The sequence below is a fragment of the Schistocerca serialis genome, chromosome 2 (assembly GCF_023864345.2).
Source record: "Schistocerca serialis cubense isolate TAMUIC-IGC-003099 chromosome 2, iqSchSeri2.2, whole genome shotgun sequence".
Taxonomy (NCBI): domain Eukaryota; kingdom Metazoa; phylum Arthropoda; class Insecta; order Orthoptera; family Acrididae; genus Schistocerca; species Schistocerca serialis.
This window is the reverse complement of record NC_064639.1, coordinates 176,361,861-176,650,218: the sequence shown is the minus strand read 5'-3', so window position 1 is coordinate 176,650,218 and position 288,358 is coordinate 176,361,861. Positions and strand designations below refer to the sequence as shown.

Genomic DNA, 288,358 nt, shown 5'->3' with positions numbered 1-288,358 from the left:
AAAACATAAGATAAAAGTTCGAATAAACATAGGTCCGCAAATGTTTAGTTATGGAGTTATGGCAAATAAAAGATTTTACCTCAAATTTAGCGGCTAACACGAAGCCATTGCACAACTGTACGCGGTACTCAGATCGCCAGATTTAACACTAAAGGATTTTTGTGTATGGGGATGGATGAAAGACACAGTTTATGGGGACAAAGTCGATACACGTGAGGCGTTACTTGATCGCATTATGAATGCAATAGACGAAATTAAGATCAACTGAAACGAGCAACAAAATCTGTTCATACATATGTAGCTAAATTGATGGAACTCGGTGGAGACATTCTGAACATTTGTTGCGATCTATTGTGAAACTGTATGTACACTATACAACTTCCAAAAACTGAGCTACATGTGCTATGGTATTAATAAATGCAGATTATCTGACACATTCATACTGTTTCAGCTAACCCTATTACAATAATTTTTCCATAATTAAATTCTTAACAACTACTCTTGAAAAATTGTGCAATTGTCTGGAATTTAAGAAACAAATCTGGCTAAGTTGTTAATAAATTAAAAATATTACGAAATTACGACTTTGGGTCTCTGGATGTTTTGAAAAACTACTGCATATACGCGTCTGGGACACATTTTATTAGATTCTCCAGACCAATAACAAGAAAATAAATGGAAATCGTACTTTACTTTAATCTCGCACAGTTTTACGATAGCCTCTTACGAGGCGTGTTTTTTTAAGTAAGTACCGTTTTGAAATTAAAAAAAGACGTACTAAGATATCTCAATAATTTTATTTTTACATGAAAGCCTGTCCCTTAATCTACTTTTCTACATAATTTCCGTCCATATTGATGCACTTGTCAAACGTCGTACCAGTTTTTTAATACCCCCCTCATAGAAGTCTGCCGCCTGACTTGTTAACCACTGCATCACCACTGTATTGACTTCGTCATCGTCTTGAAGACGCTGACAGTCCAGGTGTCTCTTCAAGATGAAACATGGGTGGCCTACGTCACACCAGAATCAAAGCAACAGTCCATGGAATCGTGGCATTCAGATTCACCAAGAAAAGTGAAGCAAACAATTTCTGCCCGGAAAATCATGTGCACAGTTCGTTTGGACAGAAAACGAGTATTGCATGTAGAATTTCTGCCTCGTAATGAGACAATCAATGCAGCAGCTTACTGTAATAGATTGCACAATCTGCGCCGTTCAATTCAGAACAAATGACATGGCAAGTTGAGCAAGGGCATCGTTTTGCTGAAAGACAATTCCCGTCCGCATGTGGCGAATCAGGCCAAAGATCTCATCACATCTTTTCGATGGGAAACTCTAGATAATCCGCTGTACAGCCCAGATCTTGAGCCCAGTGTTTACAATCTGTTCCTGCACTTGAAGAACAACCTGGGCGGTCAGCGTCTTCATGACGAAGTCAAAACAGTGATGATGCAGTGGTTAACAAGTCAGGCGGCCGACTTCTATGAGGAGGGTATTCAAAAACTGGAACAACGTTATGACAAGTGCCTCAATATTGACGGAAATTATGTAGAAAAGTGTATTAAGGTACAGGCTTTCATGTAAAAATAAAATTAGTGAGATAGCTTAGAACGTGTTTTGATAATTTCAAAACGGTACTTACTTAAAAAACACGCCTCGTATTAGCGAAGTTGTTAATTTCAGGCAAAATCTTTTATTAGCCGTAACTCCGTAACTGAGCATTTGCGGACCTATATTTATATAAACTTCTTCCTTTAGTTTTACATGTAGAATAACGTATTAAATTATTTGCATATCGTCGTGAATCACCCTGTATATTTGTCGATGGTAATGGCGGTTGGTTCAGTTTCGTGGCGTTAGGTTTCTAACATTCTCCGTGGTGTCTGTTCTCAGTCGTGTCTAACTACCACTTTCGCGCAACGACGCTCTGAGCGTGTTTTTTAGGGAACTGACTAGTTTGAACCTGGGACCTGTAGCTGGTAAGGAGACGATAAACCACACATGACATGTAGAGTTCAGAAGAGTTCAGTGAGACTAGCGATAATACAATCATATTCTTAATGATTTCAGCGTCAGTTCCACTGCACTCCCTGTAAAAGAATCTTAATACTAACTAAATTTAGTGGAAGGGGTTCAAGGCTTTCGTATTTGTAGTTAGCTGGTAAAATAACGTCGAAAACGCAGTTAAGTTTACCATTGGATTTTTTATTCTACTCACAAAACATTGTTTATAAATTGCACTATTGACCAAAGGAAATATTTTAATACAGGATTTTAAAAACCAACTGCGTTCAACAAAAATGTGAACGAATATCTTCTGAAGGGATTTCCAAGTTCTATAATGGATCGAAGGATCACCTATGCCATATCACATCTATAATCTACGTTTAAATTAAGTTTCATAAAAGAGAAAACTATCAAAAATTGTCTACAGTGACACTCAATTATCTTTAATTACTTATTTAACTTGTAGTAAATTACAGTGGCTGATATGGTTTCTCAATAATTATATAACAGAATAATCATCGCATTTCAGATTTTAACTTCTAGCAGCAAATGTGAATACCACGAAGTTTAATTGACGACCGACACTAGTATTACGTAAAAAGGGGGTGTAATAGATGAGGCTTCTGCAGTTCTGAGTGAAGCCTTATGCGCTCTTATGCAGCACCGCGTGCGTTCATTACCTTGTCGGTGGTCAGACAGCGCCATGGGCGGCAGGCGGCGGGCGGCGCAACTCCATACACCTCGCCGTCTCGGTAGCAACTCTCTAACTTCTCTTTACTACAATTTACTAAAGTGAGTTTAAGAAAAAGGTATCTGGCTGTATTTTCAACTGACCAATCAGGGTCTCAATGTTAACCTTAAGCTCCACCTACAATAATTCTGTCTATCCAATGAGAAATGTTATACTTTTCGTGGTTGGGCAATGTTTTTACTGTTTGCAACGTAACACAGACGCGTATAGTCTCACGCTAAAACTTGCAACTGGTGTGGCCCTTTTAGTGTTATCGTAAGATCTATACTGTTCTTCTGGAGGGTTCTGTCTTTTAACATGGGCTGGGGGCTGCTCTTGGCGATCGGCCAGTGATGTGGGTGTCCATCCCTTATCGTAGGTCCTCCTAACCTACACGAATCTGCTCTCGGCTTCTGTTCTCGTTTCTCCCCTCGGAACTGCGTATGTTTCACGGTGGGATGGTATGACATGCATTCAGGCGGTCTTGTGTTAGTCTGTGGTATTCCATTTGCTCACTCATTGACAGTATTACTTTGGTTAATTTAATGTCAGGATTTATTTGGAGCTATGTGACATACTGCCGGATTTGTATCATGTCAGGGTTCTCATGGAAGGTGTTGGATTTGCCTGACACCTTACATATCACCACCCTTCGAACTTAATTTTTGCACTGAAGTTAGGTAATGATTGAATCGTTGTCTAAGTCAGTCAAAAATTATTCCTTTATCTAAATTTTGTTGCCTACTGTTCAGCCATGTTATTCTAGTTCTATGCTAGTTAACATTACTAATTTATATTTTTATATTCTTCCACATTATTCTCAAAAATATGTTTATATTGACAAGAGAAGAATATTTTTATGCTATTATCATCATTAATTTTTGATTATTTTCTTTCTTTATTCAGGTGTGAAGTTTGTTTTTTAAGAAGTTTGTTATCGAAAGTGAGGAGTCTTTCACATAGGTTTTGTTAGAAATATATTTTTTTATAAATGTAGCGATTAAGTAAAACCTATTCCTAACAGATTTTCTAAATATCATGTACAAGAAAATACTGTAAATATTGCTGGTCATTATTCAAAAAAATGTTTTTGTTTCAAGACATTCATTTCAACATTGTTACATTAACAAATAAGAATTATTTCCTGGAATTGGTTTGACAAAGTAATATACATACATAAGTATTGAGATGTTATCCTAACAAATGGTACAAATGTTAAAAAAGAGAAAACATCCAACAAGATAATTTTTTATTCTTTGTTTTTATAAGGAGAAAATAAGTAAAATATAGTTATTCTTTTATTTTTATGTGGAGAAAATAAGTAGCATATAGTTTTAGTGTTTATTATGCCTTACTTTTGTTCTTTATACACTGTCAATTTCAGAACTAATGACTTATTTTTATCGATAGACTATTTTTACTTAAGTCCATGGTCAATGACTGTTATTTTGTAGTTTTTTAGCTGTCTGGTGTGTTTTACTTATTTAGTTTTTTACACATGTCTTTTGCACAATTCCTACATCACATGATTTCACACATTTCCACAATCCTATGAATGTTTATGCATGAGGTTGACAAATGGTTTTGTACGAAGTTGATGGACTTGAGTGAGATGGATGTGGGTAAGTATTTGATGTGCAGCCTTGTTCGTTGTTCCTTGTTATTTTTGCAACTGTGTGTTGCAGTTATGGAGGTCCCATAATGGAATGGAGCTGTGAGTGCAGAATCTTGTGGTTTACTGGCTTTTTATGCTTGAAAGTCATCATTATATGTCGCTGAAAGTGGTTGTTTTTCGTTGTAATACTTCACAGACGACTGGTTTACAATGGGATAGGGATTTAGGAAGGTATGTCGTCTATTCTTCACCCATCTTCTTTCTTGGTCTCAACCTTGCGAATCTTCAGCTTCTGTTCTTCCTGCTCTTTCTCTGCTTCTTACTTGATTCTCGATTCTTCTCTGCGCAGGGTATTGTAATATTTGCTGATAACTAGTCGCTTTGAAGTTCTCCTTTTAGTAACAGTTTGATAAATTATTTGGACATGTCATTTCTGCTTTGTGGAAGTTTTCTTCAGTTGCGTGCTTCAGCATGCTGTTTAATAGTAGTAGTGTGACTTTTACACGTATTTTTTTGTCAGTGTTGGCTTGCCAAAGCCGTCTTCTCGTTGGGTCGTTTTTGGCTCACTCCGCTGCGTTCGACTGACTTTGCATCCAAGTGTTTACAAGCGGCGAAAGTCCGGTGTTTGCTTGTCTGTCCTTGCAGGGTTCGCCCTAGCAGTAGATTTACTGCCGACTTCGGATACAAGTGCCCTTTGTTGGTCTCACTGTCCCTTGACGCTACTGCCTTGCAGGAATTGTGTCTTGCTAATTACGTCCTTTTCTTTCTTGATACTTCTCTCACTGCAACTTAAGGGTCATTGCATCTAGTTCTTGCTGGAGTTTTTTACAGTGGTCCTTACAAAAGTTTTACTTATAATCATCTAACATATGTCTAGTATCTACATTGTTTTACGCCTTTTTAAAAAGGTTTACAAATATTTGTGCCCTTTCCATGTTACAATTCTAAGATATAGTGATTCTTAACTTCTACAAGAGTCCTCAAATTTTTATTTTATTTTTGTATTGTGTCGTGGTGTATAGCATTTTAGTCTTTCATGCTGTTAGACTATCTACACTTTATCCCTTCACCTCAATCTATGCTACTATTGGTGTTATTTTAGTTTTTGTTTTTATTGAAATTACTTTTTCCCCCCCACCTTCCTCTCTCTTCATTCTTCTTTATCCTGACGATCTTATGTGCAACATAAACTTGAAATATTGTGCTAATTATTTACTTGAAATTTTTGTAATTTTTTGTCAATTTCTTTATGGACTTCTAACATGAGTTGAGGCGATTCCCCCTTTTGTGCATACCATTCTAATTCTTCATCCTCTGTATCTCGCATCATTCTTAATTGTTTGTTTATAACTGGTATTTCTTGTAATTTTAGCTTTTGCTGAAAGTGAAGTGTGACATTCCCGAATGTTACGCTACCTTTCCCCATATCTATTATCGCTCATCTCTCATTTAAAAAATCTGCACCTATAATCAAATCTACAGTTACTTTAGGTATAATCACGAAGTTGGCTTCAATCTTCTGACTTTGGCACGAAAGAGTTAACCTTGTTAGTCTCGTTACTTCCGCAGCATTGTTTCTAATAGGACTTCTTGCTTTAATCTTACGTGTTTTCAGAACTGGCAATTCCTCATTGGCATTACACTGCATGAATAAATTTTCTGAGATCGCGATTAGTTCACTTCCGCTATCAATTAGAATATTAAATAGGATACGTTTTACCATGGCCTCCACAATTGGTTTACATTTGAAAGGGTTGGTTCTGTTCTTCTTCTTCTGGCATCAACGAATCCTCCACTGAATCATACATGAGTCTTTTCAGGACTTTCCCCTGTGAATTCGAACTCTCTGTAGGATAAGCTTTGACTGCTACTTCTCTCTCTTTTATTTCCTCTTCTCTATTTCTTCCCTCATTTACACTTTCTACAACATCCTCTACTTTTTCCTCATCTTCGTCTATCTTCTCCTTCTTCGTCGCTACTTCCACATAAACGCATCTAAATGCTCTAATTATCGCTTCATAACTTCCTTCATTATATACGTTGGGTTGTGTGCCCACTAGTAACTTATTTTCAACTTCTGTTGACTGTGCATTATCCTCATCGAATTCGCTTTCCTGGTTTCCATCTCAAATAGCTCTGCAATACTCATTACTTCGTCCTTTCCTCCTATATTCGTTGTGCATGCCTCTGGTGATTCATCTTCCTCGTCAATATTCTCCCAATCAATGTCGTCCCAACACGATATTGTTATTTTCCTGTCTTCTTTTCCATCTGTTCCCTGCGGTTTTGTTTCTTCCTCCTTCTCTTCTCGTGATAAGGTCTTTACTTCTCTGTTCAAGGTGCTGCAAATATCCTGGGTCGGTGCATCATTCTCTTTGGCTTGGGCGCTTAGCTGTCAATTCGAACGGTTTTCGGGGTTTGGTGGTCTTACCTCCACCTCCTCTATCCGCATTCTCTTTTCTTGTCCAGCTTGTTGACATTGGTTTCTTTGTTGATATTTTGTCGGTCTATTGGTTCTCCAGAACCAGTTCCGGTTGTCATTGTTCCCTCTGTAATAGTTGTTGCAGCTCCTGGGTGAATTATAGTTATTGCCGTATCCTCTTCTAAATCAATAACCGTTACTTTGTTGAAATCTGTTGTCGTTTCTTGATGCAAAGTTATCACGTGGTTCCTAATTATTGTTTCTTCGTACTGTGCCTTGTGGGTTCCACTGCTTTTTGCTTTCGCTTTCACGTGCGATTCGTCTTTTTCTTGCGTCATCTTCCCAAAATATAAACTATAGTTCCCTTAGAATTCCTTTAAATGTTTCGACGTAATTGCCTCCGCCAACTACTAATGATTGCTGGTATTTCAATGGTAACTTCATTGGGCATAATTGAATCAACTCTCTGTCACTGTATGGTATACCTAAGCATTGATTTTTCTTTGCCATTAACGTCGAAAAATTTCACGGGACTCTTCTCGACTGAATTTTCAAAATATGGGATCTGTACTAATTCGTACTTCACTCTGTTCTGTGCGTCGCTGGACCAATATCGTGAGAGAAACTTCTCTCTGAAATCGTCGTAGATCGGCATGTCGCTGCAACATTCTGCATGGTTTCTGCGTCTGTTCCTGACATGTGTGCACATATTATGCCTAATTTGTGTGCTAGCGTCCAGTGTTCTGGTAATCCTACTCGGAATTGGTCAAAAAAAGTTCGTGGATGTAAAAAGTTTCCTTCTCGAAAGTGGTGATATTTTCCGACTGTGAGGAAATGATCGTTGTCGTACTTCATCATGATTCCATATGAAATTCGCGATTCTTCGCCACTTTTGTTTCTGATCATTTCTCTCGTCGTTCTTTCCGGTTGTGGTAGATCCATTGGATATTGTCCACTGTAACTTCCGCCTACCCTTGCATGATATCGTTGGAGTGGTACGCAATAATTTTCTTCCATCGTTTGTGAACGTGTAGCTGAATGCATTCCACTGTACTCTTCGCGACCTGGCTTTCTGTTGTCACGTATTGGTTCAGCATCTTGTCTGGCTAACCTTGCCGCTTCATTGCATGATCCACACTGTCTTGAAACATACATTTGTGGTTCCGTATGTGTTTGTGGTACCGTTTGTTCATCAAGAGTTTTGAAACGTGTTTCTTGCTGTTCAGGCTGTCTGATTTCACGTATGTTACTTTCCGCCTGTGATTGGAATCGCAAATGCATAATATCTTCGTTATTTGCTTGTTTTTCCGGTGCTGTTACAGATACGGATGTGGTTGCAGACTCAGTGCTTGTTCGATACTATTCTACATCTACATCTACATTTATACTCCGCAAACCACCCAACGGTGTGTGGCGGAGGGCACCTTACGTGCCACTATCATTACCTCCCTCTTCTGTTCCAGTCGCGTATGGTTCGCGGGAAGAACGACTGTCTGAAAGCCTCCGTGCGCGTTCGAATCTCTCTAATTTTACATTCGTGGTCTCTTCGGGAGGTATAAGTAGGGGGAAGCAATACATTCGATACCTCATCCAGAAACGCACCCTCTCGAAACCTGGCGAACAAGCTACACCGCGATGCAGAGCGCCTCTCTTGCAGACTCTGCCACTTGAGTTTGCTAAATATCTCCGTAACGCTATCACGGTTACCAAATAACCCTGTGACGAAACGCGCCGCTCTTCTTTGGATCTTCTGTATCTCGACCTTCAACCCGATCTGGTATGGATCCCACTCTGATGAGCAGTACTCAAGTATAGGTCGAACGAATGTTTTGTAAGCCACCTCCTTTGTTGATGGACTGCATTTTCTATGGATTCTCCCAATGAATCTCAACCTGGTACCCGCCTTACCAACAATTAACTTTATATGATCATTCCACTTCAAATCGTTCCGTACGCATACTCCCAGATATTTTACAGAAGTAACTGCTACCAGTGTTTGTTCCGCTATCATATAATCACACAATAAAGGATCCTTCTTTCTATGTATTCGCAATACGTTACATTTGTCTATGTTAAGGGTCAGTTGCCACTCCCTGCACCAAGCGCCTATCTGCGGCAGATCTTCCTGCATTTGGCTGCACTTTTCTAATGCTGCAACTTCTCTGTATACTACAGCATCATCCGCGAAAAGCCGCATGGAACTTCCGACACTATCTACTAGGTCATTTATATATATTGTGAAAAGCAATGGTCCCATAACACTCCCCTGTGGCACGCCAGATGTTACTTTAACGTCTGTAGACGTCTCTCCATTGATAACAACATACTGTGCTCTGTTTGCTAAAAACTCTTCAATCCAGCCTCACAGCTGGTCTGATATTCCGTAGGCTCTTACTTTTTTTTATCAGGCGACAGTGCGGAAATGTATCGAACGCCTTCCGGAAGTCAAGGAAAATAGCATCTACCTGGGAGCCTGTATCTAATATTTTCTGGGTCTCATGAACAAATAAAGCGAGTTGGGTCTCACACGATCGCTGTTTCCGGAATCCATGTTGACTCCCACAGAGTAGATTCTGGGTTTCCAAAATCGACGTGATACGCGAGCAAAAAAACATGTTCTAAAATTCTACAACAGATCGACGTCAGAGATATAGGTCTGTAGTTTTGCGCATCTGCTCGACGACCCTTCTTGAAGACTGGGACTACCTGTGCTCTTTTCCAATCATTTGGAACCTTCCGTTCCTCTAGAGACTTGCGGTACGCGGCTGTTAGAAGGGGGGCAAGTTCTTTCCCGTACTCTGTGTAGAATTGAATTAGTATCCCGTCAGGTCCAGTGGACTTTCCTCTGTTGAGTGATTCCCGTTGCTTTTCTATTCCTTGGACACTTATTTCGATGTCAGCCATTTTTTTTCGTTCGTGCGAGGATTTAGGGAAGGAACTGCAGTGCGGTCTTCCTCTGTGAAACAGCTTTGGAAAAAGGTGTTTAGTATTTCAGCTTTACGCGTGTCATCCTGTGTTTCAATGCCTTCATCATCCCGGATTGTCTGGATATGCTGTTTCGAGCCACTTACTGATTTAACGTAAGACCAGAACTTCCTAGGATTTTCTGTCAAGTCGTAAAATAGAATTTTACTTTCGAATTCACTGAACGCTTCACGCATAGCCCTCCTTACGCTAACTTTGACATCGTTTAGCTTCTGTTTGTCTGAGAGAGATTTTGGCGGCGTTTAAACTTGGAGTGAAGCTCTCTTTGCTTTCGCAGTAGTTTCCTAACTTTGTTGTTGAACCACGGTGGGTTTTTCCCGTCCCTCACAGTTTTACTCTGCACGTACCTATCTAAAACGCATTTTACGATTGCCTTGAACCTTTTCCATAAACACTCAATATTGTCAGTGTCTGAAAAGAAATTTTCGTTTTGATCTGTTAGGTTGTCTGAAATCTGCCTTCTATTACTCTTGCGAAACAGGTACACCTTCCTCCCTTTTTTTATATTCCTATTAACTTCCATATTGAGGGATGCTGCAACAGCCTTATGATCACTGATTCCCTGTTCTGCACTTACAGAGTCGGAAAGTCCGGGTCTGTTTGTTATCAGTAGGTCCAAGATGTTATCTCCACGAGTCGGTTCTCTGTTTAATTGCTCGAGATAATTTTCGGATAGTGCACTCAGCATAATGTCAATGGTTTGCAACAACTCTGTTCGCAATTTCTGAAATGGTTGCTTCATTTGCGCTTGTATTTTGACTATGCGATTATCATATCTTTTCAGCGCTGCTTTTGTGATACGTTTGTGTAACACAATGTTTTCAACAATTTCACGCGCTGTACCTGCTGCTTGTCTAGTAATTACGTTTATCTGTTTCTCTAGTTTCTTGACTTTTCCCTGGGTGTTGTTACGTAATGTTTTGATCTCGTCCTGAGTGTCACTACGCAATGTTTGTACTTCAACTTGTACCTTGTCAATGTCTGTTCTCATCTGATTGTGACCTGTTATTAAGTTTCCTATCACTTCTCGAGATTCTTTTGCCTTGTCTTCAATATGGCTTAGGTGTACCTGAATTTTTTTGTTTTTTTTTCCTTTTATCTCACGCATTTGTTTCGTGGTTTCTGCATTCTGAATTTGAATTTGGTTCGCAATTTCTTTATTTTGCGTTGTCATTGTTTCCGTCATTTGTTGTAATAATTCTGCCAGATTGATGGGTCCTATTGCGTTTTCTTCCAACGTCCTACGCTCTGTATTTTCGCCCAAGTGTTGGTTTTGCAGCCGATTGCATTGAACTGTGCGGTGACACGTTTCTGCTCGAATTCCTTGTACTCTGTTTTGAGGGAGCTCTGATTACTTGTACTATGGGTTCTACATATTCAAGACGCAAGTTGGAATCCTCATCGGCTGTCTCTCTACTTTTCTGCTCCTCTGTCGTATGTTGACCTACGTTTTCTGTGCCTTGGCGTACATTATCCTCGTTATGGTGCGTGATCTGTCCTATTTCTCGCGATACTGCATCGTCTGTTGTACTGTCCTCTATTCTCTGTACGTCTTCATGCCGGGTCTCTACCTCAATTCAGTCAAGGTCTCGATCTACCATTGCTAATGTTTCTGATTCCCTTATTTTCTGTTTTAAAGGCAATTCACGGGCCCTACTTCGCGTTAACATGCGCTCATACGATCTCACGCGTTTCATAAACTTTTGGCTCACACGACTTGACACTTATTGTACCCAAGACTGACAATCCATTCACTTACTTATCAACGATGTATCAGCCACCTGTGTGCTTGCATTGGAGAGAAAACTTAATTCTAACAATATTATAATTCATAACTTAATTATGCTATTGTCTCAGCTAGAATGTCTCATTTTCTGTTAAATACTTTCTTGCTATCTATCGCTGCAGCTACGATTTTGACTAGTTATACCTTTCAGAAAAATTACTAGTTACAAAAATTTTTCAACAGGATATCTTTCTGACCTAGTTATGCATGCGGTCGACCTTCAATCATGGTATTTTACCATCCTGGCAGGGTCGCCATTCTCTAACATTCTGTATGGTGGCTGTTTGTTCTGAGTCGTGTCTCCCTACCACTTTCGCGCAATGACGCTCTGAGCATGTTTTTTAAGGAATTTACTAGTTTGAACCTGGGACCTGTTGCTGGTAAGGAGACGATAGACCACACATGACATATAGAGTTCAGAAGAGTTCAGTGAGACTAAAGATGATATAATCAAATTCTTAATGATTTCAGCGTCAGTTCCACTGCACTCCCTGTAAAAGAATCTTAATGCTAACTAAATTTAGTGGAAGGGGTTCAAGGCTTTCGTATTTAAAGTTAGCTGGTAAAATAACGTCGAAAAAGCAGTTAAGTTTACCATTGGAATTTTTTTTCTACTCACAAAACATTGTTCATAAGTTGCACTATTGATAAAAGGAAGTATTTTAATACAGGATGATAAAAACCAACTGCGTTCAACAAAAATGTGAACGAATATCCCCTAAATGGGTTTCCAAGTTCTGTAATGGATCGAAGGATGACCTATGCCATATCACATCTATAATCTAGGTTTAAATTAAGTTTCATGAAAGAGAAAACTGTCAAAAATAGTTTACAGTGACCCTCAATTATTTGTAATTACTTATTTAACTTGTCATAATTTACAGTGGCTGATATGGTTTCTCAATAATTATGTAACAGAAAAAGCATCACGTTTCAGATTTTAACTTCTAGTAGCAAATGTGAGTACCACGAAGTTTAATTGACGATCGACACTAGCATTACGTAAAAAGGGGGAGTAACAGATGAGGCTTCTGCAGTTCTGAGTGAAGCCTTATGCGCTCTTATGCGGCATCGCATGCATTCATCACCTTGGCGGTGGTTAGGCAGCATCATGGGCGGCAGGCAGCGCAGCTCCACGCACCTCGCCGTCTCGGTATCAACTCTCTAACTAGTCTTTACTACAATTTACTAAAGTCGGTATAAGAAAATGGTATCTGGCTGTGTTTTCAACTGACCAATCAGGGTCTCAATGTTAACCTTAAGCTCCGCCTACAAAAATTCTGTCCATCCAATGAGAAACGCTATACTTTTCCTGGTGGGGCAATGTTTTTAATGTTTTCAATGTAACAGAGACGCGTATAGTCTCACGCTAAAACTTGCAGCTGGTGTGGCCCTCGTTGTGTTATCGTAAGATGTATATTGTTCTTCTGGAGGACTCGGTCTTTTAACAGGGGCTGGGGGCTGCTCTTGGCGATCGGCCAGTGATGTGGGTGTCCATCCCTTATCGTAGGGCCTCCTAGCCTACACGACTCTGCTCTCGGCTTCTGTTCTCGTTTCCCCCTCGGAACTACGTCTGTTTCACGGTGGGAAGGTATGACATGCATTTAGGCATTCTTGTGTTAGTCTGTGGTGTTCCATTTGCTCACTCGTTGATCGTATTACTTGGGTTAATTTGATGTCAGGATATATTCAGAGCTATGTGACATATTGCCGGATTTGTTATCATGTCAGGATTTTCATGGAAAGAGTTGGATTTGCCTGACACCTTACAGGTTTATTTACTTCAGGTACAACAACTAGCGACTTTCTTCGCAGGTATAATTATCGTTAAAGTATTTAGAATTTTCACCTGTCTTCATCTGACATAATGCAGATGTATCTTCATGATTTTCGCCATAAAATTTTATACACCGTAGCTGTGCAAAGAAAAGTGAAGCACCTAGGAGATAATGAGAAAATGAAACTAAACTTCTCGTGTTGAGGGCCATGTGATTAATAAAAGTAAAATTAATATGTTAAAAATTATCAAAGAACTTTGCAGTATGCCACCACTTGTCTGTATGACCGTCTGCCGCCTCTGGCCTGGATCCAATCACTGATTCCGTTGGGCAGTGTCATAAAGCCTTTGAAACCTCCCCTAAAGCAAGCTGGCTCATAAGTATGGTGGATGATACTTGATATTAGGGGTACTGGCACTGTTTCAGAGTTGAAGACAGAGCTGCAGCACATGTGTTCAATCGCGAACTGATCTGGGGATCTCGCTGGCATCAGGAGTACCTCAGCAACATGCAGATAGTTCATAAAGAGTCGTGCCATTTGTGGAAGTGCATTGTCCTGTTGAAAAATAGCACCACGCTACCGTCGCATGACGTATCACACATGAAGATGTGGGATGTACATGACGTACCTTTGTATCATCAGTTTTGTCAGTCACTCCCACGTGTGACCTGAGGTCACTCCCGATGGCTTCCCACTACGTGATGCCCAGACAGTGGTACTACAGTACGGTGATTCGTCGTTAAACGCACTGTACTGCAGTTCATCAACAGTCAATGGTCCTGGCCATGACACCATTCCAAACGCAGTCATTTTTGCTGCGTTGTTAACGGCACCTTACGAACTGGACGTTAATTTACTAGACTGGCTCCTGATTGTCTCCGAACAATAGTGTCGGAAGTCACTGAATGTTGCAGAAAGACAATTTCTACTTCTTGTATAGTAGTGCAGATGTAAAGGAGAGACGGTGTGCTCCAAGCACAGTCCAGCGATATTCCTCGGTGAAGGTCAGGCATGGTCGAGCGGAACCTTTATGACGACTATGCCTGCTGTCACGTTCCAATGCGGTCCAACATCAGGCCTCTGCCACATCCGAATGTCCCACAAATCTGGACACTGCACGATTCGACCAGTAAGTCAAACAGAGACCCCCAATGAGTCCCCTTTCAGTGCCTGTCGGTTGCTGACAATATTGTGTCACACAGGTCAGTGTAATTCCATGTCCTAAATAGTGATCACGTAATGTATGACTGGTCCCAGATTTTATATATCCTGCAAGTCATAGTAACAACATTAAACGCAAACAGGACTAATGCTCGCTGATGGCTGCTCTAACAAGGCGACCCTCCATACTGAAATCACGGATTTTGATGTGCTTCAGATATGTTGTAGAGGCACTCACCCTGAGTACCTGTCTATCCGGTTTTTAGCGATGGAACTTGGTTTTTGAGAAAATCGATTTTGAAGTTCATTGCGCACTTTGTATACCCGTAGAATTACATATATTCAGAGCAAGTCAGCGTAGATCAGCGGTAAAGGTTCAGGGCTACCGCGTTGGAGGTACCGTGTTCGAATTCTGCTCCCATATGTTTTTTTATGTATGCAAGAAGGAAAAAGTACATGAGCAAGATTCGAACACGGTACCTCCAGTACCCTAGCGGCTACGCTGACTTGCTTTCGATATACGTAATGTTGCTGGTATACAAAGCAAGCCGCAATGAACTTCAAAATCTATTTCCTCGAAAACCGAGGCCCGTCGCTAAAAAACCGGATAGTCAGGTACTCAGGGTAAGTGCCTCTACAACATATTTGAAGCGCATCAAAATCCGTGATTCACAGTATGTAGGGTCCCCTTGTGTCACAGAGAATTGCTACTTTAATCGGCTACAGACTCGCCAATGGTGTGCACGTGTACAAAGTGACACAGACATCTGACCGTGGCTCTGGGTTCGTCACTTTTTTGTTAAGCACTGTAAAGATTCCTTTTGTAACCGCGCCCCCAATCTGCACTGAAGAGCCAAAGAAACTGGTCCACCTGTTTAATATAGTGTACGGCTCCCGCAAGCACGCAGACGAGCCGCATCACGACGTGGCATGGACTCGACTAATGTCTGATGTAGTGCTGGAGGGAACTGACACCATGAATCCTGCAGGGCTGTCCATATACCTGTAAAGGTAAGAGGGGTTGCAGATCTCTTCTGAACAGCACGTTGCATGGCATACCAGATATCGTCAGTAATGTTCATGTCTGTGGAGTTTGGTGACCAGTGTTCCTGGAGCCTCTCTGTAGCAATTCTGGAAGCGTGGGAGTCGCATTGTCCTGCATTGCAACGAAGCGGAAACCATATTCTATATTTTGCTTAAAGGTTTATTTCACTATCGAAAATTTGCTCAAGCTTTGGAAAAGTTATTTAAATTCAATTTGAAAAGGTGCCTCAGCAAAAATTTTTGATTTGTAGGTGGTTTACAGTAATTAAAATCGAAATTTGGAAAAATGTTTAAACCATCCTGCTCACTTCGAATTGTGCTCTTCTGTATGCATATGCTTAAAAATAACTTCAAAGTTTTCCTTGTGGTAGTGGTAGTGGTAAGGCCAATCATAAGTTTTGATCACCTGCACTAACTGCGTTTTGGAGTTTTTAGGTCACATCAAAATATTTGTGTAACACCGCTTAAGTTATTCCGTGCATAGCCCAGCACCTAGGTCAGCTTGAGGATCAATTCATGGGCACTACGTTATAGTTTGTTCTTACACTGTGGGAAAATTTGCTACTATGTAAATCCTAAGTAAAGCTACGAAATTTGGCTGAACGTTTAGTTTCAGGATTTTCATATATTCTGAAATTTCTCTGTCTTTTGGCATTGCAAAACTTTCAGTATTTTCGTATTTCCAGTCCTATTTTGCTTCACGTAAAATTTCTCTGAACTTTTATTTTGATCCTGCTTTACTAGTCAGATTGCTGAGCATGTTTGTAAAATCGTATTTTCTTCATTGCTCCAAGTTAAATTTTCCTTTAATTAAAGTCTCTGTAAAGGATAGTTATGATTCTTCTCCTTCACTATTTAAATTCCTGAGCCTGCATTTCAAGTCATTTTTTGCTTAATTGTTCCAAGTTAAATTTTGCTTGAATCAGAGTCTCTGTAAAGGTTAGTTCTGATTTTCTCCTTCACTATTTAAATTGCTGAGCCTCCTATAAAGTCATATTTTGCTTAATTGTTTCAAGTTAAATCCTTGCCGTAATTTAAGTCTGTCTAAATATTTGTTCTGAATCTCAGTTGTACTCAGTTTGCTGAGATTGTCTGTGAAGTTGTAAGTTGCTTAATTGTTATATGTATCCAACCAATGAATTGTATATTGGTAAATAAGTAGGTAAATTATGTCTTTCCGGTATCCTTGACTTGGATTTGGTCCTTCCCACTTCAGTAGCCATTTGTGCTATCCTGCCATAACAGCATCCAACTCATTCTGGAAACCTCGTCCCTTTTTGGCACAATCTGAGTGCATGAGGCACCTCACATACATCCTGCACAAAAGTTTCTACTCTCTTCCTTTCCTTTACGCCAATTATCTTATTCACAAGTTGCTGCACTGGCAGCAATGTACGAAAGCACCCTTAAAAGGCCTGATGAGCTCCACATGGACAATGGTGGTTCTTGTTCACGATTGTAATTCTATATTTACAAAGATGTCATCTCTATGACTCAATACAGTCCTTCGGCATGCATAAGAATTTTCTTTATATGTTGCCGAATGGTATAGGATCTTGCAAACCCTCTATTCCTTCACCTGGATAGTATGTCATCCAATTTCCTTTTCTCGTTTGAGTACCTTAGTATGTGCTCTTTCTACTTGCTTATAAATGTCTCTTAATAATTTTGCATAATTTCGTGCCGAATGTCGACTTTTCCGAATATTAATTTTCATAACTTCGAAAGATCATTTCATCTTCTTACTGTACACCACCTTTTATGGCAGGAACCCAATTCTGCCATGCAATTTTAAATTATATTGAGCCATGAATGGGGTACATAAATGTCCCAGTCTTTTCCATAATACCTTAACATTTAGCTGTGACACAGTGCACATGCTCAGTCCTCCCATTTCCCCACAGGTGCAGGAGACTAGTTCTTAGTTTCTGAATTTGAAACTGATGGCCCACCTGATTAATAGATTTAGATTTGAAATAGGTGCTCTGATCCATAATTGTTGTTCTGGGGGTACCAAACTTCAGCAACCATTTATTTACTGTGGTTTGTATTACTATACTCACTTGTTGAATAGGAAGAGCAATTACCACAGTGTAATGTGAGATGGAGTCTATTATAATTAACAAGCAGCAATTACTAAATGCAGTTTGGTTAAGTGGACCCAAGATGTCCAATATCACCATATCAAATGAGTCAGATGCCTCCAGCAATCCTTTAAGTGGCATTTATTGATTGTTCAGAACAGTGTGATGAGCCTATGGCACGTAATTCTACATGTAGTACTCAATTTTCGACCTTCATGCCCTCCACCAGTATCATCCTATTATTCTACAATCCAATTTTTTCCTTTCTCCAAGCCTTACAATGTGAGCCTATTAATTGTTGTTCTGTTTGCATCGCAAGAACCATAATGCCTGGCACACAGATCGTCATCCTACATAGAAGTCCAGCATGCATTGATAACTGTGTTTGCATTTTGAATAGCTGGCAGTCCACGTCAGCAGTCTGCATCTCCTGCCATTCTGCAAGGCTTCAGCCAAATACTTGTGGGACTCTAATCTTTCTGCTTAGCCCATCTGCATTGCCATGCATCTTGCGTTGATTGTGAACTACCTCAAAATTGAATTCAGTCAATTTTCGTGCCTATAAAGTTAACCTGCTGGAGTTATATTTGTGCTTAACAGCCACTTTAATCCAGCATCATCAATTATTACCGAATTTTCTAACGTGAAGGTAAAAGTAAGAGATACAATATGTTAAACTGTACATCTGTTCTTTGTGGCCAAGTGATTCTTCTTGGCTTTATTTGGCTGTATTGATGTGTAGGCTACTGGTAGAACTCTACTGTTTACTTCCTGACTTAAACTGCATGCTACCACCTGATTGCTCATGTCACAGGACAGGACAAATTCTTATTCATAATTTGAAAGCATTAATACAGTGTGTAATTTAATTTTTCAAATCCAGTCATGGGTTCAGCCATCAACTGGAATTTTACACCCTTCCTTAGTAAATGATGGTTCACTAATGTTGGCAAATCCCCTCATCGGTTTCCTGTAGTAATTCAGTCATTCTAGAAATGACTGTAACTGCTTTGTTCTGTGTGGTGTGTAATAGCTGTGGATTGATGGCCACTACGATGGGTGGAGAGACTGAGTTTTTTATGTCAGGAAGACAGTAGTACACCACCTTGAGTGGAGTACCTGCGGAACTGTCAGCTAAAGCATAGCAGTCAGCCATTGAGTATACTCAAAGTCCGGCGGATGTGATGACACTCAGAATACATCCCCAGTGTATAATTTGCACATGGCCTTAGGAGAGGCATGGCTATCAGCAGGTGGGCTGACAGGTTGCTGTGGCATGCTGCCAGTTTGTAGTGATGGTAGCAATTCAGACAGGACGCTGAACCAAGCAGCAGATGACAAGGAGTTTGGCAGCACTGTGGACTAAAGGCTGTCAAGTTCTACAGGACAAAGTTAATTGAGGCACACCAAATCACACCACGGGCCCAGTGTGGAGGAGACAGCTGACAGCATCGACAATATCTGCCTACATAAGCAGAGGCAGAAAGCAAGGAGTTTGCCCATGTGGCCAATAGTGGCTGAAAACTTCCATGGCACCAGACTCAAGCAGTACATCTCTGGGTCATGGGGCTAGCAACTGCTGAAGAAGGCCCCCAATTGCTTTCCAGTTGAAGGTCACTAAGTCCACAATATCAGACATTGTACAAGCAGCAGGATCACAGCTAACTGTGACGCAATCTAGAAATGGAGACTGGTGACCCATTATAGACTCATAGAAGACCCTCATAGGCCTCCTCCCATTGGAGGCAGTGGCTGGCAAACTGTAATATCTTCGATTAAAAATGATGGGTTTTTATAAGGACTTGGCAAATCCTTATTTTGATATGGTATCTGTTTCTTTTGTGTAAGCCACAACAAATCATGGTTGGGATGTGAAGCAGCTAGGTCACTCAGGCCACAGTGGTTCTGCCTTACTGCTGTATGATTGCTGTTACACCTCTGTTGCCTCTTTAGGTTGCAGCATTTACTAATTTACACAGCACCTTGGAGCCAGTACTTGCCATATCAGTAGGAGGTCCAATCTATAACTGTGTCGGGCTGGCTCTGATATAATGTTCATCCACGGCACCTTGCATATGCTGTAGCAAATGAATTTACTCAGCATGCCAAAAAATAGTTGTAACACCACAGGCTCTGACAATTCATGTAATGCTCATACCAGTCTAGGATCTGTCTTTCTGCCATCTTGGCTAATCACATGGCCTAGATAGCTCATTTCCATTAACACTGACAATTTTCATTACTTGACTTTAACCATGCCACACACAACCTTTTAGACACTTCTTCTAACCAATGAATCTTCAGGATTCTTGGTAAAAGTAATGTCATCTACATACATGATACACTGATCAACACTCACTGAGAATAGTTTCCCTGTGCTCATTTTGGCACTTTGTCGTGTGAATTGAGCCTTAAAATTGTGTACATAGTTCACCTAGTTCCGCCGTCATTACAGGAGAAACAGTGTGTCATTTGCAGAGGTCTCACAAGCCAGAACAATGTCCTCCTGCAAAAGATCAATTTTTGCGTAATTTTTATTTAAGAAATCCTATCAACGGATTGTGCAGTAACACTCATGTACCTAGATCAATACTTCTGTATTTTCACGAAAATGTTTTGCTCCATTGTGAGGACTGAGCATGTTACAGTCTCCTATTCCATGTAAGCTACAATGCAAAGAATTCAGTCTCCTCTGATACAAGAGGTATAGACTTGTCACTGCCACATGAGCCCCATGTCCAATACAAACAATAAAACTAGTGTTCTGTTCGAATCATTACGCCAACAAGCAACTCTTCACCACAGTGTATGTCTTTTTAGCAACGAATTTTAATGGCAAAACCATCCAATGGTTTTGGAGTCCTTGTTGGTGGCTACCAAAACTCTGATACATCCTCAACCATTCTATGTTCTGTTCTTATGGTGTCTTACAGCTCTGCACTCGAAGGACTGTGGTTAGGGACACAGCTGCTGAACGTGACCCACACCCCCACATGTATGATATTTTACATCTGTGGTAAAAATGCTTCACTTCTCCTGCATTCACGTTTCATGTATGCTTCTTCTATCTGGGCAACTACCCTGAAAGCAGCAAACAAATTCTTTGGGATCTCTAACCATACTGTCCTCAACATGTTACTTGGTAGCCCCCTCAAACCCATATCCCATCTAGTGCCTGTGTTTCGCCTCCTCTTAGATAATTTTGTTTGCCTCCTGATTTCCTGTTAACTTATAGGATTGCACGTTTATTTTCCTAATCCTATCCAGAAACATCTCCACAGATTTGTTCCATGTTTGGTATACCCCACTGAGCTGTTACCAAAAGACTGTGCTTCTGCTTGAGGCAGAACTTTATTATGTTACTTCTTTGTACATGCCTCAATTAGCTCCTCATGGTTAATATTTGTACAATCTCGCCCCACTCAACCATCATAATTTGGCCATTCGCAACAGTACTCCATCTGTCGAGCCACCCAGACTTCCGAGAGCTCCCACATCATCTATGAACGTTGACACATCTTCTGCTGTCTTGCATAAAAAGGTGTAATAAGACTACCCACAATAGTATCCTGTACTTCCTCTAACTCAAGTCAAATATGCATATTATCAACAGTCAAAATACCCACTTGCTAGCATAAATCCACATTATCCTCATTCAAATGTGCCTCCTCTTTCACCAATGAATCAGTCTCTAACTTTATTCATGATAAAAATAAAAGAAAACAAAGAACACACAGGGGGAAAAAATAGCTACTACTGGCACTTAAACATAACAACATAAAATATTCTATATTATTGTGGTGAATCATTAGCCATGTCAGCTCTGAGCATTGATGTGGCCATGTGACCTACCATTTCAGCATGCACTACATATCACTTGCACTGCTTGAGTACAAGGCAACTTGTGTTCTGTCTAATTATACTGCTTGCTTCTCACTGGCTGTTTATAAACTCCTCTGGTGCATCCATTCAACGAGGACCAATCTGTAGGTCCTTCTGTCTTTGCAAACTGCACTTGTAGATTCTGTAGCAATCAGTTCTTTCTAGTATATTTGTGCACAGAAACAGAAGAGGTTCTAGCTACAAACTGGGGTTGGTGATGATGTGTCCTCTCAACAAATCGTAGCTGTTGAAGTTGAAAAACTGGACACTTTCACTACACTGGTGGGTTACTTGGCTTTCAGCAGATCAGTGTGAATTCTGCAGCTCATGATCTGGTGGCTAGAGTTGCTGTCTCTGGAGCAAGGGCTTCTGGGTTTGATTCTTGGCCAGGTCGGAGATTTTCTCAGCCTGGGGACTGGGTGTTTGTGTCGTTCTCATCATTTCATCATCATTCATGAAAGTGGCGAGATTGCACTGACTAAGGATTGGGAGTTTTTACAGGCACTGAGTGAAGTTGAGTTTCCAGAAACCAAACATCATCAGATCAGGGTAGAACTCCATTTTCCAGCAGGTGTACACAGTGGAAGGAGTGCTGACTACAGTTGCATGGTGAACCATTGGTAAAAGTCCCTGGGTATAGTAGTCCTTTAATTATGTCAATTATCAGGAGGTAGCTACTGCTGGAGGGGAAGTGTCCTTGGGGCTACAGTTGCTAGGCGTGCTCTCTTCTTTGATTTGGCCGCCAGGGTGGCAATGCACTTGAGAAGCCACAGCTGTTGGTCTTACCTTGACACAGAGGCCTGACAAAAACAGCATGCTGTCAGCAATGAATGACAGGAAACGCTACTAGTGGCTCAGCTGCTTCGTGGCATGATCAACAACACAAAAGGACATTGGTGTTTAAGCCATGGTGCCTGGCATGACTGAAGATGACTGTGTGCTCCCTACCTGGCAATGCTCAGCAACAATCGTAGATCCACATAGACTGGACGACAGTTTAACTGGGTGGTAATCCAGCACAGTTTCGAACTTAAAGCCCACCAAGGAAATGACCTATAACAGAAGGTAGTTAGTTAATCTTTCTCCAATTGCAGCACTCCCACCCCAGAAACTGTAACAGACTGGATCGACCAGGTGTTACCACTGGGTGGTGATGACTTCATTTGCCCCAGCTTCCTTGGCTGGTCCACCCCTTCAGAAGCCCCACCAGAGCTGTAAGATATAGTTTCAAATGTGGCTTTCGGGAATGCTGGCTAACGTATTTCGTGATGGTAGTTTATGTACTTTCGTCCTGAATCTGCTTTCTATGTTCATGGCACCTGGACTTCAGGCTGGCGGCCACTTACCTCTCTGTGAGTCATTCTGCTGAGCGTCATGGCAACAGCTCAAAGGACCTGGTGAAGCCGTTGTGCGACAACATTAATACACCGAATGTTAATACAATATAGGAAATAATATTTCGTATTAACAATCAGTACTTTTATGGGTTGATAAGACACTTCCATATGTGTCACTATCGACGTATTTTATGTCACAGTAGAGAATTATAATTTCACAGTAATTATATAAAAACTATTAAATTAACACATTAAATATATACCTATCTAAATAATTGAATGGTGAATGGCTATCTTTAAGAGAATGACAACTAAATTATCAAGAATGTTGCAAAAGTAGTATGGCATACTTTACATTATAAAAAATTATATAGCAAGTTTTACATGCAGTTAACCAACTGATGTATAGGAATAACACTATATGTCGAGTAAAGCAACAAGTAATACACCAACTTCATATACAGTAACGAAATTGTCACAATACAACATGAGATCAGAAAATGATCTTTCAGCTACACACATCAAAAAAAGTTTTGCATCACCTCGCTACCGAGAGCTCCGGAACCTGCACAGAAAATTGGAATAGAGATCAACAGAAACATTATTTCCGCCCTTTTGATTGTTAACGAAAACTACACACTGCATGTTGTACCATCATACAGTGAGACCTTCACAGGTGGTGGTGGCCCACATTCCTGCACACACCGGTACCCCTAATACCCAGTAGTATGTCCTCTTGCATTGATGCAAGCCTGTATTCGTCGTGACATGCTATTCACAAATTCATCAAGACACTGTTGGTCCACATTGTCCCACTCTTTAAAGGCGATTCGGTGTAGATCCCTCAGAGTGGTTCATGTGTCAGTCGTCCATAAACAGCCCTTTTCAATGTATTGCAGACATGTTCGATAGGGTTCATGTCTGGAGAACATGCTGGCCACTCTGGTAGAGTGATGTAGTTATTCTGAAGGAAGTCATTCACAAGATGAGCACGATGGAAGCGCGAATTGTCGTCCATGAAGACGAATACCTTTCCAATATGCTTGCCGATATGGTTGCACTATCGATTGGAGGATGGCATTCACGTATCGTACAGCCGTTAGGGTGCCATTCATGACCACCAGCGGCGTACGACGGCCCCACATAATGCCACCTCAAAACAGCAGGGAACCTAAACCTCGATGCACTCGCTGTACAGTGTGTCTAAGACGTTCAGCCTAACCGGGTTGCCTCCAAACACGTCTCCGGCGATTGTCTGGTTGAAATCATATGCGACACTCATGGGTGAAGAGAACGTCATGCAAATCCTGAGCGGTCCATTCGGCATGTTGTTGGGCCCATCTGTACCGCGCTGCATGGTGTCGTGGTTGCAAAGTGGACCTCGCCATGGACGTCGGGAGTGAAGTTGTACATCACGCAGCCTATTGCGCACAGTTTGACTCGTAACACGACGTTCTGTGGCTACACGAAAAGCATTATCCTACATGACGGATTTGCTGTCAGTGCTCCTCCGAGCCTTTATCGGTAGGTAGCGGTCATCCACTGCAGTAGTAGCCCTTGGGCGGCCTAAGCGAGGCATGTCATCGACAGTTACTGTCTCTCTGTATCTCCTCCACACCCGAACAACAACGCTTTTCTTTCACTCAGACGCCTGGATATTTCCCTTGTTGAGAGCCGTTCCTGGCACAAAGTCAATGCGTACGCGATCGAACCGCGATATTGACCATCTAGGCATGGTTGAACTACAGACAACACGAGCCGTGTACCTCTTTCCTGGTGGAATGACTGGAACTGATCGGCTGTCGGACCGTCTCCGTCTAATAGGCGATGCTCATGCATGGTTGCTTACATCTTTGGGCGTGTTTAATTACATCTCTGAACAATCAAAGGGACTGTGTCTGTGATACAATATCCGCGATACGTCTATCTTCAGGAATTCTGGGACTGAGGTGACGCAATTATTTTTTTTCGTGTGTGTATTATAATTTTGAATTGATGGAGAGACAACGGCTGACAGTGGGCTTTGAAATAAATCATTCGAGAAATGCGAAAATTTTTGCTGGACCAAGACTCGAACCCATATTTACCGCTTCTCATGACTGGTTGCCGTAACCGCTTCAACAATCTAGTCGCAGCTCCACACTAAAGTAAATTTCCAACTTGTCGTCACACTGGTGACGTAGTGGCCCCAACAACGGAGCCTATACACTCGCAGCATCTGCTGACTTCACACATGGGCATTTGCTCAGAAGGTAATATTGGGGAAGCATTATTGGATTCATATGGAAGTCAGTACATGCCTCGTGTGAAGAGGGTGAATTGTTGGGGCAGTACGTCAGTTTCGTAGGTTCCTGGACTTCTGAATTTTACCATTGAAGAATTCATTTGGGAATGAGGGGTAGATAAAATGAAAGTGCAACGATAGATTAAAACAAACAATTTTTTCTGACGGTGTTAGTCACTGTTCCTACAATATATGGTACATGCGCTTGTCGCAGTAAATTTTTGTTTCTTGGAGTTCATTTTTTCTCATTGTTTTGTGGCAGGTGCAGCATTTGTACGTTTTATGTTATGTCACTTGATGTCCGTCAGTCCTAAGTTGTAGGCAAAGACAGATTTGTTTAGGGGTCTTCGAATGAACAACATTTATTTGTTCAGATTATTGTATAATGGAATTTCTTCCTATTGGGACTATGCATATCTTTGGACATGAACTACAGTTGATGGATTGTTTCGTCTGCTGTTGTTTTAATGTTACATCTTTATTTTATTATTTGTATGAAACATGATTCTGATATTTCTTCATCTGAAAATATTTCCTTGATGGTTTCATCAATTAATTTCTTTTGGGTCAGTGCTTGTATTGCTTTGGTATATACTGTAGTTGTGGGATGTTTAGGCGTTCTGGCTGAGTTCAGTACGACTAGCTCCATTCATTGCAGGTCTGATTCAGTATGGATGATGAGATGAATGCACCTTTGGCATATGCAAGTGACACTACAAATCCATTATTACAAAGTTGGTTTCAAGGGCAAATAAATTTCTTTCTGACACAATTATTTCTGCTCAGAGGACTTTCGTTAGGTAGTAGAGCTTTAAATTAGAACCATATTGTTGAGTATGGCTTCTCATACGTTGCATATACAGGGTGTTCAAAAAATGACCGGTATATTTGAAACGGCAATAAAAACTAAACGAGCAGCGATAGAAATACACCGTTTGTTGCAATATGCTTGGGACAACAGTACATTTTCAGGCGGACAAACTTTCGAAATTACAGTAGTTACAATTTTCAACAACAGATGGCGCTGCAAGTTATGTGAAAGATATAGAAGACAACGCAGTCTGTGGGTGCGCCATTCTGTACGTCGTCTTTCTGCTGTAAGCGTGTGCTGTTCACAACGTGCAAGTGTGCTGTAGACAACATGGTTTATTCCTTAGAACAGAGGATTTTTCTGGTGTTGGAATCCACCGCCTAGAACACAGTGTTGTTGCAATAAGACGAAGTTTTCAACGGAGGTTTAATGTAACCAAAGGACCGAAAAGCGATACAATAAAGGATCTGTTTGAAAAATTTCGACGGACTGGGAACGTGACGGATGAACATGCTGGAAAGGTAGGGCGACCGCGTACGGCAACCACAGAGGGCAACGCGCAGCTAGTGCAGCAGGTGATCCAACAGCGGCCTCGGGTTTCCGTTCGCCGTGTTGCAGCTGCGGTCCAAATGACGCCAACGTCCACGTATCGTCTCATGTGCCAGAGTTTACACCTCTATCCATACAAAATTCAAACGTGGCAACCCCTCAGCGCCGCTACCATTGCTGCACGAGAGACATTCGCTAACGATATAGTGCACAGGATTGATGACGGCGATATGCATGAGGGCAGCATTTGGTTTACTGACGAAGCTTATTTTTACCTGGACGACTTCGTCAATAAACAGAACTGGCGCATATGGGGAACCGAAAAGCCCCATGTTGCAGTCCCATCGTTCCTGCATCCTCAAAAAGTACTGGTCTGGGCCGCCATTTCTTCCAAAGCGATCATTGGCCCATTTTTCAGATTCGAAACGATTACTGCATCACGCTATCTGGACATTCTTCGTGAATTTGTGGCGGTACAAACTGCCTTAGACGACACTGCGAACACCTCGTGGATTATGCAAGATGGTGCCCGGCCACATCGCACGGCCGACGTCTTTAATTTCCTGAATGAATATTTCGATGATCGTGTGATTGCTTTGGGCTATCCGAAACATACAGGAGGCGGCGTGTATTGGCCTCCCTATTCGCCAGACATGAACCCCTGTGACTTCTTTCTGTGGGGACACTTGAAAGACCAGGTGTACCGCCAGAATCCAGAAACAATTGAACAGCTGAAGCAGTACATCTCATCTGCATGTGAAGCCATTCCGCCAGACACGTTGTCAAACGTTTCGGGTAATTTCATTCAGAGACTACGCCATATTATTGCTACGCATGGTGGATATGTGGAAAATATCGTACTATAGAGTTTCCCAGACCGCAGCGCCATCTGTTGTTGAACTACTGTTGTAACTACTGTAATTTCGAAAGTTTGTCTGCCTGAAAATGTACTGTTGTCCCAAGCATATTGCAACAAACGGTGTATTTCTATCGCCGCTCGTTTAGTTTTTATTGCCGTTTCAAATATACCGGTCATTTTTGAAACACCCTGTATAATATGCACGACAATTCGTTATGATATTGATCGTGCAGCCGCAGCCACCGAGCCGAGAGGACGCGCAGCAGAGCAGCAGCAGCAGCAGCAGCACTTGTGTGATAAACTGTAAACTAATTTAGTCTTTGTTTTTTGTTCACGTGCTTCTGCGAAGAAGTGAGCTGTACGTGTGTATTTCACTGTGTAGAATAGTGGTTACAAAATTAATAGTAGTTTTTGTTTTTGCATAACTCTTGTCAACACCCTTGCGTAGGGCGGCTTCCTAAAGGAAATTTTCCTAGTAGAGGAATTTATCTCTGCTTAATAGCTTGCGGTCTCAGTAAGAAATCTGCACACCAACTTTTAGTGTTACTTTATTCTCCTTTGGTTTATTTTCAAACTCAGAAACGCCATGTGAGACCTCATATCTATTTTATACACAATACGTTATGGCTAGAGACTGTGCTTGTTGTGAGTGGACACAAGGGGAGCTGGCTGCTGTCCGTAAACTGTTTGAAGCTGCGTTGGCTACCGTCGACAAGCTTCTGGCTAATGCTCGAAGTTGCGGTGACGTCGGCGCGCCAGAGACGCGTCCTGCGACACCTTCGGCGTCATTGGAATCCCCTGGTGGCCCGCACATCACTGCGGCTTCCGATATGCAACATCTGACCGGTCCGTCCTCACTCCAGAGTGAGTGGCAGTCCGTGGTGGGTTTACTGTCACTGGGCGGAAGGTGAAAGAGGGAGCAGGCCGTGCGGCTGGCTTCCTACGTCTAGGCTACAGATACGACGTGCTTCCCAGTGTTGCTGATAACTCGGAGCCAGCACGGGATGCTACTCCTGTAGGGCCAGCGGTATATTTTTCCTGCCCAATACGGACAAGTACAGAGGATGGGTATGCTAGTCATTGGGAGCTCCAATGGGTGACTCAGAGAGATAGCAGACAAGTGGAGAAAGAATTCCAGTGTGCATCCGGTATGTTTTCCGGGAGGTCTCATCCTAAGTTCAGACCGGTTATCATAAGGACAGGTTAATAGCCAATGGTGGCGGCGTGTTTATTGATGCAAAAATATTCGATAAAATCTAGAGAGGTTATCACGGATTCCGAAAGTGAATTAATCTGGGTGAAACTGAGTATCGAAGAACAGTCAAAAATGATGATCGGATGCTTTTATAGACCACCTGGGTATGGATATGTAGTTGTAGAGCACTGCAGACAGAGCTTGTAGAATATCATTAGTAAGTTTCCTGATCTTGCCGCCGTAATAGGGGTGACTTCAACTTGCCAGGTACAGATTGGGAGTGTTGTGCCATCAAAACTGGTGCCAGAGACAGGGAATCGTGTGACATTCTTCAGCAAGTCTTATCCGAAAATTACCTTGAGCAGATAGAGAACCAACTCTTGAGGGCAGCGTCTTAGGCTTCCTGGCAACAAAGAGACCAGAGCTTATCGAATCAGTTAACGTAGAGGTGGGCATCAGTGATCACAAGGCTGTGACACCGTCTGTGACGACGGGTCCTACAAGGAATGTTAAGAAAGATAGGAGGATATATTTGCTCAGCAAGGGTGACAGGATACAAATTTCAGAATTTCTCAGCAGTCAGCATCGAAGAATATTCGCTGATGAGCACCAAGATGTGGAGATCAAATGGAGAAATTCAATTGCATCATTCAATATGCCCTAGACAAGTATGTTCCGAGTAAGGTTTTAAGGGATGGGAAAGATCCAACATGCTTTAATAGCAGTGTCAGGAAAGCGCTATGTAAACCAAGAACACTTCGTCTCAGAATCGAGAGAAGTAAAAACCTAGCTGACAAGCAAAAGCTGAACGAATCGAAAAAAAGCGAAAGGAGAGCAATGAGAGAAGCGTTCTATAATTTTGAAAATAAGACGTTGTCAACCAAACTGACTAAAAACTCTAAGAGATTTTGGTCGTATGTAAAATAAATAGGTGGGTCAAAATCATCTATTCACTCTCTCAGCGACCACATCGGCACCGAAACGGAAGATAACAGAGAGAATGCCGAAATACTGAATTCGGTCTTCCCAAGTTGTTTCAACGCCGAAGATCGTAACGCTGTCCCTCCTTTCAATCGTCGTGCGAACGTCGATATGGCAGATATCGAGATAACCGATCGCGAAATTGAAAAACAGCGACAATGTCTTAGTAGTGAAAAGGCTTGCTATAAAGATTATGCAAAAGAACTTGCTCCTCTTCTAGTAGTAATTTACGTAGATCGCTTGAGCAACGAAAGGTACCTAACGACAGCAAAAACCGCAGGTCATTCGCGTTTTTAAGAAAGGCCGTAAGACACATCCACACAATTATAGACCTATATCGTTGACTTCAATCTGTTACGGAACATGTTTTATGCTCAAGAATTATGACGTTCTTGAAAAATGAACAGTTCTTCTATAAAAATCAACCGCAAACAGATATCCTGCGAAACTCTCTCTGTTCCTCCATGAGATCCACAGCGCAGTGGACAACGGCGCTCAGGCTGGTGCCGTGTTCCTTGATTTCAGTAAGGCATTAGACACCGTCCCGCATTGCCGTTTAATGAAAACAATACGAGCTTACGGAGTATCGAAGCAGACCTGCGATTGGATTCAAGATTTTCTTTCTGACAGAACTCAACACTTCGCTCTTAACGGAACTCAATCGAAGAAGTAAACGTAATATCCGGAACACCACAGGGAAGTGTGATAGGGCCGTTGCTGTTCACAATGTACATAAATGATCTAGTAGAAAGCGTCGGATGCTCCTTAAGGCCATTCGCACATGATGCAGTTGTCTCTGCCAAAGTAGTAACGCCAGTGGATAGTAAGAATTTGCAGAACGACCAGCAGAGAATTGATGCATGCTGCAGACTCTGGCAGTTGACAATGAAAGTAAATAAATGTAACATACTGCGCTTACACACGAAACGAAATACTGTACAGCGGCACTGTTGATGACAAACAGCTGGAGACAGCGTCTGTCGTAAAATATCTAGGCGTAACTACCCAGAGCGACCTTAAGTGGAATTACCGTATAAAACAGATAGTCGGAAAAGCAGAGTCATCGGAAGAATCTTAAGTAAATGTAACTCCTCCACGAATGAAGTGGCTTGTACGGCACTTGTTCGCCCGATTCTTGAGTATTGTTCATCTATCTGGGATCCCTATCAGGTAGGACCGACAGAGGAGATAAAGAAGATCCAATGAAGAGCGGCGGGTTTCGTCACGGGATCGTTTAGGTGGTGAGAGAGCGTAACGGAGATGTTAAACAAACACCCCTGGAGGACGTTAGAAGGGCGACGTTGTGATCACGGAGAGATCTACTACTGACACTTCGGGACAGCACCTTTCAGGAGGAGTCAGACAACATATTACTTCCCACACATACATCTAACGTATAGCCACTGGCATATAATTCGAGAAATTAGAGCGAATACAGAGGCTTAGCGACAATCATTGTTCCCACGAACTATTCGCGAGTGGAACAGGATTGGAGGGATCAGATAGTGGTACCGAAGGTACACTCCGCCACACACCATTAGGTGGCTTGCGGAGTATGATGTAGATGTAGATGAATACATATGTCGCAAGGTTCTATTTCAAACGTAACAGGTTCCATGAACACAAGCTGGTCATTCATACACTGTAGTCGCATTTCGGACTATTCACCTCATGATAATGATGAAATAACTTAATTCTACATTTAACACTGCAAATAAAAAAATATATATACACCAAATAAACCACAGTATTATCTGTCACGATATTCTACTGAAACGTAAAGAGTAGTCATGCTGAGGTGAAAGTAGTTTTGTTATTAGCCTTCAAATTGGTGAATACTTTTATGGCATAAAATTTAAAACAATTTGCGAAGTACTGTTAACACGAAAACTGTTTTACAACAAAGAAAAGAAGAGTTATTAAAACGTTACCAAAAGTGGAATTCACTTCGTAAGCAGTCCGAATTACGTATTAAGATACTTGATTATAATGTAGGTGAGAAACAATATATTTATGACACACACAGTCATATTTCTGTGGCTGAGTTTCGACATAAGAGATGTAAATAATTATCATGTGGTCGATCAAGTTTCTCTGTTGGATACCTGCCTCATTTCAATAATCACCGTGGACTTCAAAGAAAAATAATAAAATTGGACACCCATAACTACACACCTGTCCCAAGCTAAGAAGCATACAAACTTAACTATTGACAAAGGAATAAATCACTGAAAGAAAAGCCTTTCTTTCATTATTTAGATGATAACTTTTGTTTCTATATCAACTTTTCGTTGCTACATCAAAATAATGTAGAACCGGATGAAATAAATCTGAGTAAAAATATCGATACTTAGAAAACTATCCATCGTCAATAGTTACCCTAGACTGGTCATTATTATGATCTTCACTTTCATAAAGTGATTTCGACAGGATTCCTTTTTCTCAAATTACTTTATTAATATCAATTTAAATTAATGGTTACCCTGATCTTAGAATGTCTAAATTAAGTCAGTCAATACTCGACAACGAAAAGCGCAAGGCAAGTTTCGCTTTGAACTGATGACGGTATAAGAAACAGGGTCTTTCTAGTAACGAAACAGAGATTAATGTTTGTGTTTGTCCACACATCATTCACCACAGCTGCGGCAACTTCAGTGGTTCTAATTTGTTGTGTACAGAAAGATAAATGATAAAAGAATTTCTTATTATTTTAATTAAAACCTGCTGTCTGTAAAGCTCTGGTTGACGCAAAAATATATTTACTAACGATCTGTGTCTATGGACGGTATCAACAGAAACGTAAGAGCGGCAACTACTAATGTTTCATCTTTGAATGTGTTCCTCGCAGACAGTTATGAAACGTTAGTGAGTATTTTTAACCACTGACCGCGGCCTCACAGTCCAGAAATGTAAATAGAAATAAACATCAGCCGTGAAACCCTTCATTTTACTAGAATTTTTATGTCTATTAGAAGAATGCTACTGACTCTTTTTACGATACTTTTATATCTGATTGTATCTTTTTTTTCGATTTTCCTACTACATCAGCCCATTTCGGCCGCGGATCTAAAGTTAATATAGCATGCCTCCTCAACACCTCATAAAAGTTACGACTATGTATGTTACTTGGGAAAATGAAATATATTGCCTCATCACCACAACATAAAAGTAAATAAACGCCCACAGAAGGTGCCACATCTCTTGTGAAATATCCTTGGGCAAACCCAAACATGTATCTATGTTTTATAGCAAAATGGATCTTGTTAATCATATTTTATGCGAGCATGAACTCAGACATTAAAAATACAACTTTATGGTGGTACGCTAAGACTATTAGATTCAACCTTAGCTTTGGTTGATTTCTATTCTGTCTCTGTGTCCATGAATAATAGCTCGCCTGCGTAACAACCCTGTCTGTTAAGAGCGTTCGCCACAAATATTTTTTGTGAGGAATCTCCTTACACTTTATGCACATACCATAAATCACGTCACTGCACCCGTAGTATGTAGGAACATAACGACTTATAACACAACTTACTAACAATTTTAGTCTCTAGTGTACCTGAGAAAAAGAGAATTAAATTTGTGGCCAATTTCTATGAAATCACAAAGGAAAATTGGTTTAGTCCACATTCAGGACAAAGCAAATTAAGATTATGAAAGTCATTTTATATTACATTCATACATGTTAAATATATTACGTTACAGAGCAGCCTTGCGGAAGAAAGAGGCTAGTCATAGAAATATTGACTAAAAAATGTGTGTAAAAACTTATGGGACTTAACTGCTAAGGTCATCAGTCCCTAAGCTTACACACTATTTAACCTAAATTATCCTAAGGACAAACACAAACGCCCATGCCCGAGGAAGGACTCGAACCTCCTCCGGGACCAGCCTCACAGTCTATGACTGCTGCACCCTAGACCGCTCGGCTAATACTGCGCAAATATTGCCTATCTTAATATCAATTCACAGGGGGAAAATAATGCAAGGCCAGTCCACACCAGAGGATCTAAAGAAGCTTATTGATAAATGTTGGACTATGTCTGACTAGCAGCGAAAATTATGTGGTAAATAACCTACAAGACGACAGTACAAGAAAGTGCTCTACTTTGTTTTTACTACCGTGTACAGGGATATTTTCATTCAAAACCCGACCAGGGAAAGGGATTAAACTTGACACCAAATCCTGTTCCGATTCACATCGTTGGTCACACAGTATACAGTGGAAAATTACCATAAGGATTCCAAAACAGTGGAGATCTTATGAAGAAAAGTAAGAAGCACTCAGTGAAAGAGTAAATCTGCATACAAAGAACGAAAGAATCACATACACAAAAAATTAACAGCTGCAGTGGTTAAAAGCTGCGACTACAACTTCACTTGGGCTACACTTTGCCTCCAATATATCGACAAACTTTGTAAAATGAAGAACTAACACTTTGTTCCATTTAACAAGGGTTATCACACAACAATTGTATTTTTGTATTATTATATTGTTACATGAGGTTCAGATCTCAAATACTAATCCTCCAAACTAATTTATGCAATTGTCAAAACTCGACAAAATCTACTTTGATGTTTCTGACCGTCTTTAATATGCTAAAGCAAGGTCGATTTATATTGTCACGCCGTGTGGTTTTATGTTAGATTCAAAGCTGATACAATTTTTTAAACACAGGTGTCAGTCCAACTAGCAAGTCCGTGAAGTTTAAGAAATCAGTAGTTCTTGATACTGGTAATCGCAGATTCGATCCTCGATTAGGTCATTACTTTTGTCTATGTGTCTTTTCCATTCAATTCGAATACCTACTTTATTGAAATATTAAATTCATTAAATATATTCTAGGTAACAGATACCTAAAAGCTGTTTTCATGAAAATGCTCCTAATATATCTAGTTACGTACTGCACATAAAAATACGGTTTTCATTGGGAATAAACATTCTTAATAACTGATATTTTATAAAAGATTACTAAATTAAAGAAAATATTAGAAATTAATTTTTTTCCAGCATTATGTACTTTTCGCTTCTTGGAAATGCCCACAGAACTAGCACTTATATTTAAAATCTTGGGGGGTTGGGAATCGCAAGTGTGACACACACGAAATGGGCTAGCATTCTACCACACAGCCTTGCTTTAGACTACGGCGACGGTCAGAAAACTTTGAAGTCAGTTTCCTCGAGAAATTTGAGAGGGATGCCTCGAACTGCTTTTGCGGATTGCTATTTGAGGTCAGAACTTCACGTAGTATAAGAAATTACAAAAACGCGATTGTCTTCAATCGGATGTGTAGTTAATATCGCATGCCACCTTCAACGCCTTGTAAAAGTTACGACACACGTTACTCGTGAAAATAATAAATATTGCCTATTTACAACAATGTGAAAGTAAATAAACGCCCACTGAAGGTTCCACATCTCTTGTGAAAGATCTCATAAATACTACCATCACTAATTAGAAATTAATGTGTGTGTGTGTGTGTGTGTGTGTGTGTGTGTGTGTGTGTGTGTTTATGGTAGGCTAAAAGTGAACAAACAGCGTCATCTCATTAATACATTAGCTGATGTAAGTGCGTGTGTATAACTCAAGTTCAATGTCTTCAAATTTCCAATTAGTGATGACATTATGTATGAGTACTTGCCATGGCAAGTCTTCATGTATACAACCTGTCAATGAAACTGACACACTAAGTGATAAAAAGTTTACTGACACCTAAAAACATGTTTTTTGTATTTGGTGCATTTTGCTGCCACCTACTGCCAGGTACTCCATATCAACGGCCTCAGAAGCCATTAGACATCGTGAGAGAGCAGAATGGGGCGATCTGCAGAACTCAGGTGATTGTCACTTGTGTCATACGTCTGTACGCGAGATTTCCACTCTTAAACATCCCTAGGTCCACTGTTTCCCATGTGACAGTGAAGTGGATACGAGAAGGGGCCGACCTCGTCTGTTGACTGACAAAGACAGCCGACAGTTGAAGAGGATAGTAATGTGTAACAGGCAGCCATCTATCCACACCATCACACACGAATTCCAAACTGCATCAGGATCCACTTCAAGTACTATGACAGTTAGGCAGGAGGTGAGAAAACTTGGATTTCATGGTCGAGCGACTGCTCATAAGCCACACAAAACGCCAGTAAATGGCAAACGACGCCCAGCTTGGTGTAAGTAGCGTAAACATTGGACGATTGAACAGTGTAAAAACGTTGTGTGGAGTGACGAATCACGGTACACAAAGTTACGATCAGATGGCAGGGTGTGGGTATAGCGAATGGCCGATGGAAGTCATCTGCCAGCTTGTGTAGCGTCAACAGTAAGATTTGGAGGCGGTGGTGTTATGGTGTGGTCGTGGTTTTCATGGAAAACCCCTTGTTGCTTTGGGTGGCACTATCACAGCACAGGCCTACATTGATGTTTTAAGCATCTTCTTCCTTCCCACTGTTGAATAGCAGTTCGGGGATGGGGGCTGCATCTTTCAGCACGATGGATCACCGCCTGTGACGGAGTGGTTACACGACAATAACATCCCTGCAATGGACTGGCCGGCACAGAGTCCTGACCTGAATGCTATAGAACACCTCAGGGATGCTTTGGAACGCCGACTTCGTGCCAGGCCCCACTGACCGACGTCGATATCTCTCCTCATAGCAGCACTCCGTGAAGAATTGCCTGCCATTCCCCAAGAAACCTTCCAGCACCTGATTGAACGTATGACTGCGAGAGTGGAAGCTGTCATCAAGGCTAATGGTGGCCCAACGCAATATTAAATTCCAGCATTACCGATAGAGAGAGCCATGAACTTGTTAGTCATTGTCAGCCAGGTATCCGGATACTTTTGATCACATAGTGTACCTCCTTCTTCCTCTGATAGTAGTATATCTATTTCCTCGTTTCTTTAACAGTGTCGATGTGCATTTTGTAATGATTTTCTTTCATACAGTTCTACTCAGTTTAATTGTTTTCATTCTTTAGTTCAATTGAGCATTTTACTTTGTTCTGCAGTTTGGGTAACCGTACCTCTAATGAAATGGAGAAAATACAACCCTAGCCTGCAAACTGAAATATCGGCAGATAAGTCATTAAGACAGAAGTACTTGCATCAATGCACGAGGTTGCTGGTACAGTAAATGGTATAAAGGCATTCTACAACTACAGCCCGATTGGAGGATAAAAAAGATAATTTCATACTATACATAAATTTAATACCTCGTCTAGTAAAGGGAAAGATGAGTGGGTGTCCAAGTCCGTTTCAAGAAAGAATGATGCGGCGCTATTGGCTGGTAGGTTCAGCCGACTTTTGGGACGGCGTTTCCTTCACTTGTTCACAACGGTCGCCACAGACTGATGTATCACCAACAACAGTTTCACATACCCTCACTCCGTGAGACAGCGCAGAGAGGTGTGTGTAATTCAATCCGGAAATATCTCGAATAGCTTTTACGCTACCATTCTGCCTCCTGATACCACGGTGAAAGTCTCTTCCAACGCCAGATTAGGACAGGCTACGTCCGCACAGACGTCTGTTGACAATCTCGCCTACTGTAGTGTGTACTGCAACTCTTTGTAAACTGCTACTTGTTAAATAAAGTATGTTTATCTACCTTGTTTACTGCAATGCGTCATGACCTGTATAGAAGAGAGGCAGAATGCTCTACACCAGCCGGCGTAAAGGGTCAAAGAACTAAATAAATAAAGTTTATCTCAGTGCTATTGTGTGGACTACTGCCTATCAGTATCTCATTTTCTCATCGTGTAATTGTGTACATACAGCCTGATTCATTAATTTATCATTTGTTAAAAGTTCCCTGTTGCTCGCGCAGCTTAAAGCTTCCGACTTCACCACAGACAAAAATAAAGCATGGCTGTTTAGACGGGTTATTCACAGAAGTGTATGTGAGTCGGAAATAGAAAAGCCACAAAGTGTCAGTCAGAGTATTTTCGAATGACAGCGCTTAAATGCGGCACAGGAGCTGTAGCAACATGTGCGCTTCCAGCGCGCTAGGTCAGAATGTTAAATAACACAAATGCGTCTTTGTAGTGGTTGATTCGAAAGCACGGAAGTGCATGCCAAACACATTAATGCATAACTGCAGCTGCACACCCCAATTACGCGGACAAAAAATTTAAAGGCCTTTTTGTTGTGAAAATAAAATTACAACTAACAACATTTCCCCTCATGAACTCCCACAGCCTCGATGCATTTGATCCATCTCCAGAATTCATGCTTATCCACTTTTACTATCACTACGTCTCTGCCATAGAAGATAATTATTTTTTTGGGTTTAATCGTCAATCTTTGCTTTTCAGTTATAGTTTATTATTATTATTATTCAACAGTTCCAGTTATGTAACATATTCAATGTCACTCTTCGTAGAAACTGTGGAAAGAAACGTGAAATTAATTACTGCCGCAGCAACGATCTCGAAGACTCCGTAAAAGTTTGCTTCGGCCGCCTGGAAAAAATAAAATGTTTTTCTACGTTATCTTTAGAGCTCTGGAAGACTGCCAAAGTGCAATCCAGTTCACAATTGAAACGTGCAGTCCTTCTGGTAGCGTAGGAAATTCACTTAAAATTATTGATGAATTAACAAACTTCTCGATGTATTGACGGCGTCTGCAGATTCTCCATGGAGCATCCAAAAATCGTTGTGGAAGAACACTGCAGCAGTAATTGTCGTCCACAGATTTGCGTAATTCACTATGATGAACAGAAAGTTTTATTTACCTCTTTATTTAGACGTGTATTTACGTAATTACTTCGCTAGTTTGCGATGAGAATACTCTGAACCTGACATAATGAACGTCGTAAAACAGTAAATTAAATTGGACACACTCTAACAGCGGGCACAACAATAAGCTTAACTTCTCCTCGAGACGAACTCTGCGAGTGTCCTTTATCCTGCACGTATGACTAGGGATGACTACATACATGGTGTCCCATATGAAACGGGTAAGACTGACGCCCGAGTTACAAGTAACAGTGAACTAACTAAAAAAGAAGAGACAATAGAGAAGTAAAAAAAAAGCAACAAGTAGTTACCCATTTGTAAGAGATGCGGGAAGTGGTGGCTATAGGCAGCCAGGTCTCCTTAGCTTCGTGTGATGGCGTTACCAGTAAGACGTTGAATTCTGCAGGCGCGATGTTGTTAATTTCGCTAGTAATGTTCCGTTTAAGATCGTTTATTGTAAGAGGTTTGTCAGCATACACTTTGCTTTTTAATGTTCCCCGTAAACAAAAATCACACGATGTTCTAGGACCTTTGGGGCCAGAGGTCTTTACTGACAAGTCTATCTTGAGGGAGCACGTTGGTGAAGTGCACAATACTTTGGTGGTATATGTGAGCTGTTGCTCCATCTCGATGGAATACTGCGTTCAGTGTCTCTGCGTCTGTTTTCATAGCGTATAAAAAGAGTTTAGGATCTCTAGATATGTGCCACTGTTTATGGTGTAATGTGTAAGGTGTTTGCACATGCCGGACAACGCACTCCAAACTCCTATCTTCTTGAGTGGAGAGGTTCTTCATGCAGAACATGTGGCTTGTCGTACGATCAGTTCCTGCTATTCTGAGAGTATGGGTAACCTGACTAATGAAACCAGGAGTGATCTGACACGAAGTAAAGCAAGAGAGTCCAAGTAACCATTAGCAATTGATGTTAACAGCCAAATACAATAATGAACTCCTTTTTTTCTGAAGCTCCAATTCCAGTTGCACTACACATCTTTCTGTGCACTATTACATCATGTGCGAAATACCCTACGTGGTGCTAGATCCACCTCACAGACTTGTAGGGACTTCTACGGTGCGAATTCCGTCTATAGGTTTTCACTATCTGGGGCCTGTTTTTCTGCGCATTCTCAACGGATCCTACAGCCCTCCATTTCTTGTACAGGTCTCGAATGGTGCTTTTCGTGAAGAGCTTCCTAGCAGGATACTTCTCTCGAAACATTTCTTTGAATTCCTTGAAGGAGCCTATCCTTATGTAACACTCCACAAAGTTATTTCTCTGCCCTAAGGCAAAGTGTACATTGCTGTACAATTCAACAACACAACGATAGACGCACGAACATACATCTGCTCCCAGCTTTCTGGTAAAATGCAGTATAGCCAAATTTCGAGACAGTGCTGCCACTTCATAAACAATTTGACTAGAGATGATTAACAAGTACGTGAGGCATGCTGGTTTTATGTTGGACACCCTGCGTAATAAAATCATGGCACCTCTCTAATAAAAAGGGATGCTCAGTACAGAGAAGCGTAAATGGGTGTGAAATCTTATGGGACTTAACTGCTAAGGTGATCAGCCCCTAAGCTTACACAATACTTAACCTAAATTATCCTAAGGACAAACACACACACCCATGCCCGAGGGAGGACTCGGACCTCCGCCGGGACCAACCGCACAGTCCATGACTGCAGCGCCCAAGACCGCTCGGCTAATCCCGCGCGGATAGAGAAGCGTATCAGTCAAGGAATGTCCACTGCGCACTCGTAGTCAATTTGCAAGCAATAATATATTAGTCAAGGAGTCCTCCAGAATAATGTATCATCTGGTGCCGGACAAACAAAGTAGCTCTCAATGTCGCCAAAATTACGGCAGTCTGCTTCACCAAACGGCGCCCAGCCCTCCGCCGCAACACTCCGATTGCAGGCGGGCAGGAGCCCTGATCGCCGACAACTACCCATCTCAGGGCCTCCACTGTCATGCGGAGCATATCGCCAACGAGGTTCAAAAGATGACCAGGGCTTTGTATCCACCCCTCTACAGTAGGGAACTTATCCTGCATACCAAGCTCCGCATCTATCGAACAGTTATCCTGCCTGCCCTCACGTATGGCTCTGCTGCATGGGCCACGATTAGTGCCACCAGGATGCGGACGTTGCATCGCCTGCAGAACAAGGTTCTCAGGTGGAGCCTGCACGCCCCGCCACTCACGAGAATCGTCACTCTCCACGAGGAAGCGGGTACCGTTCCCCTCAAGACGACGATACGCAACAACGCGCGGCAGCTCTGTGAGAAAATGGATGTCCTGCGGGACACTGTCCATGGGTTACACCACGTTGGGACCACACTTCCACGTGGCTGGCATCGACATCTGGTTCCACCAACCATCCTATAGGAATCGGATCCGACCATAGCTAACGATACGTCTGGCACGCCCACCACGGATTAATCCTTTGGCGGAACTAGCCCCACATCCTGCGTCAAATTCTTCGTCAGCCTACCTGCCCACGTTGAGCTAAATTTTTCTACCTGGCTGACGCAGTGTCACTGCCCTGTGGGTAAATTTACTGACACACCAACAGTTAGACCGCAAAATACCAGTGACGTTGTATTGTAACATATCACAAAAAAAAAGAATAATGTAAACTGCCACCGTCTTAGAGCCCTCGTCACGCAAGATCGTAATTAATTATCCCTCAGTACCAAATAACCGCAGATATTTGCCAATATCCATTGCACATCCTGCCCCACTCCCACAACCGAAACAAAAATGCATGTAAGGATGCATTACACACTCTGGCACACCTCCACACAGACGTATGCAAAGATAAATTACACACCCTGGCACACCCCCACAACAAAAAATGGCTGGCTCTGAGCACTATCGGACATCTGAGGTCATCAGTCACCTAGAACTTAGAACTACTTAAACCTAACTAACCTAAGGACATCACACACATACATGTCCGAGGCAGCATTCGAACCTGCGACCGTAGCAGTCGCGCGGTTCCGGACTGCAGCGCCTAAAACCGCTTCGCCACCGCGGTCGGCCCCACAACAGCAATACCATATGAAAAGATACAATACACACCCTGGCACACCTCCACAACAGTAATACCAAATAAAAACGAGTTTATGTACTCTGGCACAAATCCACAACCACAACGACCTCATATCGTGCATACAAGCAGGTGCACCCGCATATGCCCAAAATTATGAATGTCATTCGGAACTATATCATGCCTGTACAGAACGTGCTCCATCAGTTCAGCACCAATATTTTAAATGCATCGGACTTTTTCCGAGCTGTATGATAGCGGACCCTATATCGAACGAAAATTACATTTTTTTGAAACTTTTCATCTCTTCTTCGTTTTGATTTTGTGTATCATATCTCTCTTTGGATCGTATCAGTTGGCAGTATTCACTGTTTGGCGTTCAGGAGTATGGTGAATCCACAATGGACCTTCCACATTCCAAAGCACTGTCATTATCAACTTTCCTGCTGAACTTGGCTTTCGAACCTTTTAGTTGTAGGCGCAGATAGATGCACCATGCCACTAACGTTGTAGTTTTCTAGTGATAGACAGTTACTATGTGACGTTGTTTTGTCTCTCAGTTAGCATGGAACCCAACGAGCACAAACTTGGCGACAGTTTAGAGATTCGAAAACGATTGCAAATATTGACCGATGGCTTAGATTCAAATTACGCATAAATTAATCACTGGTGGTGTTACGATCATCAAGAATCACTCTCTCACTGGTGTCTCAGTGATCCTGTCTGTTTTCGAAATAGATGGTCTACCTAAACGCTCTTTGCCACTTTACCACAGACTGGCTCACCTCAACTGGAAAAATTTTTCGTTCAATAAGTCATCTATCATCATATTGCACCTCTATTTTGCCATTAATCTCCACCACTTTACAATATTTTGGACACAGAAAATGAATCATATTTCTCATTTATTCCTTGTTACATGTGGCCGGCAGGATACTCATACAAGAATGCTCTGATATCACAACAGAGTTATTCATGGGAATAACACAGATAATGTTCCACAACAACAGTAACGTTAACAAGTGTCATTGATGAGTCAGTGCTGTCAACTTACAGAGAAGAAAATAAAAAGCCATTATTAAAGGATTAAAGGACATTTATACACAACGAACTGCAGAAGAAACGTTTTATTTGCCAAAACCGGTATTTGGCTTTATTACCCATCTAATACAAAGGAACAAACAACTGTAAGCACATCGATTTCTACCAAATGATAACTATACATCTAGTATCAACAACAAAAGTCAACTCAGTTTTACTACTTTTACAACAATGACATGCATTCCAGTTGATACAACAGGATCTGAAATCCGTCCTATAACATGATACACACTTTGTCATGTGTTTTACTGCTGTCTATCCTTAGGCAGCAATAATTCGTGATAAAGTTTTATATAATTGTCACATGGAGTAAACGTGGAAATGACAGGTCAAGGAGTCTATATTACCTTTTTTTGTTATATGTAACATCATATTTGTAATATATCTATGACATCCATTCATAAATGTAATAATTTTGGGTATGTAAAGGTAGAAGATACAAAAGGTATAAAATTGCAAAAGAATCCAACATATCCTGTCAAATGAGGACAGAGACTCCAAACTGAAATTTTTTGGTTAAAAGGCTGTTGAAATATTGTATATGCTTGTTTTTTGTAAGTCTTTTTGTTTGTTGACTACGTTGTCCGGTCGCTTTCTTATATGGGTTTGTGTTTCAGTTTCTTCTCGAATATTTAAATGTCTTCCTTTTTTGGCTTTATGGAGAAGGGTGATGTTTTTGTTACTGTGATTAGCAGAATGGCTGCATCCTTCGAAACGATCACTGAATGCAATGGGATTGGCTTCTCTAACATTAATATGTTCTCTAAACCTCGTTTTGGATTTTGTTCCTGTTAGCCCAACATAAAATTTACTACATTAACTACATGTTACTCTATAGCCATCCGACAATGTGTATGTCTGCTTCTTATCTATTCCATGTACAGGATCTTACATTGGTCTCTGTCCTGAAGTCAATCTCAAGCCTAGCATATTCGAAACAAATGGCTTATTTTATCGGAAATGTGATTCCAGTATGGTGAGGTTATGATCTTATTATATTTGCTTGCTCTTTTATAATAGGATCGGATTTCTATTCTTATTCTTTCTTTTTTTATGTATAATTTCATAACTAGTTTTAGGCCATAGGCACTGTGACATGCTACCTTTCCCAGTGTATGAAATTGAGAATTAATATTTGCCTCATTTAAAGGGTATCTGATTAACTTGTCAAAGCCTTAGTGGAAATGTGCCTCTGTACAGGGTCATGGATGGCAAGAATTGCTGTTAATTATGCAGTCAGATGTAGTGGGTTCCCAGAATATGTTGAAAAGTTGGGTATTTCCTTTTGTTTTAGTTGTCAGGTCCAAGAGTTAATTCTCCCATTTTCTTCATGTTCTATGGTGAAGTTGATGTTTTTACATAATTTATTAAATCGCTGGTAACATGTATTAGATTCGTCAAAAGTGACTACGAAAAAAGTGAATCTGCATATTGGCATTAATGTATGGTTTTCTGAGTTAGGTAATTGGAATTCTCAAAAAATAGTTTTCAATATAAACTAAATACGTGTTTGCAAGTGTTCCTGACAGGCAGTTCCCCATAGTTAGGCTTTCTTTTTTCATAGATATGGCCAGTGAAGATTAAATTCTTCTCAGATGGAATTAATTCGAACAGGATACCTAATTCATCAGTTTCTATTTGACTCATTTTACTGAATGTGGATAAACCTGTTTCGATAATGGATATAGTTTCAGCTATCAAGATGATCGTGTTCATATTAGTGATGTCTAAGGAACATAATCTGCTTTTACTTGGGATGTAAATGTCTTTAATCTGGCATACCATGTGTCCTGAATTTACGATTGTAAACTTTTTCTGAAACATATAATTTTTCAATGGTAACAAGCTTTTTATTTAATAAAAAATGTTAAACTGTTCATACAATTAACAAATGTTCAGACAGAAATACATTCTTTGTGAATCTTGCGTTGGGATGACAGTTTGTCAAAACGAGGTTTCATCTCTATATATTGGTATTTTTCTTTATAAGGAAACAAATATTTATATTTAGTTAGAGCTTTCTTTACTCGAACCTGCTATTTGTTACTGGTATTCCTATCCTTATGCGTAATGTCATTTGTATCAAAGAAGTTTTTAGACATATCCATCATTTTTCATAATATCAGCTGTATTCCCCTCACCTGCCCTTAACATCAGTGCATTATGAGACATCAATTTTCCATTAATATCACATACACTGCGCTTTTTAAGAAAGTTTCCTTCGTTTTCTATGTTTGTTGTTTTTGCTGTATGTATCAAGAACCGTGGCAGCTTTGCTTGTAATAATATTCTTTCAACTATGGTTTTTGTTGTGGCATTGAATGCCACTTTAATATGTCCAATCAGAGAAAAATATTACTGGGTTTGGTTTCTGAGCTAAATTATTACAAAACTGTTATAACTATTCTTTCCTTCTAAGATGTTACTCTTAGGTAAGATTTCTTTTAGTGTCTCTTTCTTACTTTTTGCCTCTCTTTTTCTATAAAATGTTTGATCTCTTTTAAAGAGATATTGAATACCAATGTGGGTACTATTTTACATTTAAGTGTGAAACATATATGTATTTGAGAAGATGGTCATTACTTCTAAAGTTCTGTCTTCGCACTCCCGCATCTGCTGGTTTCTACATTTAACTAATTGAGGTAAGTAAATGTGTGCATACTTAGGAATAACTTCATATTGTAAACACAGTTTGTTAAATCTAATACTTTATGCATGAGTTGTGTCCTGTAATGACCATGAATAACATCTTCTGCATTCCATATCATTTTAAGAACAGTGCTCATTTATCAGAACATGACTATACTGCTAATGGTAATAACGAAAACATCACCATTCTCCAAAAAAGCAGATAAAGGCTGATTATTCAATATTCTACAAAAAATGGAAATATACATCTATATGACAAAACAACTTGACAAAATACTTAATGAATCAACAGAGTTATGGAAAGAGATATACATACAAAAGTTCAACAGTGTTTTAACCGAATAATTTTGTTTTGCAGCCTACTTCCTGCACGGAAAGATGTCTCATTTGATGCGATTATGTTGGATAATTTTGCAATATTTTATATGTATGGATGCATGTCTTAGAAAGGTATATAAATATGACCTTAGAAATAACAGAAGACAGGCACATGGATTCCTTAATGTGTCTATTTCATAGTTACTCTATATGACATTTATGTCAAATGTTATCAAAAACTGTCACTGTCTAATATTTGACAGCAGTAGCACACATGACAAACTGTGCACTGTGTTGTATGGCAGATTTCAGATCCTGTCGTATTAATTGACATGCATGTCGTTGATGTACACGAACATAATGTAAGTAGGCTTATGTTAATGCTACCTCACGCTGAGTTATCACTTAGTAGAAATCGATGCACGGGGTGATTATAATTGAAGTTAAACCTTCAAACCGCTATAGAAATAACACTACTGGTCAGAGTGATGTCGTATTGCAACAGAATGATACATAAGAAGGGGGAAAACGTATGGCAGAAGAAAAATAAAAAGTTACAAAATGTAGAAATTTGTTGGCGCTGTGAGCATCATAATTCAATAGTGTTAGACGACAAATGACTAATGAATCATACAACAATACCTGAAGCCTACGTTTTACGTTAAACAAACTGTACTACTCAGAGTGCATGGGTGTACAGTTGTGATACCGCTAGTTATGTAATCCCATCCACCACAGCAACGTAATATCACAGCGGATGGGAAAAATCGGTTTTTAATCATTCTGAGGACAAAATCGCATAAAAAGTATCATTCACATCGGTTTTTAATTGTCCTGAGGCCAAAAACCGCATAAAAAGCACCAACCTCATCTGTTATTAACTGTCCTGAGGCCAAACACCGCATAAAAAGCATTAATCGAAATCAAATCGGATTACTAATTTCCGTGTGACGCGCAAAACATGTTCAACATGCTGTCCACCGTTTTCTGCAACAAGTTCAAATCGAGAAACTGCATGTTCCATAGCTGAGCGAAGTGTTTCAAGCGTAACGTTCAGACTGTGTTGCGCAATGCATGCTTCCAATGCAACTAAGTTTACAATCGGAACACTGAACACAACATCTTTCCGATAGCCACGCAGCCAGAAGCCACAAGGATGGAGAACAGGTGATCGGGACAGACAGGCTGTAGCGAAATGGCAGCTGATCGTTCTAAATTTTCCGAAATGGCGCTTCAGCATCTGTCAAAATGTTCAAAAGTGTGTGAGTTCTTAATGGACGAAACCGCAGAGGATATCGGTCCCTAGACTTACACACAACTTTAACTTAGACTAACCTATGCTAAGAATAACACGCACACCCATGCCCGAGAGAAGACTCGAATCCTCGGCGAAGGGGCCGCGCAGTCAGTGACATGGCGCCTCTAACCTCAAGGTCACTTCGCGTGGCTTCCAGCAGCTACTTAACTGGATTTGCAATGAGCAGAGGTGCACCATCGTGCATAAAAACGATCTCAACCACACATCCACCCAGTTGGAGATTTGGAATGCCATGGTTGCGCAAAAGACACTCATAGCGATTATCAGTGACGTTACAGGTAGCAGGACCGAAAGCACCCGTCTCTTCGAAGAAACAAGCCCTATGATAAATGATGCCGTGAACCCGCACCACATAGGCCTTTTCAGGATAAAGTGGTACTGGTTGATTTGCGTGTGGATTTTGCGTTTCCCATATTCGACATTTGTGTATTGACATATCCTGTCAGATGCAAGTTGGCTTCGGCTGTTCACAAAGTCTTCCACGGCCAATGATTGTCCACTTCCATACCAACAAGAAATTCTAAAGCAAAGGTCTCTCTTGCTGGCACGTCAACAGAAAGTAACTCGTGCACATGGATAATTTTAGATGTATAGCAAAGAAGGATGTTTCGCAGGATCTTATGCACTGTGCTCACGGGTATGTCCAATGTTCGGGCAATTATCCATGTCTACAAGTTTGCACACCACCAGTCTTCTCCTGCTTTGCTGTGGCCAATGCTTCCACTTACGTCGTATCAATTCGTTTCCTCCCTGTACCAGGTTGCTCACCAAAAGAATCCTTCCTTTTTGAATCATTTTCTCCAGACGCACGGAAGTCATCGGACCGCGAAAGGAGGAAAAGCCGTGTACCCGGCGTGTTTATACCAACTTCAATGGGTCGTGCACATGAAGGTGTTTTCATTTACTTATTCTTGACACGGACAGCGACATCTACTGATCAATTTTCACACTATTTCCTTTCTTCTGCCATACGTTGCCCCCTTCTCCGATAATATCCCGTTGCAATTTGACGTCATTGTGACCACTGGTGTCATTTATACAGCGTTTTGAACGTTTAAATTTAATTATAATCGCCCTGTAATACAACTGTTTCTTCCTCTGTATCATATGCCACTATTCATGGTTTATAAATCCAAAAACTGGTTTTGGCCAATAAATCATTTCTAGTTCAGCACGTAATGTATAGAAGATGGCATTAGTAAATATCTGAAAGCTGCAGAGCACTAAACATTAATAGAAATGCCTTTTATTCTTGAGTCACCCTCACACATATGGTCTGTAAACATGTGTACAGAGTGACAGATATAGAGTTCTTGAGATTTGTTGGATCCTTGGAGGAACTGCGCTGTATCTTAAAAAAGTGCAGTTGTCATTGCATAATTTCAAAATAAATTGATATTTTTTGAAGTATCTTGATTTTTGCCAACTAAATACCCTATTCGGTTGCGTCGGATATATTTATCCCTACAGCTGGCCACCAGGTATTTTTACAGTATCAGACATGTACTGCCATACATGTGCATACGATCGTTTGTAGTTAGTGTCTTACTGTCCAGGTGACATAACGATACTTACATTGTGGCGCTAAAGGTGCATATGAGGCTATGATAAGGGGCTGGCACAGTAAATTGTGAAAAATATATCCTATGGCCTTGATGTCGACTTTTTGTCGTATGGAGATGATGTTCTTGAGTTTTGTACATGCTACAAAGAACAAACAACTGAAACTACATAAATTTTTTTCTGGTCATGAATTGTTCACGATGTCATACTAGTGATGTCGTGTTTGACACTAGTCCAATGTTATTAATTCGTCGTCAGTAAAGTAACTTTATCACATAGATGAAGTACTTCATTAAACGTTTCCTAGAATAAGCACTGCTTAGGCGTCCTTATTGGTCTTGAATATTTTTTACTGCGATGTACCCATATTCATTTAGTTCATCACTTTGAAGGTGGAATGCAACAAACGTCAAATTAGAACAACGTTTACAGCATATCTTAAGGAATCCGTAATGAAGGGGTTGAGAGGGTATGTAATGTTACATGGAGTGAAATTTATAAATATATTGATGCTATGAGCCCAATTGCCAGTTAGATGGAGTAACACTATGGCCATGAATACACGTGCTGACTCGATTTGTAAGGTTACCAGAAAGCCATTGTACCCTCCCCTTAGGGAAAATGAGCGACAGATGTGTCTGGTCCTTGATATTCTGGATACTGGGCACTGGGACGGAGATTACATCCGACCTGGAAGTCTTGAAGCTCAAAGATCGTTAGACAGATCCGAAATGGCGGCAAGACATAGAGGAGCGCAAAGACAGCTTATAGACGACCTGGATACGATCGAGCTCGTCACTTGGCAACATGATCTGCGTGATCAGGGAATATCTCATAATAAGACGGTCATAATTACACAATAATTGCACCTGATTGCAGATGACGAATACGGGGAAGAAGTTTTCACTGAGGTAGACGTGGATTTAGATGATGTTCAATTAGGGAATGCAGAACTTAACATAATCATACTGAACCAACCTGCACAATACAGAACGGAAAGAACGAGTGTTAGTGTACCAGCATTTTGTTCCGAACTCATTGTATCGACACCGGATAGGCAGAATAGGGAAAGACTGAGTCAAATGGTTACATGGGGAGGAACGAAGGTACCAGACAATAGGTTTGCAATGTTTCATTACTTGACTCAGACCATGCACGCTATGAAACAAGGGCTGCACTAAACCCTGAAAAAGAAAAAAAACGAGTACGCGGATACAGAACCTTGAAAAGGAACAGAAAAAAAGTGTGAGGAAAACGGTGAAGAAATCCAACACGCGTGAACAGATTTAAATGTACAGCTAGATCGAATTCGAATGGGCTCGAAAGAATTACGATACGTGATAGAAAAGCTCATGGCTGGTCACAAAGAAATGCGGGCGGACGTAGACATGATACAAAAGCGCATGAACACGTTGCGTGACGATACTCAACAGAGTATCGTAAAAGTAATCCAATGGTTCCAGGTATTTGCAAAGAGGCACCTCTTAAAGCGCAATATGTAATCGAGGTGACAACAGCACAGAGAAGGGTTGCGAAAGCAGCTTTAAAGCCATTATAGCAGAATGCTAAAAACAGAATTAAAAAACCAGGAACATCGGCTGAGATCGGATTGACAGTGGTAGTGTGTGTTCAGAGTGTATTGTGACGTCAGAATTGGCAGTGGGTCCGGAAAATACCGATTTCAAGAACACAGCAAAATGACCCGCATTTGGTAATGACACGGTAAAAGATCGTAAATCATTTAGGGATAAACGATTCCTCAGATAGGAACGGAACTACGTGGATCGCACCAGAATGCGACAAGTGAGGCGCAAAATGTAGCTTACTCTGATAGGTGTTAAGCAGATCAATACACAGCTCCACGACAGTCGAATCAGGTAGCACCACGTCACTATATAAGACAGTACACACCGTTCAGTAGTCCAGTGCCTCTGTCGAGACAGGACAACCCTGTAATGAACCGCGTGTGCCAAGGTTGCGAAGCACTACCCGCGATAGGCAGTTGAGTACGTACGGCGCAATTTGCGGCACATAACTGACTACAGCTGCGCCGATGGAACACACATCTGGATGACAGTGGAAGTCTGCAGTACCTGATGGCGCTTCAACATACAGACGAGAGTAATGTAAGTACGAAAGAAGGGAGGAGTGGCGTATTAGAAGAAACACCATGAGGTGCCACAACGAAATTTGACAACAACCACTTCCTCACTGTAAGAAAATTTCAACACCGGGAAGAGGACGGAAATACCTTGAATCACAGAACATTTAGAAATCAATTTCAAGGGGTTTACCAGAACACTGGCCTTTTTTCATAAACTAGACTTTGCTTGTGCTCATCTGAAGGATGTAATTACAGGAACAATGCAAGTCATATGAAGAGTTTAGATCTTTGTTTTTCTCGCGTTACTGGTCAACTGAAGCACAGAATAGCATCAAATGTGAGCTATTATACGGAATACCCAGAGAGTAGAGCCCAGAGAAATTCCTTGACAACATGACACAGAAGAATAACTGCCTAGATAATCCGTATATCGATGGAAAATTCATCCGTCTCTATATGATGAAACACCCATTACGGTATCAACGATCAGTCGTAGGAAGAAGAGGAGATAACGTGCCATCCTTCAAAGCAGTCCTCCGTGAATTGGATTTCATATCCGGTGAGCGTGATCTACGTAAACGTAGAAGTCGACCAGAAATTAACAGTGATAGGTCGAGAAATGGAAACGACTACAACAGCATCAATGGTAGTAATGGAAGACAGAATCCAGGGCGGAATTACAGTCGAATTGATGCAAATTGTAACCCACCACGATATGTCAATGTGTACAACAATGGGACTAAGAGGTCAAAAATCAGTGTAGGCTAGATGTTTACTTACAGAGGGAGAAAGGAAGGGAAGGTTAGCTTTAAACCTAAGTGGAACAATATAGCAGCAATATAGTAGTTCTTAGTAGAATAGTACTGGGAGCAGCATAGAAAGAAAACAAGAATATTTTAATTTTCTGAAATGTATCGTTAAAGACGATGGTACTGAACAAGTATTTTATCCTCTGTATATGAGACATAGTAGACGATGTAGGCAATGCAAAGAACGACGAAAAAGGTGGCCACATCCAAGTATGCTTAAGTCAAGTGTTATACTGTCTTGCAGAACTAAGGCGTTGCTATATGACGCCATCGTAAACGTAACGCCAAAAATGTCTGAGGTTGAAAATCCTCTTATCAAAGGACGGGTCGTGTTGTAGTCACGGTTTGAGGACCTAAGATCCACAAAGTTTAAATTGAGGAAGGTGTACGATGAGGTCTAGTTGATAGAATGCAACTGAACCATTAAAGATATTTGAGTTCATACAAAAGAGGTATGAGATATCGAAATTTTCATATGACTCAGCAAAGATATAAGGGCCTTTGATAATGATTAATAGGTTTGAGAGGAAGGGCTGTAAGCAGTATTCTTGGATCGGTTTCTAGAAATGCAAGTCAGACGATTCGAAGGCAGATACCTCGTTAAAAGAGAGAGAAGGATTGAGTAAAGAGGAGTAAATCAGTGACTTTTTAACTTTCATATGGCATAAATAAGCCTTTGTTCTGTAGGTGAAATAAATAATGGTCATTACAGTTGTATACATAATTAAGAAGAGGTGGAGTACATACCTGAACTGTGATACATATATCGTCCAGAAGAAAATGCTGTAGAAAAGAGGCAAGGAAGAGTTAAAAAAGGTACAGTAAATCAGCCATAGGTATTCGAATGATAGTTTGAATAATAATTTTGAGATAGCCGTTGAGTGAAAGAACAAAATCTAGTCAATGGGATGAAACACCTATATTTCAAAGATGTATGTTTTAGGGACGAACAGGAAAGGTCGAGTACTGTTGGGAAACTACAATGCAGTTTTAGAAACAAGGCCTGTCAGGCAAAAAAGTTATATAACTAAGCAATACTAACCATTTCGTAGATATAGATCATAATTAGAAAGAGAAAAGATGGGGGAACTAACCACATGATGTGACTAACCTGCCACATCGTGCTTACCAATATTTCGAACTCACTTCTCTAAGAAGCTGAGGAAACCTACACGATTTCGATAAAGAAAGTTATGTTGCCACTTAGGTGCAACATCCAAAACACGTATTTTATGAGTTAATATTAATTCCTTTTGTTGTAATTCAAATCTATGTTGAGTTTATATGTCTGTTGTAAAGGGCATTGCATGGCGAAATATAAAGACAGGATTAAGTTATTGTAGAGCAGAATTTTGAAAATCAAATATTGTCAGCATGAAAGGTAGACACTCACCAACATACAACGCAACAATTGGATGATGATCCAGGGAAAAAAAGAAGTTTTAACATCCGAACATGTGGCAGTGTAGAGAGGCAGAAGAGAACGGTAAGAGTGAGTGGACATGCGATTGTAATTACCACTAATATTGTTGTAGTAAGAGAAAGTTTCAGGAAAGACAGATGGCAGAGGCATTGGAATGCGAAAGTGGAACCAGGCGTCAGGCATAGGCATGGCCAGCAAGAATTTGGAAGAAAATTAAATAGAATTTTGAAGAGCTATTCGGCAGGCAGCATATACCTAATAGGCGAAGCAGCCTGGGGGCAATAATCTATTAAGAGGGTCGCTCGTGACGACAAGCGGCAAGTTTTACGACGGAAAACCAGCCGAGAGAGAGTTTACTTTAAAAAAACTTCTCAAGAAGGATGAAATTCAACGACTATATCACATATAGGAAGCTTGAATCGGACTGCTCAAACAATATTTTTGGGAAAAAGTGCTATAACAAGTCTTATAATTACATATTACATCTATACATCTACATGACTACTCTGCAATTCACATTTAAGTGCTTGGCAGGGGGTTCATCGAACCACAATCATACTATCTCTCTACCATTCCACTCCCGAAGAGCGCGCGGGAAAAACGAACACCTAAACCTTTCTGTTCGAGCTCTGATTTCTCTTATTTTATTTTGATGATCATTCCTACCTATGTAGGTTGGGCTCAATAAAATATGTTCGCATTCGGAAGAGAAAGTTGGTGACTGAAATTTCGTAAATAGATCTCGCCGCGACCAAAAACGTCTTTGCTTTAATGACTTCCATCCCAACTCGCGTATCGTATCTGCCACACTCTCTCCCCTATTACGTGATAATACAAAACGGGCTGCCCTTTTTTGCACCCTTTCGATGTCCTCTGTCAATCCCACCTGGTAAGGATCGCACACCGCGCAGCAATATTCTAACAGAGGACGAACAAGTGTAGTGTAAGCTGTCTCTTTAGTGCATATTCTAAGTGTCCTGCCAATGAAACGCAACCTTTGGCTCGCGTTCCCCACAATATTATCTATGTGGTCTTTACAACTGAAGTTGTTCGTAATTTTAACGCCCAGGTACTTAGTTGAATTGACAGCATTGAGAATTGTACTATTTATCGAGTAATCGAATTCCAACGGATTTCTTTTGGAACTCATGTGGATCACCTCACACTTTTCGTTATTTAGCGTCAACTGCCACCAGCCACACCATACTAGACGGTAAATTACAGCATCATCTGCGAACAACCTAAGAGAACTACTCAGATTGTCACCCAGGTCATTCATATAGATCAGGAACAGCAGAGGTCCCAGGACGCTTCCCTGGGGAACACCTGATGTCACTTCAGTTTCACTCGTTGATTTGCCGTCTATAACTACTTCCTGACTGGAAATCACGAATCCAGTCGCACAACTTAGACGATACCTCATAGTCCGGCAGCTTGATTAGAAGTCGCTTGTGAGGAACGGTGTCAAAAGCTTTCCGGAAATCTAGAAATACGGAATCAACTTGAGATCCCCTGTCGATAGCGGCCATTACTTCGTGCGAATGAAGAGCTAGCTGCGTTGCACAAGAACGATGTTTTCTGAAACCATGCTGATTACGTAACAATAGATCGTTCCCTTCGAGGTGATTCATAATGGTTGAATACAGTACATGCTCCAAAACACTATTGCAAACCCACGTCAATGATATAGGTCTGTAGTTCGATGGATTACTCCTACTACCCTTCTTAAACACTTTCACAAATATCCCGGAAACCAAACCAGAAATTCTGTGTTTTAACGCATTTCTATATATCCCAACCCAAAGATGAAAAAGATACAAGAGAGAAGAAGGGAAGAGGTGACAAGAGCAGAAGAAAAAACCATCAAGAAAGGGGGGAGAAAGAAGACAGGCTAAAAACATGAAGGTTTTACCTTCCCAAATCCCATCATAGAATTGTAATCATTAGTTTGAAATCAGAATCGCTGAACTATATTGGTACAATTTACTTACATATCAACTCCATATTGAAAGCACATTTTCTGGGAATTCTACACGGCAATGCCTGATGTAATCAACTCCACTACTAAGCTGCTACAACTATGGCTAAGGGGCGACACCAGCTGATATCTATGACCGATATAAGAGGTGAACCACTGCACTGCTGAACCAGTCTGTAATGAAATTCATCTCTCGCAGCATTGTCCATGGAGGCCAAACGTAAAACTCACCTTTATCACATTCCAAGCTGTTACCGTCCCTGAATTCTTCGACCAAATGTCACCATTCACCATGTTCTACAGATTGCGGCGCCAACAATGACAAAGAAATATATCGTTTTTATGTAACTGTAAATAAAATCCGATTAATGAAAAGCAAAAATGTTCAGATGGTTGTGTCATGAACAGTATAATACCATGTGACTGTCACGAAAAACCTAAATTCTTGTGTAGAACATTTACGAAAAGAGTTGTATCTCTGACACGTGTAGAACAAATCTTGTTCTTATGTAACGTTGAATTTGTACTTTTATTTGTCTTTATGTCACTGGAAATATTTCTGAGCTAAGGTGTTCTGAATTCATGTGATTTAATGTTTCGTACATCTGTAGCTCAAGTGTATTTGGTGTAAGCAAAATGAGTCTATATTGTGTAAATTGACATAATTACTTATCTTACATGTCTGACTGGATCTAAATTAATGCATGGTAAGAGAAGGCTTGCTCTTCCTCACTCATTATCATCATCATGCTTAATTTAAATAAGTGGTAAGGATGAGTTATTATGACAATGATTTTGCAATTTAAATTTTGAATTCATTGATGGAGTTAGTCTCCAGTTTTGTAGACGTTTCTATCATTTTTCAAACTTTAAATCTAGTAATGGACATAGACACCAATTTTTCAGAATTGTAAGAGGTAAGGGAAGTTTACGATTTTATAATTTATTGTAGTGAGACACTACATACAAGTATCAACATTGAGATTATTTCAAGGTAATTTGGAAAATATGAGTGATAGTTAAAATTTCATCATGGTATCACTCTAAGTCTAATGTTAAAGTAGCTGGAAAATGCAGGATAGAGCTCAATTACCACACTGGGAATTTGATGTAATTTAGCATTTAGTTACTCAATGGAACAATCATTGATTAAACTGGGCACAAAATTAACTTACATGGGGGAGAATGTGCAAGGAGGCAGGGTATTTTACCACAACACATCGATTCAGCTGATACAGAATATGCGACATTTTTGATATTTTACCACAACACATCGATTCAGCTGATACAGAATATGCGAAATTTTTGATGTAACTAGCTTAACTTACATAATGAGGAGTGCAATGAGCAATGACCACATATGCTTGTATACACAGTATTAATTGACCTTCCTTAATCTGCTAGCAGGTAAATGCTTGGATTCTTACAGAAACGTGGAACTGAATTGAAAGAGGGCAGTAGCTCAGATTAGGACACAAAAGTGCGACACGGAAATTGCCGAGGAAACATTAGCGAGGCACAACAAAGCACGCCTCAGCGCAGGGAACCAATTTAAGACGACAATGGTCTGGGCCGTCGCCACTGTGCATTTCTAAGGCAGCTGCATTGCATTATCAGTAACCTCTCGGATCACGTGATCCTGTCATTAATAGCGCATGGGCTTCGCATGTAAAGACACCCCTGCCAGGAGAAACTTAAACGCAATAACAAAAACTCGGATGCTGACTGAACAAAAGGAAAGCCAGGAGGAAGAAGGCGACGCCATTGCGACGCAGATGTTTACTAGGAAAATTATGATTGGTTCGAACAATCAATTACGGAATATACCGAGCGTTCCCATCGACCGATACCAGAGCTGATGCCAGGGAAGTCCACAGTATTGTGGGGAAAGTTACGACAATATAGTCAATTACGGATGGATAACTGGGGCTCTCTTCTTTAGAGAGGTGTCTAGTGTTGCACGGGGCTCTTAAAACGTTGCAATGACACAGAGAGAGGTTTTTCTTTGAACATTCTTGATTCACTACGCTCAGTTTAAGGAGCATTGGTGCTGTATCCCTTGTACCTCTCTAAAGGGGAGAAAACGAGACAAGTCGTTGTAAATAACATTCTCGTGAGAACTTTGAGGGCAATATCGTGCACGTCGCCCAGCCTTGGCCAGTGTACAGAGCCATTTTGTCTTAGCATAGTAATACATAAAGTCTTCGACTTCATGGAAACTTAGGGAAGCTTTCGACTGCTTACATTCAGTCAGCGGACAGCGTAGTGCTCGTTTTCGCATCCTGGCCCCAAGTGTGAATGGTAATATATGTAATAAAAGATTTCTATGTACTGGAAATAGACTGGTTGTTTGTCCGAAAAAGGGCGTCTCCTTCCTTAGTGACATACTTTAGGTGCACCAACAGCTGTCCTGATGCCTAACAGTGAGCATGTCCGGGATATACCTATCTTGCAGTGCCTGGGTTCACAGGCTCAATATTTTCCTGTTCAGAGAACTCCTTGCACATTAAGTGTGGGCTAGACTACACAAAAATCAGAGCACTCTACATGTTAGAAATTTAATGTTTAACTGTATTTTAGAAATAACTGTAAGGAACTTGAATTTGAAGCTTAAACATTCACAAATTTGAAACAAAAATTTTGGAATGAAAACAGGTGTGATTAAAGTATACTGTCTAGCTATTTAGGCGATTAATACTACTTAAAACCTGGCGTAAGTATGTACCCAAATAATTTTTCTCGAAGAAACAACGATTAGTACTGGTCTCAAAATCACAACTGAAAAAACAAAATTGATGACAATGGTAAGAAATGCGCCAAAATAAATAGATACATAACCAGGTAAAATAGAACATGTTAGTAAATTTAAATCTCTTGGAGAAACCATGCAACGGACTGGACTAGAGCAATTAGCAATAGATGCAAAAATTAATGGAAATAGAAAGAGCATATGTTGTGCCACAAAACATCTACAACAAGACATTCATATCTAAAAAGAAAAATCTAAAACAATCTATCACAGTGACAACACACAATGAGTATATACATGTGAATGCTTAATACATGATGAACTATGAGCTAGATTAATACAGGCACCTGAATTATGGATTATTAGAAAAATTACTGTCTCAATACAAATTACAGTGTTCAGAAAGGTAACAAGAAGATTATCTAAAATATGAAGAAAATATCAGAAGTAATATCAAAGTTAATATTAATCTTGTTTGTACACACATACCAAATGAATAACAACGAGTTAACGAAACAAATATTTCTGAATATCTGGAAAAAGGATCTTACTGTATAATGGATAGTAGCAATAAGAAAAATTTAGAATGAAAGAAATCAAAGAATTGAAAATAACAGACAGGAACCTTTTCAAGAGTATACATTTAGGAGGCTTTCCAGTCAGAAGAAATAAGAAACCGGGAATAACAGGGACAGAAGAAAGGAAAAAACAACATGGAAGGAAAATGAGAGCGTCCTGGACAAATGGGAAAAAACAGTGAGGAAAAGAGAGGTACCGAAGTTGTTCCGTTATCCTAGTTGAGGAAATAATTCCCAAAATTTGGTGTCTGGAGTACATCATTGTATGGGAATGGATCGTGGACTATTAGTAATTAAGAGAAGAAAAAAACCTAGAGGCATCTGGGCTTATGGTAACTATGAAGAAAGTTAAAAACTAATTGGACATGTTAGATAAGGTTTTCAAGAAGTGTAGTGCTGTAAGTAGTCGGTAGAAAAAGGTATCAGTGGAAAACAGATACCTGGATAAGAGAAAGCGTAGTGGGACGTCTGTTACGGTATCCGGGATTGGTTGCTGGAAAGAGCAATGAGCGGAAAATTAGTTGGAGAAGATGAAGGGTAGAATATGGAAAACGGATGGTATTCTTATTCACAAATGAAAATATTTGCATACAACATCGTGAGTTGTAGGACGGCATCAAAGACGTCTAAATACTGGTGGGGACACTGCGAGTAACCTGTCTACCTTTACATCTTTTTATTTTATACTATATTTAGGCATTAAGTCATTGGGTCGAAGTTCATTGGTCTAGGGCCCAGAAATAGTAGATACTCACACTTAACTTTTTCCCAGTTTATTATATCCTCAAATTACAATGGGTTTTCACTGATGTGGGAGCAGTTTGGCAGCATTTGTTGTTAGTTGGCATAAAATACAACTGCTCTTTCAATGTACAAAATCCCTTTTGATAGTTATGGGTACTGACTGTTATCTTATTCGGACGGCAGCCACTGCACGTACGACAATCTGACACTGTGTACAAACGTCAAAGTCACACATCGGCGGTGGGGTTACGAGTCTCGCTTGCAAAAAATATTCACTCAACTTGTAGAGATCTCTTCTTTTGCAGTTCTAGCCAGCCGGAGGGCCGAGCGGTTCTAGGCGCTTCAGTCTGGAACCGCGCGACCGCTACGGTCGCAGGTTCGATGCCGGCCTCGGACATGGATGTGTGTGTCGCCCTTCGGTTAGTTAGGTTTAAGTATTTCTAAGTTCTAGGGGATTGATGACCTCAGATGTTAAGTCCCATAGTGCTCAGAGCCACTTATACCATTTTTATTTTTTTATGTTTTTTTTCAGTTCAGTCCAAGACCAGCATGTTAGGAAATGTGTAGTGTCTTTCGGTTAGAGAAAGCTGTAGCAAAACGTACCCGCCTTAAACCTACCTAAAAGATAAATCAAATGTTTTTCTAGTAGCAGGGTTCGTAATCTGTTAATTGAGAGAAACTCTTTGATTGCAATTTTTCATATTGTCAATTTGGTATTGCATTTTTACCACCAAGTTCGTGCTGGTAAGAAGCTATGTTTCTGATATCCACACACAATCACAGACACTTGTAATGGCAAGTTAAGGGTACGCACCTTAATATGTTAACTGGAAAATTTACCGACTGGTTGTTTACGTAATAGAATGCTCGCCCCACGTAAAATAAATCAGTCACTATGAACTGTTACTTATCGGTCATGACTCGTATAACACGTCACACGAATTTTAATTGTTTATAAAATCGAAGTTCACACAGAATATCCAGATTTTGGAGAAGGTTTTATCGTTTGCCAGATAATACTTTATGCCTCTCCACCATACATTTTAATCTAGCAAAATTACGTCTTTTCGGAGCTCATGTAAACGCTTCCGTTCGTGATGCTGACCTCCTGAATCTCTTCTAGACTTTAGCAAACAATTCTCTAGCTGACATTCTTAATCGTGATGCTGCCCCCAGAATCTCTTCTAGATTCTACCAAGCAATTCTCTAGCTCACACACTTCCACACGGATCTATTCTCTTCTGATTGGCTGAGAAACATCGTACCCGATGATGTATAAGTATCAAACACGCTATGCCGCATCCTCTACTATTAACCGATCACAACACACTATCTTTTAAGAGCAATTTATTTAACGAACAAATTTAGAAAACACTCAAATAGCATATCAGCTCTATCTTTACTTAACCGAATTTCTGTAGTATGTCTCTTACTTCCCAGAAAAATGAAATGGAGCATATATATTCATTTTTTAAATTCTGTTTTAGTATATGGTGTATGAGTCACTCTCTCACTAGTTATACACATTCTTGCGCTACCAGTTTAGACATTATAATATTCATTTTCCATTATCACTTATCATTCACGCTTTCAATCAAAGTAATAATTAAATATTTTCAATCAGCAATAATGCATAGTAGTCAAAAATTTGTAGTGATTATTAGTGATTTGACTTCTTATGCTTTTCATTGTCTGTATGACAGTGGTATGGTTTGGCCACAGCCGTCACTATTTGGAACTCTTCGGTTTGTGATGAGCATACCCGTCGCAGTAGAACCATGACTTATATCAGCATCAAGCTGCTTGCTGTCGTTAAACTGCTAGGCGCTACGCCTCACCACTTATGAATCACCTATGTAACTGGGCACCACAAAAATCATATATATATATATATATTGAGTGATCCGTCTTCTGACTGGTTTGATGCGCCCCCCACGAATTCCTCTCTCATCTCAGAGTAGCACTTGCAAGCAACGTCCTCAGTTGTTCGCTGGATGTATAGCTCTGTCTTCCTCTACTGTTTTTGCCCTCTGCAGCTCCCTCTACTGCCATAGAAGTTATTCCCTGGAGTCTTACGATGTCCTGTCATCCTGTCCCTTCTCCTTGTCAATGTTTTCCACATATTCCTTTCCTTTGTGATTCTGCGCAGAACCTCCCCATTTCTTACCTTACCAGTCCACCTAATTTTCAACATTCGTATGTAGCACCGTATCTCAGATGCTTCGATTCTCTTTTGTTCCGGTTTTACAACAGTCCATGTTTCACTACCATACAATGCTGTGCTCCAAACGTACAGCCTCAGAATTTTCTTCCTCAAATTAAGGCCTATGTTTGATACTAGTAAACTTCTCTTGGCCAGGAATGCCATTTTTGCCAGTGCTAGTCTGCTTTAGATGTCCTCCTTACTCCATCCGTCATTGGTTATTTTACTGCCTAGATAACAGGGTTCCTGTAACTTGATCCACTTCGTGACCATCAATCGTGATGATAAGTTTCTCGCTGTTCTCATTCCTGCTACTTCTCGTTACTTTCGTGTATCTTCGATTTACTATCAATCCATATATTGTACTCATTGGACTGTTCATTCCATTCAGCAGATCCTGCAATTCTTCGGCACATTCACTCAGGATAGAAATGTCATCAGCAAATAGTATCATTGATATCCTGTCGCCTTGAATTTTAATCCCACTCCTGAACCTTTCTTTTATTTCCATCATTGCTCCACTATGTGATCAGAAGTATATGGGCACTGAGTAGTGGACACTATGACTGGGTGTGCCCATCCTTCGCCTGTATGACGGTTTCAATGCTGAGGAGACTTTGAATGAGATGTGTGACTAGCTTCTTGTGGAATGACAGTCCACTGTTCCTGACGAACCGAAAACAGAGAAAGTGGTGAGGTTGGACACTGGGATTCTAACAAATTACATTCCATTAGGTTTCAGTTGGTACTCCGGGCAGGCCAGTTCATTTCAGAAATGTTATTTTCCACAAACCGTTGCCTCACAAATGCTGCTTCATGAAAGGGTGCATTGTCATGCTGATAGGAACAGTTATTGTGTGCACGTCTACTGTACATAGTACACAGTCCCGTAAAATGTGTTTATGTCCACCAGCATTTAGCGTTTTCTTAAGCACAGTAACGTCACCACATCCGGGAAATCCATGCTTCTTGACAGAGCATAGGGGAGCGATGCGGGAGACCCGCACCACCGTAGTACGCAAGGTCCTAATGGAGGTGGTTTGCCGTCGCCTTGCTCCGACCGTAATGCATATGAATGATGACGATGAAGACGACTCAACAACACCAAGTCATCTCGGGGAAAGAGTAAATGCCTGTCCCCGCCGGGAATAGAACTCGGGACCCCGTGATCGGGAAGCAAGAATGCTACCGCGAGACGAAAGCTGCAGACTCACCACATAGTAACCACGGAAAATACCCACATACCCTAACACGATCTTCTCCTTTCTTCACTTCTGGTGCAAGAACTGATAGCTGGTTTATTTATTTATGTAATCGTATGGCTAGGGCCCCCCGTCGGCAGACCTTTCGCCGGGTGCTGGCCTTTCAATTCAACGCCACTTCGGCGACCTGCAGTCGATTGCAGTCGATGAGGATGATAGGATGGTGATGAGAACAGCACAAAACCCAGTCCCTGGGCGGAGAATATTCCCTGACCCAGCCGGGTATCGAAACCGGGCCTATAGGATTGACTATCCGTCACACAGACCATTCAGCTACCGGGGGCGGACGATAGCTGGTAATGTTCGCTAAACGTTATTCATCAGACCAAATCACTCGTCTCCTGTTAGCTACTGTACAGTAGCGTCACACTTTGCACTACCCCAAGCGTCACTTAGCACTGACTAGAGAAAATTTGCGATCTGTAAGGAGCTGCCCGAACATTCTACCCCATTCTTTATAACTTGCATTTTGGAACTCACAATTGTACCATAGGCTGTACTGGAACAAGGTCTAGGTTACTGAAGTGGAGAATGACAAAGCATTTTTTAGTTGAACACGTACGTACAAGTACCTGAGCCTAGCTTGTTACGTCAGCAAAATCCGCTATGTAACCGTAGGTGCCGCCTACAAGCTGATAACAAATTTCTTCATTTCGTCCCAACCACACGAGTTCGGAAAGAAACCCCAAAACAGCCAGTATGAAATCCATAAGGTATACACCTGAACACGTAGTTCTTGGTATGCTATTTATCCATTCACAGAAGAGTTTTCTTATCCTGTAAACTCAGCTGTACACATGTAATATTTCAACGTGAGGTAGAGAGTTACCATTCAGTGCTGGAAAGTAATCGGAATTCCAGAACTAATGCCCCCCCACCCCCCCCCCACCCCCAACAACGAGGTGTGAAAAATATGGCCGAGATTCAAACCTCTACCACGGCATGCTTCCCGTAGCTCCGTCAGCTAACAGCAGTAGGCAGTTTCCGAGTACTAACGGTGTCTCTCAGGTCGTTGGCTCAGAACAGACTGCCTTCCACAGTTACCGCATACAATTAATGCCACCACACTAAGTCAATGATGTTAATAACAACTTGCACTTGTTGCTAAGCGATACACTAGTGATTCATTCCGGTTCTTTACAACCATTCTCCACAATGCTCGACGGCCCTGTCTGTCAGTACGTAGGGCCCGCTTGGCCTTGGTTTAGCTGTGGTTGTTCCTTCATGTTTCCACTTCACAACCACATCGCTAGCTGTGGCAGCTTTAGAAGAGTTGAAACGTATCTTATGAATTTGTTAAATGGTTCAATGGCTCTGAGCATTATGCGACTTAACTTCTGAGATCATCAGTCGCCTAGAACTTAGAACTAATTAAACCTAACTAACCTAAGGACATCACACACATCCATGCCCGAGGCAGGATTCGAACCTGCGACCGTAGCGGTCGCTCGGCTCCAGACTGTAACGCCTAGAACCGCACGGCTACTCCGGCCGGCTATGAATTTGTTATTCAGGTATAATCCAGTGACTAGTTCATGTTCGAAGAAAGTGGTCTCTCCTGGCCGATCCACTCCCTGTATTATTCAATCTACAAACAACCCAACTTTAAAAAAAAAAATCATCCCCACCCCTCAAGAGACTGGGCAGGCCACTGAGAGACTGAGCTCTATTGGGCCACTGCATACATTTTATTTTATTTATTTGATCGTGTTCTCACTGTAATTTGCAACTAACTTACTCCTAAATACAATAATTACAATTTCTCTAGCCTTTTTTCATTTATTTTGTTTACAATATCTCTTACTTTTCTTAACTACATCCAATTACAGTTTGTTGCTTGATACATTTGTTTATACGACTTAATCTAATATTACGTCTGTTTTACAGTTCTCTGATTTTTGATAATTTACTCTTCTTTTTTTTCATTTCATGTTTGGTTTTTGTTTATTCTACCTCAGGCAGATCTACCTTCTTCAGTACTCTACACAAAGTGTCCAGAATCGCTCGTTTGAGCTCTTCACTCCAGTCTCGACTTGACTCCCGTAGTGTTCAACCTCTGTCTACTGTCCCATTGGCTGAAGACTAGATAGATCATCCTTAAGCTTTACACACATTATTTTTACCGAACATAATCGCTTTCCTACACTAAATCAACGTATTAAACAATATTTCAATAAATGAAATCTTATAAACATTCGATTACATTCAGATGATTTACAATAAATATAAGTATAAGCTGGTTCATAAATAAATAAGCCAGTATTCTTGTATAAGAATTACAGATTATTGCTAAATAACTGTTTACAATAATGGTGTGAGCTAACACAAGCAACTGAGATCTTTTAAATTACAAGTGTTTTTAACAGCACTTGCAGACAACATTTACATAAAGCTCCTCGCAAAATATTAATTGGTTCATTAAATAAGTACACACGTGTGACAAACTATGAGGACTGATACTGTGTAAAGGTAGAGAGTACGATGTCCTGATAAACATTTGTATAAAAAATATGGAAGACGTAATAAATCAACAAATAAAACAGATACAATACGTAGCTTTCAGGGGTGGTAGCCATAGCGCAATTCTATCATCTAAGATATCGTTTTTCGAAATCGCATGAGATGATTAAAAATCGTTGATTCAGAGGTTCATTATCCACATGTTTGTTTCTCTGTGAAATATTAGCTTCTGTAGTTTTAAACATTTTGAAATATTATTGCGACACTGGGAGCGCCTCAAAAAATTGTTCAATTGGCTCTGAGCACTATGGGACTTAACATCTGAGGTCATCAGTCCCCTAGAACTTAAAACTACTTAAACGTAACTAACCTAAGGACATTACACACATCCATGCCATAGGCAGGATTCGAACCTGCGACCGTAGCAGTTTCGGACTGAAGAGCTAAGAACCACTCGGCCACCGCTGCCGGCTCAACGAGGAGTCTGCAAATAAATTTCCAAGAAGGGATTGTAATTAAAGCGGAAAGAAGTTCGTATTTCGTTATTTGAAATTGACTTGGAGCAGCCCTCAGCAGCTAATGCAACCGCGCAACGTCTATTTTTATTGCCAGGAAATGAATTTCATCAACAAGCTTTAAAGCTGCCCTTACCTCATCGATAGAGGAAAGTAATCATGTTCTGAGAAGACTGCATTAAAAGGTATTGCACTGTATTTCACCAGCTATCCTCGTCCATATTTGCCCTAGAGATGCGTTCCCCATGGTTTGTTGGCAGACTGTGTGATGAACGAGAACCTTTTATGAATATACACTGTCTTTTTTCCATAGAAACTTTAAAATAATCACGTGATTGCAAAGGCGAGGCGTTTATAACGTGTGCAAGGTCTGGAGTAAATTATCGTTTTTCCTACTTTTACGATGAATATCACCCCAACATATGTAAATCATCGGTTGCAAAATAATACAAGTATCTAGTTTTACATACGAAGTTCTCATGTAAGCCTCAAAAACTCTTCCTGGAAATTTTGTTATGGTCCCACACTTTGCCTTTGATTTTCATTCTTTTTGCACTTAAAGTGACATAAAAATTGAAATTAATAGGAAAAAAATTTCCACTTAAGTTCTCGACCATACGAGCCTCAGGTCACCTTTCTTAAAACGTCTACTGTCTCAGTTTCTGCCTACAAACTACGATAACATAAATAGCTCAAGACACGCCACACCTCGCCAAAAAAGGTGCTTTTCTCTAAAAGCTTGCACATCTGGAATTCCTCTCATTTTGATTTCTGACCAATTCCTGCGTGTACTATAAATCTGATTGAAATCGGTGATGACGAGTAGGCGTGGTCCCCTCGTTAGAGCCCTGGTCTTTGGAGGGTACGGCCTCTCACGGAAGAAGGTCCTCGCTTAGCCCTTGCATGTTCCTCTCTGCAGAAGAGTGTGCGCTTTTCTGGAACTTCCTGGCAGATTAAAACTGTTTGCTTCATCAGAAATCTAACCTAAGCCTCTGCCTTTTGCGGGCAATGTCTTACTGACTCAGTTACCTAGAAACGACTCAAGATTCCCTCTCACAGCTTTACTTGGCAATACCTGTCCCTCCAGGAGTTCCACAAGATCCAATCCAATTATTGTGACCACCACTTATGTTCGACGTCAACAGTCAACCTTCACTTACAGACAACAGGCGGTATCACTAAGGGTAGAGTGTATAGAAGGTGGTCCATTGATAGTGACCGGGCCGAATATGTCACGAATCAAGCGTCAAACGTAAAAACTACAGGAAACGAAACTTGTCTAGCTAGCAGGGGGAAACCAGATGGCGCTATGGCTGGCCCGGTAGATGGCGCTGCCACAGGTCAAACGGATATCAACTGCGTTTCTTAAAATAGGAACCCAATTTTCATTATATATTAGTGCAGTACGTAAAGAAATATGAATGTTTTAGTTGGACCACTTTTTTCGCTTTGTGATAGATGGCGCTGCAATAGTCACAAAAATATGGCTCAAAATTGTAGACGAACAGTTAACAGGTAGGTTTTTTAAATTAAAATACAGAACATAGGTACATTTGAACATTTTGTTTCGGATGTTCCAGTGTGATTCGTGTACCTTTGTGGACGTATCATTTCTGAGAACGCATGCTGTTACAGCGTGATTACCTGTAAATACCACATTAATGCATTAAATGCTCCAAATGATGCCCGTCAACCTCAATGCATTTGGCAATACTTGTAACGACGTTCCTCTCAACAGCGAGTTGTTCGCCTTCCGTAATGTTCGAACATGCACTGACAATGCGCTGACGCATATTGTCAGGCGATGTCGGTGGATCACGATAGCAAATATCCTTCAACTTTCCCCACCGAAAGAAATCCGGGGACGTCAGATCCGGTGAACGTGCGGGCCATGGTATGGTGCTTCGACAACCAATCCACCTGTCATGAAATATACTATTCAATACCGCTTCAACCGCACGCGAGCTATGTGCCGGACATCGATGGTAATCTAATTGGTGCAATATATGCTGATTTCCTAAGTAATGTCCTACCGATGTTACTACAAGATGTTTCAGTGCCTGACAGAATGACGATGTACTTCCAAAATGATGGAAGTACATCGCCATTCTGTCATTAAGTGAAACATCTTGTAGTAACATCGGTAGAACATTACGTAGGAAATCAGCATATATTGCACCATTTTGACTACCATCGATAAAATGGGGGCCAATTATCCTTCCTCCCATAATGCCCCACCATACATTAACCCGCAGAGGTCGCTGATGTTCCACTTGTCGCACGCATTGTGGATTTTCCGTTGCCCAATTGTGCATATAATGCCGGTTTACGTTACCGCTGTTGGTGAATGTCGCTTCGTCGCTAAATAGAACGCGTGCAAAAAATCTGTCATCCTCCCGTAATTTCTCTTGTGCCCAGTGGCAGAACTGTACACGACATTCAAAATAGTCGTCATGCAATTCCTGGTGCATAGAAATATGGTACGGGTGCAATCGATGTTGATGTCGCATTCTCAACACCGACGTTTTAGAGATTCCCGATTCTCGCGCAATTTGTCTGCTACTGATGTGCGGATTAGCCGCAACAGCAGCTAAAACACCTACTTGGGCATCATAATGTGTTGCAGCTCGTGGTTGACGTTTCACATGTGGGTGAACACATCCTGTTCCCTTAAATAACGTAACTATCCGGTGAACGGTCCGGACACATGGATGATGTCGTCCAGGATACCGAGCAGCATACATAGCACACGCCCGTTTTGCATTTTGATCACAATAACTATACATCATCACGATATCGACCTTTTCCGCAATTGGTAAATGGTCCATCTTAACACGGGTAATGTATCACGAAGCAAATACCGTCCGCACTGGCGGAATGTTACGTGATACCACGTACTTATACGTTTGTGACTTTTACAGCGCAATCTATCACAAAGGAAAAAAAGTCATCTAACTATACCATTCATATTTCTTTACGTACTGCACTAATATGTAATAAAAAATCGGGGTTCCTATTTTAAAAAGACGCAGTTGATATCCGTTTGACCTATGACAGCGCCTACCAGTGTGGCCGAGTGGTTCTAGGCGCTACAGTCTGGAATCGCACGACCGCTATGGACGCCGGTTCGAATCCTACCTCGGGCATGGATGTGTGTGATGTCCTTAGGTTAGTTAGGTTTAAGTAGTTCTACGTTGTAGGGGACTGATGACCTCAGAAGTTAAGTCCCATAGTGCTCAGAGCCATTTGAACCATTTGAACCTATGACAGCGCCATCTAACGTACCAACCATAGCGCCATCTGGTTTCCCCCTTCAGTTTTTCCGTTTAATGCTTATTTCGTGAGATATTTGGCCTGGTCACTATCAATGGACCACCCTGTATAATGCGTGTCGAGGAGACGCGGAATGGTACACTGGTTTTTGTAATGCGGAAACTGAACGACTTATCTGATTCGTTCATGAGGGCATGTTCATTGGCTTTCGGGCTAGGGATGGTTGCATTTCACAAACGGCTAAGATTGCAGATGCTGGTGTGCCATCGTCGTTAAAATATATGGCGAAAGGGCGGTATACAAAACAGGCGCCTAGGCAACTGCGGTGTGCCATGGACCACAGATGGCAGGGGTAAACGCAAAGCTGTTGAGCAACCAAGGAGCTACCAACAGCGGCTCTGCAGCAACCGTTCAGCGAATATTGGCGCGTCGAGACCTCCACAGTAGGCGCCTGGTTGGTGCAGCCACACTACCTGCAGTTCATTGGCGACGAAAGCTCCAATTTACACGCCAATACCGGGAATATAGGTCCACTGAGTGGCCAGAGGTGGGCTTTCACGTTTTACGCTCTATCCCGTAGATGGCCGTTGGTGTGTACGGCGTGAAACATATGAAAACAAACTAGGAGGGAGTGTTATGGTGTGGGGAATGTTTTAATGGCATTTCCTGGGTGACCTCGTCATTCTGGAAGGAACAACGGATCAACATAATCGTGCCTCCATCCTTGTGGACCATTTCCACTGCCACATGCAGTTTGTTTATCCTTGTCAGGATGACATCTGGCACAGGACGAGGCAAGGTGTCACACAGCTCGAAGTGTACTTGCATGGTTTGAAGAACACCACGATGAGTTCACCGTACCCCACGAACTCCCCTGTGGAAAATCTATAGGAAGACCTCGATCGGGCTGTTCACGCCATTTAGCTTCAACCGAGATACCTAACGCCGCTGGCCACGTCACTGGAGTCAATCCAGCTAAATATCCCTGTCGGTAACTTCCAGAATCTCAATGACTCTCTAACTGCACGTCTCGCAGCAGTCTACCTGTAAACGATCGTTGTTCAGGCTTTTGAGAGGTACTCATATTAAAGCGACTAGACAGGGTAGTCTCGCATGCTACGCACGAGATTCCGTTGGCTATGCAAATTGAAAGAGTAGTACGGGCAGAAGGATGGCTCTAAAGACAGGTGTCAGTCTGTAACATCATAGCTTAGACACTACATACCTTTTGTTGATCCATTTAGCCTTCTATTTTGTTCAACATCCCATCGTTGAACTTCGGTAATTAGTGTACTGTTAATTCGATACTATAATGAAGTATAATGTCTGAAATTATAAGTTTTGTCTCTCTTACATGATATCTTTGGGTATCTTTAAAGTTAAATAATTTAATTTAAATAATTTTTTGTAGAAATGTCAATATGGGCAAATGTTCTGTTTTAATTAATTTGTTTGGTTACTGTTATGTAAATTGCTGATCCTCACTTAGGGTTCTTAGTTATTTCGTATGTAAAACGTCTTGTGGCTCCCCTCGGGAACGGAACTTTGTAGCGCGCGCAAGTTGTGGTTGGCCTAGGTAGCCTAGGTAGAAAAGGTGGAACAAGAGTCAGTCGGGGAGGAGCTACCAAACTGTGCACTGCCCATGTAAAAGTTGTATATTCTGCTGGTTCCGAGAGAGTCTTTTCCTGCCGCTTTCCAATGCCTCGGGTGGATGGATAAAGAACTGGAACTATTCTGGAATTGATGTCTATCATCGCCACCAAGAAATGGCAGAGTCCGGCAATTCTACCTGCAAATCCACCTACCAACATGCAGTCGCCACCACATAGCGCAATCACTGTAACGGAATACTATGATCATGTACAGTGAAGGATCAGCTTATTGGATGTGTTAGTGTGCTCAAATATAAGGTAACTTATAACTGAATTCATGTACCTACCTTGATTTTTTTTCCTATCACAACACCTCTCAGGTTCCTCTCCATATGAACTATGATTAACGAGTGTCCTAGTTTGTGGAAAAAATGAAAGCCTTAAAGCCAAATAGTTAATTAAATAATATTGTTTGATCTTTGGTAAGAAGGGAGTATTCAGATTTACTGTGGATTTAGTGAAATTGTGAGAGGTAGTAAATGTAGTGTTGTGAAAGCCTCCCAGTCCTTGCCGCTGCTGTCCGTTGAGGCGTGTAGTTTTGAAAGTATCCTTGATTGTAGGTTGGTTGGCAATTCTTCTACTCTGGTGGTAGTGACTCCTCACTCGTTCCAGGTGCTCTAAGCACAGTATTCTGTGGGCAGAGTTCAGACCACCAGTTCCGGCTATGGCGTATTCTTACATATTTGCATTTGTTTTAGTAGACGTCAGGTAGCCTCAGCCAGATAACCATCGGTCATTCGTTAGGCTGGCACTAGTCTGAGTTACCACCTTTTGAATTGAATGTAACACTTAGTTGCCTATCTCATCGCTCGAGAACGTGTTGTCTTCCTGGTGCACCCTCTGTGACTGGCCCTTGTGTTTTATTACTTTATGTGCTGTTTTATTGTATGTTTCTAAACTTTTTTGTATAATTGCAATTATTGGCGTTACAGCAGGTTTAAATGATTGTGCTACCAGGTTTACCATCTTTTTCTCACCCGTTTGGTGATCAGTTGCCTGTCTTTTTAAATTAACCTTGCAATTTAACCTTGCAATTACACTGCTGCTTTACAGTATGTTTGTTAAATTTTTTTTATAATTGCCGTTCTTAGCGTTAAAGGCCTTCAGCCTTGACAGTGGTTACTTGCCTTAAATTTCTAATTGGGATCACATTTGCTTGTTTTTAAAACATTATTTGCAGTGTCTGTATTTTACGCTCATGTGGTAAATTGTAACGCACTGAAAGCACTATTAACTACACAGTGGTTCATTCCCTAACGTGTGATATCTTTATTTATTGCTGAGTCTGGAATTACCGTTTTAAAAGAAATGTGTGTAGTTGCAAAAGGGAAGCAATAGTAACTGACTACGGAACCCGTCCACAATCGTAACCGAATCCTGCCTTCCTTGACTATCAGGTTTCGTTAGTCTTTAACATCCCCTTGAAAATGAGGACACTGCAGCACAAATTAGATTATTAAAGGGCAGGGAAGCAAATAGGCTGTTCCGTTTCGGGCAACCATCCCGCATTTATCTTAAGCTATATAGCCAAATCACGGAATACCTAAATCTGGATATCAGGCAGCTATATGATCCGCCATTCCCCGAATATGAACCTAACTCCACCTCACCTAGCTCGGTAAACTGAAAACAGTCACCTCCTCGTGAAATTTTACAATCTCTGCAATAATCAGCAGATTTCTACAATGACTTAGGTTCCGAGTATTTTCACGCTCTTTATCAAAGATAAAAAGCCTTTAGGTTATTTTATAAAGACGTTCATATATTTCTTCCTGATGATGTCATCTACTGTTCATGGTCAGATCAGTAGCACACTCGAGAAGAACTGTAATAGATATTAGTATCATCATGTCGCAGATAGAGAAAAATTGAATTGTCGCGATGTTTACAGCCCTTAAATGTGATGTTTGATGGCAAACGCAGGTTCGAAGCGTTTGGGACAGCTAAAGTAAAAAGTTTCGAAAGAAGGGTATCAGATATGAAGGCTTCATTGTAGGCAAAAATTATTTTGTTCTGAAGTCTTCTTGTGAAAGCCAATTTATTTACTCAGATTGCTAATTTCGGCAATATTTACTGCCATCTTCAGAACTATGAGACCAGGCACTGGTAGTTACATCCTACAATGCTTAAACTACTCTACATTGTAAGCTGTAATTATCACTGCTCAGTTTTATGGATCTGAAGATGGCAATAAATATTACAGAAATTAGTACTCCAGTAATTGTCGTAACATAGCGATGTTGGCAAATATATTCGTTGTTATAAGAAGACTACAACACAAATTTATAGATGGCCTTCTGTTTATGAATGATCATGTAAGGTAACCAAATAAAACTACTTTACAGTAAAACTTTTTATTAAAATTTCGAAGACGCCGGTGACTATGAAGGAAAGAAACAACTCTTAATTAGAAATTGCTAGCGATGGGAATGAAACACGCCTGGCTGCAGTTCAGAAGGTATATATGTGTAAGATTTTCACCTACAGCACCAGAAGGGTATTGGTCAATCGAGAAGACATGCAGAATCAACTGAATCATTATTACATTATGACACCATGACATAAAGCTTCTAATAAGGAAAATACCCCACTTCTATGTGCTAAAAAACGAAACCAAAACTCTTTTTTTTTAAACGCGGAAATCTGTTTGTTCTTTCACTCACTATGTTCGTTTATCTCTAAAAATCTGGATTTTTGCATGCCGGTGTCTGCTTGCTTTCCAAACTAATATTACGCTAAAGGATACTACCCCCACGAAAGGTAACCAAGGACTACCGACTTCTGGGCGAATATTATTTTCAACAATACTAACTCTATGTTAGAGCTCTTGTTACCTGCGTACACTCGCCAACTGTCAAACCATGGATCATATTATACGATGGATATTTCATAATATACGACTGTATCGTCGACAACAAACACTCTGCACCCCCATAAAGACGTATGTTAACATATTCGTGGCTAATATCTGGTTACGAAGCTCGTGGTCCTGTTGCATCATCTGATAATTTGAGTACCGTAGCTTTTGATATGGGACTACTGAATTCGAGTATGCCGAAAGTGATGAAGCATGAGCACATATGACCTTTGTGAGTCATCTTACACTCCGCTTTTTTAATCACATCAGCGGAACTCCAAATTTGCACTTCCATCATAAATAAGGAAAGGACTCACGACTCAGTAACTTCTATTTCGGAGAGTGTGACGGTGTAAGTACTGCATGTCTCGAGAACTTGCAGACATAACATTCGTTACCCTTCAGACATCGATTAAATATTGTTCTAAGATAAATGATCATGGGAGGGGAGGGGGGGGGGCGTGGAATAAACACATCTTTGTATTTTAAAATCGTTTGTAACGGGCTGTAACTGTTCAGTGTGAAGTAGTTTCGTTATAAGAATATTAAAAGCTACCTTGAATGTATCAAACGCTACAGAGATAAAAGTCACTTCTAAAAACACCTCGTCACACAGAAAAATGAAGTAATAAGGGAAGTTTCATCAGAGGCCTTGCTTGAACCAATAGCGTTTATATGGAGAAAAGAAGGGTTGACTGATACAGTGCTTATTTGAGAGTGGCCGTTGCATTTATTGCCAGAGAGAGATACGAGAGAATTTTTGGTGAATAACATCTATACTGCCAACCAAGCAGGAAGAGAATAGCGCTAGTAAACGTTCCCGACACATCAGAAACAACAAATATTGTTCCACTCTCCTAAACAAGCAGCAAACATGGCTTCCATCCAAGAAACATGTGTTAATTTGCCCAAACGGAATAGACTATGCTCCCTCAGCGACCTATGTTATTTACATTTCGAGATTGGCACCCTCGGCGTCCTAATAAATCCTGACGTTAAACAAACAGCTTCAGCTACCTGTGCTAATGAGAAGGGAAGAGCTATTATGCACAAACAACCGACGTCATTTCCAGCGACACATAATGAGCAGCTGTCGACACATGATGGGCAGCTGTAACTAGAGATGTAAAACTACAGTTGGCTACCATAGACTATCAAAAGAAAATGTGGACTTAAGTACTTTTCCTGGCAGCTTCTGTTAGTTAAGATCATAAGCGAGCAACCTGTATGTTAAGTGCATTGCATACCTACCAGACCTTAACTCATTCGATTGCTTCGTTATCGTGTGCGATCAGTGTCTTAGCAGATTTCCTTAGAAACCAGAAACAGTGAACGGTCTAGAAACTGAGCGAAGATATACAAAGAGCCTCATAACCTACTGAACATTTTTGTTCTACATAGTTGTCATCTCGTCTGTTACTTAGAAATAAACAAAGTTTATAGTGAAATTGAAGTTGTCAATATTTAAATTAAGGCTTCATTCCAAAATAGTTTTTTACAGCGTGAAACGGAAGGATATTGTAGTGTAAATAAGAAATATTACAGAGTTATCATACACCGCTACAAAACGCATTTTCTTCAAAAATAAAAGAAATAAAAAAAAATAAAAAAAAGCCGGCCGCGGTGGTCTCGCGGTTCTAGGCGAGCAGTCCGGAACCGTGCGACTGCTACGGTCGCAGGTTCGAATCCTGCCTCGGGCATGGATGTGTGTGATGTCCTTAGGTTAGTTAGGTTTAAGTAGTTCTACGTTCTAGGGGACTGATGACCACAGCAGTTGAGTCCCACAGTGCTCAGAGCCATTTGAACCATTTTTGAATAAAAAAAACCACGCAATACAAAAACATATCAAGTAGCTCTTCGGTATTTCGACGAGCTTATACAAAACATTCTTTTGTTAATCATAAAAAACTTTCGCACTACCCAGCAATAACAGAAATCTTATACCTTTGTCCACGATAAACAACTGTCCACTGAGTATAAAAAACAACATTAATCATTCAGATTTTGAATGTTAATGCATGCAAACCATATTCCCATCAAATGTAATGGCTTTGGTTACTTGAAATCGCTGAAGTTACACTACCAATTAATTTTTTGTTACTTACAAAATAAAATTTAAGTTCTCTGAGGATATAGAACACACTATGCACTAAAACTGAACGGTTTGTGGCTCTAATTACATGCAAAACGAATGAACAATTAAAAAGTCGTTGGCTGCCAGTTTCTGTATCATCCATTCACTTAAATTTCTTCCTCTATCAGTGCCACCAATGCTACCTGTAATCATACCGTTAACTACTTCACTTACGTATTGCACGAAAACGACCGAACCGTATATCTGGTAGAGTGCAGCTCTAGTTGTAAATGTACACCGTCACTGCTTCCAAGATCACCAAAATTCCTGGGGCTGGATCCTATGAAACCTGAGCAAGTGCGATGAAACGTGGACACATCTAGTAGTTCGGGTGAAGTACAATGTTTCAGGCAAATGGGAGTGCATCAATAAGGCCAGTACTTTGCTGCTTAATACACTTTAATTTATATTAATGTACACAAGGTGTGTTCAGTTTGTTTCTATTTTTGTACGGGATGATGCATCTGTTTTCGAGAGTTTGATAGCTCCTGTGGAGACTATTAAGCAAGCAATTTTCGTTTTAACACTGCATCTCCAGTTATACTCTGACAGTTCTTATGAAATGCGTCACAAAGAGTGTCATTCTTCTTTTGGCTGCACTGAGGTGCGAAGCGCGGGATGAATGATCACTTGGACTCGTCCATAATTCTACATCTACATCTACGTGATTACTCTGCTATTCACAATAAAGTGCCTGGCAGAGGGTTCAATGAACCACCTTCCAGCTGTCTCTCTATCGTTCCACTTTCGAACTGTGCGCGAGAAAAACGAGCACTTAAATTTTTCTGTGCAAGCCCTGATTTCTCTTACTTAATCATGATGATAATTTCTCCCTATGTAGGTGGGTGCCAACAGAATGTTTTTGCAATTGGAGGAGAAAACTGGAGATTGAAGTTTCATGAGAAGATCCCGTCGCAACAAAAACGCCTTTGTTTTAATGATTGCCACTCCAATTCACGTATCATGTCTGTGACACTATCTCCCCTACTTCGCGATAATACAAACCGAACTGCCCTTCTTTGTACTTTTTCGATGTCATCCATCAGCCCCACCTGATGGGGATCCCACACCACAAAGCAATACTCCAGAATAGGGCGGACACGGGTGGTGTAAGCAGTCTCTTTAGTAGACCTGTTGCACTTTCTAAGTGTTCTGCCAATGAATCGCAGTCTTTGGCTGGCTCTGCCCACAACATTATCTATGTGATCGTTTCAATTTAGGGTATTTGTAATTTCAATCCCTAAGCATTTAGTTGAATTTACAGTCTTCAGATTTGTGTGACTTTTCGTGTAATCGACATTTAGCGGATTTCTTTTAGTACTCTGTGGATAACTTCACACTTTTCTTTATTCAGGGTCAATTGCCACTTTTCGCACCATACGTACATCTTATCTAAATCATTTTGCAATTCGTTTTGGTCATATGATGACTTTACAAGACGATAAATGACAGCATCATCTGCAAACAATCTAAGACGGCTACTGAGATTGTCTCTTATGTCTTTAATATAGATCAGGAATAATAGAGGGCCTGTAACACTTCCTTTGGGAACGCCGGATATTATTTCTGTTTTACTCGACAGCTTTCAGTCTATTACAAGGAACTGTGACCTTTCTGACAGGAAATCACGAATTCAGTCGCACAGCTGAGGCGATATTCCATTGGCACACAGTTTGGTTAGAAGTCGCTTGTGAGGAATGGTGTCGAAAGCCTTCTGGAAATCTAAAAGTATGGAATCAATTCGACATCTCCTGTCGATAGCACTCATTACTTAATGAGTATAAAGTGCTAGTTGTAACTCGCAAGAACGATACTTTCTGAATCCGTGCTGCCTACGTGTCAATAAATCGTTTTCTTCGAGGTACTTCATAATGTTACTTTATGTTCCAAAACCCAACTGCAAATCGACGTTAGTGATTTGGGCCTGTAATTCAACGGAGTACTCTTACTTCCCTTTTTGGGTACTAGTGTTACTTGAGCAATTTTCCAGTTTTTAGGTACAGATCTTTCTGTGAGCGAGCGGTTGTCCATAATTGCAAAGTATGCAGCTCTTGTATCGGCATACTCTGAGAGGAACATGACTGGAATACAATCTACACCGAAAGCATTGCTTTTATTGATTTAAGCTGCTTTGTGTCATCGAGGATATCTGTTTCTATGTTTCTCATCTTGGCAGTTGTTCCTGATTGGAATTTAGGAATACTTACTTCGTCTTCTTCGGTGAAGAAGTTTCGGAAAATCTTGTTTGATACATGTAACTCTGCTTAAGTGGCACTGTCATCAGTGAGTTCACCGTTATTATCCCGCAGTGAAGGTACTGATTGCGTCTCCCCACTGGTGTGCTTTATGTACGACAAGAATCTCTTTCGAGACAGAGTTTCGGTGTGGAAATTATTGAAAGCATCTCGCATTGAAGTACGCGCTATATTTCGAACTTCAGCAAAATTTTGCGGTCTTGGGGATTTTGCTTTATTTTAAATTTGGCATGCTATTTTCGCTGCTTAGTCTAATCTTCTGTGTTCGTCAATACTGTTTCTTCAAAGGTTTTCATGGGGTAATAGGCATCTATCTTCGAGCATATTCCCGTTGAGGTTCTTCTGTATCGCAGTTGCGCTCTCCCTTGGATCAAACAGTACGTGCACCCTTTCCCTGTACAAGATCAATATCACTTGGAAGCAAAATTAAAAGAATCAGTGTAACTGATGCATCGTCACGTGGTTTGGAGACAGCAGATATTGCTGGACCCGACAGTGTGGCCAATCTGGCATAGAATGATCAATGGAAGCAGATAAAGTCCAGAAATACTAAACTATGTGTGTTTTTCTCAGACTTCAGGGAAGAGACGTTGAGTGCAGCGGCATCAGCCACTGTAGTACTTAACTGTGCTTTGAGGGTCAGCAACCTGAAGGCCGTCAATAATAACCATTGTAAAGCATAGAGTTAGTAATGCAAGAGTTCCAGAGTAATTCAAGAGGACTCGCTGCCATAGAAAACCATTTTCCGCTTGCCGTTTACCGCTTACCGGTTACCGAACCCGAGGAACAGTTTGGCACTAGGCGTGCAAGACATTTGCAGCCGTAACATCACAATAAGTCTGACTTGGTGCCACAAAAACTTTCTGTCTAGAAAGGCTGGGCTATAGGGTCGAATTAGCGAATCAACAAGTCGGCATTCGCTGTAGCACTGAATGATGTAGTTGACGGATGGGCAGTTGAGAAAGCAGATACGGTCGAAGAGAGGAAATTTCGATCTTTTAACGTGCAAAAAATATATTACAGAGTAGTGTGATACAAGTGACCATAGCTGTCAGCCATTACCAGCGGACTGAATACCTAGGCGCTGATTGCGTATAGCCTATGACCAATCCAGTATGGTACAAATGCCAAAATAAAAATTTACCGACGACCGCCACTCAAAATCATTACGAAAAAAAATGTAGACTGTTACGCCACTACAGCTGGAATGGTCTAACAACAACTAGAGAATTAGCATCTGAAATTTGATTGTGATTCTAAACTTCATAGTTAGTCGTGGGTATGTTGCCACAAACTTGTACTACTTACGAAGAGGTATCTGAGGACTATTCTTTACTCCTGTTGGATGTGATTCAGTAGTTCAGACATTATTGTTTGGAATGATGAGCAGTGTGACGTGTTACGTGAGGATTTGTTAGAGATGGTCTGATGAATTTACTTATGTTTACTGATTTAACGATTAATTCGGGAGTTATATTTGATTTATGACCAACAAGCTGACAAAAAGCTATTTGTGACTCACCCCCATCCATCATTCGCCACCAGGGAACATATGCCACACAGTAACTCGTCCTACGATTATAGTTTCTGTAGAAAAATCAAGATGGCAATAGCTTTAATAGGGCCTTGTGTACTTGTAATAGTTGTATTGTTTATTATTTAATATACTCAAATGTAACAGCACTAACAGCAGTAGATGGTAAAAATAACTGTAAAATTACTCAAAAAATATTGAAATAACAGAGCCGTTGCTCTTTATACGTCACACTATAGGAACATATGTCACTTGATAGTTACGCGTGCCGTAGCATTTAAATGTTAGAGCAATAGTAAAACCAGAGATAATGAAAGGTATTATGATAGAAACGATAAATATGGGTCAGTATTCAGAACAAAGAGAAAAATAATAGATTATTTCGAAATTTAACGTTTTACATGTAATGGTCCATTGATATCACCAAGAAAGTGTATCAGAATAAATAATTAAATAAATAAGTGATATTCCTATATGTTACAGATTCCAAACTCATGGGCAGTATTCTAGAAAGTGTTGCAAGAGTGTTTTGCAAGCAATCTGTTTTGTAGACTCTTTCCATTTTACCAATAACCTGTCGAATAAACGCATTATTCACGATTGATGTTATGTTATCATTTCTTGTCGTATCCCTACATTTTGGTACACAAGTGTGTATGTATATGACTATTATTCGATAGTACATTCGGCGTAAGATTGTCCCTCACAGCTGGGAGCGCTGTTGCCAGCTTCCAACTCAACCTGAAAACACTAAACCAGTAGTCGTCTAAGGAGCTGCAACAACACTGGGGCGTTGCTATAGGGACATAAATAAATCGCGTTTCGTAATTGGTTGAAGCAGACAGGCGAAGCAGCGCCAAGACCACTGCAATTGTTGGGGATCTTCTTTCGCCTTGCGCATGGGTGTCCTTAGCGTAAGTTAGCTTAAGTAGTGTGTAAGCCTAGGGACCGATGACCTCAGCAGTTTGGTCCCATTGAATTTACTTCAAATTTCCAATTTCTTTCACCTACTATAACGGCTCTTTGATAGAGAGTAAAGCTTCTAGCATACATTTATAGCGGTTGGGAAAAAATATGGAAACAATGCAGTGTGGAAACACCGTGAGAAATGCATGCTTGAACAAGGGTGTAGAAAAATTTCCGCTACCAGTCACAATGAAAGATTATTTATTCGTCACACGACCTGTTTCGGGCTTGGTCAATTCTCAGATGTTTATACATTCATGTAAATCTTTATATTGTTGGAGATCACTGTGTAAGTACAGATATATTTCCTCAAATGCTGCCTTGCGACTTTCTATTACTTGTATCTACTAAGTAATCAGCAAATAATTTTTTTTGTACTTCTGCAGTGATCTCAAGCAATATATACGTATACAGCAATGTATAAACACCTGATGATGGGGACAAGCTCGAAACCGGTCGCGTGACGAATAAATAATCTTTAATTGTGATTGGTAGCGGGAATTTTTCTACACCCTATAAAGGAACAGTCATGGAGTTCAACAGCATCCACTACGGATAAAATTCAATTCATGCCGATGATAGCCCAGACTGAGGGTTGCGCTAACGTCTTTGACCATGACCGACATCTGTGCAATGTCGTCAATATGATGCGTGCGGCGGTTGTGGTCTTTTGTGTAACGGTGAGTGCATTATGTTGAGGCTACGTGAAACAGACCGAGGACAAATTATTGGTGCTCGTGACGTGGCTGCTGTAACATCCACGAGATGAATTTTAGCTACAGTACGACGAGAGGAAATTATGCCTCTAACAGTTATAAACATTATCTATCCGACATATAGAAAAACTGTGAAATAAAACAAAACGAGTATAAATATCAATTATTTGTGTAATATTTTATGACGTAATTGGACATATCGATGTGTATCATACAAAGACAATGATAACTGTAAATTCCTTTTATGATCTGCGTTCGTCTTCCTTTGGTTATACCTTTTTTTGGTTGGCTTTTGTAGGTTGCGGACGCAAGACGCATATCAAACTGAGTTCTGTTAAGAAATTGTAATTACTTTTTAATTATTACTTGAGAATAGAGTTCATTATTATTATAAATATGAGTGAATAATTATTTGTAACTTTAATTCATCTCTCAATAAGCATTGTTGTTGTTGTTGTGGTCTTCAGTCCTGAGACTGGTTTGATGCAGCTCTCCATGCTACTCTATCCTGTGCAAGCTTCTTCATCTCCTAATACGTACTGCAGCACACATCCTTCTGAATGTGCTTAGTGTATTCATTTCTTGGTCTCCCTCTACGATTTTTACCCTCCACGCTGCCCTCCTTGATGCCTCAGAATGTGTCCTACCAACCGATCCTTCTTCTAGTCAAGTTGTGCCACAAACTCCTCTTCTCCCAATTCTATTCAATACCTCCTCATTAGTTATATGATCTACCCATCTAATCTTCAGCATTCTTCTGTAGCACCACATTTCGAAAGCTTCTATTCTCTCCGTGTCTAAACTATTTATGGTCCATGTTTCATTTCCATACATGGATATACTCCATATAAATACTTTCAGAAATGACTTCCTGACACTTAAAACCATACTCGATGTTAACAAATTTCTCATCTTCAGAAACGCTTTCCTTGCCATTGCCAGTCTACATATTATATCCTCTCTACTTCGACCATCATTAGTTATTTTGCTCCCCAAATAGCAAAACTCCTTTACTACTTTAAGCGTCTCATTTCCTAATCCAATTCCCTCAGCATCACACGACTTAATTCAACTCTATTCCTTTATCCCCGTTTTGCTTTTGTTGATGTTCATCTTATAACCTCCTTTCAAGACACTGTCTATTCCGTTCAACTACTCTTCCAAGTCCTTTGCTGTCTCTGGATTTTAATACCTACTCCGAACTTTTCTTTTGTTTCCTTTATTGCTTGCTCAATATACAGATGGAATGGCATCGGGAAGAGGCTACAACCCTGTGTCACTTCCTTCCCAACCACTGCTTCCCCTTCATGTCCCTCGACTCTTATAATTGCCATCTGCTTTCTGTACAAATTGCAAATCGCCTTTCGCTCCCTGTATTTTACCCCTGCCACCTTCAGAATTTGAAAGAGAGTGTTCCAGTCAACATTGTCAAAAGCTTTCTCTAAGTCCACAAATGCTACAAACGCAGGTTTGCCTTTCCTTAATCTGTCTTCTAAGATAAGTCGTAGGGTCAGTATTGCCTCACGTGTTCCAAAATTTCTACGGAATCCAGACTGATCTTCCCCGAGGTCGGTTTCGACCAGTTTTTCCATTCGTCTGTAAAGAATTCGCGTAAGTATTTTGCAGCTGTGACGTATTAAACTGATAGTTCGGTAATTCTCATATCTGTCAACACCTGCTTTCTTTGGGATTGGAATTATTATATTCCTCATGAAGTCTGAGGGACTTTCGCCTGTCTCATACATCTTGCTCACCAGATGGTAGAGTTTTGGCATGACTGGCTCTCCCAAGGCCGTCAGCAGTTCTAATGGAATGTTGTCTACCCCGGGGGCCTTGTTTCGACTTAGGTCTTTTAGTGCTCTGTCAAACTCTTCACGCAGCATCATATCTCCCACTTCATCTTCATCTACCTCCTCTTCCATTTCCATAATATTGTCCTCAAGAAAATCGCCTTCCACCTTTCTTCTTTCCCTTCTTTGCTTAGAACTGGTTTTCCATCTGAGCTCTTGATATTCATGGAAGTGGTTCTCTTCTCTCCACAGGTCTCTTTAATTTTCCTGTAGGCAGTATCTATCTTACCCCTCGTGAGATAAGCCTCTACATCTTTACATTTGTCCTCAAGCCATCCCTGCTTAGCCATTCTGCACTTCCTGCCGATCTCTTTTTTGGGACGTTTGTATTCCTTTCTGCCTGCTTCACTTACTGCATTTTTGAATTTTTTCCTTTCATCGATTAAATTCAGTATCTCTTCGGTTACCCAAGGATTTCTACTAGCCCTCGTCTGTTTACCTACTTAATCCCCTGCAGCCTTCACTATTTCATTCCTCAAAGCTACCCAATCTTCTTCTGTTGCATTTGTTTCCCCCATTCCTGTCAATAGTTCCCTTATGCCCTCCCTGAAACTCTGTACAACCTCTGCTTCTTTCAGTTTATCCAGGTCCCATCTCCTCAAATTCCCACCTTTTTGCAGGTTCTTCAGTTTTAATCTACAGTTCATAACCAATAGATTGTGGCCAGAGTCCACATCTGCCCCTGGAAATGTCTTACAATTTAAAAACTGGTTCCTAGATCTCTGTCTTATCATTATATAATCTATCTGAAACCTTCTAGTATGTCCACGGTTATTCCATGCCTACAACCTTTTTTTATGATTCTTGACACAAGTGTTAGCTAAGATTAAGTTATGCTCTGTGCAAAATTCTACCAGTCGGCTTCCTCTATCATTTCTTAGCCCCAATCCATACTCACCTACTATGTTTCCTTCTCTTCCTTTTCCTACTGTCGAATTCCAGTCACCCATGACTATTAAATTTTCGTCCCTCTTCACTACCTGAATAATTTCTTTTATCTCATCATACATTTCATCAATTTCTCCATCGTCTGCAGAGCTAGTTGGCATATAAACTTGTACTACTGTAGTAGGCGTGGGCTTCGTGTCTATCTTGGCCACAATAATGCGTTCACTATGCTGTTTGTAGTAGCTTACCGGCACTCCTATTTTTTTATTCATTATTAAAGCTACTCCTGCATTACCCCTATGTGATTTTGTATTTATAACCGTGTATTCACCTGACCAAAAGTCTTTTTCCTCCTGCCACAGAACTTCACTAATTCCCACTATATCTAACTTTAACCTATCCATTTCCCTTTTTAAATTTTCTAACCTACCTGCCCCATTAAGGGATCTGACATTCCACGCTCCGATCCGTAGAACGCCAGTTTTCTTTCTCCTCATAACGAGGTCCTTTTGAGTAGTCCCCGCCCGGAGATCGGAATTGGCGACTATTTTACCTCCGGAATATTTTACCCAAGAGGACGCCATCATCACTTAACCATACAGTAAAGGTGCACGCCCTCGGGAAAAATTACGGCTGTAGTTTCCCCTTGCTTTCAGCCGTTCGCAGTACCACAACAGCAAGGACGTTTTGGTTAATATTACAGGGCCAGATCAGTCAATCATCCAGACTGTTGCCCCTGCAACTACTGAAAAAGCTGCTGCCCCTCTTCAGGAACCACACGTTTCTCTGGCCTCCCAACAGATACCCCTCCGTTGTGGTTGCACCTACGGTACGGCTATCTGTATCGTTGAGTCACGCAAGCCTCCCCACCAACGGCATTGTCCATGGTTCATAGGAGGGGGGGGGGGTGCAATAAGCATTATCTGAATTAATTATTTCCTCACGAAAGTATCAGTGGTTTGCTTGATGAAAATTAGTCTAAATAGTGCACAATATAAAAGTAAAAATTAATCGGCATTAATTCAAATACTTATCCTGTTAAAAGGAAATTTGCTCTACCACTAGAAAGTTTCTGTCAATTGTCTGCCGCCATCTTAACAATTATCTCAGCGGCAAATTCAAATTGCGCAACTCTGCAGGCATAAATACCGAAGGGAATAAAAATGTGTAAAAAATAAATGTGGACCGGTGGTCCCGAACTCATTTTAATGAAAATAATTCGAATCAGATTGGTTCTCTAAAAACAGTGCTCATAGCACGATCCATATAACAAACTTTTTCTTGCTGATGTATGGATCTGAAGTTAATTACGCACGAGCTGCGAAGAATATGCTTCAGGTAACATACGTCAGTGTTGTGCGCGGCTGATATGCGGTGGTTTTAATGAACATTTTGCTGAAGATAACTGTTTCCATCATAATCAATAGTGATTTAGTGACACTTACAGACAACTTAGTGACATTTACAGACAACACTTTAACACAACGTTAACTTGGATTTCTTTAGCAACTTGACCAAATCTTTAGCTGGAAGAAAAAATTATTTTGTAATTACTACTGTAATGAAATAACATTATAATTTACATTTGCAAATTAGTTAAATAACAAACCACTGAATAACACAGCGAACGTCACACTGCTTCCGTAACGAAGGTACGGAAGTGTTTGGTGTTTCAAAAGGCAGGGCATAGATGATTTATACTTCAAATAGGGAAAGCGGTAAAACAGTATCGTCTGCGTCACAACGAGGGCGAAATTGTGTCTTAAATGATCACTGTCCACCTCCATCATTGTTACCTGAACTTGTGACTATTTTGCAGGAAGATTGGTATAAGGTTTCCTAGGAAACCATGCAGGACCTTTACATTACCTGTAACTATCCATTTAGAGACATCTTGAAGAGGATTGTGACGATAAATGAGAGGACAACGTCCGCAAAACAAACTTCAGAATTGAATGTCGCACCAACGTAACAGAAAGGGAGCTCTATAAGCCACGAACTGCAGGACGAACTGGAATTAAAAAATCACGAACCAGTGATGCAAACGCCTGTAACTGGAAAACGTGGTGCCGGAACTATGAAACGTGGACTGTGGAGCAGTGGAAGAAAGTCATTTGTTTCGTGTGTCTTGATTTCACACTGCCTCCATCTCCGACCTAGTTTATATCTCAAGGGCGAAACATGCGTGGGTCCGGTGCTGATCTGGGCAATCATATCGGGGTATTTCCTGGGCCCCCATGGTTACTCTGCCAGGTCACATTACAGCCGGGGATTAGTACTATGTCCCCAGTTTGACTGAAAAGGTCCATCCCATAGTACAGTGTTCGCTCCCCAATGGTGATACTGTGTTCCAAGCATGGCTCGCATCGTCCAGGAATGGTTTTTTGACCTTGCGGATGAATTGTCGCATCTACCCTGGCCACCAGAGTCACCAGATTTAAATACACATATAAGGGAAAGTTTTGCATCACACCGGTACCCAGAACTCCTGAAGACAGACGTTGACTGTGGATATTATATCACAGACACAGTCCCTTTGGCTGTTCAGAGATGTCACTAAATCCGCCCAAAGATGTAAACATGCATGAGCAGTTCCTATTAGACGGAGGGGGTCCGACAGCCGCCAGTTTCAGTCGTTCCACCAGGAAGGAGGTTCACGGCTCATGTTGTATGTAGTTCAACCATGCCTAGACGGTCAATACCGCGGTTCGATCGCTTCCGCATTGTTGGTTCTTGCCAGGAAGGGCTCTCAAAAAGGGAAGCGTCCAGGCGTCTCGGAGTGAACAAAGCGATGTTGTTCGGACATGGAGGAGGTACAGAGAGACAGGAAACGTCGATGACATGCATCGCTCACGCTGCCCAAGGGCCACTACTGCAGTGAATGACGGCTACCTACGGATTATGGCTCGGAGGGAACCTGACAGCCACCATGTTGAATAATGCTTTTCGTGCAGCCATAAGACGTCGTGTTAAGACTCAAACCGTGCGTAATAGTCTGCATGATGTGTAATTTCACTCCTGACTTCCATCTTTGAAACCACGACACCATGCAGAGCGGTACAGATGGGCCCAACAACATCCCGAATGGATCCCACAGGAACGGTATCATTTTCTCCTCAACGATGAGTGTCACGTATGCCTTCAACCAGACAATCGTCAGAGACGTGTTTGGAGGCAACCCGGTCTGGCTGAACGCCTTAGACAGAGAATGCAGCAAGGTGGAGGATCCATGCTGTTTTGGTGTGTCATTATGTGGCGCCGTCGTACGCCGCTGGTGGTCATGGAAGGCGCCGTAACGGCTGTACGACATGTGAATGCCTTCCTCCAATCGATAATGCAACCATATCGGCAGCGTATTGGTGAGGCATTCGTCTTCATGGACGACAATTCGCGACCCCATCGTTCACATCTTGTGTATGACTTCCTTCAGGATAACGACATCGCTCGCTAGATTGCACAGACTGTTCTCCAGACATGAAACCTACTGCACATGCCTCGGATAGACTGAAAAGGGCTGTTTATGGACGACGTGACCCACCAACCACTCTGAGGGATCTACGCCGAATCGCCGTTGAGGAGTGGGACAATCTGGATCAACAGTGCCTTGATGAATTTTAGGATAGTATGCTACGACGAATACAGGCATGCATCAATGCAAGAGGACGTACTACTGGGTATTAGAGGTACCGGTCTGTACAGAAATATGGACAACCACCTCTTAAGGGCTCGTTGTATGTGTGCAATGTGTGATTTCCATGAGCAATAAAAAGGGCGGAAATTATGTTTGTGTTGATCTCTATTCCATTTTTCTGTACAGGTTCTGGAACTCTCGGAAGCGAGGTGATGCAAAACTCTTTTTGACGTGTATTTATTAATTACTTGTGTTCTACTTTGGACAGTAGGTTGTCTGATCGCAATCCAGCACCATCATTGTTTTTTTCGAGACACGTAATGAGTTATATTTTCGGTGTTTCCACATTATGGTCCACCCCTTGTACATTAATCTGAAATTAATGTTTAAGTGTGAAGCAGGATGTTCGCAGAACTTCTTTCAGAGCATTCTTCCACCGTTACACTCTCCAATATCAAGTGGGAAAAATGACAGCTAAATCGGTTCGCGAAAGCTCAGATTTCTCTTATTTTTTACAATAGTCGTACCTTCCTTTGTAGGTGGACGTAAACAAAATATTTTGGTATTCGAAGAAAACTGTTTGTTATTACAACGTCCTAGAATGATTTCATCGGAATGAAAAACGCCTTTATTTCATGGCTGTCAACGCGACTCGCTCATTACATCCGTTACACTCTCTCCCCTATTTCACGATAATTCAAAACGCGCTGACTTTCTTTGAACTTTTCCGATGTCATCCGTCAAAATATACAGAATACTGAAACAGATAAGACGCGATTGTACTGCAGATTTCCTAACATATTGGAGCTCATTTCGTTATTCTTCATCGCCGAACAACGTCACAAGAAATATAGCAAACGCAATGCCTCAACGAAGTATGCAGTTGTCCTTACCGTTCGCCACGTGTATCATAGGAGCAGTGAAAGTGGCGACTTGGGGTTAAGTGTGGAAGGCATTCCCTCCATCTTTTCTGCGCTCTTCCACCACTTGCGTCGCGCGTGTCGTGAAGGCCGCAGCATAATACGTCATCAGAAAATATTTTCTGAATGCTCAATGCACTACATCCCGCTTACTTGAAAAACGACACGAAACTCCGAATTGGCAAGAAGGGAATAATGAACAATTATGGCTTTGTTGTGCTTCGCCGTATACGTCGTAATTTGGATCCAGACAAATGGCATTGAGGAGGCAGTGTTATAGCCAAATACGTAAACTCTTGCTGCACATAGCTTTTTCTGTGCTTTATGTGTTTCCATTAATTCTTAAAATCGCACAGTTCATATATTAATTCGAAGCAAATACCATTTTTCCACAATCAGACTAAAATTCCACCGTCACGGCAACATAACTCTGGATTGCCGGACGGGACTGAAAGCACCTCGTCCACATTACGAGTGTCTTGCCATTTCGCCACCTCACTCTGTTATTAACTGTGCGGCTGTGTTTACAGTTTTGTGAAATATATTTGTACCATAACTTTACATCTCCCATCTTCGCAATGGTGCGAGATTTAAACTGGTGTAGAAATCTTGGATGATTATTTGTAAAGAAACATTTGTAAACGGACTTCAACATTAATGTTTTTGCTTTGCTAACGCAAAAAAGTCTAACTTTCCGGATTGAAAATGAGGTCGTTAACATGTTAGTGCCGTGGTGCTCGAATCGAAAATGTGCAGTTCGAGTCACGACGGTGGAAGAAATTTTCATCAGCAGTAAATGGTCGGCAAATGAAAGCGTGTTGATGACGTAAAGTTTCTAATGAAGAGACTCTCCGCCGATGCCCTAGATTAAATTCCAAGCCTCTGCAGTGACATAAGTCACTGATGATGGTTATATGTCCGTCGGATGAGTACACTAAATATTAGTCTACCCGTTTTGTTCTCTCTCCCCCCCCCCCCCCCCCCCCGGTCCACCGGTGTGACACATGGCGTAGAAGATATTTTAGTCCGCGTTTCGCAATTGTTTTCATTATCAAAATATTATCAGAATCCACAGTGCCATACAAACATTAAGGCAGGCGGTGAATATAGTGCCAACAAAAGTCACTAGACCGTGGACCGATCAAAAGATCGAACAGAACCCGAGATTTCCCTGTCTGTGACGTAAACTGTCCCGAAAGATCGAGTCGCGCTCAAACACGGCCCTTCCTGAAACAGCGAAAACTGAGCTGAAACTGAAGAAAACGAATTGTCCAAGAACACAATGAGATACTTACGGCAAAATTTAACAACAGATGGCGTAACAAATCTTCTTTTCGTACAGGTGACGACGTATTCGTTCGTCGCATTCCGTTGAAACCCAGTGATTCAAATAGGTCTTTCGATTCAAAGCGACTATAGCTTCTCATGCGGCTTAAGTTCGCTCTGAGTGTCAAGAAGGCACGAGGCCAATCACTTTGTGTGGCAGATATCAAACGTCCTGGGCACGGCCAGGCTCTGCAGCTTGTGCTTCATAAATAAAAGAAGCGAAACACCCATCCTGAAACACAAATTGCCTTTCATTTAGTTCCAAACGCAGAAAATACCTCTAGGAAATTTGAAGTAGGTACGGGATGATGGAAAGCGAAAAAAATGAAGCTATATCTTATGAATTCGATCATTATAATACAATAAATGTCATCTACCCAATACCCTGGTGCAAACCATTCTCACAAATTCACAAATATACATGACCAGAGATGTCTTATTGTGTTGTATTTTTGCAACCGCACCAGTTTTTTGATACAACTCATCATAAAAATATACGTGCAACCAAGACGGTGATATAAAGGACAATTTTTTGTTAAAATCATGTCATTGTTTTTGACACCTGATTCGAAAATCAATTCCGTTATTTAATTATTGGAGAAGCTTCTCATTTGCCTGCTTGAAGCTAAGTGAGTCCCATTCCCAACCTACCAATTACAAAATTAATCCAAGTCTCCAACTAGGATTCAAATCGAACTGTCTACCTTAACAACCAGCAACGAAAACAGTTTAGACCAAGGAGGGATGGAAAATTGCGTACTTATTTGTAACCACACTGTAGAGCACGTGAACTTGCGCAGTATATCGTTTTGAATTGAAACGCTCAAAAGTTAGATAATCACTTCTGAAATTACTTCCGCTTGATTAGACTTTGTACGCCAAACAAGAACTCCATTTTAACAATGCACTGTCTGAATAGAAGCGTTATGGAATGGAGTACAGTGGAGGCAACTGTATCGGAGATTTAACGTGTCGGTAAAGTACTGGTATCTATGTTGCGCTTCCAGCTATTTTCCTAGACGTTGAGAAGTTAGAGGTTGGTGAACAGGGTTCGCTAAGGATTCGTAGAGCTTCGCTCCTTAACACAGTTTAGCAGCCTCTAATTATGGCAACGTTTTTCGCTCGAGATAATGCATTGTTTCTTGTTGAAGCTGTTATTAGGCTGTGCCAGTGTAAACGATATGACGGTTTGTGTTCCTCATAAGTTCGCGAAGACATTGAGCTTTTGCTCAGGTTATGTTACGTTGCCTCAAATTAAGCAGCTCACGTATTCTACTAAATGCAACAAGCTGGAAATACCAGCCCACTTCGTAAGCTGCTTAACTAATGTAAAACGTATTACTGAACCAAATATATTTCAGAATCATTCCTAGCAAACATCTGAATAACTGAGAGCTGTAGTTTTGCAGCTACGACGTGCGTTAACTACGCGGTTTGTAGACTCGAGTGGTTGACATGTAAACCTCTCAAGCCGCTACAATTTGCGTGCCTCTTGTTGTCGGGTTTCTGAAAGGGTAGAAATGTTAAAAATAAGATACAGCTTAATATTATAATCCTGTGTTGAAACAGTCTCGGCCGAGGATGCTAGGAATGAAATGCGGGTTATTGTAGTGCCAGTGAAGATATTTAAAAATGAAAATGCATTTTATTGCGGAGGCATTTTACACTACTGGCCATTACAATTGCTACACCACGAAGACGACATGCTACAGACGCGAAATTTAACCGTCAGGAAGAAGATGCTGTGATATGCAAATGATTAGCTTTTCAGAGCATTCACACAAGGTTGGCGCCGGTAGCGACACCTACATCGTGCTGACATGAGGAAAGTTTCCAATCGATTTCTCATACACAAACAGCATTTGACCGGCGTTTCCTGGTGAAACGTTGATGTGATACCTCGTATGAGGAGGAGAAGTGCGTACCATCACGTTTCCGACTTTCATAAAGGTCGGATTGTAGCCTATAGCGATTGCGGTTTATCGTATCGCGACATTGCTGCTCGCGTTGGTCGAGATCCAATGACTGTTAGGAGAATATCGAATCGGTGGGTTCAGGAGGGTAATACGGGACGCCGTGCCGGATCCCAACGGCCTCGTTTCACTAAGAGTCGAGATGACAGGCAGCTTATCCCCATGGTTGTAACGGATCGTGCAGCCACAACCCGATCCCTGAGTCAACAGATAGGGACGTTTGCAGGACAACAAGCATCTGCACGAAGAGTTCGACGACGTTTGCAGCAGCATGGACTATCAGCTAGGAGACCGTGACTGTGGTAACCCTTGACGCTACATCACAGACAGGAGCGCCTGCGATGGTTTACTCAACAACGAATCTTGGTGCACGAATGGCAAAACTTAGTTTTTTCGGATGAATCTAGGTTCTGTTTACAGCATCATGATGGTCGCATCCGTGTTTGGCGACATCGCTGTGAACGCACATTGGAAGCGTCTATTCGTCATCGCCTTACTGGCGTATCACCCAGCGTGATGGTAAGAGGTGCCACTGGTTACACGTCTCGGTCGCCTCTTGGTCGAATTGATGGCAATTTGAACAGTGGCCGTTACATTTCAGATGTGTTACGACCCGTGGCTCTACCCTTCATTCGATTCCTGCTAATTCATACATTTCAGCAGGATAACACACTACCGCATGTTGCAGGTCCTGTACGGGCCTTTCTGGATACAGAAAATGTGACTGCGGCCCTGGCCAGCACATTCTCCAGATCTCTCACCAATTGAAAACGTCTGGTCAGTGGCGGCCGAGCAACTGGCTCGTTACAATACGCCAGTCACTACCCTTGATGAACTGTGGTATCGTGTTGAAGTTGCATGGGCAGCTGTACCTGTACACGCCAACCAAGCTCTGTTTGACTCAATGGCCAGGCGTATCAGGGCCGTTATTACGGCCAGAGGTGGTAGTTCTAGGTACTGATTTCTCAGGATCGATGCACCCAAACTGCGTGAAAATGTAATGACATGTCAGGTCTAGTATAATATATTTGTCCAATGAATACCCGTTAATCATCTGCATTACTTCTTAATGTAGCAAATTTAATGGCCAGTAGTGTATAATGACAACGCGTCATCTGAAAAGTTGTTCAAGGAACAAAAAAACGAAAAATACAAATGAAACTATATGGTTTCCGAGATCTTTTCAAGTCTCATACACCTATGATGTGTGTTGGCAGATTGATGCAACGAAAATTTGTACTAAGACCGAGATTCGAAACCGGGTCTCCTCCTATCTAGGTAGATGAGCTAAACTCTACGCCACCCTGGCACAATGGCTTTGTATAGACGCCTCCCTCCTCGATCCTAATGCACATTCACACGTCAGCTCACTTTTTATTCCTCAAATGGTTGAAATGGCTCTGAGCACTATGGCACTTAACATCTGAGGTCATCAGTACCCTAGCACGTAGAACTACTTAAACCTAACTAATCTAAGGACATCACACACATCCATGCCCGGGGCAGGATTCGAACCTGCGACCGTAGCGGTCCCGCGGTCCCAGACTGAAGCGCCTAGAACCGCTTGGCCACATTGGCCGGCAGTATTCCTCAAGTGGGATGAGCTGTTAATGGGTCATGGATCGAGGGGGAAGTACGCTAGTATAGTCCGTGGAGTGGTGCAAAGTCACTGTGACAGGATGGCACACAGTTTAGCACATCTACCCAGTTGGCAGGAGACCCGGTTTCGAATCCCGACCTTTGTACAAATTTCCGTTCATCACTTCAGTCTGCATATACACATCAAAGAGAAATACAGTATAATAGAAATCCACAGTCTTGTTACGGTAGGAATATACATTTGAAATAGTAGACTCGGAAACAGTAGGTGGTTAGTGTTTTAACGTCCCGTCGACAACGTGGTCATTAGAGACGGAGCGCAAGCTCGGGTTAGGGATGGATTGGGAAGGAAATCGGCCGTGCCCTTTCAAAGGAACCATCCCGGCATTTTCCTGAAACGATTTAGGGAAATCACGGAAAACCTAAATCAGGATGCCTGGAGACGGGATTGAACCGTCGTCCTCCCGAATGCGAGTCCAGTGTGCTAACCACTGCGCCACCTCGCTCGGTCGGTAACAGTAAATTAGTATTCTGATCAAAAAGTAAATCTCTACCAAAACAGTTAAAAAATAAAAGTACATTTCAGTGTAAACTTGTTCTATGTTGATATTGCACTGCCCGCAAGGTCGGTCATAACAAAAAAAGAATATTAAAATTTAAAGAAGTGCGTATTATGAGCGCACACTCCGAACGGCCAGTCAGTTCGAGGAATTCAGAATTTCAAACACTAATTTGAAGCCATATCGAGAAATTTATAACTGAAAATAAAAATTAATGTGACGACATTTTCTGAAAAGTGCACTGTCTCCTAAATGGTAATTGTGGCCTAAAAATGTAAAAGAAAAGTTTGTTTAATGCGATGAGGTTTTTAGCGAGAATGGATCATCCAAACTTGCAGTCGCTGTCAAAAATATTGACTCAGCTTTCAAAGTATCTTCATTCAGTTCAATTTACAATTGATCTTTTCATAGTCCTGTGAGAAAGATATAAAATTAATATAACTAGAAACTACATCCAGTTACAATATGTTGCTCTAACACCCAACTGATTTTGTTAAAGTTATCACCAATGTTTTCTCTTTTTAAGTAACAGATAAACATGTAAGAGTCGAAAGGTAAATTGGTTTCACTATTCAATTTATAGTCTGGTGTATGCACACCAACTTCTCACCAAGGAGCAATAATGAGTGGCCACCATTTCTAGAATATGTAAAAGTATGAAAATGAACCATAATTCTTGGTTGCTGTGTTTCAAATAATACTCTAAACATTGTTATTCAACATTTGGTTCTCAGGTCGTTATATCATTTTCCCGGTTAATGTAACGTCCATTCTTCACAGTGATTCATCCATGTGCACCTTCTTATAAGTAATGGCCCTTAAATTGGATCGTCTTTTTCACAATTTCTCTCTCTGTGGTTTCACTTAATCGTTGGGACTTTATGCCCATTAGAGTTTCACGAGTCTACCCTTTCTGGACCAATAGACCACAAAGTTTCACTACCTTCTTGTTAAAAGTATAATGGTATGCCTTTTGTAAACTTTCTACTTTAGTGTACATCTTGTAATAATGACTGCATAGTCTGTATCCCGTAGTAGATTTGTAATCTTTAAATTCTATATTTCCCTTTGTGAAATACTTCAGAGTGCTTCCCTAATGTTCCCTAAACGTGTGATAAGCGGCTGCTATGATTAATAATTGAACATGAGAAATAATTAGCTGAGAGACACTCGATGACTCCCACATCAACAGTCAAGATTGGAAATGGTTAACTGTCACGTGTAAAATTTGCATGTGGATATGAATTCAACTTCAGCGTCATAATAAAAAACTACAAATGGTTATAGTCCTCTATTACAACCTAAGGCTGATACTAATGTTGGTCATAAACTACTTGATCCTTACCTGAACAACGGAAACGGTCACGCCCGGGTTCCCGGGTCCGATTCCCGGCGGGGTCAGGGATTTTCTCTGCCTCGTGATGACTGGGTGTTGTGTGCTGTCCTTAGGTTAGTTAGGTTTAAGTAGTTCTAAGTTCTAGGGGACTAATGACCATAGATGTTAAGTCCCATAGTGCTCAGAGCCATTTGAACCATTTGAACGAAACGGTGCTCTCCTATGCTCTGTCTTAATACATGGAATGAATCACTGATCTGCCTGTAGCTGAAAGGAATTACTGCAATACACGTGTGCTTGAAATTACTGTAGCTCCTTGCCAAAACTCAAAACGTTCGTGCAAAATGCTGCTAACTGGCTAAGCTATAGTGCACTGCCTGCCAGCAGTATTATGTTAATGTTCGTCATAAGCATTGAGATAAAACATGACGAGTCGTAATTAAATAATTCAAATGACTTTTTGGAACTGAAGTTGCATTGAAACTCAATCGGTCCTACTGTACGCATTGTCACAAACAGCGAGACAGAAGCAAACTTGAACCGAAGAGAATTCGGTTAACAATTTTCATAAGATTTACTCCTTATATTTTCAAGGTACGTTTAAAAAGAGATGAAGAATAATCTACCAGTTCCCTAAAAATTTGATTGATAGTCATGAAATGTATCCCAATGTACATATTTTTCATCGGAATTTGATCTCTCACGTAAGAATAACAGGAGGAATGAAGAAGGATACCAAAGCGCTTGGAGCGAGTATTACAATTAGAGTTCGCAGCGGACATACAAACTGAGATGCTATTACCACACTCCAAGTGTGCACGGGCACAGGAAAGCAATTCAATTATCTTCTCCCACCGACCATACCCCGCCAACAGTCTAACACACACCACGGTTGCTCGGCAAGACGACGATAACCTCACCTGCCCCAATATAAGCTCCGGTAACCAATGAGACATACAGCCACGAAGGCTATGGAATTTGCCACTATTTCTCCTCATACACCCATCTTTCAACTTTGCCGGCTGTACCTTCGTTAATATTTTCTACACAACCCTTCGACACAGAGCAGAGGTTTGAGCAATGTGATCTGCTTATGGTATTATCTGGACTGTCTTTCAGGTGAATGTAACCACATGCCTTCCGCGCCTTAGGACATGGATGGTACACAAGAGATGTGACTGCCTAACTCATTGCTCAAGGCGCATTGTAGCTAGGTCTGTCTGCTTTTATTGGTTTGCACGAATTTCTCTACAGGTGTTAGTGAACGTCAGCATCACACTGACGGAGCTGTTAAGACTTCAGCACAAAGAACCAATTCGATACCCATCTTGAAATGGAAAGGCAGGGAAGGAGTGGTAAGGTGCTAGCACAAGCAAATAGTTAACGATATAACAGTGAAATTTTTATCCAAACATTTCCAAATTTTCTAAAGTTTTTCTTTTTTGTAATTTTTTCTTTTGTATAGACAATTTTTATAGAACCATTAAAAGAGCTCTTTAAACAAAACATTAATCATGCTGACACAGATCATGGGCCTAAATCCATCAATGATTACTATATACAAATATTCCACAGCTCACACGGATACGTATTTACTGTAACAGGATAAAAGTACAATTTTTCAAAACGTGTCGTTTGTCAGCTTGAATATTTTAATAAAAATTGTTCGAAGATACCTAAGAGCAAAACTTGAGATGTGTCACTCATGAGAAACAGAAATTTCTTAAACAGAATCAAGAGACATAAAGTGGCTAAGCGTGGCGCATGTCACTTTAAAAGAAAAAGCAATCTACTTTAACAGAATTAACTTAGACGAGGCGTACGTCACCCCGGGGTTTAAAGAAACACAGAACCTTTAGTTAAAATATTCTTAAGTTACATATTAATGACACTAACGTGTGGCGTCCTCCTTATTCTTTTTTTATAAATTTATGCTTGGGTCAGGAGTGGAAAATAATACTGACCGCCTGCGCCTCTGAAGGATGGAATGGGAACCTTTTGACACGTAAGGTTATGTGTGAGACACGCGGCACCAAACATCAAATACAGGGGAAACAATAGAGGAATCTGTCAAAATTGTGGAACAGTCACCTTTCCACACGTAAACATTAGAAATAAAGGGTGAACTCCAATTACTTCAGTTGTGTGATCGTATATCTGAACAGATTTTGATTAAGGCTTATGTTGTAACTGAGGTGGTATAACGGCAACTACTGAAATAATATTAGTTAGCCTCAAAATAATATGTTAAAACCTGAAGATAACGCTATTCAAGAAACTAAATTACTCGCTGGTCAACTGGATCCGAGTCTCAGAAGCCCATAGACAACCATGTTAATTACAGTTACCACTACCAGTGACGAGAGGACACTTTGAATTGCAAGGCAGAATGGCGTGGGCAACATACTAATCTGAACTGAGATAACGTCAAACCGTCGTCTGTGCTCAACGGACACTTGTTAACTTGAGACTGAGCTTTCGCCGGTAAGGGGGAGTACACAGCAAATCACAGTAATTAAATAAAATATTAAGAATAGAATACAATCGCCTTGGCAAGAAGTACTGGCCTCAGTTGACACAGACCTTCGCTAATATTCGTACAGTCATTGCAAGAACGTCTGCACATTAACGAAGTTCGTGCGAACAACAGGTCCGTAAATCTAGTACAGATCGGTGACTCGTGCGCTTCAGGACCAAATTAAACAAACGTCACTATAGGCAGTTCTCACTGCTGAGGCATTGCAGTTGGAGTCACGAAAGATAGGGTCGAGACTAGGCTTATTCTGTGTACCTACGTCACGTGTTCTCCGACACCCAATGAGCGTTCAATAGTGTTCTGAGCACTTTGCTGTGAATGCTGTAGCTCATACGAGCGTTAAGCGTAATCGTAGCATGTTGTTTAGTAAAATTCGATTCAAATTTTGCTAGTTGTCATCTCTGGATGTGGCGGTGAGTGATAAATTCTGTATAAGCAGAAAGCACGTACATGCGCCTGCCGCAACTGTCGCTTGGAATCGTCAGTGATGCAGTTCTCGTCCGTGCCTCGACATGCGCAAACCGTAATCGTTAGTAGATCGTATTACAGTACTGAACAGGAAAGCGAGCCAAACCCATGGGCTTCACTTGCATCTCCAAAAGTGAACTTTTCATAAGGCTTGCAATTCCACAACGGCAGTAGTGAGTAGCATGGACTAGTCTTAGGTTCTGTGAGTACTGGCAGAATTACGCGCGCTCCCACTCCGTGCCGTCAAAACATCGGCTACCACCGCCAGCAATCCTTAGCCCAGTTATTCTAACAGCCACAGCGGCACTGTCCTGCACTGCTTGCTCCACGCTTTCGCTCTCCCTATAACCCCTCTTGCCTCAACCCTGGCGCCAAAGACCTTCCTAGCTTGTACCCAAGGGTATATCGACACCCAAGAAACCATCGATACACTCGCTGTCCGGCACTACCTAACGTCATGAATATGACTGTTACTGAACGACTAAACTGTCATTCCATTCGGAACTGTAGCTATCACTGTTGGTTGTGACCTGCAGTACACGGGTACACACTTCCATGGCTGGCAGGGGTGGCCGAGCGGTTCTAGGCGCTACAGTCTGGAACCGTGCGACCACTGCGGTCGCAGGTTCGAATCCTGCATCGGGTATGGATGTGTGTGATGTCCTTAGGTTAGTTAGGTTCAAGTAGTTCTAAGTTCTATGGGACTGATGACCTCAGAAGTTAAGTCCCACAGAGCTCAGAGCCATTTGAACCACCACTTGCATGGAAGCAAGCAGCTTTCGAATATCATCTAGAGGAACTTTTCGCCGTGTATAAACACACTCTAGATCTGTTCATGAAGGTTGCTGGCTGCAGGCTAGTGTGAAAGGGTAAATCTTCTCGTCGCTTCTCAGACATGTTCTACGGGTGACAAATTACGGGGATGGACAGGCCGGCTAGGAATCGGTACATTCTCCAAGGTGCTTGTGGTGTAAGGTACAGCGTGGGATCTTGCATTATCATGCTGGCATAAGCCATTTGGTTTACTTTTGATGTCACTTCCAGGTGAGCATTCAGCCTCCTTTCATCAGTTTGTGCCCTGTTGGATGCAGTGCTTCCCAGGAGATGGCGAGATATGTGGCGTGGGTATGGCTGTTTTTTTTTGTGTCGAGCAGACGACGGCTAACTGAAACGAGACTCATCGCCGAACACCACAGAATGCCACTCAACGTATCATTTGTCTCTTGCTCCACATCGTGCAACTCTTGGTCGCCTGTGCTGTGCTGTTCATGACAAACAACGCACAACAACTCGAGATTTCAAACACGCTTCCAGTAACCGGTTATCAAAAGTTCGTGGTGATACTCTGTCACCTATTACTGGACTCGTCAGTGTCGGTCGAACAATCCTACAATCTCCTCACGGTGAAGCGCTGGAGGGATCCATGCCTAATCTTCTTGCAACATTGTTGTCCGTGTCAGTCTCCACTGCAGACAGTCTGTCGCTATGAATTTACCATTTCCAACACGCCAATGTTTAGACATTTGCCAAGGTTCTAAATATGGTGATAAATTATACGTGCTCCACGCATTTTGTGTTATAATCTCCACCTGGAGAGTTCCAGTAACATTAGGCCATCATGTACACACAATAGTCATCACTGTAGGAACAGCTGTTTTTAAAGGGCGCGACACCTAAATCCGGACAAATTTCAATTTCCCGCCATAACATAGTGCCGCCAGTGGTCGCAATTGGCGTTCTTGAAAGCCATAGGCATTTAGTAAACAGTCAGAATCACAAAATGGCCGAGATGTTACGCACAAGTGAGGAGTACAACCAAAGAACCTCGATTATCGAAGGTCTTCGCGCCGGGTGTTAGCCCACTGAAATAGTTCGATTATTCGGGTACCCGAGGTCAACTGTTGATGAAACTGTGGCCAAGTATAATGCTTCGGAGAAGTCAGGGGAAGATTCCGATAACCCGGCGACGAAACCACATTCGAGGAAACGCATGTCACGAACTGCGGCAGTCATCTAAAAGGCTGAGGCTAGTTTCAGAGGATCCGGGGCAATAGCTCATGAAATTGGCGTCATTATTGAACGTCAGCGAGCGAACAATGCGTCGGACAGCAGAGGAGGACCTCATACAAGTCTTGTAGTACAAAACTGGCTTTCGGATAGCGTTTACATGTTCTGGTGAAAGGAGTTCCAGCCCCCGAATAGCACGGATTTGAACACCATTGACTAGTATGTTTGTAGCGTAGTCGAAAGTGTTACCAGTAAGACGAGGCACGCTACTGTCGCATCTATACGCGCCGCTATCGAAGCAGCATTCGCGAATACGGACAGCACTCTTTCAAAAAGTGCGTGCGATCGCTTCAGGACGAGATTGGAGGCGGTCATTGCGGCTGAAGGGGTCTACATCGAGTAATGTTACTCTTGAAAGATACCACTACTTACAGTCAAAAAGATTTTAATTTTTATTTGTATTTCGTTTTAATAAATTTGCTTTTTAAAAAAGTTTCAATTGCCCTGATTTAAGCGCCGCACCCTGTATGCTAATAATAAGCTCGCATTATAGTGAAATTTTTATCAGCACATCCCACAGGCGTGGATCTAATGGAGTATGAGTTTGGTGACGTTCGGTCAAGGTCCACTATTTCAGTCAAATCATACAAATACACTGCGCAATAAAATTAAAGGTTCGCCTTTTTGAAACCCCTTTCTTGTCTTTCATGGCGATACAAAAGTCGTAAATTTGGATCAAAGATGTCAGAAAACTTCCAGTGTAACTGTGCAGAAGTGAATGCCCCGCAACGCCATCCTTGGGTTCCGTCACGCTTCGAACAACAGCGCATCGACACATGTGAAAGAAAGGCCGGAGCTCAGAAGCATACGTAAAGGGTACGGTGGGTTAATTACGTCGCACAGGCACTAAATTTCACCACAAGCCTGCCATACGCCACCGTAGATGTCTCGCATTGTTGAAACGTCATCACACTCCATTTTACCTCCTCACTATGACGCCTCTGCCATGGAGGTGAGACCCGCCACTTCCAGCGTTGAAATCAAATGGTTCAAATGGCTCTGAGAATTATGGGTCTTAACTTCTGAGGTCAATAGTCCCCTAGAACTGAGAACTACTTAAACGTAACTAACCTAAGGACATCACACACATCCACGCCCGAAGCCGGATTCGAACCTGCGACCGTAGCGGTCGCGCGGTTCCAGACTGTAGCGTCTAGAACCGCTCGGCCACCCCTGAGTTGAAATCAAGCAGTTTTCTTCAGCATAACCGAGGGAAACATTTCAGACACATCTCCGCTCAGAAACGACGAGAAATGACGTCAGACGGTGGCGATGAGAGTATTCTTGTTGGTACGTTGATACCCACATATTTCGCGGTCGAAAACGTCAGTTCGCAGTACGATGAGCAACAGAAGTCGTTCTTTACAACCTCTCGCGCTGTCACACTCCTGATTTTCCCGGAACGACTGAACGCTCCTTTAGGGACATGGTGAGCCTTCAAATGGTTCAAATGGCTCTGAGCACTACGGGACTTCACATCTGTGGTCATCAGTCCCCTAGAACTTAGAACTATTTAAACCTAACTAACCTAATGACATCACACACATCCATGCACGAGGCAGGATTCGAACCTGCGACCGTAGCAGTCGCGCGGTTCCGGACTGCGCGCCTAGAACCGCAAGACCACCGCGGCCGGAGGTGAGCCTTCGACTTAACGTTTGCGTACCCCTTTGGAGTGTAGCGCAACCGCAAACTTTTCTCTGGTGTACAGGGTGAAATCACTAGGGATCGTTCAGAACCAGTCATCGAAAGATGAACGCGATCCGAAGCAACAAACGGTGTTACGCTTTTTCAGCCCTCCTGTTTCCTGTATCGCGCCCTCTTATGGCATGTTAGTGGAGGGAGGGAGGAGGGTCGAATTATTTTCAACCGTCTCTAGTGGTTCCAGCCTCTACACCACATCAGAGATTGCCGTACCGCTACACTCCAAATGGGATGCGATAACGTAAATTAGGATTACAGATGCACGATGTTCTTAGGGAAGGTTTAAATCATGCGAGAGGTGTCAGCAGCGCCAAAGATTGTCAAGATCACGGTCCTGTTATTCATCGCACTGCAACTTTCGTTGTGTATTCAATGTCCCAATGGAACTGGTGGTTTCATTGACGCCCTCATGTCACTTCTTTATGTCTTCTCGTGTCCATTCTAAGCGGCATTGTATCTGAACTGTTTTCTTTGGCCAACCACAAGAATACCGCGTAATTTCAATGCTAGAAGTCGTGGTTCTGACCTCCATCGCAGAGGCGTCAAAACAAGGGGTGAAATACAGATACGAGGAGGTGCGACGACCTTCCCATTGTGCGACACGTCCACGTTGTCGTTGGCCAGAATTGTGGTGAAATTTGATGCCGATGTGACGTCATTAACCCACAATACGCCTCACATGAGCTTCTGAGCTCTGGACTTTACTTCCGCATCTGCTGACACCTCGCGTCCTGCACTTGCGGAATTTCAGAGAAAGAGAGTACGCACCTTTGAGACAAATGTAAAACTTCTGCCTCGGAATGGAAGACAATTACGGGGTTCCGTAAAAGAGAGCCTTTAATATTGCGTTGTGCAGCGTACATCTCAAACACATCACGGGTAACGATTCAATACTGCTTGAGTTACCGCATATGGCAGGAAATCAGTTCAGACCTTCGTCCTACTTTTCAAATGTTGGTTCTGGGATGACTCCTTTGGGAAAGAAAAATTTCCTTCCTAAATCTAAGATTGTGCTCCAACAGTAATGACCCTCGTCCATGAGACGGAAAGCCTTACTCTTCTTTATTAATAGAGTAAGTTAAATTAATCAGACCTTGTGACTCGGTCTATCGGTCTCTTTCTCTCTTTCTCTCTCTCTCTCCTCGACTGTGTGTGTGTGTGTGTGTGTGTGTGTGTGTGTGTTTACTGCTTGTATGTCAAACACTACTAGGTAGTATTAGAGTTTCCTTCCTCTCCCCAAAGTTACCCAATTACCGGACAGACTACACAGACACCGACTCATAACAGGTTCTAACTGCAGGGTCATTGGCTTAGCAGGGTATACACTGTATACAGTAGCAGCAAGGAGCCACTAGTTGTGGGCCATCTCCTCGAAGCTGTCTGCGGGTGGCCGTAAAGTTCACTTCTTTCTTTTTCGCGAGAAACATTTACGATTGAGGTATCGGATAATAGCATAAAACTAGAGGAATGAAATTAGTAATTTAAAAGCATTGTACTCCGAACCGTATTCTAATTTCGCAATTGCAGATAATATTTCTGTCGAGGTAACAATTTGACCTGCTGTGATAAATGACTTGAAATTTCCACCGAACTAAATGCTTTCATTCTCTTCAATGTTTCTGTTGAATCGATTTGCCTAGTAACAAAACTGAACAGTCATCGAGGGTGAGATGTTATGATAAAGACTAATTTTTTTTCTTCATCAATCTTTCGAATGTTTCTGTTATCGCCCTTCATCCGTCCCTATTTTGTGCTAATCTTCGACCATTTTCTATATTCTGCTTTATTTTTGTCTTTTTCTGTCCCACTACTTCTCTTCTAATACTTCTTTTACGACGGGATTAATTATTCCTGGATGCCATATCCTACTGGCCTGTCCTTTTTCTGAAAAGGGTCTTTCAGGGAACAATTTCCTCTTCTGCTGTTTTGAGTAATACTCCATATTGTACTTTACCTTTCCATTTACCTATCAACATTCTTCATGTGTAACACGTTTCGAATGCTTCTGGTTCCGTCTTCTTCTCAACTGAGATGGTCACCGTTTCACTTCGATATAATTCTATGCTCCAGGTGTAAACTTTCATGGAAGTCTTTCGTGTGAGGTGTTTTATATCCTGGGGATACTTTCTTACACTGGATCTATTGGAACGAAAATTACATAATATTTTAGCAATTTACTCATTATTAACAAAACCAGGCGGTCTTTTTATGATAAAAATTTTGTCAGCCATGTATTTAGGAAATATCAGCGGTCAAAAAACACTATTAAAAATATAAAAATAACAGTGCAGACCGTGTAAAATATTTTATTATAAGCAATTGTCACCTGTTTCGAGCAATATATGATCATTCTCAGACCATTACATGCCCTGTAAATGGAGTATCATTAAAGATATTTGATAATACGTAAACACAACAGTAAAGAACTATGTGACTACAGTATGTGCAAAGAAAAAGAAGAGAGACCCTTCCTGACTTCTGAAGTTGGTAGGTTGGATCACTAACTGCGCTTGGCTGGTGTGAAGAGCAACTACTGCGTGGCACGCAACTGCCGTCTAAAAGATAGCGACAGCTGCGCCCACCATGTCCATCATCATGTCAGTGTTAACCAATGGCCCTCATATACGAATGCTATCAGTAACTGTAGTATGATACATTTCTGTCACAACCATTTTCGTGTAATTTTAAGAATAGTCTTGCATAAAATATAAGAAAATGTAGAAGAAGCATAATAAAGAAGTAAACCACTAACATTCCAACTAGATCCAGAGTGCCCCCTAAGGGGATTTGTGCGTAAGACAAGTTGTGCGAAGATGACTTATAAGGATGCCAGCAATAACCATAGTAATGGTATGAAAATCGATACGTTCCGATTCACAGTCAAAGATGCAGAATGTGATTTACAGTTTTGGACTCATTATGTACAGAAGGTAATAATTACATTACTTCCAATAGGAACTTTGCCTATGACAGTAGAAAATAATAAAGGTAATAGCAAAGATAATTCCGTATTCATAAATGAATTCATTAATTCTTTCTGATATGCTACCTATGTAGGTCATTTTGGTATCATTAGAGAGAACCAAATTGTGATGAGACTTCTCTAATTTTCTGAGTAAAGAGTCAACATTGTCAGTTTTATAACGATTGGCCTTTTTTATCGGCTTAAGAATATTAATGGCTTTGTGAATAACTTCTACTTCTAATGGAAGCTACAAAATTATGTGATTCATTGACTGTAAGATCTCCTTATTTTTATTTCAAGTGACGACAGGAAGTGACATTGATAATAACATCGCTTCTTGTAGGTTTTCTGTGCTTTTTATACCATTGATCTAAAGACATTACATTCCAGTCCCCATAGAGTGTATAATTTTAATATCAACTGTGTACTGTTTTATTATTCTTCAGTAATTCCTTTATACAGGGTGGAACAAATAAAAGTGGCCCGGAAGAATGGATACGATTGGACGCGAATGTATTCACATAAGCACACTCCACACACGTGTGTGTACACAGCGATTCAGAGAGTACTGTGGGCTGTGTTGGTCCAAATGGAGCACTGTAAAGGGGATGATGGAACTCACAGTGGAGCAGCGGGTGTCCGTTGTGGAAAGTTACGTGAGAACGAAGTCGTGAGAACGGTGTGGTCAGTTGTTTGCTGTGAAGTTTAATGATGTCAAAGTGCCAGGAAAGAACGCCATGCAACGCTCCGTCCAAAAATGTCTTCAGAAAAGATCAGTTTTGAACGAATCGAGACACATTCCAAAATGTGCCCGCACACCAGAAAATGTGACTGCAGTTCATGAGGAAATGCTTCAGACTCATACCCAACCAACCTAACGCCTGTCGCAAGAGACAGACTTATCACGTCGATCATGTGGACGAATGCTCCCCCTGGACCTGTACATACAACCCACCGAGAATCTGTTGTTCATGCATTAAAACGAGCGCCTCAAGCTTAGTGAGTGGCTGCTCAATGAGGTAGCAAAGAATAGCTTGGTTATGGATCTGTTCTTCATGTCTGCTAAAGTCTTATTTCAGATGAGTGGTTGCGTCAACTCACAGAATCAGGGATCCAGGCCAGCGGAGAAACCGCATAACTTCCGTGAGACACCACTGACTGATCAGAAGTTTGGGGTTTGATGTGCAGTGGACGCACGTCACATTACTTTTCCCATCTTGTTTCATCAGAAGTTCACCTCAGCTGCAGAGTCAGTATTTGGAAACAATTTGTTGCAGCATTAACGGAGAAGGAGAAAACCTACAATTACTTCCAACAGAATGGGGCAACTGTCCATACATTCCGTCAAACTTTAGAGCATAATTACGCAGTCTTCGCCCTGACAGAACTTTTAACAGAGCCCAGTCTGGTCACGGCCGTAGCTGGCCAATCTCGTGATCTGATTTGTCAGTGTGCGGTTTCTTTTTGTGGGAAGCGCTGAAGTCTAAGATGTATCGCAACAACCCTCTTAGTCTTCAAGAACTGCAAGAGAACATTTCAGATGAGATTGCAGCGGTTCAAACAGTCCACCTTCCATCAGCTTTCAGCAGCTTGCTGGCCAGGTCCCAAAGGTGCTAAGAGGTGGATGGTGGTTACTTTCAACTTCTTCTATAGTCAGGTTGTATCTGTATTCCCTTTACTTTCCTGTGTTTTATTTTTCCCTGGTGCCTTTTTCTCCGGCCCACTTTTATTTAGTCCACCATGCATTAAAAATTCGAAACAGTTTTAATCTGCGAGAAAGTTTCATATCAGCGCCCACTTCGGTGCATACCGAAAATTTCATTCTGGAAAGAACCTCCTGGCTGTGGCAAAGCCATGTATCCGCAATATTTCTTCTTCCAGGAGTGCTAGTTTTGCAAGTTCCGCAGGAGAGCTTCTGTGAAGTTTGGAACATAGGAGACGAGGTACTGGCAGTAGTAAAGCTGTGAGGACTCGTTGTGCTTGGGTAGCTCAGTTGGTAGAGCACTTGTCCACGAAAAGGAAACATCCCAAGTTAGAGCCTGTGTGCGGCATACTGTTTTAGTCTGCTAGGAAGTTCCAAGTTATAGATAGTGCAGCCTCGCTTCCATTCAAAGGTTTTGAGAGTCCACCAACGGCTAGCCACTCACTGGAGGCCGTCTCTCTCTTGGTACATACTTTGGAGAGCCAACCACATTCAATACACAGAGAGTTTTCCTTCCAACTTTTTCTTCTCGAAAAACACATTTTCACCAATCGATCCCAATGCATGAATCAGTAACACGACCAACACTTTTTCACACATAAACCGCACAGGAAAGGATTATCACTATTACGATCAATTGAAAAATGTATACCAATTTGGTTGCTTGGCCACCATCCACATCAAGCACAGAAATATCAGTTTTGTAAATAAAAACCGCCTTTTGCTTGCTGAAATGTATTTTATTTATTCCAGACTCCTATGGCCTTTTACTTTAAGGCACCTTCAGAGGAATCTAGAATGATACACTTTTGTTTTGATATGCGATATTTGTAGATTATAAAACAGTTCACATCCTGTTTTTTACATAAGTAAGTCATTACATGGAGTTATTATTGTTTTTGGCTGGCATGTGAGAGCAAAAAGATGTGAACTATTTTATAATCTACAAATACCGAATATCAAAACAAAATTGCATCATTCTAGATTTCACTGAATATGCCTAAAAGTAAAAGGGCTAAACGCGACTGGAATCAATAAAATGCGTTGTAGCAATAAAAAAGCGGATTTATGTCATTGCTGGTACCCGTCAGCCACAGTCATACTATAAGAATGTACTCGAGTAATTACACAAAGTACAAAAATATTACAAGAAACCACAACACACAGATGGTATATGGGAGGATGCTGATGTTGCATACCAGCTGTAGGTAAACTCAGCGAATATGTTGTAGGTAACTCTTCAGTGCATTCTAATTTGACTTCCAAAATGAAGAAAGGCTTTGTGGTTCAGGAAGTTGTTCAATATGCAGCCAGAAAAGTCTTTGACTCTTCTTCCTATTCCATAAAATACTTGGACAGGCAGCAAGCAAATTATAAATATAAATTGAATTTTTTTCTGGACATTGACAAATATTTAATTAATTATTAGTAGCATGTGTGATACAATAAAAAACTATCTTTACTCTGTGTATAAATCTCTGCTTCAGTTGTAACGGGTATCTGAAATGTTATGTAACTGATAGAAACTGCATATCATTGTGGAAGAAATTCGACTGTAGACCGTAATATAAGATTTTTAATATGAAGATTCTGATTTGAGCCACTGGGCTGTTTAGAATTTTCCATATGAATACCACGTTATTATACATGCAAATAAATATAGATAAATGCTGTTAAGTGACTCATTCGACATTGTTTCTACATAAATCATGCTAATAATCTATAAATTAACTAACTAGAAGAGTACTCAGCTTAAAAAATCTAAACAGCAAAGTTCGAAATTCGCTCTGACTTCTGACAGAAAAAAGCGGGTGGCGCACAGAGTAGCTAAAGAGAACAAATGAAGGGGTGGATGGTCGAACCTCTTAGATGACTTCAGCCTGTGACTCCCGATGTACTGCAGAGTAGTGAGCTGTAAATGCTGACAAGCAAAACTAGCCCCAAGCGGAAGTTGCTTTAATGAAGAATTTCCACTGAAGAGCTTGAGATGCTACTAAGGACCCAAGATAACGTTACGGAGAAGTGCAAACAACCCCTTCAACAAATAAGCACTGAGAGAATTATTCACAAGAACAGTGTTTGGGAACAAAACCAGGAACAGAGGAAACTTTTAATGGAAGGGTTTTCCTCTGAGACTTCAGCTGTAGAAGTAAGGCAGAATATCTTAAAAAGACCGAGCGTGGGTCTCAGAGCACCCTACATCACGCCTGAAGAAGTAAATACTGCTTGTTGCGATCTGAAATGGAGTACAGCAGGGCAGTTTGTTTGTAATGTCTCTTTCGTGAGTTTATATTGCGTTACACAAAGACGTCTATTTCGCCGCCGAAGGAAGAGGATATGGGCTATTTTTGCTCAGCTGGAGGGAGTTAAGCCATCCTGATACGGCGGAATAGCGGAGCAAAACAGAGGAAATGCGTCATGCGAATACCGAGGCGTTGTTTATATTGGCAGTGCTACGGAAGTTTTGAAATGATGGCCACGGTGTGTGACACGATACGAAATGTTTAATGCGGTTTTATCGGAATATTTAGACGTTTGGTAGTCGATCTGGAGCCGAGACGTGAAATGTGGGTGTAAATGACACTTTTCGCGATCTGAAATCAAGCGCAGGAAGGTAGTTTGTCTATAATATCTCTCTCGTGAGCTACCTTGGCAAGAAGTTGGAGCAAGTACACGAAAATCTCTTTGGAAAAACGGGAAATGGTGAAGTGCAATGCGGAGTAGGTGACGTAGCAACAGACATAAAGTCTTCGTCTGTCAAAGGAGACAACACAGTACATGCTTTCTTCAAGGACAGGTACCTAATCTGTGGATGACAATGCAGGGCACAGTGCAGATGCAAGGGTTATGTCTGTGTGTTTAATACCTAACATAAATTGGCCCAGAAAATAAAGTCAGTTGAGGCCACAGTCAGTAGATTTATAGCGTACATTTAGAATATCAATATAAATCGGTACACATACGACAGCATCCACTACCTAATATAAATTCTGTTGAGGATAGAAAGGTAGAGTCAAGTGTTTTGGACAGCCCTTGGGATAGGATCATTTGTGTGTCCAACAGAAGAATAGTCTTAGTATCACTATCGTATAGTACATATATGAATATTGCGCTTCCTCCTGCTTAGGCAAATGGAGTAAATCGGTAAGTACTTTCTGCATTTGGTAGCGTCTATGGTTGACCTTCAGGGGCTATGGAGGCGCCATTAGTTCATGGGCGGTTCCTTAGAAAACTCGAAAGACAGGTTTTTTTTACCGTATTTCGTATCAATATCGATCCGCAGATTCGATGTCAGCTATCCGCAACAAGCGTGTGAAATTTTTATGACAAACGTGTATTCCTACGATCCCGAGCTTGAAAAACTTTGAAATTTTCTTGATATTTTTAACCAGTTCTGGGATATGGATGTTCAAAGTTACCCTGCTTCTGTACCTAAAATACGCAATTCGGTGTGAGAAGAAATTTACATAACAAATAACCGTAGGAAATTGTTCGAATTTTAACAGCATATTCTCTAGGCATTTATCTAGAAGCCGCATCAGCCCGTTTTCAAAAATCTTCAGCAATTAATGGGCCGTTTCTTATCTCCACCAGAAAGCATTATTGTACTATATTTTCGTTACGAAACTGAGCCGCGGATTCCAAAACGACTAGGTTCAGCAAATGGCTGCAATTTTTACGATATATTACTAAGATCCATATCTCCAAAGTTCAAATTTGTTATCTCCTCGGAGGTTCCTTCTTTTGCTGAGGCGTCAGTCTTCTAACTCCTTCGATGTGGCCCGCTACCAATTCCTATCATGTGCCATCCTCTTCATCTTAGAGTAGCGCTTGCAACCTAAGACCTCAATTGCTTGCTTGACGTATTTCAATCTCTGTCGTCCTCTACAAATTTTACGCTCTGCAGCTTCTTCCCGAACCACTGAAGTTATTCCCTGACGTCCTGTCATCCTGTACCTTCTTTTTGTCATTCTTTCCCTTATGTTGCTTTCCTAGACGATACTGCGGAGAACCTCCTCATTCCTCACCTTGCCAGACCACATAGTTTTCAAAATGCTTCTGCAGTTTCACATCTCAAATGCGTCGATTCTCTTCTTTTCTGATTTTCCCACAGTCCATGTTTCAACACCATACAGCGCTTTGCTACAAACGTACATTCTTTACATCGTCCAGTTAAGGATGGAGGATTCAAAGGTATTGTACACTGATAGAGTATTTATAGTACGACATGTTATCTGAAGATGGTAGTGAAGTTATCGAAACTGATCGTCACTTTAAAAAAAATTAAAACGTGGATTGAAAACACATAGAAAGCTTTTGAAAATTTTAAAAAATTTTGCAGAAGCTTTAGAATTGTTTTATAATTTTAAATTTGACTAAATGACAGAACTGGTGATCGCCAAGTAGATGAAGGTAGGGAATTCTGCTACTTAGGTAGCAAAATAAGCTATGACGGACGAAGCAAGGAGGGCATGAAAAGCACACCAACTCTGGCAAGATGGGCATGCTGATCAAGAGAAGTGCACTAATGTCAGACATAGGCTTTAATTGTAAGGAAGGAAGGAACATCGACATCGAGGTCATTAGAGACGGAGCACAAGCTCGGATTAAGTCAAGGATGAGTAGGAAAACCGGCCGTGCCCTTTCGAAAGAACCATCTCGCCCTTTGCCTGAAGCCACTTAGTGAAATCAAGGAAAACCTAAATCTGGACGGCCGGACCCGAGCTTGAACCGTCGTCCTCCCGAAAGCAAGTCCAATATGGTAACCTGCTTTGTACAGGCGCACTATCTGTGACAGACTCTGACAGTACGTAACAGATTTTACTTCAAGTTTTAAAATAATAATGTTATGAACGATACAACGATGTTTTACACTGCTAGTGCTTTCATATTACTACATGTGATATCAAGATAGTAATCATGCTACCGAAACTGGTCATCACTTTGTCCACAAAAATTGTGTTACATGGAATTCAGACAACATACAGAAAATTTTAATAAAGGTTTACAGAAAGTTTTCAAAACTTTTTTATTTACATTGATTATCTACGTACGTTCGCTTGCTCCTATTCTGACAATGTCAGATAATTTATCATGCTTAGTTTCTCTATATTCTCGTTTCTGTTACTTCATTACTTCCGCCTCTCTTTGATTTACTCACAATACGTATTCAGCACTCATTTGACTACTCATTCTGTTCACTGGGGATAACAATTTCGTCAGCGGTTCTTGTCATTGGTATGCTTTCACCTTGAATTTTAATCACACTCTAGAACATTTCTTTTATTTCTGTTATTGGTTCTTCGATAAATAGATTGAACTGTAGGGGAGGAAGACTTCATACCTGTCTTAACCCCTCCTCCCCCCCCCCCCCCCCCCAGTTAATCCAAGTACATCGTTCTGATCATCCAGTCTTATTGTTCCTTCTTCCACATATTGTGTATTACCGTCTTTCCCTGTAGCTAACTCCTATTTCTCTCAGTATTTCGAACATCTTGCACCACAATCGACAAATTCTAGGAACGTGTCTTGATTTCTCTACAGTCTCATTGTGCAAATCCCATAATTTTTCGTCGATGCAACTGTCAAACATCTTCAGGTGGTGGTAGCTGCTGTTGTCACAGCTACAAGGCTCAACTGATGAAAGGTGCGCGTCCTCGTTCAAATTTATCTGGCCAGGAACAGACAATACGCGTGCGCAGAAAGACGCTCGCAGTTGGAGGAAAGCGGCGCTGTCGGTAACCCCATACTGGTAGCCGTAGAAAGGCCTTCCTCGCGTGCACTGTGGACAGTGACTGTGCTGCCAGGCTCTCCAGTGGTTAAAAGCGGAATTATGTCTCAGTACAGCGCTGCGTCGAGGCATGAATTGGGAGTTCTTGTCTCATCTGTTTTGATTTAATGTCAGCCAGTGCAGGATCCCAAGTGCGCTTGATTGACAAGCAAACCTATTAATAAGATTATCTGCCCTACGGATTTGTATGACCTACTTAAAAACAAAGCCACAGCAAGATAACACTGAGGGCAAAACTTCGGTCTCCTCATAAAACCGCAATGTCCCGTCTCCAGGTAATGCTCCAAAACCACTGATTTTTCAGGATGACCCAGGCGTTTATGACGGTTTTAAGAGCAACGTTATCACGCGGTTCAGCGTGTCTGCCCAATATCAAATTTCCCACATAAGCATGGGATCTTATATGCGCCAAATTTCCTAAGGCCAAGGCTATCTTTGACCAAGCACAGATAATTCCTCAATTTTGCTGGTACCCGGAAATCACACCTGATGACGTGTCTCTTCAGGATTCTTTAAATTCTTAAAGACATACCACCAAAATAGGGCAAGAACGCCATTGGAATGGGTGTCTCCGCATCTTCATTAAGTCCGTGCTTTGAACTTGTCAGCAACTTGGATGCGTGATCTGTGAATCTGGTTGAGTGATTACTTTCACACTTGTCGGCTCTTGCATTCGTCGGAATGATATGGGAGATATTTTTTCCAAAAGTCGGATAGTATATTACCAGTCTCGTGCATTCTACACACCAACCTGAATATTCGTTTTGTTGCCACTTCCGCCAATGATTTTAGGAATTCCGGTGCGATGTTAACTGAGTCTTATGCCTTATTTGATGAAAATCCTGCCGAAGCTCTTTTAAATTCTGATTCTTAAGCTGGATCCACTATCTCTTCTCTATCGACTCCTGTTTCTTCTTGTATCACATCATAAGACAAGACCTCCCTCTTATAAATGTCTTCAGTGTACTCTTTCGACCGCTCTCCCTCTCCTCTGCATTCAGCTCTGGAATTCCCGTCCCTTAGAAGACCTCAAAAGCGTCCTGTTATGATTTTCGTCACAGGAAAACAGAGCCGGTGATTCTAAGACAGCAGTATGAAATCTTTAAGATATGTTCTCAAGAATCCGAACTCGAACAGTCTTGAAAACTTTATTGATATCTTTATCCATTTCCGAGCTGTAGCGGTTCAGAATTACCTTACGCGTGTATGCATTATGCGCAACACTCAGCAGTTGTTTGTTGAAGATGCTCTCGTGAACGCGAACATATTATCGTTGAGTAACTGTAGCAGGACACAAGATAAAATTAATAGTTGGTGTGATGAATGACAGCTAGCTCTAAATTTGGAAAAGTGTAAGTTAATGCAGATGGGCAGTAAAAACAAATCCGTAAAATTGGAACGGTATTAGTAGCGTGCTGCATAAATATCTGGCCGTAAAGACGCAAAGTGACGTTAAATAGAACGAGCATGTGGCGAATATGGTGGGCATGGCCGATGGTCGACTTCGGTTTATTGGAAAAAAATTGCTAAAGTGTTTCATCTCTAAAAGAGATCGCACTTAGGATCCTAGTGCAACCTATTCTTGAGTTATGCTTGAGGGTTCGGGATCCGCACCTGCTCAGATTAAAGGAATGCAATTGAGCAATTCAGGACAGGGAGGTCAGATTTGTTACCGATAGGTTCGAAAACACGCAAGTTTTACGGAGATCCTTCGGGAACTCAAATGGGAATCCCTAGACGGAAGAAAATCTTTTCGATGAAAACTATCGAGAAAATTTAGAGAACCAGCACTTGAAGATGATTGCAGATCGATTCTACTGCCGCAACCATACATTTCGCTTGAGGAACATACAGGTAAGAGAAATTAAGGCTAATATGGAAGCATATAGGCAGTCGTTTTTCCCTTTGTCTTTTGGCCACTTGAACAGGAAAGGATATTTCTGGCAGTGTTACATGGTGCTCTCTACTAAGCATGGGATTGCGAAGTATGTATATAGATGTAGGTGTAGATGTAGATAACAGGCACGTGTACTCCGGTGTGAGGAGAGATCCAAATAATAAAAAAAAAAAGTAGCATACTGCTCTAAATTTCAGAATTATATTCTCATTTACCAGGAAGAGTCATCTTCCCGTTTTTCAAACTTCTCTATTTGCTATCGAGAAACATCTCAAACATGGGTACCAAAGTGAACCTCAGATACCAAGTCGGCTCTGCAAGGCAAATGCGTGTAATTTTTACAATGCATTCTTAAAATCCCAATCTCGAACAGTCTTAACAATTTCTTCATATATTTATCTGTTTCCGAGATACAGAGGATCAAAATTACCCTAGCTTTACACGTAAAATCCGGCGCGTGGCGAAAACATAGTTTATAAAGCAAAGCTGCATGCAGAAATATGCTGTAAAGTGTCCCCGCTATAATCAGAAGGTTGTTGGGAACATGATGTTGGCGCTCTGACGCACGTTCAAAATACACTGACGGAAAGAATCGCGACTCAAAAAAGTAATTAAGGTAGTGTAATGAAATTCCCGGAATAAATTTGACTAGGTAACACATTTAATTGATTAACATTGCGAATCACAGGCTAATGTAAACGCGTCATAAGCCACTAAAAATGTAAAATAATGGTACATTTCTAATAGGCGTAACCATCAGAATGTTGAACGCAAGCATGCAAATGTACATGCATTGTTTTGTACTGGGGTCGGTTGTCAGTTTGTGGGACGGAATTCCAAACCTGTTGCACTTGGTCGGTCAGCACAGGGACGTTTAGTGCTGGTTGTGGATGACGCTGGAGTCGTCGCCCGGTGATGACCCATATACGCTCTACTGGACATAGATCAGGGCATTATTCTGTTGGAAACCACCCCCTGGAATTCTATTCATGAATGGCAGCACAACAAATGGTTCAAATGGCTCTGAGCACTATGGGACTCAACTTCTGAGGTCATTAGTCCCTTAGAACTTAGAACTAGTTAAACCTAACTAACCTAAGGACATCACAAACATCCATGCCCGAGGCAGGATTCGAACCTGCGACCGTTGCGGTCTTGCGGTTCCAGACTGCAGCGCCTTTAACCGCACGGCCACTTCGGCCGGCGGAAGCACAACAGATCGAAACACCAAACTGATGTGCAGATTTGCAGTCAGGATGCAAGGGATACGTACGAGAGTGCTCTTACTGTCATTCGAAGTCGCACACTAGACCATAACTCCAGGTGCAGGTCCAGTGAGTCTTGACAAGCAGTTAGTTTGGTTGCAAAGCCAGAACTAGCCTCCTTCTAACGAAAACACAGTCATCACTGTCACCGATGCAGAACCAGCTTTCATCAGAAAACACAACTGACCTTCACCATTCCCACCAATGAGATCTCACTTGACGCCATTGAAGACCCCAAGTGGTTTGGTCTCAGTGGAATGCGCGCTACAAAGTGCCTGGCTCGGTGCTGTCCCTGAGCAGTTCGTTGTCACTGTGCTGCCAGCTGTTGCTCAAATTGCTGCAGCAGGTGCCGTGCGATGCGCCAGAGCCATTCGCCGAATACGATAGTCTTTCCACCACGCAGCCGTCAGAAGCCTGGTTATTTTGCGATCGTACGTTCTCGTGACCACTGCTGCAACAAATCATGTATACTCACTACATGTCTGCCAAGCCTTTCTGCAGTATCGCAGAAGGACATCCAGCTTCCTGTAGCGTTGTTGTACGACCTAGTTCGAACTCAGTGAGGTGTTGATAATCGGATATTTTCGTCTAATAGGCATTCTTGACTAACATTAACATACCACGTCCAATCTCAAAAGATACAAACACTCACGACCGTCACAGCGGGTATTTAAGGCAAACCTGATTTGTGTTCTCATAACGGCGCTACCAATGACACTCGTATATGACGAGTGTGAAATTTAAGAGATATCATCTTTCAGATGCTGAAACACGCGTACCAACTTTCGTTATGACGAACACTTTCTTAGTGTTGCTATCTTCATCCGTCATTTTATTTGTGCACTTACAACGCGGACAGAGAAGCAAAACTAGTTTTGCATTATTTAAATTTAACTTAAGTAAATTATAAATTTTAGTGATCGATCAAGTTCTTTTCATGCTAGTTACATGCCTTGCTTTGTCAGGGAAAAGAACTATCGGAAAACGCTTCTATCGCCAAAAAAGGGGCAAAACGCTCCTGTTTAAAAGACTCTGACAGAAAAGTGGCCTACCAGCTGTCTCATTCTACCTTACGAACACATTCGCACATTTTTGTAATGAGAAAGAAACTCCGGCAGTTGGAAAGAAACGGGAAAGTAATAATTACTGGGACATATTAGACATTTGATACAGTGCAGCAATCGAAGGAGGCATTTGCAGTGTAGAGAGAAAGAGAGGGACATAGTGGTAGTGGAACGAAGTTGACAGTGGAAATACAGTGGAAGGAAAATGGTGAAGAAGACAGTGCCAGCTGGACAGGAATAATGAGACGGAGAAATTGGAAGTGGGTGAGAGCCAGTGTTAATGAGAGATAGCCTGTGACAATGACAACGAGGAAGATAGAGAGACATGACGGTGAGAAGAGAGAGCAGCAGGAGGAAGGAAAGATTGAGACAGCAGCAGTAAAAGAGAGCAAGAGATAGTGATAGTGAGAGAATACAGTAGCACTAAGACAGAACGAAGGAGACGGTTGCTGTGAGACAGGTGATAGTGACAGAGTAGACGGCACAAAGAGATAACATCAGCGACTTGGGTTGAATGAGTGAGTATGAATGGCCAAGTGAGAGTGGGCCACTATGAGTCAGTTGCAGCGATGGGCTGGTGGGGTGAGTGTGTTACAGTTAGGGGAACTTGTCGGTGTGAGAGGTGAACTGCACTTTAAAAAGACCTCGAATACGCAAATGAAAATTTTTTGTAAAATTTTTAGAGGTGCTAAGGAAGGTAGAATAAGGAAACTGGTACCCGACTTTTCAATCAGATTTTCTTAAACAGGAGAGTATTTGCCTTTTTGTGCTACAATAGGAGCATGCTTCTTGTGGTAGAATATTCCTTAAATATGTGTAACTGTCAGGGGAGGTATTACTAACGACGTTCACATGAGAGATAAATGCTGTGGCAAAAAAGAGAAAACGACCAGCACCGGAAAAGATAAAATAACAAAGATAGCTGTGATGCTCTGTGTGTGGTTCGGGTGCTGTGTGAACCATCAGTGATGGTTATTCTTTAACCTTACAGTTGACATTAACAGAAATTCTGAGTCTGAGCCTTGCCTGTTTCCTGCGACGAACGGTCCACAATTGTAACTTTCAGGAACTTTGAGCGAGGGCGTATAGTGGGCATGCGGGAGGCCGGGTGGACGTACTGCCGAATTGCTCAACACGTGGGGCGTGAGGTCTCCACAGTACATCGATGCTGTCGCCAGTGGTCGGCGGAAGGTGCACATGCCCGTCGACCTGGGACCGGACCGCAGCGACGCACGGATGCACGCCAAGACCGTAGGATCCTACGCAGTGCCGTAGGGGACCGCACCGCCACTTCCCAGCAAATTAGGGACACTGTTGCTCCTGGGGTATCGGCGAGGACCATTCGCAACCGTCTCCATGAAGCTGGGCTACAGTCCCGCACACCGTTAGGCCGTCTTCCGCTCACGCCCCAACATCGTGCAGCCCGCCTCCAGTGGTGTCGCGACAGGCGTGAATGGAGGGACGAATGGAGACGTGTCGCCTTCAGCGATGAGAGTCGCTTCTGCCTTGGTGCCAATGATGGTCGTATGCGTGTTTGGCGCCGTGCAGGTGAGCGCCACAATCAGGACTGCATACGACCGAGGCACACAGGGCCAACACCCGGCATCATGGTGTGGGGAGCGATCTCCTACACTGGTTGTACACCACTGGTGATCGTCGAGGGGACACTGAATAGTGCACGGTACATCCAAACCGTCATCGAACCCATCGTTCTACCATTCCTAGACCGGCAAGGGAACTTGCTGTTCCAACAGGACAATGCACGTCCGCATGTATCCCGTGCCACCCAACGTGCTCTAGAAGGTGTAAGTCAACTACCCTGGCCAGGAAGATCTCCGGATCTGTCCCCCTTTGAGCATGTTTGGGACTGGATGAAGCGTCGTCTCACGCGGTCTGCACGTCCAGCACGAACGCTGGTCCAACTGAGGCGCCAGGTGGAAATGGCATGGCAAGCCGTTCCACAGGACTACATCCAGCATCTCTACGATCGTCTCCATGGGAGAATAGCAGCCTGCATTGCTGCGAAAGGTGGATATACACTGTACTAGTGCCGACATTGTGCATGCTCTGTTGCCTGTGTCTATGTGCCTGTGGTTCTGTCAGTGTGATCATGTGATGTATCTGACCCCAGGAATTTGTCAATAAAGTTTCCTCTTCCTGGGACAATGAATTCACGGTGTTCTTATTTCAATTTCCAGGATTGTAGTTTGTTTCCACACTCTCAGATAGGCGATTCCATATCTCCAGTGGAGTTCTCCAGTCACTTGCACATCACAGACATTTCCAGTGTGATTCGCGCCCACATTAACAAGGACAAGTCGGCCATTAGATCCTGCCTATACGAAGAAACCGCATGTTATAAATCAGTACAGCTAAGTTATAATCACAGATCCTGACAGATGATGAGGTTACAAACCTAATGAGCTCAATCACGGGCCGAAAACACGTGCATTAAGAATTTAATTTCCAAATCTCTACGAGTAAATTAATTGTGCAAGAAGATGTGAAACAACCAATGTGTTGTGAAAGGACAGGAGTACCGGACAGCGATGCGTGGATAGTTATGTGATTATCGTAAGTAACTTTAATAAAAACGTTTCAACGTGACGCTGGCCGACGTTAAATGTTTTCATTCAAAATGTGGTTCATGGCGCTTGTGGTCGTGGATGTAGAACTTTATCTATGTGTGCTCTTTCTGCCGCGCGGGATTAGCCGAGCGGTCTCAGGCGCTGCAGTCATGGACTGTGCGGCTTGTCCCCCCGGCGGAGGTTCGAGTCCTCCGCCGGGCATGGGTGTGTGTGTTTGTCCTTAGGATAATTTAGGTTCGGTAGTGTGTAAGCTTCGGGACTGATGACCTTAGCACTTAAGTCCGATAAGATTTCACACACATTTGAACATTTTTTTGTGCTCTTTCTGACGCCACATGGAGATGGTACGCCTAAAGCTAGATCCACGCCCCAAAGACGTAACTGGATATGTAAGTGCAACTTACCTGCAGCGTTGACAACAATAACCATGTTTTTAATCGTGGAAAAGCTCTACCCAGCCTATGAAATCGTTCGGAACGTCACAGTCGCTCTCTTTCACCTCTCGTCCGTTTATTGTGGGCTATTTCTCGCTTGTTAACGTGAACAATGGTGCAGCAATGTACCGTCATGCTAGATGACAGCATACATTAAGATCCATTACTTCTATAACATACTCCTTCTTTGTGTGGACGTGATGGCTGACTTGTCCTTGACACCTTAAACGTGAATCGTTCTCGAAAACTCTATGAGCTAGAGGCAGAGGAGTGAGCCAAGACCGCCTCATGTCGATGCAACGAAGAGCTGTTAGCCAACCATGGTCCCCCTAATCTGGTACTTTGCTACCCCTTGCATGAACCGCTAGAAATCTAGTGGCCAGCTAGCAAGTCCTGTTCTTTGTCTGTGCAGTTTTCCCACAAGTGCATTTGAAATTCGAGCCTCGTTCTACCCTTCCTATGCAAATATAGTAGTTTGCGTGCAGCCATCTTGTCATTCAGATCTAACATGCGTAAGTCAATGCGGGTTGGGTAGCCTGAATGCATCCAAACTGGCCTTGTTATCTGACGTAAATTAGACTCCGTCTAAAATATAAGTTTAAGAATTCAGTAACTGCTTAATGAAGCAAGAATCACAATTAATTAGTTTCATGACACTGCATTGATTCGTAAATGATCTGACAGGCAATAGCAGTGCAAAAGTAAAATCTTAGAACATCTCACTTACACGTCTGCCACAATTCTCTGATAACTGAGTACCGAACTAAAAAATTACATTTGTGAACTTGTACCGCCCGTCTAGTGATGTCAGTATAAAATACAGATAGTGCTAGAGAAGGGAATGTATTGCTTGTGTGGCTGAAGATGAAAGTACGTATAATGGTTGTATGACTCTGGAAGCAAGTCTTGAGAGTGAAGCTGAAGTTACTGAAATTCTATAAAAATTGACTTTAGTGCCCCTATCTATATTCTTGTTTTCGTTGCTTGATCTCGTCATATTAATATAAGGGTGGAGACAGAAGTGGTTGGAGAATCAGTTAGTGAAGGCATCCAATGAACCATACCTGCAGCTATGTTCATATCAGCCCCAAATTTTTCTAAGTCCCTCAGCTCACCTGCTCGGAGATGGACCCTGGCGAAAACAAAGTATGACGAAAGCTAAGGATATTGAGAGCCTTGAGCAGTAAAAATATTCCTTAAAAGGATGTTGGTCCACTGCCACGAGGTTTGGCACAGGTGGTTATCCAGTTACCTAATTCCTACCATTTTATTCTGAGAAAAGGCTTCTCGCTCTCTTACTATGTCTTTCTATGGCCAATGAAGTGGGAGATCAGCATCAGAGTCAAGTTTCTCTCTCTAACTTCCAGTTTATTTACATTAGTCAAGCCTGGCAGTTCTCATATTGAGTAAACGTTTATAAACGTTTAGTTTTTGTGGACCCAGCGTTCGGCAGCATCACGAATCTACTAACATGTTCCAACTTGAGGGCTCTCACTCCATTTTCTCGATGTTTGCGTCTGCTGCATCCCAAGCAATCACAGCTTTCTACATTGGTTTGGACCTTACTAAAAACAGGAATTCTCCTCTTTCCAATTTTAAATCGTAAAAACATTCATTTCTGGGGGCTTTATGCCATGGAACATCTCATCTTTGTTGCTTGTCGGACACCTCGCGTCCAGTAGTGTAATACCAAAGGAAGGTCTGGTCACCCGAGTGGCACTGACCTGCACCTTTGCTCCTTCTCAGAATTCGCCAGCAACTGGACTCCCTGTCTGGCTACAAGACCTTAGTGCTTGCCCAAGTGCTACAGCCCATCCCAATGTGCTTCCAACGAGGGTTCGCACTTATATAAACCATGTAATACCGAATAAAAATGTAAATTACGTTCACTGGTTCTGATACGCACTTCATTTCTTAGTGCTGATTAATTACTCTGAACTGATGGGTTGTATATTCTTATTTTGTATTAGTTATGGAACAGTTTTGGAAGAAATAGTAGTCACATAACATTACCCCCTTCGGCAGTTTTAAATTTATGCTGATGCAGCTTTACTCAAAGATTCCTAAAGCACAAGTGCACCAAAGAAACTTTGGGTCTATGTTGCGTCAGTTTTATATTCTCAGTTGAGGCAATATTTGGGATATGGATATTGTCAAGATTACACATATTACACTTTATTGCTAAATTCCTAATTAATGTACCAAGCTAGAACATATTAATTTGTTTTAATTTCTTGGAGTAAATTCAAATTCTTTTTTTATCATACATGACAGGTTTTTTTCAGTATCATCTTAGACTCATGGACTCTTCTTCAAAACTAACATTATAAATTAACACACATCCTCACTAAATGACTTTATAAGCTGCATGAAATTATGTTACTTGCTCAATCAGACAGCGATAGATTGAACACATTCATACATCACATTTATTTATCTTGCAATACCAACGTTTTTTCAGTAATATGTACTACGAAAAGGGGGGGAGGGGCTATTCCTTATGCCCACCACAAGAAATTAAGGAAAAAAAACTTCATTAATTCTGTTAACTCCCATTAACATCGTTTTTAAATAGATACTGATATACAATTTGGGTTCAGAACCTAAAAATATCTCTTAGCACAATTTTAGTAGTACCTATGCATTATCCATAAAAAGGGAAAACGTTATACTGTGGAGGATCTCGCATGCAGGGCAGTTCTGTTACACCTTGCCAATGTGCTGCAGAGAACTTTATTTGCTTCCATCGCCATTAATTGCACAGAGAAGGGGTACTTTATCACCATAATGAAACAGTTTTAAATAATACAGATTTCGTTAACTACCATTGAGTTTGATTCACAACATGCTATTTAAAGGTACGAAAATGTGTAATAGATGTCCAGAACTTGAGGATATGAATTTTACATTTACTGGAAAAGTCTCATTTGTTACTAAGATATAAATTTTTGTGTTATGTTTTACTGAAAAATACAAAACAATTACAGAATATGCTATAATAGCTCATTAAAAATAATAAATATTTATTCAAAAATTTTAAAATATTGTTACATGACTAGAGTGCAGTATTTTAGTAAGGTGGGTGTAAAGCACCCCCCTCCGCCCCCTTGGTGTTGTGAGGTTTGAAACATCGATTGACTGTCATTTTTATTCGAAAGACTTTCCAATAGCGACCTTATTCTTACTCTTGTATACTCATGTAAGATACAGAAGCTTAAAAAAACTCAAAAATTTCATATCATCACATAATAAGACGGGTGTTCGAAAATACACACAAGTCAAAGTTTACGTATAAAAACATACTGGCTTTAAGATAATTCAAAACTGAAACAACTACATGGTACAAGATTTACATAATACACAATGCACAAAATAACGATTTCATATAAAATATCATCAGTAATAACTACTATCAAATTCAATTCTACATACAAATTAAACTTTTCACTCGTTTGAAATTATGTACACACCTGGAAACAAGATTTATGTTGGTACTTTCAATGTTAAATTATATTCGTGTTGAATTAAACATTATGACATAGAGGATCCCCACAAAAGATCATGATTACATAAGGTAAAATAACAAAAGCTCTAAAATATCATCAGCAATGTTCCTTTATGAGTCCAACAGGTAAGTCTCCATTCCACAAAAAAAGTGAAATACGCAAAGTACAAAAACATCGCCCCTGAATCAGAACCATAAAAAAACTGTCGTCAGTTCCCATCAAAAAGTTCGTCAGTTGAAAATTGCAATTAATCTGTCCCTTTGAGTCCAAGGTTATGATCATATCACATCTGCGAACATTAAATTGTAAATGTAGTCGTTAGAGCAAAGTTGAAACAGTGTCCCTTAATATGGAGGGATTATTGTATTTCTATGCTGAATATTGTGTATTGTAACCATTATTAGAGTAAGGAAGTGGGCAACATCTGCTGTCACTCAACAATAGTTTCTGTGTTCATTTGGTATGGAATCATTGTCTCACCGTTCCTTAAGCATGAAATGCAGTCTCGTATTGTCTAGGTACTAGACAGCGACTTGCTGAGGGGCCATGTGAATACCCCAATGACGTAATACACAGTGCAGATGCAAACAGGGCGGGTGGTGCTCGCTTGTTTGGCCAGCGGCGAGGCTGCGAGACACTCGGTAATGCAGTCGGCGAATCGGTGGTGTTCTGGCAGTCCCCAGGGTTTGGTTACTTGCGTCGTGAGCCTCCCCTTCCCTCTGGACATATTGTTTCTGCAGGACGCGGTTTCAAGAGGCAGGCAGGGACCTCTGACATACGCCTCTGCTCTCCGCTCTGCAGGACTGGTTTGCATGTCCTGTGAATGTGTGGGTGGCGGCCGTTTGGCTGTTCCTCAACGTCCATTCACTCGCTCATTCCTTCTCCCAAATGCGTTTCTCTCATACCTACTGCCGTCATGCAATTGATGTGACCTAAACAAGTTTACGGAACATTCATTAACAATACAGTTCACATACATACAATTACAATCTATTCTTATTATTATAGTAACTTTACATCAATATAAATTTCCCTTCACTGTTACTTTCAGTGAGTTTACTCAAATCATACAACGCTGTGAATTGTTATTGATTCTAATCTCTTTACTACTTGATCTTTACGTAATTAAATTTTATTCTTACTAAATCCTGCTAACAGTATCCAAGTTTACGTTTATTTCATGACAGTTCATTATATCATACAAAGATTTTAGAACACTGTACTTAATTGTTTGGTTGGGAACTCGGGTGAGGTTATATTCGTTGTTGGTTATTGATGTGGTTATCACTTGATTTAATGCAGTACAAATTATACCAGAGGGGTCTACGAACACTAATATCCTTCTCTGAACTACTCATGCATTGCTGTAGACTGTTATTCACCCAATGACTAATGTTGCCACAGTACCTATGCTATTATATTTTCTTATTCTTTCGCAGAATTCTAGTCCTTCAGTTCCTTTCTTTGTTTCTGATGATGCATGTTTCATCCATCCTTCAAATCAACTCATTAGGAATCCATATCATGCATTGCATTAAAATTGTAAATCTTAGTGCGGTGCCTTCCTGAGTTCCAGATCAAGTTTTCTATCTAGTTTTCCTTTCTTAATATCTTATTCTCCCGACCATACGCATCGTTAAGTTTTCTTGTTTATCCTCATGGCCTAGATAACTAATCTCGTCCATACTCCACACTCCTGTAAGGGTGTCAGGTATACATACAAAAATCATGACCGAGACACTATACTATTCATTAAACTTTAACTTGGCCTAACACCAGCTTACATATGAGCAAAAAATTTAAAGTGTTCACTTACCTACTCCACTGCCACTACCCTAACTATATTTACAATGTTCACCATTCTGTTTATAAAACCTTACTTCTTATTTTCCTCATTCTCTCAGCCTGCCAGCTCGCATACTTGTCTGGTGTACTATTGTTGATCTTTCTTGAATTACGTCTGTTCTTCCAATGATCACGAACTGCCACTCGTCCTCTATCTAGAAACCTCCACCTCTCCTCGTATTGTCCAGATGTGACAGTGATATGACTGTAAATAACAGCTCGCAGTGATCATCCAAATTCTCCAAGTCCGACGGAATGCCCCGCAGTCAATGAGAGTTCTTGCTGGAGACATAGTGGCTTCTTTGTCATATCTGTGATGATCAGTACGGATTGTTTGTAAGGGCCATCCAGATAATGGTTGCGCTGTAATAGCTCCTAAAAGTACTGGATAGGGTTCTGATGTTTTGACATGACATAGGGTTCTAATACATATGACTGCTTTTGCTTCTTTTTGAATAATCTTCGACCAATATATCCTGAGGAATGCCTGTTGTAACTGTTCAAAGGTTTCACACTCGTTCGCGCTGCCGTACATGGTACTCTCTGCTTCTCCACGGAAATAGCCGTATTCAAAGTAGATCTCATACATCGAACTATGTGTACTCAAGTTGACTAACCCAATCCTGGGTATGTAGCTCGTTTGTTTCATTAGGGAAAGGTACACGCTTCAGTCCGAAAAGAGCTACCTTACATCATTCTCCCTAGGATGTCTTACATCATTTACTTATCTCTCCCGTTGTGATTCGATGCCTGCCCACTTTTCTAATTCTTTTGTTGCGCCTAGGATTTCAGATACTCTTTGTATGATTCTTTAGATATTCAGATGGCGCGTTGCAGCGACAGTGGCGCCATGACTATAGTCGCGGGCCTTTAAACTTACCGCGGAGAGTGGCGTTCAGTAACAGCACAGTATGTTTGTCCATGGATATGAATGCTTCCGTCTAGATCTTAATTTTTTTTCTTCATCTTGCTTCACATATCAGTCACAATAGTTACCAAAATAGAATCGTACACAAATCGTTGCGATAAGAGATCTCCACCCATTAACATATGGATTTCTGACAATTTAAAGGCTTTTTTGTGCAATCCACACACCTAAAAACGTGGCTGATAATCAAATCAATGTGGCTTGTAAGAAAAACAGCTCAAATTTCCATCGATCGTGATTCAGTGTTTGTAAGAGTAGGCTGAAATAGACAGATAAACGTCATTTGGTAACAAGGGGCAGTGCGAATAATAACTTAACACTGACGCAAGAGGGCTAGAAGTAAATGTATGGTACGTGCCACCAATCCAATAACACGTTTTATCAGCACATCCATGTCGGCATGGTGGGGACTGGGGATCATATCCTGGGAGCCGACGACCACTAACTCAAAGTCCTACCGAGGCACATGGATGTCACCTCACTGACGCGCCATCATCTGCCACTATCCACCATCATACCATTGTAGTAGGGCTACCGTTTTCATCCTCAGGGATCGACTCTGCCAGCGCGTCTGTACCATCGTGCCAGGGACTGGGGATCGCCTTTCTGTAGTCTATCTCCTTCAGAAACGCTGCCAAAATCACAAAATATCACTTTCGCTACATTTACTTCCATAAAAGACGTAAAGAAAATTTATTAGTGTCGTAATGAAACTGTCTTTTATTATAACCTATGTATGTCATGTTCAGTGTAGTAATAAATCAATTGTACACATGTCTCATGTGATACGATGGTGTTGTGCTGTATGTGGCAACTCTGACAAACGGAGGAGCCTGGGCAGATAGTCTGCCTAACGTTCCGATGATGAGCTTTCTTGTTGAAAACCTATTTATTCAAATGGGTCCTACCTACGCCGATGACCAGATCTTCGGTCCATATTATCTGGTCATCATCAGCTACTAGCACCAATAACTATCATAACATGGGGAACGTCTGATAAACTGTGCAGTTTCAATTTGTTAAAGGAAGAATGAAATATGTTCATTGTAACCTGTTCTGTGCAGTGTAGACATGATGACACAACACTCGTATTCACAAGAACAATACTTTGCATAAACCACAACTCGTTTCAAAACTATAAGTCTTTAATAACTGTTAAGAAAACGTATCCACTCTGTTAAATATTTCGCAGTAAAAACTCTTTTAATATCTGTAATCTGAACGGCCTGAGACCCTGTCACCGTCTTCTCCGGTCCTTGCTGACTATACCCATGGGAGGCAAATGTTTCTTCAAATTACCCATGGCATAATCGAATTTCCTGCTATTCAAGCAAATACATTCCATAAGATAAGTTACTGGTAAATTAATAAACTGTGTACAGTAATTGTATTGCAAAACAAGTGTCATAGCAAGACTATCACATGCCAAGGGAATGGATGTGTGTGATGTCCTTAGGTAAGTTAAGTTTAAGTAGTTTTAAGTTCTAGGGGACTGATGACCTCAGAAGGTAAGTCCCATAGTGCTCACAGCCATTTGAATGAAGACTGTCACATAATCTGTATTATTTATTTTGGACTTGTCACGATGACGTAATAAACACAGTTGATAACGTAGCTTCAGACTTCATGTATTGTAATCGTCTAACTACTACTACGTAACATGTCATACTAAAGATGTCCCCGAAGTGATGTAGTGGAATGGCCTCTCCAATAGTGTCACAGCCACTCAATGGGGCATTGTATTAATTGTATCGCTCGGCAAAGACAAAATTGTATAGCTACTACCATATTTCTACAACCATCTTCGCTATTATTTTAGATGTTAATCATGCCAAATACGAGAGCCACCAATTGCCACCTGTGTGATATCTGTCTGTTTCTGCTTTCCAATGTGTAATCATCTCGTGTTATTTGTTTGTAACATATTTGAAGTAACAGGAAAATCTGATTTAATCTATGTCTTCGTTATCAGAAATGATACTACTATCTGTCACTAATGACATATTGAGTTTTTTTACGTTCAGCGTTAATTACGTAGGAAGTAGATCAGCTTGGTAACGTGTAGATTTGCGCGCCATCTGCGCATGACTACTCATAACGCAGGTAACCCTATTAACTTAAATTAACCATCATCAGTAGAAGTAATTCAACACTAATGTTATTATCTTTAAATTATAGTTTCCATTTGCTATTCCTGCTCAGGTCATTGTGACATATCCCGTCCCCAGAACAATTCGACATCGGAAAAATGCAACATCAGCATTTCAGTCTAAATTTCAAAATTTTTGCGGTCTGATCAAGATACATTATACATGCCTGTTATTTTAGAACGCATCGCCTCTTCTTTCGATTATATCTCAATAAACCTGCTATAAAGTACGATAAATGGATCTCGCATTATACTGACCATTCGACTTATTACTATAGTTTCAGTGCTCTTGTTAATTTCCATTGCTGATGCTTCGATGTTCTCTATGGCCACATCAGCGAATTTGCTATCATTGGCATTCGATTCTGTCTACTCTCAGGGTTCATTTTCCATTTTTGTGAATATTTTTTCATAATGTATGACTGAAATCACATGTGTAAAGTTTTGTCTTTCAATTTATTACCAGCACTCACGTGACGGTATTGCTGAGATTGAACGATCTGAAAAGAAGACATTAATTGATTGAAACCACAAAGAGGAGGTGCGCCGTGATGCCCTTTTTAAATGCGAGGTCAGCCATCTTATGAAATCTAAATATATCATTGTTAAAACTAATTATTAAATATATTTGAAAATAACTCAGAACCATAAAAAAATATTCAATGGATCATCCATCTGTATAGTAAATCTACTCTGTGTGTTATCAAAAGAGAGTGAAAAAAGTTGGGCCGGACGTTGTGGCCGAGTGGTTCTAGGCGCGTCATTCCGGAACCGCGCTGCTGCCATGGTCGCTGGTTCGAATCCTGCCTCGGGCATGGATGTGTGTGCTATCCTTAGGTTAGTTAGGTTTAAGTAGTTCTAAGTCTAGGGGACTGATGACCTCAGATGTTGAGTCCCATAGTCCTCAGAGCCATTTGAACGATTTGAAAAAAGTGGACCTTAAATTTTGTATTTTGTCATAACTTAGACTGCTGTTCACAGTATTTTTTTCTGAAATATTTCTTTTTCAAGTGATCTGGTTACTTGACTTCTTTTTTTTAACAGTACTTTATCTCTTCAGCTTATTGGGTTTTGTTCCATGCTTCAAATCTGTTGTATTAATGAAACATAAAGAAAACGTTAGCAATATAATGATAATAAAACTTGCAAAACATATGAATAAAGACTTTTGTCCTGTCATGGTCGCCAGCGTAACATTCCCCCCCAAAACGAAATAAAATGAGAATGATGTTGTAAGGTGGCAAAATTTTGCCACAAAACAGGAATAGTTTTGACGTTTCGTATTTCATGTTTACTTTGCATGGGATCGCCCTTTTAAGTGGGCTTATGGAGTTAATCAGTTACTGGTTGTTACTGGGTTGCCTAATACTAACACGTCTGTAGAGTTTCATGCTTTGAGGATAATTTCGCAGTGACGCTAACGGCAGGGAGAACGAGGCCTCCCCAGTCTTCCAAAGTGACATGGGTCAGGGCTGGTGGCAGGGTAGTTTTATGGCTATGAGAGGAAAAGGACAATGGATGTATCTACTGCCTAGGACTGCCGCCCCATACAGAAGCAGATGGAATAAGCTCCTCGCAGAGGCCCTCTCGTTGCTAAGAGACGGGGTCGAGGTGATGCTGAAAGCTTATGATCATAGAGGTAGCAGCTCACAAGCGCTACCCCCGGCCTTTTTAGCATGGAGGTATACGTAATGGATGCCTGCCACAGATGCCAACTTGCGGTTGCAGCAGTTGTCATGCCAGACTCCAAGGAAAATTCCCGCCTCAAGACAGTGAGACAAATCTGGTTGGCTGATTTTGTAGTCGCATACGGTGTTCTAGAAGTTTCTATCGAACTGAGTATGAGTGGAAGGCGGCCAGCTGAAAGCTTTATGGCTCGCAGAGTGGGAGGTATTCCGTTTGGAAAGGGAGCAGTGATTGACAGCATAGAGAGTGCACGCTAACGAGGCAATATTTGCTCTAAACTGCGTTGCGGTCTAGTGGAAGGACTCTCTCTAGTGGGTTTGCATAGGGCACACGTCGCTGGGTAGCATATCTATACATTGCTGGCAAGTCTCACTGTCAGATTTCATAAAGCGTGCAGGAGCTGCATTTGCGCTTCTTTGTGGAGTTTAAGCAGTTACACCCCTTCTTTTCAACAGCACACTTAAGTCAAGTTTCTGCTCCTGGCATATGAGCAATCAGATTTCTGGATTCGCGTCCGACATTGTGCTGAAATAGTTTCGACCCGAGGTGTTCGCGGATGCTATTTGAAATTCTCTGCACTACGGCCAGCACCACTGCCCAGATCGAGGCTCCAGAATTGTCCTTCCTACCAGTGATTTCGGTTATCTTCGCACCACTGCTCGGCGGATAAGGAAACTTTGCAAGTAAATGTATTATATTCCATAGATTTTATCACAGAGTTCTTTACTGCCAGAGCCAGTTGGGGCAGAGGCTTTGATAATTTTGATGCTTATGATAATCGAATAAGTGGGGGCACGATTTCTATTCAAATCATAGATGTTTCTCCACGCTCAAACTTAGATTAACGAAAGGAATTATCATTCTGGGTCAATAGTTGTTCAGTTTGAAAATTTTTCTTTGAGTTAAATATTTACAATAAACATCTTGTCAGTACCCAGTTTTTCTATGTTTCCTAGGATTAGATTCCAAATACTGATCGTGATTAAGTTAAAGTATCAGCACAGCTAATAAATTCCCATTTGAGGGTTGTCAACGGCAGGGCCAATCTGATTGACTTTTAAGCATGACTACAACACTGACAGCCATCAAACGTACACAAGCTGTGTTCTACCAATACAGAAAATGGGAATAGAGATCAACATAAACATCATATCCGCCATTTTTATTGCTCTTGAAAGCTATACATTGCATGTTGTACCACCATACAGCGAGACCTTCAGAGGTGGTGGTCCAGTCTGCTGTACACACGCGTACCTCTAATACCCAGTAGCACGTCATCTTGCACTGATACATGCCTGTGTTCGTCGTGGCATACTATCCACATGTTCATCAAGGCACTGTTGGTCCAGGTTGTCCCACTACTCAACGGCGATTCGGCGTAGATTCCTCAAAGTTGTTGGTGGGTCACGTCCTCCATAAACAGTCCTTTTCATTCTATCCCAGGCATGTTCGAAAGGGTTCATGTCCGGAGAACATGTTGTCCACTCTAGTCGAGCGGTGTCGTTATCTCTAAGGATGTCATTTACAAGATGTGCACGATGGGGGCGTGAATTGTCTTCAATGACGACGAATGCCTCGCCAATACGCTGCCGATGTGGTTGCACTATCGGTCGGAAGATGGCATTCACGTACCGTACAGCCGTTACGGCACCTTCCATGACCACCAGCGGCGTGCATTGCCCACACATAAGGCCACCCCAAAATAGCAGGGAACCTCCACCTTGCCGCATTCGCTAGACAGTGTGTGCAAGGTGTTGAGCCAGACCGGGTTTCCTCCAAACATGTCTCAGACGATTGTCTGGTTGAAGGCATATGCGAAGCTCATCGGTGAAGAAAACGTAATGCCAATCCCGAGCGGTCGATTCGGCATGTTGTTGAGCCCATCTGTACCGCGCTGCATGGTGTGGTTGCAAAGATGGACCTCGCCATGGACGTCGGGAGTGAAGTTGCGTGTCATGCAGCCTATTGCGCACAGTTTGAATCGTAACACGACGTCATGTGGCTGCACGAGGAGCATTATTCAACATGGTGGCGTTGCTGTCAGTATTCCTCCGACCCATAATCCGTAGGTAGCTGTCATCCACTTCAGTAGTAGCCCTTTAGCCCTTTGGTGGCCTGAGCGAGGCATGACATCCACAGTTCCTATCTCTCTATATGTCCTCCATGTTTGAACAGCATCGCTTTGGTTCACTCCGAGACTCCTGGACATTTCCCTTGCTGAGAGCCCTTCCTGGAACAAAGGTACAATGCGGACACGATAGAAACGCGGTACTGACCGTCGAGGCATGAACGTCGGTAGTGAACACGAGCAGTGTACCTCTTTCCTGGTGGAATGACTAGAACTGGTCTGCTGTCGGCTCCCCTCTGTCTAGAAGGCGCTGCTGATGCATGGTTGTTTACGTCTAGTGGCGGATTTAGTGACATTTCTGAATAGTCAAAGGGGCTGTGTCTGTAATACAATATCCACAGTCAAGGTCTGTCTTCAGGATTTCTGGGAACTGGGGTGATACAAAACTTTTTTTCATGTGTGTATAACATTTCATTCTGGGGCAGCAGTGGAGTGTGAATGTTCAAAATTGATTGCTTGAGTGGTGGGATACTTCACATAGACGACGAGAAAGAGAAAACATTTCGCTGCTGCCCAATGATAGCGTCTAAAATATTCTTTACTGCCATATGTGTGCTTTTCTCGTTGAAACTTTATCATTTTAAAAGCTGTGTGCGTAGCTGGCAAAATAGTGTTACTGGTGACGCCTGATGGTGTTATTCTTACAATTGATGCAGAAACTCAGCCTTGCATGAAGATAATGATTGAAACCTGACTTCGTCTATTTTATAGGTTGCAGGCACGAATGACGTATATAGTAAGCTGGAAATGATAGCAAGGTATTGGCGTGCAATTGTAACATCACCAAACCTACCACTTTCAGCTGGCTTAGTATGCAGAAATCATAAAACATTTATAATCAGTAAAAGCAGGATATTAATTATTCTTCTACTGAATAAATCAGAACATAGTTTTAAATACGTGATAATTAATTCAGTAACATATATGTGAACTCAGCTGGAGGCCAACAAGGGGAAGAGAGATAACAAGCAATAAAGACAAACATTAAAACAAGAATTGAAGCAAGAGTGGGTCACAAATCAGTGTTTAAAACACTTGATTCACGAAATTCACACAGCTAGTTGTACATATACTAGGGATGTATCCTGTGCAGGATGGTTACGTCTTTGACTTCAAATTATATTATAATGATTTCCTAAACTAAGAAAAATGAAGACATGAAAAATAAGAAGACATAGCCCTTCGACACTGTAACTGTTACGTATGAGGCGGAACTATGGGCCTCACGCAAAAAGGGTGACCCGGCTGAGTCACGCAGTTTGACTCTTAGTCTGACCACGAGGTTTGGCCATTAATTGCACGCGTTGATCACGTAGGCCGACGTGAGTATCAATGAACTGTACTTGACGGGATGTATCTGGAACATCTTAGGTGATTAGAAAGTTAGTAGACAGGAATACAATTAAATACTTAGCTTTAATTCAGCATCCGCTGCGAACGTCGACATTGACTTTGTACAATAATATTTACAAGTGCAGTTATAGACTGAACTGCGAATACTTCTTTACAATTCTGATTGCTTCAGAAATGTAGATCAATTGTCAATGCATAAACTGTACGTGGCGCCTGGCTAGGACGTAGCTACTGACTTAGCTGAAGGCTATGCTAACTAGCGGCTCTGCAGATGAGATCTCTGAAGCTATAACAAGTGAACCATTCCTATTAATGTCGGCTGTAGAACCGAGCAGTACGCTAGGTTGTCTCGTAAGACCAGCCGAGTGGCGGCGTTCGGTCTGCTAGCGTCGACAGTGTCGACTCGCGGGTCCGATGTGTGCTGACGGACTACGACCGATTTGAAGCCTACAACGTAGCAAGTGTGGTGCCTTCCAGTGACACCACAGTAACTTCATATAGGTGCACCCAAACGGTGGGTATGTCACAGATTAAGAGTTGAAATTCTCCTTGATGGAAATGGTGGTCGCCAGTGTGCTGTTAGGTCTGGAAGGTTGTACAAGGAATGTGAACAGTGTCTGATGTTGAGTGTTCACTGTTAAGGACATGGAAATGCCAAGTACTTACGTTGTGGCGCAGAATTACGATGGAAGTGGAGGTTTTTTTTTTTTTTTTTGTTTTTTTGTGAGTGGTGCAGGTGTGTGCTCTTTACCAAGTACTTTGATTCATTAACATGAAACTGACAGTACCAGAGCACATGCATAACCATACAAGGCAAGAACTTGCACTCAGTCTACCAAATTAGCTAACTTCCAATACAATAACATAAATTTAATGAATGTAATATCTTGCCCCCACAGTAATAAAATAATTACATCTTGGAAGGTCATCAGAATAAATATATTAGAGCTCCACTTACACTACAATAATAAAGGGGGCACTGAAACAATTCTGCAACAAAATAAAAACCTAGCTCACCAGACGGTACAACAACTTCATCCACAAACAATATTCTACAATTAGGACAGACAACAGATACAGGCAATACAAGTTTCAGTGACAATCAAAGTAACTGTCAACTGTGAGGGTCCATAGGCGCAACAGACTCAGTTAAGATTCTGATTAGAGTAGCCCTACTCGCCTCACTATTCTGCATCAAATCAGATACTATACGATCAGAGCAAACCACTCCCTCACCATGCCATTTCAACTGACGTACAATTATATGAGGCACTGCTCTACCAGCACGACCCCACTGTGTTTCGACAAGTCAGTACTTGGTCACACTCTGATCTCAGTACAAATGCAGTTATGAAAACCACTCAAAGCCACAAGTCACTCATAAGCGTCATAAGTGAAACTCCCTTCCGCATTTCCTCCGCAATTACTCCCATCTGCCATCAAGTAAACGCCGTCTGTTGATGCACGTCAGTAGTGATTCGCGTTTACAGCCGGCCACACTCCATGTTGACCGTACGCTGTCCACCTGCTCTGTTGCGTCGACTCGCTCTCTCCGGCTCCACGGCTACGTTCAACTTGTCCAATGTATGTATATTTTCACCGTCGCATTCCCACTGTCAAGCCACTCTGCTTCTCCTGGCGACTGCGCCTGAAGTTCCTCCTACCACACGGAAGCGCGACGACACCATCATGCCATGTCCAGACAGGGGTGATAAAAGCAAGCTTGGCCGGCATGTAGTCGTCGGTACTTCCTAGAGCACCTTCAGGCTTTTCATCGTGACCTACTGATGCAGTCAGACCGAAATGAAAGAGGTTTCTTGCTATATAAGTGGTTAAACCTATGAACGCTTGCAAATAAAAGGAAGAAAAGGCAGAACCACTGTACGATTCATAAATATCGTTTCAATCTGCTTCACTAGTGTACTATAGCAAAATTCCTCTATAGTGTTTGGCTTTCATCACTCACGTCACCAACGAAGGAGATTTCTTCAAAATGAAGTTATTTTATAGTGTCATTTACGCCAAGCACTACATGAACCGCCATTCCGCCGGGCACCGTTCTGCTGCTGTAAGGATAAAAGGTGCACCGCAGTGGGCGAGTGCAATTGTGCGGCAACTGAAAACAAACTCTAAAGCTGAATTACGCGGTACGGTACACCTGTTGCGGTCAAAACGAAACATAAGGCAGAAACTACACAGAAGGTGGTACTCATCGGGAAGTCCAGATATTACACCACTGAAGGAACATCCTTGGTGACAACGTTCACACAGTGGTTGTCGAATGACTCCTTAACTAAAGAGGGAGGAAGTTCCGACCGGCGTTTGCCGAGACTGGCTGGCTATTTTGAAAAATACTGTTACATATCTGTGTCACTTTGAGGTATAGTGCAGCGAAGCCCCCCTTATGTACTGCCTACTTTACCTTCGGCATAACCGAGGTACCTGTTGAACATAATTTACGAGTACGTAGAATGTGCTTTCGTAGCGAATCTCCAATATTTCATTCATTCACAACTGCGTACATCTCCGCTCTCGAAAATGTTACTACAATGCGTCAAATTCTTTGCATATAGTTATAACATTGTTCAAATACGTAATTTAAAATAATTGTTAATCACTTAGCCTTTTTAAGAAGGGAACTATTGTAGCGACAGCTTGAAAACTGAGATATATATTGAAGCTGGTGCTGGGTTTTCGTGGTCTTGTCTTGACTGTAGATACTTTAATATGTGGTTATCTTGCGCTGTGGCGTCGTCGTGTATTCAGGTCTCGAAGTAAAAAGTACGTAGTGTTGCTGGAGAATGCTAGGCCTTATTTTGTTTTATTTGAGTAACACGTCGACGAATCTTCAGTTCAGTAATTATAATCTGGTCACTTATAAAAACACAGATTAAGAGCCAACACTTGACTTCAAGAATACACAGTTGGTTTAAATTTAGTTTAAATGGTTTACAGTCACTGCGTGGGATACGAGCGAACTGTTTATTACACACCCTACAGAAAAGGCAGCATCGACGTAATTATCATGCCTGCTCTACTGATTCTGAATATAAATACGCAAAGTATATTGTCTTTCTTTTCTTTTTTTGTTCATATAGGCCGATACATTGACAACTTATCAAAATGTTCCAGCTAGCTGAAAGTTTATGTCCGACCATAGATTCTAACCACCTGCAGAACTGAAAATTTGCACTAACACATGAATGTCAATATCGACACTGTTAACTTTTGCATATATTCGCAGTAACATGCAGTAAATTTCACCTTTTAAATTTCACTTCATAGTTCCATGTAACGTCAAATATCATAAATATTCAGTTCTAGTCAGCAAAGAATCTGTCTTAACTCCCTCCTTAAATAAATTCAAGTCTTTGAAACCCTAACTTTGGATGATGAAAATTACGCCGACTTGGCATAGATAACACTTTGTAAAATGATCGGTATGCTTTTTAAAAGAACTTGGTATATTTTCATTACTTCGCTCTACATAACACGCAACATTATCAGTCGCAACACCAGTAATAATAGCAATCACAGGATAGGAATCTGAACAGGAATCGGAATAGCAATGATCTAACAATGATGGTTACTTGCATACACAGAAAAAGCAAACTACGCTATTACAGCTTTGGTCTCTTACAACTTCATGTTCTTCGTCATTTTACTTGCTTCGGTTATAATTTTTTCTTAAATATTTCAAACAGTGATAATTAAATATTATGATGAAAGGAAGAATTACTGAAATATTTCCTAACACTGACGGAAATGCGACAGTGGTTACAATATCTGGACTGAATCAGAATAATAATACGTATTGGAATTTATGCCTGGGCAACGGCATTGCCGCAGTGGATACACCGGTTCCCGTGAGATCACCAAAGTTAAGCGCTGTTGGGCGTGGTCGGCACTTGGATGGGTGACCATCCAGGCCGCCATGCGCTGTTGCCAATTTTAGGGGTGCCTCGTGATGCCAATTGAGGAGCTACTCGACCGAATAGTAGCGGCTTTGTTCAAGAATACCATCATAACGACCGGAAGAGCGGTGTGCTGACCCACGCCCCTCAAATCCGCATCCTCCACTGAGGATGACACGGCGCTCGGATGGTCCTGGTAGACCGCTCGTGGCCTGAAGACGGAGTGCTTTTTATTGGAGTTTATGCCATTAGACTCTGAAAAAAAGTAAATAATACGCTGTAACGCAAATTTTTACTGGAATGACTTTGACGCTAACAATACCAACGCATTTTCTAGAATATATTCTGGCCTAACGGGGAACAAAACAAAGAAAATAATAGCCACTCACAACCGCAACTTTCCTACCACACAAAGTTGTGCAGGTCACTCTTCAGGGCTTACGTTCGTCTCTGTTGCGCTGTCGCAAAAACCAAAATCAAAAATACAAGCCCGATTGACGGAAGACCTGCTAAATTGGAGAATACCCGTAATTTTAAAACTAACTGCACATTACAACTTGCAAAATTTGCGTATTTTGTAATAACGAACAATAGGATTCCACTAATATCACAATACGTGTTCCTCCTAGCAGACTCAGACTCTTCTGTCTCTTAAAATGTAATCATATCGGAATATATGATGACTTCTCTATTCACAACGTGTATTGAAAAGTTGGAAACTGCGTGACCGTTTCTTCCTGCGAGTTCCACGGAGCGCCTGTTCCTGCAAGTTCCGCCGTGCCTGTCTCTTAAAAAGCTATGTTACCCCATGTAAGAAAAGTGTAACATCTGATCTACAAACCAAGCTTTCATAGACTAAAACTAAACTAAACTCCGTCCGAACAGGCCTTGAAAGGCTTAACGGTACCGACCGGACGCCGTGTCATCCTCGGCACACAGGCGTCACTGTATGCGGATATGGAGAGGGGCATGTGGTCAGCACACCTATTTCCCTGCCGTATGTTAGTTTACGGGACCGGAGCCGCTACTTCTCAATCAAGTAGCTCCCCAGTTTGCCTCACAAGGGCTGAGTGCATCCCGCTTGCCAACAGCGCTCGGCAGGCCGGATGGTCACCCATCCAAGTGCTAGCCAAGGTCGACAGCGCTTAATTTCGGTGATCTGACGGAAACCGGTGTTACCATTGCGGCAAGGTCGCTGGCACAGGAAATAAATACTGTGATAAAATAACGATTAATCATTTTATTTTGAATTTTGCATCCAGACCACAGAAAATACAACTTATATTAATAAAAACATATGTTATCAAATATGAAGAAATTATTTTTGTATAGGAAATGTGAGAGATTCACGAAGCACGATTGTCACCCAAATCCGAAGGCTGAGGGCCGTGTTGCCTCCTACCCTGCCATGACGATATGCAAGAGAAATTTAGCTAAGTGAAACGTATTGAAATGAAATAATGCAATAAAACTAACGATTAATTAGAATTATAGAGAAACGTAATATTGTAATACAAATGAAACGTACCTTACGTCTACACTTTCTAGTGTTTATGAGAAATATGAGCCTGATGTGTCCCCGCAATTTCTTCCGCGTTTGGAGATACATTTGAAAGACAAAACTCTCATTTGCTCGAAAACACATTGAAGAGTTCCTCTCTTTTTACATTTGTTTCTGGTGAGGGCAGAAAATCCTAAACGTGAAGTCGAAAAGCCATTTTTACATATTTTTCTTCTATAGGAATCCAAAAGGCTTCAAGAGACAATTCCTTATGTTTAATCATCAGCCCACGATCAGTAATTGTAACTGCCAGTTTTCCTTCTGTTAATGTTAGCCGAAATCACCTGAAGTTTTCATGAAAGGATTTCGAATCCAGACGTACTGTTCAGTGTTGAGGGATAGAAAATATGAACTAAGTTTCTCTTCTAAACTTATTAAATGATCTACTACTGTTGTAAGTATTTCATTTGTGCACGTACTCCTTACCAACGGGAACATTTCCAAGTTACCTTGAACAGCTATTCTTTTCCATATTTGTAGTTTTCTGTGAAACGCTTTAATTTTGTCGGTGGATATGAGGATATTTTCCTCTTATTCTTGCACGCTAGTGTTCAAAATATTGAAGCGCTGAAATATATCGGGCAAATACTGCGATCTGGCCATCAAAAATTCACTCCAAAGGAGCGTTCTTGACGTAGATCAACCTGACATCTGTGTGTCAAAGGAACCGTCTGTGTTCTGACTCCATATCGAAAAAAAATTTTTCGAATAAACGGCTTTTAACAGGCATTGTTTTATAAAATTTACCATCTTAACAACTTGCTCTAAGACTTCTCTCAGTTTTTCTCCCTATGTTTTTGCTATTAAGACTTCCCTACGAAGAAAGCAGTGAGCTACGATAACAACTTCATTTTGTCTTTTTACAAAAGAAGCAAGGCCCTTAACACAGCCTATAATTGAAGGGGCGCCATCTGTACGAATGCCTACACACGACTTCCAAGTTAACTGCCACTTGTTCAGATAATCGCTTAAAACGTTGTAAACGCCCTCACCATTAGTAGACACATATAATTCTTTGCAAAAAAGAAACTGATTTACTATTTGATCTTTATTAATGAAATGGACAAATGCTAAGAGTTGATCTTGGTTGGTAATGTCTGTTGATTCATCAGCTCGTAATGCGAAGTTTGAGTGACTGCATTTATTACTGCAGACTTTTTCTCAGTCTCTTGATTTCTATCTCACCATCTATGGCCGTCCTATCGCCCTCACTCCCACCCTTAAGTACCTTGGCGTCACCCCCTACCGTCGCCTCTCCCGGACTCCCCACCTCCGGACAATCCAAGCCAAGGCACGCTCCCGACTCAGTCTCCTCAAGCTCCTCTCCGGCCGTACGTGGGGTCTGGACCCCTCCACCATCCTCCACACCTATAAATCCCTCATCCGCCCTATCCTTTGTTATGCCCATCCGGCTTGGATCTCCGCCCTCCCTACCTTTTATAAATCCCTCCAAATCCTTGAACGTCATGCTCTCCGCCTCGCCTATCGCATCCGTCTCCCCTCCCCCACGCGGCTCCTGTACGATCTCATTCCCTTCCCCCACCTCCTCCTTTTCCTTGAAAGGATACGGCTCTTGTACACCTCCCGCAAACTCGATCCTCCTCACCCGCTCGTCTCCCCGATCCTCTCCCACCCCAGCCCACTGCCGCGCCTGTATTCGCACGTCCCACCCGGTCTCCATCTCTCCATCCTCCTTACCCTCTCCCAAGGTGGCTTCCGCCAGCTCCCCCTCCCTGATCATGCCCTCCTCCCCTCCATCTACCCCTCCTACCAACTTTGATCCTCCTGCCCTCCTCCTGTGCTTGCTCCTCTGGGCACCCTCCCTCCCTTCTCTCCCTTTTCCCTGCCTCCTCCTTTTCTCCCCCTCCTCCCCTGGGCCTCCCCTCCCCTGTCCCTCTCCTCCTGCCCCCGTCTCCTCAGCCATTGGTGTCCTTTTTCTCCCCTCTCCCCCACCTCACCCCTGTTCCCCTCTTGGCAGGTCCCCGGACTCACACACGCTAAGTGGACATTCGCGCGCCGGAGATCACCGCCATCAGTGTTTCGTGTGTGCCGTCGTGTTTAGTGTTCAGTGTTCAACGTCACACTCCATCGTTCACCAGAGGCATCGTCATCTTCAGTGTTTGTGCGTCGTCTCATCAGTTAGCAGTGTGCATTATCGACGAGTGTGAACGGCTCCGTGTTTGTCTCTATGTGTCTCCTGTTTTATTGCCCACCGTTCTGTACCTTATGTGTCTTCTCACTGATTTTGCTCCTTGTATATTCTATGGCTGAAGAGCAGCGTAGTGTGCTGCTGACAGCCTGCCTGTTGCACAGGTTTTCAAATAACAATAAAGTAAAAAAAAAAATCTCAAGTCTCACTAGACATTTCTATAATACGCCTGTGATCAGAATCATTCGACAAAAGGATATTGCTTATTGTCATAGCTGCTTCATATCCTAGCATCGCCATAACCACTTTTTCACTTTTTTTTCAGCAGGCAGAATAAGTGACTCATATATAGTTTGAGCTGTCATAATCTTTGCTATTAGTTCAGATTTGGTAGAAAGCGATCAGAGCTTTCTCAGAAACATACATTACACTTTTAGAAGAATTTTTTGCCCTTGTTGGCTGTCAGACAATCTCTTGAAATGGCTTCTGGGTTTATCTTGAAAATGTGCATTGATTTAAAATTTTTCCTGATTTACCATTTTATACCTACATACTAAGCATAGTGGGAAAGGATAATCTTCACTCCTAGTCCAAATGAAACCACAGCTTAAGTAACTTAGGAGTAGACACTATTTTGGTTTTTTTACTTGCAGCTAGCGTTTGTTCATTCCGCAATCGGAATCTTCGAAGGCATGCTTATTTTTCATAAATCTGTCTATTTTATTCGATTGTATTTTGCATATAAGATTCACTTCAAGAGCTTTGAAAATAATCAGAACACTGTACACTAAACACGATCCCCACGTACTCTAACAACACCTCACTGGCATATCACCTGAAAGCTCTGCGAAAACTTCAAGCGCACAACAATGGAAACGCGTTTTCCTTCTGGGCCTGGATTCTTGTGCCTCCATGAGTTACTAGTGTTGCCAACGATAATTTTCAAGTTCCGTTAATCTTTCTGGAAGCTTCATTCAAGAATCCGATAAATCTTTAAACTGCAGTGGAAATGACGTTCAGTAGTAGCAACTCCTCATGAACAGTGACGATCATGTTTACATGTGCTACTGATCTGTAGCAAAAAACATGAAATGAAATTCCTTTAGTCACGGTCAGCACGAGGTCAAACCATAAGCATCTGTCACAGATAATTTCTTCTCCCAGTTTCTCTTTTGAATAATATTTTATCGACAACAGAAAGATATTCATTTTCAATAAAATATCATTAAAAAGTGAATGCTTGCGGATGTTATTTATAATTTTTTGATACACTGTCGTGGGACCTAAATAGGTCATGATGACCAATAATAATAATGTGCTTCTTGAGTTTCTCCCGGCGTATTTGATAATCAAAATATCCACGGGTGTGCTGCCGGTCTATAGTGTCCAACGGGCACAATATTTAGGCGATCATACATGTCGCCATCATCAGGTGAACTGACGGACTGAGCTCCTGTGAACGTGCCGGCACGGAGATCCGTACGCTATGGCTGCTCAGAGGGAACTGGGTTCGGTCGCGGCGGCGGACGATTTAAATACCCTCCGCCCGCGGCGCGCTCCCTCCGCCGTCCGCGCCCCGCGCCACGGTCGCGCGGTGGAACAGATTGCGACGGCGTCTGAGATGACGTCGGTGTGATGGCTCTGTCCGCCGTGGTCGTCACAACTATACGTTTGCTCGATTTACTCTTGATTAACCGAATCGCTGGTTCCCAAGCCTTGCTAAGATTATAGCCACAGTCACGGGGTACCATTACGCCCCACTGTCAGCACCATCAGGGCACCGACATATTTGTTGGCCAAATACCTGACGGGAATATTAAGTCCTTATGTGGGTAAATGCCCTCATCACATCCGTAATTCCGTGAATTTTGTTAAACGCCTTGATGGCTTCAGGCTGGATGAGTCAGATATCATGGTGAGTTTTGACGTCGTTTCCTTGTTTACGAGGGTACCCCTTCGAGAGTCACTAGAATTGATTAGTCAGAAGTTTGACGAGAAGACCACTGAACTTTTTAGGCATGTCTTGACTTCCACGTATTTTCTTTTTAATGGAGAATACTACGAACAAACGGAAGGAGTCGCCATGGGTAGCCCACTCTCACCAGAGGTAGCGAATTTGTACATGGAGAACTTCTAGGAGGAAGCCCTGTCGTCATCCGTATGGAAACCTACTTGCTTTTTCCGTTACGTGGACGACACGTTCGTCATCTGGCCACATGGTATGGATAAACTCCTTGACTTCCTTACACATCTAAACTCCATACACCCCAACATCAAATTCACTATGGAGACTGAAACGGAGGGTAAATTACCTTTCCTTGACGTCTTGGTCAAGAGAAGGGCTGACGGCACCCTAGTTCATGGGGTGTATCGGAAGACAACGTACACTGATCTGTATTTGCACGCAGACAGCTGCCACCACCCTTCACAGAGGAACGGGGTACTTAAAACTCTAGTACATATGGCGCGCACTATCTCTGACGCAGAGAGTCTACCCAGGAATTGGAACACCTGAGAACTGTATTTCGAAAAAATGGGTACTCAGAGTGGCAGATTCAACGTGCTCTCCGCCCAACCACTGCAGCACAACCTGTTGAGATGGATGAAGTCACGAGGGAGGAGGTAGGCACTGCATTTATTCCATACACAGGCGCACTCTCGGGGAAAATCGCCCGCATTCTGAAGAAACACCAGGTCGGAACTGTGTTTTGTCCTCCAAATAAAACTCGTGCACTGGTGGGGAGCGCCAAAGATGACCTCGGTTTGAGGAAGGCCGGCGTGTACCAGATTCCGTGTCAATGTGGCAAGTCGTATATTGGTCAGACGATGCGTACCGTCGAGGATCGATGCCGTGAACACCAGAGGCACACTCGACTGATGTATCCGAGCAAGTCGGCGGTCGCTGAACATTGTTTGTCGGAAAATCACGCCATGGAGTATGACCAGACGAGGATTCTGGTACAGACGTCGAGATACTGCGACAGCGTTGTTAGAGAGGCCGTTGAAATTCGCACCAATGACTACCTCATAAACCGAGACTGTGGCTATAATCTTAGCAAGGCTTGGGAACCAGCGATTCGGTTAATCAAGAGTAAATCGAGCAAACCTATAGTTGTGACGACCACGGCGGACAGAGCCATCACACCGACGTCATCTCAGACGCCGTCGCAATCTGTTCCACCGCGCGACCGTGGCGTGGGGCGCGGACGGCGGAGGGAGCACGCCACGGGCGGAGGGTATTTAAATCGTCCGCCGCCGCCGCGACCGAACCCAGTTCCCTCTGAGCAGCCATAGCGTACGGATCTCCGTGCCGGCACGTTCACAGGAGCTCAGTCCGTCAGTTCACCTGATGATGGCGACATGTATGATCGCCTAAATATTGTGCCCGTTGGACACTATAGACCGGCAGCACACCCGTGGATATTTTGATTATCAAATACGCCGGGAGAAACTCAAGAATCACATCATACACCTTTACGGGGAGGAGATGTATCGCAGCTTGAAGAAATTTGAACAGTTGCGCCACCGTAGATGTCGTTTGCTAAGTACTCTTGAGATGTCGTTCCGAGAATGTTGTTCCAAATTTTGCTAAGGTTATGCATCACATCGATTCTGCAGCAGCTAAGAGAATCAAGAAAAGAGCCAGCCTCGCGTTGGTACGTGAGAGAGTGCAATTCACCCGCCGGAGCCTTGAGTTTATCTCACAGGAATTACTCAAGCTACATTTGCAACTGGCTAGTAAGTTCACTTCTTTTTCCTGGGATTGGATTGATGGTGTCACCTGGGTGTCAGCTGATTCCGCCCATAAGAAGCCCACGGGACGTCAAACAGCTAAGTTCTCATGTCTCCTTGACAAACCATCTCTGCAGGTTCCGTGCAAGTCTGTCATCAATTTGAGTGGCATGGTGTTGAGTGATGATGCGGTCTCAGTTTTGCAGAAAGGTCTCAACTTCGCTCCCACCCCCAAGTTCACTCCGGTCGCAGAAATTTTAGTGCGGTTGAACAGGTTGCAGCTCGACTTCCGCCAGAATCAGCCGAGGAAATACGTCGTGAAACTTGTCGTGCGTGGACGAAATCCAAGCCGATGAAGTCAAATATCAGCAGTAAAGAGAGGGCGGCCATTCGTGATCTGAGGGAGCGCTCTGAAATTGTTGTCTTACCGTCTGACAAAGGCAATGCTACAGTTGTTGTCTCCCATAAGGACTACACTGATAAGATGCAGAGCCTGCTAAATGACGATTCCTACCGGAAGATCAGCGTTGACCCTACAAAGAAGGTGGAGAACAAGACGACGGCGGTTCTCAAGGACGCAGATTTACCGGAGGGTGACGCTAAGAAATTGTTACCCCAAGGTCCGGTACCGCCGAGGCTATATGGACTCCCGAAGGTTCACAAAGAGGGGGTACCATTACGCCCCATTGTCGGCACCATCAGGGCACCGACGTATTTGTTGGCCAAATACCTGACGGGAATATTAAGTCCTTATGTGGGTAAATGCCCTCATCACATCCGTAATTCTGTGGATTTTGGTAAACGCCTTGATAGCTTCAGGCTGGATGAGTCAGATATCATGGTGAGTTTTGACGTCGTTTCCTTGTTTACGAGGGTACCCCTTCGGAAGTCACTAGAATTGATTAGTCAGAAGTTTGACGAGAAGACCACTGAACTTTTTAGGCATGTCTTGACTTCCACGTATTTTCTTTTTAATGGAGAATACTACGAACAAACGGAGGGAGTCGCCATGGGTAGCCCACTCTCACCAGTGGTAGCGAATTTGTACATGGAGAACTTCTAGGAGGAAGCCCTGTCGTCATCCGTATGGAAACCTACTTGCTTTTTCCGTTACGTGGACGACACGTTCGTCATCTGGCCACATGGTGTGGATAAACTCCTTAACTTCCTTATACATCTAAACTCCATACACCCCCAACATCAAATTCGCTATGGAGACTGAAACGGAGGGTAAATTACCTTTCCTTGACGACTTGGTCAAGAGAAGGGCTGACGGCACCCTAGTTCATGGGGTGTATCGGAAGACAACGTACACTGATCTGTATTTGCACGCAGACAGCTGCCACCACCCTTCACAGAGGAACGGGGTACTTAAAACTCTAGTACATATGGCGCGCACTATCTCTGACGCAGAGAGTCTACCCAGGAATTGGAATACCTGAGAACTGTATTTCGAAAAAATGGGTACTCAGAGTGGCAGATTCAACGTGCTCTCCGCCCAACCACTGCAGCACAACCTGTAGAGATGGATGAAGTCACGAGGGAGGAGGTAGGCACTGCATTTATTCCATGCACAGGCGCACTCTCGGGGAAAGTCGCCCGCATTCTGAAGAAACACCAGGTCGGAACTGTGTTTTGTCCTCCAAATAAAACTCGTGCACTGGTGGGGAGCGCCAAAGATAACCTCGGTTTGAGGAAGGCCGGCGTGTACCAGATTCCGTGTCAATGTGGCAAGTCGTATATTGGTCAGACGATGCGTACCGTCGAGGATCGATGCCGTGAACACCAGAGGCACACTCGACTGATGTATCCGAGCAAGTCGGCGGTCGCTGAACATTGTTTGTCGGAAAATCACGCCATGGAGTATGACCAGACGAGGATTCTGGTACAGACGTCGAGATACTGCGACAGCGTTGTTAGAGAGGCCGTCGAAATTCGCACCAATGACGACCTCATAAACCGTGACTGTGGCTATAATCTTAGCAAGGCTTGGGAACCAGCGATTCGGTTAATCAAGAGTAAATCGAGCAAACCTATAGTTGTGACGACCACGGCGGACAGAGCCATCACACCGACGTCATCTCAGACGCCGTCGCAATCTGTCCCACCGTGCGACCGTGGCGCGGGGCGCTGACGGCGGAGGGAGCGCGCCGCGGGCGGAGGGTATTTAAATCGGCCACCGCCGCGACCGAACCCAGTTCCCTCTGAGCAGCCATAGCGTACGGATCTCTGTGCCGGCACGTTCGCAGGAGCTCAGTCCGTCAGCTCACCTGATGATGGCGACATGTATGATCGCCGAAATATTGTGCCCGTTGGACACTATAGACCGGCAGCACACCCGTGGATATTTTGAATAATAATAATATGCCACATTCACTTCCTACGTGCTGTTGGAGCGTCACTAGGAGTTAGGTGGAAGAGATTCGCAATCACAACGACACGAATCCTTCCGAATTCTATGGACAAGTTGTGATCACATACACAGCGCACACGGCTCAACTTCAGCATGATTATCACCATAAAAGAATGACGTCTATAGGCAAAGGCAAATCAACTGCGAAACAAAAGCACGAGACGATAAGATAATATCCGTAAGAGTTTCCCCCGGAAAAATCGGTTTTCTCCTGACTCTGAACGTGTGGATACCTCCAGATATCCATTTACTCTTGACAACACTGTGGATTAACTCAATTTTTATTTACAAACTTTAACAGCGACAGAAGTGTCGTACCGTTTTTTACAGAAAGAAGGCTGGGAACGAGGGGCGCGAAAATAATTTAGACGGTGCCTACAGGGCGAAGGAATGAGAGAGGGGACGTTTAGGAAAACTTCACGACCAGTGCTGGTCATCCACGGATGCCTGTGCGCCTGGTACCGACCAGCGACTAATATAGCTATATAGCTATATTTCAGACATAAAAGTTAAAAGGGATCGCTAAAAGCGAATTATATCTATCAAAAATTGTGAAATTAAGGTAAGACTGTTATGATGCAGTTCTAGTGCAAGGAGTTGAAGAAAATAACATTTGAGGCATTTATTAATTACGAATGACCGTGAAGCATTATACTGTAAGAAACCTGTAGTCAATGATTGCAGTCTAGGACTGCAAGTTTTTTACAACATACCAAATAAGTTACTGTGCTGTCCTCACCAAACTTTACCATGGACAAAATGTGGCATTTATATATACAGTTACATTCATTATTAAATGACTTGATCACTCCCATCATTGCATATTGTTATGATTGTAGCAATGTGACAATTATCTGACCATCCTGTTTCTCCAGACCGCAGGATTCTGCTATCCGAATAATTATTTTTCTCGCGCAACTGCTAATCGCACTTTCTCTAGAATTCCTTTCACTTCTCGATGGTGTAAGGAATGATATCGATGGACCAACAATGTTTATCATCACTCATTATTTTGAAATCCTCTGCCAAGTTCCCAAACACCCGCTACTGTTAGATTGCTACGATTAGGAGCAATGGAAGAGAGAAGACAGTAGGTATTAAAAGTTCCGAATACTGTAGTCACTACAAGGAGAATAAACCATCTTATTTCTTTAACCTAACTGAACTATTCGCAAAACTTAAGGATTCATTCCGTATTATACCTATCGTGAAATGGATAAAACTAAGTAGCTATATGTTGTTTTATATTTGGCCTTGTGTTTTCCTAAAATATTACAGGGCGCACCCGTAAATGTTCTAAGGCGCATCAGTGAGCCCTGGCGCTCACTTTGAGAACCGCTGCCTTAAATTGTATAAATCCATTTAGATATTTCTCTTACTGTTAAAATTTTAGAATAGAATATGAAAAATATATGTGTCAGTATTTCAGTAAAAGTATAAAATTCAACACACCGTATTTAAAAAGACTAAATCCATCCTAGAAAAATGGACTCCAAATTTGGGATCAATGCACCGAATCAGCTTCAAAACCACGTTCAGGTGTTCGGTAAACAAATGTGTGTTGAGGAGTATTGAGGGTGTTAGACAATGGTCAATTATAATATGTGAAGAACATAAAAGTTTCAAAAACTTCCAAACCCGAACTAACTTAGATTTTTAATCGTCTTTTTCACCTTCAGCATACTCAAATCCATATAGATTAACTACTTTGTTCTTCATAAAACACTTAAAGTTAAAATTTGTTGTTTTATTATAATCGGTAGTGATTTACCCTCGTACAAAGCCGTGGTCATTGAGTGGACCATGAAAACTGTAGTAATTTGTTTAAGGATCCATAGAGTGCAAAGAGCACTCGGTATCCTGGACGACATGATCCAAGTGTCAGGACCGTTCGCGGGATAGTTACGTTATTTACGGAAACAGGAAGTGTTCAGCCACGTCTGAAACGTCAACCACGACCTGCAGCAAATGATGATGCCCAAGTAGGTGTTTTAGCTGCTGTTGCGACTAATCCGCACATCATTAGCAGACAAATTGCTCGAGAATCAGGAATCTCAAAAACGTTGTTGTTGTAAATGCTACATCAACATCTATTGCACCCGTACCATATTTATATGAACCAGGAATTGCATGGCGACGACTTTGAACGTCGTGTACAGTTCTGCCACTGGGCACAAGAGAAATTACGGGATGATGACAGATTTTTTGCACGTGTTCTATTTAGCGACGAAGCTTCGTTCACCAATAGCGGTAATAATATGCACTGTCCGGCAACGGAAAATCCACGATGGCTGCGACAAGTGGAACATCAGCGACCTTGGCGGGCTAATGTTTGGTGCGGCATTATGGGAAGAAGAATAATTGGCCCCCATATTACCGATGGCAATCTAAATGGTGCTATGTATGCTGATTTCCTACGTAATGTTCAACCGATGTTACTACAAGATGTTTCACTGCAAGACAGTATGGATGTCCGACACATAGCTCGTGTGCGGTTGAAGCGATATTGAATAGAATATTTCACGACAAGTGGAATGGTCGTTGAAGCACCATACCATGGCCCGCTCGTTCACCGGATTTGACGTCCCCTGATTTCTTTCTGTGGGGAGAGTTGAAGGATATTTGCTATCGTGATCCACCGACAACGCCTGACAACATGCGTCAGCGTATGTGCGGACATTACGGAAGGCGAACTACTCGCTGTTGAGAGGAATGTCGTTAAACGTATTGCCAAATGCATTCAGGTTGAAGGATATCATTTTTAAGCATTTATTGCATTAATATGGTATTTACAGGTAATCACGCTGCAACAGCATGCGTTCTCAGAAATGATAATTTCACTAAGGTACATGAATCACATCGGAACAACCGAAATGAAATGTTCAAACGTACCTACGTTCTGTATTTTAATTTAAAAAACCTACCTGTGACCAACTGCTCGTCTAAAATTGTGAGCCATATGTTTGTGACTATTACAGCGCCATCTGTCACAGAGAGAGAAAAGTTGTCCAACTAAAACAGTCATATTTCTTTACGTACTTCACGAATATGTAATAAAAATGGGAGTTCCTATTTTTAAAAAAGCAGTTGATATCCTTTTGACATATGGCAGCGCCATCTAGCGGGCCAAGCATAGCGCCATCTGGTTTCCCCCTTCAAACTAGACAAGTTTCGTACTTTGTAGTTTTTTCGTTTGACGCTTATTTCGTTAGATATTTGGCCCGGCCACGATCTATGGACCACCCTACATATTTTGTCTCAAGTCAAAACCCCTTCTTCTAAACACATGAGAATCGTACAGGGTTGAATGAGGTATGTTAGAAAGATTTTTCAACCGACATCTAACAACACATGTGGAGTTTGTGCCGAACCTTTCTAACTATGTTACGAGTAAATTTTGACGTCAAAGAGACTTTCAGCTATCATAGGCAAAAGTTAAACATGGGAACTAACTTATTAATCACGAATAAGAGATTTCTTTTTCATATTATCTTATTAGAAACACCATTTTGTTGTTTTAAAGTACTTATTAAGTGGATAATTTGTGTATGGTATTGTACCGATATTAAGCGCGACCACTGCCGTAGCCCATTATCTCTGCCAGAAGTGCAGGATGAATTTTCTAAACGAATGTATGGTACTTTCAGAAACGATAAACATTTTTGCCGTTGTCACCTTAAATTATGATTTACCTATATGTCCGGCGGCCTAACATGCTTACATAAAGTACGAAATAGAATTAACATCTTCTCAAAATACAGTTACAGGCTACAACCAGGTAGGAAGCGGACGCTACATTCTAACCTGTACGTATCACATTTACTACAGTTGTCACTCCGTGTAGGGGGAGTCAATGGAGCATTCATTTTGTAGCAATACTCTGACACCATCTGATCCAAACATGCCTTTTCAACTGTCAACATTTGCCTATTAATATTACATTTGCGGTCACTAAAACTCAATCGCATGGACAAGCGCTTCAAAGAACACGATTATAGCTACCAAATCCCGTCCTTAGTCATGGGCAATTGTATGTAGCATTTTAAAGTGTAACTGTATCAACAGATAATTTTTTTATCACTTAAAAAAATGGAAACACAAAATGTACATGAGTACTACATTCTTATGTCAATTATCATATATACCGAGACATCGTAATACTGTATATATAATTTTGTTGAAAATTATGAATATGTAAATGTATGTATAAGGGTATATATTAAATTCGTGATTATTATTTGAGGTCGTTTTGTTCATTTTGAAATATGTTTTCTCTTCATTCCCACATCTATCCTTATCCCAGCGATTACACTTATTCCAAATATTGACATTATTTACAACAATAAAAGTACGGTTGTTTAGCTCGGGTCCCCTAGTACCCAGTTCTTGTGACGAACGTCGCAGTAATTAGTATGTTTTTACTTTGTTGAAATAGTTATTTGTGAGTGTGAGAACTGTAGGATAATTGATATAGACGTGGAGAGGTCAAATTTTGAGCCTTATATGTGAGCACGAGACATGTGCGCTCATTCGCCAGACAGCAAGATACTTACCGGTGCGTAACACATATCACGTTAGTGTGTTGCTATTTGTTCCTTGTGATTTTTATTTCTTACGGTACCAATGCGTGCCCACGTTACATTGTATCATCAAATGATGTGTATATTTGGACGACGCTAGCGTGGATTGTGAGAGCCTCTCACGACACATGATTTATCAAGTCATTGTTCAGTGTGCAGAGACGCGCAAGGAGCATCATGCATTCTCACGTTAGTGTGTTGCCATTTGTTCCGTGTGATTTTTATTTCTTATGGTACCAACGCGTGCCCACATTACATTGTATCATCAAATGATGTGTATATTTGGACGACGCTAGCGTGGATTGTGAGAGCCTCACACGACACATGATTTATCAAGTCATTCTTCAGTGTGCAGAGACGCGCAAGGAGCATCATGCTGTCGACAAGGAATTAATTTTATTTCATAATAGTTCATAGGAAGCAGATGTACATATTTTGTAAGGAACTTACCCTCCCCGGTAATTATATGACAAGCGTACGTAACGTCCGAAGAGTTTATGTCACAAGAATGCAACTAAGTGTACAAATGAAAGCTGTTACGCCAACGAACAACGAAACACGTTGTGCTAATAATAATCTAAACTTTAGACTGTGTAATTTTATTGACTGGTTTTGAGTAGTTAACGATAATGTTATTAGTTTAGAACTGAAATTTATGTAAACCGGCGTAGTTTTTTATACTCATATGGTTGCCAGCTCGTGTTTGGGCAAAAGTTATGAAACTGATTATGTTTAGTGAATAATGAATGATAGAAAAACATTTCTTCATTGTTAAGCTTGCTGTATTCAAGTTTCACTAATCATTTGTTGTCAATAAATGAAACTCAGTACTAGTATCACGAAAAATTGTCACTGGATGCGATACAATCAGTAGTAATGGAAATAAGCAACGCCGAATGTAAGAAAGCCAAGAATCACGCAACCTGAAGATATATGGGTGAAGTCACTGTTGTAATAAGTTATATACTGTACTCTTGCCACACAAACTAATTTAAATGATTAATTCCTTTTTTTTAAATAGGCCACTGGGGTAGTTAAACTTGCAACAATCCGTCAACACTGTCAGTTAAATTGTAGAACTTCACTTTTCATCAATTTACGAAAATTAAAATTTAATGTTTCGCTCTTTCAAAAATTCCTAAAATAGCACGGTATCAAATTGGTGTAGAGTTGCTTTAGGTGCAGCGTTATGATCTGATGATTGCAATTACTCTTAAGCAACACGCTGATCCTTCCAGTGACGAGCAGAATTAATTACATCTGGTCACAAAGTACTCTCCTTCCCGTAATATTCCTGATCTCTTCATAAATACTAATTCTACGGTGGCTCGTACTATCGCTCGTTATTTTGGCAGTGCTTTGCCGAACATTCTATGACAGCAAAGTTCACACAGTAAGTTTTTCTTGAGCTTTCTCCATTAATCACGTCCGGTCTCTCTCACTGTCAAATAGGAACCCGGTGGGTGTCCACTCACTCGTACCAACGATGTTAATGATCCGCTGTCAGAGAACAGCCTGATTGGTTTTACCATATTCTTGCAGAAATCTCTCTCCAGTTTGGTGATCAGAGTTTTACTATTCGCTTTCGGTATCGGATACAATTTAATGAACTTAGAGAACACGTCCACCACAACAAAGATGGACTCCATGCCGCCGCGTCCTGTGGGTAGTGGGCCAAAATTGTCCACAGCCAGTAACTCTCCCACTCTGGTAGGTATAATGCTTTGCATTTCCCCCTGTTGCGCGGTCGTGCAGTATTTGACCCGTTGGCAACGCTCTCACGCCACCAGCTGCGCGTGGACCTGTCTGGCCAGGTTATTTACGTGGGCTTATTCCTCGATGATTTCACTGCACTTTTCAGCCCCGTAATGTCCGTGACATAAATGGACGTAGTCTATTAACTGTTCCACAAACCTATTGGGAAAAGACGGTCACCATTTGCCCGTCTCTTCATCTTTCCCCTGGAATAATACTCCTTTGCGTATCTTAAAATAATTTGGTACTTTCCTGTATCCCTTGCTGTCGACATTCACCTTAATGAGTTTCAGCTCAAGATCGTCGTTTCGTGCTCGCCGCATATCTCTGCACACCGCACGAATTTCTTTCTCCCCCGCTACCACCTTCATATACAGTAGATTAATTTCGTTCGGCTCCTCCCTCCATCGTCTTCCGCCTCCCCTGTTAATCTGAACAGAGCATCCTCAACATAATTTTCTGTAGCCTTGATGTAGCAGATTTCGTATTCGAATTGCTGCATGAACATTGCCCAACGCATTAAGCAGTCGTTCAATATCCTGCAGTCCTGTTGATAACTCAGATCCTTGTGGTCCGACATCACGGTCACTTTTCTGCCCTCTAAATACATGCGGAATTTCTTAAATCCGTGCACTATCGCGAACATCTCCTTCTCATACATGCTGTATCCCTGTTCGTGCTTTTTTAGCATGCGGCTGGAGTATGCCACACTACGGTGTTCAGTTATTCCATTGACTAGATTTTCCTGAAATAGGTCACAACCTATTCCATAGTCCGAACTGTCCGACGCTAAACAGAAAAGGAGATTCATATCTGGGTAGTACAACATCTTACTATAGCACAATTTATCCTTTATACCCTGGAATTCCGTTTCACATTCCTCGGTCCACCTCCAAGCTGAATTCTTCTTCAACAATTTGCCTACATTCGGAATGTTCATTCCTCCCTACCCAAAGAATTTTCTGTAGAAACCGCACAAGCCCAAGTATAATTTCAGCAGTTTCCTACTTTTGGGCCTATTACATTCGGCAATAGACTTTAATTTTTCGGAACTAGGCAAAATTCTTTTCGAAGTAAGGATTTTGGTTCAAAAAATGGCTCTGAGCACTGTGGTACTTATCTTCTGATGTCATGAGTCCCTTAGAACTTAGAACTACTTAAACCTAACTAATGACACCACACACATCCATGCCCGAGGCAGGATTCGAACCTGAGACCGCAGCGGTCTTGCGGTTCCAGACTGTAGCGCCTAGAACCGCACCGTCACTCTGGCCGGCAAGGATTCTGGGTCTATTACATTGGACAATAGACTTAAATTTTTCGGAACTAGGGAAAATTCTTTTCGAAGTAAGGATATGCCCCAGGAATTGAATTTCTGCTCGAACGAACTCACATTTTGCGAGCTTTAAAGTCATTCCACCTCGTCTCAGAGCCGTGAGTACCTCCTCCAAAACTGGACAATGCTCATTCCACGTGTCTGTAGCGATCAATATATCATCTACGTGTATCACGAGTTTGCTCATTAGACTCTCCCGCAGGACATGACTCAACGCTTTTACAAAAACTGCCACAGAAACTGTAAGCCCAAGAGATACTACCCTAAACCGGTAGCTTCGCCATTCACGTAGACTGCACTATAGTTCCTTCTCTAAATTGTCGCACAGATGACTGTATGGTAGGTATCGAAGTAGATGACAGAGGGTCAGAAAAGCAATTAAAATCGCTCAAAAGAGGGAAGACCGTTGGACCTGATGGGATCCAGTTCGATTTTACACAGAGTACGCGAAGGAACTTGCCCCGTTCTTGTAGCGGTGTACCGTAGGTCTCTAGAAGAGCGTAGCGTTCCAAAGGATTGGAAAAGGGCACAGGTCATCCCCGTTTTCAAGAAGGGACGTCGAACCGATGTGCAGAACTATAGGCCTATATCGCTAACGTCGATCAGTTGTAGAATTTTGGAACACGTGTTATGTTCGAGTATAATGACTTTTCTGGAGACTAGAAATCTACTCTGTAGGAATCAGCATGGGTTTCGAAAAGACGGTCATGTGAAACCCAGCTATTCGTCCACGAGACTCAGAGGGCCATAGACACGGATTCACAGGTAGATCCCGTGTTTCTTGACTTCCGCAAGGCGTTCGATGCAGTTCCCCACAGTCAAAATGAACAAAGTAGGAGCATATGGACTATCAGACCAATTGTGTGATTAGATTGAAGAGTTCCTAGATAACAGAACGCAGCATGTCATTCTCAATGGAGAGAAGTCTTCCGAAGTAAGAGTGCCGCAGGGGAGTGTCGTAGGAAAGTTGCTATTCATAACCTTGTGGATAACATCGGAAGTTCACTGAGGCTTTTTGCGGATGATGCTGTAGTATATCGAGAGGTTGTAACAATGGAAAATTGTACTCAAATACGGAAGGATCTGCAACGAATTGACACATGGTGCAGGGAATGGCAAGTGAATCTCAATCTAGACAAGTGTAATGTGCTGCGAATACACAGAAAGAAAGATCCTTTATCATTTAGCTGCAATATATCAGGTCAGCAACTGGAAGCAGTTAATTCCATAAATTATCTGGAAGTACACATTAGGAGTGATTTAAAATGGAGTGATCATATAAAGTTCATCGTCGGTAAAGTAGATGCCTGACTGAGATTCATTGAAAGAATTCTACGGAAATGCAATCCGAAAACAAAGGAAGTAGGTTACATTACACTTGTTCGCCCACTGCTTGAATATTGCTCACCAGTGTGAGATCCGTACCAGATAGGGTTGATAGAAGAGATAGAGAAGATCCAACGGAGATCAGCGCGCTTCGTTACAGGATCATTTAGTAATCGCGAGAGCGTTACGGAGATGATAGATAAACTCCAGTGGAAGACTCTGCAGGAGAGACGCTCAGTAGCTCGGTACGGGCTTTTGTTGAAGTTTCGAGAACATACCTTCACCGAGGAGTCAAGCAGTATATTGCTCCCTCCTACGTATATCTCGCGAAGAGCCCGTGAGGATAAAATCAGAGAGATTAGAGCCCACACAGAGGCATTCCGACAATCTTTCTTTCCACGAACAATACGAGACTGGAATAGACGGGGAATCGATAGAGGTACTGAATGTACCCTCCGCCACACACCGTCAGGTGGCTTGTGAAGTGTGGATGTAGCTAAAGGAAAGAAGTGTACCGTCTGCTTTCCTCTGCCAACTGGATCTGCCAAAATCCCGAGCTCAGATCAAAACTGGACATTATATTGATATTATTAAAATTCTGCAGCAGTTCCTCCACATTGCCAGGCTGATCTAATTTCCTTACAATTACTTTATTTATTTTTCTCGCTTCTAATACAATTCTCACCGAGTTATCACGTTTTTTAGTAATAACGATAGGATTTCTGCAATCGCTCGTACATTGTTCGACTATACCCCAATTCTACATTTGTTTTAATCGAACTCTGATTGCATCCTGATCAGCCATAGGTATTACATACGATCTGCATTTTATTGGTTCGTCAGGTTTCACTATGATAGAGTCCTCGAAATCGGTAACTTTACCAGGTCGATCCGAGAATACGTCCTCGTAGCGGAACAACAACTCTCTCTTTTTCCCTTCTGATACACCCTTGACTACATCAGTCACTTCCTTAATTCTGTTAATCATGTAGACTTCCTCACTCCAACCCTCAGTAACTACGGCATTAGCAATCTTATTTTCACCTGTTAAAAGTCTTTTAAATTTTAATTGTCTTTTTTCATTCTGAGATCCTTACACACTTAAGCGATGTATTGTATTTGCACAGAAAGTCAGTTCCTAAAATTACCTCCCTTACTGGACCACTCACTACAAAACATTTCTCAACATTTAAATTCTAAAACTATTTGTTGCCTTATTGGCTTATGCATACCACCAACTTCCGTTTTAATCTGAACGCTAGTGACTGGAAAAATTACTAGTTTCCTATTTTTGATCATGTTCATAAAGCTTTTCGACGCCGCTGACACATTACTACCTGAATCTAGAAATGCATCTATCATTTCTTTGCCAACTCCAATTTCAGTAGTTGGCTGCATATTTACCATTTCCTTTCTGTGGTGTCACCGCCAGACACCACACCTGCTAGGTGGTAGCTTTAAATCGGCCGCGGTCCATTAGTACATGTCGGACCCGCGTGTCGCCACTGTCAGTGATCGCAGACCGAGCGCCACCACAAGGCAGGTCTCGAGATACGGACTAGCACTCGCCCAGTTGTACGGACGACTTTGCTAGCGACTACACGGCCGAAGCATCGCTCATTAGCCGAGCACCTAGTTAGCATAGCCTTCAGCTAAGTCAATGGCTACGACCTAGCAAGGCGCCATTAGCATTACATTGCATGAATCTACAGAGTCTCACTTGTATCATCAAGAACGCTGTATACAAATGATGGATTAAAGTTAAGTATTCCAGCAGGTACGTACTTTTCTTTATAGCATTCATTATGTATCCTGTTTCAGACCTCACGCCACCCTGCGTGAGTTAGCGCATGCATCTTGGCTGCCTCTTTCTATTAGTGTGCGTAGTGTTGGCAAGTCTGCCGACACTACACATATATGGCGACGCGGCTTAAAAGAGGAATTAGCGTTCGTGTTGCCTTAATTTACTTGTCATGGCTTCGCCACAGTCTCCAGATGTACTGTCCGAATTTTATCGCTTGCAGAATCAGCAGACGCAGGCCTTATTGGATGCCCTTGGACAGCTCGTCCAGGGTCAACGTGCAATGCAAAACGATGCGGCAGCCGCCGCTTCACCGCTACCGCAGCCACAACATGCAGTTGCACCCCCATTTCGACCATATGATGCGGCGATGGAAACATGGACGGCGTGGTCACGCCAATTTGGATTTCATCTCGCCGCCTACAGAATTCAAGGTAACGAGCGGCAGCCTCACTTATTGTCATGTGTAGGGGTGCAAATGTACTGTGTGATAGTGTAATTATTTCCCCGACGCGACGTAGCAACTCTGTCCTACGAAGAAATTTTGTCTGCTTTAGATGCCTGTTTCAAGGAAACAGTTAATGTAGTTGCAAAAAGGTATACATTCTTTCGTACAAAACGTACAGCCGGTCAAACTAATCGGGAGCGGGTTGCAACTTTGCAAGGCCTTACAAGTGATTGTGCTTTTGAGTGTGAATGTGGACTCCCTTATTCAGATACTATGGTCCGTGATGCAATTGCACAGAACGTTTCTGATGTTCGTATACGGGAGCAAATTTTAAAACTCGTCAATCCCTCCCTTCAACAAGTGATAGACATATTGGATAGGCAAGACACACTTGACTTCGCTCAGGAATCATTTGCAACTTCGCCAGCTGTGTGTCACATTAACCGGCCCGCCGGGCGAGCTGCACGGAACTGTAAACAGCCCTCGCACACGTCCGCGCAGCTACGTGTCCCGCGCAAGCACGCAAATGCCGTGAAATCATGCCCGCGATGTGCTACTAGACATTCACGTGAGACTTGCCCGTCACGCAAAGCTATTTGCTTTTTCTGTAATAAAAAAGGACATGTTCAATGTGTTTGCCAGAAGAAGCTCAGATCAGACACTCACAACGATTCCAGGCCCTTTGCTTTGCGCTGGAATCGAACCAAGAATACTCAAGCTCGTGAACCTTCACCCATGGACATTCATGTGGTTCATTCCACTCCGCCCAGTGCCACTCTTTCTAACAGTAACTGTGTTCGTCCCACAAAAACTGTGCGTCGACGTCGCCGGAAATCATGTCGATTAGCAAGTGATTCTGTACCAGTGTCTGTTCACGTTGCACGAGACAGTCGCTCTTATCGTCAGCAGGACAATAAACTTTTTGTAGACTTGGACATTAATGGTAACGTGATCCCGTTCCAGCTCGATACCGGGGCTGTGGTTTCTCTGATCACTAAAGACACCTACAACCAACTGGGCAAGCCTCCGTTGCGTGCCGCAAATGTTCAGCTAACTACATATTCAGGTCACACGATCCCTGTGTTAGGACAGTGCAGCCTTCTTGCAACATACAAGGAACAAACAAAACTTGTGTCTTTTTATGTCCTTCGTTCTTCTTCTGCAGTGAACTTGTTTGGTTTAGATTTATTTCAGTTGTTTAACTTGTCTATAGTCAATCAGGACCTATCAGTGAATCAGACTGTGCCTTCCGCCAGTGTTTCTCGTCTATGTGAAGAATTTGCAGACATTTTTGCACGAGGCCTTGGTTGCGCTAAGAACTATGAAGCACATTTGGAACTGAAAGTAAACGCACAACCGAAATTTTTCAGAGCACGCAATGTTCCCCATGCATTGCGTGATGAGGTCGCAAGGACATTACATGATTTAGAATCACAAGGTGTGACTGAACGTGTGCAAGCTTCTCTCTGGGCATCACCCTTAGTGATTTTGCCAAAACCTTCCGGAAAACTGCGACTTTGTGTGGACTTCAAGGCCACAGTGAATCCACAACTAGTGAATGCCACTTTTCCTTTACCCCGCCCGGAAGATCTTTTTGACTAACTGTGCCCGGGAACATATTTTTCTAAGTTGGACCTAGCCGATGCGTACTTGCAAATACTGGTGGACGACGAATCCCAGCGCGTCTTGGTGGTTAACACGCATCTGGGTTTGTACCGATTCAAAAGACTGCCATTCGGGTGTGCATCCGCCCCTGCGTTGTTTCAGCAATATTTACAAACTGTTTGTGCGTCGGTCCCTACTGCAGCGAACTATCTGGACGATATTGTGATCTCCGGAAAGACAGAAGATGAACATTTAGCAAATCTTCGAACATTATTTCAGGTATTGTGACAAAATGGTCTTCGCTTGCGGAAGGACAAATGTGTGTTTTTTGCTCGTGACTTACCATATCTGGGACATGTAGTCAATGCCCAAGGCATACATCCGAGTCCAGAGCACCTACGTGCCATACAAGACTTGCTTTCGCCGCAGAATTTGAAGCAGCTACAGAGTGTGCTGGGAAAAATTAACTATTATCATAACTTTGTTCCGCATGCCTCTTCCATTTCCGCTCCGCTTCATCGCTTACGCCGTAAAGGTGTTCCGTTCGTCTGGACGATGGAATGCGAACGCGCGTTTCGCCAGTTGAAATCGGCGTTGTTTTCCAATACTTGCCTTACGCCATTCGATCCCCAGAAACCCCTTTTGTTGATGGACGATGCATCGGATTTCGGGATCGGTGCTGTGCTTGCGCACAAAGATGGATCGCATGATCGCCCTATTGCCTTTGCGTTCAAATTGCTCTCGTCTGCGCAAAGAAATTATTCACAAATCGAGAAAGAAGCTTTGGCTCTCGCGTTTGGTGTTACTAAGTTTCATGATTTCTTGTATGGTCGTCACTTTACCATCATCACAGACCACAAACCTTTGACATCGCTTTTTCATCCGAACAAGCCTGTACCTCCGCGTACAGCGCAGAAATTCATTCGCTGGTCTATTTTCCTCTCGCAGTACCGCTACGATATCTTGTATCGGTCCACTGCTAAACACGGAAACGCCGATGCGCTGTCCCTTTTTCCTGTTGCTGAGGATAGAGCATTCGATTCTTCCGAACTTGCTTGCATGTTCATTGATTCGGAAACCGATGATGTGGTCGAATCGTTTCCGATTGATTTTCGTCGTGTAGCTACAGCCACAGCTGCTGACCCTGTCCTTGCTACCGTTTTGCGTTTTCTTGCTACTCAATGGCCCTTGTCGAAGTCGCGGATTGAGGATCCGCTGGTTCGCCGATTTTTTGCTCACAAGGAAAGACTTTTTGTACGACGTGGTGTTTTCTGTTGCGTTCTGATAATGATCAGTCCAGAGTCGTGGTCCCACGTTCGTTACAGTCCTCTGTTTTGCGGCTTCTTCACCAAGGACATTGGGGTATCGTGCGAACGAAACAACTTGCTCGTCAGCAGTGTACTTGGTTCGGAATCGATGCTGCGATTACGAATAAGTGCTCTTCTTGCATGGCGTGTGCCGAACAACAATCCGCACCGCCGCGGAAATTCTTTGCAGGGCCAATAGCCACTTCCCCTTGGCAACGCTTGCACATCGATTTTGCTGGTCCATTCTGGAATGCTCGATGGTTGGTTGTGGTCGATTCTTTCAGTAATTTTCCTTTTGTTGCCCGGATGTCTTCCACGACGTCATCTGTCACCATCCAAGCGTTGTGTGCTATCTTTTGCATACAAGGTCTTCCGCCGACTATTGTTTCCGACAATGGCCCACAATTCATGTCCGCAGAATTTCAGTCTTTCTCAAGGCCAATGGTATTCAACATCTGACATCCGCGCCGTTTTCGCCTCTGTCAAACGGTGCCGCTGAACGATTGGTCCGGACTTTCAAGTCACAGATGTTGAAGTTGAAAGAGTCGCATTCTCGGGAGGACGCGTTGTTGCTCTTTTTGTCATCGTATCGCTATCAGCCCCGAGATGGTCGCTCGCCGGCTGAGTTGCTCCACGGTCGTCCTCATCGAACCTTGCTGTCTTTGCTGCATCTGCCGCATCAGGTTCCTGTGCAGCGACAGACTCCTGCTTTTGCTCCAGGCTACGTTGTATTCTATCGCAACTATCGAGGTTCACGGCGTTGGCTCGCAGGGCGCATTCTTCGCTGCCTCGGCCGCGCGATGTATTTGGTTTTGGGGGCCTCTGGTGAGGTGCGTCGGCATCTCAATCAGCTGCGCCGCTGTCGTCGCCAGGGTTCTGCCGCTCCCCGTCTGCTTTCAGCGACGGTGCCGTCCGGTCAGCGCCCTGGGGACCCATCTACTGGCTCGCCTCATCCCCAGGTGTTACCGACGCTGCCTTCCATTTTGCCCCATGGCGACACGCCGCCGCCGCCGCCGCCGCCGCCGCCTCCGCCTGTTCTCCCGCCGGCGCCGCCCGCAGAGGACGCTTCGCTGCAACAGCCAAGCGCCTCCCTGGATCACGCGCCGCCGATTGCTTCCCGTGACCAGCTGTCCTCCGCCATGGAACTCTTACCCGCTCCGGACCACATGGCGTCTTCGCGCGTCGGGTACCCCGACGCAATGGAGGTCGACCCTTCGGCCCCTCCTGTCTCTTTACGGGCGCATACACCGCATGTTGACGTGCACCCTGGACTAGGTTTTCAGGCGTTTCCTAGCTCCCCTCGGACCGAATGGCCGGGTGCGGGTGGCGCAGCCTCGCCTGTTGTTAGGCTCCCCACCTCATCGCATACGTCAACATGGGGTCCACCCCACGGCGGGCGGAAGCCTTACAACACGACCGTTCGCCGATTTGCGGGGGAGGAATGTGGTGTCACCGCCAGACACCACACTTGCTAGGTGGTAGCTTTAAATCGGCCGCGGTCCATTAGTACATGTCGGACCCGCGTGTCGTCACTGTCAGTGATCGCAGACCGAGCGCCACCACAAGGCAGGTCTCGAGATACGGACTAGCACTCGCCCAGTTGTACGGACGACTTTGCTAGCGACTACACGGACGAAGCATCGCTAATTAGCCAAGCACCTAGTTAGCATAGCCTTCAGCTAAGTCAATGGCTACGACCTAGTAAGGCGCCATTAGCAATACATTGCATGAATCCACAGAGTCTCACTTGTATCATCAAGAACGCTGTATACAAATGATGGATGAAAGTTAAGTATTCCAGCAGCTACGTACTTTTCTTTATAGCATTCATTACGTATCCTGTTTCAGACCTCACGCCGCCCTGCGTGAGTTAGCGCGTGCATCTTGGCCGCCTCTTTGTATTAGTGTACGTAGTGTTGGCAAGTCTGCCGACACTACACTTTCATTCTAAATAATTTTCCCTTGATAAATCATTTTCTATGTCTCGTCGCTTCTCTTCCAATTATAGCGTACGCACATCCTGTTCTATCGAACCCTCAATCTCATGTTCATCCGAAAATAAGTCATTAAATATTTCCTTCGCCCCAAATTCATTCCTTCCCTCTTCTAAATTCTGTAGCAATTTTAAACTTCTCTCTTTCCCACATATGTGGCAGTAAAACCGTAATGTTCTACCTTACCAACGCCAATCAGTCAAACTAAAATCACTCCCCTCCTTCATATACCAATTGGTACGAACTTCATCACACATAAACCCCCATCCACACTATTTACTTCAGCCCTGTATAAATGTTATGTTAGTTCTTCCACACGTTTCGACGATTCACTGCCCACAGCATGCACAACTTTACTGTTTTTCCCCTCCAAAATATCGACACTTGCAGTTTCAACAAAATTGCACATCAATTCACTGTTAAACACTTTATCTTCCTGAAATAATACATCGATGCCTAAGCCATCATCACCATAAATATTCATCTCGGCAACCTTATCGGCTGATACACCATTTAAATCGCTACATAAATTCGCATCAGAAACCTTACTGTCCTCCGTCGACAAATTAACTTTACGTGAATCGTACACAACTTTATCCCCCGCCGCTACATTACAAAAATTGCTGCTACCTATTCGTGCAAATTTGGGACTTCCAGGCTTTCTACATTCCGCTCTGATCGGACAAAATTCAGCACACACTGTCATTTGTACAACTTTTCATCCAGATTAACCGCCGATTCTACTTTACATACATTCTCACGTTTTAGTTCCACACATTCATCAATAAGTTTCGTTTCGACTTCATTCATGACTAGAAACTCGTAATTTTCTTCCTCCGAAGTATCAATACCAGTAGCTTCTATGTCATTACATAAATTATCAACTGCTGGCGAGACCTATGCTAAACCTCCCTTAATAACATCGACGCTTTCCGCCGAAACACAATCATACTCACTTGCAGCTGGCGAGCCGCCGACTCACAAATACTTGCTACTACAACACCTTCCTTACTCCAATAGCTACTGTTTGCTAATACTTCTTCAGAACTCTCCACAGATTTTGCGGTTCACAAAATTCATCTCCTCCTTAACTTCTTTTTGAATCACAGAATCTCTCCATTCATCACCAATCCCACACTCATTCATCACACATTCATAACTTGCATCATTCCCTGCACATTTATTCCCATTACTTTTACTCAAATCTCTCACAAATCTACGCTCCCGCAGGTCGAGCCTGCTTTTATTGAAAGAGGCACCTATATAGCCTTCCTCTTTAACATACTCCATGTTACATACTTGTTGCCTTTCTCCAAACCTAGCAACATTTCTACCATTACCATTATCTCCAGACCTTTTCACCGCCTGTTCAGATCACCATCCCCGGACCTCGGATGTGGCGAACATCAGCTTCCCGACCAGTTGTTACGCAATTGCACTTCGCGCGAATTTCCCCCGTCACGCTCACGGAAGTTAACAACCCTGTTCGTTCTCCAACAACTCTGCTCATTCCAGCTACTATCTCCCTGATAATTCCTTTGATTTCTCTCACGATTATTATTTTGGTGGTGATATTTGGATTTCTATTTTGATAACTACCAGCCGGTTTGCTCTGAGGTTTGAACTTCAAAGCCCTCTCCAATTGTACTACAAATTCTAGGAATTCGCCCATGGAATAAAATGGACTGTGGACATGATCACACTGCAGATTTTCGGGTAATCGCCTCTTTAACGTGGTGATTTCCGTTGAAACCCCCAACAGATGTTTCACATGCATAAGCTTGCCAAGTTCACACTTGCAAAAATCTCTCATCGTCCCACTACCGTACTTGTAACTCGGACCGTTTAAAAATTCATTTTGGATCCGCATGTGTTTTGCCTTGCTCTAAAATTTATTCAAAACACACTTTTCGCACAATCTACATTTAACATTTGCCAAGACTTTGGGTCTCCCTCCAAATTCCGTTTAACGTATTTTATTTTCGCTTCATCCGACATGCCATGAACAAAAGCGCCCTACACGCAGCCAAGAAATTTAATGCTTGAAATCTTCAGTTATCAGTGTAACATTTCACAGATCCGGTATTTGCCCAAGGGATAATTATACCCGCCGTGGCCAGTTGGTAGGCTAAAGAATTTAAATCACTTTTGTCTGTTGCATTTGTTTTTTAAATTCATTTTCGATACTGTTACTAGACTCTATTTTAACCTTAATTTTGCCTTGTTTCTCCCCCTCGCCAACATGATAGGCAATGTTTCTAATTGCTAAATTTGTATTGCTTCTATGAGCATCTTGCGCTTTTATACAGTCGCTTACCTTGCTACCAAGTTCCGTCTGTATCTTATGCATTTTTTCCCCTAAAAACTTTTTCCACTGATTCGATTTTAATTTTTACTATTACAACTTGGTCTGTATTTTTTCCCATATTCATTCAGACACATTTTAATTAATCATCAATTGCTTTTTCAAGGTTACCCATAATATTTTCAATTTTCTCTTTCATAGCCGAACCTACACTCCTGGAAATGGAAAAAAGAACACATTGACACCGGTGTGTCAGACCCACCATACTTGCTCCGGACACTGCGAGAGGGCTGTACAAGCAATGATCACACGCACGGCACAGCGGACACACCAGGAACCGCGGTGTTGGCCGTCGAATGGCGCTAGCTGCGCAGCATTTGTGCACCGCCGCCGTCAGTGTCAGCCAGTTTGCCGTGGCATACGGAGCTCCATCGCAGTCTTTAACACTGGTAGCATGCCGCAACAGCGTGGACGTGAACCGTATGTGCAGTTGACGGACTTTGAGCGAGGGCGTATAGTGGGCATGCGGGAGGCCGGGTGGACGTACCGCCGAATTGCTCAACACGTGGGGCGTGAGGTCTCCACAGTACATCGATGTTGTCGCCAGTGGTCGGCGGAAGGTGCACGTGCCCGTCGACCTGGAATCGGACCGCAGCGACGCACGGATACACGCCAAGACCGTAGGATCCTACGCAGTGCCGTAGGGGACCGCACCGCCACTTCCCAGCAAATTAGGGACACTGTTGCTCCTGGGGTATCGGCGAGGACCATTCGCAACCGTCTCCATGAAGCTGGGCTACGGTCCTGCACACCGTTAGGCCGTCTTCCGCTCACGCCCCAACATCGTGCAGCCCGCCTCCAGTGGTGTCGCGACAGGCGTGAATGGAGGGACGAATGGAGACGTTTCGTCTTCAGTGATGAGAGTCGCTTCTGCCTTGGTGCCAATGATGGTCGTATGCGTGTTTGGCGCCGTGCAGGTGAGCGCCACAATCAGGGCTGCATACGACCGAGGCACACAGGGCCAACACCCGGCATCATGGTGTGGGGAGCGATCTCCTACACTGGCCGTACACCACTGGTGATCGTCGAGGGGACACTGAATAGTGCACGGTACATCCAAACCGTCATCGAACCCATCGTTCTACCATTCCTAGACCGGCAAGGGAACATGCTGTTCCAACAGGACAATGCACGTCCGCATGTATCCCGTGCCACCCAACGTGCTCTAGAAGGTGTAAGTCAACTATCCTGGCCAGCAAGATCTCCGGATCTGTCCCCCATTGAGCATGTTTGGAACTGGATGAAGCGTCGTCTCACGCGGTCTGCACGTCCAGCACGAACGCTGATCCAACTGAGGCGCCAGGTGGAAATGGCATGGCAAGCCGTTCCACAGGACTACATCCAGCATCTCTACGATCGTCTCCATGGGAGAATAGCAGCCTGCATTGCTGCGAAAGGTGGATATACACTGTACTAGTGCCGACATTGTGCATGCTCTGTTGCCTGTGTCTATGTGCCTGTGGTTCTGTCAGTGTGATCATGTGATGTATCTGACCCCAGGAATTTGTCAATAAAGTTTCCCCTTGCTGGGACAATGAATTCACGGTGTTCTTATTTCAATTTCCAGGAGTGTATTTCAGTTCGTATTGTAGCCGGACACTGTGGCCAAGCGGTTCTAGGCACTTCAGTCCGGAACCGTGCTGCTGCTATGGTAGCAGGTTCGAATCCCGCCTCTGGCACGGATGTGTGTGATGTCCTTTGGTTAGATAGGTTTAAGTAGTTCTAAGTCTACCGTACTGATGACCTCAGATGTTAAGTCCCATAGTGCTCAGAGCCATTTGAACCAGTTCGCATTGTACCCATATGAGTCAGAATTGTATCTGTAGCTGTTTGAAATGTGCACATATCTGTTCATATCTCTTCGAATTGTACTGATATTATTTGCCATTGTATTCACATTATTTCCTAATCCCTGGATCATTTGCATTAACTGAGACTCCATATCTCCCCCACATTCATTCCCCTTGACTGAATTCCTACTAGTTACACCATCGCGCTCTGATTTCGGACTAACTGGCTCACTTCCGTTTTCAGAATTACACATACTAGGTAACTGTTTTATAGTCGCGAGATCTATAAGTGGAGCTTGAACTTCAGAGTTAAACACTACCTCACTATTTGCCCAGGCACTTATCTGATGTGAGATGGTTCCCTCTGCCATGATGATTCCATCGGTTGTAGAGGAAGTCGACATTGAAGACTGCCCGGGAGTACTAGAAGACGCTGCCATCGTACTGCTGTTGATCTGCGTCCGCCCCTGGAGAAATCTCCTGATGTAACTGTAGCTGCTGCCGGTTAGTGCGTGTTCCAGCCGTCTCCGATACTGCTGTCCGTTAAACGCGCTAACTGCTACCGTTCCCTGCAATCAACTTATTAGGCTCTGAGTCCCCACGCAAATTGCCTAATTAATCGATAGCATGTGTTAGTTGTGAAAATTACTGCGTAATTTCAGTATTTCCAGAAACATACTTGCAGAAAAAAACCGATCTCACACTGTGTTTTGTGAGAGGTTCACTCTACAGAAATCTCTACTGGCTTTGCAAAGATTTTACACTTCGCATAGTACGCTAAATAACATAGGGCAAAGGAATTACCAATCCTCAGGATTCAAATCCCGGCGGAGACCCCAGTTGCGGGCTTCCCAAAAAATTAATGGTGGCCCTCAACTACGTACTGTCAGACTTCGCGTTGAAATATTAAAAGTTTTGGCTGGTTTCGTTGTGTAGGGGCTGCGATACGTAGTTGAACATTACATGCCAAATACTGCTGAGTCTACAGTATACAATATGAATACACACATGAATCAAATGATCAAAAGTATCTATCACTTGGTAATTGAGAATTTTTAATGTAACATAGAAATTTATAAATGAAATATGGCAATTAAATAAAATGTGCAGGTATTATTTTGACGACTTTAAATGTTGAGTACAATAGTAGAAGTACCTTTAACAATGCCATTTGTTACTGCAAAGCACTTATTGGTGTCGATGGTCCTGTAATTAAATAAAACATGAGTAGGATAACAGGGAAACAGCAGATTCGTACTTCACGTAATTAGTTATGGTAAACAACATGCCTCACGAGATATTCACTCCCCACGTGTCCTGTGCGAGCCCAATGCCCGGCCCCCACTTCCATACTGTCTCTCCATTGACTTTGGTAGTAGCTTACAGTAGTAACGAGCACTGTGATCGGCTAAAGCGCTCCCGCCATGTCTCCAAGCCACCTCACACTCACAAACATATTGAAACAATTACGAATTACTAGATTAACATTTAAATAACCTGAAATTAAAATATATTTCTATGGCTGGACCATGAACACGCTCTAACACACATTATTGAATACATAAAGAAATCAAATACACTATATCAAAGGAATAGAAACAAAAGTAGGCCAGTAGCGTAACGTCTCTGTGCTTTCTAAAACACAGTAAATATTTGACCAATTTCTTCATGAGTAGTATACATCGGATGTAAACAAAGACCTACACAAACAAATACATTTATAAACATGCTGCTATCTTTTTTCATGTAACTCTGGAGTACTTATGGCCTGACGTATCAATAGGAATCAGCCACTTTGGCCTCCAATAACTCATGTACTATTCAAGTTACATTCCAGTAATTCATACCAATTTAGGTTTGCACTAATAGCTTTCTAAAGACATGTCTATCGACAAAATCAGATGAACAGTTTAGATTCTGGAAATTCGTGCTTGGTGTTGCTCACATAATTTGCAGTCAGGTACTAAACTTTAAACTAATGAAGATATTGAAAACCTGATTACACCATCAGAATCATCGTGCCAATAATGGTAATGTACATGTTTCTTTTTAAGGTATCATGACATCTTTGGCTATTATTAATTTCTACATGAACTTTGAAATATCTGGCCGGCCGCGGTGGCCGAGCGGATCTAGGCGGTTCAGTCCGGAACCGCGCGACTGCTACGGTCGCAGGTTCGAATCCTGCCTCGGCCATGGATGTCTGTGTGATGTCCTTAGCTTAATTAGGTTTAAGTAGCTCTAAGTTCTAGGGGACTGATGAACTCAGATGTTAAGTTTCATAGTGCTCAGAACCGTTTGTGAAATGCCTGCCGTTATGATTTCACAAGTCCGCCATCTTTGGCACTGCAGACATAGAAATCTCCTTCATCGACACAAAGCCCATTCCTCGACACAGTGTCAACGTGGAATTCCCAGCCACGTGGTTGGCCTGCACCACGCACTGGGGCCACCCCTCTCGCCCCGGCTAATGTTCGGTACCACGCAGTTGCGGATGAGCCCCGTCTTGCTGAGTGGCCAATGTGGCCAGGCAAACTCCGAACTACAATATTTTCAGGGCGCCACAGCTCGCCCCTTACCTCACAATATACAGTATTACCCTTGCAGTATCGTCATATACTTTCTCTAGCTCTTCATCTTCAGCTTGCAACGTCGGCATGTATACCTCTACTATCGTTGTCGGTGTTGGTTTGTGGGCGATTCTGATTAGAAGAACCCTGTCACTGAATTGTGAACAGTAACACACTCTCTGCACTACCTATTCATAATGAATTCTACTCCCGTTACACCATTTTCTGGCACTGTTGTGATTAACATATACTTACCTGACCAGAAATCACTGTCTTCTTTCCATTTCAATTCACTGACCCCTATTATATCTCGACCGAGCCTTTGCGTTTCCCTTTACAGATTTTCTAGCTTCCCCCTACCATGTTGAAGCTTCTGACATTCCACGCCCCGACGCGTAGGACGTTATCCTTTCGTTGGTTACTGAATCCTTTTCTCATGATCACCCCCCCCCCCCTCCCCTCCCATTGGCATTCCCTTACCGGAGATCCGAAGGGGAACTATTCCGGAAAATTTTTAGCCAATGAAGAGATCATCATGACACTTTTTCCCTTTTTCAATTACAGGCCACACGTCCTGTGGATATATGTTATGTGTTTCTAATGCAGTGGTTTCCACTGCCTTCTGCATGCTCATGCCATTGATCATTGCTGCTTGTACCTCCTTTTGGGGCTGTTTCACATCCCGCGGACAAGAGTTTGAACTGGACCTCTTTCCACTCCTCCACCCTATTTGACAAGCCCGTTGCAGAATGAGGGTGTCTTATTGTGCCTGAAATCGTCGGCCGCCAATGCTGCTTATTAATCACATTTTAAGCAGTGGCAGATTTCGAACCCGGACCAATGACGTTTTGGTTAGTAGTGAAATTATTTATGAAGAGCATTATTTGTGTTAGTTGTTGACTGGGCTTGACACACTGGGCACGACTGACATCCCCACAAAAACCGTAAGGATCCGAGTGAATCGCCATATTGCTTTCATTAAGAAATTAAGATTTTTATTTTTGAATAGAAAAATGTGAAGTGCGGACCATGTCACCATTGATGCTTGACATTGTCCGCCACCACACAAAGAGCGAGGCGTTGGATGCTTAGATACGACCCAGTGTCCACCGCACACGCCCCCATGCAAAACTGACCGCATTTGGTTCTGAGATCGTGTAATTAGTTTCCTCCACTGTTAGCCCAGTTACTGAGTCGTATGTATGTCAAGTCAAACCAGATGTGAGACTTATACAAGGTGTAACGTGTATGAGTGCAGATATATCTGTTGGTGACAGAGGACGGTGTACTGGACGATATTATATCAGTATTTACGCCATTTGAAAAATAGTAATTATGGCCATTACAAGTCGTGTTTCTTTAGGTTGTTAGAATCTCCGAGTGCATATGGCAAGAGCAAGCTGTTAATGCTCATTTTTTCCTGGGCAACAGGTCAGGTGCTGCAGTGTGTTGCAATGACACAAGGTGGTTAGTCTGTACTGATTGGTGTAGTCCACTTACTGGTGCAGTACGACCGCGAGGCCGTAAGGTTTGTGACGTGTCTGTGGAAAGATTGTTCCACACAGAGAAGAAAGGACCAACACACTGGTGTATGTATATTTGAAGGTAACACACACAAAAGTATCTGCACTTATACCCATTACACTCGACATTTGTATTTGTTGTTTATTATAATACACATAAATGTTCCCGTGTTTCAATCCTTTAGTTAATTTGTTTTATTTGCGTATTAATATCTTTTATTCATACATTTTGAGGACTAATCCGGGGTGACTATCATTGTGCATTTCGTTTCATCAGTGTCCTCTTGTTCTACCAAAATATTTACTTATAAATTTAGTTATTATTTTTGAGGATCTAACATAAATAATTACTTAAATTACCAATAACGAGGGCTTCCACCTCGAGAAAAAATTTAGTCTTACTTTCTGGCAAAATTATTGTCCTCACATTTAATCAAGTATCTCTGTCAAAGTTCACTACTCCTTTACCTTTGCAAATGACTATGATGTTCGATTATTCTTCTGAAACACCTAGTGTAGTACCTATAACTCTTTTCGACGGTAATGTAGTCAAGTATGTCCTAGTTATACATTTAGTTTTTGGATAACATTTCTTTTTGCATATGTAGCATATTTAACTCTACCTGTGGTATTATTCTTTCTATCCGTTTATTCCTCGTTGCTGTACACTTCTCGCCATGAAGTCATTTTCAAACATTAGTTTCGATGTGTTGTGAAGGTTCATGAATATAATGATGAAGTACTACCACAGCACAAATAGGTATTTTTCAAACCATTTGGCCGGCCCAAGAGAACAATTGTTCTTGTAATCTCTATGGCTTCCGAACATGCACCACCAGGGAGTTGTGGAATAATGTCATTCACAATTCTGACATTGTCTGTGCCACCGCATGCAACCTAGAATAATAGTATCCATATATATTTAACCACCGTCTTTTTTTTTTTTTTTTTTTTTTTTTTTTGCAAAACTGTAAGACGTGTGAGTTCTGGGAGAAACAATATATTAATTTGTCTTCAATCTGAACATGCTTGGTTGTATTCACTATGCTCCATACTACTACTTCCACTATAAACATTTTATGACAGGTAGCGTCACATGGTATGATATTTTTATGTATATAATTTATCCGAAGACTTTTATCAGCAGAAGCACATCTTGTTCAGCGTCAAAAATGATGAGAGGATATACAAGCTGCAGAGTGTCACAAATATTGTGCTGGGACATTGTTAGTTGCAAAGTTTGACAGTTCCCTTCACATAAGGCAGCTCTAGTGGACATTTATTATGTTCAAAAAATAAACAAATAATAAACAAAAAGATTCAGATTGTGATTTGTACACATAAAACTTCAGTAATGCACATTTCTTATGTTTGAAATATAGATAAATAGAAGGCTCAGTTGTGATTTCCATGTCAAATTTCCCAGTAGCTGGTCGAATTCCGAATGGTAGCACTATCTGACTATCTCATATGAACGGAGCAGCACAGAATGAGTTTATGAAACAGACACAATATTTGGATAATAGAAAATGTGATTTTAAAAAATCCTCAGCTTGTAATATCAAGGATTCTGACTTCCTGGTTCTCATGTGAACACGCTTGCTTTCGATTACACATTGCAACTAGCCTAGAATACATTTTTTCAGTGTCACCACTGTAATTTAGAACTACTTAGCATTGTGTAATTGTTAATTAAACTATTCTGTAAGTCACAGGTCACTCGTGAATCTCTGTAAACGGCAGCCATACAAACGACAGGGGGGAAACCCAAGTTTTGCGACTCTGTGCCTTTGAAAAGGAACACGACGAAAACGACAGTAACAAAAGTTTACCTCAGAGGTGAGACTCACGCGCGTAAAGTGTTCTCTTTGACCAGAACTCGTACAACCTCCGCAGTTTCATGTCTTCCACGAGGGTCGCTAGAGAACCCGTTCTGCTTACAAGATGTGAATGGAAACTTTGGAAACAGCGTTCTCGGTACAGTACGCTTGAAACAAAATAATTTGAAGTGCATGAAGGTAGCAAGGCTCTCAAGAAGACTTATAAGAGAAACAAATTTCATGTCAAAGCTACATACCTGTAAGTGTAGACATTATCATACCATGCGTTTGCTCTTTCATCTTCAAAATCATTGGACTCCGTCTTATTTATATTTATCCCTTACAGTACCATCTGAACAGCGCAGCAAAATACTCGTCCTCAACAGAGTAGGATCCTCTCAAAATTGCGGCATAACGCACTCACTTTCTCAAACTCTTTTTCTGTGTCGGGAAACCGACTGTGGCGTCATCTTCCTCCAAATGTTATAATAATACTTTTGTTTGAAAGTTCAAGAAACAACTAATGATCCATGGCTGCTGTGTCTTCTATATTGTTGTCTTCAGCTCACTCTTGTCAATTTCCGCTTTCCCTACCACTTTTTCGTCGTCCTTGTCACAGAGTTCTCTATGAATGTTCCTTTCTTATCTGCTATGAAGCGGACAACGATGACGACGACGACGAAGAAGAAGAAGAAGAAGAAAGTTCAGATGACGATTTTCAGGGATTTTAAACGTCAGTCCGCTCGAATTAACTAAGAATTTTTTTGTCTGGCTTTGCAATCTAATAATACAAATGGTAAAAATGTTATTTAAAAAAACTGTTCAAAAATGAAATTGCGTGTTACAGTCCGTAGCGCCATATAGCCCTCCTGCTTACGTGTTTTTTTAAGAGGGTGACTAATTTTTCTTCGGATGAGGTTGCATGAAATAATTTTCAAGAAAGCCAATTGTTTGATAAATGTAAAATTGAAGTATATGGGATTCATACAGTGTTGATGCACAAGTTTCTCGATATCAGCAGAACATAATTCGACAACATACTCGGACCGATTTCACATTACGCAAAAGACGTTTGCTTACGAAAGTATTTAATTCCTTAAATGATAATATACCAGGTTTCTTATAACGCACTAAAATGTAGATTGTCCATATCATACTATCGTTCGCCTTCCGGGTGATCTCTAAGAAAGAACAGAACAGTACAGGAAAATTTAACAGCCAGGTTAATGGCACTGTCACAAGATTTCGATTAACAGGTTTATTCCACGGGTATTGCAGCTCCACTTTCTTTCATTTAAGCACTCTATGAACAATTCACAGGAACAAAGAACAGTCGTCACGTCCGGTAGATGTGCTGGCCACAGGATACGGGTGGGAAGAGCAGTACTGGTGGGGGTTACGGGCAGGTGCTGTAAGGATGACGCCAAGTGCTGGAGGGGAAGTGCAGTTCTAAACTGAAGCGCACATTTTTTGGAAATACTAAGGGGTGCCTCTCCACACTGATGGAGCTGTCCACCTCTGCTTTGGTTAGTATTAAAGAATAATTTTGAAATGTAACTTGTTGTCCCATTTCATATTTTTCTCAATAAATTCCGGTACAGGAGAACTAGAGTGGAAGGGTGTTTTACTCTGCAGAAATTACTCTGGGGGGTACCACGTAGGAGACAATGGACCAACGGGTGTTAATTTATTTACTTCCATGTTTTGTTTCATGTGTACCACGTTTCCCTGCAACATTTCCCTTGTGCGACCTGGGCTGTATGAATGAGTAATTGTGTCACTAGCAGAAAGTTTTAGTCAGAGGTTGTAGTATTGAATGAGTAGAGTGGTTCTGTGGTAGGATAGTACCAACCCCTAGACGCTAACAAGTTTGGAAAAGGAAATGTGCAATTCAGGTCAGAGAGATCGTGAAGCCAAAAGTATTGGGTCTGTTAGGTTGACGAACCACCTCCTCCACCTCCCGTTTGAACGAGAAATGGTTAGGCGATGTGGCCGCTGATCCACTTGTTACTGGGTAGCGGTGCTGGGCTGACTTGGAATACGCAGCTTAATACTCATGGCAATATGAACAAAGGTATTAGAATGTTTCAATTATGTTCGTTACTAAAGTCCAAATGTTTAAATCAGTTGTCAGTCGACCACGAATTGGTAATTTAGTCAAAGCAAGAACTTTGCGTTTGTGCCTTGGTCAGATACGCACCATGAGCCGTAACCTCACGGTCGTAATATTGCTCTGTGCACAATAGAAGTTAACTAATTTAATGTATTGTAATGTGGTGTCTCTTTCAGATTGATAGTTTGGGGATTTTCTTTATTTTTCATATGTTTTCTTTGTGTATTTGGTTTCCCACCACATGGTTGGTTGGAGCAACCACTACATTGGTAAAGTGCAGTTCAGAACTGAAACTGTACAGTTGACGAGTGAATAACTACACGGTAGTGCATGAGTCTAAGATAGGAAAGAAATAATCTTGTGTGCCGGTATTTTTGCATTATTTGTTGGCTACAGAAACTCGACCACATATGTGGAGTAGTACCAAGGTGGTAGTAAATGTTTCTTATGCCCCAATAACTATTTGATTTGATTACAATGAACTGCATCACAAAGAGTATGTGGTTTAAACTCCTTAGTGTCTTTGCTGAACTTGTTCTGCGTGACATGTATTAATTAAACGTCATATAGATAGAACGTATGGGTTTAAGTGTAGTTGTGTTCCTTCACAATATTCCACTGAAGCCTGGTCTTCGCTCCCCTCTCCCTTTCCATAATTACGTGGCAAAAGGAAATCATTTTAACTGCAGAGACCAGTTGTGATAATGTATATTCCAACAGATACACGACTACTTGTTGAAATGACTTATGTATTACTAAGGAAAATCAATTAATCTACATCCTCGACTGATTATTTCCTCCCTCGATCATAAAGAATAGGTGAAAGTTAGCCACTGCTTCAGTCGCATGCTGGATCGACAAAAGAATGTAAACACAAGCTCTATGCTGCCTATTAATCCCTGCCTAGGTGCCTTCTGTAGTGGGTCCAAAGACTGCATTATCCATTGCATTAAAGAAAATTTTCCAGTTGGTTAACCCCACCAACAAGAAGTTATTAATACCCCTGTAGTAACTCGCAGGGGCCGGTAATTTCGTGGGCCACACGAATTTTGTTAAACCAGTGCTACAGATGGTAACTTGCAGGAGCTGTAGGACCTGATAAGTGATGGTAATCTTCCTACCAGGTGAGTTTTACCTGTACCACCGGTAGTAGTGTTGCATTGCTCGTGGCAACCCGGTCATGATTTCGAGTCACAGGTCCTTCTGATCAGTAACCAGGATGTACTAATTATAACAAAATTTTAATGTCCTAATAATTTTTTTCCTTGTATAGCATAGCACAATTCGGGCTTGTGTTGAATACAGTGTTGTCTTCATTTGTGTTGCCTTCTGTCGTTTTGGGTGTGTTGTGTTCTATTGTGAAATTGGTGGGATTTTAGAACTTGAACTTAGGTAATTAGAATTTTGTTTCATTTGTGTTTTCCTTTTGTACGCTGTTTAGTTTGTAAGAGACAGTGATTATAAGGGTAGAGATAAGTAATGAGTGAGATTATTACTAGGGCCCATGCTTAAAGTACAGTAGAAATGGACGCACTGAGTGTTGGAAACAGTAGCGTGGAGAGCCTTCCGGCAGTGCCGGCTGGTGCAGAGTGCCGGGAAATGAACCTGCAAGGTCAGCTGACCACAGGCGGCGAACAAACAGGTGGGCTCAGCGTGACCGTAACCAAACCCGAGGTGGGAAGCATGGGGATGACCTTGGAAGCCGCCAGCACTAGCGAGGGCGCGAGAAGGGCAGTTGCGGAAGAACCGCTTCCAACAGCCTTGGTGAGTGTGGGAAGGTGTGAGCATGGAGTACACGCTTTTAGCAAGCATTTTTCATTTCATGAAGTAGCAACCCGATGAGCAGAAAAGGGCAAATAATAACTTGACCTTACAGTTTAATGACACAAATAAAGCATTAAGTGATAAATTGAACTGTTCAAATAAAGCATTAAGTGATAAACTGAACTAGTCAAATAAAGCATTAAGTGAAGCTTTGCACAACTGAAATAAGGAGTAGAGAGATGGCTTAGCAAGGAAATTGGACGAGCAAATAAGTGCAATCAATACGCGATTTGACGAACAAGAACACAATCTAGGCCACCACCAGAAACCCCCTAGAAGCGTTAGGAACCAGAATCGAAACAGCAGCTGCTGCAAACCAAGCATTAGCTACTCCACGTTAAGGTAACTTGCCAGTGAATGGCTGGAAAAACAGTAAGAATTATCATCAAGTTGATGAAGGTCTAACTACATAATGTGAACTCTGAATACAAAGAAAATTTAGGACAATGATAATGTTTTAAGGATGGAGATTTTGGCATAAGAATAATCAGAATAGTTGTGATATAAACTGTATAATATAACATTTATATCGGTCAGTAATTTGAAATGTTTCCTGCCAATCTACGTTTGAAGTCTATAGACTTATTAACCACTTCTCTTACGTGCTTAAAACTTTGTGCACACATTTACAAAATTGTCATCTAAAAAGTAGACTACAATCAAATAATTTCAATCAATAGTTTTTATACTATAAATACATAAATTAGACAATCAAAATTAAGGTAATGTTTTTTATAATTAATAAGGGTATTTTTTTTCCTCCTGATGATAGTAAGCTGGTGTCTGTGTCTACTTTTCTCCAAATGGTAGCCTGAAAATCACAAAAAATTTCAGACCCCCAGCTTAAATAGTGTTTTTGCGTAAAATAAACATGTTGGAAAATTTGATTCTTGGGAAATTCAGTTAAAAGTTTCATTTCATCTTTTACTCATCTCTGTTGTTCTTAAAACCCTCCAGTTGCATAATATTCTTTGTTTGTGTGTTACTCATCTTCTCTCTTCTTTTCCTTGCTCCTCTTTGCTATTCTGGCCACTTAAGTTACCTCAAGAACCAATTGTTCGCCTTTGGCCACTCTCAAGGAATCAATTGCCATCTGTGCATGTCCAATATTGAAGCCAGGAGTCAGTCCCAACAAGTCTAAAACATCACGTCTGCTAACTGCCCCTTCATTAAAGCAAATAAGTGCATCTAAAACATCTAATCTCATGGTATTGAAACCAACAAACAGAGTTTTAGGCAGTCGTTCCCATATGACATGCTTTTTTCTATCCCAACCATGTGTCTACACCACTGTCGTAGAGAGCATGCTGGGGATGGTCGTCCATGGAAGATTTAAAGAAAAAGGTAGCCCATACTGCTTTCTTTAGGCCTCAATATTGTCTCGGTTCCTTATTATGGTTAAACAGTAATAGAGCTGCAGTGTGTCCACCTCTTCTTAAATAAGACGAGCTTTTTCCTTTTCATAGCTTTTACTAGCTTACTTAAACGTGTGCCCATCCTGTTTGGACGTGACCCACACACTCTAAACTTTCAATTTTTAATGTTCTTCCATAAGGCATATTTTCCAACACATTTGCAATCCCTTTCGAGTCTCCGTCTCCAAGATACTTCACATACCATACACCATAATTCCCTTCTGACCTTTGAAATATTCTGAGATCTCCTTCTGATTGTATTCCACCACTGTACCCAGAAAAATCATGATCGCAAACATGATCCTGACTATATCCCTTTCAATAATGGCAGTACTTTCTCATATATTCTATGTCAATCACCTTTCCATTTTCTAGGGATGTTGCGGTGACAACACCATTCAATGATAGGTGATCACGCTTCTGCCATGTCCCATCAAAGGCTCCAGCTATATCAGTGTCACCTTCATTGTATAACACAGTTTCTTCTACTGCTTTCTTCATTGACACAGCACTCACTTCACCAAGACTTTCAAGAAGTAACTGTGTGTACTTCTCAAATCATGTAGGTGGGGGCAAATTCATGACAGCACAAAATGTTTGAGCTACCTTTCAACCGTTTCCAGTACACCTCATTCCATACGCAAGTCAGATATTTGTGTTATAAACTCTTCCTTTGCACAATCCGGAAGAATACCCAGTTTTAGTTACCCAACAGAAATCACAAAACACTTAAACTTACTAGCCACACCTTTCTTGCCTTCAGAATCATCGACGACTTTAATACCACCTTTTCCACAAACTGCTCACACAGCAGCATTCTTCTGAAGCGAACATAAAGCACTCAATTCAGCAATTATGGAAACCCATTCTGTTAGAGTGTTTTGATCATATTTTATAGAAATGTCAGTCTGGTTACTCAAATATTTTAGCATCTGTCTTGAGGCACTTAGCGGAATCGACATAACATACAGTGGGTTTGTGGATGTAGTTACACCGTCTCTAATTTCTAACGAACTAAACCGATTACCATAAAACGTACGTTTTTCCGTTCCAAAACACTTTTTTGAGGGCATAAGTACTTCCGAGAGAGACACAGCACCAACAACTCACCAACATACAGAAGTTTGAACAGAAACAACTCTCGAAAACCGTAGATATACAAAGTAAAACAAAGGAGCATCGGAAATCGTGTGTGCTAACAGGTCTGCCAACTCAAAAAACGATTACGCAGTGTATCTTTTCGAAGTAGCAAAATAATAATGAAGCCATTTGATATTCGATCGCAGCGTAAAGACAGTCGTTGTCGCATACAGACATATATTTAAATTTGTTTTTAAAGATATTCCCGATGTCCGAATCGATTCATTAAGCTACAATTTTGTTCACGAAACTCTAAATATTGATTTAAGACGGAAAAAATTCGAATTTTTGAAGCAGACCTTAAAGTAGATACAGTCAGTGCAAACCGAAGTCAGTGAGGCCGCGGGGAGGCTTCAAAATCGGGTAACGGTATTAGAAAACGAACTGTCCACGTGAGAAATCGTAATTCCTTCAGAGTCGCAAATGAAGGAAGTCCTAGAAGACGTCTGCAAGGAGCAGAGAGAAGCTGTTGCTCGCGTGAGCGAACAAGTAGCCATGCAGGGTGAGCAGATCACGGTGCAATAGACGAGACTGAGAAAGTAATCAATCAGGTTGGCGCCCTAACGTGTGAGGTAGAAAAGATCACTCTAACAAATGAGGCGGAATCGGATAGGACACAGCCAGTCCCAACTGCTGAATCCGTAGAAATGCAATCATAGCTGCGGCTTGAAGGGTGCAAGCAGATACAAATAAACGGAATCGGTACCTGATAGCTGACTTGCATAATAAACTGCACGAAAACGAAAGCGCAGATTGCAGTGTCACTGTTAATAACGCGGCTAGAGGAGTGGAAAGCTTCAGCGGTAAGCATAGGCATGGAGAAGACGAGGATACCGTGACTTCGAAGAAACTGTAATCTGAGAGGAAATTCGGCGCCGCCTGTGCGGACGGCGAACAGCGGTACGAATTTTGTGAGTGACGAGGAATAATGCGGGAGACACTTTGCCTCTGTACAATTTTACTCTCTTTTCCCAGACCCAAATCATGAATAGTGCCCTCGATGAGGTTAAACCAATTTGAGCAGTCGTTGCCTCACTCATGGGGAGATATGCTCAGAGTACAATTCGCATGTAGTCAGGTGACAGGTGAAGCGGCTACCCGAATGCATATAACGCTTAAGGACTGTCAGACGTATGAGGACTTTAAAGCGGCTTCCCTCAGCGGGTTCTGGTCACGGAGCATGCAAGAACGGGTAACGTCAAGCATCTTGATGCGAGAAAACTATGCTGACAGTACATACAACCACCCTATGGAATTTTACAAAGAACTAGTGAAAAGTAGTCAGTTTCGTGATACACCGAATGATTCCAAGTAGCTTAACAGAATTTGTCGGTCCAAGCTTCTGAATAAATTTCGCAAAGAAATTACAATTGCTGGAAGAGGTATGGATGACGTTCGTGGTTTTCAGAACCTGCTGCAAGAATTAGGTGCTGAAAGAAATCTAAATGAGCTGCAAAACGTGGTTAGGTTCGATGATAAACGTGAGGGGAACTACGGGCAGAGGTGCAACCAGAGTTGGAGGCCTCAGTTTGCTCGCAGTAATAACCATGATCGTGGTAATGACAGGCGTGGGCGTAATCATGATCGTGGTAATGACAGGCGTGGGCGTAATCATGATCATGGTAATGACAGGCGTGGTCGTGGCTCTTGCAGCTCACGGCGCAGCGATAGACGTTGGAGACGCCTTAGGGAAGATCGGCCCAGGACCGATACAGCTGCTGTCGGAAGGTCAGGGGAGCCACACGATAATTCCCGAGGCAACAATACAAACGAAAGTAGGGGTGTGTGACTAGCAGTGATAGGAGCGAGCACATCTGTGATGCACAATGGTGAAGTTTACGATGTCAACACAATGTGCTTAGAGTAGGAAAACATCCGGAACAGCAGTAGTAGACTCGGTTAAATGCCTTACAATCAGTATAACAATTAACAGAATTACTATCCCCTGTCTACTTGACTCGGGAAGAGGGGCATCGGTGATGAGTGAAGGTGTGTTCACGTGGTGCAGTGTGAAGAGTCTGTGGTCGACGCTTCCTTTGCAGAAAACAGGAGTGCGTAGTGCCGTAGGGAATAAGAGCATGAAGACGACAGAGCAGGCGTCCATCGATTTTACTCGTCAAACATGCGACCTGACGGCCGCGTTCCTGATAGTGCCTTCACTAGCAGTTGAGGCAGTGCTTGGCTTGGACTTTCTGAGGCATTATCAGGCCGTTCTATATTTTGATGATATGTGCGTCCATTTGAACGATTATAAAACAAGAATGAGTGTTGCTTTCGATGAGGAATGCGTAGAAGAAGGAGTGGGTTGTGCTTCCCTTGGCATTTGCGTGATCAGCGAGTACGATGACGCCGATGTGTGCCTGTGCATGCTAGATCAGGATAACGAGGAAATAATAGAGGAGGTAATCCACAAAGAAAACGCGGCATTTAGGGTCGACAGAGATAAGGGAACAATTATGTGGGATTCTCAGAAGGTACCAAACCGCTTTTTCAGATTCTCCTGGCCCCTTAGAAAATTTCCAGTGTGAATTTAAAGTGAATCCTCATATGGCATTTGCTGCAAAAACTTATCCCGTACCTGTTGTGCACCGTGCAGCTATAGAATAGGAAATTAAGACTATGCTGAAGCAAAGGTATAATAAAACCGGTGATAAGGTCATACAACAGTCCGATACACCCGGTTGTGAAGAAGAACGGGCCAATCCGCTATGTTCTGGACTCGAGGTAGATCAACAGCTTTACTGAGACAGAAGCAGATCTAGCAGAGACGCTTGACCCACCGATCCAGAAAATTCATGGCGTACGTGTGCTCAGGTCGATCGAATAGTGGACCAGCTTCTGGGGGTTCAATTGGCTAAGGAATGCAGGAAATACACGGCATTTCTCTGTTTTGGCAGATCTTATCAATTCCCACAGCTTCCGTTCAGATTGAGTGTCTCTTCTGTCACCTTCATCGGCGCTTGGACACAGTTTTACCAGAAGCCCTCCGGAAAAGAATAACGTGTTATATCGATGACATGTTAATCGCGGAAGAATCATGGGAGTGCTCACATCATTGCTATAGGAACTGAGAAATAGAAATGTCAGTGTCAACCTGGCCAAGTCCGAGCTTGGGAGAAAGGAAATTCATTTCCTGCGACATATAGTCTCAGCAGAGGGTATCCGACCTGACCCCGATAAGTTGCAGGTGATTAAAGAATATCCGACGCCCAGAACAAAGCGCCGATTACGTGTGTTCTCGGCTTAATAAACTTTTACAAAGGTTTATGAGGATAGAAAGTGTTAATATCCCACGACAGTGCCAACTAATGGGTAAGAGAACAAACATGTAGTTAGGACAGAAGAGCACAAGATGAGTTTGACGCACTGAAAAGGGCATTGTTGAATGGGCCCATTCTGATTCACCCAGACTTGAGGAAGGAATTTTGTATGTTATCCGATAGGTCCCGGGATGGCATAGCAGTTACCATTCTTCAAGAGAGTAACCAATGCAACAATACTGTCCCGCAAACTGTGGCTTTCGCAAGTCGTGTTTTAAACCTAGTCAAGAGAAACTACACGGTGACCGGTCTAGAGGCATTAGCCATTGTATGAGGATTCACCAAGTTTCGGTATTACCTGTATGATCGCACTATGAAGGTGTATTCGGGCCACAAGGCTTTGCAGTTCCTCATGACGGCGAAGCTTACGCACAATCGCCTACTGCGCTAGACCTTGTAACTTCAAGAATTTTTCTTCAAAATTTTCTATTTTCCTGGTTCGCTAAACGTGTTAGCAGATTCCCTATCGCGGGGTCCGATTGGACTGACGCAGGTGAAGGATGAGGAATTCAAAGAGAACAACTTCGATCTAATGTATATGAACCCGGTTACTTTTGAAAATTACTTAAGTGCGGCCCTCAGCAGCATAGCAAGAGAGCAAGACAAAGATGAGGTGTGGAGCTCCGTCAAAACTAAACTGCAGGACGGTTTTAACAACATGGAACGTAGGGTCAAAAGAGTACTTCGAAGGTGTAAGGTTTGCCAGCGGCTACAGCATTCGACCCAGTGTTGTCGAGCACTCGTACACCCTATAATACCGAGTAAATTAAAGGACTTAGGAGTGGTGGACCTGTTTGGTCGCTCCCACAGACCACACAGGGATATCGGTACGCCCTTATCATGGTGGTGTTAGTCTCCAGGTTAAGTGACGTTCACCCTATGGCGCGCTGCAACCGGGAAAACGGTAGCGTCTGCATTTAAGAGGGATTTCCTCAGAGAGGTAGGAAGCGTGAAGAAATTAATCTCAGACAATGATCCACAATTTCGGTCAAGGTATTGGCTAAACACCCTAAGGCAAAAGGTGATAAAGCTGGTGTTCGTTTCCCGCTATTTTCCCGCCGGAAATAAAGGATTTAGTAAAACTGTGCAGAATATACTGCCACAATAAGCACCGTCAGTGGAATCAATATCTGGCCGACTTTCAGCGGATACTGAACAAAATTTCACATAGGACCACGAACCTTAGCACTACACTGGTCCTGCGAAATCGTCACCTCCCAACAGAGTGAGGGAACTGATAGATTGGCTACCATAAAGGCGACAACGACCCACGGAAGTAACAAAGTTTTCAATAGCAAATATTAAAACGGAAGCGCAAAGTAGGAAACGGCGACAAAAGGGATGTATAACACAATTAATCCTTGAAATAGGAGAAAGAGTTCTCGTTATAACTCATAGATTGTCAAAAAGACACCAGTACATTAGCAGCAAACTTTTCACTGTCTATTCTGGTCCCTTTTGGGTGAGGCGTGTCGCTCATCAAAACGCGATTGAAATAGAAACGGTCTCGTCTCGTAGGCCTAGATGTTTGCATCACATATCTAATATCAAGAAATAGAGTAAGAATTAGAGGCAGAAGTGTCATCCCTCGTAAACAACAAATTAGCTTATTATAAAAAAAAGTAAAAGAATGTGAAAAGGATTTGGTACTCCTTACTGTCTTTGCATGGTCATCTGTTAGATATGAGTTGTAATAACGAGAGTCGAAGGTAGATATTCGTACATTATGGTCGTGATTTGCTCTGGAGGAGTGATCACTTGTCAGGGAAGCAAGAAGAAATTACGCTAGGAAAGAAAAACCTTTTGCAATGTATAATGAGGAAACGCGCTGTAGTTGCGCCTATGTGCAGAATGGCTCGCGCCGAAGTAGCGACAGGACCAATTGTCGGTTGCACAAGGCACCGAATTTTGTGTATTGTTGCATTTGTCTTATAGTGGTGTGCAGAGACCCAGAGCTAAGAAGTGTTACTGACTTAGGCCGTGATGACTTTGAGAGACCCCGAGGGAGTGCTGAACTCTATAAAGAGTGCATGACAGACCATAACGAAGAAAATCAGATGAAGGCAAGTTAAGGATCCTGGAGGTAAACCATCCAGAGGATTAAAGGCAGTACTAACTAAAGAGGAAGCCCATGGTGGAAACAGAAGGGAGTACTGGTTGTAGTCATGAATGTCATCCATTTGTTGAAAGATGATGATACTTGTAGAATAAGAATTCAATGTAAAGTGTGCCCTAAGCTTTAAACTGGTAGTATGTGGTATGCGGTATCTGTGATTATACTGAAGAGGACGACATGCTGATGACGATAGACTGAAATAAATTGCGAGTAACAAGAATTTGTGGAGTGACTAAAGCGAAGGTATCATGTTTGTGTGAGATTTTTTCAAGTGAGCAAAGCCGTAATGGTTTCCTTAGCGAACTAAACTTGACATAACGGACAGAAAAATGTCCGAATTGAGTAAAGTATGACGGAGAGGGAATGACTCCAGGTGGTATCGTTCCTAAGAGTTTGATATTTTATATTATTCTCTTGTACTATGTAATTGTCTACTCAGCATTTGATGGTATGTTATCCTGGTCATACCCTCATGGATGAGCAAATACGTCACCTGTTTTGGCTGTTTGTGTGTGGTAAAGGAACAGTAATAAAACATCTAAACTGTTTTTAAGGTAGATTAGAGGAAAGGGCGACAGCAGAAGAGAATATGTAAGGCCATGTTGTGATTTGTAAATGTTTTGGGTAATCAGTAAGTAACTTAGACACAGATAATCTATGAGATGTGAGCATGAAGAATCGTAGGACATACAGAGGTAGATTGTGGTGGTGGTGTAGTGAATTGCATGCCGATCCTCACAACCCATCATACTTGTCCTGAATGACTCCACAATTTGGTCCTTCAGGGGCAATCGATTACATGTAAGCAAGAAATAGTCTAGTTATCGTAGGACGTATCCAACATTCTAAAGATTTATAGAGATGTATTTTCTTTACTTAATAGCAGTTCAGTGATCAAATGACCTGTACTGTTAATTCACTCAGTAAGTGTTAAGTGCCTTCAGATGAGAAAGGACATTTTAGAGGCCTTTGTTTGTAAGCAAACGTGTGATATAGCGATTTAGGATAGTTTTATTTTGTTAATGACTATTCGCCAGTAACTGTAAGCTCTGGCAAAATCTGTCGATCATTAAGTTTTGGTATGCAATTGGTTAAGTGAAAATTGTACTTGGTACAAACAACAGAGGAACTGAGAACACCTAAAGTTTAAGGGAGTGACTATTTTTCAATTTAAATGTTGCAAGGTGAGAGAGATGAGAAAAGGGAAACCTGTCGGCTCCGGGCAGCAAGGACACGGGAGGACCTGTCCCTGCCAAACAACTGATCTCGTGAACGCGAGCGGCAGCCGGGACGTGTGTATGGAGTGTCGCGTTAACCTTTCCGCTCCACCATGCGGCAGAGGCAGCGACTCACAGGGCGACAGCAGTGGAGGTGGCGTGCGCAGACACACGATCCCGAGCCACGGCACGCGGCAACTCTTCCCGGTTATCTGCGAAAGGGTCACGGACGGTCAGAGTGGTTTAACTCATTCCACTACAAAGGAGACCCCTGTTGCTATTGCTACGAAGCGTCTTGTCAGACGGAGATCGCAATGATGCTCCGACGGGACACAAGAGGTGGCGACTTTGGCAGAGGTTATTAGCACCATTTAACCTGTTAAAAGATGTGAAAATTGCCGAACTATCAGTTTAATAAGTCACGGCTGCAAAATACTAACGCGAATTCTTTGCAGACGAATGGAAAACTGGTAGAAGCCGACCTCGGGGAAGATCAATTTAGATTGCGTAGAAATACTGGAACACGTGAGGTAATATTGACCCTACTACTTATCTTAGAAGATAGATTAAGGAAAGGCAAACCTACCTTTCTAGCATTTGTAGACTTAGAGAAAGCTTTTAACGATGTTGACTGGAATACTCTCTTTCAAATTCCGAAGGTGGCAGGTATAAAATACAGGGAGCGAAAGGCTATTTACAATTTGTACAGAAATCAGATGGCAGTTATAAGAGTCGAGGGACATGAAAGGGAAGCAGTGGTTGGGAAGGAAGTGAGACAGGGTTGTAGCCTCTCCTCGATGTTATTCAATCTGTACATTGAGCAAGCAGTAAAGGAAGCAAAGAAAAATTCAGAGTGGGTATCCATGGAGAAGAAATAAAAACTTTGAGGTTCGCCGATGACATCGTAATTCTGTCAGAGACAGCAAAAGACTTGGATGAGCAGTTGAACGGAATGGATAGTGTCTTGAAAGGAGGATATAAGATGAACATCAACAAAAGAAAAACGAGGATAATGGAATGTAGTCGAATCAAGTAGGGTGATCCTGAGGGCAATACATTAGGAAATGAGACACTTAAAGTAGTAAAGGAGTTTTGCTATTTGGGGACCAAAATACCAGATGATGGTCGAAGTAGAGGGGATATAAAATGTAGACTGGCAATGGCAAGGAAAGCGTTTCTGAAGAAGAGAAATTTGTTAACATCGAGTATAGATTTATATGTCTGAAAGTATTTGTATGGAGTGTAGCCATGTATGGAAGTGCAACATGGACGATAAATAATTTATACAAGAAGAGAATAGAAGCTTTCAAAATGTGGTGCTACAGAAGAATGCTGAAGAATAGATGTGTAGACCACAGAACTAATGAGGATCTATTGAATAGAATTGAGGAGAAAATAAATTTGTGGCACAACTTGACTAAAAGAAGGGATCGGTTGGTAGGACATGTTCTGAGGCATCAAGGGATCACCAATTTAGTATTGGAGGGCAGCGTGGAGGGCAAAATTCGTGGAGGGAGAGCAAGAAATGAATACACTAAGCAGATTCAGAAGGATGTAGGCTGCAGGAGGTGCTTGGAGATGAAGAACCTTGCACAGCATAGAGCAGCATGGAGAGCTGCATCAAACCAGTCTCAGGACTGAAGACCACAACAACAACAACAACAACCTATTAGTTACTTATGGACACATACGTGCAGTGTAGTTGTTAGACAACCGGCTTTATTTAGAATAATGGAACTGATGTACCGTTAGTTCAGTGCATTCCACTAGTGATAACAATAAAGAAGAGGAACTGGTCTCTGACAGTGTGTTGACTGAAAATGAACAACGTGTTAGCCTAGATAATGTTGTAGACAGAATTTGTGTAAGGTACAATTAATTTAAGGAGACAACATGTTATGAAGGATAGTCGGCAGAGTACAATAGGCGACCTCCAAGTTCCTTTAGATGAAGGCCTTCCCCAACGATTACCCTAGATGGTGGGCGTGTGTCTTCATAGTTTCGTGTGACTAATCAAAAGTAAGGCGTGCCAAACAAAAACCATGTTAGGGTGAGAGCTGGTCCTTCGATAATGTGTAAAATTTTAATCATTGTCAGATATACTCCTATTAATATCCTGTGCTCTTGTTGATGACACATTTCAATATGTTGAGTATGATCTGAAATGTTGTTTGCCCTAGGTTAGTCATGTCATTAGTGTTTCCTTCTTTACTGAAACGTGCAACAGAACTGTACCTTGTTTGCTGGGTAACAATTTCGAGCAGAGAGGAAAGAGGGAATGTTTTGCTTTAATATAAGGAATTATCTCTAATCTTAGAAGCATGATGAAGGGTATGCTGCTTTCTGTCATTTATAAGTCTGAAAATAGGGCAGTGAGATGAACAAAAGTTCGCTTGCTCGAGGCAAGATGTAGTCTAATAACTCAGTCAGAAACTAGGTCGACGGTGTTTCCCTTATTCCTGTCTGACCAGAGCTTAATTTGTGTATTGAGAAGCAGGCCCTAAGCCTAAGGACAGTAGATATAACGTAGTGAAGTATTATCAGATCATAATATGTTTAAAAGAACTCTCATTCTGTGAATTAACTATATAAAGATTGTAACATTCCCTGGCAGCACACACACTGTTAATAAACTGAAACGACGTTTAGTTGTACTATGTACGCCGCTATGAAGCAATTCGTACGTACTATAATTGTTTAACAAAAAATATTATTTAATTTTGTATAAAGGACGTTCGTTATTATTGTAATACTTTCTGTAATAATATTCTCGATGTATTTATGATTGTAATATTTCTATACTCATAATGTAATTACGAAATATGTTAATATCTGCGATGAAAAAATGTAAAATATGGCCACAGAGGAAAATAATGTCGTAAGATTACAAAGAGACATTCACAATCAGCAAGAGTATAAATAGGAATACATAATGTGCATTCTTTGTCGTCTTCCTCGAGAGGTGAGAGAGAGAGGAACGTGTGACGTAGCATTATATGCATGAGTAGACTTCTTTTGTCTGTATCTGTCTTTAGCCACCATTAGAGGAGAAATTATAAAGGTGTGTAATTTAAATTATTGTTGTGGCCTAAATACATTATAATTTATCAAAATTGTGTATTACTAATGTAAATTGGCTTGCCCATGTCATCTATAATATTTCATAAAAAGAATTTTCAGCACTTTTAGCGATTATCGTTGGTGTTGCTGGGCTGTACCGCGACCGAACGATTTGCAGCGGCGGCACATTTAAAAAATTGTTCCGCTATAATATTAACCAAACCCGTAAATCAGGAGCAGGTAAAATTCGCAGTGAATTACGAAATATTTTTCTTTTACAGCGATCCTGAGGCTGACTGAATTTGTTACTGGTTTTACATCTGTGCATTCATAGGCGGACAATTAACGTTGAAGTTGTTAATCTGTTGGTTCTTTCAATTTCTAAAGCAAATAACTTAAACATATAGTGAAGTGTGTTTTGTCAATTATGATTAAACGTTCAGTTCGGCTTGGCAATATTTAACCATTTTATGCTAACAGAGACAGTCTTGTGTTCCATAGCTAACGCCGGGAAAGAATTCAGTAAATATTTAAAAACCCACTGCATTTAGAACATGTGTGCCAAGGCTGAAATACGTAAAAAATTTAAATTAAATAATTTTCAAAGTAATAAATATTATTAATCAGTTAGGTTGAATTTATCAGCATGAGAGGATTGCTAAAGTTCACGTAATTTTAATGTGCTTAATTCTGTCTAAATGAATTTTTATTACCACACGTAAAAAAAGGGTTTTACAACAAAGTTCGTACTGAAAGAGTAAATAACAAAAATATTTAAAGCCATTTCTTCCCCATTTTCATCCATTCACTTTACATTATATAAATATATATCATTAAACTGGCGCCCAACGTGGGGCACGAATAAGCAGTGGCCACAAAATACCCATGAGGTAATTAGGGAATTAGTGTAGTCGAACTTTGTTGGAGAACAATTAATAATTTTTCATGTATTGTATATATTGCCTAACCAATATTGTGTGGTAATACCTGTATACGATTTTTTGCATGAGAACACTATATACCCAGAGGCAAGCTGAAGAAGGGAGCTCACCATATCAAAAAATTAATTACCTACCACAATGCCAGGGGGCAGCTGCACCCAAGACAGATCACCAAAAGGTAAAGCTACAGTGTAGTTGTGCTGTGGGTAGTAAAGTAGCCTCAGTGCGGTGTTCGCGAATCATTAGTGGTGTGCTTGTTTTTAGTGTTTTTTTTAATAAAATAACAGGACATTGGAGTAGCTAGTCATCGTAGTATATAATAAGTGTGTTTCAACAAATGACCATTTCTAGTGTGATTATGTCAGTGAAACCTGAGTGTTAGGATATTTAGTTCAGATTTTGTTTCTTTTGTTGACTGTGGTTAGACTGCTTAGTCAGAAAAATATAAACATGATTAATGAACAACAATTAGCAAGCAGTGATACCGAGTTAGAAAGTGGGGCACAAAGTAATGCTAGCAGAGTAGTTCAGGAAGTACAATGTGAGAATCTGGGGGCAGAAGGGCAAGAAATGTTGCCACTGCCAACCAGTGATTCAATTAAAAGTAGAAATACTGTGCCACCCACACGCACTACACACGGACCAGAGAGTGGTGAGGTGTCAGAAGTGCAATCATTAAGAGTTATGTTCGAGCGCATGCTCAATTTCCAAGCTACGTTTGTGCATGAACTAGCAGAGCGTGACCAGATTGGTAGCTGAATTTGCACGTAAGCAAGCAGAACACGATAAGGAACGTGATGCTATGCAAGCAGAACGCGATAGAGAACGTGATGCTAAACAAGCAGAGCGTGATCGATGCTAGCATGATAGAGACAGTTAATGCAGTCTTTGGAAGCTATGCATAGTGAGATTGTTAGTTTGAGACAAAATTATGAAGCCATACCCAAAGCGGGCAAGAACTGAGCGAAAGAGTAGATAATATCCAGGTAGCTAACGCCAGTATCGTAGATGAAATCAGTGCACTGGCTAACAGAATGGAAAAATTAGAAATTGACACAAATCAAGCAATAGAGCAGAAAATGTCCGAACAGGCGAACAAAATTGAAAAGGAATTTACGAAATGGTTAGAGGCAAAAGACACCGACCTTAATCAAAAAATAGACGAGAGGGGGGCCGAAGACATGGGCTCGAGTGCGGAAGTGCAGGACCTAAGAAGGGCGGTGCACACTGACATTCCTCTGTAGCAGCGGAATGTCAACCGTCGTCTTGCGGAGCTGGAAAACAGCTTGAAGCACGGCGACGCACAGGCGTGTGTCACGCCAGCCAGGTCCAACAATGATAGGCGTATAAGTACAGCAGTGAAAAATTGGGACTGCGAGACAGAACAGACAACCATTGTTAGCGAAACAAACAAATGTCACTCCAAAATAGTGATTGTAGAAAGCCTGATTAAAAACCGACAGTTTCAGATCTTCACAACGGAGAAGAAATCTGTTCACCCTGTAGTATTTATCAAGGGATTTAGAAGCATTTTGCCTGGTATTTGGAGTCATACACAGAAAAAACAGTACGTTATGTCTTACATACAAGGAGATGCTGTATTATGGGCAACCGAAGCAGCTGACAGTTGCGACACATATGAGCAATTTGAAAAGGTATTCTTGGCCAAATATTGGTCAACACGCATTCAGGAGAGATTATAGAAAGAGGTATATAATCCAGAGCCGTATTCTCCACGATTAGGCAATTTGCGAAAATATTTTGAGAAATACATTAATAAGACCCGTTACTGGGACGAGCAGATTTCATCCCGGGATTTGATCAGACTTCTGAAATCACACTTGCCGATACACGTAAAGGAAAAACTTTTACACGTACCGGAGAACGACATGGAACATTTCTTGTCTGTTCTGGACTCAACTGACCTGATTCAGGAGGATGTTAAGGTAGCCTCTGAACAGGCTAGAAGTAACGGAAACTGTTACAGAAGTGGTCGAAATAACACGCCTCCACCAAATAATGGAAACGGCGGAGGTAATAATAGGAGACAAGATTGTGTACAAAACGGGAATAGTCCGCCGGTGAACAAAGACCGGAAAAGGAGGTTCGATATGAAACAGGCCCACCAAGCAATAGTAGATGGAAAAATGCCAGGGGGCCGTGGGACACCAATACCTATAACGATGCAAACCGAACTTGACCACAGAACCAGACGCCCAGTCCGGACCGGCAAAACAGTGAAAGATACGACAATAACCGACCGCCACCACAAAATGCGCCTATTGCGCAACCGTGGCGGCCGACGCAACACAACTTACACATAGTGGAGGTCAGCGACACAGAGCAGCCACACCCATCCACCAGTAATAATCCAACAAACTACATTCAGCCGCGATACGCTCTCCATCGTCGGCTGAGGTTTGGAGTGAGAGCAGCCCGACACAGAACAAAATATCGTAAATATGTATCCTCAGGTATAATGACGGGGTACAGATTGGACATGATTTAATAACTGAACCACCCACGTGCATAAAGGAGCACAAAGACAAAGTACAAGCGATAATAGAGATCAAAATGAACAATATTGATGTGCAAGCAATCGTAGATACAGGTGCTACTGTCAGTGTCATGAGTATGGACTTATTCAGAGTACCGGGGAAACAAAAACGTATGCTGACTTTTTCTGTGAACAATTGCAAAGTCCCTGGAGCAATCAGTGCACAGCGACAAATAATTAAACTCCAAGTGCGGGCAGTGATGTATATAGGGGGAGAAGCCACAGCGTGCTCGTTCCCGGTAGTAAAGGGTTTATAGGTAGCCTGCAGTTTGGGGGTAGATTTTTTGAGAGAAAAGGACGCAGTAATAGACCTTTCTCGAGGAAAATTAAGTTTGATGAACACGGGTAGGAGGACTGAATTGTCCATGCTCAGATCTGAAGAGGTACCTGTGCCTAATTGTAATGCTATTAACATAAAATGTAGGAATCAGTGGATACTACATTTAGACAATCATTCTCTAGGACAAAATCTCTATTATCCTGACGTACAAGGTGATCAATGAAAAGCAAATGTGGACGCACTTGTGAACAAAGTATCACAGTCCGAAAATTTGAACTCAATGCAACAGCAGGATTTGGTACAGTTATTATCTGACTATGCAGATGTAATTTCAGAGCGACCAGGAATTGTTAAGGGACATCAATACAATATCGAGGTGAAGCCTCACAAAACGTACTGTCGAGCCTCATACTCCATTCCTTGGTCCAAGAAGGAAATGGTAGCTAAAGAAATTAGAAAGTGATCGAGTGGGGAATAATAAATCATCTTTGTCCCCTTATAGTAGTCCTGTTGGAGGTGGCAAAAGCAGACGGACAGGTACGGTTAGTATTAGATGCAAGAGACATAAACGCAATAATTGTACGTGTCAGGACCCATCCGGAAAACTTAGATGAGTAAATTCAAAAATTCCATGGAGTGCAATATTTGACTTCTGTTGATATAAAAAGTTCATTCTGGCAAATCCTGCTCACACCCGAATCGAGGAAATATACTGCAATTATATTTGAGGGAAGGAGCTACCAATTTAGGGTACTACCTTTTGGCCTAAATGTAAGTGCAGGAGATTTCATAACAGCACTCGACGCGGTTTTGGGTCCGGATTTTCTGCAAAGGGTAACAGTGTATGTAGACGATCTGGTGATTGCTACTGCCACCTGGGAGGAGCACGTAGAGCTAATGGGTAGAGCCTTAGAAAGGTTTAAGCAAGCGGGAGTAACAGCGAATCTTGAGAAATCCAAATTTGGATGTAATCAGATTAAATTTCTATGTCACATAGTAACACCACAAGGCATCAAGCCTGACAGCAAAAAACTTGACGTAATTCGTGGGTTTCCGAGCCCGAGAACTAAGAGACAACTCAAAGCGTTTATAGTTCTTGCATCCTTTTTTAGATGGTTTCTTCCAAACCAATTAATGAATCCTGTTGCGTTAAAATGGGCACTGGGTGTGGACAGAAGAATGTCAACGCGCATTTGACGCTATCAAAAACGCCTTGGTGAATACAAACATACTGAGACACCCAGACACGACAAAAGATTTTTGCATAGCGACAGATTCGTGTTCATACGGTCTGGGCGCTTGTTTGTTTCAGTGGGACAGGAACAACGACCACACCACAATCAATGTAATCGGTTTTGCCAGCCGCACACTAAACAGCTGTGAGAGAGCATATTCCGCTACCGAGTTAGAGGCTCTTGCAGTGGTTTGGGCGGTAAAGAAATTCAACTATTACATCCATGGCAAAGAAATCAAAGTATTCAGTGACCACCAGGCTCTGAGCTATTTAATGTCTTGTGAATTATACCATACCGGCTTGCTAAGATAGAGGTTAGCATTGCAGGAATATAAAATTATGTACATAAAAGGACAAGATAATGTTGTAGCTGACGCGTTGTCGAGGCTTCCACTAGGGCTATCCTCTGTGTCAAAGATTTTGGAACAATCGGAGGAATATCGAATACTCTTCGTACAAGATAAGGTACATAGGGGGGACTTTTTACATATGTGTAAATATATGTCTACATTGCAGGAAACTGATCCGATTTGGCGAGATGTCATTAGCAAAATTAAAGAAGGTACCAATCTTAAAAGTGTGCAGAACTTCAAAATAGTAGATAATATTCTGTATTATAAAACAGGTGTGTCAAATGTCCATGGAGTCGTGTGTATACCGCAACAGGCTATCTCAGCTGTAGTGTGGCACACGCACATAGCCTGGGGTCACGTTGGGATAGGCAAAACAATAAGGATTTTATCCAGATACTGTTACTTTAAGGGAATAAGCCAGCAGACTCGCACCATTATCAGGACTTGTCCTCTGTGCCAAAAAGCTAAGTTTCAAAATAAATCCACAAGGTTTGAACTGCAGCCTATAGTGCCTCAGCGGCCACTTCAGTTAGTATCTATTGACATAGCAGGACCCTACCCTCGAGCCAGGGGTGGATTAACGTACATTTTAGCGGTATATGAAATTTTCTCTAAATACTTAAAAACATACTGCCTTAAATCAGCCACCGCTCGTGGAATAGTTAAATGGTTATGGAAAGAATATTTTACACAGGTGGGTAAGCCTGAAGCGATAACATCAGATAATGCTTCCTATTTTACAGGTCATACCTGGAAGAACTATTTACATGAACAAGACATAAAGCACATACTAATATCCCGTTTTTATCCACAGGCAAGTTTAGTAGTAAGAACATTTGGAGAGTTAAATAAATTTTTCAGGTTATATATCGCATATAAGCACGCAAGATGGCCAGATCTGATATCTAAATTTTTGGAAATTGACAACGCAACCCCGCATGCCTCTACGGGGTATCCACCAACCGAGATTATAATGAATAATAACAGAGTACTGAATGAGTGGCTGGCACCTTTGCCTAAGGTCCCAGTCATTCCTGAGCCTAAGGAAGAGAGGATAAGGAAAGCAGGGTGCAACCTTACCAGGTGCGCTCAGAAAAGGAAAGAAAAATATAATCGACATGTGACGAATAATCAAAAACTTAGTGCTGGGGACTTGGTGCTCTTACGCAATCATCCTAAGTCCTCGGCACCCTTGAACCAGAATAGCAAGTGCCAATTGGTGTACAATGGACCTTTTAGAATAGTAAGTGTGCAACATGAGTGTAGCTATCTCTTAGCAGATCCCCAATCAGGGAGAGTACGGGGACTGTATCCGCGTAAGGATGTGAAAATATTCCTACAGTAAATGACTAATAGTCCTATGTGTTATGCGTAAAAAGGTACACCATTCTTTTGGAAATGAATGAACATTAATGATGTGTGATCTGTAGATATAATGTACTAGTGCAGAAGTATTTAGTCATAAGAATATGATTGACTTTCTCTTTTGTTTATGATTATTTGTGTTATGTCTTCTTTTTAATTAGTGTTAGCTTAAACATTCTCTGAATGTCCGCACAGATAACCTGATTAGTGAAATTATTTGTAGTGTTAAATTGTGGCAGAGATCAGTCTGGAGGAACTTTATTTTCAAACCAGTATTATCAAAGAGAGTAATGCACCCAGTAGTGACCCGAGGGGACCATGGGAGGCAAAATTATTGAAAATTTAAGTAACGCTAAGTTACGCACATAGAAGCTTCAATTGAAGCATGTACTGATCGAATCAGTAAAAAGAGCTAGCCTGATACAGTCCAATTCAATTTTAGCCTACAGAGACTACACTGTAGTTACGTAGGACCTTGCAAGTAAAGTGAGACATAATTTCAAAGGAGTTATTGAACAAGATGCCTGAATCCGACTGGAATGCACAAATAAAATCTACTTGAACATAAATGTAGATGATTTTTGGGCAAACTAATACGAAATTTTAATATTTGTTACCATGTACGCAATTATCACACTTCTTGGTAAAGAGGGAACAAAGAAGTTACGAATCTGCTGTTACAAAAAATTGCACAACGTACATTGTAACTGAAGAAACTTCAACAAAAGTGCAGTATTGTGTGGCAGAGACAGACAGTGACTGTTAAAACTGCAGCAATACGTCACGAGGTTGTTTTGAACAAGCAATAAGAAACTGTACCATCGCTGTGTGTGCAAGTGGACAAAGAACTAACACGACACGAACAGTGAGCCGATAATAGACGGTGGACCAAGCTAGTGTCAAACTATAACTTGTACTGTGCGTGTGTACAAAAAAAAATATTCTTTGTGTGTCAAGGGACGCCAGGAAAGCGCATTGACTACAGAGATACATTTTGTTCTAAGGTGAAAACTTGCGTGTGACTAATGACAAGTCATGACAGTGAAAAGATATTGTGTGCCCATTAAACGCGTTACTGTGACAACGAAACATTGTGCTAACCAGACTAGTGAAGGCCTACTGAATAATAACTGCCAATAACTGTGTGCGTTCTTTCCCACCGCAGGAAAAATGCCCATAAGGATAGTACACTGTTTGTGAAATTGTTGCATGTTTGCTGGAGCACTGCAAGTAAATTTCACACGGGCGAGCTGATATACGACGCGCATCCGGCTACTTCAGCCATACAGCGGCCGCAGCAGCCCGTAGCAGACCAGACAGCCACACGCCTCTCCGCGCCGTAGCTGTCAACACCGGGTCGGTGACCTACACGGAGTCGACGCGCCGCACCGAGCGCCGCTCAACAATCACTCCCCACCGCTCACCAACTACAGCATTGTTGACATATTCCAAAATATTTACACAAACTGCATAACATGTCAATGAACTCGATTTTTGACAAACATTGAACACTTATTATGTATACCCGTAATTGACGAGAGAAAATGAACACAAACAAGTGTAGGAGATGGATTTGTAACACGTAGGTAGTGAGAACATTATGAAAGTGACGTTGTACTGAATGATTTCAAAAAACTGTGTGATATATCCTATGACAAGCGACCTTGCAGTATATCGCTAAATGATAATTACGAGTAGTTAATCTCACACAACAAACTTTCGTTGAACTGTATGTAACTGTGATATTATGTAAAGGTTGATTACAAACTGCTAAATCATTTCAAAACAATTACTGTTAAAGAGACAAGATTAATCATGAACCAACTGGGATGGCTGGGCTCCGGCAAAGTTTTGCCCAGGTTTCCTGTCTGCCTTCGCCCAAATGGGGGAGCCATGAACATATATAACCCTGAGGATAAGTAAAAAAACCATTCCATAAAAAAAAACAGAATTGTAAAGAACGTTATTGGCACCATTGTGTCAAAGTATAGAAACTCTTTGCCAAATGCTTCCATATATATATATATATATATATATATATATATATATACTCCTGGAAATTGAAATAAGAACACCGTGAATTCATTGTCCCAGGAAGGGGAAACTTTATTGACACATCCCTGGGGTCAGATACATCACATGATCACACTGACAGAACCACAGGCACATAGACACAGGCAACAGAGCATGCACAATGTCGGCACTAGTACAGTGTATATCCACCTCTCGCAGCAATGCAGGCTGCTATTCTCCCATGGAGACGATCGTAGAGATGCTGGATGTAGTCCTGAGGAACGGCTTGCCATGCCATTTCCACCTGGCGCCTCAGATGGACCAGCGTTCGTGCTGGACGTGCAGACCGCGTGAGACGACGCTTCATCCAGTCCCAAACATGCTCAATGGGGGACAGATCCGGAGATCTTGCTGGCCAGGGTAGTTGACTTACACCTTCTAGAGCACGTTGGGTGGCACGGGATACATGCGGACGTGCATTGTCCTGTTGGAACAGCAAGTTCCCTTGCCGGTCTAGGAATGGTAGAACGATGGGTTCGATGACGGTTTGGATGTACCGTGCACTATTCAGTGTCCCCTCGACGATCACCAGTGGTGTACGGCCAGGTTAGGAGATCGCTCCCCACACCATGATGCCGGGTGTTGGCCCTGTGTGCCTCGGTCGTATGCAGTCCTGATTGTGGCGCTCACCTGCACGGCGCCAAACACGCATACGACCATCATTGGCACCAAGGCAGAAGCGGCTCTCATCGCTGAAGACGACACGTCTCCATTCGTCCCTCCATTCACGCCTGTCGCGGCACCACTGGAGGCGGGCTGCACGATGTTGGAGCGTGAGCGGAAGACGGCCTAACGGTGTGCGGGACCGTAGCCCAGCTTCATGGAGACGGTTGCGAATGGTCCTCGCCGATACCCCAGGAGCAACAGTGTCCCTAATTTGCTGGGAAGTGGCGGTGCGGTCCCCTACGGCACTGCGTAGGATCCTACGGTCTTGGCGTGCATCCGTGCGTCACTGCGGTCCGGTCCCAGGTCGACGGGCACGTGCACCTTCCGCCGACCACTGGCGACAACATCGATGTACTGTGGAGACCTCACGCCCCACGTGTTGAGCAATTCGGCGGTACGTCCACCCGGCCTCCCGCATGCCCACTATACGCCCTCGCTCAAAGTCCGTCAGCTGCACATACGGTTCACGTCCACGCTGTCGCGGCATGCTACCAGTGTTAAAGACTGCGATGGAGCTCCTAATGCCACGGCAAACTGGCTGACACTGACGGCGGCGGTGCACAGATGCTGCGCAGCTAGCGCCATTCGATGGCCAACACCGCGGTTCCTGGTGTGTCCGCTGTGCCGTGCGTGTGATCATTGCTTGTACAGCCCTCTCGCAGTGTCCGGAGCAAGTATGGTGGGTCTGACACACCGGTGTCAATGTGTTCTTTTTTCCATTTCCAGGAGTGTATATTCATTAAAAGATATATCATTACATTGCTTTAATGATGTACATACCGTCATTGCCAGTCAGTAAGGAACAAATTAGATACAACATAATAATGTGTTAAAATACAAAGTTGCTTTTCCAATGAAATTTGTGACCTACCTGATGGGCCACTGTATGGTTTTGTATTAGTTTAATTTCCGATTTGGAATTAATCAAATATTAATTATGAAGAGTTTTATTACGAGCAGATCGTCTCCAGTAGTGATCAGTCTCAAACGTGTATTTTTTTCTTCATCAGAGATACTGATTAGTGACAAGGTAATATGCATAACAGTAAATGTTTGTGGAACCATTGAAGGCTGGGTGTTTTGTATTATTAATTGCACTGAAGGTTTATTACTTTTTCGACATTTTGCGTAATTGTTAAATAGGTAATAGACATAATAGAAAATGTTTTGAAGAGACTGTAATGTGAGTGTTTTATGTTATTGATTGCAGCGAATGCTTACTCCTCTTCGAGGCTTATGTCTTAGAATAATTTAGTTACATAATGACTATCAACCTATACTGGATATAATTGTGATTAATTGCTTAAGATGATTTCATTTATAGAATTTTTGTAATGTTCTGAGTCTTTGTGGCGATTGTCACTGTGTCTATGCCATTCTTTTGGGTTGTCTTGGCAAGTTAACTACACTCACGCTCATAAATTTAGGATAATGCTGATTGTTGGTGAAACAACACTCTGGTGGGCGATTTAAGGGTTTACATCACCTCGGGGTATCACCACGCGGTACATTTGACCTGCGGTTGTGGAACGGTGGCGCTGGCAGCAGTCACATACGCAGAGGTGTGTTCGTGCATGTCAGATTACGGTGCAGCGAGTAAGTGGGTAGACGTTTTCAGACGTGGTAATGGGTGAGTGTGTGTTGAAAATGGCTCAAAGAACACATATTGATGACGTTATGAGGGGTAGAATACTAGGGCGACTGGAGGCTGGTCAACCACAGCAGGTTGTAGCACGGGCCCTCCGTGTGCCACGAAGTGTGCTCTCAAGATTATGGCGACGATTCCAGCAGACAGGAAACGTGTCCAGGCGCTACAGTACGATACGTCCACAGTGTACAACAACACAAGAAGACCGATATCTCACCATCAGTGCCCGCAGACGGCCACGGAGTACGGCAGGTAGCCTTGCTCGGGACCTTACCGCAGCCACTGGAACAGTTGTCTCCAGACAGGCAGTCTCCAGACGACTGAACAGACATGGTTTATTCGCCTGGAGACCTGCAAGTTGCATTCCACTGACCCCTGGTCACAGGATAGCCCGTAAAGTCTGGTGTCAAGAAAAAAGTACATGGTCATTGGAACAGTGACCACAAGTTATGTTCAGGGACGAGTCCAGGTGTAGTCTGAACAGTGATTCTCGCCGGGTTTTCATCTGGTGTGAACCAGGAACCAGATACCGGCCCCTTAATGTCCTTGAAAGGGACCTGTATGAAGATCGTGGTATGATCGTGTGGGGTGGGATTATGACGAGCACGTCTGTGATGCTCTCGGTCGACTATCACTGCAAGTCTTCAAACCCCTACGACACTTCAGGAGCTCCGACAGGCACTGGTGCAAGAATGGGAGGCTATACCCCAGCAGCTGCTCGACCACCTGATCCAGAGTATACCAACACGTTGTGCGGCCTGTGCATGTGTACATGCGCAGGAAACAGTGGCGTTTTGTAGCACTTGTGTTTCGGGTCGGTTTTCTCAACTTATCAGCAATACCGGAGACTTACAGATCTGTGTCGTGTGTGTTCCCTATGTGCCTATGCTTTTAGCGCCAGTTTTGTGTAGTGCCACGTTGTATGGCACCACATTCTGCAATTATCCTTATTTTACGAGAAGGAGTGTATTTTAAATGATGTACCTTGAACTATGCTAAGCATAACAAAAAAAATAATAACAAATTGGTGTAGCAAGGAGATTAGGCTGTCCTCCTCGTGGCATCAATTGAAAAAAAAGTCCCGGACTGTCGATCCATCGGAAAGGGAACCCTGAGTCCATTTTCCTCAAAGTTCCCCGAGAGTGATGAAACGCAACTTGTTGCACCGTTCCATATTTTTCTTAATAAATTGCGGTACAGGAGAATTACAACGAGAGTGTTTCTTACGCTGCAGAAATTAATCAGGGGGTACCAAGCAGGAGAGAATGGAGCAACCGGTGTTAATTAATTAATTTTGTTTCGCGTGTGCCACGTTTACCTGCATCCTTTCCCTTGTGCAACCTGGCCTGTATGAATGAATAATTATGTGAAGTAGCAGAAGGCTTTAGTCGGAGCTCGTAGCATTGTGTGAGTAGAGTGGTTCTGTGGTAGGATAGTACCAACCCCTAAAGCCGAAGAAGTTTGGCAAAGAAAGTGTGCAAGTCGGGTCTGAGAAATCGTGAAGCCACGCGTATTTTCTCTGTTAGGTTGACGAACCACCTCCTCCTCCTCCATTTTGAACGAGCAATGGTTAGGCGATGTGGCCGCAGGTCCACTTGTTCCTGGGTGGCGGTGTTGGGCTGACGTGGGAGGCGCAGCTCTCGACTTATGGGACTATGAACAAAGGTATTAGAATGTTTCAATTGTGTTCGGTACTAAAGAGTTCAAATGTGTGTGAAATCTTATGGGACTTAACTACTAAGGTCATCAGCCGCTAAGCTTACACACTACTTAACCTAAATTATCCTAAGGACAAACACACACACCCACGGCCGAGGGAGGACTCGAACCTCCGCCGGGACCAGCAGCACAGTCCATGACTGCAGCGCCCTAGACCGCTCGGCTAAACCCGCGCGGCGGTACTGAAGTCCATATGTTGAAATCAGTGGGCAGTCGACCACGAAGCTCCCATAAGGGAGTTTCTTCTGGTAATTTAGTCAAATTTCTGTAAGAATTTACCGTTTGTGCCTTGGTCAAGCACACACCATGGGCCTTAAGCTCACGGTTGTGTTATTGCTCTGTGCATAACAGAAGTTAACTCATTTTACGTACTTTAATGTGGTGTTTCTTTCAGAGTAATAGATTAGGGATTTTTTTTATTTTTCATATGTTTTCTTTGCGTACTTGGTTTCCCACCACATGGTCGGTTGGAGCAACCGCCACAATGGTAAAGTGCACTTCCGGTCTGAAAATGTACAGTCGAAGAGTGAATAACTACACGGTAGCGCATGAGTCTCAGATAGGGAAGTAATAATCTTGTGTGTCCGTATTTTTGGATTATTTGTTGACTAACGCCACTTGACCACATGTGTGGAGTAGTGCCAAGGTGGTAGTACATGTTTCTTGTGCCCCAATAACTATTTTATTTGCTTACAATGAAGTGCGTTACAGAAGGTGTGTGGTTTAAATTCCTGTATGTAGAAAAAATTCTGATTTTAGTGCCCATGGATGGGATATAGACTTGCAAAATTTTCCCGCCAAATGGTAGTAAATGTTCCCCCCCTCCTCCAATTTTTAACTAGATCAAATTTCCTACTAAAAGACCCTCTTCATTTTTTCTGTAGAACTAACAGTTTGTGCGTAGGGAGCAAGAGGATATGAAAATCTCGAGCGTGGTTTTTGAAGGCCAGATTTAACACTGCGGGCTGCACGAAACAACATGTGTACGGTCAGCTGAATCACCCCGTACTTCTAAAAGAAGTCATTTGTTTCAGTTGCGTCAATTAAGGAATGTTAATGAACAGCTTAGAAGCATGTTAAAATGTTTATTTTCTTACTTTCGTTTTAATTCTGAGAAGTGCTAAAAGTCGGAAGCGTATGTTGGGTTTCAAAGCAATTCGAAGATTTACAAAAGATTACTTTGTTGTTTCATGAATGGAAAGAGCTTTAAACTATATTTGTTCGAAAAGTGAACGGTCGTATTACTTGGAAATAATCCTGTGGTGTATTAACGTTGAGAAACATAAATTTCAAGTATAACTGCTTGTGCAGAGATCAATTACTCACTGGTTTTGATGTTCAATTAGGATTGCAGATGGTCTATGCGATGGAGAAAATCAATAAACCTATTTCACCATAATTTCTGAAATCGACAACCGGAGAGGTTTTCTTTCTTTATGATATTCTTCCTCAAATGAGACGAACCTGCGGATACTGCAGAAATTAACTACTGTATATAAAGTTAAAGAGTATCAGCTACCAGACACTGTGCTGAGAAGAATACTTAAGCTTTCATTATCGTTTACATCTTTCTGTTCCATTTCTACCTGTGATTATCCAGTCGGGTTCATTTCGACGGATGTATGCCGAAGGATGTAATGTATTATCTGACTATACATAGGACACATACTCTCGGAATTTTGACAGTAGTTCTCTTAGTGATGCCCAAAGCGCCGCTTTGTAACGTTCGCCATTTTCGTCTGGAGAGCATTCGGTCGTCACTAAACGGACCATAACTAAATCCGACCCTCTTCTTCGAATCTCGTACACGTTATCTGCAAATCCCAACGTGAAGGTTGTTGACTATCGAGCAATAGTCGAGAACCGATTGAACAGAGATTTTCGGAACATTTTTTTATTCAACGATGAGTGGCACTTCCTTCGGATTCTTATAAAGAACTAGCCTGGTATCTCCTTTCCTACAACTCGTTTCCTGACGGTGAACGCCTGACTCTTTAAAGAATCGAACTTCCACTTATAAAACGGGCTTAAAGGTCTTATTACTTTACGAAGGAGTTAATGTGTTAAATATTTGTCGTTAACCATTAAATCAAGAGAAATTTACAGAAGAGTCGTCACTAAAAGCTCTCGTTGCTAAACACTGGGTGAGTATCATCTAAGTAATTTGTTCTAACAAAAGCTATTTTTTCACATTTTTCAATGTTTATGACATCATATCCACTCAACTATGCGTCTACAATGATATAATTTTGCAGATACATTCGATGGTATATGTGGATACTGAAAGCATAACGATTAGAGTTAGTTGTAAAGAACTAATAAATTAAAAAGTCATAACCGATGTGGAAGTTTTACTGCATGTACAGCGAAAATTTAGGAAGCGAAGTGCTATGGCTCTCAAATACTGGAAGAAAATAATGTATCTCTCAAAATGTGCACACAGTTTCTAAATGGAATAGTTATGTTACTGTGTTTAACTGTTCGCATAAAGTCATATGTCTTAACAAGTAGGTTATGACACCATTTTAGCTTTTAAATACTGTCAATAATTACGAAAAATATTGAAAATCAAATTTTTTTGTCTCTGGAAATCGATAAATAGGCAACCTGCATCTTGTGCTATGAACCATGGACTATGGACCGGGATGGTCATTTAGTAATGTAGCAGGTTGATAAGCTTTATATCATTCCTCACTGCTGGCGCCAGGTAATTTCGATTGTTCCTCTTTCCAATAATTTATCACCATTTTGTAATTAACGGTAACTGGTCTTTCCGTACATTTATGTGCAATACGTTACAGCTATTTTCCTTGAGTGTCAACTGAACCAAACGTCATTCCTGAGCATGACTTCGGTCATTTCGCTGCCGTTTTCTGTCTTTGCAACTTCTCTATAAACAGCATCATCATCCTCGAACACCTCACGGAGCTTTGTATGTTGTAGGACGGATATTTGTGTTCATATCTCAAAAGTAATTACTGCTCCCTAGGAGTATACCAAAACTTACTTTTACATCTGACCGTTTCGTCAAGTTAAGAGCCATGTGTCTGTTAGGAAGTTCTGAATGAGTCACGAAACTGATCAGATATTCCGTAAAGTCGTACTTTGTTCACTAAGTGACAGTGTGGAACACCAATCAACACGAAAATGTGGTAGCGGCTGACATAAAGGGCGTCAATGATACACCCCTTTTCCATGGGGCGTTCGTTCCCACACATTTCGTGGTCGAAAACGACAGTTTGATATGCAGTAACCAACAGTACGACGTTTTTGACTATCTTTGACACTGCTGACGATTTAAACCATCTCTAATCAGGGAAACTTCCCATCGCAAGCACCTTCAGATTTAATAGCAAAATGACCCAAAAACTGAACACTGATCAAGCATGAAAATAGGAAGGTGTAATGAACTGTGAAAAAAGAGGCAAAATAGAAACAATGAACAGTCCAAGCTCAAGATGTGCAATATCGAGCAACACATCGTGCTTGTGTGGTCACGATTTTACACTGCCAAGTGGGATATTCATGTTCGAATGACCCTTGTTCCCAACTTGTTTTCTCTTTCTTTTCTTTCAGAACTTATCAACTGCCAGGCCTGTCATTGACGTGTCTGTTCTCCTCCTGTAGTTTTGGCAGTTGTCACATTACTCACTGGCTATACAGCATGAGTCATGTGGTAAGAACATGTTACTGTGGCAAGTAAATTTGATGAATAGAGAATAGGCGAGATGCTGTATAGACATCTCACAGAAATGAAAATAACAAATAGACTGGTGTGAATCGCGTTACAATAAAGGAGTTCAAGAGTCGAAATTTCCAATACGTAACGCCAGAGTCATAACATGTGGTACTTGTGTCGAAGAAATAGAAGGTACTTAAATTCGGGGGTTCCTTATTTACAACTCGCTGTTGCGAACGGACGTTGCACCACGACACAGAACAAAGTTGCACAAATCTGAATACAGCGAACAGACACATCAATGACCTGACGGATAGATCATAATTTTGAGAAAAAAATAGTGCGATTCGAGCGAGGTTTGAACACCGATTTCCGCGTTTCCACCCCAACACCACCACCACATAACGAAGACACCCTGTCTATTCAATTCGATTGATGTAGCAAATTGACACACACAGTGGTTACGGTTAGTACAAGCCACACCACAAGTTGGGAAACGGGGCCAAATTTCTAATAGGTTACTATCGAGTTGAGATTTTCACAAACAAATGTTTTATTCATATGTTACAGAAACTAACAGTACGGCAATCAACAACCTTTCAAAACACACCGCTAACGGCAATCAAGTCATTTACAGCAAAACAACAGTTTAAAATTTAACTTTTTTTAAAAAATCACAGAAGCTACCATTACGGCAATGAAAGCCTTTCAAAACACACCGCTAACGGCAATCAAGTAATTTGTAGCAATACAACAGTTTTTAAAAAATTTAAAGAACATTAGTAAACAGGCTACTAAAGTAAATACAGAACTTTGTTACTAAAGTAAGATGAGGTAGTGAAGCTACCAACACCGCCATTTAAAAAAAATCAAAGGTCTCAGCAAACACACGATTACTGGCAATAAAGGAATGGAGGAATTTAAAAAAGTTTTTAAATAAAAGTGTCCTGGAATATCATTAGAACATAACAGATACTACGGACCCGTGTAAGGCGGTGAAAAATCGCCCACTCCTCAGGGATTTAAATACGCCCATAAACACAATTGCCACTCTCAGGCTGATCACTGCACCGACTTTTAGCCATCGAAAACTTGTAGTAAGATGGCTTAACTTGCTGACAGAATTAGAGCTGACCTCGTGCAAGGAAACATTACACCACACAGTCCTGAATGAGCGACGACAAGATCAACCAACAAGAAGCATGAATTTCTCATAACACACGACAGAACAGCGAAACAATTAAACTGCCAAAACTACACCTCCCGTCGGGCAGTAACGAGAAAAGGAGGAAAGATCACTGTCTTCAATTACACCGGTGCCGGGGATAGGAAACCCGATCGCCGGAGGCCACAAGGCAGAAGAGACATTGATTACGCAAACTTACTACTTGATGATTAAACCTTCCTATGACTTAACTTGCAATTATGCTCCAACAGGCAGTACACGACCTCCGATGACCAGGATCCACACATCCGACCGCGCACGCGTCGCCACTGTACCCAACACGCCACGGTCACGCGACAACACGCTCTGTCACCGGAGTTCACGTCTTCTCTGCAACGTTGACGGATAGTGACCGCTCCTTCATGTTAGATGTCTTTCTTTTAAACTCCAGTGTTGAAACAGCGGGCTTAAAGAAGCTTGTTAACGTCCCACCAAGGTGAAATGAACAGCAACTACTCGTGGGGCGATTCTGTATACAACCAACCCGCGGGGAGCTCTTCCGTCAACTCGACCCACTCGCTACACACAACCGACATACATCACGTGGTGACTCGGTACAAACGACCACGCCTGGTCCGCGCTGGCGAGCCACACTGCCCTCCCGTGTCCACCAGACTCTCTCTGAGCGCACCACCCCCCTACTTCCGCGTCACCACACAAGGTTACAACCGGTCAAAGAACTCACTTCCTCCATATCAGTTTCCCGGAAGCAAACGCAGATATCGATAGCAGAGGGAAAAAGACAACCAAGCAGCCACTTAATGACAGACAACATATCAAACAAACATGTCAGGGGAAGAAAAGGAAAATCAATGCAATCTAAACACAAGCTGCTGCGCGAGTCGATACACTGCTCACACATGTTATGCTTGGACCGTTCACTGTTTCCGTTTTGCTCATTTTTTCCTAGTTGTTCCTGTTTTCGTGCTATATCTGTGTTCAGTTTCTGACGGACGAACCACTGGCCGTCTTACAACTAAATCTGAGGGGGTTGCGATGGGGAGTTTCCCCTACAAGGATATCACGGGGTAGCAACCACACTGAACTTGATGGCACAGCTCTGAAGAGCAATGCGACCACACTTTCTGCTCTGGTGTACAAGGTGGAACAGCTAGGTCCGTTCAAAACCAGGAAAGAGTGGTTAAGCTTTTACAGCCCCCTTCTTTCACGCGCTCCTGTTGTGAACACAGAGGGATGCGACATTGTAAAAGCCGCCCGCCCTCCCCCTCCCTAGCTGCCACCAATTCATTTTCGTTGGGCGTTTTAAAACTGCACCTGTTCAGAGACAAACTGGACCAGATCCCAAGGGCGCTTGCAACCACGCTATAAAGCCGCTCTTGCATCTGGTAGTGAGACATACGGAATCGGGGGGGGGGGGGGGGGATGGAGGGGGCAGGGTGACAAGGGGTTGCCTGTCTGCAAATGCCAAGGAATCCACCACAATTTTACCTTGTACGAATAAATTTCTAAAGTGCTCAACAAAAGCGGACATATGGCAGCGAAGGTGTTGACGAACTGTGATCACGATACCGGGGCGAGCAAAACTGGAGGAATGAAAAATCATAACACCACTTTCTACTTCAGATCACCTTCGAATTTCGTCGAATGGCGTTGACCTGTCCCTAGTGATTCCACCCTGTACATCAGAGCAAAAGTTGAGGTCGCACTGCACTACAAAGCGGTGCCGTCACGTTCATTGTGGTTGCTGCCTCATAATATCCTTAGAGAAGGTTTATATCGTCCGACAGCCATCAGCAGTGCGTGGGTGGTCACGAACGTTGTCCCGTTCCTCACCACAATGCGAACTGTCGCTTTCAGCCACGAATTGCTCGGGAAATAACCCAGGTTCTGCGCAGAAAAGCTGCCACTGTAACACAGACAGATTAGCACCACATTGGCGGCGACTCGAATTCCGTCACCTCAATAATCTGCTTACAGTCGGGAGACTCCAAAAGAGCAAGATTCATTTTTCAACCTCCGTTGCCATGCCACAACCTCGGCGATCGAGGCTGACGGTGCAGATATACGCTGCATGGTCAAAAGAAGCGAAAGGCCAAATCTCCACCATTCGGGTTCCTCTTACTAGTGAGCGCTAGATGTGAAAGCGATGAAAGCGACTGGAAGAATGTGCATTGTAGTGCGTGAAAGTGAGCCAGTCACCACGTGTCCACAAGGTGGAGATGATCGACAACCATGGCAAACTCTGCGCAAGGCAAATGACGTGGCAGCTGAGCTGTAGGGTGCAATTAAAATCACCATCCGGGACCAACATATCTAGCTATCCCACAAAAAGAAGTAAGACCGCCTTCACAAAGAAGGTAGAGTGTTCCCTCCGCCTTCCATATCCTGCAGCAGCATATACGACAATCATTCAGACGACGAAGACTGTGACAGCCATGCCCCACGCATCCGGAAGATACTGGACGTCGTCGACAGGTAACCCTTCAGGGATTAGAATCGCCACACTGCTACCGGAATCCGACGTGTGGGAGACGTAAGGGATATACCCGAATGGATTAAGATAACCATCAATATGCACTTCTCGTAAGAGGACCACGTCTATGTCGGCCGCTCGGAGTGTATAGTGCAGCATCGTCAGATTTGCGGCGCACGGATATTGTTGACATGAACCGTAATTAACCGATACCTCAGTTCCGGCACTCCTACAGTCGAGATAAGGGGTCCACCAGATGGTGTCCAGCCTGGACAGAACTCATAAGGTGGTCCAAGCCGAGGCGTTGACTGTGATGAGGTAGCGGGGGCCAGAACCGGTGGAACGCGCCCGCTCACCGTAATCATAGGCCATTCTGATTCCTTCTCTACGTCGTACGCCCAAGAAACAGAAGCAGCACCAGTGCGTTGTCCAGGGGCGAAATCATCGGGTCGCTGTCGCAGGAAGGCGTCTTCCAGAGACGCCGTGTTAATAGAGAGTGCAGGCGGCGGAGGGGACGCTACGAAAGACAAACCACTGAGTTAGGGGGGGGGGGGGGGTGTCAAGGAGGCACGTTCTGAGGGGCAAGAATTCCTAGATCCATGCGTCGTCCGACGCCTTTGTGTCATCGGGTGCGTCCATCCTAAGGTGACACTCGTCAAATGGCGTATGACTACGTTTCTTTCGTTTGCTGGGTGACTTCTGTACACGGACGTGTTGTTCCGTATCGGAGTGGGATCGGCCGTCATCTGTGGCCTATCCATCTGGGAGAAAAGCAGAGGTTGGTACGACTTCCAGGTCGATGTCCACCTCTACGGTAACTTCGCTTCTCGGGTGTTGTCAGGGGTCAGTGGGCGTCGTTTCCGCCGGAGGTGACGGAGAGGGTATCTGAAGATTCGCCGCCGCCTCAGTGTCCCGCAACGATGGCAGGTCGGAAGGAATCTGGCCCCGTGGATTCGACACCTTAGCAACAGCGGACACTGTAGGCCGGTGCAACATCTGCTGCTGGCTCCTGAATTACGCATCTATGGAGACAATCCGACAGGATGTGGCTGTCCTGGCCGCAGCTCGCACCAGTTGTGTTTACCATCGTACAGGGCGATCGCCCGCACGCCGCCAATCATCACATAAGACGGCACCTGCTTTTCAGTTCAAGTCGTAAGGCAAATGCGACCACGTCTTGCGGTACTTCAACAGGAAGTTCGAAAAGACGCAGGGTGCAGAGGCCGAACCCCACCTGATCAACCGAAACAGCTCCTACGTGGCCATCACGGTATTTAAATTTCAGATTTTGGGTGAAACGCCGCACAGCATCAGCACAAAGTTCTTCAGTCCCACAGTTTGGTGTACAAGACGCTGCTTAGGATGAAGAGTGCGTCCCTATAACGTCGGGGGCCGCGAGTTAAGGTTCGTCACGGATGAACGTGCGCTCGAGGTCGTGCATGTTCCGCTTCAAACGTGATTTTGACTGTCGCACGGCGGTAAGACAACGCCATTTCAGATCAGAATGTGAATGAACGTAGCGACGCACCGCTGCGCTCTACCGTGTAAACAAGCACAGCTTGGAACGCCGAGCATGTTCGCCTCACCTCATAACTATGAGCCTACCGTGATCGCTTCGGCAACCGACTACGTATCACAAAAATGGTTCAAATGGCTCTGCGCTCTATGGGACTTAACTTCTGAGGTCATCAGTCCCCTAGAACTTAGAACTACTTAAACCTAACTAACCTAAGGACATCACACACATCCATGCCCGAGGGAGGATTCGAACCTGCGACCGTAGCGGTCGCGCGGTTCCAGACTGTACCGCCTAGAACCGCTCGGCGACTCCGGTCGGCGTACGTATCACAGCCTGACACAAACATATACAGGGTGTTACAAAAAGGTACGGCCAAACTTTCAGGGAACATTCCTCACACACAAAGAAAGGATGTTATGTGGACATGTTTCCGGAAACGCTTAATTTCCATGTTAGAGCTCATTTTAGTTTCGTCATTCCAACTTGATCAAATTGTAAATTTTCACAATCAACATGTGTGGGCTGACGAGAATCCGCATGCAATTGTGCAATCACGACATCAACATAGATTTTCTGTGAACGTTTGGGCAGGCATTGTTGGTGATGTCTTGACTGGGTCCCATGTTCTTCCACCTACGCTCAATGGAGCACGTGATCATGATTTCATACGGGATACTCTACATGTGCTGCTAGAACATGTGCCTTTACAAGTACGTAACACGTGGTTCATGCACGAAGGAGCTCCTGCACATTTCTGTCGAAGTGCTCGTACGCTTCTGAACTACAGATTCGGTGACCGATGGATTGGTAGAGGCGGACCAATTCCATGGCCTCCACGCTCTCCTGACCTCAACCCTCTTGACTTTCATTTATGGGGGCATTTCAAAGCTTTTGTCTACGCAACCCCGGTACCAAATGTAGAGACTCTTCGTGCTCATATAGTGGACGGCTGTGATACAATACGCCATTCTCCAGGGCTGCATCAGCGCACCAGGGATTCCATGCGACGGAGGGTGGATGCATGTATCCTCGCTAACGGAGGACATTTTGAACATATCCTGTAAGAAAGTGTTGAAGTCACGCTAGTACGTTCTGTTGCTGTGTGTTTCCATTCCATGGTTAATGTGATTTGAAGAGAAGTAATAAAATGAGCTCTAACATGGAAAGTAAGCGTTTCCGGACACATGTCCACGTAACATATTTTTTTCTTTGTGTGTGAGGAAATTTTCCTGAAAGTTTGGCCGTACCTTTTTGTAACACCCTGTATATGTCGTCGTTGTCGTCGTCTACAGTGGATACACTTGTACGTTAATATTCCCGAACAAGGAGGACATATTTACTGACAGTCGAGTGCTTGGTAATGTCGAATCAATACGAAATAGCAATGCTCTCGCATGTCCGAAGGTACATTGCAGCATACTTCTTAACAACGTGAGCATTGCTATTTCATGTTTCTGACTTACACTTGCGGTTAAAAAACGCGAGTTTAAACTTCTTAAATAGAAAAATCGCCGAAATTTAAATGTAAACACATAACTTGCCGCTCTAGAGATGTGTAACTGGCGACATCTGAAGCCTGTTAGGTATTGAATACAGTGAAAATGTGATAATGAATGTAAAAGTTCAAACGTTCTCAAAGAATTTGCACGCTATTACAGACGTGCTCTTCCCTAGGGTCGAAGTGAAATAGTTCATTCCACAGAGTAAATTAAACTTTGGATATTGAACTTCGTATATATTAGTAGATACACACTCCCAGGACGTCAGTCCATGTCTGGTGGTTCTTTTAAATATCTGCATACTTTTGGAAGCAGTTGGTACCGTGATTGTTTTCGCCAGAACGTGTATGCAGTAAATTTTTTTCGCTAATCACGCCCAACACCCATTAATGATGATGTCTCGGGTCTCTGTTACGACCTTTGTGTGGTCCATACAATATGACTTCAAAGACTTTCAAGTTGACTACTGTTAACATTGCCTTGGCAGAATTTCCCTTTTCAAATAAAGAGAGTAGTTCCTGCCTCTCGCATAGAATGCCTTTGTTTGACACACGTCAGGGGGTGTACATGTATAAAACTCAAGTTATATTACAAATAGTTACATACAAAGGGTAATACGCGCTGCTGCGAGCGAAAAACCTAAAAGCATAAATGAAACCTCGGGGCAGTTTGCTGTTTTATAGTTGTACACGTGTGGACAGAACGACAGATACTCATATACGGCCCTGAATCTACAATATTCTCTCTATTTTGAAACTGAGCGCTGTGCTGTCTCGAACGCTTCGCGCCGTCATATAATTTCTTTTTTTTATTATTTATAATACAACTGACAGCAGAAAGTCTATAGCATAAAATTAAAGTTGTTAAAATGAGAAATGAAATTATGTGCTGAATGGGAAAAGTTTCGAAGTACAGTTTTTAGCACCACTGACCAGAAGGTATTCGTCTGACATAATTCCGCTGAATACGGACTCTCAATGAAATGTTCATTGTATTTTCAGTACGTCTCAAAGCTTCACAGATATTGAATATTTTGTTCTTTATTAGCAGATAAGCCTGAAATCAGGATTAGTATTATTTCCATCGTCCTCGATGTCATTAATTTCAGTTTGGAAAGAGTTTTTGAGATGGTCCTTCTCATTTTCAACGATTTCCCCCTGTGTTATTCTTGCAGTTGATTACTTTAGCATTATTTCTATTATTGCTATTCTTCACTCGACTATCTTCTCGAAAAGACGTACCATTCTCCATCTGCGCCTTACTGTTACTACTTTTACCCGTATTTTTCGACGTGTATCGACACTTCAAGAAGACATTTACGAATTACATAAATAGAAAATGTAGAGAAGCTAAGACGAAATGGCTGCGTGAAAAATGTAAATAAATGTAAATGGAAATGGTTGTCAGAAGACTGGCTCAGCGTGTAGAAAAGTCAAAATAACTGTTTGGTGAGGTTAAAAGTAAGAGCGCTAACGTTAAGAGTACAATGGGAATTCCATTGTTAAATGTAGAGAGCGGATAGGTGGAAAGAGTACCCTGAAGACCTCTGTGAGGGGGCGGACTTGTCTGATGACGTAGTAAAAGAAGAAACAGGAGTCTATTCGGAAGGGATAGGGGATCCAGTAATAGAATCAGACTTTAAAAAAGTTTTGGAACACTTAAGGTCGAAGAAGGCAGGATGGATAGATAACACTCCATCGGAATTTGTAAAATCATTGGCAACAGAATGAAGATTCCCGTTTGTGTGTAGGATTTGTGAGACTGAAGATATGCCACCAGACTTCCGGAAAAATATTATCCACACAATTCCGAAGGGAGAAGGGAGGGGGAGGAGGGGGAGCCCTGAGGAGGAGGCAGGAAGATGGGGTTAGAGTTGGTAGGAAAATTAGTTGTCAGGGCGAAGCTCATCATCCGGGAGGGGTAGATAGTGGAAGTTGAAAGGTGGCTTTCATTTGTGACGTTTATTTCGAAGATTATTCTGCATATTTGAAGTAAATAAACCCATATAATGGTTAATTAGTCTTATTAGGTGGATTAGAAGAGAGATACTTGATGATTAAACACATGTCTGAAATAATACGGTCTTTGGTAATGATAATACTTAGTTGCACGCTGTAGGTGTAAGCAGAGTAAATTTGCCAGTGGAGACGAGGAGTGGTCGGGCTCAGCCGGGGAGGCGAAGGCCGGCGAGCGCCGGAAGAGCATTGTGCAGGGGCCGGGGTCGCAGGGGATGAGGCCAGTGACCAGTAAGCATTAAAAGAAAGGAACGCCGCCGGGTGCCATGTGAGAGAGAGAGGGGATATGTCGAGAAGACAGAGAGCGTCCAACGTATGCGCTGGCTCCGCCCGGTCGCGCGCTGTTTTAGCGGCAAATGGGCTGAGCTCTGATTGGGCAGTTCATGAGAACGTGCGGTAAACGCTGAGGGTCAACGTCCGCTGTTTGAACAGAGAAATTTTTGGATAGGTGGAGAAATTGTATCACTCTGCGAGGGAGATGTGGGAGGCCTTTGCAGCGTCGGGATTGGATGAGAGAGTTTGGCGAGAAGATTGTCGCAAGAGTATCGGGGAGAGCGAGGCAGGGTGAGAGCGTCTTGTGCCGTGAAAGCGGACAGTCGCAAAGTTCGGTAGCTCTGAGATAGGGACTTAGATTCTGAATACTGTGCTGTGTATGATCTAGAGTCTGCAGCTACAGTAGGACATCAGCGTCCACGATATGCATTGCATAGACTACTAGTATAATTGCAGTTGATTCCGCCTTATAGGCTGGCAGTCACCATTGAACGTAGTCAACCAGTGCACAGAGCTATCACACTGGTATTGCACGTTAGTACAAAACACACTGGGCTGCACCTAAAAGGTTGTTGAGCCAGTCTTAAAAGCGTTGTATACCATTTAGAGGAAATATAGGGCTTGTGGTATTAGTAGTTCCTGAGTAGTTTATTTTGCTCAAGATATTTGAAAGACTTATCTTAATTCAGCGACTTCGCATGTGCAGTCGTCGCCCCAGCAGTACCGACGGTGCCAGCACGCTGGTAGACGGTATAGTAAAACTTGCAGCAGCGGCAGTAAAGTTCAGAAATAGTTGTTGCATCGTGTTCTTGCCATCCACTGAGCATCCGTGCAGTTTTGCTTACGATTCGTTATTTGTTATTTGTCCTTTTGCATGTTGATTGGTTTGTTTCTTGGTGGTGGTGTCCGAAGTACGTATTATTTCAGACACAAAAGAGATTATAGGAACGCAGTCAGATCGCATTTACCATTTGCTTATCCAGGGGCATAATTAAATCTAACTTCGCATCCACTTAACATTAACAGCTGAGAGCCAATCTTACCAGTGTAGTATATCTAAGAACAGTGTACAATTTGTTTAATTTGTTTTCATTCATGATTTGTTCAATATGATCTAATTTCTATCGTGAGATAATTTACAATAAATACAAGTTATTTACAATATCGCTTTTGATTCAGTAGTAGGTGGTAGCTAGCCATCACTGTCACATTATTATATTTTATTCAAGATTAATTTCGTCCACTACCCCATAATAAGTCCTTTACAAAGTTGCTATGGGAAAGGAGACGGAGGGTGTGGAGATGGAGAGAGGGTGGGACACAACGGTAAAGGCGCGGCAATGGGCTGTGGCTGGAGAGGAAGGGGGACACCAAGGGGGGGGGGGGGGTTAGGGCGAGGCGATCAAGGCAGCGGACAATATATAGTGTGCGGATGTGATTCAGGAAAAGGAGAAGGGGGGGCGAAGGGGATGAGGTCGTACAGGATGCGCTTGGGGGACGGAAGGCGTATGCGGAAGGCGAGGCGGAGCGCATAGCGTTCGAGGATTTGGAGGGATTTATAGAACCTGGGAGCGGCGGAAATCCAAGCAACACTGGCATAACATAGGATGGGGCGGATCAAGGATTTGTAGGTGCGAAGGATGGTGGAAGGATTCAGATCCCACGTCCGGCCGGACAGGAGTTTCAGGAGGCGGGGGGATTGTGAGCTTTGTTTTGGATGGTACGGAGATGGGGAGTCCAGGTGAGGTGGCGGTCCAGGGTGATTCCAAGGTATTTGAGGGTAGGAGTGAGGTGGATAGGACGGACATATCTGGTGAGACAGAAATCATGGAGACGGTGTATGATGATCGACTGGACGCTCCAGCACTTGCTTCGTCCTTTTAAACCCTCAGACCACGCCACTGCTCATGCGGCCACAGATATACAAGGCGCCAGAGACGTTGAGATATGACAAGATCCCCTGTGAGTGTGGCCGTTCATACATCGAACAGACGACACATACTGTTTAGGAGAGATGCACGGAGCACCGCAGGTACGCCCGGCTCTTACAACTTAATAAATCTCCGGTGGCAGAGCATTGTCTTGATACTGGGCATTCTATGGTGTATGATGACGTCGAAATTTTAGCCTGGACCTCATCTTTCTGGGAGTCAGAAGTAAAGGAAGCAATTGAAATTCGGTTGGCGACGAATTTAATTAATATAGGCAGCGGCTTCAGCTTGGACAAATCATGGAATCCGGCAATTTCTGTAATAAAATCACAAAGACGTCGCGACGGTGCAGCTCGCAGTGATACATCGATATCATCGAGTGGATAGACTGCACAGCCATAGATCTAATTCCATGCATATGTCATACATCTTTGCCGCCGATCAACGTCTCTGGCGACTTGGGGTATCTGTGGCCTCATGCACAGCCATAGATCTCATTAAATGCATATGTCATACATCTTTGCCGCCGATCAACGTCTCTGGCGACTTGGGGTATCTGTGGCCTCATGCACAGTGGTGCGGTCCCCGGTTTTAACAGGACGGAGCAGCTGCTGGAGCGTCAGTGACTTCGGTTCGCCCTGAAGATGGCTTGACGGTATTCAGCCGAAATATTAGAAGAAAAAGAAGTCTAATTTATGCGGCTGCACGCATGAAATTTTATGGATCAGTCTTTGTGCCGCGAAAATATGATGATGCACAAGAAGAAAACTGTTTCCTGCACTTAACTAACGATTTTCAGAACGTATTATTTGAATAGGTATATGGCAATGGAAATGGATTAATAATTGCTTGAATATTCGGAAAAACTGATTGGAAGGAATAGTTGAAAAGAAATTTTGAAGGTAATTTATGAAGTTGTACACAATCTTGGGTGAACTTTAACTGATACCAATATCAACAGACCTTTAATATCATTACATTCAAGGTCGATAAACATTACGTATTACGTACTGCTGCTTCCAGTAATGTGTAGTACCAAATAATCATCGCAACCATTGAAACAGTCGATCTTCACATCTAGTCTTGACCCGGACGCGTTGACCGAGCGGTTCTAGGCGCTTCAGTCCGGAACCGCGTTACTGCTACGGTCGCAGGTTCGAATCCTGCTTCGAGCATGGATGTGTGTGATGTCCTTAGGTTCGTTAGGTTTAAGTAGTTCTACGTTGTAGGGGACTCATGACCTCCGATGGTAAGTCCCATAGTGCTCAGGGCCAATTGAACCACTTTAGTCTCGATTGTGACAATGTCGACATGGGAACGCTCCTCCGGATATGGCGTAAATTACTTTTGTTTGCACCGAACCTCTTGGTACAGGATCTCGGCGGCGAATGAGGTGATGAACAGTTAGGAGTTGACCTTGTAACAGTGCGAATATACATTCCTTTTATAATAATTTTATAGCACTTTTATTTAACGGTTAAAAACACATTTTTAACAATACTGGCACGACAGATGAAACTATATGTCCGTAAGCTATCACTTCCCGAAAAGAAAGAGTACAGATACATGAGTTAATAAATTTAAGAGCGTATTTCTTGATTAGTTTGATGCAGATATTTAACGATGTATTGAAACATTAACGTTGCCACAACACAACTCTTAATTTATTTGGCGGTGCTTAACTCATCCAGTTCACATATTTCTTATATATGCAAAAATAAAATTTAAAAAAATATGATTCAATACTAGTTCAAATGGTTCTGAGCACTATGGGACTTAACACCTGAGGTCATTAGTCCCCTAGAACTTAGAACTACTTAAACCTAACTAACCTAAGGACATCACACACATCCATGCCCGAGGCAGGATTCGAACCTGCGACCGTAGCAGTCTCGTGGTTCCGGACTGAGCGCCTAGAACCGCGAGACCACCGCGGCCGGCTCAATACTAGTTCTGTCTCTGTATGCAGCATCAACTACTACCAAAATTTACATAAATTTTCGATGAATTATTGATGGATTTCCTCAGCGTATTTTGTTCACAATGTTCGTTACAGGTAGCATTCTAATACTTTTCTCGCATTGTGTTTCCTGATCAATAATGCAATGAGAAGTTAAGGAATATATGCCGTTTTTTCATAATTGACCACTGAAGCTATTTTCTGTGTCCGACTTTGTACACAACGGTGAAGAAAGGGAGCCTACAGAGCGGTAGTTGCAGGGAAGATGGACAGGATCAGAAATAATTAGCGGACAAGTTAACTCGGTAATCAGAAGATTTACATGATCTCTATTTTTCCAACCCAGCGAAGATTCGTTACAAACGATGCAGCAAGAGATGGAGTTCGTCTTTCACAATGTCAGCAGGAAGAGACCCTGTGAACAAAAGCACAACTGTGGAGTCAAAGCTGCGACTAGATAGCAAAATGGCTCAAAGTGCAAGTGGGCTGAGCTGCTTTTTTTCCCTTTTGTAAAAAGGTGGGCTGTCAGCAGCATCCTACGCCGCTCTTCAGCTACAGATCGACGATGAAAAAATATATAGAAGACACAGAAAAGACTGAACAAATTGGCGGGCAAAAGACAGTAGACACAGAATAAAAGAAACGCAAAGCCATTAACACTCGACAAAAAATACACTAAAAACTGTCAACACGGCGCACAGACAATGACGGCGGCACAGGTGAACGTAGGAGCGTGACGGCGAACACTAAACACAAACACGATGGTACACACACAAGAAACTAATGGCGATGATCTCCGGCGCGCGAATGTCCATGTAACATGTGAGAGTCTGGGGACCTGCCAAGAGGGGAAGAAGGGGGAGGGGGAGGGAGAGGGGAGAGAAAAGATGCCAGTGGCAGAGGAGATGGTAGGAGGAATTGAGGTATGGGGGTAGGAGTAGCCCAGGGGAGGAGAGAGGAGAAAGGGAGGAGGGATGGAAGGCCGAGAGAAGGGAGGGAGGGTGCCCAGAGGAACAAACACAGGAAGAGGGAGGGACGATCAAAGTTGGTAGAAGGGGTAGATGGAAGGGAGGAGGGCATCATCAGGGAGGGGGAGCTGGTGGAAGCCACCTTGGGAGAGGATATGGAGAGTGGACAGATGGAGAGCAGGTGGGACGTGGAAATACAGGCGTGACAGCGGACGGGGGGTGGGGGGGGGGGCTGGGGGGCTGAGCTGCTGCCCACCGTCAATTTAAATCGCGGCGCCAGAGGACGCTTATAGAACAGAACCACTGGAGGTGTGGCTCCGCAGGTGTGCTTCATTGGGTCCGCCATATCCCGCGTGACATCTACGTTAGACGGAAACTTGACGGTTCAAATGGCTCTGAGCACTATGGGACTCAACTTCTGAGGTCATTAGTCCCATAGAACTTAGAACTAGTTAAACCTTATTAACCTAAGGACATCACACACATCCATGCCCGAGGCAGGATTCGAGCCTGCGACCGTAGCGGTCTCGCGGTTCCAGACTGCAGCGCCTAGAACCGCACGGCCACTTCGGCCGGCGAAACTTGACGTTCTGTTATCCTTCTTGATACCCCGTAGGGTGATACCGATATCTAATACCACACAATTTACTCTACTGATCATAGCTGGTGCGCTATTGGTACAAGTTACAGAGTATTTACTCGCTTCCTTATACGGTCGATGTAAAATCTGTTAAATCGTAATCTATCCTTTGTTACGTCCTTATTCCTACATACAGTGTTATGACTTAAGCTAATTTACACTCTTAATTTCCATAATAAACTATAGTCTAAGATTTCCAGTGTTGATAGGACTGTATGTCTGTGTGGGCATATGGGCGTGTTCTGCAAAAAGAAAAAAAAAGTGCTGAGCAATTTGAAAAACAACCAATTTTGTCAACATACTTTTGACAGCATTAAAAATATTCAAACCCATTGTTCCCAGCGACGGAACTAAAGTGAGTAATTCTTCACGCACCGGAAAGTAGTCTATTATTATATAAATAAAAATTAATTGTTGACTGGGATCTGTTCGATGAGTACTCTCGATCGATGGTCTGCTGCTATGATACATCTCAAGAAATCGACTTTTTACAGCTTTGTGTTACAAAACTGCTGTTTGTAAATATTAGTGGCACCGTCATAGCCTATTCCTATGACCATATCTGTTACACATTCTTTCACGGTTATACCATCACTGTGGCGTTTATAATCTTTTACCATTATCGAGCACGCTACATATGCAGTAAAACATTTGTCTCTGATACTCGACGATTCAGCTAACTTACGTATTTCTATTTTTAACCTATCCACAAAAGTGCTTCTTTCCTCATGAGAGTACTGTGTATTGCGTCATGGAGAGAAGAGAATTGTTTTGACTGAAGCACTTTTTAGACATCAAATTTTCGGATTTTTCATTAGAATTATGCACATAAAATAACTAATCCCTCACTCCTCACTGAAAACAAGGTTTTCAGATTTTTCTCTAAGACATTCTCGAAAACCGTAACAAGCCATAATATTAATCAGTATCGAAACAAGGCTAACAGCCACACTAGCGACCGAAATGAGAACCTGAACGGTAGAAAAAATATCAAGGCGAATAAATCTGAATAAACTGACGAAAGCAAACGATGTGTGTCAAGGTGCCAGGGGCTACGCGTCGAGGAAGCGATCGAAGGAAGACACGCTGCCCTTCTCGACTGCTGATAAACATGATTAACGTACGCTGCCATGTGGCCGTGACGTCACCGTCCGACTGAAGTTAAGGGGGCGAGCACTCGCTGGAAGGGAACGACAGCCAACCGCTTCGTTAGCCGAAATTTGCTTAGAGCGTGCAGGCGGCAAACCGGAGCCAACGAAGCGGTTGGCTTGGTTGCGGTTCTGCGTGCTGGCGGCAACATCAAAAGGTTGGCAGTTAGTTGGCGGTGGGATTCCTCATCTATCGTGGACGCTTGGTGAAATTTTCGTTGCTTCAGTACCGATTTGTTATGTCTTTTGAACGGGTGTGTGTTTAAGCTTTTAGGACAGCCACGACTCGCACTTAGTATGTTATATTGACCGGTTTCGTTTTTTAACTAGACCATCAGCAGAAACTCTGGAATTTACAGTTTAATGTACATTAGTTAGCCGTTAAATTAAAGAGCGAAACCAGTCAATAAAACGTCCTGGCTGGCTCTGAGCACTATGGGACTTAACATCTGTGGTCATCAGTCCCCTAGAACTTAGAACTACTTAAACCTAACTAACCTAAGGACAGTACACACATCCATGCCCGAGGCAGGATTCGAACCTGCGACCGTAGCGGTCACGCGGACCGCACGGCCACACCGGCCGGCAATAAAACGTCCATAATGCGACTTGTGGCAATGCTGAAAAACTTAATTTCAATAGTCGCTGGGGATAATGCCTGCTGTTGTTAAGGGTATGAATTTATTACGTTCAAAAATTGTGGAGTATAAAGTGAAACATGGAGAGAATGTTAAAACTTTACCGTGAATTGGAATCTTAATGGGCCGTGCGAACTGAGTTTATAATAATAAACTGAAAGGACTAGTCGCTTTGAAGGAAACTACTCAGGCGTTAGAAAGTTACACGCACAGTGAGAAAAAATAAATGTGTTCTTCTGACAGCTTTTCGCCGTGAACGACGAAGAGAAACAAACAAAACTTGAAGCGACTTCTACGTTTCTGCCGCAGTTACAGCTCTCCTAAAAGAGGTGTTACCTTTGCAAATTTTGGAGCCTGCACAATTCAATAACTATTCGAAATCAGAAGCTTTCACTAGCGAAAAATTCACGTATAAGCCCATATTTCGATTCAGCTTTAAGGACAGGCATTAATTTTGTTACACCACACTGTTCCATACTTTTTGAAAGGGAGGCCGTCCACCAGCGTCGTTTCTTCTTGTTCTTTTTCTGAGGGCAAGCTTCTTGCAGTAAAATAAATGCTGCGCATGCGACGATTCCTACATACTCTTCTTACTTCATAATATCGGAAGGTGAAATTTTAACTAAAACGCTACTGCCTATCAGTAACGAAAGGGAGCAACGTCGCCATGTTATGAGAGCCAACTGTGATCCCACATGGCCGATACCTTGACCCCAGGCCATTTGTTTCGTGTGAACGTGAAACCGAAAGCCAGTGCATTGGCATTCAACGTTCGGCCGAATCCATCTCTGTAATTCGTAGGCCTTCGTTGGTCTAGTGTATATGCGCCTTAAATAGAAATGCACATGTTAATGGGCGGAGATCCCTTAGCTTAATGGTATGTGGATGACGATTCTTGTGAGAATTGTAGTAACTGATACGGGGTGTTTCAAAAATGACCAGTATATTTGAAACGGCAATAAAAACTAAACGAGCAGCGATAGAAATACACCGTTTGTTGCAATATGCTTGGGACAACAGTAAATTTTCAGGCAGACAAACTTTCGAAATTACAGTAGTTACAATTTTCAACAACAGATGGCGCTGCAGTCTGGGAAACTCTATAGTACGATATTTTCCACATATCCACCATGCGTAGCAATAATATGGCGTAGTCTCTGAATGAAATTACCCGAAACCTTTGACAACGTGTCTGGCGGAATGAATGGCTTCACATGCAGATGAGATGTACTGCTTCAGCTGTTCAGTTGTTTCTGGATTCTGGCGGTACACCTGGTCTTTCAAGTGTCCCCACAGAAAGAAGTCACAGGGGTTCATGTCTGGTGAATAGGGAGGCCAATCCACGCCGCCTCCTGTATGTTTCGGATAGCCCAAAGCAATCACACGATCATCGAAATATTCATTCAGGAAATTAAAGACGTCGGCCGTGCGATGTGGCCGGGCACCATCTTGCATAAACAACGAGGTGTTCGCAGTGTCATCTAAGGCAGTTTGTACCGCCACAAATTCACGAAGATTGTCCAGATAGCGTGATGCAGTAATCGTTTCGGATCTGAAAAATGGGCCAATGATTCCTTTGGAAGAAATGGCGGCCCAGACCAGTACTTTTTCAGGATGCAGGGACGATGGGACTGCAACATGGGGCTTTTCGGTTCCCCATATGCGCCAGTTCTGTTTATTGACGAAGCCGTCCAGGTAAAAATAAGCTTCGTCAGTAAACCAAATGCTGCCCACATGCATATCGCCATCATCAATCCTGTGCACTATATCGTTAGCGAATGTCTCTCGTGCAACAATGGTAGCGGCGCTGAGGGGTTGCCGCATTTGAATTTTGTATGGATAGAGGTGTAAACTCTGGCGCATGAGACGATACGTGGACGTTGGCGTCATTTGGACCGCAGCTGCAACACGGCGAACGGAAACCCGAGGCCGCTGTTGGATCACCTGCTGCACTAGCTGCGCGTTGCCCTCTGTGGTTGCCGTACGCGGTCGCCCTACCTTTCCAGCACGTTCATCCGTCACGTTCCCAGTCCGTTGAAATTTTTCAAACAGATCCTTTATTGTATCGCTTTTCGGTCCTTTGGTTACATTAAACCTCCGTTGAAAACTTCGTCTTGTTGCAACAACACTGTGTTCTAGGCGGTGGAATTCCAACACCAGAAAAATCCTCTGTTCTAAGGAATAAACCATGTTGTCTACAGCACACTTGCACGTTGTGAACAGCACACGCTTACAGCAGAAAGACGACGTACAGAATGGCGCACCCACAGACTGCATTGTCTTCTATATCTTTCACATCACTTGCAGCGCCATCTGTTGTTGAAAATTGTAACTACTGTAATTTCGAAAGTTTGTCCGCCTGAAAATGTACTGTTGTCCCAAGCATATTGCAACAAACGGTGTATTTCTATCGCTGCTCGTTTAGTTTTTATTGTCGTTTCAAATATACCAGTCATTTTTTAAACACCCTGTAGGTGAAGCAGGGTGAACGAATAAAAAGAGATCCGATGGGAGATTTCCATGGACAAACATAGTGCCTTCGTCAGAAGTCACCGTCCGCGGTAAGTTGAAGGGCCCTGGCTGGGACTAGAGCCACCTTTGCGCTAGTTTTGCTACGCGACGGCGCTTACAGCTGCCGCTACAGGACATTTGCGCTCTCCAGAGTCAAGGACACTGGCATGCTTAAGCCACAATGTCGCAGAAGAGGGCAGATCACAAGGAACCAAGAGGTGCTACCGAACCAGGGGGCTGGATGAAATTGATCTCATGCATGGGCAGCTTGGGTTGAGTCGGCAGTCATTGAGATAAGTTTAATGACCGACATGTCGCGATAAGGCACGCGAGGTGCCGGTTTCTTTAGTGCCATACGTTATGCCTGGTCTGAGAAGGCACGGAAAAACGTTGAGCATTGCAGAAACCTGCATTTCAGAGGGGACGAGATGGTACCGTGTGGTTGTGATTCGGGTACAACTACTTACTGAGGTCATGTGTGGACTGTAATTATCATATGGCAACAAAATTTAGTAAATAGAATAATGTGTTGATGAGGAATCGGTTTCTGCTGGAAAAAAATTAGTTCCGGTTTTGTCCTACAGGTGCAAATCTGGCGTTGTATATTGTATGTGTGATGGTATAACATCCACACTGTCGTTTTACAATCCATGCTCGTAAGGTGAGTAAACGGTATGGCTACTGAGAAGAGCGCCTGCACTGTTAGTGAAACTGTTTTATGTGAACTCCAGCAGTTACAGTGCTGCATTGAGAGAATATAGCCGACTGAATGGCCTAATGAGAGTCCCAAATCACCCTGTAAGCTCTGCAAATCCTTGCATTGTGGAGAGTACATCCCACGTTTTCTATTTTTCTTTGCTATTACATTGACAAATGACTGTTCATATGGCTGTTCATATGGCTCTCTTCTTTTATTCTCATGAGCTCTACGCAAAATATAAGATCGTGCAGCATAATGGTCGTATACTTTCAAAGACCCACATTTAATTTCCTTGCATTGGCGCCTTGTATGTCATTTCCTTTAAACATACATCGCATTTTCACAGGCCCCTTCCAACACATCCAACTCTTCCAATGACCTACCTTAATAAGGATTTTAAATGATAGCCTCAATCCATATCATTTCATAGTATTACCAAAAATACTTACATGAAGTAACCTCCTCAAGATTTTCAACATTAGTCTTCTAATCAGGTACTATGCGGTTCATCGTCTTCGTTATAGGCGTTATCTTACAGTTATTGACACTTTAAGAGAGCTACCATTCATAACACTAAGTGAAAATTTTGACCATGTCTTTCTTCAGTTTCTTACAATTCTCCAACAACGATAATCTCCTGTTGGCAACAGATATGTCAGCAAGCAGTCCGATAGTGCTGCTTATCCTGACTGTTAAATCGTTAATTAATAGAGAAAATGGTAGATGTCATAGAATGCATGTCTCATTGGCACTCATCTTTCCATTCCACTCAGTGGAAAATTTGGCACCCAGTATAATGTACTTTATTCCATCATGCAAATAATCCTCTAGACAAACGTATTTACAAAGAATGTAGACTGCTCTCCACATTAGTTGTACATGATGTGGTATATGTTGGAACACCTGTCAGATATCCAGGAAGACATAATCTAGTTATTCACCTCTGCTTATTCCTTGCAAGACGTCATACATGGATATATCACTGCCTTTACTGCGATTTTGTTCTGAGTTATCTGATAGGTGTTGTTTTCCTCCAGGAACGTTCATTTGTGAATTAGTTTACGTGCATATAACGCGATTTGTCAGTGTGCTTAGTAGTTTAATTCTTAGGTTTATGTGTGTTTATACGTTTGCTGGCCACTGTCTTACATGTTAGTAAGTGTGTAGTGTATAGTTCCGCCGTCTTTAGTATCGATAGGGAATGTGTTCTGGTGCGAGCTGAGTTGGCAACCCTTCGCTCACAGCTCCAGGTGGTGCTGGCTTCAGACACACAGCTTGATGCTGTTGCCAATCGGCCTCACTGTGTGGGGTCAGATGTAGGGATCAAAGGGTGTTAAGGTACGCCCCACATATCCCCCGATCGTTCTGTGGCTATGGCCGACCCAGTTGCTGCCAGCAATGGTGGTGACTCCTCAACTGTGGTCAAGTGGGAGGTCGTTCCAAGGCGTGGCAGGTAGCGAAAGGCTTCCTCTGGGGGTCTGCCGCAAGCCATCGACAGTTCGTCTGACAAACAGGTTTTGGGCTGTATTGGTGGCTGTTAAAGATACTGTGCCACAAGCAGTCACTTCTCTAGTCTCAAATGAAGTCTCTCATGCTTCCAAGATCCAGGAATTTACAGAGGTTAAGGTTACTGTTACTTGGGAGTTCCAGTGTTGGGTGTATAATGGAGCACCTTAGGTATATGGCTACCAGTGTGAATACGTAGGAGACTCGTTCCAGATGGCAAAGATGTCCTTCCAGACGCCATGAGAGCACAACGTGTAGTCAACTGAAGGTGTTGGCTCATGTCGATACTAATGATGTGTGTTGCTTTGTACTGACTATGGCTGTGGAGGCTGCAGATGCTTTCACTTGTGCCATAGGGTGTTGGGGTATGAGGTAAGGCTCAATAGGTCTAGAGTCCGTTATGCACAGTGGGTGGCTACACAGGTACTAGGGGCTGCACGAATGAACTTGGAGACTTTTTACGTTGTAGGGTCTTGGGGAAGAACAAAATTGGCTTCAGTTTCAAATGTTGCATGTCAGGCACAGGTCGAGGGTGGACCTAGGAACCGTAGGTGTCATAGTAGTTAATTGTTGCTGCTGTGTTGGAAAGAAACCAGAGCTACCAGCGGTAATAGGAAGCACTGAAGCTCAAATAGTTATAAGTGCTGACAGCTGATTGAAGCTAGAGACACGTTCAGCCGACGTTTTTACAAATAAACTATTGGTGATGAGAATGGACAGATTACACACAGTTGGTGATGGCGTGTTTCTTGCTGTTAGAAGTTGGCTTTGTAGTTGCTGCTTGAAGCAGTTTGTTTTGTAGTGAAACTGGAGTAGGTAGTTCTTGTGAACTGCTATGGATATAGGTCATACTTGATAAACAGAATATATTAATAATTGGTTCCTTTTACTGACCCTTTGACTCACATGATAAAGTATATACCCCAGTCGTACATTTATACTTGGTGGTGACTACAGTCTATCCTCGATATGTGGGCACAGCTGCACTTTCAAAACTGGTTTCAGGTATCTAGCATCATTCGAAACTGTACTGGATGTTTCAGAAGATAACAGCCCTGGTTGTGAAATTATTTAATATAAATGACGTGTTTCATTCTTTTAGGGAATCATCAGATTGTATCCTAAGACAGGGAACTAATCAATCAGCAAGAAACAGAGGAAGGGGCATGATCCTATATTGCGTAAGTACGCCGGTAAAAGGAAGTGAAAGTATTAGAAACTGAAGTAAAAGTTGCAGGAAACAGAACCCATCCGTCATAAAGCCATACAAAATGGGAAATAGACAAAATGGTTACTGGATATGTAACTCATATAAAATGCTAGGTGGACCACGTTAAAAGAAAAGAAAACCGCCAGTATGTCACGAAGAAGGCAAAGAAAGGTGGCGGAAAAATTTCACCAACTATTGCACGTTACAATCCACGGATATTAAAAACCTATATACAGAGGTACCTCTGGACGAAACGATCCAAATTTTTTGCACGCGTTCTATTTAGCGACGAAGCGTCATTCACCAACAAAGGTAACGTCAACCGGCATAATATGCACTACTGGGCAACCGGAAATCCACGATGGCTGCGACCTTGGCGAGTTAATGTATGGTGCGGCATTATGGGTGGAAGGATAATTGGCCACCATTTTATCGATGGCAATCTAAATGGTGCAGTGTATGCTGATTTCCTACGTAATGTTCTACCGATGTCACTACAAGATGCTTCACTGCATGACAGAATGGCGATGTGCTTCCAACATGATGGATGTCCGGCACATAGCTCGCGTGCGCTTGAAGCGGTATTGAATAGCATATTTCATGACAGGTGGATTGCTCGTTGAAGCACCATACCAGGGACCGCACGTTCACCGAATCTGACGTCCCCGGATTTCTTTCTGTGAGGAAGGTTGAGGGATATTTGCTATCGTGATGCACCGACAATGCCTGACAACATGCGCCAGCGCATTGTCAATTCATGTTCTAACATTACTGAAGGAGAACTACTCGCTGTTGAGAGGAATGTCGTTACACGTATTGCCAAACGCATTGAGGTTGACGGATATCATTTTGAGCATTTATTGCATTAATGTGATGTTTACAGGTAATCACGCTGTAACAGCATGCGTTCTCAGAAATGATAGGTTCACAAAGGTAATGTGTCACATTGGAACAACAGGAGAAAATGTTCAAACGTATCTACGTTTTGTATTTTAATTTGAAAAACCTACCTGTTACCAACTGTTCGTCTAAAATTGTGAGCCATATATTTGTGACTATTACAGCGCCATCTATCACAAAGCGAAAAAAGTGGTCCAACTAAAACATTAATATTTCTTTACGTACTACACGAATATGTAATAAAAAATGGGGCTTCCTATTTAAAAAATCGCCGCTGATATACGTTTGACCTATGGCAGCGCCATCTAGCGAGCCAACCATAGCGCGATCTAGTTTCCCCCTTCAAGCTAGATAAGTTCCGTCTTTTTAGTTTCTCCGTTTGATGCTAATTTCGTGAGATATTTGGCACGCTCGCTATCAGTGGACCACCCTGATATTTTAAATTTTGTATTTGTGTTGCAAATACATATGTTTCACATAATTCACATCTCTGATCATAATGGGCACGTCAGGTCACTGTAGTGAGACTGAATACTCTAACGTCCACTCCCACCAAACATGAATGAAAAACATATCTGTGTGAAACCAGTAGATAAAAATCCGCTTGACACGTCCTTAAGACACAGTCTCCATTTCTTCCGAACGAACTATGTAAACACAGACCAGAAATGGCTTGAATTCAAAGAAATAGTATCTGCAGCAAACTGAGAGATTAGCGAGCAAGGTGGCGCAGTTGTTAGCACACTGGACTCGCCCTCGAAACGATGACGTTTGAAACCCGTGTTCGGCCATACTGATCTAGGTTTTTCGTGGTTTACCTAAATCGCTTCAGGCAAATGCCCCTTCCTTTCTTCATCCGATGAGACCAGTGACGGCATATTGCTCATATGAGGTAATTTTCGAAAGTTCGTTTCAAGGCGCTGAATCTACGTGCAGCAATCGCTCCTGGATATCTAGTGATGGATTAATTCCGTAACGCAACATATGAGCAATAAAGTCATTTCTTACCCGATGTTTCACTTTTATCATTACAACACATTCAGCCTGAATGCACAACTACTGATTTTAATGTTCGCCTGCCTCCCGCATCACTTTATGTCACATTTACTATGCAGACTTACAACATTTATTCCACCGGGTCCTCTTAGTACCTCACACACATCCTATACAAAATGCAATACAGAATTTGAAGTTTAGTTAACATTATTCAATATATAGTAGTCAAACAGTTGGGTTGTGGTTTAATCTGATGCAGCCAGATTTTGCGGAATCTGGGGATTGAAATAGGTAACAGAGAAAGGCTAATACAAGATACTTATATAAGCAGAAATTCATGTGCTGCGATCTGAATAAATAGAACGTTCGATAGGCTCTAGAGGGCACTACACACCTAGGGAGGTGTGCATCCGAATGTCCATCGAATTTATCACTACCCCGTGCAAAAGTACAGGAATATAAAAATCGTTAATAGGTTGAAACTGAAAGCTTTTTTATATGTATGTCACTGTCTTCCACATTGGCTCAAGCTTCCTGCGCGCTTCGTTCAAGACAACACGGCCGCGCACACTCAACACAAACAGCTTGTTGGCTGATGGTCAGAATCTACCAGTTCCGAAAAGAGTTTATAACTCCGGAACTATGCAAGTTAAGCAGGTGTACGAGGATTCATTGAATTCAGAAAGAGAAGATCTGTCCATTAAACATTGCTAAAACGAATTAGCTATTTGTTGGAGGACACATGGTGGATGTTGGGCAGAATATATCAATTACACAACGGATACACATCGGAATTTAGACCAAACGAATAAATAAACTGCTATTCATGGATGCAAGCAGTGGCCCTCATTAGCTCAGTCAATGAAATCAAATTACGAGGAAAAATGGTTTAGTCACTAATTTTTGTACAGTGGTAGAAGGAGTGTCATGAACAACATAATATATAAATCTTTACAGGTCGGGTGTGAGCGTAGGACAGGAAAACGATTTGCGTTTGAAGCTAACTTTTTTATGTTTTTCTTGAACAACTCGAAAACCGTGGCGTATAGAGATAATGTTTCCCAGTACTAAGTTAAACTAAATTAAATTTCCTACAAAAATGTCGAATTCATTTCGTCTTTAGGACTAATATTTTTCACGCTACGGGGTAACAGAGAAATTGCGGACTGTTAAACGTAGTGTCATACGGCTTAAAATTAATCTTTGTTATTAAATGAGATGGTGGATGGGAGCTTAATTAAAAAGAAAAGACTAATATTAAAGAATAAATGCAATAATTTTACTAGCTGTGTGATGGGTTACGAAGTCTCGTAACCGGTTGGCCCTGAGTATTATTAGCACGTAATCTGACTACATAAACTAAAAATAAAGAATGACAAGGAATTTCCATTAATACAATTGATTAATTAAGTCCCCTGCACCTACAAAAGCTACGACACAACAAACCACAAGTGTATCTGATCTGCGTGTGTGGTAGTGTGACTCACGTACATGTATCAGGCTCGGTTCTTTCTCTTTGATAGAAGAGATAGAGAAGATCCAACGGAGAGCAGCGCGCTTCGGTACACGATCATTTAGTATTCGCGAAAGCGTTACGGAGATGATAGATAAACTCCAGTGGAAGACTCTGCAGGAGAGACGCTCAGTAGCTCGGTACGGGCTTCTGTTAAAGTTTCGAGAACATACCTTCACCGAAGAGTCAAGCAGTATATTGCTCCCTCCTACGTATATCTCGCGAAGAGACCATGAGGATAAAATCAGAGAGATTAGAACCCACACAGAAGCATACCGACAATCCTTCTTTGCACGAACGATACGAGACTGGAACAGAAGGGAGAACCGATAGAGGTACTCATGGTACTCTCCGCCACACACCGTAGGTGGCTTGCGGAGTATGGATGTAGATGTAGAATACGACAAACTATTTTAAATGCCATTTGCAATGAACTAATTGAAAAACCAGAAATACTATAATTGCACATAGAAACCAGAATCACACGTCTAATAAATGAACACGAGCCAGATGCTTTGTTGATTGTACCTGTGAGCAAGAGGGATTGTTATTACAGCAACCGAACAGTACAACATTTCAGTCAACACTCAGATCGTCTACTCTCTCGCCCAACAGAACAACAACTGCTCTCGACATCCTCTGAACTACTTATGCCCCCAGTGGAGGCGGTGGAATAATAACATTTGGCGCAATCTCTGGCGCTGTGACTCAGTGTAGCCACCTTTCAATGGGTTAAGCACAAGTATTAAGTAGTATACCACGTCTAAGTGGAGTACTGCCGTATTAAGGGTTATGAGATTAGACAATGTAACTTCACTGACCTATTGTTTGTACAGTGGAGTTACTCTCGGTTTATTAGACGAATACTTATTTTCGGCTGGTGAGTGAGTTTTTATGTAAAATAATTGTCTATGAACAATGGCTGGAAAGTGTATAATTCGTAAGCATGATGTTGTAAATGACCTGTGTAGTGTGGGTGGGAAAGGAATTGAATTGGTAAATCTAGCACGATGCTGACATCTGTCTTTCACAGGGTATTATAAAGCTGCGTAGTTTTGTTGGAGTAACACGGTGCTGAATTAATGACTGACCAGAAAGTTACTGCGCTTCTACCACCGTACACTGCGTTACTGGTAGACTGCAAGCATCCTTCCCATTCTGGATTTGCTGGCACTTGTACAGTGGGCTTCAACAAGTGGAGACACTTACTACACATGAAACGTTTATCTTCAAAACTGGGCTGAATACATTTGATGTAATGGGACAGATCATGTGTAGAAGAGTAATATGCTGTAAAGCACTGCTTGGCTTAAGCTGAAATATCTGATATTGCATAAAATCTAGGTGAACTACATCTGTTGCAGAGAGAGACAGTTTAAGCCTCGGGCCCTCATCAGCTAACGATTGGGTTATGCATTAAACGCTACTCATGCTATGAAAAGTATTCCAGCCAGTGATTGCGGAGACAATGAAGACGATATTATAGTATACATATAGGCAGTGTGGAATACTTGAGACAGGCTCTTCAGTGCGGTGATCAGTTGACAACTCCAGCTGTTGAGATTGCTGACATAACAACTCACTCAACAAGTGTTAATAGGTACTCGTTTAGAAAACTTGAAGTACCTCCACATTGTAAACAAACTCAGGGATGCTGGTCAGGAAACGCGTGTAAAATGAAATGCGAGTAGCTCTCGTGCTGGAGGAAACTGCATATACTGGAGGAACATTACAGCGGCCGTACCGGATGACTAACAATCAATTTTCCCACCAGCAGTGGCCGGCCAGAGTGGCCGAGCGGTTCTAGGCGCTACAGTCTGGAACCGCGCGACCGCTACGGTCGCAGGTTCGAATCCTACCTCGGGCATGGATGTGTGTGATGTCCTTAGGTTAGTTAGGTTTAATTAGTTCTAAGTTCTAGGGGACTGATGACGTCAGCATTTAAGTCCCATAGTGCTCAGAGCCATTTTTGAACCACCAGCAGTGTAGATGAGAAGGTAGAGATTTAAATAGATTGTGTTAGTAAGCGTTCCTTGCCATAGTATTATTAGTAAACACATATCTGTATTCTATGGAGTGTTAACGCAGTCTGTTCGAAATGAACAACCCCCGGGTATATCTGCACACTGGCCACCAGTAATTCATGACGTGCACTGCGGAGAATCGGTATAACATTCTGCAACACCCCGTAGGTGCTTCATATGACACAGTGGGGTTGACTGAGCATTCACCTGCTCGCTCTTCTGTTCGTTCCCGTGTGAAAAATATAAGTGGACCGCCACATTCCAGCAACTTATCTTCCTTCGTGCTTCTACCCTATACCCTTCGCCTTCTACTCCTCCAGAATACCAGTTATCCCTTAATACAGCTGTTATCCGATTAGATGTCATACACACAATTAATATTTGGTCTTAACCCATTTCATTTAACAGCAAACTTTAATCATATATCGTTAAAATACTGTTTTTAGTAACATACAATTCTTCCATCGCTTGCAAAGTAGAAACAGTTAGTCTTAGAGAGAAAATAAATACGAGCTTTTTTGTAGGAAATTTAATGTAGTTAAATTTTGCTACGGGAAATATTTTCAACAGAAGCCTTGGTTTTCCGTGTAATTCAACAAAAAACTAAAAGAATGAGCTTCAAAGGCCATCCACACCCACTCAACATTGGTCAGGACTTTTACTCTGTTGATCACGCTAATCTCTCCTATCATTGTACAAACATTCGTGACCACACGATTTTTTCACCTATTTGATCTTTTTAGTCTTCGTTGACTGTGCTGCATCTCTAGTTCAACGCTCAGGACCATTTTCCAGAACTAAAAGACATGCAGTTCCTTCAAACGCGTGAATTTACATCCAAGCACCGAAAAATTAAGATTGACAAATAATGTTCGCTAATTCTGTGCCAATGAGCAACTGATCTGAGCTAACTAAAATACCACGTCTACAGAGATTTACAAAACGCTTTGTACACAACCTCAGTGTAGAGCAAAGCACGCGCATCCATTACTTACCATCCCCGAATGCACAGTAAGCTAAAAGTTTTCTTTCCTAGCATGCCTCTATCCCGGTCGGCTAGTGGGAAAAGGAAAAGGCACTTATTGCCAATACTTGCTCCCAGCACCACAGCTGAGTTATGTTCCTGGTTCTACCCCAAGCAGTTGAAGAGTTAAAAAAAAATGGTTTAAATGGCTCTGAGCACTATGGGACTCAACTGCTGAGGTCATTAGTCCCCTAGAACTTAGAACTAGTTAAACCTAACTAACCTAAGGACATCACAAACATCCATGCCCGAGGCAAGATTCGAACCTGCGACCGTAGCGGTCTTGCGGTTCCAGACTGCAGCGCCTTTAACCGCACGGCCACTTCGGACGGCCAGTTGAAGAGTTAAGTTGGCATAACACACCAATGGCACTACTATACTCTCTGACCATAAGATGGCGTGCTTCAGAACATTCAGATATTCCCAGTTACACAGATATACAAACTCAGAGGCAAGAATGGAAGCGATAAAAATAAATGAGTATATACATGAGTATTCTGCTGTACCAAAGGCTAGGCGATTAATATTGCAGCGAAGTTGAAATGAAAAGTTAAAAATGGAAATATCAAGTTTCCGACTACAAATTGTGCGACCCCCAGCTTTAATGAAAGCATGTCTTACTGTCCGCTTTGAACGTTCTGTTTCCTATCCTTCGAAACATCGAACCAAATCAATTATTTCTTAGAACATAATGAAAAAACATGTAAGCTACTAGGTTTTCAGTACGAGATATTTGTGTCATTATTATGCCATACTGATCGAGTGTTAATAACCATGTGTGCAACACGGACAGGTATCAGTTAGCTGATAAACTCCGACATATAGCGAGCGAAAAGCATAGAAGTTCGTGGAACAGGAGATGAATAAATTTTCATTTGCTGCCAATAACGAATGTCAATTTATCCCGAAACGTACAAAAGCGTAAAAGGACAACAGCTATCTGATAATTTTCTGCGTGAATGGTCTCGTTTATAATAATGAGCGAAACATTCCAAACTGCCCACGTGGAATCAAAGGCGTGTGTATCAACGACCGTTCGGCAGATGTATGCAGTGTGATACAAATTGAACTATTTATTCCATATTAACATAGGTATTATTGTGTACTCTATGCTTAAAATAGCAGGTAAAGTAAGACTCCCCCATACGTTTACGAACTAATTATCAATTCACATTCAACAGTAAATGTTTATAAAGTGTAGCGTTGTGTCTGAGCTTTAATAAATAAGAATGGAGCAGCAAAATTGGAATTAGAATGGGTGTACCGAATTACAGACCAGTATCACCGACGATCGTTTAAGGCCGACTCCTAGCGCGCGTTATAAGCTCAAAAACTGTGACGTTGTTCGAAGTGGAGAAGCTTCTCTTGGAAAATTATTAGAAATTTATGAAAAATCACTTGCTTTACTCACATAAGAACTTACGGAAAAAATGTATGCAGCAGGAAGGTAGATCTTGCCTCTCTGTGTTTCCGAAGGGCATGTGGCACTAAACCACGCAGGCACTAAAGACCATGAACGATTTCATCATCATCATCATCATCATCATCATCATCATCATCATCAATGTTCTGCTCTATGACAGGTCTTCACATGTATCCCTCCACGCACTCTTGTGCTTTGCTACGCTCTTCCTTTTCTCGTAATTGTTTCCTATCCTTATACTACCCGTCATGTGGTATCTTCTGCGTCCTCTGCCTTTTACAGTTCCCTTCATAGCATCCAACAGCACAGAACCTCTGTAATGTCCAAGCTAGTTACGTTTCTTCTTCCTGATAACCCTTAAAATTTCTCACTCTTCCCCCACTCCTCTCAGCACATCCTCATTTCTCATTTCGCCTATCAATTTCATCCATTCCATCCTCCTCCAAGTCCACATCTCAAATCTTTCCGTTCTTCTTTCTTTCTCTTTCCTCAGTGCCATTGTCTCAGGTTAAGTATAATGCCATGCTCCATGTAAAGCACTTCGCCAGGCTCTTCCTCAGGTCCTTGTCCTCGCACCCATATAGAAGCCTCCTCTTCTTATTAAATGCCTTCTTGGAAATTACTATAATTCCTACACTTGTTTTCACCTCCTCATTAGGTCTCATGTCATACGCAGTTGTGCTTTCCAGATGTTTGAAGACACTAACTTATTCTATATCTCCCAGTCCTAACTTTATAATTATTTTTATTTTTCTTGCACTTATCACCATACTTTTTGTATTTTGTTATTGATTCTCACGTAGATTTCCATGCAGGTCTCATTGAATTCTTTTAACATTCAGCTCAGTTTTTTCATTCTCTGCCATTAACACATCATCCGAAAATCGAATACATTCTATCGTCCTACCACCAACTCGCACTCATCTGTATCGTTTCAAACGTTTGTGAATGATGTCCTGCAAATATTTGTTAAACAGTACTAGGGAGAGACAATAGTCTTGTCTCACTCGTCTTCCGGTTGTGCTTTTCCCTGTGATTTGTATAGGTGCACAAGGAAAAGCCCCTAAAAGCTACGACAAAAATTTAAAAGCAATGATAATAATCATTAGCGCGGCCGCCGTAAGTGCCGATAAAGATATATTTTGGATAACAAATTTCTTCTTCTTCTTCCGTGTCCGGATGCACCAATTATATCTTCCCTTCCCAGTAATTAGCAACGTAGATTGCTTTGTCATTGACTTTCAAAATATCCGCAGACAAGTAGCCGCCGAGATCGAAAGATCAAAACAAAAGAATGATCCTCGACACCCGATGTATATGCACCGAAAACAATGTGTCCGGCTGAAATCCCGCAGGAGTTTCATGGAAACTACTGAAGAGCTCGCCACCAAGCCCGTCGCAACGCGACTATCTCTCTGGGAAGAAATGGTGCCACACTCCACAATGGATAACAAATGATAAAATATTTCGTCCTTTTTTTTTTTTTTTTTAGGTAAGACATTATCGACAAAGCGAACACTAATTTGCAAGCTGCAAAACACAGGTTATACAACTACTTAGGTGAAACTCATACAGCGAAACAAGTTGTACACATAAACAAAGTGCCAGCCACAGCAAACCAAAGTAATGTACGCACACAGATCGTTGCAAACCCTACAAACAATGCCAATAGTAGTGACAGACCACAAAGTGTAAGTCTACAGGGCATAACACCAGAACCAGCACCTACGAGAAGTGTAAATAATTATGACAGCTATATAAACACAGCACAAAGTGCAAACAGGTTGTCCACTATATTTACTGACGAAGGTCTATTAAGACACCGTCAATTTCCAACATTTACGAGATAAGGTAAGAAGATGAATCCTGTTGTGTTTATTAGTGCTTTTCGACATGTGTGTCCTAGAAATTGGACGGAAGCACAAAAGATCAGGTTTGTTGTTGGATACACGCAATGCGATGTACTTTTGTGGGCGACTGGGGTAGCTGAGCGTTGTATCACGTATTTACAATTTGAACGGGCCGTACAGGAGAGACTTAGGCGAGAGGTTCTCAACTCTGCCCATTTTTAATAGCAAATATGGTAGCTTGCGAATATATTTTGAGAAATATCTCAACAAAACACGTTATTGGACGAACCCTATTACTCATGCGGGTGTTTTAAAAATTCTAAAAAGTAGTTTGCCATCACATTAATTACTACACCTGAGTACGACACAGAATATTTTCTATCCATTTCAGATTCATTCGACCAAATATATGGAGAGAACGTAGTAACAGATAGGGCGTCAGACAGCCAGACACCACAACAACATAACTTGAATGGTCAATGCGAAAACCCACACACGAACACACAGCAAAGCTGGTACGTGCAACCGCAAGGATGCATTAACCGTGATAATGGATACGGGAATGGAAATTTTAGGAGCAAGAGATTTAAACAAAACTTTCCGTATAACAGGAGCGATTACCATCCAAAAGCTAAATTCATCCTCTCTTCTCAAAATTATGTACCGCATGTAAATGAAAACAGTCAGCCGCATCGGTGGCCGGCGCGTGGCAACAACAATAACGTACAACATGTCGTACCGCAGCCAACCTTTGCGCAGCAAAGCCGCAATACAGCAACATTTCACAACAGTTCTATGAAAACACAAGAAAGCATATTGCGAACTGGAAATTATACGTAATGGAGAAAGAATCACGAAGTACAACTGACAGAAGTTGTCCTGTGTACCGAAGTAGATCAGACTACACTACAGGAAAACCCAAATCGGTCGTAGTTGAGCCTCATACTATAGACCATATAAGCGATGGGGGCAAACCAGATTTGCAAACGTGTTTCGTACGATTCTATGAACAAGGAGGCATAAATGACGGTCTTTACCAACATGAACTAAAATCGGCGAAAAATACACTGGAAGAACAAGTGCAAACAGTAATCAGAGTGAAAATTTTTGGTATAGAGACACAGTCAATACTTGATACAGGCTCCACGACTAATTTAATGTCTGAAGCATTTTTCACTGAATTGAAAAGACGGAATAAATTTCCTGTTCTGCCAGTGCAAAACCGCAAAGTACAAACCGGTAGAGGCGGCAAAACCAAATTAGTAAAACACCAAGCTCTTATCACCGTGAACATCAAACACTTCTCTGTGCAGTGTAATTTTTTAATAGTAGACAAACTTGTAGTCAACTGCTTGATGGGTATGGACACTTTTAGTTCCCACAAAACTCAAATAGACATAGGTAATCGTAAGAGCCATTTCTTTGTGAAGGACCAAAGATTTTCTATCAGATTGATTACCACGCCGAGGAGGTATGACAAAGTAAACCCAGAACCCCATGTCACTGTACAGTATTCATATCCGACCGTATATTTTTTGAGCAAATGTGAAACGCATACGATACCGACAATGAAGTTAACCAGACGCTAGTAGAACAAAAACTGAACGAATCAAATATTCTAAATGCTACACAGCGACAAGAGCTTTCTGACTTGCATTTTAAATATGGAAATGCTTTTAATAGAATCCAGGAGTAATCAAAGATTACGAACATAAACTTAATGTCTATCCTCGAGAAACATTTTGTGTTATGTCTTACCATATACAGTGGGCAAAGCGTGAGGCCGTTAAGCAGGAAATCAGTAGAATGTGCGAATGGGGAATCTTACAGCCATTATTTTCTCCATATTGCAGCCCAATGCTACCAATTAGCAAATCTGATGGATCAGTACGACTGGTTTTAAACGCTAGAGACATAAACAAAATCCTAGTACCAGTAAGAACAAAGCTAGATAATTTAGATGAACAATTTCTAAAACTTCATAACACCAAATATTTCAGCACACTTGACCTTAAAAAATCTTACTGGCAAATAAAATTACATGATGAGAATACAAAATACCCATTATTTATCTGCAATGGCAGGAGTTATGAATTTCAAGTTCTACCCTTAAGCTTGAACATTAGCGCAGGCGTATTTATATCAGCCTTAGACAAGGTCTTAAGACCTGAACTGCTCAGTAAAGTTACCATTTATGTTGTCGATATGTTAATAGCCACATCAACTTCGGCAGAACACATCAGTATAATAGAATAGGTATTACAGAGATTTACAAAGTACGAAGTAACAACAAATCTGAAGAAATCTAACTTTTGCAAAGAACAAGTGAAATTTTTAGGACAGATCCTATCAGAACAGGGTATATTACCAGAACCAAAGAAACTAGATGCCATACGTAATTATCCACCCCCGAGGATCAGAAAACAATTGGGGGCATATCTAGGACTAACTTACTTTTTCCGAAAATTTATACTACAGCAGCTTATGAACAGCGAAAGAATAAGCCTTAGTTATGGGATGAGAGATGCCAGGAGACTTTATCTAAATTAAAAAAGCATTAATATCAGCAAACATTTTGAGTCATCCTGACAAGTCCAAAGACTTTTTTTTTTTTTTTTTTTTTTTTTTTTAGTACGGACGCCTCGTCTCAAGGGCTGGGGGCATGTTTGTTCCAGATACAAGAAGAAAAAGGAAAACCGTACCCAAAGTCATCAGCTTTGCCAGCAGAACTTTATCAGAGGCGGAAAGATCATATTCGGTATCAGAACTGGGAAGCTTAGGAGTAATTTGGGCGTTTAAGAAATTTGAGTATTTTCTTTTGGAATAAAAACACTAAAGTCTATTGTGATCACCAATTATTATCTTTCCTCTTAACATGTAAACTGTTACACCAAAGATTAGTGAGGTGGTGTTTGTACCTGCAGGAATTCGATTGAGAAATAATATACACAAAGGGCAGTCACAATGTTATTGCAGATGCATTATCCAGATTACCGCAGGGACTAGACGAGTTCAGTGAAATGTCTGAACACGATTCAGAAATTCGTAAATTATTGATGCAAAGTAGTACGCAAAAATCAAACTATAAAAAATTTTGTATACAGATGGGAATGATATAACACCTAGACAACTGGTGGAAAAAGGTAATACAAAATCTTAACCGGAATGAAAACCACAAGGTAAGTAAATGGTATCAGTTAGACAAAGGCGTTTTGTTCCGCCGGAGGCACGAAAGTTCTAACCACTGGTGTGTATGCCTTCCAGAGGAATATATCGACGAATTTATCAAACACCACACGAAGTATGGAGACACTACGGAGTAACAAAATGTACAGACAAGATTTCCAAACTTTGTTACTTAATTAATTTACGGCGACGTGTTTCACAAATATTAAAAAAGTGTGCTATTTGTCAAAGAACAAAACCATCCAATATGTCAAAGTTTACAGAACTACACCCCATACTGACCAAAGCTCCACTGGATATGGTTTCTCTGGATATCGCAGGGCCATATCCTAGAGCAAAAGGTGGTGTCAAAAAATAATAACCCTTTATGATATATTCACAAAATGTATCAAACTTTATGCTACCAAAACCACTAAAGCCAGTAGCATTATAAGAAGAACTAAAGAGGATTATTTACGAACAGTAGGGAAACTCGAAGTTATATTAACAGACAGCCTATTTCGTAGGAAGAAAATGGAAACAGTTCAGGAGTACACAGGGCATTAAACACATCTTGGCAAGTTTTTTCCACCCAGAAGCCAGTCCCTTGGAGAGGGTATTTAAAGAATTCAATAGATTAATAAGGACTTACGCTCATAATAAACATTCACAATGGATTGAATACGTGACTTCATTTACGCAAATAGTAAACGTTCTCCCCCACTCTTCCACAGGTTTCAGTCCTAATGAACTTATGTTTAACACCAAGCAAACTGACGAGTGCTAATCACTCATACCAAAATAACCTACTAAAGGGTTAACTTTACAGTATAAAATCAAACAAGCAGTAATTACACTCGAGAATGGAGCAGAATACAGAAAGAGAATATACAACAAAAAGTTAAAACGAGTTACAAATTTTTTCGAAGGGCAACGAGTCCTCTTGAGAACACATCCCAAATTGACAAAGATCGGTAAGTAGAACAAAAAATGGCAAATATTACACTCAGGGTTCTATAGTATTGCAAAAATACCTTATCCTGGAGATTATAGGTTGATATATGAAAGAATAGGGAGAGATAAAGGTCTCCACCCTAACAAAGAATTAAAAGCTTTTCACGAGTAGTGACACAATGTCGCAGCAGTTTTCTTGTCATAAAATATATTTTAAGTAATTTCTTAGTTATATAAGTAAGAAATTTTATTATGTGTATTTTTAAATGAAATGTGTATAAATTCAAGTAATTTTCTTGTGTTGTAAGCAAAGACAAACATTTCTTTGCGAGTAAGTGAAAAAACACAGCTTCAAACGAAGCGAGATGCAAACTGGAGCAGCGTACGACTCAGCTATTGCGCTCAACAACGAATGTTTACGTCAGTACTAGTGAAGAGACATCGACCTCGCGCAAGCGTAACAGGCTAACTCACGGCGCAACCAAATAGAAACGCCAAGCTGCACAAGTATTAAGCCCAATTTCAAAATAAATAATAACACGTAACAACTATATTTACTATCAGGGAACGAAGGAATATAATATTACATTTATAGAAACATACAGGACGTGTTAGCAAACAAAAGGGTAAGAAAACCATAGGAGATGTTAAAGTAACTTTCTTTGCATGGTAAATGAATAAAATGAATACAAATGCAAGTTGATAAATATATAAACAAATAAGAATGAAATATGAAGAACATCTGCAAACTAATGTGATGACCGAGTATATGCGAGTCCTGTGAGCTACGACAGACAATTAGTTTTTAAGTTAGTTTAAGTTTTTTTTTATATGGCAGCGACCAGTGCATCGACACGGCGCAGAAGAAGAGATTTACGACGAGTGTTATAGGTACCAAATGAAAAAACGGGCCGCACCTCAAGGAAATGATTTAGTTATTAGTACGTCTATGTGTATATTTTGGTCATCGAGCAAATGAAGAATAAGAATATACATCGTCTCCGTACAACTAAAAAACATTTACCCCTACCTACTGACTACAATGTGCACATAAACACAGAGGTATGTGATCTCAAATAAAACTAATCAATTCATATCGCGTCACATGCGAAAATAAACGACGACATTTCCACATAATCGTAAAGAAGTAAGCATGACGTAATGTAAAAACTTCTACGTTACGAACACGATGCTACTCGCAAACAATTATAAGCAACACAATGGTATATAGTACAGGAGTCGTTAATACGTTTCGGTTCCAAGAAAAGGCGAGTTACCTGATAAGTGACTTAAGAAAGGACGAATAGTAATCCATAAACCAGTAGAATATTATTCCTTATTCCCTCCCCAACGCAGGAGGCGGCGTCAAAGCGTAGTTAAGACAGCAACACGTAAAGTAAAATCCTGATGTAAATGATTTTCTCCGTTTCTCCCTAGGAAATTATTAAACTCTCATAACTGATGTATGCATGACTGGAAAACAAAATGCGGATGCATTAAATGCACTGATAGTAACACGATGTGTGAAGGAATGTAAATAAGTTACTTGTATTTATGTACTAAGGACTTTTTTATGTTAACAAACAAACTGTACTACCCAGAAGCTGTAATTGGAGAAGGAATTTTGTAATGTTTTAGTATTTAGGAATCTTCTTCGTTTGATACAAACAACGGGTGGAGTGTCCGCCTTAGATGTAAGCCATTGTAATATGCATTGTTATGTCAAAATGTTTATGTGAATTTTATGTGTATATCGAGCCTTACGTGAATGATGAACTTGAAGAACTATCTAAAATGAATAAACCACAAGGACTAAAAGCAATTCTCACGACAAACTGAACGACGAAGCGTATAGTGGAACCCAAATGGGTGTGCAATAGTTCAACGAAGCAATTATGGCAATGTCTGCTACGATACGTCTGATATATTAATAAGCAAACTAGAATTGTGCGAGCATCAATTACCTTGACTTCGGGTGTTGATGTGTAGTGTTCACCCCACTGAAAATGTGGATATGACGGAGAAGACTCTACACAGGCCGTATGAAAGGAGAATTATCTGCCGCAGCATCGGCTCTTGGAGGATAAGCGCACGTACACCGCACTCACGATGGAAGAACACGCCACAGCAAATAATTCGATGGATAGTACGGCTCTCATAGTGATAATGACACCAAACGTGCGAGTGGAAGCGCGGACGACCGTACCCGTAAAATTACATATGGCACCGTATGTCCTCGACCGTGCCATATGTAATTTATTGATGTTCGAAACAGGCTTATGCCTGTTGAAGTTATTTTATTGGTCTTGACGCAGCCGCTGGGCTAAGACATTTTTCATTTATTAGTGTGACTTCTGAAGAAGGCTATATTATTATAGCTGAAACCATGATCAAAGTTTAAGATAAACATAATTTAGTGCTACTGTCGGCTGTTTTTCATTCGAGACAGTTTCGTAACGGTTGCTGTTGTCGCTGCAATGATGAAAATAATAAATCATTTGTATCTTCATACCCCTCCCCCCATGAACCATGGACCTTGCCGTTGGTGGGGAGGCTTGCGTGCCTCAGCGATACAGATAGCTGTACCGTAGGTGCAACCACAATGGAGGGGTATCTGTTGAGAGGCCAGACAAACGTGTGGTTCCTGAAGAGGGGCAGCAGCCTTTTCAGTAGTTGCAAGGGCAACAGTCTGGATGATTGACTGATCTGGCCTTGTAACAATAACCAAAACGGCCTAGCCGTGCTGGTACTGCGAACGGCTGAAAGCAAGGGGAAACTACGGCCGTAATTTTTCCCGAGGGCATGCAGCATTACTGTATGATTAAATGATGATGGCGTCCTCTTGGGTAAAATATTCCGGAGGTAAAATAGTCCCCCATTCGGATCTCCGGGCGGGGACTACTCAAGAGGATGTCGTTATCAGGAGAAAGAAAATTGGCATTCTACGGATAGGAGCGTGAAATGTCAGATCACTTAGTCGGGCAGGTAGGTTAGAAAATTTAAAAAGGGAAATGCTTAGGTTAATGTTAGATATAGTCGAAATTAGTGAAGTTCGGTGGCAGGAGGAACAAGACTTCTGGTCGGGTGCCTACAGGGTTATAAACACAAAATCAAATAGGGGTAATGCAGGAGTAGGTTTAATAATGAATAGGAAAATAGGAATGCGGGTAAGCTACTACAAACAGCATAGTGAACGCATTATTGTGGCCAAGATAGATACGAAGCCCACACCTACTACAGTAGTACACGTTTATATGCCAACTAGCTCTGCAGATGACGAAGATGTGTATGATGAAATAAAAGAAATTATTCAGATAGTGAAGGGTGACGAAAATTTAATAGTCATGGGTGACGGGAATTCGGTAGTAGGAAAAAGGAGAGAAGGAAACGTAGTAGGTGAATCTGGATTGGGGCTAAGAAATGAAAGAGGAAGCCGCCTGGTAGGATTTTGCACAGAGCACAACTTAATCATAGCTAACACTTGGTTTAAGATTCATGAAAGAAGGTTGTATACACGGAAGAACCCTGGAGATACTAAAAGGTATCAGATAGATCATATAATGGTAAGACAGAGATTTAGGAACCAGGTTTTAAACTGTAAGACATTTCCAGGGGCAGGTGTGGACTCTGACCACAATCTATTGGTTATGACCCGTAGATTAAAACTGAAGAAACTGCAAAAAGGTGGGAATTTAAGGAGATGGGACCTGGATAAGCTGAAAGAACCAGAGGTTGTACAGAGTTTCAGGGAGAGCATAAGGGAACAATTGACAGGATTGGGGGAAACAAGTACAGTAGAAGAAGAATGGGTAGCTTTGAGGGATGAAGTAGTGAAGGCAGCAGTGGATGAAGTAGATAAAAAGACGAGGGCTAGAAGAAATCCTTGGGTAACAGAAGAAATATTGAATTTAATTGATGAAAGGAGAAAATATAAAACTGCAGTAAACGAAGCAGGCAAAAAGGAATACAAGCGTCTCAAAAATGAGATCGACAGGAAGTGCAAAATGGCTAAGAGGGGATGGCTAGAGGACAAATGTAAGGATGTAGAGGCTTATCTCACTAGGGGTAAGATAGATACTGCCTACAGGAAAATTAAAGAGACCTTTGGAGAAAAGAGAGCCAGTTGTATGAATATCAAGAGCTCAGATGGAAACCCAGTTCTATGCAAAGAAGGGAAAGCAGAAAGGTGGAAGGAGTATATAGAGGGTCTATACAAGGGCGATGTTATTGAGGACAATATTATGGAAATGGATGAGGATGTAGATGAAGATGAAATGGGAGATACGATATTGCGTGAAGAGTTTGACAGAGCACTGAAAGACCTGAGTCGAAACAAGGCCCCTGGAGCAGAGAACATTCCATTGGAACTACTGACGACCTTGGGAGAGCCAGTCCTGACAAAACTCTACCATCTGGTGAGCAAGATGTATGAAACAGGCGAAATACCCTCATACTTCAAGAAGAATATAATAATTCTAATCCCAAAGAAAGCAGGTTTTGACAGATGTGAAAATTACCGAACAATCAGTGTAATAAGCCACAGCTGCAAAATACTAACACGAATTCTTTACAGACGAATGGAAAATCTAGTAGAAGCCGACCTCGGGGAAGATCAGTTTGGATTCCGTAGAAATACTGGAACACGTGAGGCAATACTGACCTTACGACTTATCTTAGAAGAAAGATTAAGGAAAGGCAAACCTACGTTTCTAGCATTTGTAGACTTAGAGAAAGCTTTTGACAATGTTGACTGGAATACTCTCTTTCAAATTCTAAAGGTGGCAGGGGTAAAATACAGGGAGCGAAAGGCTATTTATAATTTGTACAGAAACTAGAAGTCAGTTATAAGAGTCGAGGGACATGAAAGGGAAGCAGTGGTTGGGAAGGGAGTAAGACAGGGTTGTAGCCTCTCCCCGACGTTATTCAATCTGTATATTGAGCAAGCAGTAAAGGAAACAAAAGAAAAATTCGTAGTAGGTATTAAAATCCATGGAGAAGAAATAAGAAACTTTGAGGTTCGCCGATGACATTGTAATTCTGTCGGAGACAGCAAAGGACTTGGAAGAGCAGTTGAACGAAATCGACAGAGTCTTGAAGGGAGGATATAAGATGAACATCAACAAAAGCAAAACGAGGATAATGGAATGTAGTCGAATTAAGTCGGGTGATGCTGAGGGAATTAGATTAGGAAATGAGGCACTTAAAGTAGTAAAGGAGTTTTGCTATTTGGGGAGCTAAGTAACTGATGTTGGTCGAAGTAGAGAGGATATAAAATGTAGACTGGTAATGGCAAGGAAAGCGTTTCTGAAGGAGAGAAATTTGTTAACATCGAGTATGGATTTGTCAGGAAGTCATTGCTGAAAGTATTTGTATGGAGTGTAGCCATGTATGGACGATAAATAGTTTGGACAAGAAGAGAATAGAAGCTTTCGAAATGTGGTGCTACAGAAAAATGCTTTAGATTACATGGGTAGATCACATAACTGATGAGGAAGTTTTGAGTAGCATTGGGGAGAAGAGGAGTTTGTGGCACAACTTGACCAGAAGAAGGGATCGGTTGGTAGGACATGTTATGAGGCATCAAGGGATCACCAATTTAGTATTGGAGGGCAGCGTGGAGGGTAAAAATCGTAGGGGGAGACCAAGAGATGAATACACAAAGCAGAATCGGAAGGATGTAGGTTGCAGTAGGTACTGGGAGATGAAGAAGCTTGCACAGGATAGAGTAGCATGGAGAGCTGCATCAAACCAGTCTCAGGACTGAAGACCACAACAACAGCACCATCTTCATACCGTCGCCACGCACGCAACAGCTATCTCGACAGTGAAATCAGCATTGCAGAACTGGGAGTATGGTGAGGTTCGCTCCACGCAGGCGCGACAAACAATTCGTCGGCGGATAATGTGATCGTGCGATAGCATCTATATGGAATGCCTTTCAAGAAATTCCAAGCGGTTATAGGCGCTACAGTCTGGAACCACGCGACCGCTACGGTCGCAGGTTCGACTCCTGCCTCGGGCACGGATGTGTGTGATGTCCTTAGTTAAGTTTAAGCATTTCTAAGTTCTAGGGGACTACCGACCTCAGAAATTAAATCGCATGGTTCTCAGAGCAATTTTCCAAGTACATCTCTTTCCTACACATTAAACCACACCCAGCCAGATGCTCACCAGATCAAGTCCAGGTAAGCAAAGTGTTTGCCCTGTTCTTAGGCGTCCGTGTAGGTGATATTTTTAGTTTACATTTCGTAAAGCTTGACAAATTCAGGTTTTAACCTGTACTTCACACTGAGGCGTTAAAAGTCATTGGATAACGATATGCGCATATAAAGATGGCGGTAGTATTGTGTACACAAGGTATAAAAGGGTAATGCATTGGAACCGTCGTTTGTACTCACGCGATTCAGGTGAATAGGTTTCCGACGTGCTTATGGGCGCTCGACGCGTATTAATCTCTGAATGCAGAATGATAGCTCGAGCTAGACGCATAAAAGATTCTATTTAAGAAACCGTTAGGGAACCCAGTATTCCGACATCCATACCGATATCTAGAGTGTCAAGAGCGTTCAGAGAACGCCTAATTTCAAACATCTCACCACTCAAAACGCAGTGATCGACGGCCTTCATTTAACTATCGAGAGAAGAGCGTTTGCGTAGAGTTGTCAGTGCTAAACGACAAGCGACAATCCACTAAATAATAGCAGAAATCAATATGGATCGTACAACAACGTATCCTTTAGGACAGTGCTGTGAAATTTGGCGTTAATGGGCTATGGCAGCAGACGACCGACGCGAGGGCCTTTGCTAAAAGCATGACATCATCTGTCTTGGGCTCGTGAACATATTGGTTGGATGCTAAACGACAGGAAAAACGAGGCCTGGTCAGATGAATCTCGATTTCAGTTGGTAAGAGGTGATGGCAGGGTTCGAGTCTGACGCAGACGCCACAAACCATGGACCCAAGTGGTCAACAAAGCACTTTGAAAGCTGGTGGTGGCTCCATAATGGTGTGAGCTGGGTGCTCTGGCCCAACTGAAAGGTCACTGACTGTAAATAGTTATGTTCGGCTCTCTGCACACCAGTTGCAGGCTGTCATGGACTTCAGGTTCCCAAACAACGATAGAACGTTTGTGGAAGACAATGCATCATGTCAACGGTCCACAGCTCCTTGCGGTTTTTTTGAAGAACATTCGGGACAGTTCGAGCGAATAACTTGGCCATCCAGATGGTCCGACATGAATCCTTTTGAACATTTATGGAACATGATCTAGAGGTCAGTTCGTGAGTTAGATATTTTAGCAATTATGGGCGGAAGGGTTTTTCAACGGAAAATGCTATATATACTTTCACTAATGAAATATTAAATGCTCTGAGTAACCGGAAGTCACCCGTTGGGATTTTTTGTGATCTATCAAAGGCTTTTGATTGTGTAAATCATGGAATACTTCTAGATAAGCTCAAGTACTGTGGTATAAATGGGACAGTGCTCAAATGGTTTAAATCATACCTAACTGGAAGAGTGCAGGAAGTTGAAATAAGCAGTTCACATAATATGCAAAAAACTGGTGGTTTCTCAAACTGAGGAACAATCAAGAATGGGGTTCGGTCTTGGGCCCTCTGCTGTTCTTAATATATATTTATGACTTGCCATTATACATTCACGGAGATGCAAAGCTGGTACTTTTTGCCGATGATACAAGTATAGCTATCACACCGAACAGACAAGGATTAACTGGTGTAATTGTAAACGATGTTTTTCAGAAATTCATTAAGTGGTTCTTTGCGAATGGGCTCTCATTAAACTTTGACAAAACACAGTATATACAGTTCCACACAGTAAATGGAATGACATCATTAATAAATGTAGACTTCGATCAGAAATCGGTAGCTAAGGTAGAATATTCAAATTTCTAGGTGTATGCGTTGATGAGGGGTTGAACTGGAAAAAACACACTGATGATCTGCTGAAGCGTTTGAGTGCAGCTAGTTATGCTATTAGGGTCATTGCAAATTTTGGCGATATACATCTCAGTAAATTAGCTTACCATGCCTATTTTCATTCTCAGCTTTCGTATGGCATCATATTCTGGGGTAACTCATCATTGAGTAAAAGAGTGTTCATCACACAAAACCGTGTAATCAGAATAATTGCTGGAGCTCATCCAAGATCATCGTGCAGACACTTATTTAAAGAGCTACAGATCTTCACTGTAGACTCACAATATATTCACTTATGAGACCTGTTATTAACAATCCGAACGAATTCAAAAGTAATAGTAGTGTGCATGGTTACAACACTAGGAGAAAGGATGATCTTCACTACTCAAGGTTAAATCTAACTTTGGCTCAGAAGGGGGTAAATTATGCTGCCATAAAAGTCTTTGGTTACCTACCTAATAGCATCAAAAGTCTGACAGATAGTTATTTAGCATTGAAAAGGAAATTAGAAGAATTCCTTAATGGCAACTCCTGCTCATTAGATGAATTTTTGGATATAGGCCTACTAAGTGGGTAATTTCCCCAACCCCCACAAAAAATTTAAAAATATTAAGTGTCATCTAATATTTTGTGTAATGTAATATCTTGCATAGACACCTTTATTAACCTGACACGTTCCACATCATTACCAAGTGTCGTATTCATGATCTATGGAACATGTACTAATGTAATCTAATCTCTAATCTAAAGCTATAGAGACAACATGGTTCCATATTTCTGCACAGGACGTCCAATGAATTGTTGATCGGATGCCATGCACTACACCAGGCGAAAGCAAGTCCGACACGACATTAAGAGGTATCCCATGACTTTCGTTACGTCCTTGTAACCTGTCGTAGGTTCTTCACCTCAGCCCACACTCAGTTAATGGTCCTTTATTTGAAGATGTTATAACTTCACTGTAACTTAAGTCAAAAGTTTCTGCTTCAGGGCCTTGTCATTTACGTTACATAGTTTAAGTTGCAACTCGTCCCTGTGGACGTCGCTATTACTCATGATATCAAACATACACTCCTGGAAATTGAAATAAGAACACCGTGAATTCATTGTCCCAGGAAGGGGAAACTTTATTGACACATTCCTGGGGTCAGATACATCACATGATCACACTGACAGAACCACAGGCACATAGACACAGGCAACAGAGCATGCACAATGTCGGCACTAGTACAGTGTATATCCACCTTTCGCAGCAATGCAGGCTGCTATCCTCCCATGGAGACGATCGTAGAGATGCTGGATGTAGTCCTGTGGAACGGCTTGCCATGCCATTTCCACCTGGCGCCTCAGTTGGACCAGCGTTCGTGCTGGACGTGCAGACCGCGTGAGACGACGCTTCATCCAGTCCCAAACATGCTCAATGGGGGACAGATCCGGAGATCTTGGTGGCCAGGGTAGTTGACTTACACCTTCTAGAGCACGTTGGGTGGCACGGGATACATGCGGACGTGCATTGTCCTGTTGGATCAGCAAGTTCCCTTGCCGGTCTAGGAATGGTAGAACGATGGGTTCGATGACGGTTTGGATGTACCGTGCACTATTCAGTGTCCCCTCGACGATCACCAGTGGTGTACGGCCAGTGTAGGAGATCGCTCCCCACACCATGATGCCGGGTGTTGGCCCTGTGTGCCTCGGTCGTATGCTGTCCTGAATGTGGCGCTCACCTGCACGGCGCCAAACACGCATACGACCATCATTGGCACCAAGGCAGAAGCGACTCTCATCGCTGAAGACGACACGTCTCCATTCGTCCCTCCATTCACGCCTGTCGCGGCACCACTGGAGGCGGGCTGCACGATGTTGGGGCGTGAACGGAAGACGGCCTAACGGTGTGCGGGACCGTAGCCCAGCTTCATGGAGACGGTTGCGAATGGTCCTCGCCGATACCCCAGGAGCAACAGTGTCCCTAATTTGCTGGGAAGTGGCGGTGCGGTCCCCTACGGCACTGCGTAGGATCTTACGGTCTTGGCGTGCATCCGTGCGTCGATGCGGTCCGGTCCCAGGTCGACGGGCACGTGCACCTTCCGCCGACCACTGGCTACAACATCGATGTACTGTGGAGACCTCACGCCCCACGTGTTGAGCAATTCGGCGGTACGTCCACCCGGCCTCCCGCATGCCCACTATACGCCCTCGCTCAAAGTCCGTCAACTGCAAATACGGTTCACGTCCACGCTGTCGCGGCATGCTACCAGTGTTAAAGACTGCGATGGAGCTCCGTATGCCACGGCAAACTGGCTGACACTGACGGCGGCGGTGCACAAATGCTGCGCAGCTAGCGCCATTCGACGGCCAACACCGCGGTTCCTGGTGTGTCCGCTGTGCCGTGCGTGTGATCATTGCTTGTACAGCCCTCTCGCAGTGTCCGGAGCAAGTATGGTGGGTCTGACACACCGGTGTCAATGTGTTCTTTTTTCCATTTCCAGGAGTGTATTTCCATTGTATTTGCACACAGAAGTTAGTATTTCACATCTGTTTCTCAATCTTCTCCTTATCCTGAACAAGAATGTTTACAGCGGCCTTTCAAGTTAATGATCAAATATTCAGGTCAGGTTATGCCGATTTTGGTTTAAAGTTTTCTACTTCGCTGGTACGTCATTATTTATAGTTTGGACAACAGGTATTCCCTACACCATGGAGTACCAACATCTGCACACAGCAGTTCAAAGACATGCGTACATGCGAAAATACACGGAAAGCAAACAGAAAATAAAAAATAGCACAAACTAAGGTCCATTGCGTCTTAGCATACGTACAGTTTCATATTGAAATATTCGACCATCCACCATTATTTAGAAGTATTTATCTAATTAGAGTTAATGAACCTGTGACACACACAAACACACACACATACGTCTCAAGAAATCATGAGCACTTTCATAAATACACTTTCCAGTTCGACGCCTCAATACTATCTTAGTTTTATGATAATTCTACATTGAAGCACACTGTACCTACAGTAAGACGAATTGTAATGTAATACCTTTACAGGTGTAATAGACCTCTCGTTTCATAGTAATTTGTTCCGTAAAAAAAGCAGTAGTTGCTACATTCAACAAAATCTATGCATATTACAGCAGGATCAAGCAGTGATATATTCCTTTGTGCCTTTCTTACACATATTTGATTAATCTAAAATTCGCAATATAAAAGTGTAGGTTACGTTCTTTGTTTACTTCAGTTTTTACGTCTGTCATTTGTAAAAGACTTTAGTACGTCAAATGCTTTCTCAAATGAGAGAACAAGATCATTACCGCTACACATGCAGACATCGTTTCAGATCCAGGTGACAGTAAAATCCTTTAATTTTATATTTATTTATTTATTGTCATCAGTCTTCTGATTGGTTTCATGCGGACCGCCACTAATCATATTTACAAAAGACCAAAAGATAACTATCTCGGTGTGATGTGTTGAATGCTCGATAGGGTTCTGTGTAGAGTAATTTCCGTTTGATACTTCTGTTAGGTAAAGTGGACGATTTAGGGTGAGATTTGACTAGCACTGTTTCTCCAACTAAATATTTCTGAACATGAGTTAACTTTTGACGTATGTGTTTTTTATAAGTCTGGCATGATTAGTGAGTGCAACAAGTGTATTCCTTACACATTCTTCTAGAGCGACAGTGATAAGGCCGGGCTAGAATTATAATTCGGCGCCGGCTCGCGGCCTCGCAATTTTGGCTGTTAAGACCCGGGATTGATTGCGCTGAATTAAACTCTGTTCAAGCAAAAGAGGAGAAAGAAGAAAATAGAAAGAAAAAAGAACTGTGGGTTACAAACTGGCGACAGGTTATTAGAATTTGAGTCGTTACCATACGTTGTATGGTGTAACGTTAGGATATGTTGGGGAGCTTATCGATCGCCTAGAACTGCTAAGAGATAAGGTGAATTTGAACCATGTCAGAACGCAAGCGTGCAAGAGGGCTCAGGGAGCGGCGTAGACAGCCAAAGCCTTCTAGATACAAGGCCTACGCTCAGCGGCCATACTGGCCCGTGACGTCACAAACTGTTGGCCATCTTATCTGTAGTCGGCAGTCCTGTTGGCGTGTATGTTGTGTTGAAAGTGTGTGCCACGTGAAAGTGATATACATTTCATAAAGTATTCGCTTACAGTTCTTCGAAGTATGGGATACAAGTGCTGCGTTCCCTTTTGCCAGGGAAATTATAAATCCCAAAAAGGCATGAAAGTGCACATGTTTCGATTTCCCAAATGTATGAAGTTGACAAATCGCTGGATTGCAAATATTCCCAGACAGGAATTTGTGTCTACGCATCATTCAAGTGTAAGTAAATAACAAAAAAATTATAGCGTGTTATTTGTTTCTATTGTACCACATTTGCCAATTGTTTTTAAAAGCAGTTATGTATCATGTACAAGTATAATTTTTTTCTTAATTCTGGACCATTTCTGCGAGGTTAATATGAAGCAACTGTTGTCACACAGAATAGTTATATTAATTCGTGTGGCTCGAAAATGTTTGGTATTCCTTGTCATTCCTACCAAATTATTTAGTTTCCAGTACTTTTATTTGGAAGAGCTACAGAATGATTTTGTTCAGTTTTACATACACAGCTATTCGGAAATAATTTCAATATGAGTAAACTACCTTAGAAAATTGCTTTAATGAATTAAGTGTTCGACAGATTACGCAGTATAGAAAACAGCATTTCGTTGTAAGTGCATTGTGATTAAATTAACAGCACTCTGTGACACGAATTTCAGTCTAGGATATAGGAGAAACAATCTTTTCATGTTTAAGGTTCTAAAGTTCTGGAGGAACAGGGAAATAAAATATTTTTTCAGGGTTTTTGATTTATTAAACATTACATCAGGAGGTGCGCCATTTCCTCGATTGATTTGAGTTTCGTGTGTGGTCAGCAAATTTTGAAGTGGAGAGGAAAATTTACGAAAATAGCCAGGGAAACAAATTCTTAAATTCTGTAGGAGCTCCAGCTGCTTTATTTAAAACCGAAAACGTATGCTTGTTATTGCCTATTGCCGATTTTTTACTGCAAGAAAACATAGCTCCTGAGGTAAAAGAAAGAAATTAAAATTACAGTTTGTATTCGAGCCTAGAAACGCGTATTTAAGGCAAATCGTCAAAATAATTTTACATCTTGAAATATCATAGGGCAGTTCTGTTCAGTTACTTTGTGCAGTGATATAAATTTCCATACTTCCATTACAAGGGCATGTAGAAGAGGAAAGCACGAGAATCCCTGTGCGGTCTCAGCTCTGAAACTCGTAAAGTTCATATAGCTGCAGAGTGCTTAAAAGGAGCGTTCCGATACAGATCCGGCCATCAGTATGTGACGTCACAAGTGTGCGCGCAGGCCTGAAGTCTCTGTGGTGTTGAGACACCCCGGGTAGTTGAATGTTTCCGGTCAGCCACGTGCAGAGACAATGAGCGCGTCGCCGGAAGCGGGTAAATCCCAGAGCTGGGAATTTGGACGCCTGACGCTCGTATAGCTTTTGTGTAGAGTATGCTGCAGGAAATGGCGGCCTGTAAGATACTCATAAGGTGACCAAGTTACAACTCTTTCAGATTCCAAACTAACACCCACAAAATATTAATGCAAATCTGAATACATCCATTGACCCAATAAGTCGCACCCAATGACACAACAATATCTCGTTATTTCTGAAACAAGAGAAGTTAATATCCCACAGCAAAAAAACATTTTCACAATGATATTCGGAATGAACAACTTTTATTTGCTTCATACTATTTCAACAAACGTTATCTCAGATGATAGCACTGCATCATCCCTGAAAGCTACTTAGCTGTATCTATTTCATTTATGACGTCTTTTACACCTTTTTTATTATGCAAATGTTTGTCATAACACCTTTTTCTCCACCTTCACACGGCAAATCAATGCAGCGTGAGTAAGTCATATTTTGTCATACTTGTGTTTGTATTTAATTAATAATTTTCTTTTGTGCCAGTAACTTTATTTAAGTGTTGGTTTCAAGTGCTATTAAAATACTGCGCTAATTTAAAAGTGCTCAATCGTGAGTGGTAGAGGACACCACAGCTAAATAGAGAACCAAAAAACACCTGTGTCAAGAGGGCATAAATAAATGCTTACATAATATTTAGCGATAATTTGTAGTCATTAAACGTGAGCGCACTTGCGCAAGAATACTGGTCTATTTATTTACGAACCAACAATTACTTAAATTTGTAAATGATGTGAATGTATCCGAACTATTATGACGACGCTTCTATTTAACTCTTGTTGTGATATATTAGTTTAGTCCCGAAAAGTGGTCATGCTGAATCTCATCATGTCTGTAGGGCTTAAGGACGGCGCCGTTTTGGTGGGGATGACCTTCTACCAGTTGCAAAAGAATTAGCAGTGGAACACTACGGGAGACTGGGATTTGTCGAGTGAAGAGCTCAAGGGAGCGATTTGAGACACTTTGTGGCGAGTTCTGGAACAAGGCAGATCTGTCTAGACTAAAATGCAAGAATCAGTCATATACACTACAGGCCATTAAAATTGCTACACCACGAAGATGACGTGCTACAGACGCGAAATTTAATGAACATGAAGAAGATGCTGTGATACGCAAATGATTAGCTCTTCAGAGCATTCACACAAGGTTGCCACCGGTGGCGACACCTACAACGTGCTGACATGAGGAAAATTTCTAACCGATTTCTCATACAGAAAAAGCAGTTTACCGGCGTTGACTGTTGAAAAGTTGCTGTGATGCCTCGTGTAAGGAGGAGAAATGCGTACCATCACGTTTCCGACTTTGATAAACGTCCGATTGTAGCCTATCGCTATTGAGGTTTATCGTATCGCGACATTGCTGCTCGCGTTGGTCAAGATCCAACGACTGTTAGCAGAATATATAATTGGTGGGTTCAGGAGCTTAATACGGAATGCCGTGCTGGATCCCAACTGCCATGTATCACTAGCAGTCGAGATGACAGGCATCTTATCCGCATGGCTGTAACGGATCGTGCAGCCACGTCTCGATCCGTGAGTCAACAGTTGGGGACGTTAGCAAGACAGCAACCATCTGCACGAACAGTTCGACGACTTTTGCAGCAGCATGGACTATCAGCTCGGAGACCATGGCTGCGGTTACCCTTGATGCTGCAGGAGCGCCTGCGATCATGTACTCCACGACGAACTTGGGTGCACGAATGGCAAAACGTCATTTTATTGGATGAATGCAGGTTCTGTTATAGCCTCATGATGGTCGCATCCGTGTTTGGCGACATCGCGGTGAACGCACATTGGAAGCGTGTATTCGTCATCGCCATACTGGCGTATCACCCGGTGTGATGGAATGGAGTGCCACTGGTTACACGTCTTGGTCACCTCTTGTTTGCATTGACGGCACTTTGAACAGTGGATGTTACATTTCAGATGTGTTACGAGCCGTGGCTCTACCCTTCATTCGATCCCTGCGAAACTCTACATTTCAGCAGGATAATGAACGACCGCATGTTGCAGGTCCTGTACGGGCTTTTCTGGATGCAGAAAATGTTCGACTGCTGCCCTGGCCAGCACATTCTCCAGATGTGTCACCAACTGAAAACGTCTGGTCAATAGTGGCCGAGCAACTGGCTCATCACAATACGCCAGTCACTACTCTTGATGAACTGTGGTATCGTGTAGAAGCTGCATGGGCAGCTGTACCTGTACACGCCATCCAAGCTCTGTTTGACTCAACGCCCAGGCGTATCAAGGCCATTATTAAGGCCAGAGGTGCTGGGTACTGATTTTTCAGGATACATGCACCCAAATTGCGTGAAAATGTAATCACATGTCAATTCTAGTATAATATATTTGTCCAATGAATACCCGACTGTCATTTGCATTTCTTCTTGGTGTAGCAATTTCAATGGCCAGTAGTGTAGATGACTGTATTTGGACGGTGAAAAGCCGCTACCATACTCGAACTTTGGAAGGGACCTTATATTTCCAGAGGTCTGAATGAGACCCATAGGAGGACTCCTAAATTTTTCCGCTTGATTTACGGAACTGAAAATAGGCAGAGTATGAGTTATTATTCTTTGTATCGCGAGTGTTAATTTGTGAATCATCAGAACTATTTTGAGCTAGTGAATCTTTAATTTATCGTGAGCACGAAATGAATTTAGTTTTAGTAAGTCTTTGATGACTATTTAGTTTGGGGATTTTGCAGCCATACTCGTATCGTTTTCAGCGTAACTTTACTGCATTTCATAAGTGTCTTTTTATCTTTATTGTAATTGAATGTCATAGGACCACTTCGCTTTTGTTTGAGATGTCCTTTCTTGAATAAGCCGACCAGGGTGACCGAGCGTCTGGAACCGCGCGACCGCTACGGTCGTAGGTTCGAATCCTGCCTCGGGGTTGGATGTTTGTGATGTTCTTAGGTTAGGGGACTGATGACCTCAGAAGTTAAGTTCCATAGCGCGCACAGCCAGCCAGCCAGCCTTAAAAATTGTTCAAATGGCTCTGAGCACTATGGGACTTAACTGCTGTGGTCATCATTCCCCTAGAACTTAGTACTTAAACCTAACTAACCTAAGGACATCACACACATCCATGCCCGAGGCAGGATTCGAACCTGCGACCGTAGCAGTCACGCGGTTCCAGACTGAAGCGCCTTTAACCGCACGGCCACACCGGCCGGCAGCCAGCCTTACTTGAATAAATATTATTAAACTTATTTCTCGGTCGTCTGCATAAAATACAGACCTTACAACACAATACTTGTTATTAAACTATACATTTAACTTTTATTTTGTGTTTCTATGTATTTTATTAACTCCAAATTCTAGCCAATACATAAGATATTTTCATTTTCTTTATTTATTTATTTATTTATTTAACATGGCAAGATTAGGGCCATCAGGCCCTCTCTTACATCTAACCAGACGTTCTACTTATTTCACATTCATCTGTTTTAGTAGGCATGTTAAACCACATCAAGTACAAAAAGTGAAATAAACGATTAGAAAGGTACACCTGGAAAAATACATACATATAGAGTTTATATTCGTAGATCATAAGTACTGTTTTAATTAGACATTATTGAAGAGACAGATTTCAGATAGGTGTCCTGGCAGCACGGAGTAAGAGGGAGACTCATTGTGAAGGGAGGAGAAGAATAGAGAGACATGATGAAACATAATTAAGGAAATATAAAGGAAAAGAAGATTGCGTGGCTAACAGAGATAGATGAAGATTAAGGCATCTCAGGAGCAAGATAGGAGACGCTAGCTTTGCTATTTGACAGATGAGAGGATTGGCCTTGTACATTAACTTTGTGAAGAACTTTATGAGGATGATAGTAGGAAATGCTTCAACTTCTTCTTAAAAGCAGCAGGAGATTGAATTTTGCGCAAGGTAAGGGGCAGTTTGTTCCAGAGACGCACAGCGGCAACTGAGAAGGAGTTTGCAAAACTTTTTGTTTTGTGAGTGGGCACAGTCAGGATACCAAATAAGAGTGACCTCGTGTTTCGATTATCATGGCATGACAGGTTTTTAATCTCTGAAGCAAGGTAATGGGGTGCTTGCGCGACGAGGAGTCGGTGAAGTAGACATAGAGTGTGGTAGTCACGCAATTTGTCCGGCTGCAGCCACCCTAGCTCGGAGTATGAAGCACTAACATGATCATATCGGCGAATGTTGCAGGTGTAACGCACACAGGCATTCATGGTTAGCTCTAGCCGTCTTTTGTTTTCACTACTCATGCCTTGTTGAATCACATCACAATAGTGGAGTTTCGGTAGAACGAGTGCTTACACGAGCTGGCGTTTCAAGTCCTGTGGAAATATGTTCCGAAACTTTTTGAGAGCATAGAGACAAGCAGACGTCTTTTGGCACACTGCGACTGTATTCTCCGCCCAGTTGAGATGCTCATCCAAAGTTACACCCAAGTTCTTCACTGTTTTCTGATATGGTATTGGAGTACCGTCTAGCAGAATAGGAGGTAGCCGTTCGCGGAAATCTGAACTTATGAATTTCTGATGGGCTATTAAGATTACTTGCGTCTTTTTTGCATTTAGTTTAAGCGCCAGGTTTTTCGCCCATGTCACTACTGAAGACAGATCATCATTCATCTGAGCTATTGCAGTGTTTACATCTTCAGGTCTGACTCTTAGGTAGAGCTGGAGGTCGTCGGCATAGAAATGATATTTACAGGAGGACAGAACCGACGAAATATCGTTGACATGTAAAGAAAACAAAAGTGGTCCTAAGACTGATCCTTGTGGCACTCCTGAGGAAAAATGTTTCCAGGAAAATTTTTCATTTACGCAGACAACACATTGCTGTCTGTCTTTTAAGTAGCTTTCAAACCATCTCATTGCACTATCAGAGAAATTAAGCTGTTGCATTTTTCTGAGCAATATGTCAAAGTTAACAGTGTCAAAAGCTTTGCTGAAGTCCAGTAGCGTCAATATTGTTGCCTTTCGATTGTCGATGGCATATTTCAGGTCATCAGTTACTTTAATTAGAGCAGTGTTTGTGCTGTGATGTTTACAGAAACCGGATTGAAATTTGTCATATAGCCTGAATTCATGCAAGTGTTCAGTAATTTGGTCATGAACAATATATTCAAGTGCTTTGGAAACAGCAGGCAGTATGCTAATTGGTCGGTAATCACTAGGCAGTTGCGGGTTTTCGATCTTAGGGATGGGTCAAATTATGCTTCTTTTCCATGCTGTGGGATATATTCCGTTCACGAGGGAAAAATTAAGTATGACAGTTAAGACAGGTACTAAGATATCGGCAACATCCATAATCATGGTTATACCGATACTGTCGTTGCCTATTGCATCAGAAGATATTCTCATTATTGCTTTTCTTACCGTATTTGTTGTTACATGTTTTAGATGGAAGGTATCGTTGTTAGTTATCCTGTTTGGGGATTCTTGTGGACGGTATTTATCAGCCGTGCGGGTATTCAGAGGTGTAGAGAAGAATTTATTTAGTTCGTTAGCTGACACATGAAAAGTAGTTTCCGATTTTGCCTTTCCGACCCCTAAGCTACGGAGATTCTTCCATAGAGTCGTGGGTGTCAGATCGCTGCATACAAGGGAGCGAGCGTGCCTGTTTTTAGCATTCCGAATGCATTGTTTCACTCTGTTCTGTAGCTTTCTATGTTATTCGAAACGCTCGGGTTTCGGATCTGCCTCGAAACGCCTGTGGGCAACATCCCTATTAGTCATCATTTGACGTAATTCAGCTGTCAGCCATGGAGCAGGAGTTTTTCTTACACGAATTGTGTGCACAGGTGCATGTTTGTCATAGAGGGCAGTGAGTTTATCACCAAGTTCATTAATTTTGCCGTCGATTTTGGGTTCTTTGATTATTTCATGCTATGAGATTTCTGAGCTATCGGCTGTTAGAGCGTCAAGGTCAAAACGTTTCATGTTCCTAGAAGTTATGTAACGCGATTTGATCCTTGGGGGCTGCACAGAGTAGGCCAAGAATATTACATCATGTGCTGAGAGGCCAGGGGACGATGTTTGACCAACATCTCTTACTTTGTCAGTCTGTTTCGTTGCGATTACGTCTATAAGAGTATGACTGTGCGCCGTATGGTGTGTAGGTTGTAATGGAAGAATGTTCATGCTATTGCAACTAAACAGTCTTCTTAGGTTTATTGCGGAGGGAGTGTCTCTTAGCAGGTCTATGTTCAAGTCACCCATTACGATGACATGTTCGTATTGACACTGAAGTGAATGTAATTCCGACTGGAAATAACTCATTGAGTTTATTTTTGGCGGCTTGTACACGACGCCAGTCAAGAATTTCCGACTTGGTATATTTATTTCAATGAACATGAATTCAGCCTCTTTTTCTTCAGCAGGATATGACGTACATAAGACTTTCGCTTTGAGATCTGTTCGTATATACGCGCCGACCGCGCCACCTCTCTTTTGTGATCTGTCTGCCCTAAGAAATTTCTACCCTGGGAGATGAATAGATGCAGAGAATATGTGTGGTTTCAACCACGTTTCGGATAAGAGGATTACGTGGTAGTTAAGTTGGTTGAAGAGGAGGCTAAGTTCTTCGTAATGTGCAGGTAAAGACTGGATGTTGCTGTGCGCTACTAAAAGCTCTGACGCGTTCCACTGAGCAGCCGGGAGTAGGGTGGCAGACTGGTTTGTCCCTTTGTTAGGCACCACCTGCCGCGAGGGGCACTGGCCGGTGCTTCCGCCAAGTGACATAACACAGGGGTGTCCGAGATTTTGCGCGCCCTGTTTGTGACTCCGCGAGTGCCGAAAGAAAGGCGACTGCAAGAGATTTGCTGAGGATGCGGGAGTATAGAAAATGGATTAGTGGTATTCGGTGCAAGGAGAATATGACCAAAATAGTGACGGCTGTGTGTCACTGTGTATCCTATGTCGTAAGAGGAGAAATGTAATTAGCGTATTTGAAACAGCTTAGGGTGGAAATAAGGGAAAGGGGAGTGATTAAAGAGGCCGATGCTGCCAGCAGAGAGAAGTAAGGTTAATAATTAATAGATTATCGTAGGAAGCTAGAATTAAATTGAAATTTACTAAAGTGATACTGGTAGTGATTATTGTAGGAAGCTACAATTAGATTGAAATTTGCTTAAGTGATACTGATAGTGATTTTTGTTATGAACAGTTCAAACCGAAGAGATGGGTGATTAATGAACTAAAGGAGAGACTAACAATTGCAATAGAACTATTACAGAATGGAAGAGAATAAACTGAGAAAATGAAAAAAGTATTAGCAGTAACTACAATTAAGTAATGGTTAGAGCTACAGACACAAAAAATAGTAAAAAGTTAATACAGTTACAAGACTATATCTGAGTATAGGGCTGTTACAATTTGGTGTTAAGTTTGCACTTTTGGCTCGAGTAGCTTCACTTAATACTATTCAGTTCTGTCATGCTTGTGACTGTCTTCTTTCCATCTGCTGTCTTAATGATTACTCTGCTATCCTGAGTCCACACATTCTGAAGACCGAAATGGGATATGGCACTGTTTAAAATCTTTAGCCGTTCGTGTGTCAGATCTTCCCTTATTGTAAGCCCTGTCCTTGCTAACTTCTTCTTCTGAGTAAAGATCTCTGCCCTTTTTCGGTATGAGACAAATTTAATTATTATAGGACGAGGTTTGGTAGCACCTGATAGTTCTCGTCCCACCCGATGGCTCCTGTCAATGTCTGCCTTGGTCACTTCAACGCCTAATTTTTCACGCGCAACCTGTATAAGCAGGTTGTCTGTGTCTTCTTCCTTATTTTCTGCTACTCCAAACAGTCGTAGACTATTTCGCCTTTGGTACCGTTCTAGCTCGTCTGTTGCGGCAGATAGTTTGACTTCCAACTCTCGTGCTTTTTTCTCGTATTCAGACACAGACTTTTTTAGTGCTGTAATTTCGGCAGTATTGGCCTCAACAGTTTCACGCATTTTGGCCAATACCGCTGCCGTTACAGTATCTGATATAGTGCTTGCTATCAGATCGAGATTGTTTTTACCGCGGAGCGCAGCGTTTACCTCAGAGCGGACAAGCTCCGCTATACCGGTAGCCGCGGCCGCACCTTCCACCAAGAGCAGGCCCGCCACAGCAGCTGCTTCCCCGCTGCTGGACGCGCTGCTGTTGACTCTTCTGTTTACCATTTTCTCGAAGATATTGGCGGAGTACAGAAAAAAAATAGCACTACTGCACAGAACACTGTTGTTTACACGATTTCCACTTGTACTAGACAACACCACCTGCGAGAACACCTTCGAATTCAACTAAATTTCGCGAGCCGAACTTAACACGTGTTACACTGCAGCCGCCATCGACTCCTAGGTTATTATTTGGAACGAATTAGCTGCCCGACATGAAAATAGGCGTGCGCGGCTCGACCCTACGACTACATCGAGCTATTCTTTTTCAATCAGAGCCGTTCATAGTCCACGGATCTATAGCATGAGTAACTGTGGGTAAGGACGCAACTGATTATCGGAGGCATCTTAAACACTCAGTACACAACGTAAAAAAGGAAGAATCAGACTGTAATGACGTCTGTGAAGTACGGGCTGTTATAAGACTTCTTAGTGCTAAAGGCCTAAAAGCGATCAATATTTATGGTCAGATCTGTGCAGTTAACGGATAAAACATTATTAGTGATGGGATGGTATGAAAGTGGGTGAGAGCATTTAAAGATGGCCGCACAAATGTGCACGATGAACAACGGAGTGGGCGTCCTTCAGTCGTTAATGAAAGTTTGGTGCAGGAAGTGTACAATAAGGTGAGAGAAAACAGACGCTTTACGATTTCCCCCTTGCTGGATGACTTTCCTAATGTTTCTCGTAGTGTTTTGCATGGTATTGTGACGAAGCACTTGAATTACCGAAAACTGTGCACACGTTGGGTATCGAAATGTTGACCGATGTGCACAAAACCAAATGTTTAGACAGTGCATTGACTTTCCTTGAGCGCTACCACAACGACGGTGATGATTTCTTAAGCCCAACTGTAACGGGCTATTAAACATGGGTGGCCTACGTGACACCAGAATCAAAGCAACAGTCCATGGAAGTTGAGCAAGGGCATCGTTTTGCTGCAAGACAATGCCCGTCCACATGTGGCGAATCAGACAGAAGACATCACATCTCTACGGTGGGAAACTTGAGATCATCCTCCGTATAGCCCCAATCTTGCACCCGGTGGCTACCATCTGTTCCTGCACTTGAAGAAACAAGTGGGTGGTCAGCGTCTTCAAGACGATGATGAAGTCAAAACAGTGCTGATGCGGTGGTTAACAAGTCAGGAGGCAGACTCCTATGAGAAGGGTACTAAAAAACTGGTACAACGTTATGACAAGTGCCTCAGTATTGACGGAAATTACGTAGAAAGGCAGATTAAGGTACAGGCTTTCATGTAAAAATAAAATTATTGAGATATCTTAGTACATCTGTTTTAAATTTCAAACGGTACTTACTTAAAAAACACGCCTCGCAAATTTTATTTGTCCTAATTTTAGGATTTTAACGATTTTCCAGCACTCTCTCGTTTGGACATAGTGGCTGTGATTGTTTCATCTATTCTGTAGTTCTGAAATTAGTTTGTCATCAACTTCTGCATATTTGTGCCTAAACCATTGGGAAAAGTCATCAACAAAGTGCTGGCACTGATCACTGAACTGCTTTTTACTTTCAAACCTTCTACAAACGTATCGACTTTATTTTTTATCTGCACAACAGCTTAATTCAATTTTTTTTTTTTACTTTAGACATGATCTGCATTGCTTTCTTTACTTGTAAAACATCATTTGCTAGAGTATCGTACTGTAATGACAATATATTGAATTTAGCTACTTTCTCTATTTTACTAAATTGTTCTCGAATTGTGTGTTTATGTCGTCCCTGACTGCCTTTAACTCTTGCAACAATAATGCAATGAGATCATTTTGTTGACTGGTAATTTGTATTTTCGTATAAAGTGAAATATCACCCAAATAAGCATTTAGGCTACTTTATGTGAAATATTATCATCACACTAAAGAGTTACACTTGGCGAATGATCACCTAAATAAGCATCATTCTCACACAATAAATTATCTGTCGTAATATCGACTTCAGTTCCAGACAGCGACTGAAGATGTTGTTGTTGTTATTGTGGTCTTCAGTCCTGAGACTGGTTTGATGTAGCTCTCCATGCTACTCTATCCTGTGCAAGCTTCTTCATCTCCCAGTACCTACTGCAGCCTACATCCTTCTGTATCTGCTTAGTGTATTCATCTCTTGGCCTCCCTCTACGATTTTTACCCTCCACGCTGCCCTCCAATACTAAGTTGGTGATCCCTCGATGTCTCAGAACATGTCCTACCAACCGATCCCTTCTTCTAGTCAAGTTGTGCCACAAACTCCTCTTCTCCCCAATTCTATTCAGTACCTCCTCATTAGTTATGTGATCTACCCATCTAACCTCCAACATTCTTCTGTAACACCACATTTCGAAAGCTTCTATTCTCTTCTTGTCTAAACTATTTATCGTCCACGTTTCACTTCCATACATGGCTACACTCCATACAAATACTTTCAGAAACTACTTCCTGACATTTAAATCTATACTCGATGTTAACAAATTTTTCTTCTTCAGAAACGCTTTCCTTCCCATTGCCAGTCTACATTTTATATCCTCTCTACTTCGACCATCATCAGTTATTTTGTTCCACAAATATCAAAACTCCTTTATTACTTTAAGTGTCTCATTTCCTAATCTAATTTCCTCAGCTTCACCCGACATAATTCGATTGCAATTCCATTATCCTCGTATTGCTTTTGTTGATGTTCATCTTATACCCTCCTTTCATGACACTGTCCATTCCGTTCAACTGCTCTTCCAAGTCCTTTGCTGTCTCTGACAGAATTACACTGTCATCGGCGAACCTCAAAGTTTTTATCTCTTCTCCCTGGATTTTAATACCTACTCCGAACTTTTCTTTTGTTTCCTTTACTGCTTGCTCAATATACAGATTGAATAACATCGGGGATAGGCTACAAACCTTCTCACTCCCTTCCCAACGACAGCTTGCATTTCATACCCTTCGACTCTTATAACTGCCATCTGCTTTCTGTACTGATTGTAAATAGCCTTTCGCTCCCTGTATTTTACCCCTGCCACCTTCAGAATTTGAAAGACAGTATTCCAATCAACGATGTCAAAAGCTTTCTCTAAGTCTACAAATGCTAGAAACGTAGGTTTGTCTTTCCTTAATCTTTCTTCTAAGATAAGTCGTAAGGTCAGTATTCCCTCACGTGTTCCAACATTTCTACGGAATCCAAATTGATCTTCTCCGAGGTTGGCATCTATCAATTTTTCCATTCGTCTGTAAAGAATTCGCGTTAGTATTTTGCAGCTGTGACTTATTAAACTGATCTGTAATTTTCACATCTGTCAACACCTGCTTTCTTTGGGATTGGAATTATTATATTCTTCTTGAAGTCTGAGGGTATTTCGCCTGTCTCATACATCTTCCTCACCAGATGGTAGAGTTTTGTCAGGACTGGCTTCCCAAGGCTTTCAGTAGTTCTAATGGAATGTTGTCTACTCCGGGGGCCTTGTTTCGACTCAGGTCTTTCAGTGCTCTGTCAAACTCTTCACGCAGTATCATATCTCCCATGATCATCTTCATTTAAATCCTCTTCCATTTCCATAATATTGTCCTCTAGTACATCGCCCTTGTATAGACCCTCTATATACTCCTTCCACCTTTGTGCTTTCCCTTCTTTGCATAGAACTGGGTTTCCATCAAAGCTCTTGATATTCATGCAAGTGGTTCTCCTTTCTCCAAAGGTCTCTTTAATTTTCCAGTAGGCAGTATCTACCTTACCCCTAGTGAGATAAGCCTCTACATCCTTACATTTGTCGTCTAGCCACGCCTGCTTACATATTTTGCACTTCCTCTCGATATCTTTTTTGAGACGTCTGTATTCCTTTTTGCCTGCTTCATTTACTGCATTTTTATATTTTCTCCTTTCATTAATTATTTTCAATATTTCTTCTGTTACCCAAGGGTTTCTACCAGCCTCCGTCTTTTTACCTGTTTTATCCTCCGCTGCCTTCACTATTTCATCCCTCAATGCTACCCACTCCTCTTCTACTGTATTTCTTTCTCCCATCCTGTCAATTGTTCCCTTATGCTGTCCCTGAATCTCTGTACAACCTCTGGTTTAGTCAGTTTATCCAGGTCCCATCTCCTTAAATTCCCACCTTTTTGTAGTTTCTTCAGTTTTAATCTACCGTTCATAACCAATTGATTGTGGTCAGAGTCCACATCTGTCCCTGGAAATGTCTTACAATTTAAAACCTGGTTCCTATATCTCTGTCTTACCATTATATAATCAATCTGATACCTTTTAGTACCTCCAGGGTTCTTCCATGTATACAACCATCTTTCATGATTCTTGAACCAAGTGTTAGCTATGATTAACTTATACTCTGCACAAAATTCTACCAGCCGGCTTCTTCTTTCATTTCTCTCCCCCAATCCATATTCACCTACTATGTTTCCTTCTCTCCCTTTTCCTACTCTCGAATTCCAGTCACCCATGACTATTAAATTTTCGTCTCCCTTCACTACTTGAATAATTTCTTTTATCTCATCATACATTTCATCATTTTCTTCGTCATCTGCAGAGCTAGTTGGCATATAAACTTTTACTACTGTAGTAGGCGTGGGTTTCGTTTCTATCTTGGCCCCAATAATGCGTTCACTATGCTGTTTGTAGTAGCTCACCCGTACTCCTATTTTTTTGTTCATTATTAAACCTACTCCTGCATTACCCCTATTTGATTTTGTATTTATAACCCTGTATTCACCTGACCAAAAGTCTTGTTCCTCCTGCCACCGAACTTCACTAATTTCCACTATATCTAACTTTAACCTATCCATTTCCCTTTTTAAATTTTCTAATCTATGTGCCCAATTACGGGATCTGACATTTCACGCTCCGATCCGTAGAACACCAGTTTTCTTTCTCCTGATAACGACGTCCTCTTGAGTAGTCCCCGCCCGGAGATCCGAATGGGGGACGATTTTACCTCCGGAATATTTTACCCAAGAGGACGCCATCATCACTTAACCATACAGTAAAGCTGCATGCCCTCGGGAAAAATTACGGCTGTAGTTTCCCCTTGCTTTCAGCCGTTTGCAGTACCACAACAGCAAGGCCATTGTGGTTAGTGTTAGAAGGCCAGATCAGTCAATCATCCAAACTGTTGCCCCTGCTACTACTGAAAAGGTTGCTGCCCCTCTTTAGGAACCACACGTTTGTCTGCCCTCTCAACAGATACCCCTCCGCTGTGGTTGCACCTACGGTACGGCTATCTGTATCGTTGAGGCACGCAAGCCTCCCCACCAACGGCAAGGTCCTTGGTTCATGGGGGGAGGCGATTAAAGATAGGGTTCCAAAACTCAGCATTTTCAACTTCCATGTTAGCAAACTCGTTCTGTTCACGTCAAGTTCTACGTTATTTTCCTCCTGTGTAGTCATTTTGGAAATCTTGCTCGTTTTCACCACAACATTAATGTAAATCAAAATCATTTTGCAGAAAATTTAAATAAATCCGATAAGAAAAGCATCTACGAGGTAACAGTACGGAACACAGGAATGTAAAGCAAAACACGCCATTACTGTTAAGTGTAAGACATCTTGTGACTTACACTCAGACAATCATTTTCAGACTGTCATAATTTCTAACACAGAAAATGTTGTTACTGACTGACTTCAGTATTACGTTTTGTACGCAGCATGGGAACCCAAAATTACACGTTGCGGGTTTGCCTTACGCTAATAGTGATGCGTTAATGATCTCAGATTATTTCCTGGATTTGATGAACGGAATTATCTAGGTTTAATTATGATTTTTTCTCCTTTTTATTGTTTATTTCTCTTTCCTTTCAAAATGGTAGAGAGCAGTAATTAGCCGTCGTTTACGTTGTAGCTTTATTGAAACAGATCCAGAAATCTGTTAGTAACTAGCCATTATCCTGTCACAGTTCCCTCTTTAAATGGAAATTTAAATTAACTGTAAATTCCCATTTGAGCTGTGTTACACATACCATAGGAAAAAATAATCTGATGATAAGTTATTTCTCGGTATCACCATTTTAATCGCTCTTTCCGTTTAGCGAATTGTCGTTAATATCTGTTGCAGTAAATATAAAAGTGAGAAGAGAGACTGAGCGATTATAATGATGAGATGAACAACAAAAATCGGTAAAGCCGGTCTTATAGGGCTTTCACACAATGAAGCGTACAGTGAGAAGATGAATAATCAGTCTTGTGCTTTAGAATTAACTTTGCAACAAAATCACGCTTATAAATAGGCATCTGATTTCGATATCATGCAACTGAATGAAGATAGGTTCATTTTCTGAAACTTGCTGTAAGCATTTAAGGCTGCGACAATGACGGCCGATGCATTGCATCACCGGTTTAAGATGATCAACAATGAATATTTGCTGGAAAACATTATGAACTATTAGATGAAGACAAGAGGTAAATTAAATAATACAAATGAATAAATTATACCTTCAGATTAGTATAACTCAAGTTATTTAGACAGTGGTAATAAGACACCGCCTTTTTTATTATTCTTTCAGTAAAACGGCTCCGACAGGAGAGAGAACAATCCAGTAAGAAGACACACTAGCATTGGTCTTGAAAGCAAATTGGGATCGAAAATAGCTCATAGAACAAACCTTTGGGGTCGTGGCATAGTAGTAATAATGATAAAATGTGGGATTATATTGTGCTCTGCAGGAGTTTAGCGTTTGTCTTTATTACGGTGCGTTTTCGTTCGGATGGAGAGCTGTTGAATTCATCAGACAGTTTATAAGGATGAGATTCTGAAGATGAAGATATTTTTGAATGTGGTGAGTTGGATAATAAAGATGACAATGATGATACAGATGACATGGCATATCAGATGCACGAAACAGAACAAGGGGAATCATCAGAATTGGAAGATAAATATTCAGAATTTGTTGAACAACATATAAATAACTCTGTGCTTAACAGGTTCGACTGCGGTTGCGTCACAAATTCCTTCTCGCACCTGAGGAAGAAAACGGTGAGATTGCACCCATCTCAGCTTCCGGAAGTTCGAAGTGAAGAAATTGCAGCTAATGGAATAGTGTTTACTCGAACTACGTCAAGCCATGCACCTGGAAGAACGTGTGTAATCCCAAGAAACTTGTTACAGGGTGACAGTGCAAGGTGAGTGTTAATAGACAATAATATTCTAAAAAACACAAAAATCTTTACAGAGATTAGAGCCCAAGAAGTTTTTCAGGATGAGTAGTTGATATTGCTCTATTAGAAACTGCCATAGCTATAATACGTAAACGTAGTGTGTATGGATGAAAGAATTTCCCCCTTACACTTCTGTGGTAACGATTGTGGGGGCCCTCCATTTTCTCTCGGACTACGGGGGAAAATATGATCATAGATGCCATGCGACTTTTAAATTTGAGTGGAAGCAAGCTCGTCCGAAACATCAATGGCTTTGCAGCTGCTGCCCTACACTGGAATTCATCTGTAGACAACTGGAGCTGGAACTATAAACCTATTGTAGTTATTAATGGCCGGCCGCGGCGGCCGTGCGGTTCTGGGCACTACAGTCCAGAACCGCGTGACTGCTATGGTCGCAGGTTAGAATCCTGCCTCGGGCATGGATGTGTGTGATGTCCTTAGGTTAGTTAGGTTTAAGTAGTTCTAAGTTCTAGGGGACTGATGACCTCAGACGTTGAGTCCCATAGTGCTCAGAGCCATTTGAACCATTTATTAATGTAGACGAGCAGCTGTGTCAATGCAAAGCCCGCTGCCGCTGTATACAACACATGAATAACAAACTGGACAAATCTAATCTGAAGTTGTGGCTTGCAGCAGTTTACACTTCAAAAGGAAGAAATGTAACTTGTGGCAACTACTTCACAGGAAAATATCTTGCAGAGCAGTTGGCGGGAGGACACAGCCATGGTGGATACACTGAAGAAAACTCTAAGAGAAGTTCCTCCATCAGCAAAGTCTATTGATGGATCTTTGTACGATACTATCTTATACCAGTTTGGTGACTCAATAATTAATTTCAGTCAGTAGAAGACCAAGAAATATGTTCTGCTGAGCGTAAGGCTCCAGTCAGTTGCGGCTGAGCGCATAACAATGAAGAAACTCCATAAAACAGTGAGCATCTACGTTTCCACGAAATTTGAAGTTAATATTCCGGACCAGATGTCTCTTCTGAACAGAAGTTGGACTGCTGCAGATGACCAATGCCTGGATCCTTTGCAGAGAGACAACAGAAGAAAACTTTCCCAGCGAATGTTTATTTCCAAATTAACAGAAGAACTCTCCTCTGCGTATGTACAACCGAGGAAAAGACCTGTCCATACATTCATAACAACGCCTGAAATGTGTAGTGTACCGGTACGCAAGGTCTGCCAGATACGAGGATACAAAAGATCGAACACAACTAAAGATTCGAGTGTGCAGCGCTAGCAGTTCGTATGTGGTCCACGTACTGGAAGTGTTCAGTACGTTTGTGCGAAGTCTTTTGGTAAAGATTGTGACTTTGACCGAAAACACGTCATAAAAAAACGTATGTTATTTTCTCGTATTTGTCACAGCAAAATGGTTCAAATGGCTCTGAGCACTATGGGACTTAACATCTGAGGGCATCAGGCCCCTAGACTTAGAACTACTTAAACCTAACTAACCTGAAGACATCACACACATCCATGCCCGAAGCAGGATTCGAACCTGCGACCATAGCAGCAGCACGGTTCCGGACTGAAGCACCTAGAGCCGCTCGGCCACAGCGGCCGGCTGCCACAGAAATTTATGGCCATTTCTCTTTACAATTCCTAATGATTTTATGTTTATAACCTGTTGGGGTCTTGGATTGAGAACGAGTTATAGAGACAAAAAATTTATTTTATAACTGTATGTTTTCTTTTTTTTCGAGTTTAGTTTCGTTGAATGTTGTACAAAGGGCGTTCAAAAAGTTTTGCACAGTCGTCTCTAACTTTTTTTTATTTTTTGCAAGAGGAGAATGAAATTGTTTGTGAATATACTTGGAACATTTAGCTTTACATTGAGCCTAGTCAATGTAGTCTCCATCAGCTGTGACGCGTCTGGACCGAAGTTATTTCCATGATGTAAATGCACTTTGGTAAAATTCTGGGGATTGACTTTTACACCATCGCTTGACAGAGGAAATAAGGTCATTCTCACTATCAAATGTTTTACCACGCAGGCGGGCCTTCAGACGACCAAACAAGTAAAAATCAGATGGAGCCAAGTCCGGACTATAGGGAGGATGAAGAACAATTTTCCAACCCATTTCCCTGATTTTCTCCTACGTCATACGGGCTGTATGGGTTTGGCATCGTCATGGTGTAATCTGATGAGCTGACCCTGAAACTGTGGTCGGTGGGTCTTGGTAGCACGTTGCAGCTTGTCCAATGACAGTAACGGTCCCGGTTAATTGTGGAGCCAGGTTCCAAAAAGGCAGTGCATATGACACCACTCTGATCTCAGAAGAAGGAGGCAATCACCTTTCTGCCTGCTGTTTGCGAAAGTCTGGGTTTGTTCTTCCGAGAGGAACCCGGATGACGCCTCTCCATGGACTGGGTTTTACTCTCAGGTTCGGACAAAAAACACTGTTTCCACTCTTCAGTAAAGCCAGCCGGGGTGGCCGAGCGGCTCTAGGCGCTACAGTCTGGAACAGCGCGACCGCTACGATCGGGCATGGATGTGTGTGATGTCGTTAGGTTAGTTAGGTTAACGTAGTTCTAAGTTCTAGGGGACTGATGACCTCAGAAGTTAAGCCCCATAGTGCTCAGAGCCTTTTGAACCATTCTTCAGTAAAGGACCTAATGAGACCCTCGCACACATTCTTCCCCATAGCTTTCATCTTGTCAGTACTCTAGGCACCCAACGTGCACTGATTTTTCTGTATCCTAGTGACTGTACCAGTGATACCACACTACCCATTTACAAACGAGTCATTTCAGCAAGCTGTCGTGTCGTCACACATCTATCATTTTGAATGATTTGACCGATGGTCTCCTTATTCACATCCCTCACTGCCGTCGATTGTATTCCGCATCGTGGATTGTCCAGTAGTAAGAAATCACCTTCTTTAAACCACTGCAACCACCGCCGCATACTGCTGCGATTCACTGTGTCCTCCCCATAAATACGGAGAAACTTCCTATGAATCGATGTGGCAGAGTCATCGCCGGTCTTGAAAAGGAACTCCATCACCGACCGTTGTCGCAACCTGACATCTATTTCACGGTCCATTATGGCTCTCCTGTAAATAAAAGAAAATACTTTGATGTACCAACTTATAGCAAAATGCTCCAAGTATGTTCACAAAACATTTCATTCTCCTCCTGCAAAAAAAAAAAAAAAAAAAAAAAAAAAAAAAAAAAAAAAAAAAAAAAAAAAAAACTGTGCAAAACTTTTTGAACGCCATTTGTATTTGCTAACAATTGTATACGTCGATCCTTTCTCTTTAACTAAGTATAGCTACCGACAAAAAGTGAGGCATAACGTATTCGTGGTGTAAGCATAATATACAATGAACTGAATTAATTTAACAACTACAACACAGAAAAAAGATTCACCAGTGAAAATGAGCGGTACCGGTTCTGGCAGGCAACTCTCTAATGTCGGCCTCCATAGTCGTAATTCTTCTTACTACTGTCTTACGTGCACACGATCATTTCTGGTTGAAGGAATAGTACAGCGTCTCCTATTTCGTTACAAGTCCTGTCATAGTTTGTGACAGTGTGTATTTTAGTTATTACGTGTAATACTCTCCGTTGCTTAACGTTTAGCTTACAATGTTAAAAAATATGTTTGTTGCACAGCATAAATGAAGAGTGCTCACTTTAACAGTTTCTCATTGTAGACTCTCGTTACATATCTGATCTTTTTTGAATCTAAAATTTATTCGAACTGGCCATGAACAATACCCATATTTCATATAAAATCACGAATCCTCGTTTCAAAGCAGAAAAATTAAATAACAGAAGAATAAGAGCCAATAGAATAGACTATAAAATGCAAAGTAGCAAGGGGCTTTATTCAGAGTTTCTAACGAACGTCCCTTTTGTTTCGTAAATATTGTATAAACCCAACGCACGTATTGTCAACGTCTTTCTCGTGTGTTAGCCCGTAGCGTCTGTGATTCTTTAGCGTCTGGAAGCCTTTGTGTTCGGGATTTTAGTGTCCGAACTTTCAGCGTTGTAGTTCTGAATATTCGCAACGCTTAAGCTCATGCGCTAGTGCACGAAACATCTAACCTCACTGAAAGTCGGGCTAATTAAAAGTAAATTTCTTTGACTTTCGGTTATAGACCTTGTCTGGATATTTTTATCCGGCTTTAGTATGACTAACTAGCGTAGTGAATCATATCAAATAAAGTCTGTTAAATTAATCCTGTGACTTTTGAAGGAATGAATTCGGAGTGTACATGTGCTACTGAAATTCAAAGATACTAATTCATTTTGAAGCACCAGTTGGCCGCCTAGTAACTGTTAATCAGCATCTTTGGCGGAAACAGGTAAACAACGAAAGCTAGATGATGGTAAAGATTTGAATTTCAACTTATTGATTAGCAAACATTGACTGCAATGACAGATAGTATTGTGTCGCCTCGCTTTGGCGTATCTCGACGAAGTGAAGCATACTGGCTGGGCATTGAAAAAGAACATCACACCGACACTGATCGTGAAAGTGGCAGTAGGCAGTAATAGGAGACTCACGTTAGCCAATTTCAAGACTTCACCAAATTTAGCCTTATAACAATTAAACCTGTAATATTGTGCAGTTTAATTATCTATTATGCTTGACGTTTTCCATTGTGTAAAGTGTAATTTCAACGTTGAGAAACAAATTTTATGCATAACAAGCTAAGCAAATGGACTGCATCTATGCTTATAATGTTTGGTAACTTTGAAACCAGTGTCCACTTCAGATGCTAGTCAACTGGTTCCTGAAGATAGCCCAATAAGCTAAAAACTAGTTTGACATAAACAAAAACAGTGTACTCCTAATTCGACCTTAAATATAAAAATGGTCAACCAAGAGGTATCGAAAGAGTCCATAATTGTTACGTTTCTATTAAAAAGCCGGTTCACCAATATCGCTTTAAAATATTTTTATTGATTACCGATTTCGACAGATCTGTGGTGTCATCAGGGGATTTTAACACATTGCCGGTAATTGGGGTTCAGTTCTAAGGGAGTCTCATCACTGAAGACAATTATACTCCAGTCACTGAGACTCTAGGCCGAATACGTGTTCGAAGACGCATCAGACCGCGGTGGGATGTCATCCTGACTGTCGCCTGATGGTTAGGCAACCAGGAGTGATGGTCCGGGGCGCCATTTCTTTCGATAGCATAACCCCTTTGTTTGTCACAGCGACACCGCTACTGCACAACGGTACGTCGTCGATAGTCTACGACCCGTTTATCTGCCCCTTATGGCAAGCCATCCTGGGCTTACATTTCAGCAAGATAATGTCGCTGGCACACAACGAGAGTTTCTACAGCTTTTCTTCGTAGTTGCCAAACCCTACCTTAGGCAGCAAATCTCCGGATCTCTTGAAACCGTGTAGTAGTTTCCGCTCCATAAGCAGCAGGTTTCGCTGCTCGCTCTCATCGGGAAGTACAAACGAAGGCGGCACCGCCACCAATTTACTGCACGACGCGGCCGGCCGCGGGTGCAACGGAACCCCATGTAGATGGGTGTTTGTCACAGCGACACCGCTACTGCACAACGGTACGTCGTCGATAGTCTACGACCCGTTTATCTGCCCCTTATGGCAAGCCATCCTGGGCTTACATTTCAGCAAGATAATGTCGCTGGCACACAACGAGAGTTTCTACAGCTTTATATATGTCGTGTATCATGTATTTCTTGTACTTTCCTAATCCTCCTCCCACCTTTCCATAAAGCGTGGCCAAATAGTAGTTGGGAAACAGCAGAAGTGGTTCTGTAGTATAGTAGTGCCAAACTTACTCCTATGTAGGGGATCAGAGATACAACACAGGCAGGTCGAAGTCAGATACGTTCCAGTATCATAAGATTTGAGGTGAAGAGGTTGGTCACGGCCAAGTGGTTCGACCATCCCCTCCACAGGGGCCCAGGGAGACCTCCGGGTGCCCGCTATTTCGCGGAGTTCTACAGAAGACAGGTAAGTGAGCAGACGTGCCTCAGGGCGTGTGTCTCGATGTTCACGGGAAGAAAGGTATTTGAATATTTGAACTAATTCTTTTATTTCCAGTTTAAGATTATGTAGGGAAATGAATGTACTTGATTGCTTTCTCGTTTATTTCGGAAATTCTGTGTGGAAACAGAGTAGGCCCCCAACGTTTGTACAAAGTCACGTGGTGTCGCAAGCTATAAAGTCTCATCAATAGTGCCAATGTATAAATACTATCGCGCAAATCTAGTGCAAATCAGTATATTCAAACGCGAGTGATTTATTTTGGTTGAAAAATTGAACTGTAAAAAGGTTTCTTTGTGTCAAGGGGGTCTTAGAACACGTGGCTTGCCCCATGCTAGTAATAGTGACCGCGGTAAAGTATTGGGTAGCCAAATTATAACATCGAACGGTCACACTAATTCGCCGCCTTACGGCATAGTTAAATTAGTTATTTACACTTCCTTTGTAGCTGGGTGTACTGTAGTTCCACGTGGTCGACCTTTCGTTGCCGGAGGCCACGAGTATCAATTAGAGACAAAATAGACATCGCTCCGCTAAACTCCTACCACCCACTGTGTTAACGTATCTGGTCCGCAGTTTGCCCGTTGTCCTCCTCTCACATAGTGGATGTTCTATGTAAAGTAATGGTAGAATTTGGTGGTACACATTTGGCCAAACGCAGTTCCGTCTTGCCCGTAAAACAATAATGTGCGTGCGGATTAGAATACAATATAGCCGAGCTATAAGTTGTAAAAGAAAAATTCGGAGTAGGTATTAAAGTCCATGGAGAAGAAATAAAAACGTTGAGGTTCGCCGATGACATTGTAATTCTGCCAGAGACAGCAAGGACTTGGAAGAACAGTTGAACGGAATGGATAGTGTCTTGAAAGGAGGATATAAGATGAACATCAACAAAAGCAAAACGAGGATAATGGAATGTAGTCGAATTAAGTCGGGTGATGCTGAGGGAATTATATTAGGAAATGAGACACTTAAGGTAGTAAAGGAGTTTTGTGATTTGGGGAGCAAAATAATTGATGATAGTCGAAGTAGAGAGGATATAAAATGTAGACTGACAATGGCAGGAAAGCGTTTCTGAATAAGAGAAATTTGTTAACATCGAGTATAGATTTAAATGTCAGGAAGTATTTCTGAAAGTATTTGTATGGAGTGTAGCCATGTATGGAAGTGAAACATGGGCGACAAATAGCCTGGACAAGAAGAGAATAGAAGCTTTCGAAATGTGGTCCTACAGAATAATGCTGAAGATTAGATGGGGAGATCACATAACTAATGAGGAGGTATTGAATAGAATTAGGGAGAAGAGGAGTTTGTGGCACAACTTGACAAGAAGAAGGGACCGGTTGGTTCTGAGGCATCAAGGGATCACAAATTTAGCATTGGAGGGCAGCATGGAGGGTAAAAATCGTAGAGGGAGACCAAGAGATGAATACACTAAGCAGATTCAGAAGGATGTAGGTTGCAGTAAGTACCGGGAGATGAAGAAGCTTGCATAGGATAGAGTAGCATGGAGAGCTGCATCAAACAAATCTCAGGACTGAAGACAACAACAAAAACAAGTTGTAAAAATTTAATCCCTGTAAACTGGAATACTTACTGTAATCGCTGTAAAGTCGAATGATTATGTTTAAAATAAATAGGTTGTGAATGGTCATCAATCTTTAACATACCCTAAAAATCACAAAGGAGTCAAGTTAAAGGAATTCATGTAAAATAAAAGAGACAGAACGCAAGGGCCCACACATCAGTGTGTGAGTCCTCCAGCCCCGTGCCTAGTAACGTGCAAAATAGCGCACGTTCTGTCCTCTAGGTAGCGCTCTCAAGCTCCCCTTCCCAGTTATCGGTTGCGCCATTTTCATTCAGGTCTAGTTGCAATGACTATCTCTTTTAATAATGCTCATGTCACGTGTCGGTTTTCCCCTGGTTGTGGACCAGTATAGAGACAAGAAAATCCACAAAAATCACGAGGGCTGCGTACAGCGGAAATACGAACGTTGCCAGAGGTTTTTTTTAGGAAGTACGGGCAAAAGCATAGTTTTCTCCATAACAAAACGGTTAACTTTCATCTGGCGTCCCTATGCCAGGAGTCTTGACGGGAATCTTTCACTCTGTCAAGCTGACAACGTTTGGAACACTATGAGCATGGCCCTCCAGCCATCTCGGGATTAAGTCAGTCTAGTGTGCCAGCTGTACAGAATTTAGCACGATATCCCTCGGGAGGACATCTAACAACTCTGTCAGTTAATGCTAAGCCGAATAACTACTTGTATAATGGCCAGAAGTGGACCAACACGTTACCGACTTCCTCAATTTGTAAAGCTCTTTTTATCGAATAAGTCCTTTACTTCTTTATGAATTTGTAATCAATAGTTTGTCTGTACCTGTACATTACCCCTATCCATTTCCGTCCCATTTGGATAATTCGTTCGTCGTGCGTCCTTTTTTTGTCTCAGAGAATACGTGGACATCAGCACATCACCACAAAGATACACCAGTTCTTGATGAAGTTTCTCAGTAATAAAACTCAATGTTTCTTCCACAGGGATTCATGCGAACAGGAAAAAATCTGAAGAACCCCGTCTCAAAGACATTAGCTGTAGAATAATATCCGTCGAATCGGAGATATTCGTTTCACACTTGTCAATATATGGGCTAAGAAGAGATGTCAGCTGCTTCGTCAAGTTATTAATTATAGGGCGTAAGTGTAACCATCTGTATTCATGTTTGGCATACTATATACCATAGGAGAAACAGTAACATCACGATCAACTGTCTTGCACAAATTTTCTGGCAAAATGCTCGTTTTTATAAGTGAAACTGGGGTCACTATGGAAAGTACTGTAAGCCTGATCGTTTAGCAGATAATAGCAGATAATTCTGTACGGAAACATAGCCGTTCCCTTTCAAAACAACAGTGCCATTCACCTTGTCAGAGGCTAAAACCAGTATTTCATCATAATTCCCAAGGTAGAGGATAGCTGATCTCTCCACAGGCGAGACTTTATCTCACGAGAGCCAAGTCCGATTAGTGAGTTTGATTAACGAAATGCTGGATTAAGAGCTGGTGAAGCTTCGTGCTCATAACTAAGTATTTTTCGTTTAATACTAACAGATGATGAAGAGATTGATGAAATGCATGACGAGATAAAATAAATCATTCAGATAGTGAAGGGAGACGAAAATTTGATAGTCATGGGTGACTGGAATTCGATAGTAGGTAAAGGGAGAGAAGGGAACGTAGTAGGTGAATATGGAATGGGGGTAAGGAATGAAAGAGGAAGCCGCCTGGTGGAATTTTGCACAGGGCATAAATTAATCATAGCTAACACTTGGTTCAAGAATGATGAAAGAATGTTGTATACATGGAAGAGGCCTGGAGATACTGGAAGGTTTCAGGTAGATTATATAATGTTAAGACAGAGATTTAGGTACAAATTTTTAAATTGTAAGACATTTCCAGGGGCAAATGTGGATTCTGAACACAATCTATTGGTTATGACTGTAGATTGAAACTGAAGAGACTGCAAAATGGTGGGAGTTTAAGGAGAGGGGACCTGGATAAACTGACAGAACCAGATATTGTAGAGAGTTATAGGGAGAGCATAAGGGAACGATTAACAAGAATGGGTGAAAGAAATACAATAGATGAAGACTGGGTAGCTTTGTGAGATGAAACAGTAAAGGCAGCAGAGGATCGAGTAGGTAAAAAGACGAGGGCTAGTAGAAATCCTTGGCTAACTGAAGAAATATTGAATAAAACTGATGAAAGAAGAAAATAAAAAATGCCGTAAATGAAGCAAGGAATACAAACGTCTCAAAAATGAGATCGACAGGAAGTGCTAAATGGCTAATCAGATATGGCTAGAGGAGAAATGTAAGGCTGTAGAAGCATATATCACTAGGGGTAAGATAGATACTGCCTACAGGAAAATTAGAGAGACGTTTGGAGAAAAGAGAACCACCTGTATGAATATCAAGAGCTCAGATGGAAACCCAGTTCGAAGCAGAGAAGGGATAGCAGAAAGGTGGAAGCAGTATGTAGAGGTTCTATATAAGGGCGATGTACTAGTGGACAATATTATGGAAATGGAAGAGCATGTAGATGAAGATGAAATGGGAGATATGAAACTGAGTGAAGAGTTTGACAGAGCACTGAAAGATCTAAGTCGAAACAAGGCCCTGGGAGTATACAACATTCCATTAGAACTACTGACAGCCTTGGGAGAGCCAGTCCTAATAAAACTCTACCATCTGGTGAGGAAGATGTATGAGACAGGCGAAATTCCCTCAGACTTCAAGAAGAATATAATAATTCCAATCCCAAAGAAAGCAGATGTTGACAGATGTGAAACTTACCGAGCTATCAGTTTTATAAGTCACAGCTGCGAAATACTAACGCGATTCTTTACAGACGAATGGAAAAACTGGTAGAAGTCGACCTCGGGGATGAAAAGTTTGCATTCCATAGAAATGTTGAAAATCATGAGACAATACTGACCCTACGACTTATCTTAGAAAATAGATTAAGGAAAGGCAAACCTACGTTTCTAGCATTTATAGACTTAGAGAAAGCTTTTGAGAATGTTGACTGGAATACTCTCTTTCAAATTCTAAAGATGGCAGGGGTAAAATACAGGGAGCGAAAGGCTATTTACAATTTGTACAGAAACCAGATGGCAGTTATAAGAGTTGAGGAGCACAAAAGAGAAGCAGTGGTTGGGAAGGGAGTGAGACAGGGTTGTAGCCTATCCGTGATGTTATTCAATCTGTATACTGAGCAAGTAGTAAGGGAAACAAAAGAAAAATTCGGTGTAGGAATTAAAATCCATGGAGAAGAAATAAAAACTTTGAGGTTCGCCGGCGACATTGTAATTCAGTTAGAGAGAGCAAAGGACATGGAATAGCAGTTGAACGTAATGGACAGTGTCTTGAAAGGACGATATAAGATGAACATTAGCAAAAGCAGAACGATGATAATGGAATGTAGTCGAATTAAATCGGGTGATGCTGAGAGAATTGGATTAGGAGATGAGACACTTAAAGTTGTAAATGAGTTTTGCTATTTGGGGAGCAAAATAACTGATGATGGTCGAAGTAGAGAGGTTATAAAGTTGGACCTGCAATGGCAAGGAAAGCGTTCCTGAAGAAGAGAAATCTGTTGACATCGAGTATAGATTTAAGTGTCTGGAAGTCGTTTCTGAAAGTATTTGTGTGTAGTGTGGCCATGCATGGAAGTGAAACATGGACGATAAATAGTTTAGACAAGAAGAGAATAGAAGCTTTCAAAATGTGGCGCTACAGAAGAACGCCAAAGATTAGATGGGCAGACCACATAACTAAAGAGGATTACTGAATAGAATCGAGGAGAAAATAAATTTGTGGCACAACTTGGCTAAAAGAAGGGATCGGTTGGGAGGACATGTTCTGAGGTATCAAAGAATCACGAATTTAGTATTGGAGTGCAGCGTGGAGTGTAAAAACCGTGGAGGGAGACCAAGAGATGAAGAAACTAAGCAGATTCAGAAGGATGTAGGTTATAGTAGGTACTGGGAGATGAAGAAGCTTGCACAGGATAGAGTAGTACGGATAGCTGCATCAAACCAGTCTCTCGACTGAAGACCTCAACAACAAAAACTAACATTTATCAGCAGAATGATGTAGTGGCTCTTGAGAGCCCATTATCTCCCACAGTCACCCATTTATTCATGGAAGGCATCGAGGACAGGGCTCTAAGGAGTTCAGCCTGCTTCTGGAGAACCATTGGCCATAGCTTTTTTATTTGTCGTTATGGACGTGATGCACTTAACCAATTTTTGAACCACTTCAGCTGTCTTCGTCCAAGCATTAAATTTAACATGAAGGTCGATAATGATGAGAGACTGTCATTTTCGGAAGTTATGGCTTACAAAAAACTTGTGGTACTCTACAATTTAGTATTCACTGAAAGCCGACGCATACCGATCAGTATCTGTATGATGAGGGTTGCCATCATTAGTAACTATGCTATGCTGTCCTTATGACTCAGATAAGCAGAGCATATTCTATTTGAGGTACCGTGAGATTAGCCCAGGCCCTCGCACGTTTGACAACCGTATTTAAGAAAGATAGATATTTTGGGAAGGAGATTGGTCGGGCTATAGAGTCTGGACTATTCCCAGAGGTGCATAAAGAGGAGCAGAGATAGTGGCCCCCTATCCCTTACGCTAGGGGCATAAGGAGGTAACACGAAAACTGACTTCAGTAGTTTACTGTTACATAGAAAACCCAAAGAGACTACCTAGTTACGTATGCTCAAGGGGAAAAAGTCGCAACACCAAAAAGAAATTGGGCGCCATAAACGAATGATGATGGTAGGTGAGTTTCTACATCTGAACGACGATGTCTATTCAAATTTCGCGCCAGTCGCGTAAGTGTGGTGCTGGTAGCGCCACAGTGAGGAAGCAAATCAGGTTCGCTTTAAAAACTCCCTGTAACGGTCGTGATCGTTAGTTACCTTTCAGATGCGAGATGGTGAGCAGATGTTAGTCAAGAATGCCCTTAAAGTGACAATGACGTCATTATCAACACCTTACTGAGTTTGAACGAGGTCATGTAATGGGGCTTCGAGAAGCACTACCTTATTTCTGCGATACTGCAGAAATAGTTGGTGGAATGTAGCCTCCGTACGTGACAGGTGGCAGTGGTGATCAAGGGAATGTGCTGACGCAAGAAGCCCTGATTCTGGACGGCCACTTTGCACTACAGCGAGCGAAGACCATCGTGTTCCGTGTATGGCCACGGCTCATCGTAACTGCATCCGAGGCAGTAATTTGAGGAGCAATTGGCACCGCTGTGACACAACAGACTTATGCATTGGCTACTTCAAGGAGAGCTGCGAGGCAGACGCCGTGTAATGTGCATTCCAAGGATCCCAAACCACCACCGTTTGTAACTTCAGAGATGTCAAGCTAGAGCTCACTAGAGGACACGGTGGGGGTGTGTTGCGTTTTCGGATGAAAGCTGGTTCCGCATCGGTGCTAGAGATGGAGAGTGTAGGTAAGAAGGAGGCCAGGTGGGGGCCTGCAATCAACCTGTCTGCGTGCTAGACGCATAGGACCCGCACCTGTAGCTATGGTCTGGGTGCGGTTTCGTATGACAGCAGGAGCACTCTAGTGGTTATCCCACGCATCCTGAATGCAAATCTGTAAGTCAATCTGGTGATTCGACCCGTTATGCCGCCATTCGTGAACAACATCCCGTGGGGTTTACCAACAGGTCAACGCTCACCCACAAACTGCTGTTGTAACCAAACATGCTCTACAGAGTGTCGACATGTTTCCCTGCCTTTCTAGCTCACCAGACCTGTCTCCAGTCGAGCACATATGGGACATCATTGTACGACAACTCCAGAGTAATCTAAAAAACAAGATTAACTGTCACTGTATTGACCCTCCAAGTACAAAATGTTTCAAATGGCTCTGAGCACTATGGGACTTAACTTCTGAGGTAATCAGTCCCCTAGAACTTAGAACTACTCAAACCTAACTAACCTAAGGACATCACACACAACCATGCCCGGGGCAGGCTTCGAACCTGCGACCCTAGCGGTCGCGCGGTTCCAGACTGAAGCGCCTAGAACCGCTCGGCCACATCGGACGGCTCTCCAAGTACAACATGCATGGAACTCCATGCCACAAACTGACATCTGGAACGTGTATAACACTTTGTATGCACTTCTGCAAGTTCGCATTCTACATTCTGGCCGTTACACTGATTATTAATGAAACAGCATTTCACATTTGCAATGACTTGCCTTGCGCATACAGTAACGTGGGATCTTCGAATGTTAACCACATAAATATGTTACCTAGACAAATGTAGGGGAGATTTTCCAAAACAGGGTAGGCAGGTCAAACCGGGTACGCACTTACTTCTGTGACAGGCAGCTGCTGCTACCTCGCTATTAAAATCAGAACTGTTAGACAGTACTATCTAGTGGTGTATGAGCTGAGTTTCTCGAGCATAGCACGTTTCGTTTCGTTACGATAGTGTTTCGAAGATTTTGGTCGGAATTTCCTTAATTCTCTGCTCAAATGTGTCGTGAAAATAATCCTGTTATACTTCGGTAAGTACGCGTGCTTAATAAGAGTTATTTGACACACAGTTTAATCTTAAAGCGAATTTCTCATTGTTTGATTTAAAAATACCGTTGTTCCTTTTTCTCAAAACTAGGCATTGCGAAGAGGGTTAAATTGTGACAATACCCGGTTCCACACCACCATTTAAAATCTTTCTGGACAGTAAACGTCTGTGCCTGCCAACACATGCGCAGACTGCATTTGTGTTGTGATATGAACTATGCACACGTGTTTTCTGGCTGCATGTGAGTTTTCTTAGAAGCTGTAAATACATAATTTCTAGCCACATACAGATTATAGAGTTTTGCCGTAGATGTGACGATGGAAAACACGCGGAAAACGACGCAGCAGAGCTGGCCTTGAAAGAATATGGCAGATGCGATACAAGAAGTTGTTGAGCGGAAAAGCTGCTCAAGACTTTAATATTCTTCGGTCTACCTTGGGAGACAGAGTCAAGAAAACACTTCAGCAAGCACTCAGGCCTGCTTTAGCAGCTGAAATGCGGTTATGTCGTTCATCCACAGTTTTCTCTGCTGAAGAAGAAATGGAAATTGTGAAACAAATATTAGTTTTGGTGCAAAGGTTGCTTGGCTTAACCCTGTTTGACCACAGCAGACTAGCTCACAAACCGTCTGAAAAGAATGACATTAAACATAATATTAAAAAGTACAGAACATGGCCGGGAAAGAATTGGATGTATGGGTTTCTGGCAAGGCCTAGGCCATCCCCTGAAGTTGCATTGAGTGAAATCGACAAGCCACCTCATAATGAGCCAAGAGGTCATGAATTGTTGGAAAAATCACAGAAACTAAAACTCTGTAGTTGCTGAAACATCAAAAGACCCACAGCCATCGTTCGATAAATCCACTACGCAACCACAGGCGTCAACGTCCAAAGATTCTTGTTTTGCATATTCTCCAAATTCACTGATGCCTGCCCCACACGCAGTTCCAAGAAGTGAAAATTAGATGAACCATAGAAGAGCAAAGACTGCGATATTAACCATCTCCCCATATAAATTAGTCCTATAAGAAACTCAAACGAGAGAAAAAGAACAGAAAGGAGCGAAATAAAGTTGTCCCACAACAGCAGAAAGAATAATAAAAATTGGAATAAATGGCGATGAACAAAGGGCATAAAACAAAACATAGGGCAAAAGAAAACAAAAAAAGGAGAATTCTACACCAAAGAAAGATAACACTACATATTCTTCCTCCGTGGAAGAAGACTTTACTGAACCCTGCATTTCCTACAAGAGGATCTACATTCATTCAGCACCCAAGGAAGGCTGGTTTCAGCGCTACAAGTGCAAAGGGTGGGCCCATGAAATATGTCCGAATGCAGAGGAAAGAGATGACAGTTTTATGTGTGACTACTGCATAAGAAATTAGTGCCCGAATAAGCTCTTAAAAACATTACTTTTAGTTAACATAATTTTGTTATTTTTTTGTAAAGCAGGAACGCAGTAACTAATTTAAAAAAATGTTTCTTTAATGGCATTTTCCCGAACCTTCATACCACAATATAATTACTCAATTTCAGAATTGAACTTATGTACAGTCATTTATTGCGTTGTATTTTCCAATGATTTCAGTGTACACCCGGTGTTACCTCACGTATGGAGATAAAATGAGGTTTTTGCGTAGTTTGAGAAAAGCCGTAATTTAATGTATTCAAACAAAGGGTTAAGCATTCATACTCTGCAAGGTTGTTTGTAGATCTACAATGTAACGCATAATGTTCGATATTTCTTTAACATCGCTAGAAATAGTTGAACAATTACAGTTCAGAGTTCCTTGGGGAGCGCCATATATGTTTTTATTTATTTTTATTTGTGGTAAGGTGTTGTGGGACCAAACTGCTGAGGTCATCGCTCCCTCAGCTTACTCACTAATTAATCTAACTTAACCTAACTTGCGCTAAGGACAACACACACGCCCATGCCCGAGGGAGGACTCGAACCTCCGACGGAGGGAGCCTCGCGGACCGTGACAAGGCGCCTCAGACAGCACAGCTACAACGCGCGGAGCGTCATATATTTATTGCGTTTTTATTGATGAGGATCCGTCAGTTTCTACGAAATGCGTATTTCCGACAGGAAACCACTTGTCCAGTGGCAAAGCTGTGACGATGAATCTGAGGCAGACAATTTGATTAGAAACCTCTTGTAAGGAATGGTGACAAAATCTGGAAGTACGGAATCAAATTGAGATCCCCTACCGATAGCACTCATTCCTTCGTATGAATGAAGAAGTATTATTGTTTCTCAGTAAGGAATTTTTCTGCGTCTCTGGAGGCAGTGTATCAATAGAGCGTCTTTCTTGATGCAATTCTTAAAGTGCGAACACAGTATATGTTACAGAATACTATTGCAAATCGATATCAGTGACATAGATCTGCTAATCGGCGGACTTCTGATTTCACACGCTTTTGGTCTCTGAAATTTAGCTTTTTTATGAGTCACCCCAAAACATGATCCCGTGCGACGTTGTGGAGCTAAAGTACGCCAACAAATTTTGTTCTTTATTTTTGTTTTCGTATCACGAATGCCTGGCGGCATCCTCAGTATTAATAATGATTTGTTTAGGCGGACTTCTGCACTTCTGATGTACGTTCCTCCCAGCTGATTGAAGTGTCAACCTGGAACTCCAAAAATTTAACACCGTTACCCTCTTATGAAACATGGGCGATAAATAGTTTGGACAAGAAGAGAATAGAAGCTTTCGAAATGTCATGCTACAGAAGAATGCTGAAGATTAGATGGGTAGATCACATAACTAATGAGGAGGTGATGAATAGGAATGGAGAGAAGAGGAGTTTGTGGCACGACTAGAAGAAGGGATCGGTTGGTAGGACATGTTCTGAGGCATCAAGGAATCAGCAGTTTAGTATTGGAGGGCAGCGTGGAGGGTAAAAATTGTAGAGGGAGACCAAGAGATGGATACACTAAGCAGATTCAGAACGATGTTGGATGCAGTAGGTACTGGGAGATGAAGAAGCTTAAACAGGATAGAGTAGCTTGGAGAGCTGCATCAACCCAGTCTCACGACTGAAGACCACATGTTAAGTTCCATAGTGCTCTTAGCCATTTGAACCATTTGAAGACCACAACAACAACAACAACCCTCCTATAGTCATGTTTTACACATGCATTGACGGAAAAAAAATCACAATTTGAAGAAGGAGTTGGGCGTCATAAACGAAAGTTGCTAGACATGTTTGTAGATAGGATTTTTTCTACATCTGGAAGGTGAACTGTGTTGAAATTTCGTGCCACTATGAGAATGCGTATCAGTACACACTGTAACGTTCGTGAGCGGATGCTACTTTTGAGGCGACAAAGACACCATTATCAGCACATCACTGCGTTTAAACAAGATCGTGTAATAGAGCTACAAGTAGTTGCATGTTCATTCTGCGTTGTTGCAGAAAGACATGGCAGTAATGAAGCGACGGTGCATGACAATCGGTAGCAGTGGTTACGAGAAGCTACAGTCGCAAGAACATCCAGCTGTGGACGGACGACCAAGAGGCACTATCGGGAGGGAAGACCATTGTGTTCGGCGTATAGCTCTGCGGCGTCGTACGGCATGTGCAGCATTAATTTGAACAGTAGCTGGGACACACAGTGACTCAATGAACTGTTACAAATCTGTTGCTTCAGAGACCACTCCGAGCCAGCCCGCATGTATAGCGCATTCCACTGACCCAAAACCACCGCCATTTGAGACTTTTGTGGTATGAAACCAGAGTTCATTGGAGGGCAGAGTGGAGGACTGTTCTGTTCTCTGATGAAAGCGGCTCTGTCTCGGCGCCAGTGATGGCCGTGTGTTGGCCAGAAGGAGGACAGTTGCGGGTTTGCGACAAACCTGCCTTCACCTGTAGGTTATGGTCTGGAGTGTGATTTTGTATAACAGCAGGAACGCTCTCATCGTTGTCCTGTGCACCCTGTTCCAAATCCGTACGTCAGTCGCGATTCGACCTAATGTGCTGCCATCGATGAACACCATTCCACTAGTGTTTTCCAGCAGGATATCGCTCTCCCACATACCGCCGTTGTAGGAGATGTCGTTCAGAACCAGCTTTCCTGTATTGACCCACCAAGTGCAACAGGCATGGAACTCCATCCCACAAACT

At 42.1% G+C, this 288,358-nt stretch overlaps 1 pseudogene; it reads left to right on the top strand.

Annotated features, from left to right (window-relative positions):
- The first annotated feature begins 136,459 nt into the window (after nt 1-136,459).
- Nucleotides 136,460-136,577, top strand: LOC126458828 (5S ribosomal RNA; annotated as a pseudogene).
- The last annotated feature ends 151,781 nt before the right edge of the window (nt 136,578-288,358 follow it).